At 41.0% G+C, this 243,793-nt stretch overlaps 2 protein-coding genes and 1 long non-coding RNA gene across 18 annotated transcripts; 2 read left to right on the plus strand and 1 right to left on the minus strand.

Moving 5' to 3' along the window:
- Positions 1–18,859: 18,859 nt before the first annotated feature.
- Positions 18,860–217,447, plus strand: rptor (regulatory associated protein of MTOR, complex 1). Of its 6 annotated transcripts, none has more exons than XM_030416136.1 (36): positions 18,860–19,324; positions 21,627–21,801; positions 44,810–44,912; positions 47,540–47,622; positions 86,662–86,820; positions 89,869–90,015; positions 100,843–101,018; positions 117,054–117,113; positions 125,111–125,211; positions 129,224–129,368; positions 135,391–135,466; positions 139,824–139,925; positions 147,853–147,936; positions 150,477–150,587; positions 151,950–152,024; positions 152,193–152,258; positions 158,899–159,090; positions 164,339–164,479; positions 166,628–166,748; positions 168,646–168,786; positions 171,756–171,911; positions 178,554–178,672; positions 183,563–183,666; positions 185,297–185,474; positions 185,648–185,758; positions 190,527–190,632; positions 195,418–195,532; positions 195,689–195,813; positions 196,849–196,974; positions 200,784–200,831; positions 208,527–208,633; positions 210,177–210,304; positions 212,798–212,884; positions 212,976–213,092; positions 213,358–213,487; positions 214,729–217,447. In XM_030416136.1, exons 2-36 carry the CDS (start codon positions 21,634–21,636, stop codon positions 214,795–214,797), a joined length of 4,077 nt encoding a protein of 1,358 aa, XP_030271996.1. In that variant the 5' UTR covers positions 18,860–19,324; positions 21,627–21,633; the 3' UTR covers positions 214,798–217,447. The 6 variants fall into 6 exon arrangements, with proteins under 6 accessions (XP_030271996.1, XP_030272003.1, XP_030272012.1 ...); XM_030416143.1 differs by having other exon boundaries at positions 196,849–196,950; XM_030416152.1 differs by lacking the exon at positions 200,784–200,831.
- LOC115581253 (uncharacterized) lies at positions 29,076–30,622 on the minus strand. Its single transcript, XR_003984015.1, has 2 exons — positions 30,032–30,622; positions 29,076–29,317 (listed from the first exon to the last, which is right to left on the minus strand). It is a non-coding gene; the product is annotated as an uncharacterized LOC115581253 (long non-coding RNA).
- A 3,989-nt stretch (positions 217,448–221,436) lies between the features above and the next one.
- Positions 221,437–243,482, plus strand: pecam1b (platelet and endothelial cell adhesion molecule 1b). Of its 11 annotated transcripts, XM_030433852.1 has the most exons (16): positions 221,437–221,832; positions 221,951–221,986; positions 226,890–227,186; positions 227,506–227,787; positions 227,871–228,140; positions 228,872–229,144; positions 230,335–230,619; positions 231,436–231,714; positions 232,905–233,006; positions 233,127–233,157; positions 234,455–234,534; positions 236,930–236,986; positions 238,888–238,983; positions 239,495–239,551; positions 240,973–240,995; positions 242,639–243,482. In XM_030433852.1, exons 1-16 carry the CDS (start codon positions 221,790–221,792, stop codon positions 242,741–242,743), a joined length of 2,316 nt encoding a protein of 771 aa, XP_030289712.1. In that variant the 5' UTR covers positions 221,437–221,789; the 3' UTR covers positions 242,744–243,482. The 11 variants fall into 11 exon arrangements, 8 of the variants coding, with proteins under 8 accessions (XP_030289712.1, XP_030289731.1, XP_030289746.1 ...); XR_003985991.1 differs by lacking the exon at positions 239,495–239,551 and having other exon boundaries at positions 221,439–221,832; positions 234,459–234,534; positions 242,639–242,899; XM_030433861.1 differs by lacking the exon at positions 239,495–239,551 and having other exon boundaries at positions 221,440–221,832.
- The last annotated feature ends 311 nt before the right edge of the window (positions 243,483–243,793 follow it).

Here is a 243,793-nt window from a genome sequence, read left to right on the forward strand (position 1 = left end):
TTTCATGTATCTTTGATGTTGCATGCAAGGCCACTTGACACTCCCTGTTTCTTTACAAGGCGCTCGCTCTGAAGCCCCTTACAGAGTACAGCTGAGTCTGGCTGCTGTGTTCATTCACTCATTTCTTATTAATCTTTCTTGTTGTCAGGGAGAGATTACACATCTACAAATTAATTTCCCTCAGCTACGTTGGAGTCTGTCTATTTATCTAGCTAGCTTACTAAGCTATAGGCAAGGCAAGGCAAGGCAAGGCAAGTTTATTTGTATAGCACAATTCAGACACAAGGCAACTCAAAGTGCTTTACAGGCACACACAAATTACATTAAAAGACAAACATTTCATTTAAAAGACATTAAAAATTGCATTAAAAAATAATAATAATAACAATAATAATAATAATAATAATAATAAAAATAAATAAAAAATAGCATTTTAAGACCAGTAAAAACATTAAGAGACAAACATCAAAACAAGTAGGCTAAAATAGAGAAGCTTTAAAAGAAACAAGACTGTAGAGTCAGAGTAATAATGCAGTTCAAAGACTTGAATTGCTTCAGTTAAAAGCAGTGGCAAAAAGAAATGTTTTAAGTCTTGATTTAAAAGAGGTGAGTGTTGGAGCAGACCTGCAATTTTCAGGGAGTTTGTTCCAAATATGTGGCGCATAGTAACTGAAAGCTGCTTCTCCATGTTTACTTCTGACTCTGGGGACTGAAAGCAGATCGGTACCTGACGATCTCAGAGGTCTGGATGGATCATAACGCGGCAGCAGATCAGAAATGTATTTTGGCCCGAAACCATTCAATGCTTTATAAACCAACAACAGGACTTTGAAATCTATTCTTTGATAGACAGGAAGCCAGTGTAAAGATCTAAGAACTGGAGTGATGTGATCTACTTTTTTGGTTCTTGTTAGGACTCGAGCAGCAGTGTTCTGAATCAGCTGCAACTGTCTGATGGAGTTTTTAGGGAGTCCTGTAAGGACACCATTACAGTAGTCGAGTCTGCTGAAGATAAATGCGTGAACAAGTTTCTCCAAATCTTGCCGTGACATAAGCCCTCTTATCCTGGATATATTCTTAAGGTGATAGTAGGCTGACTTTGTAACTGTCTTAATATGGCTGCTGAAATTCATGTCTGAGTCCATAGTCACACCAAGGTTTCTGACTTGGTCTGTAGTTTTCAACATTACAGACTGAAGCTGAGCAGAGACTTTAAGTCGTTCTTCCTTGGATCCAAAAACAATTATTTCAGTCTTATCTTTGTTTAACTGAAGAAAATTCTGACACATCCAATCAATCAAAGCTATACAGCAATCGACTGTACAACTGGCTAGCTATCTAAATTTAGAATGAATGTTAAACATTTTATTTGATGTAAATCAATTAATGAATATAAAACACCCAGTCAGTTGTAAAATAGCCTAACCTACTCAGACAACACCCCCCTTTCAGGGCTTGTGTGGTATTGTCTCAAATGTACTGCTTGTTGTATGTAATGGAATTGAGGTTAGTGACGTTAAACTAGTTGAGTTGACACATGTGATGCATGCTGAAGATGGACACTCCTCATTGTGTGCGCACATACAGCAAAGCCTCACTAGCTCATGTGCAGAGCTTCTGAATGGTGGAGCACATAACATTATATACAGCATTTATGTAAGCAATGTTTGTGTTGAAAGAAATGTATTACTGCCCAGACTGTCTTTTCTAACAACATAATTAGAAAATGTTGTTAATCAATGTATCTTGAGAATAAGAACACCTACATCAGAACGCTGTTGGATATTGGACTTCCTCACAAACAGACCCCAGGGTGTTGGGATTGGCAGTCACACCTCCTCTAAGTTAGCGCTCAGCACTGGAGTCCCCCAAGGCTGTGTGATCAGCCCCCTCCTGTTCACACTGTACACCCATGACTGCACCCAAGAGAACTCTGACGTATGCTGACAACACCACCACCTTTTTTTTGTTTTTTTGCTAGAAAAATCTGGCAGTCCAAAATTAACCTTTTGATGGGCCAACACAAAGGCCCCACATCGGGCAGCCTTGGCAATGCCAATGTGTTATGGCCCGAACAGGCTGCATGCTGCTTCTTGCGTACTTGTTTATGCTCCCTGCGCTGCTATTATAATGGCACAGAGATATAGATAGAAATATATCTGCACTGTCACGTTGTGTCCCTTGAGTTGTTAAAAATACCCAACAACACTTCATATTCAGGTTCCACAGCTATTATCAGAAAAACACTACAAATGATGGTCAGAGTATTTCATTAGCGACTATAGTCATACAGATGTAATGTCAACTTGCAGTGTTTCATAACATTCGCTCTGTTCAGATGATGATTCAATTCAGCCTGCCCTTTCACGAGACAAAAAAACCCATCTCAGTCAACTGAAGTGGTCTGTAATGGTTTGCTCTCAGACCTAGGCACTCCACACCACCCACACCTCTCATTGTGTTTGGGAAGGTGAACAGCAGTGAGTGTTCACTGATTCTGGAAATGCTCCTCACACTTTTGGTGTGGGCTTGTTCATGGAGCTCAAGTCTTCTCCAGAGAAGAACAGCCTGAGTGCTAGCCTCATTGCCAGCATGTGTGTGTATAAATACAAATGTGTGTATGTATGTGTGTGTATGTGTGTGTGTGTGACAATTGCTTTATCTGTGCCTGTGACGAAAGTGTCACAAATCCTTCTAGGGTCCGTCTTTTCAAATACAAAGTGACATCACCATTATTGAACACATCACTTGAAAACTCAAGGTCAAGGTCAATCAGCCCTCATCCTCCTCCCCTCCTCCCCTCCTCCCCCACACCCTGTGTCTGTTGGTCTCTCTCTGTTTCATGTGTTTATCAAGTCCTCCATTCAGGAAAAAATGGTGAGCATTTTCATTCAGTGGAAGCTGAGTTATCTTTGTTTGCCAATTGCTGGTAAATAAACGCATAACAAAAATACCAACCTACAGAAAGTAAAGAAGAAAGTCAAAGTGTTAATTTGCCAAAGTAAAATCTCACTTTCCCAACCTGCTGATGCTGGTGCAGGTAGTCTCTCACTAAGCGTCATGTACATTCATTTTGCTGGGAGGAAGACACACACGGTAGACACCCACATTCATTCAATTGACTGGGTGTTGTCTGGTATAATATGAACTCATTGATCAAGGGTAAATGGAGACATGTCTGGAGGATGTTTACTCCATGAGGCCTGTACGGTCATGAATGAATAGGTACCTGTGTAAGTGGCTATCGATTATCTTGTCAGGAAAAGCTGCTGGCAATTACAGAGGAATTGCATGAATACGGAGATAATTTATATCTCTCAAAGATAATTATTGACAAAGCGGTTTGGTAGGTTTTAATAAGAGTGCGGTTGTCAGATACAGTAATGCTTTAAAAGCTGCGTTCAAAGCATATCTGTCGCTTCTGTATGTTGCCGTGTGCTCAAGTATTCAACAATGCAACAACAAATCATCATGTAACAGCAAACATCATGTTATAATTGTAGTTTACCTCATTGAGCTAAGCTTTTATATTGATCATTTGTGATGCATCGTATTACCAAGGCTGGATTACCAGCTGACCATTGGACCCTTGCTCCTCAGGATATTTCAAACCTTCACATTCACTGCTTGGCATTCAATTTGTGATAATTACATATTTTTTTTAAACAGCGTATGCACCCTTAAAGCGCAACATAAACTGTGGTAAGGATCAAAGACCTACAATAACTGATTGTGCCAGCTGAAATAAGATGTAGATGCCACACAAAAATGTGTCACCTTCTGCAGGGACATAGCTAGCCTGTGAGCAAACAGTTGCCTTTTTTACAACCAGCAGATACAGATAAATGCTCATCTATATGCATGTTTCCGTCCAACTGATGAATCTGTGTCAAATATTCACTTTCCCCGAGCTCTGGTTTAGTCTGCACCAACTCCTGAGGAAATTATCTGACTGTTTAGCTGCTAAATGTTCCACTCTGTTCACCAGCTAATTGCTTACTTTGACAGTTTGCTAGTTGATGTTGTACAGGTAGCATATGGCAACGCATTTTACATACAAGTTATCACTATCACATGCGGTCGTGGTCAAAAGTTTGATTGTAAAAACTTGTAAAGGACATGTGCAGTGTATCTATGTACAGCTCAATATTTTTGTAGTCTGTAGCTGGGACATCTGATTAATACATTCTATTCACATATATTTAAGCCTTTTGGTAATAAGCTGTAAATAAACACCATAAGATTTACCCAAACTTATAGTTAAGCACTAGGCCTATTTTCAGTTGTTGGAAATGTATTGTTGTAGACCAAAAACATTCATAAATGTTTAAGACTACGGTATATAAAAATGTATTATGCCAATTTAATGAACATTGTACACTACCAGTTAATAGTTTAAACACACTTCTCATTCAATGTTTTTAAAAAAAATTAAAATTATTTTCTACATTGTAGATCAATACTGAAGACATCCAAACTATGAAGGAATACATATGAAATTCTGTAGTAAACAGTGTTAAACAAATGAGAATAAGTTAATTAACAGGTAGCCTTGTCAAGAGTTAATTTGTGGAATTTTTTGCCTTCTTAATGTGTTTGATACCATCAGTTGTGTTGTGCAGTTCAATACAGTGAATAGCCCTATTCAACTACTCTTCTAATACATATTATGGCGAGAACCACTCAGAAAAAAACCAAAACCATCAAACACATGATGAAACTGGCTCTCATGAATACCACCCCAAGAAAGGAAGACCAAGAGTTATTAGAGTTATCAGACTCAGAAACCACAAATTACCAGCACCTCAGATTAGGGCCCACATAAATTCAAGTAGTAGCCACATCTCAACATCAACTGTTCAGAGGAGACTGCGTGAATCAGGCCTTCATGCTTGAATTGCTGCAAAGAAGCCATTAATGAGGCAGTGGAAACAGTGGAAATCTGAACTTTGGTCTGAGAAATCCTAATTTGAGACTTTTGATTCCACCCACCATCCAATCCAATCCAATCTAACTTTATTTGTTAAGCACTTTAAAACAACCAAGTTGACCAAAGGGCTGTACAGAAAAAATAAATAAAAATAAATCATACATAGAAAGACATAACAGCTCACATATGGCCCAAAGATAAAATACAACGATAAATCAAAAGGCATAAACATGAGTAAAAAACGCAATAAAAGTAATAAAAGTAATCAAAATAAGAAATAAGATCAAGTCGACCTCTTACTAAATGTCAAAAGCTATGGAGAAGAGATGGGTTTTTAGAAGCGATTTAAAAACCGACCCCCGTCCCCTCTGGGCTTCCGCTTAGATTTAGGCACACTCAGGAGCCGCTGATCATCTGACCTGAGAGAGCGGGCGGGTATATAAGGGTGTAGAAGCTCAGAGAGGTAGGGCGGGGCAAGACCATTCAGGGATTTAAAAGCAAATACAAGAATTTTAAAGAATTTATTTTCACCATGTCTTTGTGAGCTGTAGAAAAGGCAAGTGGATGGTTTGTACATGTGTGGTTCCCACTGTGAAGCATGGAGGAGTAGGTGTGATGTGTGGGGCTGCTTTTACTGATGACACTGTTGGTGATTTATTCAAAATTGAAGGCACACTGAACCAGCATGGCTACCACAGCATGCTGCAATGACATGCCATCTCGTCCGCTTTGCGCTTAGTGGGACCATCATTTGTTTTTCAACATGGACAATGACCCTAAACACACCTCCAGGCTGTGTAAGGGCTATTTGACCAAGAAGCAGATTGATGGAGTGCTACGCCAGATGACCTGGCCTCCACAACCACTTAACCATAAACCCAGTTGAGATTGTTTAGGGATGAGTTGGACCACAGAGTGAAGGCAAAGCAGCCAACAAGTGCTCAGCATCTCTGGGAACTCCTTCAAGACTGTTGGAAAACCATTTCAGGTGACAACCTCATGAATCAGACTGAGGGAATGTCAAAAGTGTGCGAAGCATCAAAGCAAAGGGTGGCTACTTTGAAGAATCTAAAATATAAAACATATTCTGTTTGTTTAACACTTTGATTTACATAGTTGAAAATAACATACATTAAGAAAAACCATTGAATGAGAAGGTGTCTCCAAACTTTTGACTGGTTAGTTTAGGTCTATATTCCTCTAAGTAGCTGCCAGGTGAACTTTCTCAGATGTGATGCTGGAGTTGGTCGAACCAGGGCCAGTCTATCAGAGGCCCAGGAGCTAAAATGAGGGTAGGCCCCTAGTAACCCCTCTCTGTACCTTGTAAATGTAATTTGTGTTAATATTTGTGATAACTTGAATAAGCACAAGTGTATCAAGTGTAACATACAATCTAAACTGAAATATCAAAACCAGAAGGCACCTCTATAAGATGAGTTCTTGAGTTCTTACGATCATGTACAGGTTATATTTTCAGGCCATTTCAGTTCATGTGCTTTAGAGGTGCAGACAGTAAAAAACAAGCAGGACTGAGATTGATTAAAGATATGATATGTAATATTTCTGCACCGAAATGTCTAAAAACTAAAGACCATGTTTATTGAGCTATGCACTTACATTATCCCAAATGTTTCCAACAATACTCAATCTATGATTTATTCAAAGTACCGCTGTGTTTCATCTGGCTGTCTGTCGCAAACAACTTTCACGAGAGTCAGAGAGTGAGGAAGGAAGCTGACAAACATGACTTGATGCAGTTTGAATAAAACATTAATACATTAGCTCGTCACTAAACATCTCTGTGACATGTTGATAGATTTTAATTAGCAATGATTATTGTAGGCTGCAGGCTGCAGGGTGTTTTTCCCCGGTAGTTAATCTGTCCTTGAATCAAACTGCCTTGGACTCTGTTAACTTCCCTACAGTTATCAAAGTGCGTATATAGAGCAATAAAAAACACGTCCATGCTGGGAATTATGCCTTCCTTTGCATTTTCAGATAATCATCACAAATATATCCAAAAATGTGGTCTTCCTGCCCTGTGTGTGGTACGGCATGTAGTGATTTTCTGAAATTAAGTTGAAGTATGATTCTTAAGTACTTGCACTTAATTATTTCCAGCATTTTTATGCAGTCCATGGCAAAATACTGCATGTTCAGGAAATATGGAATTCAATTAACTTCTCACTTTAGTGGTTGCTAGTGTGTTAATGTGTGTGTATTGTTGCAGTGTTTTGTGCCTGTTCGCTTGGTGGATAGGACTCCTTGCAGGAAGAGGAGGAGAACCGCCCTGCTTCAGGAACAACTGGCAGGCAGCTTTGACCAGGTAAACACTAGCTTTTATCTAAAATTAAGTGCACTTCATATAGTTTGTTGAGTGGAACAAACGTAATATAAATGACTGAACCTGTAAAATGGACAGAACCTGTGAGATGTCTTTCAATCTAACAAAATTGAGTTGTGGAGTGTATAAAATATGAAAGTATTCTGTTAAAAAAACGTGTAAAGACATCTCTATAACAGCAACCGTGTGCTCTTCACCTTCTTCATGTCCAGAGTTTCATCCCCTGGCCCCAGTCTTCAGCACCTACTCCTCAACCTGTGCAGTTCATTCCAAAGACCCAATCATCGCCCACTGCTCCAGACCTCCTTCAGGTTCTGGAATTGATGCCTACTTCTCAGGCCTCCACCCCTCAGCTGAGTCCACCTGGTGTCCATGACCATGTTATCCTAAAGAGTGAGACACGTCTGATGATCCTCCTTAAACAGGATTAAACAGCACCTGTGGGAGAAATGTGACCATCTAAGATGGACTCCAACATCCAACAAACTGATTGGAGAAGGAATCTTTCCTTCTTTTATATCTACCTTATTCCTGACTTTGTGAGTTTACCCATGGTTCATAGCGGTATTCGGTTATGCTCTTCCGGTTGAACTGGCTGACCTCGGTGTTTACGCTAACGTAGCTGTCATGCTCGCTCTTAAAACCGGCTTTTAACACAAAAAAAGCGACAGAATGGATAAAAATTGGAGGTGGATACACAGTACAGATGTTGTAATAAGTCGTGAGGATAGTTCTCACGGAGTGGGCAGATGACATGAAGCATTAGCCCGGCATTAGCCCGACGTTAGCGATGTAGCTAACGTCGGGCTAATGCTTGTCTTATATGTTCTGAAGGTGTTGACGGCGGAGAATTACACAGTTACAAAAGCACAGAAGCATACAACTACCTGCACAGTAACAAAATAGGGAGAGTACTGTTGAAGAAACACAGCGAGTTTATATTTCTGAAGGCAGCAGTAGCGCCCAGCCACAGCGTCAATCAAGCTAAACATTCAGCGTGGATAATGCTGAAGGAAAGTGGAGTCGTGAAGACAGGCGGCTGCTCGGACATTGCTGGGTTAGGGAAGTCATGCAGTCATGCAGCAGCTATACTGTGGAAGATATTCATAAACCCAAATATTTATTTTAGTGTCAAAGCCGCGAGCCACGCTAGTCTCTGTTCCTCCTTCCTCAGCATGGCGTGTAGGGCGCAGGGCACGGACAAGTTTGTCTAAGTTGTTGATGTACTACACGAGGCATTTCGGAAAAAAACTTCAATTTTCATGAATTGTTGAGGCAACCAACAATGGCACATGTTATACCTGAGCTCATTTTAAAAACAATTTAGCATGTATGACCTAACGCTAGTTGTTCAGGGCTAGCTTAGCGGCAGCGGCCATCATGCAGTTGCAAGGCAACTGGAAGCAGAAAACTGCTGGCGGAAGTAGTTATCTGTCATGGCAGCCCCCATAGGCTTCCGAGGAAACAGGTGGATATGTGAACATCTCAGGTGAACCAGGCCCATGGGAGCCTAGAAGTAAAAGTAACAAAGCTAACTGAATGTAAGTATCTCTACTGGATGAAATGTAAATAGTGGAAGATGAAAAATGTTTATTCATATTCCTCTCAGAGATGCAAACCAAAATTAGTTTAATAATCGCTACAAATAAGCCAGTAGAACATGAATGCAGATTCACACGCCTACAACACCTGCAGCCCAGAGTCCACCGTAGCTTCTTTGAAGCTGTACATCAACCTCCAACTAAAGCCACCAACCTCCATCAGCTTCAGCCTCTGTTTTCAGGCCTTGGCAACCAACCCCACCAAACTCCACAATCTCTGCATGCCCCCTCTCCAACCTCAACCTACTAGTTCCAACAGACAGCATCAAGTTGTATCTGCCACTACCTGCCTCCATCTGATACTGAGCTACACCTGCAGCTCCATCAGTCAGCTGTTATCTAGCTCTGCCTACAGCCTCTGACAGACAGATGTTTCTGCCTCAGCTTAAACTTTCAAGTATTAGCACTCAACTGAAGCACCAATTTTCAACTTCAACACCCTCATCCACCTGCCATGGGCAACCATATTCTACAATTACAGCATTTGTCAACAAGCAGCTGCACAGTGTCGCCACATGTGTGGCACACCCCTTCACCTGTTTCTTCCAGTTTAAGCTCCAGCCTCCACCTAAAGTCTCTGAGAACCAGTCTCCAGCCAGTCATTCCCAGCTACTACCTACAGCATGAAGCAGTCATCCTTTGCTTTCTCTACCTCCTACTTTGCCTGAACACATCAGTAGGCAGTCTTGGTCCTGCCCTCTACCTGTGGCCTCACAAAGCCACCTACAGGTAGTCCAAGGCTGAGTCCAAGGTTCAGCCTACAGCCTCTGTGTTTGAGGTTTAGCTTTAGTTTCTCCAAACCAGTCTCCTTTACTGCCTCTACACAATGCCTTCAAAAGCCTCCCCCTCTGCCAGCAGTTTGTGCTGCGTGCAACCTCCAGCTGCAGACAACCAGCCACATCCCCAGCCTCCAGCTACAGCTGTCAGCACCAACCTCAACTGAAACCTGCAGCATTTGCTAGTTATCTTAAAACCAAGTGTCTGCCTGGTGCTTCTGGTAACCATCTACAGCTACAGCCCCACCTGCAACCTTTGGTAGCCAGAATCCACCACAGCCTCAGCATGTCTCTGCTCTATCAACATCCACCTGGAACTACCACCTGTAAGATGACATTCACTAACAGTTTAATAAAAAAGTGTATATTTACCGCACAGTTGAACAGGGTACAGCCGATATGCTGTTTTACTAATGTGCTGATGTTTGTTGTGTTCAACCCTTTTTTTTCCCGCACTGCATTGCCAGCATCCATCTACAGCTTTTGACTGCGAGCTCCTGTCCCCACTTCTGTCAACAGCTTTGTATTATGCCAAGATAGATCAATCCTACATTTGATGAAAGTACTATGTTTTTGCTTTAAACATATTTAATGTTTTCTGTGTTTTACTACGCCTGTCACAGTACCTCAGTGCCAGTACAGGTCCAGTCGTAGCCTGCAGCCTCTATTGGCACCTGGAGCCACACATCAGCAACCTTTTTTACCACCTGGTTTCCTGCTCCTGCCGCCTCCAGCCTCCGATTACAGCCATTGCCTTCCACATCTGACAGCTATCTGCATTCCCAGCCAATGCCTTCGGCCTTGGCAGATTAAACTACCAAAGAATATATAAAGTAGTTAAAAATGAAAAATCAACACGCACTGCCTGACTATGCCTACAGACTGCTGTAGTTCTCATTGGCCATTGGGAGATATGTTAGACATATGACCCAACAAGGAGCGAGGGGAAAACACAGGTTTAAAAACACGGGGATGATTAACTAATTGAACACAGGTGAGCGGGATAAAAAAGGGCGGGAAAACAGACCAAGTTAGAAAGTGGAGGGTAAAATATGATACATGTGGCTGAACTTTCAACATAAAACAGAAGTCACGAAACTAAAACTATGATCATTTTGCTGATATGATTCATATACTTTTTTAATTTGAGTTTTTGATCAACTTCATAATTAACTTTTAAATGAAACTCTGAGAGCTGTTCATATTGAGGACTGTGGATCATCCAGCATGACAGGGACAGCATAAATGAAATTCCATTCATTACTGCTGTATTTGGGTGGTTGCGGAGCCCATCTCAAACAGCTTTCACCCAGCTACTGACTACAATTTCCAGGAAGTGTAGCAACCCTTGTCTCAAATTCACCTACAGCCCTAGTTAGCCTCAGCTTCAACTTACAACTAGCACAAGTCAGCTGCCCCCCCCCCCCAGCTGCAGCTGCTGGCACCCAGCCACGGCCTGCAGCTTCGACTCAAACCTGCATTGGTTTGTCAGTCAGTGTCAGCCATAGTATCTCCCTACAGCTTCTGACAGCCAAGAAAATAATTTGATGTCTATGTAAACATAAACCTCCAGTGAATACCATTTAAAGCCCACGCTGCAGCAATCATCGTCTTACAAATTTCAGTTGGGGACTTGATTTACAATTCATATTCTCAGACAACCTTGAGTGTGAGTTATGAAGGCTGAGGTTTTCACTGGAGCTGCTCAGAGAGTAAATACTGATCATTATTATGCCACAGAGAACAACGCATTAATCACTGCAGTAGTGTTTTTATCGATGTACTATAGACTTGGCATGAAAACAACTAGGGGTGGAGGATTAGGGCCGACAGAGTCCGGCCTTTCTTTGTTGAACACAGAAAAAGCTCAAAAAAAACTTTTTTCCTCCGTGAAACTTGCTCAGGGTTTGGAGGGGTTTAAGGTTATTACATCAATTCATACATTTAAATGTTAAAATGTGTGTGTTTTTTACTCCTACTTGACCTTGAATTATGACAGTGGAGAGTTACGATAAGTTGCTGAGCAAAAAAGGTCTTGTAAAGATGTTTCTTCATGAGACATAAGAGCACGAGAGACGGAGATTAATGCTTCCCTACAGCTCTTGTGTCTCTAGTTTCCTTCTGGAGAGGAGCCACGGTTCTATCTGCGTCCCGTTGGGGGATCACATGATGGCAAAGCTTCCTCTCATGAAACACTCACTTCCTTGAAACCATCCATCCATCAGTCTCTCTTGCCTTTGTGCAATCAATCCACGTAAACACAATTTTTTGCTTTTTCCTGCCTCCGTCTGACTTCATCCAGCTTCTAGGATCCGAACTGGTTGATCATGTCACCTTGTTCCCAACATGATGGAAGGGCAGATGAGAAGAATAAAGTAGACTCATTTTCTCTTCCTTCACATCCTGCTGTTGGCTATCAGCCACCCAAGGGTCCCAACCTCTATCACACCTGGGAGATTGGATTGGTCCCCCACCCATTGCACACTTGGACTGGGAGCCAAGAGGATCAAATTCAGTCAGATGTACCTATGATTTCTCACCAGACACACCAGATTGCTCCTGCACCGTTGCAGGCCAAGCCAAGAGGCTGCAGCGATGATTACCGCTCTGGCAAACGCACTGAGATGGATATTTTCATGCTCCATCCATCTGGTGTAGCATTTTCATGTTTTCTGATGAGCTGACAGCCCAAAGAAAGCTGTTAGCCATCTCACGTAGCGTTGTCCTTTGTCCCCAAGACAGACTGTGTTGTGCTTGATTTAAGTCATTAAGGCCTAAGAGCAAACCTATTGGTTAACCAAGAACAAACTGGTAAACATGTTGATTGTACTCTCCCAATTAAAGGGCTCTCAGTAATGTCACGACTGACTGAGTAAGTACTCGCAGATTGGTGCTAGATTTTGAGTCAGGGACAGATGGGACAGCTTTTTCACTCTATGACTCTTCTTTCAAAAACAAACCTTTACCTCCTGCTGCTTGAGAAATTGGTGTGAGGCTGACAGCAAAGGATGTTGAGGACAAAGTATAAATACTTGACTCGTGCAGGTGCTGAGAAAAGCAAGGCTGAACATAGCAAACATCACCATATTATTCGACAGGAACAAACAAGTTGTTTAGTTTTTAAGCATTCATACATTCATCCTTGAATATAATCAATATTGATGATTGCAACGTGAAAGCCGTCCGTCATAGTGACGCACAGGGAGTAATCACCTGCCTGCAGCTCCTGTTGGCTTTATACTGAGCTTAAGCTCAGTGGCATGGATGTTCACACACACACCCGCACATCTCTCTCTCTCGCTCTCTCTCTCTCTCTCTCTCTCTCTCTCTCTCTCTCTCTCTATATATATATATATATATATATATGTATATCTATCTATCTATCTATCTATCTATCTATCTATCTATCTGTCTGTCTGTCTGTCTGTCTGTCTGTCTGTCTGTCTATCTATCTATCTATCTATCTATCTATCTATATATGTATATATATATATATATATCTACCTCTCTCTCTCTATATATATATATATATATATATATATATATATAGAGAGAGAGAGATAGATATACACATACATACATACATATATATGTATCTCTCTCTCTCTCTCTCTATATATATATATATATGTATATATATATATATATATATATATATATATAGAGAGAGAGAGAGATGTATACATATATACATATATGTGTATGTACATATCTATATTTCTCTCTCTCTCTCTCTCTCTCTCTCTATATATATATATATATTCTCCTCTTCCTCTCTCTCTCTACTCTCTCTCTCTATATATATATATATATATAGAGAGAGGAGAGAGAGAGAAATATAGATATGTACATACACATATATTTATATATGTATACATCCTCTCTCTCTCTTCTATATAATATATATATATAGAGAGAGAGAGAGAGAGGAGAGGAGAGAGAGGTATACATATATACATATAATGTGTATGTACATATCTATATTCTCTCTCTCTCTGTCTCTCTATACATATAGAGAGAGATACATATATATATATATATATATATATATATATATATATATATATATATATACTGTATATATATATATTTATAGAGAGAGAGAGAGAGAGAGAGAGAGAGAGAGAGAGAGAGAGATGTGTGTGCGGATGCGTGTGTGAACGTCCATGCCAAATTTCACAGCAGTCCATCCCATAGGTGTAAAGCATGTCAAAGCAAAAACTAAAAAAAGTCAACTTAGATATAACCTGATTGTCATCAGACACCATAAGTGTCCCCACACTTTCCCTGCATTTGTGAGTTCAGTGACTGCTGACCCTGTCCATGGTGCTGGATCAATGAGGGTTTGACCTTATTATGCTCGCTTTCTAGACTTACATGAAACAACAATCCACTGTGCTATATAAATTTGGAATAAGATAACAAGTTTTCCATCAATCGGTGTGTGCCACCATCACCTGGCAGACAAAGTTAGCAATGAGCTGGGGAACATTGTGGAGTATTTAGCAGCTAAAGAACCAGAAATTATTTAGAGACCAAAGTTAAAAGAAAAGCGAATAACCTACTTTCACCAGGTCGCCAGAAATGAGACTCCAAATGAATGCTAACATAATGTTACTCCACAACTACAGTCATCTTATCAACTTAGAAGGTAATTTCAGTTGATGTGTTCACAGTTTGTTTCCCCTAAACCCAAGTGAATCTAAAATATATCACAAAGTCCAAAATGAACGCTGAAAATAATGTCAACTTACAGCCCTTCATTTATGGTGCCCACCATTCTGAGGGCACGTCTATGACGCAAATACAGCACAAGGGTTTTTCAAAACACTCACATGAAGAGAGGGATTCTTGAATAGATGCTCCCCCTGCTATTATTTGATGGATGGAGCTATCAGGTAAACTGGCACAGGATTCTACACATCATATGGAGGGGAGACGTCACCCATGTCTGCACTCAGCTATTTAATCAGCCAAACTCCATACTCTTGGTACCAACGACGCTTTCCCATGAATACCTGCAATGATGAAATGGAAAGTGGGAAATATATATATATATATGAGTGGAAAATTTAATTTAATTTTGTATTGTCTCCTTGATATTCCTTGATGTTCTCCAGAACACATTTATGTAAAACCTCAGAACTTTAATTTAATTGGGTACTCCGGAAAGTACTTCTGAATCAAATGGGCAAATGTGTTTGATGTGAGCAGCCTGGAAAATTAAAAATTAAAAAAACTGTATGAGAAACAAATACCTACTTTTTTAGAGTTAAAAAAAAATCAATATTCAATTATTTATCAACAGTTACATTAAAAACAAGAAGGAGCAACCTACTCATTTCGCGTGTAGCTTCATCGAAGTTGCTCTTAGCTTAATTGCCGACAGGTGTTTCTTTAAATAATCGGATGTTGATCAGTGAAGAATCCAACAAGGTCACATTCCCGAATACAGATAAATACAAAAAATACAAAAAAATAGCATTTATGGGCAATAGTCTCAACAGTTCCACTGTAGATAACTATTTATTAACATTTTATATAAGATCATAAGATAATAACATCAAAAGTAAATACAAAGTCAGGCTGATCTGATTCCAGGACTGCAGGAGACTAGATCCAGAACCTTGTGTTTCAATCATAACTATATAACACTACAAAGTACATACATTTACTGATAAAATGCATAGTAGAAAAAAAACATATAGGAGAAGGTGATACACTTCACTACATTACAGATGTCATAATTTATACAATGCCAACAAATAGATTGATAGATAAATAAATAAATAAAAATATCCCCATAATGAACTGTGTTCTAATTCATAGAACAAATTATTCGTAAAAAAAAAAGTGTTTAAAAAATACTGAGAGGAAATGAAAGGTTACTTTAAAAAATTCGAGATATATTGCAAAAAAAAGTTAAAATCATAAACATGCCTAATAAAAGGACGCTCAATTTTTATTAGAACGTTTAATTCTGTTTTAAAGCTCTGTACAACACTGCAACACTTGAAGCAGTAAAATGCTTCATAGAAAAAGTGAGTTTTCTGGAATTGACTTTAGTATTGATGTACAGTGCCTGTAAAAAGTATTCGCCCCCTTAATTTTTTACCCCTTTTGTTGCTTCTATAAATAATTATGAATTATAAATTTTCAAAACAAAGACAAACTCGCTAATGTTAAAGTTGATTCTCATTTCAGAGTATTTAAGTGATTGCATGAGTATTCACCCCCTTCAAGTCAGTATTAAGTAGATGCACCTTTGGCAGCAATCACTAAGTCTGTGTGGATGGGCCTCAATCAGGCCTATGCACATCTGGACACTGCAATTTTATTCAATTTTTCTTTGCAAAACTGCTCAAGCTCTTTCAGGTTGCACAGTGATCAGGTGCGAACACGCCTTTTCATGTCCAGCCACAAATTCTCTATTGGATTGAAGCCTGAGCCACTCATGAATATTCACCTTGTTGACTTCAAACCATTTCTATGTAGTTTTTGTTGTATGCTTTGAGTCATTGTCTTGCTGTAAAATAAATTTTTTCACAAGTTGTAATTCCCTTGCAGACTGAATCAGGTTGTCCTTTAGGATTCCCTATATGTTGCTGCATTCATTTAACCCTTTTCCCTCAGAAGCCTTCCAGGGCCTGCTGCTCAGAAGCATCCCCACAGTGTGAGATGTTGCCACCACCATGCTTCATGGTGAGGATGGTGTGTTTTTGCGGTTAGCCAAACATAGTATCTAGTCTGATGACCCAAAAGCTCTATTTTGGTCTCATGGGACCAAAGAACCGTCTTCCAGTTGACCTTGGAGTCTCCCACGTGCCTTCGGGTGAACTCTAGTGGAGATTTAATGAGCTTTCTTCAACAGTGGCTTTCTCTTATCCACTCTCCCACAAAGCTCTCACTGGTGAGGAACCCGGGGAACAGTCTCTCTCATCTCAGCTACTGAAGCTTTTATCTCCTTCAGAGTATTCATGAGTGTCTTTGTGGACTCAATCACTAGTCTCCTTCTTGCACGGTCACTCAGTTTGTAAGGCTGAATATCCTCTAGGCAGCTTGATTCAACAATATTTTATTTTTTAAATTTGTAGTTAGGCTGCTGGGTAGACAAAACAACAGAAATACCCTGGAACACCAGTGTAATAAAACAACTACCACAACAATTGGCCTCAGAAGTGTTCATTAAGTTAAGGCGAAACTCTCGCCAAAATGCAACCTAGGGTATTTTTGTGAATGTACTCGAGTCAAACTTTTGTTTAAAAGCATAATTACGACAAAAGCGCCACTTTTAAGATTGACCGTGTTTTCGTTTTAATTAGGCTCGGCGCAACATGAAACTGTGCTCGTAGTATCACCAGGGTCTCTACACATGAACACGAGCATTGAGAACATTGTTTGTGTACACAGAGTTTACTAAAAAGAAAGTTTTTGAACAACTCACCTTACCAGTTGTGTTTTCCGAGAAGTGTCGATCTCCAAATGTGACGTAACATGGAGGACAGTTAAGGTGGACCGCAACTGTCTTCCGGCTACTATCTTCCGGCTACTATCCATGTGATATCTCACGTGACTTTTACGGCTTTTGATTTCAGTATTGTTTCTTATATGAGGCTTCTTTTTCAACTTAGAGGTCAATATTGTTTCTCGCTAGCGACAAAACAACGAATTATCCGTGTATTTATATGGAACTAAGCTTCAGGAGTGTTCCACCTTAACTGTCCTCAATGTTACATCACATTTGGAGATTCTCGACTGGCAGGAGGGCAGCGAGCGGAACAAGCTTTGATGCAAAGCGCTTTGGGTACCATCTGGCTATTGTAAAGGGCTATACAAATAAAATTTGATTGATTGATTGAAGCTACTGCTAAGGTGAGTTGTTCATAAAACTTTCTTTTTACTCTGTGTACACAAACAATGTTCTCAATGCTCGTGTTCATGTGTAGAGACCCTGGTGATACTTGAGCACTCTGTTGTGTCGAGCCTTCTTAGTGTTTTAGAAATAGCGATTTTTGATGCTATTGTAAAATTGCCCCTAGTACTCCATTGAAAATGATTTTGACCTGAAAACGAAAATATGGTCAATGTTAAAAGTGGCACTTGTGTCGTAAATATGCTTTTAAACAAACGTTTGACTCGGGTACATTCACGAAAAGACCATGCATTTTGGCGAGAGTTTAAGTCATCACCTCCCTGATAATTGTGTCGATCAAATTTTCTATAAAAAATGAACACAATGAGATTTAATCCTTTGTCATCCATTTAAGTGCAATGCATGTTTGTGTAAGTTAATGTATACTCAACAAAACAAAAACAGGAGAATTATTCTCTTTATGTAACTAAAGAAGTTGCTGAAATTGGAGCTCTTACCATAGGCCTATATTTTACCAATATTGCAACAACATTTAAAATAGCCTAACTTGCCTCATTGATCTATTTAATGCATTTGTTTGAATTCAGAATGTGAACATTCCCAGCCACTGCAAAATAAATGTTCAAATTCACTCAGTAGTGAATATTTTATTATTGATTTATTAATTTATTTTTTAAAGTGCACTATGTACTTTTGGGGAAAATGTTTTAATCAAAAGAGAAATATCTTCATTGACTAATTTTTCTTTAATGCCCAAGTAAATAAATAAACAAACTTTTTTGTTTTTGTTTATATCTGGTGGACCCTGACACCTTTCTAGCTTCAAACGGTCTTCTGGGGGCCTTCTTTTTTTCTAAACAGCTTGTTTATTAATTTATGGAAAGGATAAATATTTCTGAGCTTCTATCATTACCTCATTAATATTGAATTTCTTCTCCATAACTACATGGAGCCCCTTTGAAAGCACTGCCATACGTTACCAGCATTTGGCCAGTGCTAATTTCCAGCTCTGCCACCAGACAAACTATTTCTATGATTCCCTTCTTACAAACAAATATTCTGATTTCAAAATCAGCTTTTACCCAGACATGTTTGCAAAAGTTACAACAGAAACACAATTCTGAAGTTGCTTTTGACTAAAATTAGGCTCTAAGGGTAAATGTTTTCTTTTCAGAATAAAGTACATCTGACATATTAGCGAAGAGTGACATAAAACATCAGCAGACACAATATGCCGGATAAAATACATGTATTTAGTTTTCTGTAGACCCCGTGTGTGTGTGTTTATATTTTGGTGTGTGACAGGAACAGAAGCGGTGACGTTTCATGACAGCCTCGCCGCCCCAACAGTGCATTCTGGGTCCAACCCAAGATGGCTGCGCCCTTGCAGAAGTGCTGAAGAAGTGCCTCTCCGGAGAAGTATTCGGGATTGTGTGTGTTTCCCGCGAAAACCAAAGCACCAAATCAGCTACCAGGGTCGCTGGTTTGTAGAGGAACACCATACGACCCCAGTAATCGATAAGTGTGGCCGGTGCTTCGTGTGGCTGTGGCAGACTGTCCGTGTGAAGATGGGCCTCGTCTCCAGCCCCTTCCCATAGCGAAGAGCCGTGGGGAGAGGAGCCGCAGATTCCCCTGCAAACACGCACCCGTCCAACTTGGATTTGACGGGTTTGACATACTATACAGGCTGTGGACGCTGCCCTACAATTTTTTGACCAGGATTATTTGTGCGACCGTATCTGTCATCGTCCGCAGACGGAGAGGTTCCTCAGCCCGGGTTGATAATCCCACCGCACCAAGGTCTGCACGCATCTGCACGCTTCGCTGGCACCACTAGCGCCATTTCTGCACATCTGCTCTGTCTCACCTGTCTCTCTGCTCATGTTCTTTCGCAAGCAACCTGTAAAAAGCTTTAATGGCACCGGCCTCTCATGCAGTTTGACAGCCGACGGCGGTAGCCAGAGCTGTCAAACTAGCCGCGCTAGTTTTGCTAGCACTTAGCTAGCTGGCCGGTTTATTTGCTAACTGTCCTGCTAGCAAAGAGTGCCGGCTGTGGAGTCCAGTCTAACGCAGCCAGGCCGTGTGAACGTGCCATCAGGCGCATACAACACATAACCCAGCTAGCTCCTGATGCGTGTCTGGAGCAGTGTTCACGTGGGCAGCTGGAGCCCCACGATGACATCATCCAGGTGCTTCCTCTGTGAAAGTGTTCTAGTAACCTGAATATTACACTGAGGAGGCAGGCTGCTTGTGTGTGAGGAGTTCAGTGTTGACGTGAAGGGATCCAGATGTGAGTGTGTTTGGTTTCAGTTGTTGTTGTGGTTTTCATTCATGAGGGAGGTTCACAGGAGGGCAGTAAACATGACTCATACATACCCATCCTTACATGGAGTGAAGAAGAGGACATCATTTGGAAAACTCAGCAGCGGGGCTCGACCCACAAGGCTCTTTCAGGGCCAGTGCTGGTTATGAGAAATCAAGGAGACTGAAACCGATAGTTGCGACCGATATTTGCATGCAGTAAAAATGAAAATCTTCGAGTAAAAATTTTGACCAACAAATGATGAAAAAAACAAAGTGTCAGCTACTTTACTTGTGCACTTTGATTTTATGCTACTTTATACTTCCTCTGCACGACATTTATTTGATGCATTTACTTACTTGTTACTTTGCGGATTCAGATCTTTCAGTGTTTGTAGGCTACAAATTGTGACATGTTACCAATCAGGTAGTGTTGTGGGAGGGACTTTGTGTGATAAGATACTGCAGCAGAGACAAAGTCGCACACTCCGAAATATTTAATCTGCAACTTCTACCAAACTGTTCAACTTGTTCTGATACTTGTCTTTACCCACTTCGTCATTATAGCCACATAGAGTGGGTATAGTCCTAAAACCCAGAAATCACTGAGCATTTTTCAGTTGAATGAAATAAGGCCTGTGTTTACCACAGACCTTAGATATTACACCTTTTGTTTTATGATGTAAGATACATCAGTGAATGTCCCATAATTGAATAAAGTGCTTACATGTCTTAAAAGTGTTGGTTGCTAATGAGTAGCTAAATGAGACTACAGAAGTTGTCAAAGATACTAAACCTCATCACACTGAACACAGACTCATCTACTCACTAGTCCGTCTTTACAGGCTGATTTTAGTTACAAACTATTCTAACTCTAATCCGTGAGGATTATTTTGCTGAACAAAACGTGAAAGTATCATAAACTGGTGTTGAGTTTATTTTCGTCAATAATCCAAAATCCAGTTCAGAAATCCCATATGCTTTTTGTCGAAGGATCAGGGTGATGCCAACTTTGAGCTTAGCCCACAATACATGATTCCTACACCCCTGTGCTGCTGATGAGTATACATTGAAAGTCTCATTTGTATGAGTATTTTGTGAAAGTAGCAATACTTATTCCTACAACATCAATATCGAGGTGTGTAGTTAGACATATTGTGATATTTGAATTGTCACCCATTCTTAGTGTTTATGAAGTGTATTTGAGGAGATTTCAAAATATGGAGCCATATATCATGTTTCCTTATCTATCATGGTGTCGCAACAATATTTGAAAGCCACCCACCTAGCCATATATGGCAACAACAATCACTTTTCCTGGAAAAGAGTTGCTTGCTTGAAGCATCTACACAAAGAGTCCTTTAAATGGAGGCGCGGTCTTGTATTGTTTGAATTACTTACATACTAGTGCCAATATGATATCTTTGTTTTGAATCCCTGTAGTGAGGCATCACAGAATATTTTAGGTCTGCTAATATTATGCTAATGGCGTCCTGTTGCTGGATGTTTTGTTTTCAGCATACGTATGCTTCCAGTTGGCATCTTGGTGGAGAAACTACTCTCTCTAATTCCTCCTCTAAATGATGGTTGTATTCAGTTTAAGACAAGAATCAGTACAACTGAAATATTTCATGTTAAGATATTCAGTAGTTTAGTAGAAAGCTTCACATAAGCTGTTTTTGAATGCTGCAGTAGCCTCAACTGAAATTATCACGTTATTTATTTTGTATTAATCCCCATCACGACAGCACACAGCAACAGCAAATGAAATCTTTGATACTAACAGAGCTCTCCTCTGCAGGGCCCTGATGAAAATGGACTCAGACTTGCTTCATTCGCCGGCCGTGGGCCTCACAGAGGAAGAGGAGGCCGACATGAATGACTGGAAACTTCCGCTGGCCTTCATGAAGAAACGACATTCGGAGAAGATTGAGGGTTCCAAGGCCCTAGCGCAGAGCTGGAGGATGAAGGACAGGGTAATTTTCTACTCATCTATGTCTGGAATTATTTAGCAGGTTAAGGATGCTCCTTGTGCTGAGTTGTGGTCTGAGTTTGTAGAGGCTCTTCCTCTTGCAGCTCTGTCAATCTCATGAGTTGTTGAGTGTATAAACTCATTCAGATTTGTGCAATAGTGGCATTTTCATTTTCAAATATCGCTGATGGGACCATGTTCACTTTCATAGATGAAACTGTTGAAACAGGAAATGGGGACAGTCGATTCTAAAAAAAAAAAAAAAAAAAGGGAAAAATTTCCACTTCAGATGTTGCCTGATTACCTGACATCACATCAGACTTACAGGATATGTAAAGTATTAGCCTGGTGATATTATAGTTTTGTTATTGTCAACTACAACTGTGCACCAGCAATACATTTGTCCTACTCTTAAAGTATCATCTGTGTAGCCATAGTATAGCTTATTTCTGAAAATAACAAAATATGGGTGATGTACCCAATTAGATGGCGATCCTGACTAGACGATTTACTTCTTGTGGCTCTTCCTTGGTAAATAACACAATATGTATTATACAGTAGCTATTAATATTGTGGATAAGAATTATCTTAGATGAAATATTGTGTTTGAATCGTGCAAATGGGGAATTTTGGCGTTTGAAAAAATTGAGGAAAAAGAAGGCCTAGAGGTTAGAGGAACTTGTGTTCGGACGCTCGTCCCGTCAAACCCCCGGAGTGGCAAGAAATCTGGGTAGTGAAAGTTACCGCCACTGAGGGGTCTTGGAGCATGGCCCTTAACTCCGACTGCTCCAGTGGACCTTAATTTTTACCTAAATATGTTTGAGTGGTATCGTCACTCATCTAACTCTCAGCCAGAAAGGTGAATTAGCATATTGCTGTAACATGAACTTCATCTTGTAGTGTGTAATGTTAATGCAGCTGAGGCACCACAGTGAACAGATGACTGAGGTCGTCCAAGTTGGTGTTTAGCTGTGATTGGTGTGTTAAGGAAAGTGGTGGCGCTTAGGATTGGTCAATTGGCCATCCACAAGGCCAGTTGTCAAGATTTCAATCTACTAGAGAGACGAATCAAACGCAACGATGCTACACACCGTTCTTTGAGAGGACATTAGTTTTTAAACAGCCAGGACACAGCAGCAAATCATTGGCCACCCTCGTCTTTATTATAGCGCCAATTCATTTTATTCTGCTGGAGGCTACCCGTGCTACGCTTTGACAGGGGAACCTCAAAGCTTTCCCTCATGAATGGCCACAGTGTATTTCAGCTCTCATAAAGCTGTCGTTTGATCCACTGCAGTGCTACCAACCTTATTCTCTCAGTGCCTCGTGGCTACAGAGCACTGCTGTTATAATGATGGCAAATGCTGCGTAGTCATACATAACCCACAGGAACTCTGCACCTTTTGTAGAAATTCGCCCAAATGAAAATGTGACACGTCGCTGCTGTTAGGACATCAGTGGAATTACGATGCAGTGCCCACTCAAGTGTCAAGCTTCAGGGAACTGTTGAATTAGAAGGCATCATTAAGTGTGACTCTGGTATTGATTTAAAAGAGGTAGTAGGAGCTGGTTGAAATGGGCATTCGTATCAGAAAGTCACGCTAAATCAACGGTGGAACATTTTTCATTGATCAGACTTCAGGCGATAGACCCTCATTTGTACACTTGTAAGAAGAATGTGTCCTTTTTAAATTTTTGGGCTCAGAGAGCTGCGGCTAAAGACAGCATTTTGTGTTTGATGCGGGGAAGAATTTGGTTTTGAATGTAACTCTGACCCTGGGCTTGAATGTCTTTTAAAATGGCAGTAATTACAAAATGATGTATTTGAAAACATTTCTTCCAAAAGTAATCTTTTTTCTGAATAATGTGAAAGTGGTATGAATGGCAACCAATGAATGGATGAAGGTTTTTTTTGTCTTATTTATTTTCTTTTGTGCACTTTTTCTGACAAATATTCATTTGTCAGAAAATTCAGGATGGTTCTTGTTTGGATTCATTTAACCTTCAGTTGTTTTGGCATATTTTTTACTTAATGAAGCCCACAACGTGATCAAGGGGTTCTGATACTGTGGAGTGTCCTCGATTAGAGACATAATCTGATGGCATTCAGCAAGAGCTATTTTAATCATGCTAGTGCAAAGTCAAGGTGGAAGGTCTTAGGTGCACGGACTGTGTGAGCATTTCAAAGGACACTTGGGCCTCAGTCATTGTGGAAGCTGGTGCACATGCACCAGCTTCATATCCACTGCCACATTTATTCATAAATGGATGCAGAAATGCTCTTAGACATCTGCGATATCTAGTACATGTACCTATAAACCATTATTGTGGTAACATCTCCATTATCAATATTAGATGTCAGAAGGATGATCAATGATCATATTGAACAGAATTTACAAGGTGCGAGGTAATTAACGGTCAGATGAAAAGATCGTTAACAGGGAGATATGGTTCCAATGAAAATGAAATAAATTTGTCATTCAGAATTAATTGTAAATCAAGTTTTGAAATGTGGGTTAAGTGAGATTTTACTGAATACAAAAACCCACAATCAGTGAAACTGACAAAAAATGATTTAGTGTAAGGTATACTGCAATATATGATAAAAAACAGACAGACATCACATTTTGCGTTATGAGCTGTGCTTCATGGTAATCATCATATTTATATCAACAAGAACTATTAAAATCATGATGATGTGACATCTGTTGGGGTCTGTAGTAAACACACACGTTTTCTTACATCTGGAGAAAAAGATTGTTGATGAGTTGTGCCATACTGTAAGGTGACATCTCTCACATCCTATTTCATGTCCATATCATCATTTCACCTGCAGCTATCTCAAGAAAAACGTGTGTACGCTTGGTCTGAAGTATACATGAGTTATGCACATACGCATGTGTTGGATGATTTTTTTGTGGCCACATCGTTTTTACATCTGATCCCTGTTGTTTTGGTTCTTGCATGTGCAGCAGCACAAAGAGCAAAAAAAGCTGGCTGATATGATATCTAGATCAGGGCATGTGGTAATTTGTAATTATGCTCTCAGCCAGTCACGTCACTGGCTTCACAGCTCTTGAATAGTTGTGCCAATCACAGAGAAGTATGTAAACAGCAGCTGCAAAAAACAGGAAAACAAACAACAGTATACTGAGTGATCAATACAGACTGATATATACTAATCCTGCTTAACACATCTACTGGCTGGAGAATATTTGATTAAATTCATTTATTTACATCTCTAATCAAGCATTATTATTGCATATTTGCTGCAAGTACATTGCTGCTCTTGATAAAATCACCAAAGTGGCAGTGAAGTGATATCGTGCCAGAAACAGACTGGTTCTTGGACGTCTGTTCTGAGCACAACGTTGATGAGAAAATTTCCACCAAAATACTAAGAATTAATTATGTATTCCCTAATTTGAATGAAGATCAAGGGGAGTAACGATACTGTCAGAGACCTGCTTGCATTGGTTGTTGTGGCATTATAGAAATAGAACCCAGATCGTCCGTTGCAGCTTCGGACATTTTCTTTTCAGTTATTCATGGGTGATCACTGAAAGCACTTGGTCTGTAATTGCTTGGGCTGATTTAAACTGATGGACAGTGTCTTTCACCGTTAGGATATCGAGCGAGTTGGTATGCGAACAGCTAAGCCTAGTGAGAGAAGTGTGCAGCATGAGGCTTACGATTGGGCTGTAAATGATGTTCAGCACTGGGAAATCAGAGGTCTGACCCTTTGAGACACACACACACACACACACACACACACACACATACATACATACATACATACATACATACATACATACATACATACATACATACATACATACATACATACATACATACATACATAGACACATACATAGACACATGCACACACTCACACTCAGAGTTGTCTCTGCATGAGCACAGGAGGATAGGGGAAGGCTATATAATAACAAGGTCCATTGGTCAAAATAGTGCGTATATTACCCTCTTGAGCCAGTGACAACTTTTCACTTGTCTCTGTTTATGTGTCTTTGTGTGTGTTTGCAATTGGGACAGTGCTGTTTGTTTGTCCCACTTTCTGTGCAGCATTACTGCTTGTACGTTTACTGCATCTGTCGACGGAAATCATGATAACAGTTTTCAGATATGCTATACGTATAAAATAGCTGTCAGTGTTGAGTAGAAGAGTCCAAGGTCAGGGCCAACTCCACATGACAAGTGGCTCCATTAAGGAATAATAAGCAACCAAATGTTTAATAGAAAGCTCTTATCTGGGTATGGAGTATATTTTTTGGGATCTCTTGTGTATCAGTTCCTTGAGCAGTCAGACCTGCAGTGTGAAATTTAAGCAGTCACATAAACTAAGAAATGGCACTAATTCAGTTTATAGGTGCCGTATTTTGTTGTATGTTCATTCTCACACTGAACATAGAGCATAGCAGGTGTGTGTTGATTATGAAAAAACATGAACCGTGACCTGATTAGATAAGTGATAGCAGCACAAGCTTTGACCGTTATTGATCCACAGATCCACAGGTGGTACACTTGTTTGTGAGCTATCAGGCTAAAAACCGATAGTGTAGGTAATAACAAAGTCAAAGGCTGTTATGTGAGTCCATGAATCCCTTAGACATATCCCACACCATACCTATGTGTTGTGAATGGTACTGTGGTGTAGACTAGGGATGCAATGATAATAGATATTAATAGAAGGATTGTAGTCTGAGGAAATATCCTGGGTTACACAATAATATTGCATTAATTTATTTCACAACTCAGCATTTTTATTTGGTGGTTATTTTGTATTTTGTCTCCACAACATCCCCTTTTTTGTCTCTTTCTGAACAGTTGCTGCCTCTCAAAACAAAAATAATAGAGTATTAAAATAAGACAGAAAAAATGAACAAAAAGGCTAGTCAAAGTGTTGTTTCAGTACAAAGGAAAGAAATGAATTGAGAACTGCTCTTATGTAGGTGTGAGGCTCTTGAGGGGATTACATGTCGTTTTGGTGAGTGTTGATTTCATAAATGTTTGCAGTAATCTTTTTCCTGCTTTGCTGTCGTTGGTTTTCATTGCTATTACTTAGTCCAACTCTTAACTCACTACCACTAAAACCATACACCAAAAAATGATGTATCATGTTGTCCCTTTTATTTAGAGTGATAACAGAAACACACTGTGTTGCTGAGCCATTTCGGTTATGAAAGCATTGGCATTTTAAGAAAATGGTAATTGTAAACTAAGATGATTGCTGCATCCCCAGGGTAGAGAGACACTAGTGGTGGGCAATATGGCCTTACGATAAATATCATAATATTTTAGGGTATTATTGCACTAATGTTATTGTTTTCAATATAACAAAATACATTTTGGGGGGGGGGTTTAGAAATCGCAGATGAGCTCTTCCTGCAAAAATGTTACTTTCCTTGTACTCAATCAGGTGCTTTATATTGTTGCAGTCTTCCTGCACTGTGCACATTACCATGGTTTTTGTACATCTGTAGCAGCTAGATGGTAGCCACAACAATTTGGATTTGCTATGCTCGTCATTGTGCATAACATCACAAGTATATTATTACAACTTCTTTTTTTTAAGTCAAATTAAGAATCATTACAGCACTATCATGAGTGATAATATATGGCACACCCTTTGTAGCAATTTCCGCAGTGACTTACCATCAGCTTGTGGTGTCGAAAGAGGCAGACAAACATTAGAAGCCATTAAGATGGATAGTGGGATTGTGAACATTATGATATTGAGCTCCTCATAGTTGTACAATGCTGCCTTTTGACTGTTGTTTTCTAGCTATACTGCCTTATTGAGGGTGTAGAGATGCATTGTGTTTTTGTGAAAACACAGAGTAGCCAAATTCAAAATGAGAACCAACAAACACACTGCTTGGACTTTTTCAGTCAGATGCTCTAAAATAAGACCATGTCCTGTCCTTTGTTTCCTTTAATAGCATAGCAAGTGTTTTGTAATTAACCGTACAATATTAACCACCCGCTTTAATTAGAAATTGTTAAAGTAGGTCATTTAACAGTAGACATTTTCACCTGTTCCCAGTAGGAAAAGCACATGTGTCACTGATAACACTGTGGAACAGTTGATCTGTTCTTTTCAGGAGTCCCAGTCAGCCAGCACATTACCATGACCCTGAAAATGAAGCAGCAGCATTCATTTTACAATCATGGAAAAATGTTTCCCATGAAAAAGGCCTGTTTGTTTTTTTCAGGTTTAGCTTTGACCAGATCTTTTAAAAAGTAATAAATACATCTGATGAAAAAAGTAAATATGCTACTGCATATTTCTGTCTGTACTCACAGTTTAAGTCATGAGTCTACTCAGTTTTATGTCTCTGTTTGTTGTAGGGGTCGACCGTTATGGCATTTTCAGGGCAGATGCAGATTATAAGAAATCCAGACTGAAAACTGATACTTGTGAAGGATATTCAATTGCAGTAAAAATGTAAATCTCAGTGTCAACATTTCAAAGACCCAGTGATGGAATTACTGAAGTACTGTTCTTAAGTAAAGTTTTGAGGTACTTTACTTGAGTATTTACATTTTCTGCTTTTTATACTTCCTCTCCACTACATTTATTTGATATTTTGAGTCACTAATTACTTTGCAGATTTAGATTATTCAGTATTTATAGCTATAAGTGGGATGTGGATGTTGTTGTGGATGGGACATTGTGTGAGAGGATGCTGCATCAGAGCAGAAGTAGCACATTCTGAATCGAGTTCATTTTATCTGTACTCGACAGAAAAATCATCGATACCAATAATCAGAAAAATGCTAAATATCCCCCGATAATTGGCCAGGGCCGATAATCGCCTACCCATTTTTTTTAACATGATGTTGAATATCAGATAAACTCCCCCTAAAGCAGTGAGTGGATGTGAGTTGACCTACGCACAGACACATCTCTCCCTTACCCTTTTATGCTTCACAATCCTCTGTGGAGCTGTAAGCTGAATGATGTCAGAGGGGCTCGACGCAAAGTTGGTGCAACTTATTTTCAGGAGGTTGTGTGTATGGGAGCTGTGCAGTATGAAGGTGGATCAGGATTGATTTTACTCACTAGTAAGAAATGGAAAGGAATTTATCCTGGGAACAGTTTTGTTGAGGTTGGGTCTAGGGATGTAACGGTATGAAAATTTCACACCGCGGTAATAGTGACCAAAATTATCACGGTTATCGGTATACCGCGGTATTTTTTAAAATGTCTTCAAAATGTTGAAAAAACACTGATAAATTGAAATAATTTCATCAAGATTCATATTTAAATATATTTATTATATATTAAAATAATCCAAATCCAAAACCTTAACAAAACACTGCAAAATCAACATTAAATAATTATAGAAGAATCTATCAAAACTGTGCACAATAGGTCATTGGCTTTTTGTGATGAGGACACATGAGCAGCCTGTTTTTGAAACGTGTCCTTTAATGTCTGCTACAGTGGTAGAATGAGATGTAGTGGCAGCAGCACTCGATTGGCCAGCAGACCCTCTCTGTGAAAAAAATGAATAGAAAATGATATTATTAATTATTACTGTCACTGTTACTTAATACTAAGGGTGCAACCAACAGATCACAAAACTCACAATTTAGATCACATCACTTTTGTGAGGAACAGGTTGGATAATTTTTTTAGATCAAAACAAAAAGGATTATTGTTGTTAAATGAATTATGAATACTCTATTTTGGCTCTTATTTCTATCTAGACACATGTTATGTTCACCATTTTATATTATTCTTTATATATAGTCTATTCTACAAATAATCCACAAGTGTTATATATTTGTGATATAACTTATATATTGGCTGTCTGTCTCTCTGTCTGCCTGCTCGTCTATTGTCAGTGGACTCGGTCAATCTGATTGGTCCGATGCTGCTGAGCCACAGGTAGACGCTGCTCAGGTGAACGGAGCTGAGATGAAAGTCAGTCATCTCAGTCAGTTTGTGTTCACTCATTCCATCCAGTATGTGTTTGTGTCAAATCCTCCTCACTGCAGCTCTGCATCAATATTTGGGGAATTATTAGGTCGACTTTAAAAAGTGAAATCTACAGTTAATAAGCGGTTCAGATAACGAGCCAAATCACGGATCAACTTCGTTCAGTTATACCACTATCTGGTCAGTTTACATTAGTGACAACAGCAAATTAGACAGAGAAAACTCGACATACACATACATCATGCACACAAGCTTGAGGTTAATTTACCTTGCATTCGCTGAACAGTTGCGGGTGATGGTCGTAAAGTGAAAGTTAGTAAATTGGATGTGTTGCCGCTCCTCGCAGCTCCTGCAGATAGGGCTGCCATCCTCGACCAGGTGTCCCTGAGCATTCTTATAATAACCAGAATACGCCCATACTGCAGATTTGGTTCTCTTTGAAGGCGGAAAAATGCCGTGAGGGCCGCTACTATCACGTCCTCCCTCCGCCATGTCTTCTTCACTACTTAACAAAGGCACGTTGCACGCTGCGCATGCGCCGCGAGTTTTCCACACCGTGGTTACCGACCGCGGCGGTTACCATGGTAATTAAAACTTAAACGGTAACCTTCACCGTCGGGAATATTACCATGGTTTACCGTGACACTGGTAACCGTTACAGCCCTAGTTGGGTCATGCAGGAGGACAGTGCAGGGTGTACATTGTTATAAACTCTCCGAGAATTTGAACATAGGAAACAGGCTGAAGGACGTATGATGAGTTTGTCCAGATGATTTCAAACATTTTTTACACCCTGTTTTTAGCATTTTGAATGAAATATTCAACAAGAAAATAGTGAAGATTTGCTGTGATAAATTGTATATACTTTATTATACTGAAATGAGCTGTGATCTGATTAGAACTTTATCTTGATCACAATAATGAGGCTCCTGTAGCAGACCACATACCAACACACATACTGACCTCTCCGGTGCTGCTGCCTTTAATTAAGAGTCCTCTTAAGAATTAAAAGTTAATTAAAAGTTTCTATAATGATAAGATTGATATTTGATAAACACACAGCAGTCATTGAGAGGGGCAGTGAAAACAATTTCAGATGTTTAAGTCCATTGATTGAGTGTGTTTACATGACATCATGCTGGTTTCACTCGAGCAATGCTGGGTTCATGTGACCACAGCACAGCAGTTTAAAGTAAAAGTTGATTACCTTCATGTGATACAGCAGCACGTCACACCAGAGTGCAAACTATGTTTTGGGAAACACTGGAAGTAGTTTCTGTGGCATTTCACCTCAGGGCTCAACTGTATCTACTATTCCCCTTGACAATATTGAAAAATGAATTTACTGACTAAAGAGCGCTATAAATGTCGTGTTGACGTGTGATATGTGGTAATCAGCATATATTGTTCTTTCTAGATGCCTCACAGTAAAAGCCACCCACAGGTTCACCAGTGGCTTTTAGTGTGAAAGGGTGGCAACAGGAAATGTTCGGTTTGCAATCACTAAAACTGAACTTCCAACTCCAGAGATTTGGTTGTGTGCTACAAACATAGTGAGCACTGAACACCAAGAAACCTAAAAAAAAGAAATAGGACTCAGCTCAGCCGCAGTTCAGTATTGGTGTCCGTGTTGTGTTCAGGTTTGTTGAGTATCCCTCTGGTTTTTAAGAAGCCTGATAAATTGCTTTGGGTGTCCTGATAGAAATCATGGCATGTAAACACCTGATCCAGACTTCTGATGACCTTGCGTCATGTGAGCACATACTTCCTCATCTCTTCTAATGTTTGTAGTTATTCAAAAACTTTACCCCAAAACTTTACATTCCTTCTGATTAGACAATAATCAAATCTATACAGTGTGCTGAGAAATCTGATTCTGGACGCACCTGAAACAATTTTCACTGATTTCCACTGAGTCCAGCCTATGTCCACTGAGACTGTGAGAGACAGTTTTAAATAAGTGCCTGTACAAATTACTGAGAATATACAAATTCAAAGAAACCAACAAATCACATCAGTTCATTTGGGCGAGTTTTCTGTTCCTCTCCCCACCATCAGACCCACTTGCACAACAAAGCTTATATTTAACTATGATTAACCATCTTAGTGTTGGATGCCCATTTCTATTTTCATATTGCCTGGTCGTGCTCACTCAAGATCATTCATAAGTGATCTAGGGAGCAACTCCGGTCCTCCAGTCTCTTCGGTTTTCCCCCTCCTCTGTACGTTGATGAAATAAAGAACATTTCTTCTCCAGCTCCAGTCGGCACACACCATTATAGTACATGAACCACCAAGAAAGAAGGTCACCTGTGGATCGCTGCTGCAGTCTGGTTGATAAACAGGAGTGAATATAAATAAAGACGCAAGTTTTGGCAAAAAAAGTCACAAAACGGCAAACTATCTCACCTTAAATATTTTAATACAAAATCATATCCATAACTTTAACTACTGTTACGGAGTGAAGAGCATGGCTGTGTTGAGCAGGAACAGAGATGTAGGGTGTCAGATCCATGGAAAAGAGATTGCAAACAGGTTTTTAATAAATGATTTTAAAATTCACTCATGTTGATTAACGGGGCATAGTGGGCGGACAAGATGCCCCACAGAAACATGACTAAAGGAACAATAGGGCGTTGATTCTGTAGGTTATTTTTATAAGTGATCAGTAGCCTAGATGTTGCCTTTATCTTCCCTGATGCCCCCAGCTCTGTTGTAATTAACACAGTGACAGCCCATTGTTGTTGAAGTACTTTGTTACAGCACAGTGTTGAAATGTCAAAGCAGTTTATACCTGTGTGAAAGCAGCCCGCAGCTGTTTCTAAAAACAATGTTCTTTACTGAGATTTTTCTAAATTGAACAATATCGGGTCGTTTTTCATTTATGTGACCTCCTTTTTGGACTTACAAATGCCTCAAGGCAGTTTTGCCCTGTTATTTTTGGGAGGTCTGAGATATTGACTGTATTCAAATACTGAATATACAGGGTGTCCGCGGGGTTGTAAAAGGTATTAAAAGGTAGTAAATTAAATTGGCAAAAATTAAGGCCATTAAAAAGTATTAAAAAGTAATAAACGTCATCTGACCAGGTATTACATTTTCGAACCACTATTCAATTATGAGTTGCAGGCCTATCTCCTAAAAATCGCGTGGATTTAGTTATATAAATTATATGTGCGAGTAGGAGCTGAGAGGTATCGATGATGTGACGTCAGACAGTGTGCGACACGCTAAAACTATTAGCGCCTCAGTCTATGCTCCAACTGGATAGCACACAGCTGGCTTGCTGCCAAAAGTTTGCAAAAGTTCGCTACTATTGACGAAGTCATGGGGAAATGTAATTTTTCGGACCTCTGGTTAGAGGACTCTAGATTCAAAGACTGGCTTAGGCCAGTAGTTGGTGGCAGGCGAGAGGTTTATTGCCACATCTGTAAAAAGACAATGAATATCAACTGGATGGGAGTGCGCAAGGCACGGGTCGGGTATTGATAAACATGATGACCAGCCACCGCTGTCGACGTTTTTTGTGCCTGTGTCTTCATGTCACTCCAGTGTCAGCAGCAGGAGGACGGTCAGCTCACGTCCAAGAGCCTCGCTGAATGACTGGAGACTGATTTAGGGACCGTCATTAAATGACTTATTACGCATAAATATATTAATATGAAATAATTGCAGTTTTTTTTTTTATATCTTCCATGTCATGTCCCAGTGACTCCAATCCAGCAGCAAACTGTATTAGTAAACTTGACGAATAAGACACAGCTATTGTATTTTATTTTGTCATGTGGCCCACTGACTTCTGAAACAGATTCTGTTTCCATAAAAAATATATAATAATAAATAAAATAATGGTAAAAAAATTGCCAAAATTGCCTCCCCGGACCGACCTAGAGAAGTGGTGTGTGCTCTTCCTACACATAACAATGAAATAATTTTTTGTCGTGGGTTATGATTAAATAACAAATAATTGTGTATAGGTCAGTATTTTTATCTAGGCAAAAAAGTATCCAGTAATAATAGGTACTTGATTTGAATTGTAAGCATTACTACACTTATTCACTCAGAAGGTTAAGTAACAAAATGACAGTAATCTGTCACCTTATAATTAGTTACCCCCAACACTGAAGTTCGAAAGGTTGTGGCAACAGTTGCAGCTCGAAGTCGTGTTGGTATAAAAAGATATTACGAAGGTATTAAAAAAGGTATTAAAAGGTATTAAATTAAACTTAAGAATTGCTGTATATACCCTGATATAGCTTGTTGTGATTTATTATCAGCTGGATGTTATGCTTGATTTTAGCAGTCCGAGTTAGCCAGTGACACTTATGATGGTTCCCTGATGACCTCTTTGCATCAGTCTGGACAGCTTTTGGTCTCAGGCTCACACACGTGTGCACACACACACAATTCATTTAAATCTGCCTCTTATCCCTCCCTGCTGGTTTGCACATGTGCCTTGCCTGCTGGCTTTTTCGACTTAGAAATAATGAAATCAATACATAATCAATATCCAAGCCCATTATAATAATGTGGAAATGAGACAGGTGGTCTGTTTGGCTTTATCTTATGCATCATTAGTTGATTTCAATCAATGTTCACAGTTCATTAGGCAGCATATAGACTTTCAGCCACAGAGCCATGGAAACAAAATGTATTTGCATGCCACTAGAAATAATTAGATGCCAGTGGTTTCACTGTTGAATTGAGTTCTGGCAGCTGTTGGTCACAGTGAGTCTGCAGGACTGTCCCTAAATCAAAAGCTGCAGATTAAAGGCCTCTTGTCGACAAGCCCCCGACCTGCTGAGGTTTCTTTGAGCAAGATACTAAAGAAAGATGCCGTTCTGACACCTCTGACCTCCCTGTGTGAAAAGAGGAGGCTCAATTTCCTTATATGCTTCTGACATAACTTTCTAAACCTGTGTGATTTCTGAATTTTAAAAATTTCACATATCTGTGAAAAAATGGTGTGGTTTTATAGAGCCCATTAGTTGCAAGGAAATGACTGCCTCAGTTTATATCATCTTTCATTTCCTCTTTGTATCATTATAATGATGGGGAAGATAATGCTGATGCTTTTGAATAGGAATGAAGATTAATGTACAGCAACTCTGTGTCTTCTAGTAGAGAGGGATGTAGAGACATTGGAAAGTGAATAGTGTCACGTAGACAAACACGTTTTTTCTGTCTAGACCGAGTGTGTCATCACAGTGTAAACTAACTGTATTACAACCTTATGCTATGTTATATGTTTCAGTATAGACTGTGAACAATGTCGTAGCTGAGGCCTCCTTTGGCTTTTTTCTTAAATGGTTCTTTTTTTGACCAAGGGGACCAGAACTGGCGCATAAGTTTATCGCTATTAATCCATCACTTTATTTAGATTGAAATAAAGACAGAAAGGAAGAAAAGGAGAGGGGTGTTTCTGTAAAAGTAGCTGTCCCTACAGCAAATGTAAGTATATACTATGTCTGCAGTATATCCTTTGTGCCTTCCATATGCACTTACTGCATATCATCAGTAAGTCACTCACACCCAGTGGTGGCTCTCGTGGGAACCTGACAGCAGTGCACAATTTCTTGTTTTCTTCTTTCTTACAGCTGCTAAAATGGCATAAAATGGCATGCAGTTGAAAATGTAAAAGTATCCTTAAAAAGGTCCTTGTTGGAGCAGCTTTAGAACTCCCTTTGCCATAGTGGAATGATGGGAGGCTTTGCTTGACCATATTAGTAACTTTTGAAAACCGGCAATCCGAAAGTCAGACTCACTTTATGTAGAGTATGTAGTTGGTCCATTTGGCAGAAGTGTGAAGGTAGGCAGGGTTTGATCTGATCTCCGGAGCTCTCTTTTGTTATTCTTCACACAACTACTTCTGTCACTTTTGGTACAACATTATGAATGCCTTCGACAGAAGGGACTTCCCTGATTGTATCCCTAATTGAATGATTCATTGTGCGTATTACAAAGACAGACCAGAGACACAGGAGCTTTGGAGAAAGATTGGAGAGTAAAGTGAAATGCAGCTAGGAGGGGGACTATGATACAGAACAAACAGATGTACCACCACATTTTTTTTTGATATCTGAAGAAAAAAAGAACAGTCAAGAAGAGTCATCCAAATGCACAACTCTGCTAACTCTTATCTGGACTTTGAGCTGAAATGTCCAATATCTGACCTGTTGCTGCCAGTAAGCTATGGCCCGCCTGGAGGAGATCGATGCTCTCCACCATTTTAATAACCTTCATTTATTGCGGGCCTAACAAATGGAATAATCAGCGACCATTGATCGACACAGCTAGCGGGTCTTGGGGCTGTATGGGAGTCTTAAAAGGGCGCAGTGGGAAAAGGCCAGAAAGTCCCCTGGAGTCCTGTGCAGTTATTAATGAGAGGAGGACGGGAACTAATTATACACACAGGCCCAACCAGAAGGAAATACACACACTCAGACACACATGCAAATGCAAATGCACATGCACATGCAGATGCGTACAGTTTATCTCTGTCGGCTTCCCTCACTCCCTCTCCCCTGTCTGTCACACTCTCTCTTTTGTTCCATCCATTTTTATCACAGCGATGGGTCCGACTCTGCGAATGGAAAAATAAATGCATCTTCACTCCTCTGATGCTCTGTCACATATTCTCTTATTGCTTTCCTCCTCCTCTGTCTTCTCCCTCTTCACACAGATTAGTTGATTATTGGAAGTCCATGAGGTACCGCATACCTGATTTAAAATCTAATTTTGTTTCCTCTCAGATTAATGCCAACAGTCAAATTAACAGGCTTTGATAAAGAGCCACTTGTTATGGGTCAAAAGCTGGTTCACAGTGGGAGCCTTCGCTTTACTATCACTGCTCTCCCTCTACTCTGCCTCACTTTTATTCCTTCATCTTGTCTTACGGTAGAGCACACTTCTGCTGTCTTTATGTGCCTGTTCATTGAATCTATCAGCATTTGTTTTTCATCGACTAGAAGTTGTCAAAAAATATGGAAAAAAGTGTCCACCTGAAGTTTCCACAGCTTGATTTTGAAGATGCATTTCCTTATTTGTCAAACCAACAGTCCAAAACTCAAAGTATACAGCTAACAGCTTTGCTACTGTGATTCCACAATCAGTGACTTGGGATGTTGTGAAAGGGTGTGATAATTACTTAATGGAAGGTCGCAAGCCATGACTACCTTTAATCCATAAGGTTTGAAGTAGGGATGCAAGATATGCTTAATGCTCAAAAAATGGTTTTGTTAAGTTTCGTGTATGTACACCTGAGGTTAAAAAAGGATAAGATATGTCCATGGTAAAACTTGTGTTGCCTATGTGAGCTACAGCTACAGTGTGTGTGTTAAATCTCAGACTTTTTTACTCTTCTCAGGACATTTGCGTAACAAGCATTGCAATCATGTTGCTGTCCTCTGAAACACTAAAAACTGTCCATATGGGCGACGACATATTTGAACCGCGAGCCTGCTGTTCTTGTTGACATTGTGTGATCCCCCCTTCTTCTTCTGTGTTAGAGGCATAGGCTGCCTCCACCTGCAGTGTTCAATACCCCGTCGCTGATCCACCCCCATGACTCTGCGTCTAGAGCTGTAGCTCTAGAGATAGTCATTTACACCATCATTAGTGATTTAAAAAAAAAAAAAAATCATAGGATGTTCTTAAAGAACACTCTGTGTGGCTTGTGGAGAGGGTGTTCGACACTGGGAAGCAGTCTCTTCTAGTTCTACCTCTGTTTCTCAATTACAGTAATGGTTAGGATCAGATATGTAAAATACAACATTCATCGACATTCTGCCCCTAGGCTTAATAACTCGATTACCTTCCCCTGCAGGTCTCAGCCTCCCGAATCTATTCCTCCAGTTGTTTGTGCCCTGTTCAACTCCTGATCACTGTCAAACAAATCACTTGTACTCGTACTAATGATTTAATAGCGCCAACAATTTAGATATCCCGTGTCTTACTGAGATTTGGCTATAATCAGACAAGCTGCCTCCTGGTGGAACTTTGCCCACCAAAGTACAGCTTCCGTAATGCTCTGAGGTCCACAAGCCACGGTGAGGACATTGTGTTCATCATCTCCTTGATTTCCTGGTTTACACACTCTGCTGTATTAGACCTGCAACATTTGTAAGCATGTAGTACCACACGCTTTAACTCGAATGGGGAATCAATCGCAGTAAGGAAAGCAGCGTCATGGGGCAAACATCAGAACTAATTGCAGTCACATCTGTTAAATCACCTTGTAGGTGGTCATGAACTTTGCTGTAAATCTCCTCTAAGGTGGTATCCAGAATGTAATGCTAAGATAGTAGGGCATACCAGCGATTCAAACAGTCCAGAAGACGGTGAAAACCGTGATCCTCAACCACGGAGATGGCCCGGTTATCCAGAGCGATGAATTCAGTTACATTCTCTGTAATACTTTTGGCCATGTCACTGTCTCAAGGACATTTCTCTTTCCTTTTAAACATATCCCTGAGTGTTTGTTGCAGTGCCTTAGCCTGTATTGCTTGAAAGAACTTGTTGTACTCCTTTGAGTGTTTGTTTTTTACATGCCGTTTCAAACTTGTAGTATTAAATATATACTTGATTTTATACTTTGTGTGACTGAGTCGTCTGTCATTTTGCTGTGTAGTAGTGTTTTTATTTGTATGACCACTGAGGATTGTTGTGCACTGTACAAAGACAATAAAGGCATTCAACTATTCTACTCTATTCTATTCATCCAATCAATCAATCAATCAATCAATCAATCAATCAATCAATCAATCAATCAATCAATCAATCAATCTTTATTTGTATGGCGCTTTTCATACAGAGGAGTAACTCAAAGTGCCTTACATAGATTAAAAACAACAACAGAAAAGAGAAACTGTAAATAAACTGTAAATATTCTATAACACATCTACTTGGTATGATGATTTTGGTACTTCACCCCCCAGGCTGTCAGTGGTTTTGATTTGGAACCTCTGAACCTTTGATTTCCTGTAAGTCTCAAGAGGTCATACTTGAGTCACATGAAATTGAGACCAGGAGATTGGGTTGAAAGCCCAACGAACAGCTCGTCGTCAAATGTTGAGTTCTGATTTGTGAACTTTTCTCGCAGTTTTCGATCATGTACATACGCCTGCTCATCACAGTCAGAAACAATGTACATAGATCAGTCATAATGGTAATGGGACACTCAGCCATATAAACGTTGTCTGAGGTTTGACAGTTTCCCCCACGGCAGATGTTATTTCCTGCCCAGTTGATACACCAGCATATTCCCTCATAGCCTGCCAGTTATTGCCAAACTGGGCTGATAAATTGACTTCTTGTTTTTGTTTTCACTGTCTTTGTTTTCAGTGTGCATGTGAGGTAAAATGCGGAATAACCAAGCAGATAAATCGGTGAGAATAATGTGGACCACATCTGTGTGCCGTCACGCTCGAATGCCACTTTGCACTGCGATGATGAGCTGGAACAGATAAACACAATCCCTCATTCATCTGTGTTATTCTCATGCAAATAAATATCAATATGCATTATGAATTGCCCCATTGGACACTGGACAGAAAATAAATAATTCCATCAGGGTTGTTTATATTAGGATGTTAATTGTCCTGCCTTCGTATTGAGCCACTTTTTGTAATCATGATCAACATAGGTGATCCCACTGCGATGGCATGGAGTGTAGTCTCCCGTCCACACAGTACCACAGGTGACAAGTTTGACTGCTGCTTAAGTATCAATTTCTGTGGCTTTTGTGTGTTTTGAGCAAAAAATGGTTAGTCCTGGTTGACTATAGGAAATAAAATGGTAGCACACCATCTCCTCAAGAGAGTCAACAGCTTTCTTTGACATTTTACCTGCGATGGCAGTTACATCTTTTCTCTCTCCCTAGACTTTGCATTGATATGTCTCCAAAGTGTTCTGTCATTTCAGCTGTTGTATTTTAAAGGGCAAACCTGCCCCGGTTCCTTCCAGTGTCTCTCTTGTCTATCTCTCTGCTAAATGTCTTTTCCCACAATACTGGTGTTGATATTTTGCAGCTCCTGCAGAGCTTATACAGAACAAGCACATATACATGCATAACATAGCAGTTAAATCAGATAGTTACAACACTATCACACTATTATGTAAGGAGATCACACTTCTGTGTTGAGCTAACACAGTATAAAAAAGCATTCAGTAAGGGTTTTTTTTGTGTCAACTGTAGATCAAACTGCTTCACACCTTTCTTTAAAGAGTGGGATCAAAAAATGCAGAAGTTTTGAAAGATAAAGGGCAGTGCCCCTTTCAGATGTTTGATAAGCAGGAGAGTCACCTCTTTACCCTCCAAAGATCTCGAGTCTTCGTTGAATTTTGTTTCACCGAGGTCCTGACTGGTGTGTCAGGGGACATTGGTTCATTCTTGAATGAAAGGCTGCAGTTCTTTGAAGGTTGAAGGAAGAGAAAGTATTTGCAGTGTGTCCCGTGAAATGTCAGTGAGTTTCAGATCTAGGGCTTTTAGTTGATTTTTGGTGTTCATGAAATGACTCAAGATATGCTATTCAATATTCACTGGGAAATATCCTGCTATTATTTAAAGAGTGGGCTCTCTGCACACACACACACACACACACACACACACTAGGGCTGGGCGACACACACACACACACACACACACACACACACACACACACACACCACACACAAAAATATGACATTTCTGTAAACCATTATAAAGGTTGATGCAGGATCAAATGACGTCATTTTTCTGTACCACAAATCTAAAGTTTTACTGCAGTTTGGTAGGCTTATATGTAGTTGCCTTTGGCCACCTATGATTGGCGAGCATGACTGTCTACTAGGAAGATGGCATAAATTTGTAAAAACAACCACAGACGTGTTTCAACATGGGTCAGAGGTGCATCTAGCAGCTAAATTAATTGCAGCCTCTGTTTGCTTAACGCGTTGTTTCAAATCGCTTAGTCCTAATTCACAGCTTTACAGTTGTATTAGTTGTGTTGTATTGTATTGTATTATTGTACAATACTATTACTATTGTAAGCTTTGTCATGGCACAGTATGAACTGAAAGACTGTGACCTCTTCTTTACAGTAATTTAGAAGTCAGAAATAAAAAATCTGAATGACTGCAATACGTGAAACATTATGAGATTGAATAAGGTTCAGAAAGCAGCTTCAAACTGTACAATGAAGAATGCATACACTTGCACACAAGAGAAATGTTGCATTAAGGAGCTATGCACAGCATCTGTCCTTTTTAACTAAAGAGAATTTAAACCTCCCCAAAGTCAGTGGTGGTGGCTTTGACTGCATACGATCAGTCAGTGCTCTGTTGTTGGCTCAAAGTTAGCAACACCTCTGACTGTCGCACAGTTCGTAAGGTGCTTGTCAGTCAGGCGGGTTCTATGCTGTTTCCATTATTTTCATCTGTGAGAAGGTCATCTCATAGAGATGTAGTGCAGCCAAAATAGGCTCTGACCTTCTGTACACAGAAGAAGGGGAGATGAAATTGGCTGTCCCAAAAAAATTCTGTCCTTTGTCCTGGCTTACATTTCAATTTCACTTTGCAATTTAATTTTTTCCATGTCTACTTCATTTGGTAAGGACAATACATCCTACAACTTGACAGATAAAGCATCAGTGTCAAGGGGAAGAAGAGGCATTTTACAATGTCTTTCTTGTCATGTCCAAATTCAGCTGGCACATTATACAAATCGGCAAAGAATTGTTTCGTATATATAATTTTTATTCTCACGTACCCTGGCTGACGGAGTTGATGACCGTCTGTCCGTGTGTCCCCACCCCCTACCCCGCACTGACGTTGATGAGCGTTAGCGCACCCCCCCCCCCCCCCCCCCCCCAACAGACGGTGCGCCGCAACACTAAAAATTTATGGGGAGAACCCTGCTAACATAAAAAACAAACTAACAATAGAATAGACTAAAATATCATAATATGTATTTGATAGATTAGAATTAAAAAAATGGTAGAAACATTCATGTTCCCCTCAGGAATGCATTGTAATAACCTTTATGATCATTTCACTTTTCTTTTCTTTTTTTTTTTAAGATTTTTTCGGCATAGACACCTTTATTAAGCAGTAGACAGATAGGAAATATGGGAGAGAGAGAGAGGGGGATGTGACATGCAGCAAAGGACCTCCGGCCGGAATCGAACTGGGGTCGGCTGCGTATATGGCATGCACTCTAACCACTCGACCACCTGCGCGCCATCATTTCACTTTTCACCTAGCGCAATCATCAGCACAGGTTTTTGATTTGTAAAACTGCACCGTTCTGCTCTTTGTTGGTACTAACAGGCACATTTTAGCATCCTAACAAACTTAAAACATATAGTGAATGTCAGACCGTTATACCTGCTAAACATCAGCATATTAACCTGCTCAGTGTTCGCATGGTGATGTTGGCATTACACTCACGGCATTCCTGTGCCTAAGTACAGCCCCACATGGATTTAGACTTTGTCTTTCTTGTTCAGGAATATCATAACTTCTGTGGTAGAGCTATTGCCTTAGTTTTACTTTTTTTTTATTTATTACTAACCAGGTTGTTGTGTGCATGTTATTGTGCTCTAAAGCAGAAAACTTGTGCATCAGTGCCCATTCATCAGGACGTACACTATACAGGCAGGAAAAGGGCGAGCGGTGAGGAAGTCAGGTGAAGAAGAATTAAGCGATGTGACACAGTGTGCGGATGAGTGTACATGTCGAGTCTTGTCCTGCAGAGTCCCACTAGCACACTGACCTTTCACTCTGTCGGTGGGAAAGCAGAGGCCACCTTAATTACCTTCACTGCTACAGTTCAGCGAACCCTGGGATGTCACCTAACCCACTGTATCCACAGTACATGTGCTCTATTGGTCTACATTGCACACAGACGCAGTATCCAACTCTTACCTGTAAAAGGTCACCTGGCAATGTTGCATTGACCTACAAGACTATGTATGTTACTACAGGCTGTCCAGTGGGGACAGCTCTGTGTATATGTGTGTGTATACAGTTGTTGTTCAGTAGCCAGTATTGAGATATTCACGGTCTGACTTATGGATAGTGAATGTATCATTTAGAATGGTTAGCGATTTTAGCGGTCATCTCTTTTTTGACAGAAACTCCTTCAAATTATGCCGTATTATTTTCTTGCCATTCAAATTGTTGTCTCTGGCCTCTTTTTTTAAATCGCAAAAAGACTCCAAAAAGAGTTCATTTTCCTCGATTTCATCGGATGTTGCCTGATTTCAGAAAATCTGTAACCAAATAGTTGCAAGAAAGAAATAGACCCTGCTGGGAACCCTGCGTGTAGCTGACCTACGGCTAATTGGAGCCAGGAGGACATACAGGGCCTCTTGAAGTTCAAGTGCCCATCTGTCACAGAGTAAACGCGATCAGGCTTTAATTCTGAAAGCGACACAATAATGAAACGGTCACTGTTGTGTGGGGGTCAAGCAGTGCCATCAACATACTGCTGTCTTGCTTTGTCAGTGGCAGACGTGAGGAAGCTATGGACCAGTGATCCACTGACACTTTACCAAGACACATGCATGCTTCCCATGCTATGTTCACTTATACACATTTTGTGTGGTAATAAGACACATAGCTCTGTTAAAATGACACCTGTTCACAGAATATATTCATGACCAGATGTGAAACGTTTCATAGAGCCTTGGCTGATGGGAAAATATCAATTTGTCAACGAGAAAATCACTCTAGCTGTAAGCACCGTCGACGTAGACATCTACTGTTTGTGTTGATGAACAGTAATGGGTTTATTAAGTTCTTGTTCGTTTTGAATTTTTATTTCAGCCTGATTGCTGCAAGAATGACTGTTATTTAAAGTCTCTCATCATCAAATATTGAATATTACTACTGTTTAGCAGTTAACAGTGTACTCCTGAAAATAATTATATCTTAGGGGTGAAAGACCAATTCTTGATTGAATTTTTCCAAAGTATCACTACATTTAATACATTTAGCTTTAAGTTGTTAAGTTTTGTTTTTTGCCACAAACATGATGTCCCAGCAATGTTCACTTGATTCAACAACCCATGTCAACCCCCTCTTATCAATCATTTTGGGTTGACGGGCATTCAGAGACAAATTAATACATGAAGTACAGCCATGGAAATTCAGATTGAACAACAGATCCGTTCAATGCACAGTGGTGCATAATACTATGGGACAAGATTTTTACAGTTTTGGAAATTGTCATTGAGGCAGTTATTTTATCTTTTACTGCCACAATCACCAGGTAAACAATAGAAATTCGCCATTCGCATTGCAAAGTAATGGACCAGGAATATGCGCTTGCACATAAGTAATTTGCCATTGCAGATTCTTGCCAGGATCGGAGACAGGTTGGGCGACAAGGTGTCAGGTGTTTCTGAAATGCCCACAGTGAAGATGTAGTTATGGCTCACTGCTGCTGCAATGTGTAATTAGGACCGCAGTGTAGAGCACCTGTGTCACCTGGACTCGGCATATAACCCATGCATCAATAGATCTTTTTCAGATGGCCTCTTTCTCTTTCCACTCACTTCTTGCCCCAGTGGTCTTCTGTGTCGTGATTCATTACTTTTTGTGGTGTCAGTCTGTTGTTACGGGTTGTGTCTGTCTGCTCTCCCACTGTCCCATTTATTTATCGAAAGATGTGCCTTTGCTTGATCTGACAGTGACAAACCTCTGGGATTGCAGGATAGATTCCTCGATGGAGTGGCATTAGCCTCAGTGTTAGACATAATGTAATCCCTGGAACAGAAGAATCCGTGGGTGGAAAAGAATAACTCCTGTCTCTGTAACTACTGTTGACTTTCCCCTGGGCGAGACACTCAACCTTCACCACTCCACTGGAGCTTCAGTGGCCAGCAGCAGCAGAATGTGGTTTACTGGAGAACTCCCAGGACGGCCCTGAATACAAGCGTGTGTGCTCAGTTTGAAAGATTTTGTGTGGTTTTGAAAGCATTAAGAATGAATCTACTAGTCTGTTTTGAGTTAAGCTTTGATGAGTGATGTGAGGATAATGCTGCATTCTCTGTTTTCCCTCCAGATGAAGACTGTGAGTGTAGCACTGGTGTTGTGTCTCAACGTGGGAGTGGACCCCCCTGATGTTGTCAAGACGTCCCCCTGCGCCAGACTAGAGTGCTGGATAGGTGAGTGAGTCCACACCAACATGAATGCAAAACAGACGAGCACTAAACATTTGTTGATAAAGGTTTCTGAACGGTGCTGCCTCCTTGCTACAAACCCTCTGCTCACTGTTCAAATATAGAATCCCAGCATGTTTTTCAGGCACATAACTTAATAGGATCTGAATCACGCAGAGAGCCCTGCTTCTTACCTCTTGTCTAACAATCACCATGTTTAGACAGTTACTTCAGTGTAATACAGCGATTATTGACTGTTCTTCCATGGTAAAGAAAACAACTGTCACCATGACTTCCCATGATGCAGGTTTGCCTTAAGTGGTACCAAGTACAGGCTAACAAAGTGAAGCTGGCATATACATGTAGATTTATATAGATTTATATATATGTAGACCGGCTCATTGAGTCCATTGAGAATTATTCCCTAGCACTGTTAAATTTCTCCCACTGTGATGTCACTATACAATGTAAAACTTTAAACTTTTGGATCCATGAGGGTGTTCAAAGAAAGAATCATAGTCGACCTCCTGTGCAGTTTGAGGTGTCCTGTCAACAGTTTTACAAACGTCTTTTCGTACGATGGTGGTCTATGGGGTAAAATGCTTCAGGGACCAGAGGATAATTTTTTTTTGCTGCAATGCCATGAACGAGCGTCACCCTAGTTTCCAGGTCTATAAAGCAATGTTCAGACAGCACACAAATCAGGTATTATGTCTGAAATCAAATCTAAAAGATGTAGGGTCTGCGCTATGATTTACAAGTGATCAGACTTTTGTGTTTGTCACCAACCTATTGCATGGGTTCCTGTGGTAACAAGGTAGGCGTCAGTAACTACGTACGCTGGTGATGCGACTTCCCATCACCAAAGCATGAGAAATGGATGTATCATCTTCCCCTCCAAGCCATAACGCTGTCAAGTTACAGAGCAGAGAATTCGTTGTGTGTTGCAGCGTCAGTGACACAAAAGGCACTTTGAAATCCAATACAACAGGCCAGAGCAACTGGACTGAGATGCGCAACCCTGATTTGAGTTGCACTGCAAACAACTCCTAAATGTGGTTTGTGGAACATGTAGAACATCTTTGGCTCAAATAGAAATAAGAAAGATGTTCAATAGATATGACAAAATCATTGAAAACGTGCTTCTTTCTTTGCTTTCTTTGCTCTAGAAATGGCAATGTCAGTCATGTGGTTGGTTCTCTAGTTTGGTTGGTTAAAAATGAAAATATTGCTGTAGCCTCTAGGTCTTGCCATCTATCCATTTGAAAAAGAAAAAAACTAAACTATTTGTAGTGTATAGAGAATCGGGCAGTACAGTCACATGTCCAGTACCACTTCTATTCAAGTTGGGAGCATTTCCAAGTAGTCCACCATATTCTGAAATAACTATTATATAAGGCACCCCTTAAAAAGACATATAGTGACTATGCCAAAGGCCGGTAAATAACTATAAATGTTAGTAATTGTGAAAAATAGCCAAGAGGCCTACCGTTCAGACAATGATTAAGTAGTGGTAAATCCATAACACTGCTGTCAACTTTAACTTGACAGTAAATGCTTAGCTGTTATTCTGCAGCATTTGGGGACACCATCTTCCAACAGGAGCTGAAGTCAAATGCCTCTATGAACTGAGGATGAAGCAGTCTTCCCCTCTACGAACCACACAAAGTGACACAGAACACAAGAACCATTAAAATGGGAACCTCAAACTATTGTTAAACATCCCCTGAGACTGCTCTACTCCCAGGAGTGAGGAAAGCACATAAAAGCGGGAGCACAGTTGTTGAAGTTTTTGTAACTTCTGAGGACACTGACATTGTGCAGACCTGCCACTTCTTTTGAGGCGGTGTTTGGGAATATAAATGGGTGAATGCAGTCGTGATGTCCTGAAATGCTCCATGGTGTTGAATTTATGACACATGCTACAGCTATATGCTAATAGAAGGGCTGATCACTCAATATGTAGGCATAAACCCCATGTCCATTTGTATTTTGGTAAACTAAATCAAGATAAACCTTCAATAAAAAGTTATTAGGTCGTATTTTAAAATAGCCTAAAATAGCAAGTAAGTGATAGATTCCTTAATATTGAAAGTAAACCGGATGTTAATAAATGCATCTTTTAGTTTTCTTGTTGTTGCATTTGAAGTCGGTCTCATTCACCTGAGTGCAGTGGTTTAATTTTCTGCATAAAGCATATCAGTATCTCCCGTAAACTTGCCAATACATTCCTCTCTGTCTGCTGAGCACAATTTGATCCGTCCTCAATCTATATTCTGCTATTCTTCATGCCATATTGATTTACTCTCATCAATATTTCAACCTGACGGGCTGCTGCTATTTTTCCAAACCCTGCTTTTGATTTTAACAAGAAAAAATGTCTTTGATGCTGAAGTTATCAACTGCAACATGCCATTGTAATCATCTCACGGACGTTTCTTTCACCTGAATATTAAGCAATGTTAGCCATTGTTTGGATCTTCACGATGATCCTTTTACTGAATAAGACTGACGTCAATGTTCATTTTTTCATCATGGTTGTTTTGTCAGGTCCAGACTGAATGTTAATGATTTTGCAGCACTATGAATGTCGTGTGCTATGTGTGTATTTAGACTCTGTGTTTTCTGGGCAGATCCTCTGTCGATGAGTCCACAGAAAGCCTTGGAGACTATCGGGGCTAACCTGCAGAAGCAATATGAAAACTGGCAACCCAGGGTGAGTGGGTTCACATGAACCAGCCTCTGTACTTTTTGTCACTTGTTCCTAAAATGAAACGGTGGCCACATGTGCTGATTCACACCACAGTATTACATACTTGAATCATTGACTGCTTCCTGTAAAACACGAATAGAAAAGATAATAAAATGAATCATAGGAACTCTAAGACTTGACCTTGGTCATATTAAAGTATTACTGATCGATTTTGGCATCCATTTAGCCATACTCATGTGTTTTCAGTGTGATGTTTTAAAAGTTGTTTTAAAGATTTTGGCTGACTATGCCCAGTGTCCAGACTCGCTTTCAAGTGTTGGCCAATTTAGTGAACCTTATCTTATGTTGGTCACGCCTCCCAGATCTCAGAAAGGGCTTCTAATACAACAGTACCTATTGGTTCTGATCATGTTTTTGGGCTACTTTAATGACATCATTTTGCACTGTCAAATGTGATGCTGTGACACAAATCTTGTGTAGATGAATCTATGTATAGCAGTCAATACTCTGAACACCGTTGGCTTGTACATTGTGTGAATTTGCAGACTAAACATTTTACTCTACATGAGATAATCCACAGCCTTGATGCATGTAAGAATGAATAGGCAGTTACTGTAGCTATTACTTTGTGTTTACATATAGTGGTCATTCAAATGTGTAGGATGGTAATGAGGTTACAACAGCGTCAGCACGAACACACTTCGTGTATGCACTAGGCCACCACCCACATGCTCTCGACAATGATTCATAGTTTTCTTGTAAGCATCATGTGGTCTTGTCCACTCAGCTGTTATAAGTTTGTGTGTGCGTGTGTACATGCGTTCGTATCATTGCCAGCAGCAGCAGTGATCTTCTTCCTGTTGTAAGAGTGTTCGGTGTTCTCCCAGAGGTGTCCCAGTCTGTTGTCCTCCTTAAGCAGCCCCACGGCGTCCCAGCGTTCAAGCCTCGGTGCAGGAGCAGATGGCGAGGACAGACCCCAGCCCCTCTTAAACACTTTTTAAAAACACTTCTCCATCAAGACAGGAACCCAATGAGGCTGAATATCATTGGGAGGCTTGTGTAATTCAAAGTCTTCCACAATCTAGGTTCAACTACTCTGCTCCTTCATTCTCAGTGCACAACATAAAACGAGTGTCAGAGTATCTGTCCCACTGCATTTGACAATTTCAAACATTTCCGAGCTGAAAGTGTGCTCTGCGCTTAATGTTATTAATCCCAAACAGCAGAAAGGGCTCACACACCTCACTGAAGGTAGGTATTTTTTAACTGGTGGCAGACAACTTGTCCAACTTATCATTCTGAGGTAAATACTGATTGCACAGTGTAAGGGCTGTAGAACAATGCAGCCATCTGTGTTTAGATTGCTTCCCTATAAGTCTAGCTTTCACTTTGCTATTCGTCTGCCCCTGGGCTGGATTTTTCCCAGAGAAATTAAGGTCTTATTACAGCACAAAGGAAGCACATCTGCCATTGCTCAACCAAACAGGAAGAGGAATTGGTTTCCCCGGTCTCTATCCCCAGGTTACTGTAGAACAACTGGAATAACTGTGGAAACTCTACACCCGCTGATGTAGGAGGCAAAGAAGGTGAAGAGGAGGAGTGATGCATTTCGAGGAAAAACGGAAGTGAACGGCTGGGCATTCACTTGAGGGATTGCGTTCCGGTATTGTGTCAAGCTCTGTTCCCTCGCTGATATGTTTTTCCTTTACTACAGCGACATGAGATGGATCAAAACCGGCATTTTTTCTAGTAGATCAAAACCTGCCTATTTAAGAATACAACCAGGTGTTTTACTTTGCCTTTTGTAGCACTGAGATCAAGGATTCTAGGTCAAATTGGGATTCTCCCATTTGATTTTTGCATTGGACAGTAGGCAGGCTGCTAGCATTTGCCATGTCACTAACACTGTCTCAGAGGCAGTGGTACCAGTAGTAATACCACAGGGAAACGTTACAGGGGAAAGAATTTGAAGAAGTTGTAGAAATCACAGCTGGAGGTTCCACCATGAGCTTTTTAGCCTGGTGAGTTAATGAGCTGGTCCGAGACATTTTGCCCCTCCTCCACATCTTTCTCACTTCTCTTACTGCTATGTCAAATATAAAGTATGTCCTGTAGGGAAAAATGGACAAAAATAAGCAAACACTTTGAAATCTGATCAGGGTTGGTGGGCTGTGCTGCATTCGCTGATATTGGATTTGGATTGCATTTCAAAGCCCCTGCATATATGCTTTACATCCAAGAGGATTGGATTTTATTTATTTTCATTTGAGACTTTCATGAACTTTTATGAAATGTCTGTTTGGTGTTTGATATGTGAAAAACAAACAAAAAAACCAAACTTTTCAGCTGTCTGAACATGGCTTCTGAAGGATGGAGCATCCTTTTAGACCAGTTGAAGAGGCAACAGTGAAAGGCAGAGATGAAATAGAGAAAATTTGGTGATACACAGGGAAACCTTTTAGTGCAACAGTACCTGGCCATCCAAAGACATCATATGGACCTCAGGAGTATAAGTTATATATATGTGTGCCTGTGTGGTAAAGAGAAGACATGAGGTAAGAGGAGTCGGAGGAAGAGACATCCCAGGAGAGAGCAGCTAAAGGAATGTAGGCTCTGGTTTGGCTGACCCAGGAGGTTAGCAGCAAATGGTGGTGGGCGTGCAGGAGGAGGAGTGGGTGGGTGAGAAAGCTGTTCCTTCTCTTCAGCCGGAGGATTCACAGCTCTGCAGCACCAACACCGCAGAGCAGCGTTCGCCAACACACCTTACATAAACTGTTGACAAAGCAATCAAGCGCACAGCAGCAATTTCGACCGCGACGAATATCTCAGAATGAGTTAATTTTCGAATGGGCATAGTCGGTAAACATTAGACCCAAGAGGAAATCTGATATCTTTTCTGTCACGTTTCCTATGTGCTGCAGGTGGTGTTGGTGTGTAAGAGCAGTGTCGGCAACAGTCGAGCTGCTCTGAGAGTTTGACTGTACCACACTCCTGTCAAGAATCCATTTCCCTGTTTGCTTCTGTACTCTATAATTTACCCTCATGTGCAGAAGAAAGGCAAACGCTGTTTGAGCTTCTGCATACTCACTTTCTTGACCAACACTTCTAAAAACACAACTCACTCTCTCTGAGGATCTCGTTTTCCACTCCTTAAAGTGCTATTTCTGTCAGTCATGGTCTCATGTTTCCATTCTTACTTTACCTCTTCATGTAGGTACCAGTATTCTTTGCCTGTGGATTTGTTTATTGCTCGTGTGTGTGAGTATTCAGGAATATGTAAAGAAAAGATGTGATAAAGTCTTTCTGCTTCTGGTTGGCTCTGAGCTGAGAGCTCTTACAGTGGATGCAGATCTAATTTACTGTCCAGCGGCATGTTGCAGATGATATCCTTCTTAACTTGGCTTAGTCAACCATAAACAGCTCATCTACCTAGCACCAGAAGCTCAATGACATCATGATATGGTAATGCTATTGGTCATGTAACCCCAAAACAGCATCCATTCATACAAGTGTTGTTTGCAGTCGGTCTATCAACATGTGATCTGTTTGCAGTGATTTTCATCATTACATGCCCTGTTTGATGCTGTTAATTGTTTGTATGCCAGCTAAAGCCATCCAGTATATTTGCATCCTGTACATGGGGCTACATTGTCACTTATGTTAGTGGTGGAGTCCACCTTTCCCGCATAGCATTTTAAATGCATTGCAATCCCCGCCCTCCTCTCTACATCACCACATTTGCATGACTCCTTTCTTCTATTCGAGGCAGCTCTTTTTTTTACTCTTTCTTCCACCGCTTTTTCATCACTTGACCTGTTAGATAGTATAAATGGTCATCGGGGGTGCTGTAAATTAGTGGCTTTCCCTGTTTGCCATTTACTAAAACAGAAGGATCCTGGTCTCCACCTGTTACCCGTGCAGACAGTACCGCCTTTTTATGGAGTTCTCTGTCCTGATTGGATAAAGTGGACAGGGATACCAGAAAATGTATTTTTCTCTTACTGCCTGATAAGTGGGACGAGAGACATGGGTTACTAACCACATACTCTAATATTGATAACTGTTGGAATACAAGACTATTTAACACCTACAGTTGCACTATGAAAAAATTGTTAGAAGAGAAAGATCTTCAGCAGTGGCATGCGCAGACTTTTTGAAGGGCAGGGGCGAAAAGAAGGGCACTTTAGCGCGCGTTTTGGCTCCCAAGAGGACGCTTTAGTGCGCGTTTTGGCTCCCAAGAGGGCGCTTTAGTGCACGTTTTGGCTCCCGAGAGGACGCTTTAGTGCGCGTTTTGGCTCCCAAGAGGGCGCTTTAGTGCGCGTTTTGGCTCCCAAGAGGGCGCTTTAGTGCGCGTTTTGGCTCCCAAGAGGACACTTTAGCGCGTGTTTTGGCTCCCAAGAGGGCAGTTTATCATGTTTTAACCAGCCAAGGGGGAGTTTAGTGTGTTTTGCCAACCAAGACGGCACTTTGGCATGCTTTTTTGGCTCTCAGGAGGGCACTTTAGCGCGCGTTTTGGCTCTCAGGAGGGCACTTTAGCGCACGTTTTGGCTCTCAGAAGGGGCACTTTAGCGCGCGTTTTTCAACAATTGGGCCACGAGGGGGGGCACATCCGCTTGTGCAAACAAACGTCTTTGTTTTCATGACTGAATAAACTGAATAAACAAACTGACCTCAAAGAACAAGATCATGGCATACTGTTTTACTGTCACCCTTCCACCTTTTTAGCTTCAAACAGTGTTCTGGGGGCTTTATGTTCCTCTGAGAACAGTGATAAAGACGACTAGTAGCACGTGTGTGTTTGTGTGTGTGTGTGTTGGCACACATTCTACAATAATCAGGATCTATGTTTTTAGATATTTGATTTTTAGTTTTTTAGATTTCGCCTTTTCAGATATCCTGATATATTTTTGCTTTTCAATAAATAGTTAATTGTCTTGTTGTGATATTTCTCATGGACGGTTTTAGCTGCAGCCACCTTGCGTTTGTTTTCTCAGCAGTGGTGTCATTTTGCCTCGTAATGGAAGCCAGATGTCTCCAGTGTGTCATTGATGAATTGGTAATGGCATCACATTCCATCTTAAAAGTTGTGATGTTGTGAATGTGGTTGTATTTGCAAGATGTGGCATGGGATGAATAATCATGTGACACATGCTGGTCAGCAGAAATGTGATGGAGACCATGGCAACATGTGGTCTTTGCCAACCTAAAGACCAGGCCAAGCTGGTTCTGACACTCACTTGTAAAAGCTTTGTGTTCTTGAACTTTGATTTAATTAAGACTTTCTGTGTCTAACGTTCATATCAGTTATTTTTACATTGGTTTTAGTGTTGGTTCCTCACTTGCAAGCTGAACTTCTTCTGAGCGTCCTGCTCAGACGCTTTCAGTTCCTCCTGTTGTACACTACCTTCAGGATCCATCTTCAGCTGTCTTTGTTGTTGTTGCTTCAGAGACACTCTTTTGTCCACAGTCTGTGCTTTTATTGTGTGTGGCTGTATTGTGTTATATTGGAGCCCAGACTGGATTCAACTGCCGACTGCATTTGTTTCACACAGACACATCAAGAAAGAGACATTATTGAGATACCTTGCTTAGCTTACACTTTCGGTTTTCTGTCTCGACATGTCTACCCTGCTCTACTATTCTCTTTCAAACTTCAGTTGTTCTCTTTCATTTACTTTCTGTGTGTCACACTTTTTGTTTTCTTTCTCCTTCTGTCCTTTGGTATTTGTTTGCCTATCCAGTCTGAAATTCTCCCCTCTTGACAGCCAGAGGTTTGGTAGTTATTAAGATGAAAAGCGGCGTTCTTGTCTTGTCAGAAGTCTGCCTTCCTTGCTGAACATGTTGCAGCTGCCATACAGGTTTACACCACATCTCTGGCCAGCATAACTGTCATTTCTCCTTTGGTCTGTCTTTTCCTGTGTCTTCGCGGTGTTCTCAAGCTCTCTTTGTGTGGAGCTCTTCTGCCCGGCTGCAGCCTGTGAACCCCTGCTGTCCTCTCCACCAAATATCTCTGCATTATGTATTAGTGCGCTGCAGCTCAAACACTTTGCTACTGATTAGCTTTGAGATTTTTCTCTTATCACCCTGGAAACACCAAACTACACAGCGGAAGACGAGTCCGAGTGAAAGATTTCTGTGTCTGAGTCTGTAATGATGCAATGCACTTTTCCAACTTGGGTAATGTTGCATTTTTGTCATACACTGAGATGAGAGGGAGGCCGTGACTACACTTTTGACTAGTTATGCCTGACCTCATCTGTATATGATTTTTGTAATAGCAGTAAGATGACAGTATTTAAACATTTTGTTATTTGGTCTTTTTGCCTTCAAATTCAAATGTAACCGTCAACTTTCCTTATTTTCACATTTGGTTGATCAGTTAGGGTGTTTAAAGGGTCACTCCACTGATTTTACGCACAGAATTAATTATGGGTACTTTTACTATGTTCAAACAGAAATGTAATGGCTTCTTCTGCTCTGGAAGGAGCTCTCTAAAATTTGAGAGTATGCCCTAATGACATATTTGAGTCTGAGCCATACGGGCTATTAAAAAAAGATAATGTTGATATAAGAATATATTCCTTTCTTATTGTGACTCTCACAAGTCTTCCAAATGTATGGGAAAAGACATGACATTTCTGGAATACTCCTGTTAACTGTTGCTTATGCGTCGAAGCAAGACCACTCTTCAGAGCGTTTGTAGCTGTCCACTAAAATGCAGTCCATAAAATTGCAACAGAATGTAGTTGTGCAATGATAATGCACCATTATCAACATAATGGCTAGATGTAGGCTGAAAGTTGTAGACATCAATGGAACCCAAGACTGCCATGACATTCGTTTTCTTTACAAGTGGATCTAAACTTTTGACCACCACTGTATTTCACATCGCCTCAGTCACCATCGAGAGGCTGACAAACACAGGGCATTGATGTGCACAGCCTCTCAGTGGGACAGTTGCAAAACATGAATGAATAAATGACTTACTGAAACGTGATAAATATTAGTCAATGCCCGAGATTCATGGAAGTTCCCGACAGAGAGGCCAACTATTGTACATTGAATTGAGTTCAAAAGAGTATTTCCTAAGTATTTTGTTAAATATATTATCATTTTTGGGAGATGTAACAGTTTCACAATAACCAACACATTTAGCATGTCTGTACTTGAATAAAGACAGAATGATTATTGGTTGAGATCTCTTCATCAGTTTAGAAAAATCATGTGAGGATAATAAAAAAAGAACAACCCAGATCATGTGAGGCTAACAATGCATGGTCTTATGCAGCTCATGTGTGCAGTAGGGAAACGTGGTTTGGTAACAACGAGTGTGCTGACAAAGCATGCAAACTGCGAGTGGCACGCAGTGTCATCAGATTCAACTTAATTCAAGCACAAAAAGGTTGGCAAATATAGATGTGGATCATTTTCACACATTCTAATTTCCATTTTGAAATTTGGAACAGAAAAAAAAAATACTTTGGCTGATTTACTAAAGATGAGTTGATCCTTTCCTGGCTCCGGCAGTTATGGAGCATCTGTACTTCCTCTCCACACTTTTAACTCATTAACCAGCACCATTCTACTCACTGCATTATTCCCTCGGAGAACCCCTCGCAGCTGCCAAATCAGTTGAATCCCATTTGAGCACAATTGACGACTGGCGTGTGCGGGAAGCTGCAGAATTAATAACGTGCTGTGGAATCTATCTTAATGATCTCCCCTCGCCTCTCCTCGTGCACTTAGTCCAATAAGAGCCACAGAGGAAACCATTAGGCCGCAGGAAGACTTATGGACATCCCAGCAATACATCTATTAACAACGTGTTTATGAGAAAGGCTACAGGTCATATCCTACATGTCCCAGAGAGAGGCAGCTTATTGATCAGTTCTCTTACTGCTACTGATCACCTTGTGAAAGTCCCACTGAGCGACAGCGTGGAGACAACAAACCATCTCGTGTTGATGATTAGATGGAGATTACCCCAGTAATTGTGACGTCAGGTCGATGTGAAATTGTTATTGTTCTTACCAACTGTAGAAAAGGTACAGTCTCCCTTTAACCAGTGGTTGTGGCTTAAACTGGGCTGCAAGTTTGCCGCAATTGGCTCCCAGGACGAGAGGCGAAATTTCTCATTCTTTGTAAGTGGCCTAAGTAACTAATTTTACTGCAATATCAAACACAGTGTTGGTAAGATATGAACACACCCCGGTATCTCAGTTGATGGAGCCTGCACCCAATGTACAGAGGCTGTGTCTTGCCGCAGTGGCCCAGGGTTCAAGTCCGACCTGTGGCCCTTTGCTGCGTTACGTTGCCCCTCTCTCTCATCCCATTTCCTATCAGTCTCAAGCTATTCTGTCAAATAAAGCCAGGAAAGGCCAAAAAAAAAACCGGGGCCTGTCGTAACTACCCTGCCCCACTGCCACCTGTTGCTACACTCTGCATGAATGAATGCTGTTTGCCAAGTCATGAAAAATAAGACGGCACGCAAGGCATGATTTTATATTTGTTGCTGTGTGTCACACAGAAATGTGAAAGAAAGTTTAAATGAAAAATGCTGTTCATCAACATATAGAAAGGGTGCTTTTAGAGAGAGAGGGAGACAGCACTTCAGTGCTGTATGTTGCCTGTTTTAAGTGTTGCTGAGTGTACAGTATGCAGCATGACGGATCGAGATAAAGACTGTTAAACAGTGATACTGAAAAGAGCAAAGGTTGTATAAGTCAACTATTGATTTATAAAGGGATAAATGATAACTCTTTCCCTTACATACTCTCCCTTTAAAGCTGCCATACATATATATATATATATATTATCACCTCATAATGTTGTTGTAGCAAACACGTGAGACCACAGTTCTCTTTTACACATCCAGCAGTCCCAGCAGACACAGTGTAACATTATCATTAATTTGAGTCGTGTTTCAGGTGACCTGATAGATGCAATTCCAATATTCACTCTCTTTTGATTTCCACCAACTCCTGAGGGAAATGCCTGTCTCTAAGGCTGCCAGATGCTAAGCAATATTCATATGTTAGGGACTAACTTAATATGCCATTTGGCACTGGGCATGTAGCATTTTTTCGGTTTGAAGAGCTTTTTTTTGTGTGCTGTAAACAGCTGTGGCTGGATTGAATCGGGGCTGATGAGAGTGGTGAGAGTGAGTCCAAACTGGAGACTGAAAACAACAAAACAATGAGCTGAAAGATACAAAAAAGAGATGAAGAGAACAAGAGAGTTGATGGGTAAAAACAAAGTCCATGGCAATCAGCGACCCTTTGTGATCAACTGTTATCATTGGTAAGCGCAGCTTTAAGCCAATTGCGTTGTAATCCACTGCGTTGAAGGGAAGTCATGTTTTCATTTTCGAAGAGATGGTGAGGAAAAAAAGAGAAGCGGAATCCTGCAGGAATTTAGAAAATGGCCACCATCCCAAGAAACACAGGTGTAACTTCCGTTCTTTTTAGGTGAGCCAGTTCACACTTGATAGAACTGAGACATCTTTAACAGAATCATTTTCACCTGCGCTTTTCCTGCTATGACAAGCTCAAATGTCTGCAGGCCAAAAATTTTAGTCAGTACAAAAAAGACAAGAAAACGAAACATTAAACACAAAATAATGTATGTTATATTAGGGCACATTGTAATTATCAAAAAGAAACTGGTTTATTAGTAGGTGAAACATGTCAGTAAAGAAGGCTGGTATATGTTTGATAGTGTGTCATTCAGCAGTCCGGTCAGTTGCTCTCTGCCATGCTTCTGTGTCCACTGTGACTCACATCAGTGTCTGCTGCGGTCAGAGACTAATGCTGAGTGTTAGACTATTATTATTATTATTATTATTACATCCTGACGCTGTGCGTGTGTGTGTGTTGTCATGTGTTGGCATGAAACTTCCGGAGAGGATATGGAGCAGGAGGGGACAACACAGGAAGCCAGGATGTGACTCAGTGACAAGAGATAAAAAGAAATACACCACCCACCATTGATTTAGCTATTTTTTATTCTAGTGATGTGTAAAAATCTGTGTCTGAGACTGCATGTGCATGCCAATCTAACAAGCTTCCAGTTGAGCACTAAAGTAGGCACGGGTGCATTGATGCGTTAAAGGACGTTGGTACAAATTGGGGGCGGATCCAATCAGATTCTGACTTTCTGAATCTCTCCTGTAGAGGAGCAGAGTTCTCTCGATGCCAAAAATTGGCCATCCCTGAAGACATTTTTGTGTCTTTGCAAGTCATCTGAGTCACTTCACTGCCTGCCACCCTGCCTACAGCTCTGTGCTCTCATCAAGCAGAGTCTATAGTTCACATGTGCCTTTATTATTAACATGGCTCTACCCAGCCAGCCTGAGCTGTTCTATTAAATTTAAAAGGTCTTTTCTCCTGTGCTGTGAGTTCAAGTGCCTCTCAAATTGTCCCATCCCCAGATGAATGGCCAATGAGATTTTTCTTTTTTTTTTTTTTTATTCACACAGATTTGGCACAGCTTTCAATTGAGGGGGATTATAAAAAGCATGCAAGTCATATAATGGTGTATCGAACTTTCGGCAAGAAGTTGAAACTTGTCAGTATGCTGAAATAGAGAAAATACACAAATAAATTGTTATTCTTCTGCTCATCATGACTATTAACCATGTTACAACCGTTCCATTCCAGTGTGTAGTGGATAGAGCTGTCCCAAACAATTATTTTTCAAACGATTAATCTAGCAATTCTTTTTTCGATTAGTCGACTAATCTAACGATGAATTTTTTTCCTTTTAATCTAACGATTCATTTTTCAGTTACCGATTATTTTACATTACTTTTTTTGCTATTTGTTGCTCCTCGGTGCTCGCGCTGCTGTTGCTGCATGCCGCCGCCATTGTTGTTGATTGAATTCTTATTCTTCCATTTTAAACTATGGAATCTACAGCGATTGGCGCCTGGCGTTCTGGTGCATTGCCGCCACCACTGGACTGGAGTGGGACAAGAGTTTAGTAGCCTAGTTGTCTGCATAGACCTAAAATAAATGGACGAATAGACTCCATTGATTTTGTTCTGATAAGTTTGCTCAACATACCTTAAATGTCGGCTTTCTCTTCAGATTGTATGCTAGGGAAACTTACACTGACATAATTGTGCCTGCATCTTTTGGTCGCACAGGAGGGAAATAACCATACTGCATTACATTTTTAATTTTAATTTTAATTTTAATTTTACATTTTTAATTTTTTATTAGTTTAATGCAAAACATTAAACTAATAATTAATTAAAAAATTAATTATTTTCTTGATTGTAGACAATATTGTCTCAGCAGTATGGTTATTTCCCTCCTGTGCGACCAAAAGATGCAGGCACAATTATGTCAGTGTAAGTTTCCCTACAACCGGACATGCTAAAAATTCTTCTTATGGGACTGAACTTTACATACGAGGTAGTTGAGCCTGTTTTGCCTGGTATTGTTTACGTAATAAATACAGAAGCCACATGTTGGCACAGGATACAGTTATGTTAAGTTATTGGATTTCAAAAAAATCCCAAATGAATGGGCGTTCAATGGGGCTATGGGCTAGCGAAGGGTTGATATTCTCAGCCTCCACGGGTGCTTCCACTTCCGGATATCCGCCTACCCCCTTGGTTGTTTTGGACAACGTGTCAACGCAAATTATTCATGTCGACAATTTGATGTTGTCGACTACATCGTGGCTCAGGTGGTAGAGCGGGCCGGCCTCTGTTCGGAGGGTCGGCGATTCGATCCCCGCCCAGCCAATTGCGTCATGGTCGTTGTGTCCTTGGGCTTGCCTCATGTGAATGTGTATGACTGCTGTGTGTTTGAGGTGGTGGTCGGAGGGGCTGTAGGCGCTGAATGGCAGCCACGCTTCCTTCAGTCTACCCCAGGGCAGCTGTGGCTATTTGCGTAGTTTACCACCACCAGTATGACTGTGTGTGAATGAATGGAACCTGGAACCCTGTCAGACGCTTTGGGTGTCTTGAAAAGTGCCAAATCCAATCCAATCCATTTTCTTTATTTTTTTTTAGACCCTCAACAGTTGGAGTGTGCTTCTTGTTTTTTTGAATGGTTATATCTCTGTGGCTCACTTCCTTTTTTAGCCTGTTGGCTCTCCTAACGCATCAGAGTCAGCAGCCTAGTCGGTGGCCCTATGCTTCTAAGTCTGATGATGTAGATACCCCTCTAGTGTCATGTCTTGAAGAGCACCTCTCATGCAGAAGTTTAAAGAGCAAGAAAAGCCTAATCAGGGAGTTGTTGGGGTGGGTGTACTTTCGTTACATGCTGTGCGGTACATTGCTTACCTAACTTTTGTCATACTTGCATTATGTAAGTGAATGTAATTATTTTAACATAGTACTTTTCCCAAACCTAAAAATGTTATGCCTAAACCTAACCATACTGTAACCAGACAGCTCAGACTTTTCATAATTTGAACTGTTTGACAGCAAGCTGTATTTTGAAAGTCTAACCCAGTGTTGTGTATTACCTGTTAATGCTAAACTGCCTCTGGTTCCTTTCATTTGCATAACTGATACTAGAGGGTTATTTATTGCATCATAGTTTGAAACTAAAGGCCACTGACCGGGCTGCTGTATTTACTAGCTAGGAGTGAGAACATGTTGTGCTTTTACCGTCTGCCTGAGCCGTTCAAAACTATATGAATGACTCCGTAGCATGTAACTAAGCCTTTTTCAACACTAAAGAACGATCTTTTTGTTGTAGTTCCAAATGCCAACGAAACATCTAATAATAAGTCCTTGATTCAACATAATTCACAGAGTGAACTTTTTGTAGACAGCAATGCAGAGTCAGTTATTAGTCACAGTTTTCCTGTTTTATTTTATTTTTTGATAACTTGAAAAGCATGACTGATTACTTATAATTGGCTATTTTTCAGAAAGCTTGATTTAGATGTGCTCTTTTAATTGCTGTAAACAACGAGTGCTGTTGATAGTGCAAAAGCACAGAGGGCTCCTTGTTCTTTTAAGAGCAGATAAAATGATCTTTCGCTCAGTCTAATAATTATTACGTCTTTTTTTCCCCCCTAAATTGGCTTCAATTTAAAAAATGTGACTTGCTCGAATTGTGCACTCAGCAGATTGTGATCAGTCTTCATGTCCCTGTGATCATTAGTTTCATGCTGAAAGTCTTTATGTCACAACATTGAGACGTAGACCCTCGGTCAGCGGCTTCCCAGCATCCGTCACGACACACTCCCTCCCACCATCAGTCAGCTACACTGTCCTTCACTTTTGCCCCTATAGCTTGTGATTGCAGGGACCTGCACCTCTCAATCGGCACTAATTAGCAGGACAGCTGTCTGTATAGATCATTAGTGTCCCCCTCTACCCCCTCAGTCTTCAACTAATGGCTCTACTGTCCCCCCTTCTCCCTCTAATGTGCTGTTCGCCTCCCATGGTTTCTCTCTGTCTCAAGGCAGTGTGGGATATCTGTATCAACGAGCTGACCAGCAGTGGCCTTTTAATGGGATCAATTTATAACATGATTTCTGTCCGTCTTTAAACGCAATTACACTTAGCCCTGATATAAAAAACCTTTTTTTTCCTTTCAATGGCAGATGGCCACTGCTTGTTTGCATGATCCGTTGATGATGTGAGGCAGATTTCATTACCTTTTCCATGAGGGTAATCAAACAACCATCCGGGAAATGTTGAATTAAATGACAAGTCTGCTTGCATAGTACTTAGTCTCTTATTTTTCAGTTTCACCAGCACGTCACTGGAATACACTTTTTAAGCTTGTCCTTTTGTATCTTATTGTGATTGATGAGGATTTAAGAGAAATCCACCAAAGATCCTGGTTTTTACCAGAGTTCCTCTCATCTGTGTACTTAAGAAATTAACCCAAGTCTTGTAGAGTTATGTTTTTGTAATTGCATTTAAATAACTTCCAGTTGTTACACATTGTTAACTTTTTTGAGGGAAACTTTTCAGGTCAGGCTTATCTAAATGATCTAGCTCAATGATGTGGATCAAGGTTTTGCAGTCTCGTTGGCATCTTCTTACCTTTATGTTTTCCCTCCCTCTCTGAAGGATTTTAGAAAGGTTGCGCTGTTCTGCACTATTTTACTTGAAAAAGGGACCTTTCAAACTCCTGAGAACACATTGCAACCTTGATGAATAAAACGCAAAATGCTTTAGAAACTCTAAGAAGGGTTTTATTGAGTGCAAAAACATGATTTACAAAAAAAATGTACTTTTATAGGGATTGTTGCCACAACTGGAACTTGACGATCTGTAACCTGGAGGTTCTTATATCGAAACGGTTGAGAACTTTGCAGAGGGAGTAAATCTGCAGGATGGGGCAGAGGGTGACAGAGACGAAAAGCAGAGCAGATCGGTTCCCATTTTGTTGACCAGGTCTCAAAGAAATGGTGAATAATCTGGTAGAGAACAGACTGCAGGATACACCCAAGTGTTTTTAGATTATTTTTTCCTTCGAGACTACATTTACATTTACAGCATTTAGCAGACACTTTTGACCAAAACAACTTACAGTAATTCATACAAACATACATACACTGATGGCAGCGGACAGCACATCAGGAGCAGTTTGGGGTTCAGTATCTTGCCCAAGGAAACTTCGACATGCAGACCAGAGGAATCAAACCAGCGACCTTCCGATAACAAGACACTGGCTCTACCCCTGAGCCAAGCTGCTCAAATGACTAAATAGGGCTGCCCACCTATTAGCTCTTTATGTGATAAATTGTCATTAAACTAGAATCATAAATACTGCTTGCAAGTAAGCATGGATGTTAACAAATCATGATGTAAAATAATAAGAACGGGTTTTTTTGCAAATCATAAGGAAGGAAGTTCACACTAATATTTAGTAGACCTCAGGGATACACACAGAGCCTTATGTTGAGAAACACCGGATGTACAAGAAACTTCACCAAGCACCTTTAGGTTCCGGGTCATGGGGTTTCCAGAGTCAAAAAAATGTCACTGAATTGTCGTAGCCCTTTTGATGAAAATCAACATTAAGTTGATTCAGAAGGTACGGATGTGTTCTCTGGACTTATTCTTTTTCTTTCAAATAAGCAACCACATTTTAATTAAAGACATTGAAAAGGGAAAAACGCTGCGGATGAAGTGTGAAAATGTTAAATTGGCTCTGACTCTGGTCTCTTTTGACTGAATGAAATACAGCAGTGAGAAGCTTAACACTTTGTTCTGCTAGTCGAACTGTCATGCATGGCCTTGATGCTCCAGTTGCCTCGCTGTAGCTGATCTAATCCTCTGTCTCTGCAGTCTCTCTTTGACAGCAGGCTGTCATATTTTTGCTGGACATTATTTAGATTATATACAGAATTCTATATTTTCACAATGTGACAATGAATGTGAAGGACAGTGACGAACGTTCAAACGTGGCCATGTAAATAAAAAAGCAGCCTGCTGAAAAGCCCAAACACATGAAGTCTGTGAACTGTGGCTTGTTCTAACATGAGAGAGTCAGGAAAATCCTCTCAAAACCATAAAGCCCAGCCATGCAGAGTTTGACAGGGTTTCTTTCTTCTTGCCTGTCCCTCGGCATCATTAAAGGGAAGGGGTAGTCTTTTCAGGATTACGGGGGTTTGTAGACTGCTTCAGGCTTTGGACAATTGATCATTATACATCTCCTCTCCACTTCCCACTTTCCCCTCCCAGTATGGTTCTTTTAGACCTAACCACCCTAAAACTCTCAGCTTCCTGCTTCTACCATCATTCTCACTATTCCCCCTTTGCACCTTGTGTACTTATCTCATGTTATCTGAAATCTTTCCTCTGTTTTCTGTTATTGTACTATAGTTTATGCTTTCTGCAGAACACTGCCTTAAAAAAGTATTTGTTAACAATACATAAAAGCCACAGAGGTAAATTATTATTAATTGTTTTACTTGGCTGATTGGGCCAGTATAGGGAGATGGGAAGAAAAAAAAAAAATGAAATGTTTGTCGTGCACACAGGCAACTTTATTGTCCAGATGAGCTGACTAGAGAAGGCAGTGTGTGTTTGCAGAGACTGCACTGTCTCCACTGCACTCTGTGCACCTGACAGCACAGTCGTGTTGAAATGACGTCGTACATGATTGAAAATCTGTACTGCTTATTCATTGCTTTCCCCAAATAAACTGTGTTTGCTTTACCTGTCGCAACTTTTATCATCCCAAACTGGGATGCAAAAAAGTACTAAACATTAAACAATGGATTGGTCTCCTCATAGAGGAATTCCTCTTCACCTTGTCATAAGTGACAGACTGTATAAAAACAGAATTAACTCTTCCTGCCAATCATTACTCCTCCTCTCTTCTAGCTATCTCCATCATTCCCTACAACCCCCACTACCACACTCCCTTCCAACTCTAAAAGTTGTTCTGCAACAAATCCCCTGGTACAGTGTTCTTCTCATCTGCCTCCTTATTCCTCTTCTTCTTTTACTCCTCTGGGTTGGCCTCTTTTACCCAAGCTTGCTTTGTATGTAGCAGCTAATTGACACTGCCCATAACTCCACTGTGAAGTGACGTGTATGGGCAGGTATTTCATCTTCATATGAGCAAACATACACAATGGATTTACTTCATGCCCTTGGTGTCAGTTGGTGAACCTGCATCACTAAACTGAGGCATGAATTTACTACACATTTCCTTTCAAAAGTATACAGATTTTAGAAGCGACTGGTATTTCCAGTATACATGACACTTTAATTCACATCATACTTATACATTATTGCAATAACTATCAGAGGCATTTTCATTAAAATGATTTATAAAACTAATTTTCTGTTTGAATTCTAAATCATGTTATTATGCTAAACTCTTGAAAAGTTATACTGACTAAATTACATGGTACTGGTGGCTTCAAGAGGTCATACTGCTAAAAACACAGACGACCAAAGAACTCTGCTCAGAACTGAGCAGCTTACCAGCTTTGCCATGCTTTGAGACAGATGACCATTTACAGGCTGCGCTAAGTCGTGTCAGATTTGAGATGGGCTCAAGTCAGACTGTCGGAGTACAGATTTGGCAGCCTATTCGTTGCCGCACTTCTGTGAGAAGTCTTCCAAAGCAATGCAGCCGCGTCTTAAAGTATCGTCCATCCAACATGCTTGACATATGCACGACGCCTCATCCACCACGTCACTCTAGCCAGTGAATTTTTGGAAGGTCTGTCAGCAAGCAGTACGTGCTGTTTAGTTTCAGTCTGTCATCACAATGGTGGTCGCCACTGAACCAAAAAAAATACATAATCTTTCATCTCAGGAATGTGTACCCGTCACCAAACTACATCTTGTAATGTCCTACCCGTATAGGAGTTCTGTACAGCCTGCTCTTTTATTTTGAAAATATATTTCATGCCTGCCAGTTCAGTGTCTGCCAGCTTAGCCTAGGTTGTATTTATTTATGAACACCGATGCATGTGTGAAATCTCAAGCACATCAGACAGCAAGGCCCACAAACATTTTGCGGATTTGTAACCTAAACCTTCAGAATATGCCCGAGCATATGAGGCTGATCGAGACTGACTCCATCTGTCAGCGAGGTGATCAAAAGACTCCCGATAATGGTCTTAGAGTTGTCAAAAGATCAGTTTGATGGTCATGGAGGCAGTGGGATCGTGTTCAGATAAATGAAAGAGAGCAGAAAACAGGGAGGAGACTCACAGAGGAAAAGGAGAAAGGAAGGAGTACAGAGGATGCCATTTATCACAGCCAATCCACGACTGCAGCCGGCATAATGAAGACAGATAGTGGCTCTAGTTGTCAACACGAGAAGCTTATCTCTATATTAAGCAGTCCCACCATTAGAAACACACCGGCCACTTGTTAGGAGATTGATCTGGAGCATTTAGCGCGTGGATGAAAGCCTTAATTAGGCTGTAGTGTCACACCAGGTCTCGCTTTAGTCTCTTCTCTCCCAGTGGTGGGCTGACCTTGTCTCTACAGTCTAAGTAGCAGAAATAGACCTTCATCTCCTGTGGAAAACTCAGGTTTCAAGACAGACTTCACATGGACTCCGCGCTCACCTATCTGCTTTCATCCCATCTTATTTCTTTCAGAACATGGTTCATTTACAGGACAACGTTTGGGTCAAATGATTACAGTCAGAGTTCGCCCAATGTATTTGCTGCGAGTCGCTCAGAATAAAAGCAGCAGTTGTATAAAAAAATATTAATCCTCTTGGAGCCTGAGTAAGTGCTCAGATCAGCACAAAGTAAAAGCTCAGCCTTGTTGCGGTGTAGAAAGGGTCAGCGTACATGTCTTGCAGGACGGTCTCTCTAATTTCTGAGTGTCCTTGGTGTCATGTGATGCTGTATTGATAGACACAAGGAAATGCTATTTTGGCTCACCCCCGCTTTAACAGAGAGGTCAGAGGTCAGGGTCAGGTGCACAATAGTGTCTCCTGAGCTGGCAGGAATTCATGGTCTCACTGCCGATAATGGAGCTCAGTGAGACACTGAATTTCTCATTGGCTAAAGGAGATGCAGTGCGGTGACCCTCCGCTCAGACCTCCGCAGGCGGGAAAGTAGGAAACTGTGATTTACCTCCTATTTGGTAAAGAGAATAATCTCCAAATGTACAAATAATTGTGTAATTCTTATGCGATGTCCTTTTTATTTCATTGAGTTTGTTTACACTGGCGCTAGTGTCCAGATACTTAATCTTAAGAACAGAAGAGCTTAAGCAGTTCATTTCAATGGAATATCCAATATCCGGAGATCCAGTTGCTGGATATAAATTAATCAATGCAAACCTTTTGTGTCGAGCTCAACTTTAACTCACAAATGTGCTCCTTTGACCTGGCTTAGTAAACTGTCTGGTCAGAGATGCAGAAGCAGAAGAATCAGGTCTGGACAGTGTTGGGAGTTGCCATCACACATGTAGTGCACATCAAGAGGTTGTTTGTGTCAGATGCATTCTCACCTACCGGAAATACTTTGTTTTGTTTAGGAGAGACAGGCACCTGGTTAGGGCATGAAGGAGGAGAAAGAGGACTCATACATAATGACAACTGTTTTTATATTGATACAGTACTACATGTATTAATGTCCAAAGTGCAAATTTGCCCTAAATGTGTGTTGACGTATTATTCTAATGGCAAGTGCATTAGCTAGTAGGGGTGGTGAAAAAAATCGATTATTGATTAATCGCGATTATAATATTGACGATTATGATTCGATTATTAAATTTCCAAAAATCGATTTAAAAAAAAAAAAGAAAAAGTTTTTGAAATTTTTTTTGAAATAGTAATACAAACTGGAGTCCTCCTCTTACTGGCTTCCGCTACATGGTCCACAGTCTGGAGCCAAGATATGTTATTCCATCCCGGAGCTTTTTCACACTTAAATTGATTCCAAATCTTTACAAGGACACAAAGCTTTCCATGCAAGTGTCCCTCAACTCTGCTCACAGGGTAGCAATAACCTGCGATGCCTGGACATCCAAAACTACAGTCTCAAAAGTGACCATTGCACAGGGGCGGTTCTGGGGGGGGGGGGGGCAACAGGGGCCAGTGCCCCCGTAACTGGAGTCTGGACCCCCCTGTGGCCCCCCTGACAGGGAGTCTGCATCAATAATACAATGACAGATTTCTTGTAAAGATTTTGTTTTGAAGGGAAAGGCAGAAATAAAGTGTCTCAGCAGTTTACTACCCAATCAAAATTGCTGAAATTGTAAACACTGTTTTGTCTGAATGAGGGATTTATCTTTTTTTCCGGGTTGTATGTGCCCCCTAACAAAAAAGGCGGCCCCAACCTGGCTCCCCTATTAAAACTGGTCTAGAACCGCCACTGCCATTACAGCTCATTATGTCAGCAGTTAATGGAAGCTAATGTCCTACGTACTTCAGGCGAAAGCTATGGATGATAGCCACACAAGCGCAAATATGTGCGAGTTTCTCAAAGCAATGGCAGACGAGTGGGGAATAGAGAAACACGCCCTGGTTCTCGTCACCAACAATGCTTCTAACATGAGTCCGGCTGCTGAGCTTGGCAGCTTTCTTTTAACAGTGAAACACTACATTTGAAACAAATTAAAAAATAATAATTTTGATATTACAGTTACACTATACAATATTGAAGGTGCTGTGAGGTGTTACTCCCAAGATAAGTAAAATAATTCAGCAGCTGACTGATGTTAAATGGAAGATCAATAATCGTTAATAATTGAAAATCGAATCGATAATCGTTAATAATCGAAAATCGATTTGTAATTGAATCGAGACTTCAATAATCAGAATCGAATCGAATCGGGAAATTGGGCCGATTAACCACACCTATTAGCTAGGATGCTAAAATGCTTTTAGCTGGCCTGCAGAACTATTAGATGTGCCCCAATTCTATTCTACCTACTGATTCTGGTGAGTATACATGCTATTTGTCATTACACTATGTGTCACCATGGAATGTCATCACAAGTTAAAGTGTGAACTGAAGCCTTTTCCTTGCATTGAATTGTGGGAGAGTAGTATCTGTTTAGTATAAAGCAACCTGTAGTTTGTCTGCATTCTGTCTACTCTGAGTATACCTTCGTCACCTTTCCATTGTGGACACACTGTATACCAAAACCTGTTTAGAATCAGTTTGTATTTCAAATTTGCAGCACATGGAGCGTGTCTAATGATCATTTGCATGTTACAGTCAGCAAGCATGTCAGCGGTCAGTTTGCTGGCTGGTGATGCCAACCAACCAAACCACACACGTAAAGTTTTCGCCACTTTTCGGCGTGACGTGTTGTTTAGTGTAGCCATTGTTCTCTAATCTTTGCACATGATTCCACATTTATCCAGGTTTCAGTCTGTGTGGAGGTGTGTCCTGCTGGTAGCTTTATTCCCGTTAAACATCTTCAATCAACTGAAAAACCCAGTGTTATCGTAATTGTCGTTGTGTCAATATAGCTCAGTATTTCACTGACTTTAAAATGTCCTTAATTAATGAACGAAAGCTATTCAAGATACTTTGAGAGAAGAAATGCAATAACTGGACATTGCCGTCTAATGAGCTTTTTGTTATCTAATATGGTTCTGCCTCTTCTCCATCTCCCTCCTACTCTCCTCTCCCACCGGTTAAATGCATCATCTTGTCCTCACAGACTATCAGCTTTCTCCTTCAGGATGTTGGAAGCACAGGACGATGATTATTCTCTCCCACCAGTACCTCCCTCCACCCCTTCATTTTCCTCTTCACCTTGTAGCACTTTTATCTTTCTCAACTTTCTCTTCCTTCCTCTTCACCCTTTTTTTTCAGTCCCGAGATTATTTTCTGTCTGTATGACCAGAATCCCCCCCCCCACACACTCACAAACATGCACGCACACACACGAAGATGAAAGTCAGCCCCACTTTGTAGATAAATAGCGCTGTTGATCCAAGCAGAGCCCCCATCACTTGTACCCATCCAAGACCACATACAGTGTTGACTTGACACATTTTAATATTTTATCACCGAAGGAGATTATGTTTCTGGCGTCTTTTCTAGGTTTGTTTTGTGTATATGAGTTTTTATGATTTTTTTTTTTTTTGCATTTAAAAGCTAGTTTGTTTTTTTCCCCCTGCAAATTCTAGCTGGAATAAAGCGCGCTGTTTTTACTATTTTACGATACATTTTATGATACATTGTTCTTATATTTAAATGGTGATATGGCACCATTTGTTGTTTCCTGGTTTCAAAGGCTGCATTACAGTAAAGTGAAGCAATTTTCTGAACTTGCCAGACTGTTTCACTTGTTGTTAAACCCAGCTTTGTCATTATATCCACATTACTAATGATTATGTTTCAAAAACCTCCTTGTGTTAATATTTTGTCATAGTATCAGTAGTCATCCCTCCAACATGGTCACAATATCTGTATCATGACATATTATTTTTTTGCCCATTAACATTACTAATTGTACATTAATTAGTAATGTTCATTACTAACATTAATGAAGGACTTTTGAGGATATTTCAACATGTTGAGATAAGTATCACGTATCCCGCTACAGCCTAAAAATATAGTGACATTGCATATTGGCCAGCCCCACACAATGAATAGAACTGAATGGGCTGTAAAAGTGGATCGGCTGATGATGGGTATTCCATTCAAATAAACAGATCTCACCCCTAAGAGTTTTGAATGCTGCTGCGACTAGGCTGAATTATATCAAAAATAAAACCATAGCACAATTTGCATACACTTTCACTTCCACATTGCCTCTGCTTTGCTGCTTCATAAGCCTCAGTTTACCCGGTACTCGGTTACTATGTTTCATTTTTGTTGGAGTAGAGGAGGAGGCTTTCCTGTTTGCTGTTGTTGTGAGTCATGTAATATAAAGTGAACCAGGCATTCAGAAAAACAGTAATGTTATGGGTCTCCTGAGAAATATCAAACAAATGCACATTATGTATGCATCAAGCGATTTTTTTTTTTTTTGCTGGTGCACTGCATTTGTTGTTATTGATGTTCTCTTTCTCATGTTGGTAATTCAGCTTTCCTCCAGCCGGATAATATAAAATACCACAGGAGTTTTCCAGCCAGATTTCTTATAAGTGCAACATAACAACCCTGCAAATATTGGAAAGTGAACAAGTCGTCCTGAGTGATGTCAGAAATTTCCTGTGAATGCTTTTAGGCTACTTTGTCTTCTCCTTTTCCTGACATAACACAGTGCCAATCCAATAAAGCCATCTTGAGCTTCTTACACAATGTCATTATGTTTAATGCAATATGAATGGAGCCTCTTGTGCAACCATTACGCCTTTCAATGGAGAGAGATGCTCTCTTACTCATTGCTAAAACACCATAGCTACGTACATCCAAAAAGGCTATTAGATTTGATGATGTCGGAGCTATTTTTAGAGACAAATGCCTCCATGATTTTTTCCAGGAATGAGGCAGGAGGAAAATATCTACTCCAATGTCCATTTCCCAGTGCTTTTAGGCCTGGGGGAGGAGTTGGTGGTGAAGGTGAAGGTGTGTTTAGTCTTGAGTAACATGTATACACACTACACACACACACACACACACACACACACACACAGGAGAAGGTTGTATCCATGCATGCTCAATGTGCTCGAATGCCCCGAGGGCTGAAGTTGCAGCTACACACACACAGACACACATTGCTAGTTCATTAATCACAGCAACAAGGACTCACCCAACATCCACATGCTTACTACGCTTTTCGTACACACACACACACACACACACACACACACACACGCACACACACACACCACACACACACACACATATTACTCACTAAGCAGGCACAAGGGCACCACAAAATCCCCCCACTGAATAGGTAGTGATTGTTGCCTTGGTGAGGGCTTTACCGCACACGCCAAAAATCACACTTATTGACCACGTGCAGAAATGCAGCTTTTTTTGCTTGAAGGTGTTAAAGGAAATCGAATTTGTTCAAGGTGTTACTTTGCTTGTGAGTTGAAACAAAGGAATATTGCGGGTTTAAAGAAGAGGAGGAGGGGGTTCTACAATGGAATAATTTAACAAAGTTCATGAGCGCGCTAACTATGTGTGCTTAGGTGGTAGGTAGGTGGTGTTGGGCTGGACACACAAAGATCTTGCTGACTTCATTGACACCGTCCCTTAGACAGCTGTGGTCAGAGTGCTCTTGAGCCAGGTAGCCAAAGAATCGAATCCTGGACCTTCTTGTAATGACGTGGATTATTTCAGAATGCTTGTATTCCATATTTTCTGTTATCCATATGCCTTATTTGTATATAAATTCCTTGAATGTTTGGTTCTTCATAGAAAATAACAGTTTCAGTAAACATCACGATCGTCATAAACAGGATTTCTTGCAGGGTAGTTTTATTGGATTACTGAAGGATTTTGCAAGTGTACCTGTTTCTGTATGCAGATAATACATTGCTGTATTAATAGATTAGTGCAGATTCAGCATTAAGACGTTTTAATTGATGTATGTATTTCAATCCATGAGGCGGCTATATAGGACAGAATAACTTCAATATTTGGTTAAGAGGAGACATGTTTTTGTACTCTAACTGCGGCATCTATTTCTTATGAGACTGAACTTGAATCGAGGCAAATATATACCAAAGAAAAACTAATTATTGGCTGGTACCCGGGTCCTTTTCCTGAGGTCATGATGAATGCAGAGCCACTGACACTCTGAGTGGGAGCTCTAATAAGGAGATTGGGGAACAAATGCAGGCTCAGAACGCAGGCGCACCTGCAAAGTAAATGACAAGACGGGAAACAATCAAACAATGAAAAAAAAAACAAATCCACACAAATATACAGAAACAATATATTACATCCGGCTCTGCATATATAGATCCACTGACCCATTGCGCTACTGTTGAGTTGTCATAAAAAAAATAATTTGGTCGATGCAGACTGGGAAATGAGGAGGGAGACACTGAGTAGTATGTTGTTGCTGTCTTCACACTGCAGATTTGTATTTGTACATGTATGAATGAGTGTGTGTGTGTCGGTCAGTCACAGAAACCCTACTCCTGATGACCCCTGGGATTGAGAAAACATCCAGACATCCTGTGTGCTTCAAGTAACATGTACATTTTTATGTGTAACATCCCGTTGGACCCTTGGTGCTGTGTACAGAATTACCAGCTATTTCTGTGGCGAAGTGGATTGATTACATCCCATTCACGGCTCTGTTTGGTTGTCTTTTGAATGCGATTCCCCATTGCCCCATTGCCCCACTGCTCCACATTTCAGATTTAACCCTGAAACCCTGATCCTCTCTTGCTGTCTTCCTCTCCTACTGTCACCGGGGCGTATTTTCTCCGGTCTTGAGGGCTGGAACTTCATCTGTTGATTTATTTTGTTTTAAGTTGATATGTAGGCTAATCTTTGTGGAAACTTCAAAGTGCGTCATTGGTCCGACCAAAAGTCCAAACCTCAAGGATATTCTGTACACAATAAAATAAACAAAAAGAGAAAATTTGACTTTCTTTGACTGTCAGTGCTGTATTAAAAATTCACAGACAATACAAGTAGTATATAGAAAGGACACTGGGTTTATTAGAGTGGAAATGGGCTGTTGTTGACAGAGTGTTGTTTTGTACCTTTGGTTGTCAAAGAGGATTTAAGCAGCATTCCTGGTGTCCCACAACACTAATGACCGTGATATATGTGTGTGTGTGGGTTTGTTTGGCTCCCTGATCAATATTAATGACTCATTCACTCTACCTGGTGCTGTTATTTCTGGTAGGATGTGGCTGTGAGCAAGCATCCAGCGTCACAACACTAATTATTTCCCAACTATCAATGTGACTAACTGGTTTTTGGAAGTGTTTTCACATCAAACCGCATTGTGACCCCTTTACATGTTCACTCCACTTTTTTAGTGATGGGGATTTCAGTACATATCAGATACACGCCAGTGTAGGATGATCCTTTGAAATCAGGACTCTGGATGATTATTTTTAAGGTGGTTTTAATAAAATTTCAATTTGAATTTCACTAGATTCCCTCAAGTACATTGACACACACAGCCATGACATCAGACAGAGTCAGAGACAGCAGCAGTCCCCAGGCTCTGTCTCCGGGCTAATGGTTTATGGCACTCTTGCCTGCTCCAATCCCTCCTCAATCACCAACTGGTGTAACTCTCCCTGCAGGTGTCTGGAAATGAGGGCAGCAGTTGATTGAACCGGAGGAGAGTACTGTAATAGGCAGCTGGCTGCTTGGGACAAGAATAGCTACTCCAATGCATCTGTTGGACCATAGGTTATTGTGGCTTATCAGTACCTTCAATGTTTCCACCAGCACTTCAAGACAAATTAAATCATCTAATGTTTGACCTTCTGAAGTGTAAGAATTCACTAATGTATTACAGGTGTGTGTATTTTACATCTTAAGATGACCCAGTCATGCTCAAGGACACTTGAGCACACAGAAAAGGCTGTGATCATGTGGTTAGACAATGAATTAAAATGCTATATGGGGCTGCAACTAATGATTCATTTCACTATAAAGTAGTTGGCAGGTTATTTTCTTAATTTGCTTATTTAAATGAATTTAAATACATTTATAAATTTAAATAAATATTTGCTTGATTTGAATAAATAATAACATTCCCAATAATGATCTCTCAGAGCTCAAGGTATCATTTTAAAATATGCATGTTTTGTCTAGACTAATAGTACAAAAAACCGAAATATAAGCAATTTACAGTGACACAGGACAAAACAGCTGCACTTATATTGTTGACAACACAAATGTGAATGTTTGGTATTTATGCTTGAAAAATTAATTAAATGATTAGCAAAATACATGCTGATTAAATTTTCTGGAGATCAACTAATCAATTCAGTGACTAATTGTTGACTGCCTACTAACTAGAGACATCAGCACAAACTTGGTTTCTTCTTGAAGACTGTACTGCAGCCATCATTATTACCTGTTTGTCTTGGGGGGCTTTTTGCCTTTGCCATTCTGTTCTTTGTGCAGAGACACTTTTAAAAACTGACGTCAGGTGACTGTTTGAGCAGGTAGTTGTATAAGGATCATTGAATGCCTATAAAAGGAGGCCCAAGTCCTACACAATGAACAAAAAAAATATGTGAAGACCATACAAAAAAAAACCAACATGAAAACCAAAAGCTTTTAACCTCCTGCTCAATAGACACGTTTCCATCCAACTTAAGTTATGCACATTTAACGTCGGGGCACGTAAACATTTTGTAAAAACATAAAAAAAGAATTGTCAAATTAGGCGGAAAAGTTTCTAAATTTAGAATAAAGGTGAAAGGCAATGAAAATGGGCCTCATATACATTACGTTCATGGGTCACATGACTTGAACGTCCATTCAAGCTTCTACTTGAGACAAAAATAACAGCAGATGAAAAGTTTTCATTTGTTTGTTGTTTGACTGATGCTCTCTTAACTACGTCATATTACTGCCCTCTCTTCTTCTGCCATGGTTTAAGACACTTGACTAGAGAATAAAAAACACCAGCTGTTTCTTTCAATGTGCTCAACTCCTAATGTTCACATAACTGAAGTGGATTATCTGTCATTTTGTTACATTAGTGCTACATTTGGATGGAAACCTTCCTCTTGCTGTATTTTCAATGTAACATACCAAAACAAAAGCTAACATTTCACAGATCGATCCCATCACCTTCTACCCCCACTGAAAACTGAATAGATGAAACACAAACATCCAAAAACAACACAGATTCCCGAGAGCTGCTCGGAACTCAGTTTTTAATTAGACTGGTGCTGCGGAGGCCTCTCTATCCCTCCTCTGTCACACACATTTACACCACATACACACGGACAAACACACATTACACAGAAGTTTTGATTTGATACAGCCTATTAAAGCTTCCCGAATCTGATCCTGCATCAGTCAGATGTGTTTAATGTGAACATATTGAATGTTGAATGCTACCCTTGGTTTCTTCCTAGCACACCTGCAGGGGAATCGGGGCTAGGGCTGACCAAAACTCAGCTGGGATAAGGAAAGGAGTGAAAGGATAAGTGGTGTGGGCCATTGACCTGACTTGAAGTCTGTTTCAATCTCCAGTGGATAGTAATTTATATTGGCGTGAATGTTGCAAGCACCTTGTTTCCACAGGACCCCGATACAAAATATGTCCAAGGCATCCATGAGTTAAAGTGTATGTGGGGAAAAACAAAAAAAGGTTTGACTGGATGTGTAAACAAAGTCTGTGAATGAATGCTAAGTAATACGAGGTTTCAGGAAGTGAGGTTTGATATTGTCAGAAGGGAGGAAGCCTCATTGATTTCCCAGCTCATGTTCCATACTGACTAAGAGGTCTGGACACTTAAGAAGATGTGTAAGGGGGATGTGTTTCAAAATTAGTTCTCAAAAAGTCAAACAAACTATCATGTTTGAAGCAGTTTGTATTTTAAAAACTTTTCTGTACTCTCTCACTTTGTTTAAATGTACAGTACACACTTAGTGCGTTCTGTCCTTCTGCCAGTTACGTAACCCATGTCACTTAGTCATCTGTGGCAGAAATGTTCTGACTCCTGCTGCTCTCTTCCAGCATCAGACTCGAACACACAAACAGATTTATACGAAATTTTCACCAAGTAATAAGTAAGAGGAGATTCCTTTGTTCTGACATGCTGGACCTTTGGTGATTCTTTTATTATATGTCTATGTGGTGTTTTTGACTATTACTTCCTCAAAAGTGCAATCATCCACACTACTGAATCTGTAGTTTTAGGACTGAGAAATGGCTGTATGGGTAACATTTACTGGACAGGATTAATGTGCTGGCAGAAGGAAGGAAACGTGTCATCTCGCCCTCTGCTCCATCCGACCTGCTGTGAAGTGACTCAGACTGGACACCCAGGCCCCAGCAGGACTGCTGTCATTGGGGAAATGACTACTGCACTGCACCGGATCGCTCACTGCTATTTTACAAACAGCTAAATTTGAACAAGTGTACTTTATTGATCCCTGTTGGGAAATCGTGTTTTGGCTTGACCCCCTTTCCAGGCCAGACCTAATGGCTGGCTGCAGATTAGTATTGTTGGAATCATTAGGGTTTCGAGTTTCCCCTTTCATGCCTTGCTATCAGAAATCACCAACCCTTTTATTTTTTCAAATGACATTGAACAATTGTAGACATGATCTTTGTCTCCTCACTGTTTTTTAGATATACTTTCTTAATCACACTATTGACTAATGATATAAGGACATGACAATAGTGTAAGGACATGACAATAGTGTAAGTGCAATCAGGATATTTAAAGCAAAAGGAGATAATCAGCATCATCTTTCTTAATTTGGTCACAAGCAAAACTTTAAACAAACATTCTCGTTCTGGGTCGTGGTGACAAAAGGCTATAGCAAGGCCCATACATCCCTCTCCCTAGCTACGTCCTCCAGTTCTTCTTGGGGTATCCTGAGACATTCCAAGGCTGGAAGGAATATATAATCCTTCCAGTCTGTTCATCGTTTGCCCGGTGGTCTCAACCACGTTTGAAATACCCGGAACACCTCTGCAAGGATGCAGCAAGGAGGCATCCTAATCAGCTTCCCAAACCATGTCAGCCAACTCCGTTCAACATGAAAGAAACTCTTTCTGACTTTCTGATCTGTGCTGCTCATTTTGTCTTTAGGTGTGAACCCAGACACCTTGCAAGGACAGTTATTTTGAATGCCTATATCTTTGATCTCCTACTTTTGGTCTTTACATGATGCTCATGACCAAAATTGAGAGTTGAGTGTAGATCAACCAGTCAATCAGTCTGGTGCAGCATCGTTACTGCTGAGGCCGCACCAGGCTATTCGTAAATCACTTGCTCCATCTTACCCTCCTTTGTTAACAAAACCCCAAGATACTTGAAGTCTGTCATTTGGGGCAGCAAATCACTCCCAACCTGAGGGATGCAATTAGTCGTTTTCTGACAGTGCCATGGTCTAAGATGGGTTGGGAAGGGCTGACCGTCCTCCCCTCTGCTCCAAACCCTCCCACTGTGCACTGTAGGATAAGGTCTGAAAATGCCAGCAAAACCAAATCATCAGCAGAATTCACACATTCACATTCACATTCCCTTCAGGAATCTCCCATTGAAAAGCACCAACCATATCCATGAATCAGGCACAGCCCTGACTGCGCCCAACACCTTCTAAGAACATGCTTTACTTCTTGCTGAAAATGCGTACACAGCTCTTATTCTGGTGCTAAAAGGATGCTTAGTCTCCAGTGTCCCATACAACCCTCAATGGAATATTCAGGTGGACACAGTCGTACGACTTAGTACACAAAGCACATATAGATCTGATGGGAAAACTCTCCTGACTCAACACACTGTTCAGACGTGTAATCTGCACTGAGTTGAATTGTCACTGTAGTTCTGGTATGGCCCAAACAAATGCAAACCAAGACTGCCTCAAAGGCTGCATCTCGGTCCTCTTCTAGGGGAACTCTGGTGTTTTTTGTGAAATGAAACCACAAAACAGACGAGCTACAGCATTATGTGACATTGATGTATCGTGTATCACATAATCAAACTAAACAAATGGATCCCATTTGGCTGCCAATCATGGCAACCATTTTCCCCATCATGTTGCAGAGTAGGATGCATTTTTTTCTTTCTCTTTGATACTTAGACCTCCGTCGTCATTTATGACGGATGAAGTTCAGTTAAGAACTTGTATAATGCTCATTTCTGTCAGAGCCCCTAATGACCAACACAGAAGATATATCAATCCTTGAACCGCAGTGAAGCTCAGCACAATTTACTGTCAGCTACCAGAATAAATTGATTATAGTTGTTTTGTATGTTGTGCAATATGTTCATTTCCCCCCACAAACTATCTTTGGCCATCATCAGCTTTCAGAGAACACATTAACCATCTAGCCTTTACAAAAACGTTAATTGTTTTTCTTTGAAATAGTGGTCCAGTCAAGAGCAGAAACAAGATACAATGCTTTGAAACACTTCATCTCTTCTTTGTTCTCGTGTCTGTTTCCTCTTTCTTTCTTTATATTGTTCATCTTTCTGTCAGTTCCTTTGGTTTATTTCACATCTCAACAGGAGTTACACTGTTGATTGGTGACTGAGAGGACAGAGGTTGCCTTTTCTCATTTCCTCTCTCTGTCAACAAGTGGCTGCTGCTATCCCTGTCATCCAAGATAGTACGTCCTTTGAGGTTTTTTGTTTCTTTACTTCAACTTGAAATGATTGCAGGCGTAATGAAAGGCATGCACTCCATTAAGATGCATCCGTTAATGTAGGCATTGTATACCTGTCTCTCTATTAGTGTATTAGCTTTCCCCTTATGCCATGTTAGAATAAAGAGAGTAACTGCCTTTTCAGAGGCTGATTTTACCTTTAAAAACTAGGTGCTCTGTCATGGCAGTAACTTGAAATGTTGCTTGACCTCCTAACTTGCATCTAGTTGGTTGCCATCACCACAGACATAGCCTTTTCTGTTGTCTAAAACGTAGCCTGATGTTTGTGACAGCCAGAGTGGCTCCCATTGCACCTGACAGCTTTACAATCTGTTTTTTAATTACATCCTGAATGCTTACGATACTGTGAAAAGGTCGCCTGTTCTCAGGAAGTGACATGATGATGAATGGCGAGGGGGCCGGCAAAAAACACACCTTTACAAAGAGTTTGTTTTCTGTGGCCTTGATGGATATAATGGATATGTTTTATGGAGGTGCTGTGAGGTAAAGAGGCAACGGGCAGACAGCTGCAGTTTGTAACAACCTCTGGAGAGAGTTGGCCCCCACAGGAGGCTGGAGCTCCTCCTTCAGGTCAAGGTGGTTAATGTTAAGCGATCAGACTCTCTCACACATACAAATACACATTCACATACACATACACATACACATTCACATACACACATACACATTCACACACACACATACACACACACACACACACACACACACACACACACACACACAATTAAATGGACTCTCCTAGGTGTCTTCCTCATACATATGAATCTGTCTTAATCTCTGTATGCCACTTGAATTTGATATGCCCGACTGTCATGAATGTAAATGAACAGCTTTGCCAAAGCCTATGAATACAATTGGGATTCATCCAAAATTACAACTACAAGCAGGTAAGTGTAAACACTTGTCCCCACCTGCCTGTTCCTGCTCTCTTTCTCTCTTTCCTCGTTTCATTTTGCACTCTGCTTCCAGGATTACACCTCCCCTCCTTCTGTACCAGCTCCTATTTCACACGCTATACCACGATCACTGCAGGTCTCTCACTAACACCATTATGCCATTCAGATACCACTTGATATCATCAGGATGAGCGCTATGTCTCTCGGCATTCAGACGCTCTTATCTGATTATACCCAAATTGAATCAGCCTACCAGCTCTGCTCTCCGATACAGGAAGCCAAAATGTGGCGTCTTTGATCAAGGTGTGTTCAGCTTGGCCTCTGCAGGGTGTGTGATGTGACGAACAATGAGCAAGTGATAAGTGTATTCCTCAAGTCGGGACAACAAATGGCCATTGATAATTAGGATTACAGCATCTTGCCTCATTTAAATGATAACCTGACAGTTAAATTAAAAACACCAAGGATCCCAAATGTACTGTACTGTATAACACCAAGAATCACAGCCTGCATGATGGATAGAGATAAAAAAAAATAAAAAAAAAACCAAACAGCTAGTGCTATATATATTCTGCAGATCGGACACAAAGAGTCTTACATTTGCTTTTGGTATTTGTACTGTACATTTTCAAATTAAAGCCTGTATTAAAATAATGGATAAGGGTCGAGTAACAAAGACCAGACAAAGACTGGTAGTTAATAAAGGCAAGGTAAAACCATTGAAGTGCATGTACCAGTACTACAGTGACTCACATGCTTATTTTATCTGTATAAAGACAGTCGCGGCCCAATCTACTGGCCAAAGAGGTGATATGTGGCGCAGTGCACGGCATGCGTATGAATACAGAAGTTCCACAGTTGAGGAAAATATAGTTTCTGCAGAAAGGGCTTTCTGACATCGATGTGAAGTTTTTTTTTTATAGATGGCTCTGCTTTTAGGTGGCTAAAAAATGGTTGTTCAGTGTGTGAAAATGATTCTGAGAGCTGCTGAAAGGATGCAAAAAAGGATAATTATGATAGAGATCTTCAAAGGTCTTGATTCCCAAATTAGACCAAACCAAAAAGGCATTATCTACAAGGGATTGGGAAGAAACATGGTTAGCAACTAGTGGAGCATAGACAGATGAGGACTGGAGGGCGAAAGTGATGCTTAAACCGAACGCCAATCTTGTGTTAGATCCGAGCCAACACATTCTTAGGACACATTTCAGTTAAAAGCGTTCTTCTTTCTGTGATCTGAATAAGAAGGGATATTTTTGTCATTTTAAATTGATGACCATCTCAAATTGTTTTCCTGCATTTTTTTCCCTTTGATTGAATTCTAATAATTTTAATGGGTAGGCAGTTTGTTCAAGCAAAACGCTGTTGAGATTCGAGGCAGCGTCCTTGTCTTGTTTTTTTTGCGGCAGTTTGACTATTTGGAAGGTTTGCGAGAAGTTAAGGTCAAAAACTGGCTTCTTCTGTGATTCAAAGCCATTTGACAGGAGGCAGCCTGTTTGGTGAAAGGCTCGTTAGTTATGTAACAGAAAGGCCTTGGCAAGTGTGATAATGATTCAGAATGGTCTAACCAGGCACTTCTCTGTTGCATAACTAGTTGACACCTCTGTGTCCCTTCCATCCACACACACACACACACACACACCCACACACACACACACACACGCTTTATTAAATGAACTGAAGGAGCACGAACAATGCAAATGTTGTCCATCTCCTGTTACTCCTTTTAAAGTTTCTTGAGTAGACAAACACATGGGTACAGGCACGAGCATCACGTTGACTTCACGCTTATGAAATCACTGAGACGGATGAACCGTGATCTAAAGGAAGAAACAGGTGGCAGAGAAAACAAGTTGACAGCAGTAAAGCAACAGAAGCACCACCTCAGATTCAGCGCTCCATGTTTTTTAGTTTGTTTATGTGAGGAATATCTGCTTTTAGTGGTTCGCTGTGAATCAGCACTCAAGAAGCACCTCTGTGCTTGATTCGTACAACAGCATCATACCACAGGTTTGCAAAACCAGGATGGTATTGGGTCTTATTTTGTACCCTTCCAACTATCAACAGCTTGCATAAAGTTAACACTTGAATGTGTAAAACCTTTTAAAGGCTTCCTTGTTTAGCTACAAATTACACGTTTGAAGCATGTGTGTTTCCATAAATCCCATAAATGCTATCAGCTAAAATAATTTTGTTTTGAAATGTTTAAAAAATCTGTTGGAAGGTTTGCCATCTTTCATAGCAAAACGTCTTTGTTTGAGTCCATGTTATTCTGGATCATAGCTATCATAATGTCTCTATCAGATGTGCCAGCTCCTTAGTCACTTCTACACTGATTCAGACTCTTATTTTTGGGCTGATCAAAGCAAACTGGGCAAAAGCTACATTCCCACGCGAAATGTCTAATTTTCCCATGCAATTTTTTCTCTTTAGTGTATTAAATCATTGTTCATGGTTTGTCCATCCACAAAAACAAACGAACTTGCTGCCTACACAATTTGTTAAATGGTTCCTAAATTGTTTTGGATTTTATAGTGGTAAAAAGTAATGAACACACATAAACGAGTGATCAATTCAAGGAAAATTTTTTTTCATTTAGCTAGTTGCATAAAAAAACAAAAAACAAAACAAAAAACAAGCTTGCATTTAATGAAATTGATCAACTGGTTACAATGTATGAGCTCAAATTAAATGTAAATAAATAGAAAAGTTCTCTCGGTTTTGTCCATTGAGTATTTGAACAGAATGGCCTTGTGTTGAAGAAAGGTTGATAAAGGTTTTCGTATAATTTTCTTTGAATGCAGGACAATAAGAAATGAATATTTTTGGTAGATAATTTTTACATCAAAGTTACATTGTATTTGTATTACAAGGTTCTTAGCCAAGACAACAGTTAAACCAGAATATGTAAAAGTAACCTCCTCCGGTAATAATCTGTTGTGTTTTTACGCAACATTAATAGGGAATTTGGGTTCAATTTGGCTATCAATAACAATTAATGATTATCAGGGATAATTATTACTTATGATGAATAATAAGATCTAACCAACAAAAAAAGCGCCTCAGCAGCATCACCCTTGAAGAAGGGAAATGTTAGCCGATTCAATAATTTAGTCCCATAAAAGGTACTAAGTTGTCAGTTTGTAACTCTGATTAAGAGAGAAACCACAACCAAAATGACCATAACAGCTAGTAATGGTTGAAGTATTTCGGAGTCATTGACAGAGTAGAGGTTGGCAACATTCTCTCATACGTTATTAAATAGACAGTGTGTAGGTTCAAAATCCTTTATTTAACACAAAATGGAATTACACAATCTAACTAACATGTACTATATACATATGTGAGTGTGTGTCCAGAAGAACCAAACAAATGGTGGATCACCGCATGTTTCTTTGATAGGAGAGAACATAGAACTAATGGTGGTGCTCGCAGTGTGTGCTCACTGGTATCACATGTAGGTGTGATATGATCAAGGCTGAAGAATGAGAGTGTGTGTGAGGCTAAGAGAGATGGTTAGTAGCATGCTCAGACCCTGAATCCGTGTGAAACGTAACTTAACAAATATCAGCTTAGCCATATGGCAGAACCAACTACCGATAACCTGACTACAGAGAGATAACATTAACACTTAAACAGTGGCTTACATCAACCAATGTTTAACAGTCCTGTGCTTAGCCGTGCTATGCTACCATGCTATCGAGGCCCAGTTCAGCATTAACAGTCTCTTTGGGAAAAGGTGCTGCTGGTTCCTTAGCTGATGAGCCAAGCAGGAAGAACGTTTTTATTCCAGTGTTGGACAGCGCTATCCTTAAAACATTTGGAGGTAACTGGTTGCTCCTGTTGTTCCTTACTAAGTTAGCAGTTCTGGTCACAGCTGCTGGTGCTTACTGAAACGGATGTACTAGCAGGACCTTGTGTCGCTGTTGAGGGGAGTTTCTGTGGGCCTGCTGGAACTGCACGGCAGCTCTCTGCAGCTGTTGAGTCCAACAGGGTCCAAGAGGAGAGCTAGGGGCAAGGCCCTCAAGTGGGAGAAGAGAGCTCAGAGGGAGGGTATCCCAATGAGAGAAAAGAGCTGTTTTGTCTAACAGCTGGATTGTTTTTTTGTGGGGTGGGGAATTAATCAGTTGTTATTTACCCCATGTACCCCCTTTCAACCTAAACTGGCAGAAATGTGGCCCAATTCTAAAATCAGTTGAGCAATTAGGGCCTAAAATTAGGCTTAATCGGTATCATTTCTGCCTCATTTCCCAAATTCCCAAAAGCTGGGTTGAGATGTGGTTACCATAGCATATGATTCATACTCCTGTAACTGTTCAGTGACATTTCATGCCTTATGAATTGGGGCAGCACCATCCTGGAAGAGAAAAAGGAAGAAGGATAAAGTGTCTTAAATCTTGTTTGTTCCTATCCGAATCAAATTTCAAGGTCAACTGGGCCTGCTCTGTATTTTGGCACATAGCATGGAGCAAGACGGGATGTTAAGTGCATGTATAGATGCATCTACATCAGTCACTTCACTCACCTCCCCATCAAGTTTTCCTTGGTCACTTTGTCTTAATTAGGGCTGGGCGATATATCGATATAAAACTTATATCGATCTATTTTTTAAATGTGATATGGAATTAGACCATGTCGCATACATCGATATAGTTCAAATTTGCGCTGTGATCCTTGCTCCGGGCAAGCCGCTGACCCGGAGCTCTCTGCACGGCTCCCCGCGCCCCTCCTCTTTCATGCACAGAGAGGGGAGGGGCTGGAACAGACAGTCCGGCACTCTTCAACAAACACTTTGGTGGCCGCCGTTGCCCCGCACTTTTGCCTTGATGCCCTGTGAAAAAATATCATCGCACGGCCACAGTGGCCTCTGTGCCCCTGGCCCGGTCAGCGTAGCGAGCTTGCCTTTAATTACAGCCACCTGAGTGCACAGTAGTCACTCACAGTAACTTCAGTGAGTTTGTGGTTGGTGGTGTGGCAGGTGGAGTCTCATCATCACGATGATCTCACGTGAAAGCCTCTCAAACAGCAGCAACGTCTCAAAACTGAAGAACGAAACTTAAAGCACAGCGAGCGAGCGAGAAAACTACAAAAAAAAAAATTCAATAACTTCACTATTATTCAGAGTGTAGTGCCACCAAAATCACTCCACACATCAGTGGTCTCCTGCTGGTTATTCTACAATTTTTTTGTTTGGAAAAAGTGTGCTTTGCCATAATTTGGGGGAATGTCTATTGGGAGAAATATTCAATAACACTAATATTTAGTGTGGTGTCACAAAAATCACCTCACCCTAACCCTACTTAACAAAAAGTGTTTTGTAATGTAACATTAACTTGATATTGGTATTTCAAAAATGTTTTAATACATAATCCATGTCTTATTATAAATTAGGATGTTATGGTATCAGTCTGAAAGGTAAATCAACACATTTTACTCAGTAGCCTTTGTGCCCTGTCATGTGGCCTTGGTGCCCCTGACAAAAAAAAAAAGTGAAGGCCAAATGGACTTGCCCCTAAAATGACGAAATTCCCACCCACATGTCATATTTGGCTTTGATTTTGACTGAACATTTGCTCTCACTTTGCATAAAAATATCGGGATATATATCGTATATCGATATTCAGCCTAAGTATATCGGGATATGACTATTAGTCCATATCGCCCAGCCCTAGTCTTAATGTAGCTCTCTCAGCCCACTTTGAGTGCTTTGTGATGAGGCCTTGTTTTACCGTCTTTGCTGATTATGGTTTAGAAGACTGAGTACACAGTAATGATTCAAACAGGCATTGCAAAATGGTCGGATTTAATATGAAATTGGAACTACAGTGTTTGAAGTAACTGGATGAGAGTTATTTGATTTTCGTGAGAGAAAAGCTGTTCTGTGTCCTCGTCTGTTATGCAGTTTTCTCAGGATCTAAATGTCACAACAGTTCTACTCTATGAGGCTTTTCTGTTTGCAGAGGTTGCTTCCTCCTTTATTGTTTGATGTTTCGTTGAATGTTCAGATCTCACAAACAAGAAAAACATTTTCTACGCCTCTATCTGCCCGGTCAGCTTGACATGTCAGGCTGTTTTTTTCCTTAAGCACCACTTTACCAACATTCAATGTCATACTGCACCTTTCAATTTGAAAAAGTGTATAAGGAGGTGCTGAAAAACACACCCAGCCTGTTTTGTTTATACTGTAGAGACCTAGATAAAGTTTAAATCATCACCATGTCATAAGGAGCAGTGCATTTTGCTGTCTCTAGTTAACATAAACAGCAGTGAGACTTGTTTATGTAATTCACTGTTGGATCACTTTGATTTTGTGTCCTCAGTTTCTCTCTCACATGAAGCTTCATGACTCACACAACATGAAATATGTTATGAAAACCAGCAGGATGGTGCCCCTCACAGACCTCTATGTATCTATGCATACATGTACTGTACTGTATGACTTGTAATGTATTCTTGAAGGCAGCTCTGTTTCCCCATAGTGTTGTTGTCTTTATGTTACATCCGGTAAACCCCTGTGTTGTTCTCATAGCTTCTCTTAGTATTTGAATGCATGAGGTAAGTGGGTGAGTGTGTAAATGTGTTGGGTGATTATATATGCGTTTGTTTTTATTAAACCCTGTCGTGCAATCTATATTCAATACTGCAATCAAATATTAATATGGCAATGAATCAGGGTGTCATCGTTTTGATTCCGAAATGATAATTGATCGGAATTAGCCCTCCGATTTCTTGAAAAAGAAAGGTAAAAGTAGGATCTACGATTCTCCCAGTGTGTTTTCTTTCTCTCCATCCTCACCTACTTACCGTGTCAAGGAGCAGCCTGCAGCCGCCATTCCAAACACTTAATGTGTGTGCACAAACAAGGGACTTGTACCAGATGTAACTCTGACAGCATCGCAGATGTTGGGTTCATTTCCTTTTCAGAGATGATTTGATTTGTTTGGGAAGAGGGTTTACTCGGGACAAATTTGAGGAACCAAAATCTGTATTTCAGTTTTTTGTTGTTTATTATTGAATGCTCAATGGGTATGTTTTTTTTTTTTCTCGGTTAAACTCTGGAATCTTTACTTTTGGTGAATATTATTAGGACTATTTGACTCCAGTCCTAACCAGCAAGCTTCCACAAGGATTAAGCTGTTGTTGCCCCTGTCTTTTTGAAGAAGAATTTGATAAAGGAAATGTAAGCTGTGGGCATAAAACCCAAGATCTGTTTATCTTTACAAATCCAGATGTGACAATCCAAAAGTGGCTTAGCCCTCAGTGCTGAAAATAGCTTTGAAATCAAAAGTCAAATCGAATCGTGGATTTGGAGAGTCACAACACCACTATTATGGATAACAGTATGTCGCATAATGTCCAGTTTGGGAGATATAACCCAGTTCCTTCCTCAGTCTGAATATCAGTAAAATGGCAGAAACATTCATTTTAGCTATAAAATAACCATGCTGACACCTTCCCCTCTGCTCTCCTGTTTTTCAGGCGCGATACAAGCAAAGTCTGGACCCCACAGTGGACGAGGTGAAGAAGCTGTGCACGTCGCTGAGACGTAACGCCAAAGAGGAGCGAGTCCTCTTCCACTACAACGGTCACGGGGTGCCTCGGCCCACCGTCAACGGAGAGATCTGGGTCTTTAATAAGGTACCACACACAAACAAGAAATCTGTTCTCACATTCACAAACACTAGCCATAGAATTCTTTACCTTTGCTGCAACAATTTTCAAGGGAAGACTTTATTATGGTTTGCAAGATGTCACAGCTTCTGTTTACATATGCATCAAAATGCAATTATAATGTGATCAAGGACATAATCAGAGGGAAGCAAAGCCCATGTAAACATCATTCTCTCATTAGATTGGCGCAGTAAAGCTCCTTGACACAACGAGCCTGAACACTGCAGCAGAAAATCTCCTTGCATTGAAAAAGACTTTTTGACATACTGTCAGCAATGTGTATTGAGCTGAGGTCACATGGAGGTTTAGTGTGTACAGGGCTCGTCAAAGACGTCACGTAACAGAAATAATCATCCTCTTCATTTGAATAGGAGTTGGTGATGTATGTAATAGCTTCAATTAATCAAACCTTATATGGACAGCTGTCAAACTATGGAGCCATATAATAAGTTGAATAATGATACACACAGTATATTACATGTAAAACAATGCATTATTTGCCTTACCTTATTTTTAAAGAAGGGGTGATTATATCCTTTCCACAATTTCAGTGTTCTTTTCATCAGCTTTAATAACACTTTTCTCTTGGATGGGTTTTGTGGCTTTCTTAATGCAGTTATTCTCACTGGATACGACTTTCATTACATACTCTTTACAACCAGTCATCCAGACAGTGCTGAAAGACTTGCTTTTAAATGTCCAATCAAATGTGCATCACGTATACCGTACTTTTCCTGCATCACTTGGAGTGTTGTTTGTGCATCTTCAGAAATTAATTCAAGATTCAAAGTGTTTGTTACATGCACAGTAAGGTGCACACGTTTCCCTGTACAATAAAATTCTTCCTATGCTGTCCACAGAATGCCAACAATGTGAAAAGAAATATACACAACAAGAATATACATAAGAACAGTAAAAATCTGAGCCGTGGAATTGTGCAAAATGTAAACAGTCGGGGCAGTTATATGAGGTAGAATGTGATTGGTTAGGAGTCTGATGGGAGTGGGAAAGGAAGAGTTCTTTAGTCTGGTAGTCTTGGATGTATCACTTCTGTACCGTCGGCCTGAGGGTAGAAGTGTGAACAGTCCGTGCTGGGGGTGGGTGGGGTCCTTGAGGATGGAGGCGGCTTTCCTGTGAATTCTGCGGTGGTACATGCTCTGCAGAGAGGGTAGTGGATTCCTGGTGATCTTCTCAGCAGTCTTTACCACTCTGTAGGTGTTTGCGGTCCATAGCAGTAGTGCTGTCATACCACATGGTGATACAGCCGGTCAAGATGCTGATAATCCCAATGTGTTCACAACAGGTCTTTATGGACACGAACAGTACTCTTAAATAATTAGACCCAGGGCCCATTTAATGCCTGGTTTGTGTACCCAAGCCTTTGGTGCCCAATTCCTGTTTATTGTCCACAACACAGCAATGAATGGTTACGTTTTCTAGCTCAACAGCTCAACTTTGGAACCTGAACTAAAATTGGACTGGGGTTCTTGCAGGTGACACAGTTGAAAAATGATTCATGGAAGGAAGTATTTCAGAAGGGCCTGTACATTCTTGAAAAGTAGTTGGAGTGTACAAAAGTGACTCACCCCTGGTTTCCATCGGGCTAGTGTCTGTGATGTTATGTTTTTGTTGCTATTTTAAGCTGTCTTCCATGTGACTAAATATCCCGACAGAAAGTGCTAAAGAAGCAAAGTTTGCTGCCAGCTGATACAGTAGACGTCCTGGGAGTTTGCTTATTTCGTCACGCTCTCCTTGATTTTTGTGCTTCTACCACTGGTGAATAGGCTACGTACTTAAATCATTCTATGGCGTAATGTCGATGTGGTGAAGTGAAACTTGATCCCGAAATGGTACAGAGTGTTTTATTTTGAAAATTGACCGGATGAACTATGCCGTTCCTGTGTGTGACTTACTGCCGAGCGCAATCTGTTCTGTTCACCTTGACTTGATTGCCGTCCCGCCTCCGTCAAAAATAGACTCGCCGCTTCTGGGACGCTGCTGAGACATGCCATCGTGCAGCTGGTGGAATCATGAGCATTGACTAGAATGGCTGCAATCAGCTCCGGCAACTGCACCTGTTTATACTCCAAATTCAAATCTGTACTCCAAACGAATGGCGGGCAGCATAACACTAAAGTAGCCACTAACTGCTACTAACTGTAGCTGCCTTAGCTAGTTAACTCAGTTAGCCATTCAGCTAGTGGTCCGGACTGGGAGCTCATAGCAGCAAGGGGAGCTTTGGACCATGACTGGCTGGGGCTTCAGTAGAAATCTCTGCAACAGTATATAGACATCGAAACATTAAATATTATTTCTTCACATTCTGTTTTACCCCCTAAAATTCTTACATGTTGCACCTTTGGCTATCAAAGAGGAAAGCATTTGTCATTGCTTACCTCCAAGCCGCAGAGTCACTGAGTTGCGAGTGGGACATAAAGTCTGCAGTTGTTTCATCAGCTTGTCCTATAAGTAAGCACCCACTCACAATGATGCACCGCTTCTGTCTGGGCCGAGCTGCTGCCTCCCCGTCCACAGCACACCCTCGGGCCTTATGTCCTCTTCTCCCGCTCTCTTCCCCCTCCTTTCCCTCCACATATTACTCCTTAGACTTATTCCTTTTCCCATAAAATGAAGCTGTTGCTGAAACATCACATCAGTGGGGATTTGATGTTGAAGCAATGTCGGGGGAAGTTGTGTAGAACCAAATTTTCCATTAAGTATAGATTTTAAACACCTTTTATAGCACCGTGGTTATTAGATTTATTACTCACCGCCTCTTTCTGAGTTCCCATCATCCTCATTTTCCTGTCTCGCCCTCATTATGAAGTTCTCTTCTCAACTGTTTCTCTCCCCCTCTCCTCTGCTCACACTCTTCATCAAACAGATGACGAGTTAATAATTAAACGCAAATCCATAAAAGTGAGTTATCAGCAATAACATGATGCACCGTGTCTCTCATTCCCCTGCTCTGACGTCTCCTGTCTCATCTCTTTCCCACTTTTTTTTCTCTTTCAGAACTACACCCAGTACATCCCGCTGTCCATCTACGACCTGCAGACGTGGATGGGGAGCCCTTCCATTTTTGTCTATGACTGCTCCAATGCGGGCATCATTGTCAAGTCATTTAAACAGTTCGCCCTGCAGAGAGAGCAGGAGCTGGAGGTAGGCAGCTGCACCGACAAACACGTACATGGTTTTACGGCATCTAACAACACAGCAGTTGAGTAGTCGGGTTAGTGGTTGGGTTGTCATCCAAGACAAAAAGGGCTGGTGTGCATGCAAACAAGGGGAAATGAACCGCTGGTATTTATGAGCTGTTACACAAAACAAAAATACTCACACAAACACGCAGACACACTCATATATACTGTATATATAAGGAGGAGCTGAGAGGTGTCAGCGATTGTTGAGTCATGATTCTTCACTTGAATCATGAAAAAAATCCAGGATGTCCTCACCCTGCTGTGATCCAGCCAATCAAATGGGCAGCTGGCTGTAAATCATTGAGTCTTTCTTTAGTCTTGAGAGTACATATGCCCACACACACACACACACACACACACACACACACACACACACACACACACACACACACACACACACACACAAACACATACACACACAACCACACACACACACACACACACACAACCACACACACTCTCACAGATACACACCACTACCAGCCCCAGTCCTTTCACCGCTTCATCTTTTTATTACGTTTTCTCTCTCCCGGCTACGGCATGTTATGTGAATCCTTAATAAGATGGCGCTGTCATTCATCTCAATTATTCATGGAGAAGTTTCAGCCAGACTGTAGATTAGCTGGGAAACGAGAGAGGGAGGGGAGAGTGTGAAAGGTACAGGATGAACAGTACTGAGCAAAGAGACGGGAGGCAGAGCTGGAGTAAAGGAGAGCTACTGCGAACGCTGTACTACCTGTTAAAGTAATGGTAAAGGCAGCAGCTAAACTGCTGAGTTGCAGCAGTGTTTGACAGAAGTCGTCACAAGTGTCTCTCCACCCTCAGCCTCTCCTGCTGTTTTCTGTTCGAGTTTGCAGAGGTCATGGCAGTGCTGCGCTGTCAGGGCTAAAGTCAGCACTTCTGTTTTGCTTAATATCAGAAGTATGATTTTTTGTTGTTGTATTGGTACTGGTGCATAGACAGTGCCAACAGTCCCAGTTTTGTATTAGTCTCATAGATACCAGCCACCTTAAGTTAATGGGGTCTATTACTTGGCGAGACCTGTCCTCTATCCAAGTTTGTTGGAAATCTGTTTACTAGTTTTTTGTGTGATCCCAACCAACCAATTGCCAAGTCAATTCAAGTACATTTTATTTGTATATTGCCAATTCACAACAGAACGTATTCATGACACGTTCTAAGTGGAGCAGGTCTAAACCATAGTCTTTAAGTTGTTTATTGAGACCCATCCTTTCCTCCATGAACAAGTACTTGCCAACAGTGGGTGGAAATAACTATCTGTCTCCAAGAGAACAGACTGCGGTTTCCCTTTCTGTTTCATCTGTCAGATGTGAAGCACCTTATGGATCTGGCTCATAATTTACTCATGAACAAATGATTTCACACTTAGTAGTAAATTGAGTCTATGGCCAGTTTGCTACACCCTATAGGAGGTAAAACACTTCAGTGTGCTTGCAAATGTATATGAAGTAACTGTTTGGGTTAAATATTTTAGTAATTTAGCAATATAGTCATCTGTCTAGTATGTAAATGATATGTTAGTGAAGTGATGGCTTTAGTGTTGATATTCAGCACCAGAGACAGAGCTCAGTTAACCTGCATTATACATTTTCCGGTGGCTAATTTTCTCTTAGCAGAATCTGAAAAACCAACCGGTAAAGAGTAGCTATAAAAGAAGGCACACAACACTTATTGTTTTGTAGATTGTCCAGGCGTCAAAAGGGCAGCAGCAAACGCGCTCTTTGCCTGAAGGTGGCACCCAACAGCATACCTACATCTAAACTGCTGCTGCTGTCACCTCTCTTGAATAGAGATGGCTCAAGTTAGACTACAGGTGCACACATTAAGGTGTAAAACTGCTGGTACATCAACTCTGTGTTTGAAAAGTATTGTCTGGTCCTATTTTAAAGTTCTCAACAACGAAGACACTTTAGCCCTAACAACTCTTCCGCCCTCTACCGATGCTGATTATTAAAGCTTTAATTGGCGATGTTAACTTTTTGTACAACAAAGAGCCAATGGTATAGAGGTGATAAAACACAGTGAGGGTCAAATGACTTGGACTGATCATGAAAAAGTATTCCTAGAACTATTTTCAGCTCGCCACGTGTTTTAAAAATAACAGTATTGAATGTCAACAATTTACCAACTGAGCTTTTATGCAATTCTGGTTAAGTGAAGTAACCAACCTTTCATGACAAGCCGCAGATCAAAGTAGGCTGTCACAAAGGGTTTTAAACAGCAGGGTTTTAAACAGGCAGACAGTTGGTCCGGAGAACAAACTCCCCATTCTTGTGGCTGTTCAATGCAAGGTTCACTGAGCAATGGGCCACTTTGGGTTCTCCGGGTTATAGCTAAGAAAAAAATCTTAACTGCCTCTATCTGTTGTCAGTTGTGGGGAGTTTTAGTGTAATCTTTGCTTTAAAGCCTGAGAGTACAGCTTGGGTGTGGCTATGGTTGGTGTAAGCTTAGATATCAAACACTTGATCAGTCATTTTTGAAGACTTTGTGTCTCCCCTTTCATAGCAAGGCATATTGTGTACTCCAAAGGAATTAATTGCATCATTGCACAAAAATTATTTATTTAAAGGTTGGAGCTGCAGTTCACTTGAGTCATTTTATCACCCCAGATGGGAAACTTGACTTGACTCAGTGAGGTTCACAAGATAGACGCAAGTACTAAAACGACAGATCAAAATCAAAAGGTACAAGAATGTTTCCTGAGCATCAAAAATGATGAACACCAAAATACAACAGAACAGTCCGTCAGACACAAAATTTAGATATGATTAACCAGGGTTAATGCTCAGAGAACAAAAGAGTTTTTCCTGCTATTAAGCCTGAACAGGGGTACTCTGAATCTACGGCCTGAGGGAAGAGTTTTGAACTGGGGTCGGGCCAATGATTGATGCCATCGTCCACCACAAAAGGCTCCTTCCACAGACTATTCAATTGTGCAGAAGATGATCCAAGCAGGGAGTCCCCCACGTTGCCCACACGCTCCTGCACCTGTATCCCTCTGTCGCAACAGTGTGTGCATGCACATGAGTGACCCTAAAAGGGAAACAATGCAATGATGACACACACATAATTTGCCAGCCATTTTGAAATACACACTGTTGCCTCGTGCAGATTGCACCTGTTTGCCATAGCACGACAGGCCTGATCCCACCAGGGACTGGATTATTTCGAGGTGCAGTGATTCACATGAAGACAAGAGCATGAAGGAAAGGTGGAGGAGGAGGTGGTGTTATCACTCCTCCACAGCACCATATCAGCCTCCTCCATTCAGCCAGTCAGTCAGTCAGTGTGGGTGTCTGCTCTTGAGTGCTCTATTATAGGGCCACCTGCTTCCTTTTAAATATCTCATCACTTCCTGCGTGCACTCAGCAAACATGCTCACTGCATTAGCTGCAGGGTAGAAAGAGATGTGTGTGTGTGTGTGTGTGTGTGTGTGTGTGTGTGTGTGTGTGTGTGTGTTAGTATACCCTGCAGCACTCATAGCCAGGACACGCTGGAGTGTAAGAGCTTGATGTGTAGTGTGTGTGTGTGTGTGTGTGTGTTGCGGGTAAGGTATTTGTGTTTCCAGGATGCTCATTTTAAGCCTCGGACGGCTCCCTCTCTCTTTTTAATGAATAATTAATGCAAGGCAATAAAAAGTATAGCTCGACCAGAGTTGCATTTTAGTAGCCCTGCATTCATGTGCATGACTACGCCCCTCTGCTGTTAATATGTGTTGTTACATCTGAATCCTCCCTTGGAGTAATAGTCTCATAAATTAATGTCACTTTTTAAAAAAAGAAATTCTCAGAAATACAATTGTACCCTGATATCCCCAGAGGAAGAGAGAGAAAAGAAAGCTGTCATGGTGATTTTCATGGTAATTTGCGAGATTACAATATGCTAATGTGATAATTACAGTGGATGCTTGGCATTAATCAGCTTCTGCTGGCAATGTTGTCGTATTTACCGATAGGATTACTGCGGCACGCCGTCACGCGCTTTCTCCAAATTTCTTCCGGGAGACAATGTTCTTCTTTGGTTGACACAACGAGGCTTTCGAAACGCACTCCGCTTTGTTTGTGGTGTCGCTCTCAGCGAGCGAGTCGACATTTTCCTCATTAGAGAGAGAGAGATGTTATGTTACAAGAAGACTGGCACAAATCCATTCGAACAGCAACAGGCATGCTCCCACTCATGCCTGCAAGCATTTCAAAGAGAAATGAGATATGCATGTTGATAGAAAAAGAGACACATGCACAGTTATATACGTTATCATACATCCACTCATTAATTCTTCCACCATTCTTCTGGTTTTTTATTATCATGATTTATTCATGTATGTGTGCAGATCTTCTTGTTGAGAACGGTTCTGTAAATAGTAAGATTTGAGCTTCAGCGGCTGGTGCCTTTCTTCCACCACTTATTATAGAGTCAGCTAATGAGTTGTTGAACTAGCACTGAGCAGGAAGGCTGTGCAGTATATGTACAGGAACAGGGAGCATTACATAAATCTACAGTGTCTCATCACAAGCCTTCTTTTGCTGCTTGATTAGCTTAACTCAAACAAAGATTGAGCATTTGAATCAGGTCATAGCAGTTTTATGAATAGAATACAAAAGCTAACTATATCTCTATCTATACTTATATGACAGGGCTTTTAGTGTGTTCTAACACTCTGTGACAGACACTATCTCCTTCTCCGACGTCCTACTTGTAGCTCCAAAAGTGTTTGCAAACACAGGCGGAGTTTGGCACTCGAAGCAACATTTTAGACTTCAGTAAACAGCTGTTCCAGGCGTCTACAAGCTCTTCAAGGTAACAGTAACAGTTTATGATTTATAACCAAGCCACATTTTTAGTGCAGGACTTCATTAATTCAAATGAAGTGGAATCAAAGTCAAAATCAACACAGTCCAAATAATCATCAAACTGTCGGTCACATGTTGAGTCCAGTTTTTCTAACGCAGCAGTCGCCAACAGAGAGGACTGAAGATAAATGCTTTGGTAGTATGGCGGTGGCAAAGCAGGGGGAAGAAGATGAAAAAGATGGCATACATTACTCATCCCACTAGGGGTAATTATTTTTCCTCATTCTGTTATTTTACACACATGCATAAACAGCAACTAAACACATGCATTAATGTATGGAGACATCCAAAGAAGCTGCCGTGTAGTGAGGTTCCCCTGAGTGGTTGCCAATCTGGTGCAGTCCTCCGCTTACCAAGTCCCCACAGACTGAGCACAAGCTAGACCCAGTAGTGAAAGAAAGTGTTAGTTGAGTGACTCAGACTGCTCTACAAGTCATGGGTGGGAAAACATGTCTAGCTTGGATTCATCCAACGGTGTCTGACCAGTAACTCTTTTAAGTACAGTCAAGCTAACGTATGATGTCATAAACCTGTACTTCACTGCCCCTTGATGATTTCAAATCCACGATGTGCCTCGTCTTGGATTAATCTATTAAGCCTAAATAAATAACTGACACATTGTAATCCAGCCCCTCTGCTCTAACCCTTTTGGACTACCCTCTTACTAGCAAGTTCTGTCATCAATTCAATGGTTGATTGTAAAAATCAGAGCAAAAAAAATAATGTAAGTAATAATTTCTAGTAATTCAGGTGAGGTTACCTTTTTATGATAAAAATGTATCGAGCCCTGACGGTAGGGATGTCTCAATCAAGTTTTCTGGCCCTGATCCTGAGCAGAGTCCTCATATATTGTGAATCAGCTGAATAGGGTCCAGTCAGATACTTATAATTACCTAAATGATGATTAAATATATACATTACATATTGGCATAACTGTTGTAGCCACTTGAATCTGACACACCTTATTTTTCATGAGCTATTGTATCCAATTGCTGAAGGTCCTGATTCAGAACCACTTAGTTTGAATAATATTAATACGCTATTACTATTACTGTGAAAAATTAGTATTGAAATCACTTCTAATGTTCAGTATTAATATTTTTTGATATTTTGATACATTTGACAACACTCATATTAATAAAGAATACCACCTCTGAAATTGTAATCCACTCGAGAAAACAGTGCATCACTCGTGAAGATGTCTTCTCTGACAAACAGTCTTTGGCCGAGTACAGACACACAAACGAACAGCAACGTTTCATTATGTTTCTCAAGAAGTTACTCACAGAATTGATGTGGGTTAGCTACAGCTGAGATGACCTGCTGCCAAAGCTTACCAAGCGACAATCACGGCAAGCTAAAAAATGAGAAGCAACTACCTGAGTGTTTTGTTTACCCCTCTTAGAAATAAATAATTCAATAACATGTTTGTAGGAGCTAAAACTATGGAAGCTTAAGAATTCTTCTAATCTCCATGTCGGAATGAGGAGCCAGTGGCACTGTCACACCCAAGTATTACTACATATTCAGACACTCTAATTTTTCACATGGATATGCCGTGGAATACTCCACTGTAAAGTCTGGCTGTCATTAAGGAGAAACAGCACCACAACATTCACAGGCTAAGGTAGACAAAACGCAGGCGAGTAAAGGAAGGTTTGGCATTTGACCAGCTTCATTTGATCCAATCCTGACCCATTAATTATTAGTTATCGGGCCTGATACTTACCATTTGGATCAACGCGACAGTGAAATTGTCCAACATTCATTGTGCATATGAACTTCTTTTTAAGACAAATACATGGCCACATGTGACAACATTCTTTTAGCAGCTTAATGTCACGTGTCCTGGGTCACATGGAAATACCACCTATTTAACGGACGTCGTCTGTGAAACACGAAGAAGAAGAAGGAGAAGAAGCCACAACAATTGGCAGAATAGATATCCCACTATCTGATTTCCATGTAATACTAAGTACTTTCTTTGGCTTTCTTAACCTACAGATGTTAGCATCAGATGTGTGTGAACACATGGTCCCACAATCCCACAATCCCTCACAAATTGTGTGGTTTTGAGAGGTGTTTGTGCCTTCTTGCAAATTCAGCATCAAAAACAACACATTAAGTTGTTTCCTTGTTTCCTTGCTTTAAAAAAGTGTTGGTTTGTTGTGGCGTCACTGAACCAGCCTTGTGTTTCCATGTCTAAGGTGTGTCTTAGCTGCAAGCTGCAGCTGTTTGAACAGCTATTTGTTTCAACTGATTTCACCGATTACACTAAATTTATGAATGAACACAACATTTTATTGATGGTAAGCATGTCAAATCTTTAATGTGCCGTAAACGGTAATCAATTAGACATCTACTTTGTTGCCCATGGAGAAAGACCTCAGTCTTTCTTGAAAATTGCTTAATTTGTGAGTTGTTGAGTTTGGAAAAACTTTATAAACTTTGGGAAATGCTGTCTGCAACAAATTCTTGATGAATTTGGCTTTCTTTTGGTTTTGGCTATACAAGTTCTTTCTTTCTTTGTGTAAAAAATCATTGTGTTGTTCAAGTGATGGACGTTTTTATTTGCATATCAAGCAAGGAAATGAGCTTTGATCACATATGGTCACTCAAGATACATGCTTTAACCCATGTTAATGCCAGATATGTACTGACAGACTTAGAATCTCCACTTGTGATCATATCACTCAGGACAGATGGCAATACCAGGTCTGAAGTGCCTCTAAAATAGATTTTTATACTCATAAACTGGCCTTGACAGAAATAATGTGGGAGCCAGCACAATTGGAGACCACCCAAACACTGACCAATTAAATGTCAAATGTTTACTCCAAAAATCTTTTGATTCTCAACCCACATGGAGCTCACTAATTTCTTAATTCCTGCATGGTTGGTTTAAAATGTTCTTCTCTTCCAGATTTAGGCCTGTCAAACTGTGATTTTATGTTGTGTGGTCACAGGAAGATGAGCAAGAGTCTTGACTATAATCTGACATGTCATCAGAAAAATCTCTCCACAGCTACTGACACCAACAATAATGGATTTTCTTTCTCATTGACATTATCAGGTGTAGAGCCGTTGGCACAGTAATGAAATCAAAATCAAAAGCCGCTGTCAGTGAGGAAAAAATGTGTCCTAACAGTTGGTTAAAAATGAATTGGAAACAGGATGCCGTGTTTATTGGAAGAATAGAGAGGTGTTTTTTGCTGAAAAGAGGAAATGATAATGACATTATTATTGTTATTATCATTATTATTAACACAAATAAATTGTAATGATAATGATGATAATAGCAACAATAATAATAACAGTAATAATCCCCCTAATTTGTTTCCATGATAAGGTAGAGCGCAAAATGAAAGCAGCAACCGATAGCAGTCAGGGATGATAAAGGAACGTCTTGGATTACTGCCTACATTAAGACTCACACCTCATTAAAGTCTACTCAGCAAAAGACAGAAACCATATTGAGCTCTCAGCAAACGAATCAACAGTACAACAGCACAATGAACACATAAATAGTCAAGCGCTCCAAATATAATTAAAGTTTTACATCATATACAAGCCCCCTCCATCTTTCACGTTTGCAAGTATCGACTGAGCCGTCCCACGGTGAGGTAATAATGCGCTAATCCTGTTTTTAGAATAGACGGGAGGATATTTTACCACTGAAGACTGCCTGCTAAGGGGGCCAGCAGGAGGAATATTTCCTCCCTGGGATCAATAACCTATCACATTACCATTACGTTCTGAAAATGTCTCTTGCATTATGTCAATTGTAATGTTTTGCCTGGAGGCACACAGTGGCAAACCTATAAAAAACTGTTATTTGTGTCTTCTGCAGTCAAATTTCCTGTTTTCATGCAACAAAGGGAGAACAAAACAAAAATAAGTCTTTGATTGCTCATCCCACGCTGACCATAACGGAAGCAAACAGTTGGACGCATTGTTTGCTTCAGTTTTTAGTGAATTTTCCTCCCCAAGTTCTTTAATTTTCAGTGCGGTACACAGCAACTTAATGGAGAGGTTCGGTTAATAAATGAAAACAACACTGTAACTGAGAATTAGCTCACTCATGAAGACATGCATTTCAGGCCTCTGTAAAGTCTGTTGCGGAAAAAGCTGACAAATGATTAGATGGGTAGTCGTTTGTCTCTCTGGAAAAGTTTTCTCAGAGTGATGAGATGAAGCCAAAATCTGACAAACACAAACAGCTTGCAACAATAATGACAACGGTTAGAGCAGACTTACGTAGGTGGTAACAGGGTGCTAAAGCCTTCACCTGTTGCTTTTGCTGGACATTTGGACAATCTCACACTTGGACTTCAGATTAGTTTTCAAACTAGTTTTCACTTCGAGTATGAAGATGCCGAAGTTGTTTTTATTCTCCATGCCTCCCTTCATCATTATTTATCCTCCTATATCAGTCTGCAGCTGCCATTCGTCAGTCTGTCTCTGACCTATCATTTCATGTCTTATCTAGTCTTTGGAGTTTGTCCTTCTGTCTGCCTCTGTTTTCCTCTCACCTTACTATGCATTGCTTTGTCTGTACTCCGATCTTTTTAGTATCACAGCAATACCAGGATTTGTCCATTTTCTAGCGACTGAAACACCACAGCAAAGCGTAAAAAAACATCAAGAAGTCGGCAACATCAAAGTGAAACAACTTCCACGTTTTCGGAATGGCAGCGGCTTTGCTCAAAGCTATTTTTTAATAATTGTGTGTCAACAAATTCGGCTGTGTCTCGGTGTCTGTGAGTGCTGTGTGAGTCCTCTGACAGACACAGACACTGGCCACAAACAAGTTTCACCTCGTTAAAGTCAGGTTGTCTGGCACCCAGCTCCTCTACTAGGTCTGTCACACTGTCATTCAGTTCCCCGGACGATAGGTCAGGTTGAGGAGCAGCTCAATAATTCATTGTTTGGGCCTGAAACCCAGATTCACACTGACATGGTTTTCTGTGCTTGTTGCGGCTTTAAAAGAATCTCCTGGCTTTTTAAATATCTCTGGATATTTTAAACCTAATTGTTCATTTACGCAGACTCGTTTTTAGCTGCCTTTGCATATTTCTGGGTGCAGCTCAAGTGTCCATTTTTTGAAAAAACTGTTTTCAAGTTCAGTTTATTTTATATCCCAGAATCACAAACCACAATTTGCTTCAGAGCACCTGATCATCTGTACAGCCTACAATACCCTCTGTCCTTAGACCCTCAAGTGAGATTGACCATGGGATAATTTTGTTTTTTTTGCAAGTGTTAAGCCAGCGAGCAACAGTTGGCACCAAGGGTGTGTGTCTGTGTGTTAAAATGTATATCATCCTCAGCAATCACTAGAGATTCTGGTTCTCTCTCTTCATGAAGTGAGAGAATCTGTTCATTAGGTAAAGTACATGTCCCCTCCAGCTCCAGTCGGCAGCCAACATAATGAACGCCCGACAGTGGTGGTCACCTCCACAGATTGACAGATTTCTGGGGCAGTCAGTGTTGAGTCCAAAAAAGTAATCTCTAAGCTCCCCTCATGTCGTTAAATGACTCTGGATCAAAGCAGAATCTGATGTGACTCCAGGTGTTTGTTCCTCCAGGAGGTCTGGCTCTTCACCCGACGCTCTCCTCCTGAGCTGGCCGGCTCTGAGCAACTGCAGTGGCTATTCTCCTGCGCCACCTTGCCCTCCCTATGCAACACTTGGCAATATGTCTTTTGTTTTTGTTTTGACAGACAGAAGCATCAGAAATTATATATTGTGCATTTAAAGGGAAAAAAAAATAGAAACCTCAGGTAGACCAAAAATAGATATTGTGTGTTCAGAATAGAACAGCAAAACAAATCAAAGTATGTATGAGGTAAGCTGACCAAATTACTGTTACCCGTGCATATGTGAAGAGTACACTGCCATGTCTTGTCTATTCAGGTGGCAGCCATCAATCCCAGCCACCCGCTCGCCCAGATGCCTCTGCCGCCCTCAATGAAGAACTGCATCCAGCTGGCTGCCTGCGAGGCCAGCGAGCTGCTGCCCATGAACCCCGACCTCCCTGCTGACCTCTTCACTTCCTGCCTCACCACGCCCATCAAGATCGCCCTCCGATGGTAATCTTTCTCTCAAATGTTCTTTCCTGTCTCTCTGCTATAGTCCACGTTAAAAGTCTGACACGTAGAAGAATTCCAGATGGTGCATTCAGCGTCTGTCATTCATGTGGAGATAATGGTATAGCTGTGATTACTGTTAGTGCATTTTAGCATTTAAACAGTGTTTCCTATTAATGAGCCCAAACAGGCTTTAAATAGCCAGGGGAGAAACTTAAAATGTATACACAGGGGCTGGAGGGTTATAGACTTTCTGTGTAGGTCAGAAAATGTCAAAGAAATGTTCTACTTTGAAAGAATTTGAAAAACATTTCTGCTCTCGATAGTTCAGTTTTACTGGGGCTGACCTATCCTATATGAATCTCTTTTGACCAAAACAGAGGAGTGTTTTCAGGTAATTATAATTAATTTGAGGTTGAAGTTATATATAGTATATTAGGGCTGTCAAACGATTAATTTTTTTAATCACGATTAATCGCATTTTGTCCATAGTTAACTCGCGATTAATCGCAATTTTTTTGGCACATTTCTTTCTGTTCTAAATGTACCTTAATGTATTTTTTTCATGTTCTTAATACTTTTAACAACATAAGAAAGGTCAAATATGCTTGCTTTATGAAAATGTTTATTCAACACTTCAAATCATGCAGGAAAATGAAAGGCTCAAAAAAAAAACCCCTCACCGTAAATGGGATCAAAACATGGTGATGTCAGCTTTTGGCCAGGGGGGGGGGGCTCTCTGCAACTGCCATGTGTTTGACTTGCAAATGATATTTGAGACTCGACGTACTTCAATGGTAACTCATTTCATGTCGACAGTGCATGCAGATAACTTTTGTCCTATCGACCGAATGATCTGGCAGTGTTTTGAAAGTGAATTTGCCGTTCGTAAGTCCTTTCTCCATTTCCTTTCACTTTCGCTTTTCAGTCCACCGTGTTTTTCCCGAACGCCAACCCTGCTTCTTCTTCTTCTGATTCCCTTTCTTATTTTTCTGCCACCCTCTGGATCAAGACTACAGGTGCCATCGACGGCCATCAAACAATGCGCGTTTCTTTTTTTTTTAATACCAAGTGTTAATCGCGTGTTAAAAACATTAACGCCGTTAAGAGGATATTGCGTTATTAACGCGTTATTAAGTTAACTTTGACAGCCCTAAATATTATTCATCAAAATCTAAACGTTATGGATTCATTTTCAGATGGATTGTGCTTTATTTCCTGAAACAATCATACCGTGGAGCACTGTAATCGTAAAAAAAACCTGCCACTTGTTGGCAGCACTTTGAGGATGGAGTGATGTGTCCTGTCCATAGAGCAAACTGAGCTTCAACCATGCTCTGTATTCAAGTTAGAAATATTCAGCTCTAATGAAAAATGTAAACAGACTTCATCATCTGCAGTGAGAGTCGGCTCTAGTAAAACAGGTGAAAGATATTTAGGCATGTGTTTCATTTGGGAGACTTGGCTGATACAGTGGCCTGATGTAAATGCAGCCTGATGCATCATTCAGAGGACTGTACTGGTGAAGTGTCAAGTGAAACCACAGCAGCACACGGGTTACATCAGCCAGTCAGCTGTGTGTGTGGCACACTGAGCGTGGGGGGCTTGCATACCCCGGCAAAGGCTATTGCATCACCTCTGATTTCCTGTCAACAACGCACGCACGCACGCACGCACGCACACACGCACGCATGCACACATACACACACACACACAGATATGTCATTCATGTTCTATACACACATGTACTGTAACTCCTGTATGTACAGGCTGTTATCTCTGACAGAGCTGAGAGCTGATGAGAGCAAATTTGTCCATTCTTGGTGTCGGCACAGGGTATCAGACAATTCGAAAAGGTGTCGGGAGTATGAAAAATAGACTTTGGTCAGATTTTTAGTCTTCTTTGATCGTATTTTTATTCTAAGTTTTTATCTGCTCTAGCTGCTGAGAAATGAAGGTTTCAGTCGACGCTGATGATACTATCAAGAAAACCGATGCCTTAGTTTAGGTTTTAGAATGCTTTTTTAATTGTCGCCCTAGGTCTTAATAGGTTAACACAAGCCTGTACAGTGAAGCTTAAGAATTTGAAAAAAAAGACTTTTACTCTGCAAACTTGTTGTCTATTTCTTCTAATTCTACTGCTTTTTGTTTTAGTACTACTACTTCTTTGTCTTCTAAACATGGGCCCCCCCCTCCCAGCTGAAATTTTGGCCTGGTCACACCACAAATTGATAAATCATGACTCTTAAAAACCTCTGAAGTAGCCTGCATTCAGCTGACAGGTAGCCAGTGATAACTGACAGAGACGCATTTACATTTACATTTAGGGCATTTAGCAGACGCTTTTGTCCAAAGCGACTTACAATAAGTACATTTGTCAAAAGAAAGAAGCCACAACATATCAACCTTGATAAAGAAAAAATGAATAAAAATAGAAACAATTTTCAAGCCCTGGTCTGAGCGTTGTAAATGCTCAAGGATGCAGATGGCCTTGAGTTTTCGCGACATACCACAACTAGCATATTCCAGGCTTAGGGGGCCTTCCAGGGTTAGCTCATTAACTTTGAGTAATAATTCATCACAAATTCTTGTATGGTTGAATCACATTTCTACTTGCTTAGATTTGAAGATGAGGCAATAATTGGATTCGAACAGGGAGTGCAACATAAACTAAAACAAACAAAATATCTCCCACTGCATTTTTAAAAATGTATTTACAGTAGACATATTGAAATTTAACAGAAGGGAAAAAGCCCAGGTTTAAATGATAAAGTGCATAATGGATACATTTTATGTAGCTACATGGAATTCAAGTAACGTTAATGGTGTTCATGTTAATAATACATTGGGTTGCAGTGGAAAAGGCATATTTGTGTTGGTGTGTCTTTATAGAGGGGTTTTAAAGGAGAGACTGAAGACTCATCTCTGTTTTTCACATTTCTCATATTATTATTTTTGCTTTACCCTATGCATGCAACATGATAACAAATATCTATACATTACCATGACCTGCGTGACTGAGAACCTTTATCAACAACATGATAACGTGCTGGCCAATACCTGGAGAGATGACGAGATAGATGGAGTGTGTTAAAACAAAATCCAAGAAAAAAAAACAACAAAATATGAGGGACACTACCAGCACATCATCACCTACTGGGTTTAAAGACATTTGTTTTTACGTGATTTTTAGAGAAGCTGAAAACGTCATCTTCCATGTTGTAGCATACAGTACAGGCACTATCTGCAAGTCCCTTTGGTGCTATAAATCGTTACTTCCCCGCACAGTTTTTTGCATTTTAATGACTGAATTCACTTTGTCCACACTTAAAGTCACAGAGGTGATTTAACACACTTTCCACTAAAGATCTGAAAGAAGCTGCTAACTTTTTTTAAAGTGTGTAAGTGAGAATGACAGGCTGCCTTCAGGAAGTGCCCTCCAGCTCGCTGAATGTTTTTTTTCTGCCAGAAATGTTGAAGAGTTTCGTTTATCTTTCTCTGCTCTAAATCCACATCCCACCGTGACCTTCAGCATAATGAGGTCTCAGTATTATGCCATTAATATTGATATCCCTTACCAACATACCATTCTGAGAACAAGTTGCTAAAAGCCGGCTGGATGATATTGACTGAACTATTCCTTAATACCCTCTCCCTCCAAAAATGGATGTTGTGGCTTGCAGAGAAAATTTGGGACTGATCGTTCATATTAATGGCCCTGGTAAGCTCAGGCTTCAGTCGTTTGTGTGAGTGAATATAATGTGCTGATCTGTAATGACCCGGGGGAAAATTCAGTCATATATTACTGTATATATGCATTATATATGAAATCTCCTCACTGCTCAGTTTAGTTTGATAAACTAATTCAGCATTAATGTTACATAAACACAAAGCTTCAGTATAGAAATAAGATTTCATAGACTAAGCTGACAGAACAAAAATATGTATCTGCTCTACATAAGTGTTGTATTTCTGTTAAAGAATTGCATGGTTTATCTTTAAAATCCATATTGAAAAATTCAGTCATTTATTTTTGGTATATAGTTTTCCCTTCTGAAATCTCTAATGAAGGGATTTCTCCACAATTTCAAGAAAAATGACCTTCTGCGACTTTGGAAAAATGAAATAAGACATTCTTCCACATTAATGCTGAATTCATGACTAATTAAACACGCCCTGTCTTCAGTGGTTTTACTGATATGATGTTTGATATATATATAATATAATAATGCATCTCGTAATAGGGTGACTGGTCACAGCCACACCACCCTCCTCCTCACTTGGTTCTGTGTAATGTGTATTCAGTCAGAGGGTATAATCACAGTTTACACACGTTTACATTAAGATACATGTTATGTTGTAATAGGTTTTTTTTTTGAAGTACGCACCTGCATTACGTCTGGCAAATTTGCATTTCATTGCAATTGTGTTGCATTCAGGAATGGTGGGGTGCACCAAGTGCAAAAAATGCCAATTTCTGCATAATGTTGCTTAAAATGATACTGTGCAACTGACTTTATAGATTCAGTTCATTCAGTCAAAGTTTTTCTCTACTTGCACCACTGTTACACTATGTCATAGAAATTACCGTCATCCCATAATTGTCACCTGTGGCCACAGTGGCGCTGCTCAACAAAAGTTACATAAATCGGCTTTAATGTCAAGGCCTTCAAGGCAATCACCGTGTGCCACTGGGAGTGACATTACTAATTCCAGACATATAAAGCTGCTGTTCAGCGCCCTCCCGCCAGTTTTGGTAGAGAATAGCAATTTGATTAAGAATAGTCCCAGTGCTCGAGAAAAACCTCCACACCAGATTAAGCGTACCAGCTGTGGCCTGCATGTGTACCAACCTGCCCTCCAGCTTTTAATGAGATCTAAAATCTTCTCCAGTGTCTAAAGATGCTGGAGCTCCCTCTCAACACTTCTCCCCCCCTCCTAATATTCACATAGGTTGATGCTGCCTCTCGTGCTCACTTATTATTTTCTAAATAAAGACATGTCGAGCTGTCTTCTCCTTAAATTTCAGCCCCAGATTGAGAAACAGCGAAAAAACAACGAAGGCATAAGGTGGAGTTTGACAGGGTTAGAGTGGGCGGATGGAGGGATTCAGTGATGTGCCCGCTTACCTTGGCTTTAAATCTTTAATGAGATGCATTGAGGGATTGATGATGGGGTTTACAGAGAGAGAGAGAGAGAGAGAGAGAGAGAGTGAGCAAGAGAGTGAGAGAGGATCAGTTGGGGAAAGCAAGGCGGAGAGAGTGCATGTGTACCTTTCATTGCTCTGCTGAGCAGAAAATCATTACTGATGGAGCGCCATCTTCAAGGGATTTCCCCACTGCTGCGATGGATGGGGAGGGATGGAGGAGGTGCGCATCTGAAAATAGAGAGGGAGGAAACGGGATGAACCCAGGGGCTTGCAGGGTAAGGAAGAAAAAGGAACACCGGATGAGGGGATGAAAGCTCAGGGTGCGTCAGCAGTCTAATGGTACATTTAGACTGTCAGTTGGTCAACCACTTGGTTGAAGTACCAAGACACAGTGCTGCAGGTCCTCAGAGGATGAATCCTGAAGACTTTTGTGATCCACTGACTTTTCATCTAGCACCACTAGCAGGTGAAATCTTAATTATCCAGTAAAATATATCTACACAAAGACCTAGATTAGGTACTATGGTTGTGCCGTCACAAAAAATGCATTCAAACTAAAAAGAACTAATACCAAAGTTGTTCCAACTATTTCAAACACAATCCATGTAGTCAATAATTTTAGTCAAGAATTTAACACAACTTCTTGGAGGATTTTGTTATGATAATCTGTTTAGCAAAGCACAGGCTCCCTTTTGTCGTAATGAAGAAACTAACAATTACATTGTTCACTGTTACAACAGAGGTGGCATTTACCATATCAGAGTGATGAAGTGTTTTACCTGCACTGCCTGCTGTAGCAAGAGGCAAGGCCTGTAAACAGCCCTTATGCAGCTAGTCAAGGCAGATTAAATTGTATATTTTTCCACATTCCGGCAGAAAAATACTGTTTCCAGACAATGTCCTGTATAATGACCTTGATAAACACCTCCAAAAACATTTTCTTGTTCCGTTAATTTACTCAATAACTTTTGGATGGATTACTATGAAAGTTCGTTTGTTCATCTATGCTCTCTTCAGAATGACCATTAATAACTTTGGTAATCATCTGACATTTTATTAGCACTATCGTCACATCAAAATGGCACTAATGCTGTAGTTTAAATATTGCAAAACTGACATTCCTGTCAAGCATGACATTCCTGTCAAGCATGTTAACATAATCATTTTAACATGGATGAGAATACATACAATAAGAGGTCAGTGCTGCCCCAGAAGCAAATACGGCTTTTACTTTTTAAAGAATCTCATTTGGCAACTCCTGAAAAATATAAAGATTGTCTAGAATGAAACTTGTACCATCATTGCCGGGAAGATGTGAGGGTGCAGCACCTCTGTTATTCAACCCTTTAGGGGAGAATCAGGCAGCAGCAATGGATCCATGTAGAATGCAAAGCAGGCTGAGCCAACTCCTCAGCATGTGTGCCTGCTTCTCTCTCTTCAGTATTACACCAATACCATCAGCTCGACATATGCAATCCCCCCTACAACTGTGCTGCTGTGGCTTCCTGCATGTATGTGAATAATCATGCATACGCTTAGACCCAGGCAATGTATACATAATGCCTAATGCTGATGGTGATGTGTACATGTAAGCCTTTCAACCTCACTGCTGAGCTTTGAGGGGGATGATGCTAACCTCAAGGATCATCCCATTATCAGGTGTGCTGTAAACAGTAGGTGAATCTTTAAGAGCAGGGACACAAATGAGATTTTAATTGGCTCTCATGACCACATCTTGTATGCTTTTCATTCTGCAGGGCTCTTCCCTGACACACACACACACACACACACACACACACACACACACACACCTACACTACACACACACACACACACACACACACACACACACACACACACACACACACACTGGGGCCTCATTATGTTCATTGAGAACAAACGTGGCTACATATCTTTCCTCCCTTTCCCAGCTCCTGTTGGTGGAACAATGCAATTAAACACTTACAAGAATTGGTATTTGCCTTAACTCACACACAAACTTGCGCACTACACCGTTCTTGTTCTGGAGTCTTGACTTTAATAAGTGAAATGTAAATTACTTGTAAAAAGGTTGACACGTTCATCTCCCCTCTCTCGCCTCTTGATGTAGGAAGTTACATAACATTGCATATGCCTGAGCTGAATATTTTCTGGAGTCCTCTATGAAGAGAGCAGAGCGTTACCTCAGAAAACCCTATCAAACATACATACTGATAGCAAGATCTGATAGCTCGGCTTCGTCTTGTTTCAAAGGCTGAACTCTCTGCTGATGTCACACCATATCTTTTTACTGAGTATAAATATTTTCTGTGGCTGGATCTGCAGTTTGCCTCATGCTGCTGGGTGCCAGCTGCCAAAGCAGCTATTACACTTAAAGAGAGAGTGCAAACGCTGGATACAGCTGTTAAAACTATAAAGCTGTTTAATAAGAAAATGTTTACATGCTTTAATGTGAAAAAACCCACAATATTTTTCTCATGTTGTCCTTTGCTGCAGCACCTCTATTCACCCTTAGTCTGTCCCTTAAGGCCCACCCTCCAAAAAAGCCCAGTCTGCTCTGGTCACCTCTCACAGGCCTGAGCAAGCGCCCACCACTGGTGTTCTTGCAACTGTGACCATGCTGGGGGGCAAGGCTGAAGGCACATACACCTGCATTAAAATCAAGAAGACATGGATTTTACTTACTAAGCTTTCTTAATCAATACGGTCCTTTAAACTTTATTGCAATTTGATATGATATGAAAGGATTGCAAAAAGTAGTGGGAGTGAGCTACAAAATATACTGATACAGCTTTAATCTTTTTTTTAATACAGAAGTTTTATAAACTCCATGAAAAAGATCCAGCTGATGTCAAATAAATTATGAAATCCCCCCTGATGTACCAAAGAATGAACAAAAAGGCTTGTGGTGCATTTCTTTTATTTTTTTATTAAAAACACACAGATGGCTGACGTACAAATATTCCACCAACGATAGTTTGTGGCACAACAAGTGCCTCAGAACAGCTTCCCTGCTGGTCTTGATTCTCTGAACTCTAATCGAGGAATGAAAACCATACCAAAGAAAAACTGACTCATTTACTGCTCTGATGATGAACATTTCACTAGTTGGAGTACAAAGGCCATAAAATATGATTAACATCAATTATTTAGGTATTTCCTTTAATGTGTCATCAGTCTGTATGCAGTATGTAGATTAAATACAGTCACTCAATGTATGGCTCATCAAATCACATGAACATATTCAAGTTATTTTGATCAGTTTAATCGTCTACCTAAATATACTGAATGGTGTCATCAGGTATCTTTACTATATTACTAATTACCGGTACTATAGATCCAAATGAGTTTTCTTTCAAAGTAAGGCTTACAGCTGTGAGTCCGAAAATGTGTTCGTTTCTCGGTAAAATCACCATCACTGCTGTCACAGACTCTCAACAGTTGGTCCATTATTCACTGTCAGATTTGTCTCTAGGTGACATCATCAGTACGGTCTGTCTCTATGCTGTTCAGCTGGAAGTGAGACTTGTTAAAACTCACAAATTCAAATAGAAACCCTGCGATGTTAAAGGAAAGAACATATGTATATTCTTTTGGGTGGATTTTTCGTTTAGACTTAATTGCGCTGTAAGCAAGGTCAAGAACCCCTGCAGCTGAGGAAATTTCTGTTAATTAGCATAATGTGTCCAATATACCACTAGCACTACACTTTGATGTTGATTTGAAGTGATAGCAGTAATGAAGCGTGTTTCTATGCTGATAAGGCAGGGCCCTCTCCATCTTCACATTTGTCTTGTTAATGATCAAAAAGCACATTAATCATAATGTGTTATCATTTGAAAGGTTGTTTTGAAACAAGAGCAGTTGCACCGGAGCTCAGGAGCCGCCTGCTGTTGCTTAATAAGCAGAGTGCTATTAGCTCAGGTAACAAAGAGAAATTTGGAAAGAAGTGCTCGAAATGCCCCATCCTTTAGTTCTCATTGTCTTTACACATATTTCATTCTAGCTAATGGATTTTACACATACAGATCCTGTACTATTTTGAAGTTACCACACTGTTTTGTGCTCATTAGCTGCAAGAATTTTGCAATGCTACATTTCAGGAACGCTGCTGAAAGTCTTTTCAGTGTCACGTGATGACTGTGTGCCTGAAATGTGGGATTTGCAGCCTTGCCTTTCCCAGTGCTGTAGTTCCAAGAAATCTGAAATTCTGTCCACATATTGTTTCCTCGCATTGGACAGTTGACCAATTAGAGCCTTGTTTGCCAACATCACAGTCCTATATACAGTAGCTAATCTGTCAAGGTATAGCTACATCTATGCAAAGTAGTGATTGAAATTGCAACAGGTGTGGCTACCCAGCTGTAGAAGGTTGAATTCTACTTGCAGCATGCAGTCTGCAAAGTAAGTATTAACTAAAATTATCAAATAAATGCAGTGGACTAAAAAGTACTGCCTCTAGAATAAGGTGGAGTGGAAATCTAAAGTAGAAGAAAATGGAAAAACTACTTAAGTAGAAGTACCACAAAATTGTCCTGAAGTATAGTACTTAGTTACCTTCCAAACACTGCTGATCTGCCTCAAAAAACGTTACTTCGATCGAAACTACAGTCTTTAAAACTTTTTCAATCAATGAATCAATTACAAGTAAACATGAAATATGAAAAATGATGTGGATCATATAAGATGTTGAGCCACTTTCAGGTGTCACTTAGGACTCGAGGCTCAGGATACTATTCACAGAGGGGGAGAGGAGATGAGAAGCTAGGAAAGAATGTGAAGTTGATCGTAGACAACACGTGATGTTCCAACGGTTATTGCCGAAGATAGAATTGCTGGCTGTGTGAAGCATCGACAGTAGGGGAATGACACAAATTCTGGTTAAAATGAGAGGAGAGAATCCCCAGCATTTAAATACCTGCTGTCAACTACAAACTACTTTGATTGCTTGGAAGATTTCCCGTGTTCCTTTAAAACAACAATGTTTGAGGGTTCTCCTTTAGAGTTGCCTATATTTAAACTTTCCTTCAACATGTATTTTAAGACATCAGTTTGAAGTTCGTACCACAGGATCACAGGGTTGTGTCACAATCATCATCATGTATACAAGTTAGTTGTTTTCATAGAATTTACTGAGATTGATATACTATATCTCATGTACATTGTAGGTCAGGACCACAGCAGATTAGATTTGATTTCACCTAGCTGTACCTCCAGCGCATGACTGATGGAGTCAGGGACTTGGGACAAGAAGGCTGATTGAAGGAGTAATGAGCTGTAACCGACAGCCGGTTCTGCAGGGACCAGAGGAGAAACTCTGCTCCTTCCACTCCTCCCTCAGCAGCCATCCTGAGAGCAGTATAGTCGTTTCCTTGTACAAGATCCACTTAATATCCCCTCTAAAAGTTTTAATATGTACATGCCCACTCCTACCCTCTTGCCCCAGCCTCCACACACTCACTCTCTTTTTCACGCATCCAATTAAACTTTGGCCACCTCACTCTCTGTTAGCGGTAATCCCTCAGTTTCCTCTTCATCTCTGCCCTCCAGCCCTCCCATACCTCCGTCAGCTGGTCCGTTCATATTGTGTTGTTCCAGCACTGATAAGTGTTAAGTGCTCCTCAATGCGCCAGCGCCACAGGAAGTCATTCTTACCTGTGGCCATTAAACTGTACAACTCCTGCCTCTGATGATCGGACTCATTTGGCCATTTATAAAACAAAACAAATATAACTACTCATTCTCATTTCATTTATAAAGCTACAACCATTTCATTGTATATTGTATATATTTCCAGATTGTCTATTTTACTATTTTATTACTTATTCTATTTTCCCATGACTTGTAGTTGTCACAACAAAAATGCTTACATTCAGAATGATCAAAGTTGAGTCCTTTACCATCCATATTTGTGGGTCTCTTATATCATCTTATATAGGTTTCAAATCCAACTTCCTCTTGCTTTTTGTTCAGTTTTTTGCCACATAGACATAACTTATTTCCCAAGATTTAAGCCAAAATGGTATTTTATCACAGAGTCATATTCATAGAAGATGACTGGATCTTCTTGCTTATATTTCATTTAATTGTTAGTGATAATAGCAGACAGCAGTCAGTTGATCCGTTCACCACTTTGGTCCAGAATGAAATATGGGTAAGTATTGGAATGATGGAACAATCGTGCTCCCCTCATGATGAATAGAAGTAACTTGTTTGTGATCCCTTTAATCAAATGCCTTCATCAATTCAACCTTTTAATTGGTCCAATCCTTTGGTTTTGGCCAAATGGCTCCAAAACTGATGATGTTCCTATCAGCTTCAGCTGTACTTTGGGTTATATTAGCATGTGCTAATGCTAAACAAGTCTGTGTACCATTCTAAACGTCTAATACTATCCACCTTATGCCTGGCCCCCACGATACCTTTTGCAAATTATAGATGCAACTTTCAGGGCACCCTGTTACCTAGTAAGAAACAGCCTTTTCCATGCTACTAGGCCATTAACCCACTTTCTTAGAGCAACATGGCACACTAACATTGTTATACTGTTTGTTAGTTTTTGGGTCAACACACTTAACGTTTCTGAGCCAAGCCTCACAGAGCCACTAGCATGGCTCTTTGTCTCTGCCCTCGCTCTTTATTTATGTTTGTGATTACGTGTTAATGTTTTGGAATTTCGGCTCACTTGACCGTTCAGGAAAAATGACATCACGTCTGTCTTCAGAGTGTTGCCATGACAATCCTCTCCAGCCTTCTCAAGTGTCCAAATTATATCTTACAGCTTCAGGAGGCAGTGCTTCCATACACGGTTATTTGTTTAATAACATAGCAAGGGGGGTGATGCAGAATCTCTCCCCTGTAGCCAGAAGAGTAAGGGGTAAAATCGGTCAGAGACACTTAGTCTGCTAACATAGATATGTTGAAGTCCTCCTATGATGTTTACACAAACAGTTAGCTTAGCCTTGGCTTGGTAGTCAGACATCTGTTCTGTAGACATATCTACAGTAGCTTTGAGTATCTAGGTATGTGTATGTGACCTCCTATTGTTTGGAGAAATACCGTCCTGGAAAGATCATATTTCTTCCCCAACACTAAGTATCTGTGAAAGTGTGACAGTGTTAACAGAGAGGCATAATTTACAATGAACCAAATGTAAACTAAACTGGAGTGATGGTAGCTTCACGTTGGCTACATTGGTCCTGTTTGTCACTATATCTTTCAAATCATCTGGTTCATGTAATGAATGAGTTGTTCACATGAAAAGCCTAAAAGAAATGTAGGCCCTTTTAAATTGTGGCTTGTTGAGTCTTAGGAAATATTTTTTCTGAAAAAAGAAGCAAACGGTGTCCCTCACTTCCAGGCGACTCATTTTCCAAGCTTGAGTCATGGCTGAGATAATTATCGTCCTACTTTGACTGTGTTCATCTTAGAGGCTGTAGTGCTTACATTAACCCTGATTTGATGTTTCTCCTTTCTTTGGCGAAGGTGTAAATGCACCTCTAATTAGCAACTACCGTTGATGTGTCATCCGGCTACAATGCATTCAGCAGACATTTCACAAACGCCAATGAGTTTTAGGTGAGACCAGATTTGACAAGATATCAACCAAGCCTTGATGGAAAGCACTCTAATATGACCCCATGCCATATTCAAACATTTCAGCCTCATAGGAATGTATTGAGCTTGTATAATACAGTCTTTCAGTGAGGTCTATGGAGTGTAATATGCAAGCATCCTATTCCATGTATGATTCCCTTCTTGAGTTTGTCACAGGGATGAAATTTAGCTTGATTGATACTCATTTTATACATCATTTGCATGTTCTTATAGGAGTATAACACATTTTCCAATTTAATGATTTAACGTTGGTCGCTCTGTCTTATTCTTGTTGTGGGGAATTCATATTTTTGGGATTAGAAAAAAAGAAACGAGCCAGAAGGAAAGCATCTAGAGTTCGAGTTCATGTACGGTATTATATGCATTTGAAGAATCATTTATTCTCATGGCAGTGCTTAAATCAGTCTCGCAATCAGACCAGAATGTTATTGTTTGTGTTTGATCATCCGAGAACACTAACATGGCTTTTCTGAGGCACATTGTGGACCAAGATTACAATAGACGCTGCAATGACCAAATTTTCCTCTCCTGTCCTTCTATTTTCTTCTTTATCACTCCCTTCTCCTACCTTCCACGCCTGAGGGATTTTTACATCTCCCTGCACAGGGGTTGTGTGGAATCACGCTCTCCCTGATGCAACCTCCTGCTTGGTCTGAGCTCTGTTTACTTTGGCCCGTCTGCCTGTTTCTGCCAGACTCCATTTTTAGTTTTTCGTCTCTGTTTATGTCTGGGGATTCACCATATCCCTTTTGGATCAGACACGGGCGAAATCATAAACAAAGTCTTTAATCTGCGCTTCAAAGGAAATTCAAAAGTAATTGCAGAACACGGATTGGATTGTGTTGTATTGGGGAAACAATGATATATCTGTGTTTCTGACAAACCGCAAAGGGCTGGCACCTGTTCTGTATCTATGACTGGCACATGCTCTGCCAATGCAGATTGTGCATATTATGAGCTGCACTCAAAAAGTTGCTGATCATTAAGACTTAAGAACAAGTTGTCCTGGTTACATCCTCCCTCCTCTTTGATCCTTGAGTGCCAGGGACACTCAGGGCCTGTGCTGTTCTTTAAAGAGACATTAAGTCACACTGGTGTCATGAGGGATCTTATTAGTCTTCGGCGTGTGAGTGCCATGGCTTGCATCACAGTCGGGGTGGATCAATTGTTGGATACAGATTCCCAATCCATGTATGACTTCTATTCTTTTGGAAACTGAATTTGCTCCCAGGCAAAGCTGAATCGCTGATACTGATCGTGACAGGAAGCTTCGGAATAAGAGTTGCTTTTACCTTGTGAATCAATTCTTTCAGTGTAAATTTTCAATTTCATTTCATTTGTCATGTGTCATGTTGTGTATTTCCTACAATTAGACCCACTTCAGAACTTCTATTCATGATTTTAAGCCTCATACCTTTCAAGATGATGACTTTGGCTAAATATCAAGTATTTCACTAAACAAATCAAATTCAGTTGTTGTCAGTAATACATTATCTGCTTACTATCTTAAGCTTCCCACCATGTACTGCATGTGGGTGAGAAATTCCATAATCTTTTTTTTTTTTTTTTATAAAAAAAGATCTACAGCTTGTAGAAAGGTGCATATTTTAGCATAACAGAATCATTATAATTGTGAATTGGTAATCTCACCCTTTTTGTCGGGTGTAAAATGATTTCGTTTACCTATGTTTAAGAATTCTGGTTCCAGCTTCTACCAAGCTCTGTCAGCCAATGGTATGACGCTGTTAGAATCACGTGGTATCAAGCATTAAGAGTCTTAGGAGTTGCAAGTTTCTGGAAAACAATGACACTGCCCTAAGGTTAGCTTGCTATCTTTGAGTAAGCTAGCATTAGCTACAACAAGCAGCTGTGTTTTCATGTGAAAGCAATGGAAGGGGGAGATGGTATGCCATATTTAGTTGCTGAATGTTATTAGTAACACCTTTTTAGGTTTGGAAACGAATTATGTCTTAAAGCTGGACCGATTGTTATATTTACATGTAGTGGGGTCAAATTTCCATAAGTAATGTCACTCATAGTGATAAATCCTTTTCAGCCAAAAAAAACATTGTACCATATTTGACTTGAACAAAACCACACAGTTAGCCAATGAACTACGTGACTCATCTAGCACTTTAAGTAGACAAAATAATTCAACTTTAAACAGCACTGATGATATATAAATATAAAACAATAATGGCTCCATAGTGGGAAAATTATATTGTTGGCTTATCAGTATATCAGTATCTGTGAAATTCTAGCCAATTGTATAGCTGATAACTTGAAGGTAAATTGCTTTAATTGAGTTGAAGTGTACACTAAAGAGTAAAAAATGAAATGGTTGACAGTTTTGAAGGAAGACAACATGATTGCAATTTGCAATACATGTTCCGCAAGGGTTCTGAGGGGAGGGAAAATGTTTGAGTTTTAACACAACAAATTATGTTCGATCTATGAAATGTTAAATCATCCATCTTTGCCCACTACACCTTTCTACCCTAAGGTGTGAATAAACTAAAGGTAAAGAATCATTTTTCGAGAAGAGAAAAAAGTGAAATCATCGGCAATATTATCGGTATCAGCCATGAGAAGGAGGATGTTATCGTTTATCAATATTGGCTGAAAAAAATCCATAATGTGGGTCCATACAAAGAGCTCCAATTTTGTCCTGTCTTGTTGGTAGTTGTTAGTCTTCAAACTAAGGAACAACTACCAACCACACTGTTCAGTTAAACTTGATGTTTTTTACAGTGTAATCTCATCGCTTTTTTCATTCAAAATTCCCTGCAGTTTGTTTTGCACACGCACACGCACACACACACACACACACACACACACACACACACACACCTGCTCTCCTCCAGGTGTGTGATTACTCGCAGTGTACTCCGGCGCCGAGCTGCGTCGAGGCTCACCGCCAACCTGCTGTGACTTACAGCTGGCCTGACCTGTCGAAGCTAACCGCGCTCGGTAAACAATAGCCCCATGCCAGACGCTCCAGAAAATACGACTGTGCGTTTCCCGCTGCCTGCCCCTCCACTTTTGACTGTAACTCAGCCAAAAGACACTTATCAAAGTGCTCAGTGGTTGTAATCTTTGTAGCTCTCATTTATCATGCGAGTGTTTTACCCGTTGATTGTCTTCTCTTGCAGGTCGTAAAACGTGCACTGTAGAGGCCAAGCCTTTTTATTGCTTTGTCTGTTCTTTGAGCACCTCTTGTTTTCTTTCCAATTCTTATCAGCAGCTTTTCCCTGTCTGTTTTTTTTCCCCAGGTTTTGTATGCAGAAGAGTGCCAAGTTGGTGCCTGGGGTGACGTTAGACCTCATCGAGAAGTAAGTGGCACTTCACCGCCATCCTAAAAAAAACAAACAAAAAAATCTCTCTGTCGCAGCTCTTTCCCCTCGTACTGTCTCGATCTGTCAGGAGGGTGCCGTCTACAGAGATCATTATCCTGTTTGCCTCCTGTCTCTCTCACTCTCTGTCTGTCTTCCTGTCTGTCTCATTTGCTCTCCCCTCCTTATTGTCAGCTGTCTCTCTGTTGTTTTCTATCCTGCAGGTATAATTCTCTGCCTTTGTTTCCGCCTCGCAGCCAAAGCGGCAGTAGTTTGGCAGATTTAAAGCTCCACAATTCTTCAATAAACCTCTGGGTGCCGAGCGGCTCGCAAGGAACGTCTCTTGCTCTTAGGCACACACTCTCAGATATTAGCGATCAATATGGATGTCATATCCAAAGTTTTAGTACTTTCACAGAACCATCAGGGGTGGCTTTTCTTCCTTTTTCCCCTGTACGTGCAGGGGAGTGTAAAAATGACAACCATAATCTAAGTTGGTTGAGGTGAAGCGGGTACCTTGAAAGCCGACTGTCATGTCTCGACGTAAAAAAATGACATCTACTTAAGTGTCTCAGCAGTCTGTTAATGGTGTTTGCTGAAGGGGAATTTTCTTCCCATGCTCAAACTGTGGTTTCAGCGCATTCACACGCATGCACACACAGCACCTGCACAGCACACCTGTACCTTCCACGTGACTTTAATTGGGTTTTGGTTTTTGATTGAGGGTTTGTGCAGAGACACTTTGCGCTCATCTGCTCCATGTGTCCCAAGAGCTGTTTTCAGTGTGTGTGTGAGTGAGTGAGTGAGTGAGAGAGAGAGAGAGTGAGTCTTCACATTCCAGACATCAGGAATGTCCCAGGATGATGCACTTTTACTTTCCTGTCCAAACTCTAGCCAGACAAACAAAAATGATTTGGTAGTTCTGTAATCTCTTGAATAGTAACCTTTGTTAACCTTTAGTGAAACAGGCTTTTTCATTCTTTTACCTACATTATATGTTAACCTATTTTAGTGAGAAGTGTCCCCATTTTTGATCTGCTTCCATTTTAATTAGCTGTTGTTCCTGATTGCTTAAAATGCAAACTCAACACATCTTATCCTTTACCTTGCGTAACACAAACAGCTCACTCTTCTCTGCCCATGTGTGTTGAATTATCTCGGTTAAAGGACTGCCTTTAAGTAGTCATTGGGCTGTTTTAAGCATTTTTATAAATACACTTATTACACTGTTTGGTTCAGTGCCAGGGTTGGATCATTTGTGGATAGTTTTGGTGTTCTTTCAACTTGCTTTCCATGCTTCTATGAGATTAATAATGGCTCTCCATAGTTAAAACATGTTCCGCACCTCTTACATGCCCTTTTGTCACTGTTCTTCATGTTTTACCACTTTATTATCTTAAAAAATTAATCTCTTTTTTACTTGCTTGCATGTTCGTTGATCTTATCAACTATATTTGAGATACATTTCTGCCAAATTTAGCCTTTTATGCTGGAAATTCCCCAGCACTGTACACACACACATATACATCTACTGCCCAGTGATTCCCAGCGCAGGAAGAGAAACCACTAGAGCGATGACGATAACCTTTGAAGAAATATTCCCTTTTTGCATTTGTCTTTCACTTTCATTCCACATTCTGCCTTCACAGCCGCACCAACATCAGTGGGTGGGTTTGACAACATTGAAGCTCTCCATTCATGCTCAGGCTCCCGTGTCCTCTTCATCTTTTATCACTTGTCTCACCAGAATAAAGAATGGGCTTCCGTGGAGAGGGGAGAAAGTAATTTATGACCCACGTCCTATGAGCCACGTACGTCAGAGACGGCGTTGTGGAGAGTGTTTCAAACGTGATCTCATTCTTCCGTCGGGCATGAGTAAAACACTGATCAGAAACAATCAGAGACAGGGCAGTTTAACTGTGGTGCCTCCTCAGAGTCGAATTAGAGACCAACAAACTGTCATCTGAATTCAAAGCTACAGTCACTAATCAATCATATGCCAGGCTTGAATGAAGTCAGCTCTTAACCAAGGCATGCTAAGGTAATACTCAATGCAATTCCACTGAGTTGTCGGTTTGATCTTTGTATCAGCCTCTGGGTATGTGTGGCAATGACATGACAAACAGAAAACGCATCACTTTTCTTTTAGAGAGCGAATCTCCTCAGGCTGCAGGGTGAAACGGTCAAACACAAGTATGCTGCTATGTTTTTTAAGATCCTGTGCTCTGCTCCCCATGTTAGCTGTCTGCTTCAGACATACTGAATGCAAAGCAGGATATTATACGGAAAGCAAGCCCAGTAAGGTTAAGAGAAAGAGTTCTGCAGCAGCAAACTGCTGACCTTTTCTGTATCGGCCTGTATGCTCGATCGTTGTCAATTCCAAACAATGTTGAAAAACCATTAATAAAATATCAGATTCATGAGATACATGACCTTGAGTTGACCCACAAGGAAAGAAAATATTAAAAGTGGGATTTCATTCTGAGGAAAAAAAATATCTAGAGAAGAGTCGATGGTAAATAGTAAAGCAGAAAGTCTCCTTCATTAATATACTGCAATTAAATAAAGAGAGAAAAGTACTTCTTCTCATTCTTCATGTTTCAGCAGCTCTGAACATGTCTGGAGGAGGGCTTTTGTTTTTAGTCAGTGGGGGCTGGTGGGATCCCTGATGCTTAAGTTGCAGTTTTGGTTCATTGCATGTCCAACATGCTGTCCAGAGGGCTGAATGTTGACTCAGCTGATGTCCCTTGCAGTTAAATAATGGATGGTCTCAAAGCTCATGAAAGAAAAATGCAGCTATACCTGTATGCCATCTCACCTCCCTGCTCCAAAGTCAAACATTTTTCAAGGGATGCTTCATCACAGGAACAGGAAACATCACAGAATCAGCTGTTTTTTTGTGACCAGATGAGTGCAGGTCTTACAATACTGATGAATTTCTGACTATATAAAGATTCACTAATCAAGATTGACTGTGTAGACTTAAAATGTTGCTCATTGTGATGCACTCGCCCAGCACTGCAGTTCTCCCCAGCTCTGTGTAGCATCTAACCCACAAACACTTCTCTCATTAACCTTGTTCCAGTCACAGCAAGTAGCTGTTTTTATTAAAAACTCTGGTGAACCCACTGCATAGGCAGATAAAATTGGGGGCGGCAATAGCTCAGTCCGTAGGGACTTGGCTTGGGGACTTGAAAGTCGCTGGTTCAAGTCCCACTCGGACCAAAAAAGAATGATGTGGACCGGCAGTTGGAGAGTGCTGGTTCACATCCTGGGCGTTGCCGAGGTGCCCCTGAGCAAGGCACCGGCCCCTAACACTGCTCATTGGGCGCCGTAGCATGTGTGGCTGCCCCTTCGCTCATCTCCTCTACACTGCATGTGTGTGTTTGTGTGTGCGCACCTGTGTGTAATGTGAGTGGAAAAAAGAATTTCCCAATTTGGGATTATAATAGTACATCAAAAAAAAAAAAAAAAAAAAAAAATGAGCAACTAGCTGGTGGACATAGCAGAACATCAGGCATTTGAAGAGCACAGTGAGGACTTGATGACGGTCGAAGAAAGCTTAAAACGTATTTTATATTTGTCTTACCATTTGTCAGATGTACAGAAACGTGCAGAAGCCCTGACAGGTATTGGAGAAAACAATTCTGAGGATCAGAACCATGTTGTTTTCTCTCCCATGTTTATGACTTCAGCCCCACTGTGGTTGAATCAGAAAGACAGAATAAACACAAAAGTAATTTTTTCGCACCTGTCAAAACTTTTTTCTCCATCTGTTTTTTTTTCACCAAGCACAAAACCGTTTTGCCACCTTACCTGTTTCACAGATTAAAACAAAGTTAAGGAACTTTGACAGATTATCTCTGCAAAACCCCCTTTTTTTCCACCTGAAAAACAAAATAATTCATATCAAACCCATGAAAGCAAAAATTTCATTGTGTCTACTTGATGTTTAAAAAAGACAACACAGGTTTGCTAACACCTTCACCATGTGAGCTGTGTAGTGTCGATGACGTCGAATTGTTATCGTAGCTTGTTGTGCTTCTCCTAAGTAGCGAAAATGAAAAATGAACATAACATGTTCAGAGTTGATTCAAATAATCCAGAATAATTCCAGTATTTTCGTTAAAAAGACGCTTGCATTTAGTAAACTACCCTCGGAAGTGGTTCACCGTCAAACACAGCCATTAGTCATGATGCTTCCACACTTGGGACCTTGTTACTGTCCAGGGCATAGGCGCACATCTTGCCACAACATGTTTAGATACATATATAATATAGCTACATAGGAATTAACTGCAGAAAGTGTCTCACAAACTGAAGTGGATGGGGACGAGTTAAACAGAGTAATATGTGCAACACCGGGTGCATCACAAAAAGAAAGAACTGGAACACACAAATTGATGGTATTCATGACTCTATGTCTTCACTCTTGTTCACTTGTTTCTTTTACATCCCTTTCTTTTACTGGCAAAGCATAACTAAAGTACATGAAATTTATGGCAACCATGTTTTGACAGTGAGCCATGATAAGCTACCGGTAGCTGCTGTAACACATCTGGAGCTGTACTGACAGTCACTTTCCAGCTGACCTTGTGGTATCCTAGCAACAATAGCACAAAATTCAAGCCAGGTTCTTTTCTTTGGAGGCTTCAACAGAGATATGCATGGCAGTTCATTGTTGTTCAGCCTTTTCAACGCGTCGAGGATGATTGGTCTCAAATAGTACTCAAAGCAGCTTTGTTCCTTTTTCATCATTTTTGCTTTGTCCAAATTTTACTCGTGGGCAGAAGCAAGCAGCTAATGGGCATTACACTCGCTGTCCACTCACTGGGCACATAGTCACACCTTTAAAGGTCATACACAATTGGAAAGCACGTGTCAAACACTCATTTCTCCTGAAATGTTACAGGCCTTTGTGGCAGACCGTATTCAACATAATGTCAGCATCTAGTAGCTGTGGATTTGTTTATTAATTTCATCATTCTTCTGTCTCTCCTCCATCTGTGCACCCTTCTGTCTCCACTTCCCACATACATCCAACACACATTCTGGCCGTATCCAATCACAAAAGCCTTTTAGATAAGCAAGTCACGACAGCAAGCGCACGTGGATTTTACCTGCATCCAATATACTACAGTCTTGAAAAGAAAGAAACGGTGCGATCTCACGAGACACAAGTGTTGTAGGTTGCTCTCTGTTCTCAGCCACCCTCCAAGTCTTACACAGTCCACCCCCGTCGGGCGATCTACTCACCAGGGGTTCTCTTGAGTTAAACTCCATTAAGGATTCACCTCGCTGCGATGGCACCTGTGGGTATTTCTTGCCAAGGAGATACTTTGTTGATCCTGTAAGAGAATGCTTCGTGCCCTCGCTCCACAGAGACGTCACTTCTACCCTCAAAGTGGTAGAGATGTGGCTCCTTGTTGTAGCAAAAGTGTATTCATATGGTAGAGGCATTTGTGGCCTTGTGAACATCTAAAATCTTAAATCTTTGTCTATTTATCCAGCTGAGGTTACATTTAGGAGTTAGCCATGAGAAAGTACCCTCATATTTCTGTACCTGACAATCTATAGTATTCTATACATAATGGAAAAGTATGTAATTTGATTTTAGTCATATCCAGATCTGGATTGATATTGGAGTAAGACAGTTGTGTATGGAAAAGTGTTTCTAGACAATTGCTCCTATTCTATTTTCAAGAATGTAAAATGTATAACTAATAAACAGAAAAAAGATCATACAAGCAGAGGGATTTTGGAGCACGCAGCCAAAAAAGCCTGCAGATTTTGGATGTGACTGAAGTCACGGTCCTGTGCAGAGCTGTCGCTACGCCTTACCGCCGCAGCCTGCAGGACTGCTCTGTGTCTAATTCCTTATAACCGTAAACCAAATTAGTTCAAAAGGAGAGACTGTCCAATTAAAGGTTATGCACGCAATAAACTGGAGTAAGAGACTTTTCTATTTGTTCAATCAATAATCAGTTTTGAATCATGAATCGTTTTCTTTCAGAAAACAATAGAATATCGGATCAGACACTGGAAAAATCTAAATCAAATTAAACTGTGAGATTGCCAAAGATTTACACCCATAATGAACAGTACGAACGACTCATATGGATTCATAGACACTAACACTCAAGAGAGTATACAGTAGGCGCTTTACATAATGAAAAGATATTTTAGTATCAAGTATTGCCGGAAATTTTAATGAAACAGAACAATGTAGCACAACGGAAAGCTCTGAGGGCATTTTTCCAGCCTTTCCAACAATTCATCCATCTATCTGTCCACCCCTTCACCAATACACCGTCCTTTTCACTCCTCAAATATATTACACTGGATACTGAGCAAGGATATGAACTGCTGAGTGTTCATCCTTCGTGCTGACTTGCTGAACACCTTTGGCAAGCAGTCAAAGTGCTCAGGAGCTGGCCAGCCTTCACAGTTATACAGCAGGACTGTACCTGCCAGGAGCTTCAGAGCTGCTATTATTTGTCACTTAGGTTTTGGCCAGCGAAAGGTCCGACACTCTATGTGTAGTAAGAGGTCATTTGCTTATTGACTTCACAAGTTTGCTAAAGTGGTTTCTAAGTGTTTAGCAAATTATGTATTGCCATGTAAAAAAGTTTATTTTATTGGCAGATGACGTAAATAACTATATTTCATTCTTCAGTCACAAGACAAAGACGTGCTCCCTGCATTGCTCCAGTTCACCAACTAATGATGATAAAACCACCGTGGAAACTAAATTCTGCAAGTGACAGTGGGTGATGACATTTGTGAGATGGAGAGAAAATTGGAAGAAAACACTTGAGTCTGTAACTATTGTGCAATAAATGTCAGAATTGTTGACCCAGTCATGCCAAGCTGCACTAGTTTATGACTACAGTTGACATGTCAGTTTCTGAATCCTCGGGCTGTCATGTTACAAACAAATATGCACGCCAAAACTTGTCATACCCTCGTCATTCTTTTATACCACTTTTGTGTTTTGAAAACGCAGCCAAAAACTTTTGATTTTGACCATGGTGTTGGCACACTTCTTTTAACCTTAATCCAAATATGGTGTGTAGCCAAATCTCTGTTGATGTTTTGGTAGGCGTGTTTCAGAGCGCTGTTTCTGGATTCATGACCAAAGATTTCCCTCACAAAGTCGCACACTGACAGGTTCCTCTGGTCTTCAACTATGACCCGTCTCAGAGGTAAAGGTAGTGAGCGAGCACACGGTGTTCTCCGCTTAGAGACAAGGGAAACCCTCCTCTCTACCGGACAATGCAATCAATGACCTCCCTATCCTCTAATCTTTTCTTCCTCTGTTGTCTCTTACACATACAAACTCACCCTTGTCTGTATGTAGCTTTGTGAGTAGTAAAAGTGCTTAGCAGTGCTTTCTCTCATTTTTCCTTTCCCCACATACATTCTCTCACTGTTTTACACAGTGTTAACTAAAAGGCAGATGCCTAGATGTGGTAAAGGTCATTTTCCCGGTTTTGCTTCAGGGATTATTGTCACATCAGGGAAATAACAATAGAACTCTAAACCCTGCAGTGCCAGACTATGGATGGAGGCGTCTCTGTAAAAACAGATGTACGTTGCGCAGGTTTACACATCCCATTATCCTTTATTACGCATTACAGATATACAGCTATGTGGATACTGTGCTGTAATGGTTGAATACTTATGATACACTTAATGTCAGATTTCAGTATGTCAACGAAATGCTTCATTCCATCTATCTATTCTATTCTATCTATCTGTGTGTCTCAGTATCTCCTGTGCGGTTATGAATGTCGATGCACACATGAATATTCAAACTTGAACTCATTGTTAGTCCCTCTGAGTAAGTGCCTAAGTGCCTGTAAATGTAAATCTCTTCAGATGTGTTGTGGTAATACTACCAAGCAGTTTGCCACTTCGTGCCCTGAGTCAGCCATGTGACTTACAGTGAGCACGACTGACACTGTGCCATCTGTGTTATGTTGTGTGTGGTGCAGGATCCCTGGCAGGCTCAATGACAGACGCACTCCCCTAGGAGAGCTCAACTGGATCTTCACAGCCATCACCGACACCATCGCCTGGAATGTGCTGCCTAGAGGTGAGGCTTTACATACACAGACACATGACAGGGATGCACGGTTTAATTTGTTTAATCAGATAACAACATTTTATTGTCCCCCCCCCCCGTCCCCACTTTGACAGAATCAACTCAGTTTATTACAACTTGGGTCTCATCTTTCCATTACATTGTTATGAAATCATTGCACTCATCAAAGTCACTGGTGATACATCTTAAAAGAGGTTTAAAAGAGCGATAAATAGGATTGGTAAGCCAACTGACCATTCACTAAACCCCTCCCTCTAACATTAATTTTCCAATCATAACTGGTGTGGACAGGGCTGGATTAACAGAGTTACTTATATAGTAGGGGTATGAGGAGTAGCATTCCCACAGCTCCCCCTGTGTCGAGTAATATCACAGTGTTCAGCAGCTCCGGTAATGCCAGGCTACAATACCGTTATACTTGAGTACAATACAGCGTAAAGTTAGCATTAATAAATGGCAGAACAAACGTTTCCTTTCTTTTTTATAATACTGGCACTATCTAACTCTACAATACAATATAAGAGCAATGCTACATCTCACACTTGTATCATCAAGTGATGAAGTTGCCTTTTTGTTTACGACATGTAGCTTTAGCCTCAGTCTTTTAGAATGATATCGTGTATTTAGCCATCAAATGCTTATTCAAGAACCCCTTAACAAATGTTTCATTTACAGAGAGTCAGCTTGAAGTCAGCCACACTGCATGAAAAGTGGGATTTTCGGCCCCGTAAACGCCCAGAAATCTCCCTAATTTTCGGCAGTTAACGTCAATTTACAGGCTGTGAACGTGGCTCCTTCTTCCTCGTCACTCAGCTCCGGTCTACCCGGAAGTGTAAAAACTCTTACAGGTCATGAACTCTCACCACAGTAGAACGTCTCTGCTCTCACACGCAATAAGAACTACTTTTTAATTGCTTTTAAAACATTCAGAACCCATGAAATTATAGAAATACTTTTTTTTTTTTTTTTTTTTTTTTTTTTACATTTTAATATCTTGGTTATCTCAAAATATTTCATGCAAATTTTAACTTCTTAACAACTGGCATTTTATCTTTAACTTGTTCCCAGGAGAGAGAGAGAGAGAAAAGAATAAATAATCTTTTTTACATAACATTGGTCATTGCTAATGACATACACAGTAATTAATCTAGCATACTTTCATTAAATAAATCCATTCAAGCTCAAATATAAGGGTCTATAATTAGGCTATACTGAGCCTGATCTATTTATACCAGAGATTTTCTTAAAATGAAGTTAACACCTTTTAGAAAAAGGTCCCCCTGCAACCCTGATTTGCATTTGTATGGCTCACAGTATTTTCATTTACATGTTAAAGCCTCCCCTAGAATCAGGGGGAGGGGGGTCATTGGGGGACAACTGCCAAGCAAGGCCCACGTCAATTTCCGACAATTTACGTCAGTTTTCAGTGTTGCCTGCAAATTGCCGCGTGCAGCCGCAAACCAGAAATTCCACGTCAATCTACAGTGCCGCATACTGACGAAAATCCCACTTTTCATGCAGTGCCAGTGACGGCATTTTCAACCAGTTTGTGGAGCTAACGTTTACTTGATTAGCTAACTGGCTACAGCTCAATAAATCTGTCAGCAACAGTTTTCATTTCAGCCATCAAAATTAACAATTGTCAGAAGGGAAAGGCAAGTTTGTCTTTGTCTACATCTGTTTGAAATCAATAACCCATTGTTTCATAGATAGTGGCACTGCGTCACTGTTAGCTGCATATCTCTCGTGTGAGAACAGAAAACCTGGAGTTAGCTAAGGAGGCAGGGTTTAGCAAACGGTCAGTTACACTGGTTTCTCAACCTCTGGGACCCTCTGGGTTTTAGCAAAAGAGTTTTGCAGGGATAAAGTATTTTTGTAGGCCAACCCAGAGGTGAACATGGTTCCCTCGGCAAAAAGCCTTTGGGAACTTTGAATTGGATTTTGGATTATCACATAAAATAAACTCTGTGGCACAGTAACACCATGACACAAGGTTATGATACTTACATGCTTTGTTCAGCAAGATAATCACAGATGAACACCACTTTAATGATTTTTTAAAACCTAAAAAGAAGTAAAAAGCTAATCTTGGCCTATAAAACAGACTATACTGTGGTCTTAAACATCACCACCACTAAGCACCTTACTATACAGTGACTATACACGTATCATTATGCATGGTGTGGTGTTAGAGTTAGATGTGTTAGTAACTAAAGTCAGCCTTTAAAAGCCGACTAGTGAGTTGGTGAGTCTCCGTGTTCGGCATGATGACCTATAATGTTCCTCACAACTTCTGTTGTCTGATTTAGACATGTAAGCGCTTTATGTTTAATTTGTAGGACGTTTAATGATGTATTTTATTTCGTAGAACAAAACTTGTAAATATCTGCCTGTGCCAACCACTGACCATTCAAAGATCTCATTGACATTGAGTCAAGGGAACTGGAAGAGCAAAAATGCTAACTGGAAATGAGTTACCACTAAGGGTTTTAGGACTCATTAGTACGGCACCCCGTGTCTTAGTGTTCTCAGAACTGGGGATTACTTTGGTGCTAGAAGCACTGGCCAAAATTATTAGACCCAAAATGAATATAAAACTGTAATGAACTGGAATCGTGCTTTAAAGCAGAAAAGCAAACAAGCAAGAACGCTGTTCGTACTGGTGTTGAAGGTGGTGGAAACACAGACGTCTGAAGACAGCTAATGGCACACTAAAGTTGTGAAACTGAAAAAAATCTATCTCTATTTGAACATGTCTAGCCAGTGATGAAAAATGAAATGACCTGTGTGTTTCAGCTCAGGGAGTCCAAATTAGAGCGCCTTGTAAGACCATTGCAGCAGTGAGGCATCAGCAATATGAAAACCTAAGAACATCCCCAGTGGTTGAGAATAGTCAAGATGTTGATATGAAATGCCAGAAGTGCAGTCAGAGCAGGTCGGCTCCTCAAATGGAGATTAATTGTGTTTGGAGTATCCAGCTCAGTAATTGGGGGTATCATTTTAACCATGATTTGGCAACCATAAAACAACCATGCACACACATACACTCTGTATGGTCACAACACACAAACACACACACACACACACACACAAACACACACACACACACACACACACACACACACACACACACACACAGACAGCCTGGAACTAATCATTACCCACAGGCTCAGCCAGGCTACATGAAAATACCCTCCCATCTTCCTTTTTTGACACCTACTTAACTTTTAGCATACAGCTCATATACTCACTCTCATTGCTCACCTATCTCTCGTATGCAACACATACACTCACACTGACACACTCACTCACAATGAGACTCCCCCGAGACAAACTGTATCCCAGCTAGAATAGCAATGTGACAACGCTGATGGCTGCCGAAGCCTTTTAAAACCTCGGGGCTCTGCTGTTAATGAAGCAGCCCACATCAGAAAGGATCCCTGTAATGAAGGCGCTGCGCACCTAATCCAAAACACACTCACACATATGCACAGACACACACACACACACACACACAGGGTAGCACAAACACTTAAACATTTAAACAGTGGAATGCATACAGCAGGGACACGAGTTGTCAAACACTGTCTCTCACATAATATCCTACACACACACACGCGCGCACACACTTTCGCTCCCTCACACAAACAGGGGAATCGCAGTCATAAAATAGAGATTGGCGTAGGATTAGCCTGGTCCTATTAGAGTGAATTAGTGAATACATTAATGAGCTGATGAAAATGTGACCTTGACTCATCACTTTAATCTACATATCTCTGTCCTCCTGTATTCTGTAAGTTTATACACCAGCTACCCTGTTTTACTCTAAAGTGTCAGTTTTTCTCATTTAGCTTCTCTCTTTTACCCAGTTTGATTTACGTTTAGTCGTTCATCGCCCCATTTTCCTCACTTGTAATCACGTCTTTGTTTAATTGTATTCATCCGCCGCCCTCTTCTGTCCCTGACATGATGGATCATTTCTGTTCGATCTCTGTGTCTTTAGATCTGTTCCAGAAGTTGTTTCGTCAGGACCTGCTGGTGGCCAGCTTGTTCCGCAATTTCCTGTTAGCAGAGAGGATAATGAGGTCGTACAACTGCACGCCGGTCAGCAGTCCTCGTCTGCCCCCTACATACATGCACGCCATGTGGTAAGAAACACACCAGCAGAGCTTCATGTACACACATGCACAGATGTCCTTTGCTTTGTGGAGCAGAAGGCAAGAGGAAGAGTCATCCGCTAAGCTTTGCTTTTAGTTTGCACACACTGAAGTTAAGGGATGAACAGATTTTCTAACAGATACATTCTTTGATGAATCAGGAGGCAGTGTTGTGATGGAATGGCACTATGTATATTTAATGTGCAAGTGTTTACTTTTAAAAGCCATCGAGAGTATACAAAATGCCATCAACATGGTCACTTATACACAAATGTTAAAATTGCCTCTGGGCCTGTTAAGCTGTTGACAGCAGCTAGAATAAGTGTGTTTTGTTTTTTTTGTTTTTGTATGTAACTTTGAGAACAGGCTATGGTTTGCCACTGTGAAATATTTGTAACAGTGCCAACTACTCCGCTATAGAGTCCACAGGCTTAAGGGAATACTGTAACATTCTTAGAAATGTGTTTGTCAGCTTTCAGACCCTCAGAGAAGAAGATTGATATCCATTTTAGCTGTGTGCATTTAGCACAGGCTTTGGTCTCAAACAAGTTTAGTCTAGCTTAGCATGACTAAGACTGGGGCTAACTGTTAGCTTGTTTTTCCTTAAATGTGAATTCCACCAACTGCAATGTTGTTATACTATCCTCTACTGCAGTGATTCTCAAACCTCTCCACGTGAAGGACCACCAAATTGACACGGAATAGATCATGGACCTGGAATTTCATAAGAATCTCGTCTTAGAATATTTTATTACAGAATGTAACCCCTGGGGGGCTCTGGATTCCAATTTGAGAACCACTGTGTTACTGTTTTCACTATATCTTGTGATTTAAGCATGGGTGTATCAAAGACACGATGCTCTGGTTTGACAGGAGATGACTTACCCTCTGGAGCCAATTACTGACCAATAACAGCTGGGGTCGGTGGCTCTATGCAGCATCTCAGTATCACTATCCTCACAGTTATGTGGCTGCTTCAAACGCTTCCCTGACTCTCAACAAAACCTTAGATGTTTGAGTGGCCAGCTTGCTTGCTAACAATAACAACAATACGAAAAATACAATTTTTAACAGTTAGCATTTGAGATTTTTCCCCTTTCCTTGGAGGCTGTGACCAGTAGTTTGGGCTAAGCTAGGCTTGAACCATCCTGGATCAATGAAAATGTGTAGGCCTGACAAAGATATTTATCTTGTCATCAGACTGTCAGTACTAAGGTTAACAAACATATTTATCAAAAATATCGAGAAACGTAGGAAACCTGTTTTGTTTTTAGGGCAGGTTGCTAATATTGTACTTTTTACCCCTGCTACAGTGCTAACAGGAAGGTATCATGCTTGTAGGATTATACACAATATTATTGCTGGGAGCATCATAGTCTGACCTCAGATGTAGAGCGTGACTTCTCATTAACAGCCACTAATGAATTCATTTAAAAAGAGGCTTAAAGGGATAAATGATAATGGACTTACATTTATACAGTGATTTTCTGGTCTACTGACTACTCGAAGCGCTTTGCAGCACTTGTCACATTCACCTGGTTACGCACACATTTGTACACTGTTGGCAAGAAGCTGCCATGCAAGGTGCCAGCTTGCTCATCGGGAAACGATACAGCACTTCCTGACCAAAACACTCCACGATACTTCTGTGCTCAATCATTCCATTTAGTGTTGTGCCTAAGGCTACCTCGACAAGCAGCCGGGGGATCTGCGGCTCGAACCCCCAGATTAGTGGATGAACTGCTCTGCCTCCTGCGCCGCAGCCATTTTAATACTAAACCAGCTGCAGCAAATGCACCTTTTTTCCCACAGTTGAACCAACATTCATTCTTCAAAACGGACAAGAAACAAAACGCTTTAATTACTTTCACAACATTTAAAAATAAACACTGTCGAGGAAGTGTGAGCCAAGACATGTAGGTGTTTTTACTTGCTTTGGCCCTCTAGCATATGCATACACCTCCTTCATGCTAAGTATAAATTTCCATGTTTGTGTTTCTCAGTTATTTCTACATGTTGACTGTTGCTGGTGTTGCTGTACGTGTTGCTCTCTGCTTAATAACGGAGGCAGCTATAACAGTGTCCTCACTTGTAGCAGCCCCGGGCCAACCTGAATGCTGCACAGACAGACACAAGGCAAGCTTTATGGGGAGTCAGAGCCCTGCTGCTTCAACCCAGCCATCCCCACCTCTGACTGAAAGCGGAAGATAATACCTGTCCTCTAGGGGCTATTAGAGGACTTTGTGTGACATGTTGGACATATCTAGCTGTGGTAGACGTGGCAGATTTAGGTTAAAAGCAGTGGTACTAAAATACATAGCCATAGTAGTCCACAAAAAAGTTTTTTCTGTGAATTATTCAACAACACACATTTAAGAGTGTTGTGCTCTTTACTCACACAGTGCCGGACAGAGGTTCTCGCAGTGTTTTACATTTTCTACCATTGTGCTGATTTGACCATGTTTTCTCATTACTAGCATTGTAAACACACACACACACAGATGTGGTAAAAGTCCTCCCTGTTCGCCACTGACTTTACATGCTCCTCCACAGTGTGTAAGAAACATTATCCCATCATCTATCTCCCTTTCAGTTACACAAACACTTCTCCCACTTTCTCATTTCTCTTCTTGTTCTGCTATAAATGCCTCCCTCCATCTCTCCCACTCATTATCTGGCTCATGTTGGAAATAAACAAAAAAAAAAAAAAACACTATCTGACTCTCATCGCCTTGAGGAGAGACTTGTTGTGTAACACCCTTGCATCAGTTATTGTAAAGAACACTGCTCCCTGCTCCTTGAGCGAGCAGTACCCTTTCTTTCTCGCTCGTAGCGGCCTATTATTTTAGATTGGGGGTATATTGCGCTGTTTACTGCCAAAGAAATTGGGGGTTGCACTTTGTTTCACAGCAGCGCATGCAGTATTAAGGAGGACAGAATAACGACAGAAAGGTGCTTTAAGAGTGTAGGAAACGAGACTGAGAGAACAATAAAAAATGCAAGTGCCAGAGATAAAAGGCGAGTGGAAAAATAAAAGTTGGGATCAGCATAGATTGGGGTGGGGGGACGATGGAGAGGGGGAATTAAGCAGTTTGGGGGCTTGTTGATTGATGTTGGTGCCCCAACACAAACAGCAATTGTTATTCAAATGGGGCAGAATAGGGGAGAGCAGATAAACCCAAGGCTGATGACTCCCCTGTGGGTAGTTTCAGTGTGGGAGTGTGTGCGGGTGTGCGTCTACTGTATATATATATGTGTTTGTGAGTGTGCGTCGCTGCGCCACTCTGCAGGCAACAGGAAAAAAGAGCTTAGTCAGCCGCCAACTGGTCCCATACACTCCTCTGTTGCTGTCGGCTGTCCCCTTGTCACACACACACACACACACACACACACACACACACCCTCTCTTTCTCACACAGACACACACACACACACACAGGTTTTGGTGATGAGTTACTCATTCATATTGGCAGGCATCGTGTGAGTTAACGCTGTCATCTCACACGGCGCAGCAGCCTCCTCCCTGCAAGCGTGTCTTCGCGAATTAGAATGCTCTATCTGCTTGTTTCCTCGGTGTTGGATTACATAAACAACAGCGGGGAGAGATATTTTGTTGGCCAAGTTTACACTCAGACTCTCAGCGCTTCAAGTTATGAAACCTAGAAAAATACCCCTAGAAATGTCTATATATTAGGAGCAAAATTTTTATTTAACGCTCAAATATTTATTTTGATTACAAGAAATGTAAGAGAGAACATTTTTTTTTACAGTTGTCGCTAACTCGAGATCACCTGAAAGTACAAAATGAGCAAGAAAAAGATGAGATCATTCTTCAGCATCTCTTAGAAATAATTTTTTTGTGCAGTGAAGTTGTGATGGGGTATTAAAGGGAGATATGAGCCATGACTAAACAAAAGAAACGGACAGATAATATTTGAAAACCAAAGGCACAATGTAATGGTGGGCCTCATAAACAAAGACGGGAGCTTACATAATCAAATTAATTAAAAATCAGATGAGACAGCTTTGTACTGATCTTACAAAGGGGTTTAACAAAAGGTGAGACATGGAATGAGTATTAAGACATTCAGTGGCACCATCTCGTCATCACGTAGGAAGCTCTAAGTAGATTAGATGCTGAAGAAAATAATATCCAATGTGATGGAGAGCTGACATGTGTGTCAGACTTTGAAAACCTTTGACCTATATCATTCCGATCAAATGCCTACCCAGTAAGATTTAGGATTTATTGTGAGAGCTATTACCTTTGGTTTGGAGCTTTTGTGTTCCCAACCTAATAATGCCCCAATCTGTAAATGACTTTCCCTCTCAATTAACAAATACTACTCGGACCTTAGTACATTTGTATGTTAGTGAGTCAGGTTGGATCTTTCACATCCATCCTGACCAGCCCCACCATCGAAGGCCGGGTTAGGGAGAGGGTCGGGATGAAAGCCATTCTAATCTAGCTTGGATTCAAGGCTGCTCCGGTCTGGTCTGGTCTGGTCGCAGGAAAAGGAAATTGACAAATTGACCCTGGCTGGCCAAGCAACAGGAAACCAGAGCCCCAAGATGATGACATCAGAGATGTCCACATCTTTACAGAGATCTGTCTCTACCACAGCAGCTCATGAAACCGTTGCTCTTGGCGGTTGGAGCGTGTTCCAGGCTGACAGAGCACAGGACAAGGAGATGTGTCGACTTCATTGATGCTTGGTGCCCAGGCACAGTCCACGTTGATTTATAGTGTTTACCTGATGTTGAACTTTTAATGTTATTGCTGCTGTTTACATTCATCGGGATGCAAATTCAACAAATATGCTAAGCTTTTACCTACTAAAAACTGGATATATGTTCTATGTTTGTGTCGTGTAAAGGGATTTGTAAATGATAATTTCTTTATGAAGCCCTCTTTTGTATAATGACAAATAAATCACCTTGAACAAATACAAGTAGATATCTTTGCTTCAAATCTGTTGGCTTATTGTAGTTTCAACCTGTGTGCTCACCATCAATCTGAATTTTCACATGGTTTGATTTCTCTGAAATCAGGCTTTAAATGGCTGAAAAAAGCTGCATAATGTGTTACACCTGTTCTTAATTATTCAGTAAGGTCTGTTCTGCACTGTTGACATTTTTGCTGAAAGGCTAAATGTTCTGCCGGCCACAGAAGCAGCTGAGTGTATAAATTCTTCCATTTAGCCTGAACTTTCACCAACTGACATGAATGCTAGAATAAATTGCCTTTTGTTGACTTTTAGCTGTTGATGTTGCGAGCATACCCACCTGCCTAGTTTTCCAATTAGACAGCTTCTTTAACCACACATTGTACTGCATGTTTGCACGCTACACATACATAATGGCACTGGACCCGGTGCTCCTTTAAAACTGTGCGGTCGAGCCAGAGTGCAACTCTATTACACGGCTCCCAGCTAATGGGAAAAGCAGTTTTAAGCAGCGGAAAGCGTCTCAGACATGGTGAACTCTGTGTCACTCGCTCAGCATCATTACATCGCAGTGCATCTACTGGGAACATGAATCGAGCCCTAACTCATGCTAACTGAGAGGAAAAAGCCCCATCGAGGCCCTGAGCTCAATTTGCTGCAAGAAAAAGGAGCCAGAGAGTGGAAGACAAGACAGACAGACCAAAAGAGGCTGTGATATGGTTTGATGTGAGTTACATAACCCCATGAATTAGATATGATGACCATGAGAGAACGCGGGTGTTTAGAAGGGGATTAAAGGTGCCTTGCTGCCCTCTCCAGGATCTGTGGGCAGGGAATATGAGGAGGTGTATGTGCACAGGGAAGAGCAGGAGGGAGAAAGGTTGAGCTGAGGAGAATGAGTCGTGGGACGGGGAGAGAAGCATAACCAAGGACTTTTGTGTTGCTTCAGGTCATAATGAGATGGCTTTAAAACTCCAACAAGTGTATGGGGTTTTAGAGTTATGTACCGTATTATGTGTGTGGAAATTCTAATGTGCTTTGTGTGCATGTGTGTGTTCCCTCTACAGGCAAGCATGGGACCTTGCCGTGGACATCTGCCTCTCTCAGCTGCCTACCATCATTGAGGAGGGCACCGCCTTCAGAGTAAGTGTGTGTGTTTGTGTGTGTCTGTCTGTTGTCTTTTTACTGGTTTTAAAGACATTTTCTTAGTTTTCCAAATTTACCAGACTGCCATACTTGTTTTATTCTTGCCTTTACCACCGAAGTTGATTCATCCACATTGCTGATGATTATTTATCAAAAATCTCAATCTGTTAATATTTTGTCAAAGAGCCAATAGTCATCCCGACAGTATTGTCATAATATTGATACAGTGAAATTTGGTCAAAATACAAATACTGTCACCCAGTCCTAACACCTTTGAGGTGCTTGTTTGGAAATTTCAAAATATTGAGATACGTATCTGGTATCATGATTAGAGCCGCCGATTTATCAAAATTGTGCAAAAATTGTATTGGCCGATATTGGCAATTGGCATCACATATATCGGTATCAGCATATATGTTGTCTGTATGCACGGATATGGTTTGGAGATTATAACGCACGAAAAGATGCTTGGGATCATTTATAAACATTGGATCCTAAGTGAAGTTCACTATTTTGGCGCACTAATTTCATTTTAGACAGCAACTTTCATTGATAAACATGCTCCTCCATTACATGCTTTTGTCACAATCGTTTGATAACTACATTTGAGAGGTCATTGCAAAAAATGCATTCATGTATTGAATCAATTTAATCACAAGACAGATATATAGAAAATATTGGTCCAGTATGTAAGGTTTTGTGGCACCTAGCTGTCGGGTCAAACAAAATCCCCCTAGAAGTCCGTCTCTGATGTTTGGTTTGTCCGTTGTGGGCTACTGTAGAACATGTCAGAATTTCTCCCTTTGTAGATTGTAACGTTTGGCTAAAAGGCTCAGGTAACACATAATAACTGCATTAAGCAATAACCATAATTGATAAATGATACATTTATGCTTCACTGTTTACACACAGTGAAACGCTTTATAAACCATGTATTAAAAAATTGCAAATACACACCAATTCTTAGTTTTAGATGATCACACTAATGAGGCCAAATTGCCCTGCCCTAATCGGGACTTGTTCAGCTTAACTTCAGAGGTGTAGAGGCCTCTCCATTTGACTGTGTTTTTGTGTGTGTATAGGTTGGTGGTTACTGTTTATCTAGCATTGATGGATGGCTCTTGTTCCACTGACGCCCGTAAACATCAACAGTTCCTGTTTGCACTGCAAGTTCTCCACCAGCAGCATCTACAACATCTCTATTAATCTTTCAACCACACACGCTCACAGACTCATTCCCCGCGGATAACATTGTAAAACGTCAGGTCTTATAATTCAACTGTGAGTGTCAAATAAAATATAGTTTCTGAAACCACCGGCCCTGCACTTTCAGCCACACTTCAGTGTTATATTTACTGACATGGCGAGAGACTGTGATGGAGATGCTGAGTGTAATAGGAACACGCCGCGAGAGGCTGATTGAACTGATGATGACTTACAGTACAGTAAGATAACTTGGTCAACACGGTCCATTTGTCCATCACCATAGATCACCAAAACCTGTCTGTGTGAGAGAGAGACTGTGTGTGTCTGTGTGTCCATGTCTCTGTCTGTCTGTGTGTCTGTGTGTGAGAGTAGATGCCACCAGATGCTGGACAGGTCGCAGAGCAGCAACATGTTCTTAGTAATGCAAACTAATCAGAAAAGTCTGAAAACAGACAAAATGGCCACAGAGCAGCTTTTCCCCGATGTTAGCTCTTTTATCTTGGACTCGTCCATTTCCTCCACCTGGCCCTCTGAGGTGGGCATGTTCTGCATCGCTCCCCCGGGGGCAGTTTTCCATCCTCAATGCTTCTCTCGTTTCTGCTGCACTCGGGCCTAAAACACTTACCGGCAGTGTAATTGAGCCTCGGAGGACTACTAAAGGAAATTTTCCCTCTCTGTCTCGCCCCGTCTTTCAGGAGCCTTTAATTCCTCTCTGATGGGCTTCAACTGTTTACTTCATCTTCTTGGTCTCTGTCACAACTGCCTTTAAAGCTGCAGAAATTGTTTTTCCTTCAAACTCAGATTTATTTTCTACTCGTGATGATTAGCCAGTATTGGCAGTAGTTTAACCCTCTACTACACCCCTACACCCCAAGTATATGCTTGTGTTTCGCCGAGCCATATGCACATAAAAACCCCAACAGTTCAAAATGAAAAATTAGCATCATCATCACCATCAGCATTAGAAAATCACGCAAATGGTCCTGTGTTTGTTGTGTTATAACTAAAGACCTGGCGGACCACACTTTGACAACGCAGAGTCTGCCAGTTCACACCTGGCATGAACATGCATCTCCACTTGTGTCTCAGCTGACCACTTGTGATCCAATCTCACTTGCCCGCTCTATATGCAAATACAAATGGACCCAGTGTTTCTTACACAAGGAAAGATGGAACTTGTATAGCACTGGCTGAATTTGCCAAAATGCCCAAAAATTGAGAATTTGTCATATGGTATTTCACAATATTTTATGAAAAATGATTACACCCCCAGACTTTCTCAATGGGCAACAATAAACTAGTATACATTGGGTTCTGTTAACTGCATTTATAACATCTGGCATGTTTACCATCAATAAAAGGTTGTCTTCTTTCATATATTCAGTTTAAGTGATGAAATCGGTTGAAACAGTGTGTTCAAACAGCTGCTACATTTGGCAGGTAAAACACACTTTAGACATGGAAGCACCTGGACTGGTACAGCAATGCACTATTTACAAGGAGAGAAATGATTTGATGTGTTGCATTTAATGCCAAATTTAGGAAAGGCATGAATGATTAAGAATTTGTCGTAGACTGTATTTGACAAAGTTTCTCCTTCCTGAAAAACTTTCAAAATGTCATGATTTGTTGAGGAAGTCTAGGGATACTGTGGTTGCAAATTCAGTAGCTTGATTTGTTGAACAGACAGTGTATTCACAAACATCTGCTACTTACAAAGACATGTACAAACATGTCATTGGCATTACAGGTAACCACATGGAAGTCAGACAGCATGTTATCAGCCTACAAGGACCATGACGATCCTTCAGAGTGCGTGTCGATAACAGATCTGAACAGGGCCTTAGTGTTTGTGTCATATATGTATTTCATCGTGAAACAGACATGTATTTGGTTCTTTATATGGCGTTCCTCTTCTATTCCTTGTTTCCACTCTCTTTTTCAAATGCTGTCTGAACTGTTGAAAGTGAGTCTTGTCCTGGTTTGAGAAGTATCGAATTCTACGTGAAGCAAGAACCGTAGTTTCTGCGTGTTGTCTCTGGAGCGATGAAACCTACGTAGACCAGCATGCCTCTCAAACCTGACTGTGAGATCCATTCTCCCTTACTGTAAATGTCCTTACCGTCAGCAGAAAAACAAGAGAACAGAGGAGTTGATAAAGCTGTCCATACTTGAGTTGCGGTGAGTGTTCTGCGTGTGTTTTTGCCCGGGGTTTTGCCTCTCAGGCTACATACAAGTCTGCCTGACGTCATCGGTGAAGCTTCTCAGGTCAATGAGTGTGTCACAAGTGTGTTTCCTCAAAGAAAGCCCTTGAAGCTATTTAAAAAGTCATATCCATATTGAATTTACAAAAGTCATGAATATTTACTCTTGCCTGCCTTCAGCTGTAATCTCAACTGCTTATTTGGTTCCGATTTGTGTTAATTTGATTAATTTAATCATTAATGAATTATTAGGAAATACTGTTCGGAAGCGGTGAGAATACTAGCGTTAAGTAGCTCCATGCTTTTATACTATGTATTTTCATAAAATGGGTGTTGAATTGCATCCTATTTGGTCTGGAAAAGGTGTCAAATAATCATTAAATTTGGTTAACCCTATTTACAACAGGGTCTTTGTATTAAAAGATGCTGCACATTTTCATTTTTACATTTCCTCCCAAAATGCAACATTATAACCAAATACAGGAGCTCAGTCTCGTAGCTAGGCCTGCACCCTCTTTACACCATTTGCTTTCATGTATCAGTGAGTATGTGAGTGTGTGTATAGAGTTATTAAGCTTTGATTATACACAAATTAATTTAGCCATCCAGCCGCGAAGCATTGATATTTCCCCCCTCTACATCCATCAACACTCTACACAGGGCTGTCGTAATTCCTGCTGCAATATTAACACTCGGCATGATCAAAAACTCTGCGGCCAGCAACCAATCAATCAGGCAAACTGCCGTGGCAGCACAGAGAGAGGGGTGGGGGGGGAGGTGATCATGATAGATCAAGATTTATGTTGCTGCTGCAGTGCAGTGTCACTTCTAAGCTCATTGTGTCAGGACTTTTATGATATGATAAGGTAGTCACCGCAGACTGGCTCATTACTGTGTATGCGTAAAATCCTGATAGACACTGTGTGTGTGTTTTGTGTCCACAGCACAGTCCTTTCTTTGCGGAGCAGCTCACGGCATTTCAGGTGTGGCTGACGATGGGCGTGGAGAACAGGAACCCTCCTGAGCAGCTGCCGATTGTACTACAGGTAAATGACACACACACGCATGCACACGCAAAATACAAAAAAATATTGTGCATGAAGCAAAACAGAATTTGTGACTGCATTAGAAATTCATTATGAACATGGACAAAACCCATTAGATTCATCGTATGTACGCTGTCATCAGTTTTCTATTCTTAAGGTGCACTGCCCATACATTACAAATATTATAAAAGGCATTAAAGGCAGTCGGAAGACCTGAGCTTTTGTGTTTCTTTCCATTTAAAAAAGATGGTAAGCATAAAAAACCTTGCTTGAGCAGGTCCTAAGAATCCCACTTGTAACTTAGACACCTGTGATCAATACATTTCAAATCAACTGAAATTGACGGCACTAGCCCTGTGAGTTCACCTTATATAGTGCCAGAACGGAGGAGGGTTTAGTCAGGAATATCCTCAGACCAATAGAGAAAATCCAACTTTTTGGAAGAGGAGACCACAGTGATGTAGAGGAGACTGAAGCCAGGTACATGTATCATTCTGTGGACAAAATAGCAGGTTGACAAAGAAAGCCAGTTGTTCCTAAATGCTTGGCTTGTGTTCCAACCTGCAATAACCTTACATACAGTCATGATAAAAAGTTTACATACACTTCTAAAGAACATGTATATCATGGCAGTCTTCTGTTCCAATGATTTCTACAGCTCTAATTTTGGTAGTCCTCTGGACAGAACCAGTGAAGTTCAGTTACGTTTGTTGACTTCATGACACAGCCCACATGTTCTTGGTTGGGTTCAAGTCAGGACTTTGGCCATTCCAAAACCTCAGCTCAAGGTTTTCTCTCAGCAGCAGGTCATCGTTTGAGTTTTTTTCCTGGTACTGGCAGTGACACAGCTGAGCCATACACTTTATACTTACAGTTGTTTGTACAGTTGATTTGAGACCTGTAACTGCTTTCAAATGGCTCCAAATGACTTTCCTGACTTGTTCAAATCAATATGGGCAATGCTGAGCTCCTTAGACTTTAATAATAATAATAATAATAATACATTTTATTTGTTTGGTGGCGCCTTTCAAGTCACCCAAGGTCACCTTACATAGGATAAAAGCATAAAATCACAGAGTAATATCACCACATAGTATCACAGAATATTAAAAACAAACATTGATATAAAAAAAGAAAAGAAAAGTGTAGTGCACAGTGACCAGTCAGAGTGAGTATGCCAGTTTGAACAGGTGGGTTTTGAGTTTGGATTTGAATGTTGTGATGGAGTCTGACTGTCTTATGTGTGGGGGGAGAGAGTTCCATAGTCTGGGTGCCGAGCAGCTGAAGGCTCGGGCACCCATGGTACTGAGGCGTGGTGTGGGGATGGTTAGCAGTCCAGCAGAGGTTGAGCGGAGGGTGCGAGAGGGGCTGTATTCATGGAGGAGGTTGCAGAGGTAGGTGGGGGCTAGATGGTGGAGAGCTTTGTATGTGAGGAGGAGGTTTTTGTAGTGGATGCGGTATTGTACAGGGAGCCAGTGAAGTTGGATGAGAATAGGGGTGATGTGGTCAGATGATTTGGTGCGGGTGATAATCCGGGCAGCTGAGTTCTGGATGATTTGCAGTCTGTTGATGAGTTTGGTGGGGAGTCCGGTGAGGATGGCATTGCAGTAATCGATGCGGGAGGTGACAAGTGAATGAACCAGGATTTCGGTGCTGGACTGGGACAGTGATGGGCGGAGTCTGGAGATATTTCGGAGGTGGAAGGAAAACTTTCCTATAGTAGTGTTTGTGGCTGAGTCTAATATGTGTTTCTAACAAGCCCCATTAAAATGGGCCTACTAAAGTCATCAGCTGTTATCAATCAGAATCACTCAGAAGAAGTTAAGAGGCCATGCTATGAAGTAAATTTGATTGACACAACTTTTACATCACTAAAATAGGTAATTCAGTTTGCTGTATGTATATTTATGACCCAGCTGGTTTATTCACATTTTCAGAAGACCTATAATAAATCCATTATTGAACCAGATCATTGGAACTGATGACTGCCATGATATACATTTCCTTTACAAGTTAATCTAAACTTTAGACCATGAGTGCACCCAGCAGCAAAATCACTGACATCCATTCTCGACTTTAGAGATAAGATGGTTTCAATGTCAAACTGAGATCTTATTTAACTACTACTGTACATGATTTTCTTCTGAAGCCACACTTAAGTTCAGAATGAATCATATGTCTGTTTTATAAATGAGGCCGATCTTGTTGTGTTGTGGCAGCTGAGCTGCTGGCTGAGCTGCTGGCCACGCAGCATCTCTGTGTGCCCTAAACAGAAAGGGAAGCTTTTTAAACTCAGACCTTATAGCCTGCCTCATCTTTTTCTAAAGCTTTTCAAAATGTTCTCTCTCTTTTGCACTGTTCAGTCCTATGATCTTTGATGATAATTCAGCATTATAATTATATTTCATTATGTGCTATGAAAACATGTTTAGAAGTAGTCAATACTGATGGATTTAGGACCTGTGATTAGAGATCGCAGTAAAACCGAAAGACACAAACTAAAGTAAACTGAAAAGCGTGGTGTTGAATATGAAATACAGAAAATGTGATTAAAGAGAAAGTAACATTGGAATGTGAGAAAACATATCATGCAAACAGCTTTTCTGCTTAATTCACTCATTGTCTCATGTTTTGCATCACCGAGTCTCTTTAATATTCACACTCACACGCAGACATCATCAACAGATTTTAAATGAAGACCTCTGTCTGTAAATGTGTTGAAATGTACCTCTGTTGTCAGAGATTTTCTCAGTAAAGGCGGGGCTGTCATACCTCACTCCATACACAGTTATACGTATTATATAGTTTATACGTGGACAGAAAAAGAAGTCACACATGTAAACCAGCGCTCTGATATATTGTTAGCCATTACACCAATTTCAAACATGCAATTCATGAATTTAGGATTGCTGCCAATTAAGTTTTTGTAAATTTTTAAATAAAATTTGCAACAGCAATTTTACAACATTTGAAACATAAACATTTAAAGCATTTCAGTAACACTTGTAAAATAACTCAACTGACTGCAGTACAAACAATAGTCGGAACAGAAGAACAAAAATTGGTGTCCCGATGACCTCTGGGTTTAAAGCACAGACTATGTAACCTTGTTTGAGTATCCTCCATTGTCATCCCTCCTCTCCCTCTTCTCATTTCCCTTCACCTTTCTGCTGTCTGCTATCAAATTAATGCGCCCCAAAATGTTGAGATGATAAAAATACCCATGAAAACACACATTAATCATCAGTGTCACTCAGCTTTTATTCATGTCAACTGCTTACAGTTTGAATATCTGACCGGACCCTTTAAAAACAGTTTGTCTCACCTACACATCTTGTCAATATGTAGTTAGTGTCTGACAGCATAAAACAGGCAGCAGAATTGTTTAAGTGATTAATCAATGATAGCTATGGTGAGGGTTGAGGGGGTGAGAACTGGTGGTGACTGTCACTTGCACTCATGACAGTCGATACTTAATGAGGTGCCAGATATCATGTAAAGCACTGCAGCTGTTTGAACTGGGCAGCTGCTTTAACCCTTTATCAGGCACTTATTGAAATACTTGGAATTTCAAAAATTCAAGGAAATCACAAATATTGAATTACTAAATCAATTTAGCAGTATATATAAATAGCAGTCATAAGGCTTACAGTAAAAATAAACACCAATAATTGCCATTGAAGTATTATAAAAAAATGTTACAAGGTCATAACACTGACCAAAATCACACATATTTCACTATTTATAGCAAAACTTTCTATAAATAGATTAAATTTGTCATTGCATCACTGTATAATGTTATACTGACCTGTGGCAACATCCAATACACTATTGAGTACTATTGTCCAACCTTATAATGCGTGATTAGTAAAAAAAAAAACCTGAAGAGGGCGTATGATCAAATATGGTCTCTCCATTTTTCACACCAAAAATGTCACTAATTTCTCTAATCCTAAACAAACGACACCTATATGAACATTAAGCACAGCTATTTAAAAATATAAAGTGTGAGTTTCAGCAACTTAGCATGGTTAGAAACGCTCATGGCCGCTGCTGATTGGTCCAATGGCGTGATGTCACTATCTGTGGCGTAGTCTAATACTTGCTGATTGGCTGAGAAAAGTCACGTGGTTCTCCGACCTCAATGGACAGCATAGCAACGCCATTTTGGGCATCAGCGGGAGTAACCATATACAGTTCCTTGCCAGATAAAGGGCTTGTGGAAGATTTCTATAATTGAGATCTGTGTTTGAATACTTGAGAAGCAACATACAGATGGGACCAGCAATGTTGCAGAATCCATGTTAGAAAAGGGCTTCACTCCATTATGCACTGGCAAACTCAGTGCTGCAAGAGCATCTTAAGCACACACATCACCTGTCAAGAGTCTTGGAACCCTATTTAAATGGTCTGTGGCGCTTGGTGTAAAGCTCAAGGCGCTGTTGCATTTAGGGCGTGTTCAAGTCTGTTTTGCCAGTTAAACGGTGGATAATCTGGCAGCAAATTAAGGAACACAGGAACTTAAATGAAACCAATCCGAGTGTCATCTCCCATTCCCTTCATGAGCCGTGTGTCATTTCACAATCATCAGTGCCGTCAACAATCGTTTGACTGCATATGATGAAAAGACACTGTCATTTAACTGAGGAGGAGGAATAGTGCTGCAGTACGTCCCTCTGTGCGTGAAAGTGATACAGGGATCGCAGCCCATGGATCAGGTTAGACAGTTTTAAAATGTGTCATTCTGATTAATAGCAGGATGAGAGGGGTGAAATACATCTTTGACATGGAAAATATTAATTACATGACCTGCGTTGATCCTCCAGCAGCAGAAACCATACGTGTAACCCTGCTACACAGAACTTCACTAAAACTTCAAATAATCAGCAAAGTTTATCAGCTGTTCCTCATGTGCAAAAGCTGATAAACTTCACTGATTATTCAAAATTTCTGACCTGTCAACAGGATCACATAGTATTTTATGTTCATTAATGTTCTGTCTTCTTCTACACATCAAAAGGTCACACACACACAGTCCAGATTCATACTATAAAGATAGTTTGGAGTAAAGCAGCCTTCCGCCTGTTAAATCCTGAAATCTGGTCTAAAAATATTTATTTCAGAAGCTAAAATATTAATTTTGTTTCCTGTTTATTTTATTACTACAGCTTGTAGTTTCGCTGCTTAAATGTCGCACGATGACAGTGACATGACTGCGTGCATGGAAATGTAAAAAATATCTGAAAGAAGCCTCTTTAATCATAAAATCAGAGTGCATACGCGTTGTGAACCCGCCTGTGTGGGTGCTTAATACTATATGAATAATGTACTCTTTAGATAGCAGGGAAAATACTGTGCCTTTGACTTCAGACCAGCTTTTTGTTGGTTTTATTGCGCTGTCGCTTTCTGCGGCCTCAAGATAGCAATCCGCCATCAGCGGATCAGCCTAAATTTAAGACCACAGGGGCGCACAGGTGGGCGCAAGTATTTTCTCCTTATACAATGTGGGTGCTGGGCATGAAAATGACAACTGCATCGGTGGCCTTCCTCCTCCTCCTCCTCCTCCTTTTCCTTCTTGTCCTCCTCCTCATCATTACGTCTCCTCTTCCTCCTCCTCCTCCTCATTACTACTACTTCTTCTTCAATCTGTCAGCAGACACTAAAGACATGCACTGCAAGATACTTGCTGTAATTTGAGCTGAGCATTTGCAGGCTGATTGGCCTCATTACACCCAAGCAACAAAGCTATGACAGGACCAGTGTCTGCTGTGTTCCCTGTAGTGGAATTTAATTTATTTGGTATGCCTTCATTTGGCTGAAAATCCTGCTAAAATCTTTTTTAGTGTTTTTTCTGCTGTTGGCTTACAGCAGTGGGGTGTTCCCCCCCCCCTCCTTTACCAGCACCATCCCGTGGGGCCATACAGTTGTGGTGTTGTATTATATCACAGCGTAGTAGTGCCGCTGTCCGTGTCGAATGGTAATTTCCTGCTGACTCAGCGCATTGGAAGCCGCAGCCCGTCCATACAGCAGTACTGTCGGGACCCGTTAAAAGCCGAGGAAAAGGCAAACTGATTGGGGTGTGCTGGATGGTGTGTGAAGCAGTGCGTGTGTGTACTTACGTGCGTGTGTGCGAGTGTGCGTGTGCGTGTGTGTGTGTGTGTGTGTGTGTGTGTGTGTGTGTGTGTGTGTGTGCGCGCGCGCGCTGTTGATATGGAAGGAGAGGATGTAAAGCACCAGTAGCCCTTAAGATTATGCAACGTTATGCAGCTTTCCATGGTGAGAGCAAAGTAATCTCAAGGCTACTTCATGCCCTCTGATGTAACGGATGGACACATAAACAGGTTTTATACCCTTTTAAGCACACAGTTGCATAAGAATGAAGCTAAAAGACTGGCGCGCACTCTTGGAGGATTTACAGTTTGACGCTAAAAATTATAATCTGCCTCGATTTGAAAGATGCAAGAGCGACAAGAAAAGGGCATCAGGGAGCGTTCCATCAATAATGCTCTTTAATGAAATGAGCAGAGGGAAGGACAACGGAGCACGGGAAGGAGAAACACGGTATGGCATTGTCTTGACGACAGCCAGGGGGGATTAACAGATTTTGCATAGGGATTACAGCATCTCTAAATTGCGATGTTACGGTAACAATAGCCGTTTCACACTCACACACATTGGCCTTCAGGTGTCGGTGACGTGCGTCGTGTAATGACATGACGCCGCATGTCTCACTGCTCGCACACGCAGCGGGATGATGGGTAGTGCTTACTCATCGCACTAAAAGAGGATTGGAGTCAAGGTGTTACGCAAATAAGGAACGAGAGACAAGCGTGCACACACACACACACTCATGCAGAGAAAGAAAAGCGTTGCTCAGAGATTGTATTTTCATCCCTGCTTTGATGAATCGGCACATCAATGTTAATGTGGTATTTGAATCACATGCATGAAATATGCTTATGTGTGTGTGACGGTGTGTGACATCTATGTCGAATTGGGTTGAAAAGAATGAATCGTGACATAGAAAAGCCTGGATCAGGAGAGGCTTTGATTTAATTCTTGCTCTAGGGCTTTTCTTATTCTACAGAATACACACCTACGTCATACACACACACATACACACACGCACACATAAATGTCCATGTTCCCACGCTCTTCCTGGGAGCTGGAGGCAACCCTGTCCTGGTCTTCCCCCAGCCTCCTTCTGGTAGCATGGTCATGCTCATCAGGTTAAAGTCACGGAGAACGCTAATAATACATGATGTGTTGGTGGAAGCGCCCGTGCGTGCATTCGTGTTTGTATGTGTGTGTGTGCGTGTGTGCATGTGTGTGTGTGTGTGTGTTTGAGTGTATGCGGACCCAGGCTCCTCCATATGCTTGTTCCCATCACACACTGTGGGACAGTCGCACATGGGGTTTGACCGGTGTCCAGAGACTCTGTGCTGCTTTTGTGCTAGATGCCGGATACACACAAACACACGCGCACATATACATTTATAGCACATACCATATGCGTCCTTAAAATAGTTCCCCTCATCCAAAAACTGCTACATCGTGATCCCATTTGGCGTCACTGTTATGCACACACAAACACACACTTGGGTCCTGTCCTCAACCGGAAACCCCTTAAGACGCTAAGTGAAATGGCAGCCAAGAAGACACACCCAGGCACATCACACGCGTACGCTTTTGCACGCCTACAGACACACACACACACACACACACACAGGCAGAGTAAACAAGTGTGACCTGGTGCCAGTGCATTAGCAGCAGTGGTGGGAGAGCCACCTGTTTCACTCCACCTCCTCATCCTCTCTCTGCCATTTCTCCTGCTGTCCTTCCTCCTCCTCCTCTTCCTTTAATCTCCGGCTTCCTCCTTATTTGTAGGCAGCACAGCTGACCTATGACCTTTCTGTTTCTCTTTCAGGTCCTCCTCAGTCAGGTGCATCGGCTGCGGGCTCTAGATCTGCTGGGGCGCTTCCTGGATCTGGGTCCGTGGGCCGTCAGCCTGGTGCGTTGTGATCGTGTGCCTGTTTGAAATATTGGTGGAAAGAAATAGGTTACATTTTAAAAGTCCTCCCAACACTCTGGATAACAAGACAGACAGAAATTAGCAAAATAGTCATTTAATCTGAAGAGAACTATGAGAACTTGGCTGGCCTGATACAGCTGGATCAAATTAATACCGCGCAGCAACAACCTTGGCTGGAAACTGAAGCTTTTATCTTGTGTGCCAATGCGTTTTGTGTGCCAATGCGTTTTATATGCTGAGGCTCAGAGATCTCCATCTCTGAGATCTCTGCCTACAAGACAAACACAGTAAAAGTGGAACATGTGTTGAGTTTTTCACATTTAATTTGTCATTGTGCTCACAACAATCATGTTTTCACCTCCACTGTTTTGGTGTAGGAGATGGAGTTTCAGAAGTGCGTACCTCAAAATCATGTCACATAAAAGCAAAAAACTGCCTGCAATGCTTGAGACTACTGAAGTAAGAACATATGTCTTTTTGGAATTTGTGTGTACTGACTCTTTAAGGTGCTGTAATCAATGCAAGAGGCGGTCTCAGCGAAAAAAAAAAAAAAGAGAGTCAAAGGAAAGCCCCAAAGTTGAGGATTATATTTAAATGAACTTTCAGTTTGAAAAGCTAATTCTATTGATATTAGTTTTTAAATCTTGAGACAAATGAGAAAAATACTCACTTGCTTTCTTTTCTGAGTTAGATGAAAAGATCACTGCCCCTGTCCCATCTGTGCATTAAAGAGTATGTTCACAATTTTCAAGTATGTCTTAAAACAACAAACAGCTGCCCATGTGCGGTATTTTCTTACTGTAATAACTTCTCCCATTCATCCTGGACATGCAGAGATCCCTTCTCAACATTTTCACATATTCAATGTGCACTAAGTGAACGAGGATCGACCATCCTGGTTTGTTGTAAACTGTGTGAAGATCGTGCTTTCCGGCCACCAAAAAGAGACAGAGAATCTTCAAAAAAAAAATTTTCTTACTACAATTTCTTTTCTTTTTTTTGTATGGACCTTCCCCTGCAGCCTAACAAGGACAAGCTTCCCAGGGAAGAACAAAGAAGGAATTTTAGACCAAAAAGACTGCCATTTTGGGAGATCCACTTGAATCCACCTACATTGGACAACCATTAGAAAGGGATCTCTTAATAGACAGTATCAATAGGAGAATTGATTACAGCAACCAAAGGCCGAGTGGATGGAGCTGATCTTAGTCTGATCATGGGTAACTTAAATTAGCATAACGATCTGGAGCACGGGGAAACAGGCAAGAATTAAAGTGAAACTCTCATCAAAATGCAACCTAGGGTCTTTCTGTGAATGTACCCGAGTCAAATGTTCATTTAAAAGCATAATAATGACGAAAGAGCCACTTTTTCTTTGTTTTCGGGTCAAAATCATTTTCAGTGGAGTGCTAGGGGCAAATACTATGTTAGCATCAAAATTGCTCATTTTAAAACACTAAGAAGGCTCGACACAAGATGAAACTTTGCTCGTAGTATCACCAGGGTCTCTACACATGAACAAGAGCATTGAGAACATTGTTTGTGTACACAGAGTTTACTAAAAAGAACGTTTCTGAACAACTCACGTTACCAGTTGTTTTTCCGCTGGCCGCCATCCTGCCAGTTGAGAATCTCCGAATGTGACGTAACCTGGAGGACAGTTAAGGTGGAACGCTCCTAAAGCTTAGTTCCATAAAAGTACACGGATAATTCATTGTTTTGTTGTTAGCGAAAAACAATATTGACCTTGGAAGTTGAAAAAGGAGCCTCATATAAGAAACAATACTAAAATCAAAACCTGTAAAAGTCACGTGAGATCTCGCGTGGATAGTTGTTGCCGAAAGACAGTAACGTTCCACCTTAACTGTCCTCCGTGTTACGTCGCATTCGGCGATCGACACATCTCGGAAAACACAACTGGTAACGTGAGTTGTTCAAAAACTTTCCTTTTAGTAAACTCTGTGTACACAAACAATGTTCTCAAAGCTGGTGTTCATGTGTAGAGACCCTGGTGATACTACGAGCAAAGTTTCATGTTGTGTCGAGCCTTCTTAGTGTTTTAAAAATAGCGATTTTGATGCTAAGGTAGGAGTGCCCGTAGCACTCCATTGAAGATGATTTTGACCCGAAAATGAAAATATGGTCAATCTTAAAAGTCGTAATTATGCTTTTAAATGAACGTTTGACTCGGCTACATTCACGAAAAGGTTGCATTCTGGCGAGAGTTTCACTTTAACTCATGCCTGTTTCCCTGTGCTCCAGATCGTTATGCTAAATAAATAATGAAGCCATTTTATCTGCAAAGCTGAAACAAAGCACAGAGATCAAGTCAAAGTCAAATGACATTAATCATCGCAGCTCCTGCTCCGCTGAATACTATTCCTGTGTATATGTTCACATTCAGATGTGTCTTGGTGGTCAGACTTGAACAAACACATTGAGCAGCAAGGCCTGATCATAACTGTAATATCAATTCCACTCTATTAACATAAGTGTTGTGTGTGTGTGTGTGTTTTCAGGCGCTGTCTGTGGGGATCTTCCCCTACGTGTTAAAGCTGCTACAGAGTTCAGCCAGAGAGCTGCGGCCACTGTTGGTGTTCATCTGGGCTAAAATCCTTGCTGTGGACAGTGTAAGTTATGTAAAACGCCACTCAAACCCTCAACGCTTGACTTAACGTTTTTGTTTGATCTGCTTCTTTTCGTGACTGGTTGACTGTCGTCACATGAACTCTGTCTTTGAATGAAAAGAGTGTGATTTTGGTTGGTTTGATTGAAAATCAGATCTGACATCGGTAAAGCTGCTAAAGTTTGATCAGTGCAAGTGATGATGAGATACTACTTAATTTTTGCGTCAAAGTTTTACATTGAATAAAGAAAAAAGGGTTCATCCACACTTTTTTTCTTGTGTGTCAGTGACTTTCATCTAGACCTGAAACCTTAACTGCAAGTTAAGTTGCAAATTGCAGGAGATTAAAGATTAATGATAAAGTACACCGTAGTAAATCATGTCATTTTTTTGGAATAAGTTAGAAGCTTCAGGACCGTGGACAATGCATGTTTTGATTCTTTAATGCCTAAAGTCAATAAAACATTTTCAGTAATAACACTCAACAGTATACCATCAATGTTCAGTCATGGTTCAGACACTCTGCCGTGGACGAAACAATCACTTGTGTGGATTTTAACATTTGCACTGAATTGAAACCTACTCTTTCTCCTCCTCTCTGTTCCTCTTTCTTAATTCAAATAAGCTTTATTGGCATTAATGTTTAAGTTACATTATTTCCAGACTTATTTTACCCATTATTGAATGATAAAACTTTGAAAAATAGAAATAGAGCTTTCTTTATGACAACAGTCAAAAGATTGTGCAGCTAAAACTGCACACTGATTTTTCTCCATACATAGATGAGACAGCTTCTGAGGATCATGGAGATGAATGAACCCAGGATATATATGATTTATTTCTTCGAGGAAATTCTCTTCTTAAACCTTTGTATTTCTCACGGTATAGTAAGAAGTGAGATTCTGTCTCAACCTCTCTTTTATTACAAAGTGAGCACAGTCAGGCCTCCCTGGGCAGCCTGTGATGACCTGTATCTATGGCAATGGCTTTGTCTACTCAGTTTGTACATTGTCTGCATACTTTATCCTCAGTTTTACATCAGTCACAGTGGTCAGATACCCTGCTACCATGTCCTCTCTTTGTAGGGCAATTACAATGTTGATTTACTTTGTGATTTTGTGGTTTCATTCCAATTATTGATGTAATTTTCTTTTTTTTTTGAGACGATTTGGTTTGGTCTGTTAAGTGTCTGTCCTGAAGGACCGAGGGATTTTTGGATCTTTGCTTTTTATCTTTGTTCAACCCCTGGCACTGAAGGGGACTGTATTGTTAAGAATTGGAGTCGCTAGATAAGATGTTTATAAAATGTCATTTCTCTCTGTCCGTCTCCCTCCCTCTATCTCTTTCTTCCTATCTGTCTCCGCAGTCATGTCAAGCTGACCTGGTGAAAGACAACGGTCATAAGTACTTCCTTTCTGTGCTGGCTGACAGTTACATGCCAGTGAGTAAACATCGATCCCCTTTGTGCATTTGTGGAAAAAGTAATCAATGTCAGATTATCTTTTTTTTTACTGGTCTAAAATGAGTTCAACAGAAACACTTTAGACGGCAGTATATAATAGATATATTTTCATGAAGTGAGATCTCACAGGTCCTTTCTTTGTTACAGGCTGAGCATCGAACCATGGCTGTGTTTATATTGGCTGTCATCGTCAACAGCTACAACACAGGACAGGTATGAGAGTGTGTGTGTATGTGTGAGCATGTTTGGATATTTTGTGGTCAGATGAGTTAGATTAGAGTCTGACAGCACAGTATAAAGTATAAGCCTTTACACACTTGTGATATTTGGCATTGATCATTTCAACTTAACTATACAAGCACAGCACAGTACATTTTCTTTTTTATAAAAGAAAACGACGTATAGTAATTGATACATACATTCACACTCTGATGATGGTGGCTGCCATGCAAGGTGAAGACCAGCACGTCAGGATCAGTTTGAGGTTCAGTATCTTGCCCAAGGACACTTCGACATGCAAACCAGGGGAATTGAACCAGCGACTTTCTGATAACAAGAGGCTGGCTCTACCCCTGAGCTACAGCCACCTGTGTAAACCACATATTTTATGTCACCGATCACCTACACGACAAAAGTTCTCTTATTTGCCCCTCCAGTGTCTGGAGCCTCCAGAAAAGGGCACATGGGCAAAACAACCACAACATAACAATCCTGAAAAATTACATAAAAATGTATCTATACATACTGTTTACAGACACAAATACATCAACAAAATATAAAGAATATCTGACGTTTATGATAAGGCGTCCACCTCAAAGATATAATATTTCAAATGTATACATTTCAAGTGTTTAAAAGCAGTTAGTCAAGCTTCATTACATATTTTGTTGAGTTGTGTACTTACATTATCACAAATATTTCAAACAATGTGTATATGTGCAACAGTGCGTTTCATCTGGTCACGTCTCGCTACTTCAGGATAGGAAAAGCAGCAAGGAGACTAAACTTCACACGAAGTTTGGTCATCGCGTCTGAGTCGCATCAGATAGATTTCCATCTACAGTTATGGTGGTTTAATGGTGTGTTCACCACCAGCAAAGTTATCATTTGTATTTATTCGGATTACTCATGCAGTGTTTAGTTACCCCAAACAGCGGGAATACTTTACTGTAAACTAACGTTGGTGTATAGCACTCAGCAGAGACTCTGGTTCTGCCTCTTCTTTTCCCTTTAGCTTCTGTAATTTTCAGGGAGTAAAGTCCTTTTCCCCTCCAGCCCCAGTCAGCAGTCAACATTGTAGTACATAATGGTTGATAAATAGTCCACTTTTTAATCCCAAAAGTTCAAAAGTAATCTCTTAAAAAGAGGCTCAACAGCTCAGGACCAGAGCAGGATCCAGTGTGACTGCTGCTGTTTATTCCTCCAAGCACGTCTGGCCCTCTCCTCCAGAGCTGGTCGGTTCTGAGCGGCTGAACCGTTGAGCCGGCTCTTGCCCCCCACAACACAACCCTCCACACGAAACTCAAGCAAATTGTCTTTTGTCTTGTCCTGGCAAAGAGCCCCCTTCCGGCAGAAGTTACATAAATTATGTTTAATACGCACAAAATTTTGGCAGCTGTCAGACCTGAAAGTAGAAGTCATCTCTTAAGGTTTGGCAACATTAATTACTGAATTATCATGTAAATGTAAAACATATGATAAACTAGTAATACCAGTTCAAGTAACATCAGAAAGCATGTTTGAAACTGTGTGTATTTCTGCACTGCTGTCTGTCTGATTGCCACAAGTCCAAAGGGAGAACATAGCGCATTATTCATTTAGTTCCCTCACCAGAATCTCGGCAGGTTGTTAAGGGCCAGCCGTCACTTTGAGAGATTACTCTCTCACCCATTGTGTATTTCTGGGACATATTGGTTATTTGACAATTTTGTCACCAACTGTCACCTGTAGAATCTCCAACTCCGTTACAGCCACCTCCATGGTGATACTTTATCACCGCAAAGTGTCACTATGGCCTGCTCCTGGCCCTCTGCGTTCGATCCCAGAAGCCTTTTGTGTCTGACGCTGATCAAACATCCAAGAGTGCGATGTTGGGATGATGTAGCTCGTCATTTCATGAAGTACGCAGACGCACTCGCTGACGCACTCTACCGCAAAGACATTTTCCACCATCACTCCCTGTTGCCTCCTCTTTCCTGCTCTCTGCAGTTATTTTTCTAGTTGTTAATGTTATTTGCCTCATTCATTTTTTTCTTCACTACCTCTCAGTACGTCTCTCCCAACATTATATAAATGTGACAGATCATAAAAGCTATATGTGCTCTCAAGCTCAGAAACACCCATTCTTCTTCCATACCACAGTTCCTTAATGCTCCCACCTCTCACAGGCCCGTGAATAATAGATGATCCCCAACATTACAGAGACTCTGCTTGCTCCGCATCTCCATTATTTATCCCGCTTACTTTCAACAACAGTGCTCGTTACTGCGGGATCGCTGTTGCCAACATGTCACCAAGCACTGGTGTCTTAATATTCTAGCTCTCAGGGTTCAGCTGGGAGGCTCGATCAGGGGAAAACGCACCAGCAATCTGAAGCACTTCATGAAAGTAAAGGAGGGGGGTTGAGGAGTAGATGGGGAGCACCGTGTCGCTGCTGATAAAAGATTTGTTGTTCTAACGTCTCAATCTGTAGGAGACAAAGGAGGATTCTCAGCACACTAAAAGAGTCCAATTGTTATTGTTCATGTGGATGGGAGGTGTGCTGTTAAAAGCTTTTATGTCTGTAAAGGACATCTGAAACTGGGGGATCATCAAGGTGCTGAGCAGTGATGCACATAACTGATGTGTTGTTGTCCCCCACCTCACCCTTTTTTGCCTCCTCAATCAGCAGGTTCTTTTTCTTTTGCAGTGTAGAGTTTCCACAGCTATTCCAGTTGTTCCACTGTAACCAGGAGATAGTGACCGGTTAAAGCAGTGCCTCTTCCTGTTTTGGTTGCACAGTGGTAGACTTGCTTCTTTTGTGGCGTAATTTGACCTTTGACCTTTTTCCGAACACCACCGTGAAAGTGAGGCTTGTAGGGAACAAACGTACACATGGATGGTTTCATTTTTTCCAAAGCCTTTACACAGGGTTTCCGCGGGGTCTTAAAAAGTCTAAAATTTGACAATCTCAATTTTAGGCCTTAAAAAGTCTTAAATACGTCCATATTTTGCACATAGGTATTAAATTACATTTAGTAAGGTCTTAAATATGTACATTCATTTACCGCTTCCGTCGTCGCCTTTTTTGTTATTTTTGTTTTTGTTTCGGGGAAATGTGTTGGTGGTAAAGAAATAAACAGGGTTATTATAGTTAATAGATTAAATTCCCAGATAAAAACCAAACTAAAGCTACTTAATCACTTGTTAAACTAATTCAAACTAAAATAAAATAAAAAGCAAACTGAAAAAACAAATTAGAATAAAAACTAATGACATTTTAAAACTATAATAACTGACACACTCACTCCATTCTTGATTGCTTGAGTTGCTCTGTGAATGGCAATAGATTTAGTTATTTTTGAAAGTAATTCGGGGATTTTATTTTTCCTTGCTTTTTCGTACTTTGTGTAGGTCTTAAATTTCGTTGAAAGTGGTCTTAAAAAGGTCTTAAAAAATTTGACTCGTTCAAGCCTGCAGAAACCCTGTTACACTTTGTGTTCGGTGTCTTCTTCAGAGTCATAAGTTAAACCAAAAAGCTTGTCTATTTCCAGTTTAACTACATCATTTCACATTTCACATACTATTACACTATATTGATGTAGCTCAGTTACCAAATGGACCAGCATATCAGGCTCTCGGTTAGTCACAGAGGAAAGGAGTATGAGGCAGTAAGCATTGAGTTGCAAAAGTAAAGATGACACATAAACCAACAGGTAAGTTTGAAAGAGGTACAATGTTTCCTCTAGGAAGAAGTTGTAGCAGCGGAGGTGTCATACAGGTGCAAGATTATTCGGTACGTTTGCAAGTTCGCCATCTTGGATTTTTCAGTGTTTCTGCTGGTAGCAGAGGTGCAATGAACCAGTCTTTTTAACTCATCTGAAAATGAAAACATCTGCACAGGCGAAAATCTACTGTCACCTTTGAAGGAGGGGCGACGACATGACAATTTCTCAGTAGCAAAAGGGCACAAAATGCCAGATAAGAAAACGACATTAATGCTGCAAAACACTGGGATTTACAACTATGTGCTTTACCAAACAATCTATTATTTTGTGTGACCCCTATTAACCACTGGGTGACAATTTACATCCACTGGGTGTTAGCTAGCTACTAGCTAACTGACATTAATACATTGTCCCAATTATTCTTTCTTTTCTATCCTTTTTTTTTCTCAAATTAATTTGCATTATCAAACACTGCTAATTAGCCTACATTTGATGATATGTCAGTGATGAAATAACAATTCATGGTGATCTTTTATGAATCTTGTCTAAATAATCATGGGAATGGGCCTCTCTGAGTAGACCGTGACATGTTATGCATCGAGGTTCCCCTCGCATTGAGCCAAGATGAAGAAAACGGTCACATTATGTGGAATACTTACTGTCTTTTATCATCGTGGACCATTCAAATATTGTTTATTGAACAGATTAGTATTTATTTGGGTATTCCGAACAAATGACTGTTTGCTGTAATGTCACTGTACAATGCTCACGTGAGGCAGCATTGTTCTGCTAGAATCATGATCCTAACTGCATGTTCAGCACTGCTTGCTTAAGTGTAAACATATACCCCATCCTTGTTGTTATAATCACTGAGCTGACATAATCAGGTAAACATTTAATTCCTCATTTACATGCTGAACGCTTTACTCATGTGTGTGAAATGGTCTGGATATGAAGTGTCAGCAGCGAGGAAAAAAACAACTTTAGTCTCTACAGTTACAAGATGGACTCCTCTCCTCTCAGTTTCCTATGCTTTACTCGCTATTACTCACAGGTGTGGTAATTGACCTAGATATTAGGTGTCCAAAGCACAAAATATTATTAAGTCAGTGATAAAATGCTTCCCTCTATACCCTCTCCTCTCCTCTCCAACGCCACTGCTATTTGTATTTAGGGGAAACACTGAGGTATTACCGTATCGATGTTTGCAGAAAGAAAAAAATGAATAAGCAGGTATTACAATTAACAATGGAATTCTGTTCATTACTGAATACAATCACTCCCACTGTATTACCAAAAACCACTTAGACAACAATAATTAGTGGCCACTTAATTATGAATTATAAAAATATGTATGTTTATCCTGTTTGAGTGGTTATCCTAGGTTTTGGCTACACTATAATATTATCCAACCACTAGGTGTTTAAATACAAGTTCAACACAATACATTTACAGTAGTTTCTCCCTTATTTTCCATTATCAGTCCAATGAGAGGACTTAAAATATGCAGCAATGAAATGAATCCTTCAGTGTCAGTGCAAAAATCAGTCCTGCCAGGATAGATGATGAAAACAACAGTTCAGACCTCACAGGATCGTCTCAACAACTGGCTTGACTCGCAACAACTGCTCAACTCTTGTTGTTGTAGCACGGAGAAGCAGCAGAAGTGCTCACCTTGGAAAAAAATAAGTCAAATCCAACCTTGAGAAAAGAAAAGACCTGGCATGCACAGGCCGAAAGGAAAATGACATGTACACTCTTTAAACATTTACACATGCTCAGGGTCAGAAACAGTCAGTTATTTCTCTGTTTCTCATTGCGCTTCATTTAACATGTAATCCTCGGAGTAATCCAACGTGTTCTGGTCTCGTTTGCACAGAAGAGATGAATCAGTTGAGAGTGCTGAGTGTGTTAATTGATGCAGCAAGCAGCATTCTGATTGGCTGGTCAGGTATGTCAGCCCAGTATCACATGCATAACACATACTCATCGATTTCAGTGTTACGCTTTTCCCATGTCACCTGAATCTTTACAAGTGTTGCAAACCAAGCACATTAAGCACATTCACCTCTCTTGAAATGACATTAAACATTTTTTAAGTAATGATCTAAGATCCTTTTTAAATGTATGTATTTATTATTGCACATGCGTGTCTTCTTTTATTCAACACCTTTAACTTATCTCCTGTATGTAAAATATGAATTTGACGATATTAATGTATTTGCTGACTCTTCCTTCACTACAGTCTCATGGCTAAGGCCTAATACCAGTCAATACCAGTTTGCAGTCAAACGACAGGCTGTACCTTTGTTGCCTCGTAAAAAAAAAAAAAGAAACACGAGAGAAATGAAGAGAGAACTTGTTAACGCCTTGCACAAAATCAAAGGACCTTGAAGATGCCAGCTTTTCTGTCATACTTATGACTTGATTTGACCAGTTACCTTTCGTTCCCATTAAAAAAAAAAGGATTTGCAGAGGGCTTCAAGGTTCACAGAAATAAGTCCTATTACTGCACAGCTCATAATGTTTTTGTCTGTCACACAAGGCAAGGTTACAAGTTAGCAGTGATAATGAGGTACAAGGCTGCGCCCTGCCTGGTGTCTCTGTGCTGCTCAGGAAGCTTAAGACTCACGCACACTTATTTACAGTCCATTATTGTCAGTTTGTTAAAAATAATACACTACCACAGTGTCACGTCCAGTGTCTACTGTCCATAGATAAAAGCACAAATGGCCACACATGTCCTTCCCACTGTTACTATCACTTGAACCTCACAACACTTAAAAGCTTCTTACACTTGTTGATGTACTCTTCTATAGGTATCCCTCCTTAATAACCTAAAGGTCCAAAAATCACCTCTGACCAACGGAACTCCTTTCACACTCATCAGTTTGTGTGACTCCTCTCACTTTCCTCTCCCCCACCAGGAGGCCTGTCTGCAGGGCAACCTAATAGCCAACTGCCTGGAGCAGCTGTCAGACCCCCACCCTTTGCTCCGCCAGTGGGTGGCCATTTGCCTGGGCCGCATCTGGCAGAACTTCGACCCAGCGCGCTGGTGTGGAGTTCGGGACAGCGCCCACGAGAAGCTCTACACTCTGTTGTCTGATCCAATTCCCGAGGTGAGAGGTTAGCACCAGAGTCTAGGTATATTTAAATCATTTTCCCAAACTGCAAAAAAAAAGCCCTGATGTCTTCTTTTGCAAATGATTAAATCCTTCACAGTTTTCTAAGATTGGAAATCTTTTAAGCACCATTGTAATTAGATGATTATACTTGTTTTAAGATAAAGTGTTCAGATTTGTCTTACAAAGACATAAAAAAAAGAATTCTCATCTAGGACTGTCAAGATGAAATTAGATTTTCTTATATTAAAAACCAGACCAATCTCAAGTATGGGCCGACGAAAACAACACTTTGAATACGATTAATTATACTTAATTATACGATTAATTTTCTTAAATTGGTTCAAAGCAAAGCCTTCACTTCATATATCAACTTTTTTGAGTCATTGGCGTGTTTTGGCAACATTAATTAACCCAATCCGAGTGTCGTTTCCCATTCCCTTCAGAATGGTCCTCTGCTGCTGGACCCTCTCACTGCCCCGCTGTTTCACAGTCATCTGTCCCATCAACAACTCTGTTGACTGCAAATGAAAAAATACCCTGATATGTAACTGAGGAGTGCTGATGCAACACTCTGTGTATGTGGAGATCTGAGTCCGTGGATGAGATGGGACAGATCATAAATATTATCATCCTGATCAATAACGGTGGGATCAGAGGGGTGAAATACATCCTTAGTGAGGAAAATATTAATGACATTACCTGCATCGATCCTCCAGCAGCAGATACAATATGTGTACCTCTACATTAACATGCGTAAGTGTATTTGCATTTGCACACGCGGATAATCTTCATTATCATTATGATTATTTAAAACTCCTGACTCGCCGACAGGATCGGGTTGATATTCCATGTTAAGTTGCGTTCTGTGTTCTTCTACGCAACAAAAGGTCACACACACAAACAGTTCAGATTTGTACAGTAGAATAGTTTGGCATGAAGCAGCTGTCCTGGTAAATCCTCAGATCCTGTCCAGCTTCATGTTTAATTCCTCCAGAGGGTTTTTGTCTCAACCTTTTTGTTTATGTTGATTAAATGTGCCACAATATTTGCTGCAGTGACATTACTGCATTTATGGAAATTTTCAGAATAACTGAAAGCAGCCTCCCAAATCATAAAGTCAGAGCGTATGCACAGTGTGAACCCGCCTGTGTAGGCGCATATCACTATGTGAATAATGCACTCTTTAAATGGCAGGAAACAGACAGCACGTTTGACTTTAGAGCAGCTGTGTGTTTGTCTATGGCGCTGTCACTTTCCGCTGCTTGAAGACGGCAAGCTGCCATCAGTGCACCTGACAACACCTCACTTTAAGACCAGCGCACCCAGAGGCGCACAAGTAGTACATTTTCTATTTACACAACGTGGGCGCTGCCTCAGTTTATCACTTGCAGGGACAGTTGCGCAGACTGTGCACCGTTTGTGTCAGGTGTAAGATTTTTTTTTTTTTTTTTTGGATACTGCCAAATTTGTCAAGATTAACAATATTTTGCTTGTCTGTATAAGGTAGAAAAGTAAAGATAAATCTATGACTAAAACTATAATCTTGATTTACAGAGGTATCACAATATTTTGAAAAATAACATTAGCATATATCTTTTGTCTTATTTACCTGCATTACTATTTCCACACGGAACATTCCAGATAACCCATCAGCACCACAAACAGAGAAATGAGACAGGTCTTTCTGGAATTACAGAGAAAAATACACGATACAGTTTAGGAAGAAAACACAAAAGCCAAAAAATCCTGGCATGGAAATAAGTGTGCTTCCATCTCATTCTTTCACTTCAGCATTTCCAAATGAAACACATGTCACACATGAAAAAATGTGTTGTGTCCTTTTACACAGCCTGTATGACATTCTCTCAACTGCAGCAACTCTGTCAATCCTGAAAAAGGATTGAAAGCATTTATTTTCTCATCAGTAGAAAAGCAGATAGAATCATACAGTAACCTAAAGTCTAATGTTTCAGAAAGAAAAGAACTATTTGTGATGTTAACAACAAAACTGAAAATATGTGTAGTGTTTTTTAACAGTTAACTAGTATGTACGTGATATTAATCAGAACATCAAAAATGCTGTGATAAAGATGTTTATTTGATCAGATTTCTTTTTCAGTCTTGATTATGGTCCATCTCATAGATTGTTAAATATTATAAAAGGTGATGCAGCGTCATTTGCACTGTAATGCGTTTCAAAAATAGAATATGAAATACTGGACAATCTGCTAAGAAAGTTGAAATGGAGGCGATGATGCACAGGATTGATGAGTTATAGTGGACATGTACGACGTGTGTCGAGGTGTATGAGGTTATTGTGTGGCAGCCCGGTGCCATCTGCATTGGATCTGATGGCGGTGAACATGGTGGACAGTGGTATGTAACGGCACTGTGCTTGAGTGCTGCAGATTTATCAACATATGTGTCCTGCTGAGTGAAGGAAAGCTTATCTTGCAGATACTCTAAGAATGAGTCACAATCATTTAAAGATCAATACAGACTGATTTATAGACATTCCTGCTTTTAACCACACTGAATGATACTCTCAAATGCTGGTTTAACTGCAACTACTCGCTGGAGATTCTTTAATCCATTAGTTTTATATTTCAAGCATTATTCAGTTATTACTGCACATCTGCTACAAGGATTTAGTTTCCTCTTGTTGATTAAATCATCAGGTTGGCAGCAGATTGACATAATGTCTGAAACAGTTGTGCTTCTGAGACATCTGTTCTCAGCACAAAATCTAAGACACACACACACACACACATATATATATATAGAGAGAGAGAGAGATAGATATAGATTTAGATAGATATAGATATATAGATAGTCTTTGTTGACAACTGTAGGTTCTGACCAGCAACAGCAGGACACACAACCAGACCAAAAACACACTCTTGAAAATAGGATTATTGTCTAAGAATCCTCTGGTATACACACGTGTTCTGCAGCACTAACTAGTTTATACAGACTAATAAAAGCCAGATTTTTGAAAGAAAGGAAACGCGCACACAGACACACATTCTTCAGAGCAGACCCACACAGACTTTAAACAGTTTGGACCCACTGTGTTAAATCGAGACGGAAACCATCTGACGAGGTCGTGTGCGGACCACAGGGACAGCGAGGCAGAAGTTGCCCTGAAGTTCACCCAGACACTTGGTGCCCTCACTGACACACACACACACCACATGTATTTGCATGTATTTGCACACACTTGCACACACAGGGAACATCTGTTTTTCAGCAGCAACTTCCACCTTCCCACGGACAGACAGCTGCTTTGGCCCCAGAGTTGAATTTGAGGCCTGCAGGCACAGCTATGTTTGTGCCCACACACACACACACACAAATATACTTTTCAGCATTACTTCCAGGTCATTCATTTATTTTACACTAGGAATTTTCAGATTGCGTGTGTTAGAACCACCGGAGACTCAGACTGACTGATGATAACTGACTGCATTAGATTGTTGCACTTCCCCACAGTGTTACATTGAGACACCTCAAATGCTGTGTGTGTGTGTGTGTGTGTGTGTGTGTGTGTGTGTGTGTGTGTGTGTGTGTGTGTGTGTGTGTGTGTGTGTGTGTGTGTGTGTGTGTGTGTGTGTGTGTGTGTGTGTGTGTGTGTGTGTGAGAGATCAGTGACTAAGCAGGGTTAGTTTTAGACTTTGATTAGGTTTAATGAAAAATTTTTGGGGACACAGCTGAGACGACAGTGTTGTTTAGTAGCACGTCATGATAGTACACGTACGTACACACACACGCACACACTCACACACTCGAATTGCTTTACATTCCTCCTGAAATAATGTTCAATAAGACTATGTTCTCAGTATAGTAATACTGGCTAGCACAGCAGTGGGATGTGTAGGAGTTGGCCACATTACTATAAACACCCCTTACAGATATCATGAATGGTAAGTGGACTGCATTTTCTAGTCTTGGCGACCACTCAAAGGGCTTTACATCTCAAGTCAGCATTCGCCCATTCATATATGGTGCCACCTGTTCATCTGGAGCACAACCCGTTCATTTGTACTCGCACACTGATGAAAGAGCCACCGGGAGCAGTATCTCTCTTTGGATGTACGTAGGTATGTAGGGTGTTTGGTACCTCGCCCGAGGAAACTCTGACATGTATGCTGCAGGGGCGGCAGATTGAACCATGGACCCCCCCGACTGGTGGATGACTGCTCTGCCTCCTGAACCACAGCCGCCCCTCAGACACAAACAAATACAGCATGCAACAAATAGAGTGCTGCTGGGATGATGTGTTTTTCTCAGACTAACCCCTGAAGTTAGGGGGTTAGCAGGTTTCAGCCACAAGCAGCTGCTGAGATCTTTCGGTGGGATTTTTGATTATTGCAGACAGTGGTGCTCTGTGGCATGTTTTGTTCAGCACCATAATCTTCACTTTTATGTCATAGAACAAAATGGGAACATTTTACGTGTAAAGTACAGGCGTGTATACTCAAATTACCCACAGGTTTGTATTGAGTTGTGCAATGATATAATGCAATGCAATACAAAACACCCTTGCTAACTTTGACTTTAAAAAAATCCAGTGGATTTAAGTCAACACACCTTGGTGTAAATGACAGCATTGACTTGAAGGGCTGTAACAGATTGTTCAGGTGTTTGTGGTATTCTGAGTCTCATGTTCTAGTGAATTAAGGAATGTAAGCAAAGGTGGCAGATGAAGATTTTCCGTTATTACAGCCTTATGTTTTAACTTTAAGACTTTCTTTTTTTCTCTCCAAGTTTTAGGTGGAAAATTACAATATGTTCATCCAAAATGTTTCAGCTGATCATTTTAATTGGAGCAGAGCAAACCAAATCAAAGAAACATCTGTGTGCCGGAGCATCACTAAAACCGCATCACAAGATTAAAAAATAGCTGCAGTGATTCATCCTGAAAAAAATTGGTGTCTGTCTCCACAACAAACACTCTACCCAAATATCCATTCAAGCGCTGTAATTTGGTTCAGTGTAAGATCAATCCCTCACGGAGAATGCCTTCTGTGCGTTGGTGAGAGTTTGGATTAAACATCCAATGAAGCAGGCAGAGACGGTAATGAGTTATAGTGACCGAAAGCAGCTCATAGGAGCACACAGCCCTGATGAGTTCCAGTGCATTTCGTAGTGATACATTAAGAGAAAATTAAACTATGATTACCTCTGCAGTTTTAACCAAGAGGAAAGTGAGTTGATGGTGTTGCTGTTTGTGTTTCTGCAGGTGAGGTGTGCGGCTGTTTTTGCTCTCGGGACATTTGTGGGGAACTCTGCTGAGAGGACGGACCACTCCACCACCATCGACCACAACGTGGCCATGATGCTGGCCCAGCTCATCAATGATGGCAGCCCTGTGGTCCGCAAGGTCAGTCTAAAGCAATTATACTTCTACCACCACATACATGAAATACATTAAGGTTATCAGATATTATCAATATACACTGCTCCAAAAAATTAAGGGAGCACTTAATTGTCACTCTATAAAGCCAAGTCAGTCAAACCTCAATGATAGTGCTTGTGAATCAATTTCACCTGCTTTACTGGAATCAAAGTGACAACAGGTGTTATGGAGCGGCAAAAGCAAGACAACCTCTAAAAAGGGAATGGTTTTGCATGTGGTGGCCACACACAGTTGCTCTCTCCTTATCCTTCCTGACTGATTCCTCTTTAGTTCTGTGTTCTGCTGGTGCCCTTGTCACTACTGGTAGCATGAGGCTGTACCTGCAGCCCAGTCAGGTTTAACAGGCAGTCCAGCTCATCCAGGATGGCACATCTATACGTGCGGTCGCAAGAAGGTTTGCCCTTTCGCCCCAAGAAGAGATACCAGGAGACTGGTCATTACACGAGTAGAGCTAGACAGGGCCGTAGGAGACCATCAACCCAGCAGCAGGACCTGTATGTGCTCCTTTGTGCTTGGAGGAACAGGAGGAGCACTGCTAGAGCATTACACAATGACCTCCAGCAGGCTACTGGTGTGCATGATTCTGACCAAACTGTCAGAAACAGACTCTATGAGGGTGACATGAGGGCTCAACTTCCTCTAGTGGGACCTGTGCTCAAAGCCCCTCACCATGCAACCTGATGGCACTGGCATTCCTCAGAATTGGCAGGTCCACCACTGGCGCCCCGTTCTCATCACAGATGAGAGCAAGTTCACACTGAGCCATGTGACAGGCATGAAAGAGTCTTGAGACATCATGGTAAACATTATTCTGCTTGAAACATCATACAGCACGAGTGGTTTGGCGGAGGGTCAGTGCTGGTCTGGGGAGGCATATCCATTTTCAACTTGAATAATTTGTTCATCAAGATCTGATGTTTGATTTATTCCTCCCTTAAATTTTTCTATTTGTAGGTGATTGTAAGACCAACAATGCAATTCTGTATGTACAGAAAGTTCAATCTTTGGGTAGAAATATTTCTATATATATATATATATATATATATATATATTATATATATATATATATATATATATGAAAACAAAGTAAAGGAGTGCTGATTTCACACTAGGGCTGTAACCAATGGTTGTTTTATTATCATTATTCTGCCGATTATTAATTCATTAATCATTTGGAATGTCAAAAGTGTGAAAAATTCTCATCAAAATTTCCCAGAGCCCAAAGGTGACATCTTCAAATTTCTTCCTTTGTCTTAAGTTTAACGATACTTCATTTATAATTGACAAATTCTCACATTTAAGAATCTGGAACCAGGAAATGTTTGACATGTCGTTTGAAAAACGATTTATTGATGATCAGAATCGCTGGCAATTAATTTTCTGTAGGTTAATCACCTAATGAAATTAATCGCTGCAGCTCTGCTCCACACTGTAGTCCAGCTCAGACTACTGCTGGTGTGATTTAGATTTTACGATGCAGTGGAAAAACTTTCAGTTGTATTCACCAGTACAGTCTATAAAAGTTAATGAAAAGATTATTATGCACTTCATCCTATTGTAGCTATTCCAAGTTTTGATCACCTTTCCAATACATGTGACTCCGAAATGAAATATCTCTTCAGGTGCCCGCAGGTCACAGATTACTTTAATAAAGAAATTCCACAAGTGGAAGGTACCTAGTTTAGTTAAACATTCATGTGCTTGCACACCTGATATCACTGTTATACAGTAGAACACAGAACTCATCATTTGACGATCTGTGTCAGAAGGATATGGGAGAGAGAATCGGGCCTGGAGGTACAGTAACTGAGACGAATGAGAATAATACAGTTATATGGTGTGAGTCAGACTACTGCCACCAATTCAAAGTTTTAGTGGGGATCTATTGAAGGAACATAACTTGATATTTTTTCGCTCCTAAAGTGAATGTGATATATCAAGTGGTTCTCTGGGACAAAACAATGTTGAGGGCTGTGTGGCGCAAAGATTAAGAGATCACTAAAGGGGTAATTAGCAAGGTTTGGATTATAGATTTATCACTCAGTTGTCACCATTATACCTGGAAAAATCCTGCTTGAATCAATGGAACTGAATGTTCATCATGTTTTACAGGAGCTGGTCGTAGCACTGAGTCACCTGGTGGTCCAGTATGAGAGCAACTTTTGTACAGTTGCCCTCCAGTTTATAGAAGAGGAGAAGAACTACACAGTGCCGTCACCAGCCAACACCGCAGGTACTGTAGTCCAGTGGGCGTCTGACCTCATATGCACAGGGCACACGAAGGGCCAGCCAAAATCTCAAGGCACACCTGGAACCATATTTGTGCCAAGACATCTCTATCACTTACCACGCTGCGTATGTTTATTTTGATCTGCTAATGCCAAACAAAATCTGGTAAACAACTATATTACTGATGAAAGTTTTACCAACACAGTGATTCAAGAAATCATGTGAAACTTTGCAAAGTTACATAAAAGCACTCAAGACACAGATTTAAACATTTAAAGCAGATAGGTTACATCATTTAAAATGAGGTTAACTGTTCGGCACAAGAAAGCGATCCCTTTTCCCCCTTGTTATCTTCATCACACTGGCTGTCAGTCAGGGCCTTTGATGTGTCACAGTCCTCCCACCACCAGACAATTTCATGAACAGAAATACTGGGGTTCCCTTGAAGGTTTTTAAGGATCTTATTAAGGCATAGCGGGTTGCCAGTGTATTGGGAAATTAGCATCCACAAAGTACTGAGACAGTTCGTCATTGTGTATTTCCAAAATAAGTATGGTAAGGATAGATAGTGGAATTCATCTTTTTTTTCCAATTGTCTTTACCTTAGTGTTTTTGTGATTTAGTGCTTCATATACAGAAACTAACAATCAGGCCAACATTTATCACATTTATCTGTGTTTATCTTGAGAGTCAAAGAAATCTGTCAGAAAGATAACTGAAATGTATCATTTCTTTTTCTGTTTTAAGTAAGTTCAAAATGTGCAGGTATATAATACAGGGTTCCCACGGGGTCTTAAAAAGTCTAAAATTCTGACCCTTAAATTTAAGGCCTTAAAACGTCTTAAAAACGGCCACATTTTCATTCGAGGTCTTAAATTTCATTTAGTCAGGTCTAAAAACTGTTTTACCCTCGTTCATCCACAGAGACGCTGGCCGCAGAACTTTGGTTCGGTGTGTAGTTTCTGGGGGATATTCGTGTTGGAATCTACGAGCAGTGTTGCCAACTTGGCGACTTTCTCGCTAGATTTAGAGACTTTTCAGACCCTCTTAGCGACTTTATTTCTAAAAAGCGACTAGCGAAACATTTAGCAACTTATTCAGATCATCAGGGGAAAGGCGAGAAATATATTATATTGTAATTCACATGCTGCTCAGAGTGATCGCAGTCCACGGCTCCTCTGCAGCAGCGCCGGGGGCTCTCCCGTCCCCTCTCACGCGGCTGCGCGGGCGGCAGGCCTGAGTGTGTGTGTGAGAGAGAGAGAGAGCGCGGGTGAGTGTGTGTGTGAGAGAGAGAGAGAGCGGGTGAGTGTGTGTGTGAGAGAGAGAGAGAGCGGGTGAGTGTGTGTGTGAGAGAGAGAGAGCGGGTGAGTGTGTGTGTGAGAGAGAGAGAGCGCGGGTGAGTGTGTGTGTGTGAGAGAGAGCGCGGGTGAGTGTGTGTGTGTGTGTGTGAGAGAGAGAGAGCGCAGGTGAGTGTGTGTGTGAGAGATAGAGAGCGCGGATGAGTGTGTGTGTGTGAGAGAGAGAGAGCGCAGGTGAGTGTGTGTGTGTGAGAGAGAGTGTGAGTGTGTGCTTCTTTTTCTTGCATTTGTAAGTTGCAGTGCGCTTTTTAATTAATATGAAATTAAATATATTCTATTTGAAGGCAAGTTTGTTTTAGCCTGTTTATCTGTTAATGACTGAACTCATTGTAATAAAATGACTTTTTCAGAATTTATTTGATTTTAAAAACATTTTGGTAATTCGTCTTAAATTAAATTAAAGGTCTTAAATTTTCATTTTTATGGTCTTAAAATGTCTTAAAAAGGTCTGAAATTTGACTTACTGAAACCTGCAAGAACCCTGATAATAAAATGCCATTGGTCCAGAATTGTGATGCATGTCCTCCTGTGTTTATGGTCCAGAGCCCGGTAACCTGACTCCAGTGAGGGACAGCCCTGCCATCCCACGCCTGCGATCAGTCAACTCCTACACCAACATCCGAGCTGCCACCACTGCCCGCAACCTGAACAAGAGCCTGCAGAACCTCAACCTCAATGAAGAGGGTAGGAGGGAGAAAGAGTGCTAAGAAATGAGGCATAAAAGGAAATGAGGCAGATGAAAGAGAGATAAATAAGCTGAAGCAGAAATTTAGAGGAAACTGTAGGAGGATTGAATGAAGACAAAGAAGAAGACTGAGTCAGCTGAATGAAAGGCATAAATCCGAGGGGAGCCGTTAGCACATTTAATTTGCCTTTTTCTTTTTCCTTCTTATCAGCTGATGTCCTTAGATTAGAGCTGCATTTCCACCACAGGGAACAGGGTCTAAATTAATGTCTGGGGATATTATTTTATCCCCCAAAAAGTCTGTCCTCGAGGGGTTAGTTCTTGCCAAAAGTATATGAAGTTTCCATTGGTGTGGAAATGCAGCTTTACCCCTCCTTTCTATCATGCCACTTCTTACTCAATAATTATTATTAAGAGACATCACAACCAGCAATGAGTTAATGTGCTGATATGTACATTATCAATCCTCATCATCCTTTTCATCCCCGTCTTAAAATTGTTTGTTGTTGATGAATGCAAGAACACACGTGGGCTAGTTTTTACGAATTGCACGGTTTAGTTCCGTAATAAGTATTGTCAAGGTTTTGGTTTTCTCAAAATGAAGGTCTTTGTCAGTGGCGCATTGCCAAAAACGTCACCTCAATATGTGTTGTTCATCTGCAAGTTAAACTGGCAATGTTGGAGGGCACGACTCATTAAAGGGGGTCAGGCAGCAGTGCCCATAAAAAAGGGGATTTTAAGTAGTTAAACTTGTCAGCTTTGCTTAAATTAAGGTTTCGGTCAATTGCCTCAAACTCCAAAAGCCTTTTTAATAGGCTAATGTCTCCTGAGAATTTTTCAATTACTAATTTGAGCAGTTTCATTATAGGGTTCAAATTATCCTGGCTCTGATTTGAGCATGGGTGAATTACAGTTCTCTGTTCAGATTTTTTATCACGGCCTTTATAAAGCAATACTTCCCAACATTCCTCTAATAACCCAACGTTGGCTTCTACTTTATCCAGCGCCTGTTGTTGACATTGGTCACAGGTTTCAGGCTCAGTGACAGACTCAGTGGGGACGGAAGCTGTCCTTGGTGCTGAACTGCTGACACGTGTTCAGAAAGTTATAGCAGGGGCAGGGTTTAGACTGTGGGATGCACTCCTGACTCTCAAACATGAGCAGGAAACGTCCCGTCCACATGGATACAGTTAGATCACATACTGAGCTGTTATGCTATATTATATGGTTTTCCCTGTAGATCCATCATACCTCCAAACCAATGAGCATTTTCTGCAAATCTTTTGAAGTTGTGGAGATAAGAGAACTCTAAGATAACAGGAAAACACAAAATTATTAATTGACAAGGTTTATTTTTCTATTTTGTTTTCTCTCCCTTTAATCTTTGGATTTAACTACATCCACTGAAAATCAGTGAAGGAAAAATGTAGCACATTGTAATCTATGACAAAGTACCCTGACATTTTCTCAGATTTTTGGACTCCCCCACTGCTGGTTTGGTACGGTCCTTAATACTGCAATCACACAAACAAAGGCAGAGTAGATGGAAATGGCATGAAGAGGCCAGAATGGGATGTACCCTATCTGTCCAGGCACAGGCATTTGTCTTTAAGGGCGCAGTGTGGAAGAACTGGCCACATGTTGAATTCATACTCAAACAAAGGGGTGGCTATGTGCAGCAACCGCCATAAGAATATGAATGTAGGAATTACTGTAAGTCGCTTTGGACAAAAACGTCTGCTTAATGCCCTAAAATGTAAATGTAAATGTAAAACAAATAGCGGGCAGCATGCCAAAGTAACCGCTGCTAACTGTAACTGCTGTTAGCTATTTAGCACAGTTAGCTGTGCTGCTAGGCAAGAAAGTTAGCGCAGAGTGCTGAGGATGGGTTGTTGTTTACACCACTAGCAGCTTTGGATTGAGACAGGACGAGGTTAACTACTTAGTATGATAACTTCAGAAGATACTTCTGCAACAAAAAAACCTCATAACGTCACATGTGTTCTTTCTTCACATTCTGTTGATCATTTTAGTTTTAGTTTTTGTATGTCAACTAGACTTATTGCAGCTTTAAGCGTGCTGTAATTATCTCTGCTCTCCACGGTTGTAGCCATGAGGAGAAGCCCAGACAACCTACATCTGTAACTGTACTTTCATTGAAAACATATATCACTATATGATGATGTGATGGGCAAAGTGTCTATTATTGAGATATTGAATTAAAGATCTGCAGTAACATGAGTTTTTTCCAAAAAATAGATGCATAATTATGATAGCTAATCCTAACATGGCAAAAATAAGCCTGTATTTATTTAAGCTTTAGTGTCTCGTCTGAGCTCCTGACCTCCTGTTTGTGTCACTGCTGTGTGGCTCAGACAGCTAAAGCTAACTCTGTCCACCGCTGCCAGACTGAGTAATGCATAAGCCCTAAGCAGAGCTAAATCACTGGCACTTGGTGTCGGCAGTAGGTTACACGCTTCACCATTTCTAATTCACATTCTCGGTGCTTATTCCAATATGCAGCGGTGTTTATCATCAATAAGCACGGAGCCGAGCGTATTTCCATTCTCAACAAATCTCCATTTCCACATTTCAGCTTGAGGACGCATGGCGTTAGGGTTTGAATGAGTCAGAGTAATGTTTGGTGATAAGGAGAGCTACTGCAGGAGATGACTGAGCCTGACAGCTGGAATGAAGTTATGAGCAAGTTGGCATAGACTCTTTGAGTATGAGGGCTGCTTACACTGTTTACACAAATCACACTTTATTACACCTTCATTTGGCTTTTGGCTTTGTTTTTTGTCTTTTTCAACAATAATAACCATGATAAACTTCATTTTTATCGCAGCCTAAGTGTTTCTTAACAAAATAAGAGCCACCTTTTCATCTTCAACATCTATGATGCTCATGAATTTTTTGCCAGGTGGATTTAAAGCTCTTGTTTGTGTGTGTATGTTCCTTCATCCAGGTGGACCAGCCGCTTTCTCTCCTGGTAACCTGAGCACCAGCAGCAGCGCCAGCAGCACCCTGGGGAGCCCAGACAACGACGAGTACATCCTCTCTTTCGAGACCATTGACAAAATGCGACGGGTGTCCTCCTATTCTTCCCTCAACTCACTCATAGGTAACAGTTTGTCAGTGGCGCCGTAGGTCCCCGTCCATGTGTTTCATTCCCGTATACACTTTTTCATTGCCTGTGCATTGTTTTCTAAATGAGCAACTGATGAGAACTACAAAACGATGAAAACAGCTATATGATGTCAGCTATATTCTGGAGGGGCTTTGTGAATAGGGCTGGGTATCACCAGGTACCTTACGATACGATACTATCACGATATTTTGCCCACGATAACGATAATATCACGATACAGCAATTCTGCGATAATCGATATATTGCAAGGAATTTCATCCACGATACATCACGATATCTGTGTCACTGAAGAAATTCAGAATTTATTGACTGCACTGAATCCATTTCACAGGAATTACAAAACATTGTCAATCAATTTCCCATGAATGACAGCCAAGTAAACAAAGAGTATATTGCACAGTGTCTCTTCTTAACACACACACTGACTAAAACTATCATTAAATATCTATATGTGTGGGTTTCAGAGCTATTTAAACCATTTTCTTTAATTTTATTTGGTTGTATACCTATGTTTGAATAAAGATAAAGCCGTCCTCCGAAGAGGGGTGGTGGTGGTGGTGGGCCAAAAAAAAAAAATATATATATTATTATTATTTTTTTTTTTTACATTTTTAAATATCGATATTTGGCACCAGTGTATCGATAGCGTACCTCAAGACGAAATAATGCGATATATCGTAGTATCAATATTTTGGTACACCCCTATTTGTGAAGGCTTGTGTTGTGTTATCTCAGCCTGGGCTTGGAGATTGCACATTTTTAGCAGACAGTCTGAGTTAAAAACTTGGGGCATTAGATACATAAGTACTTGGTCATTTACCAGGAAGGGAGCGTCTAATGAAAGACACTGTTTGGGAAGCATTACATTGCATTGTAGGATCCAGTGTTTTGGTTGGTATTTGACCCATGCTATTGCCATGCAACTGTAAAACAAAATACATAGTTCAAGGACGTTGTGAAGTACCGTGGAATCTTAGAGGGTTGTTTTATGCATTGTTAAACAACCACCATTGCTGATAAAAATCTGTCTGACATAACTCCAGACCAGCTAATGTTCAAACATTTTATGTTGCATTTAGTCATGTTTTTTGGACATCGTCACTCTCTGACATATCATTTGATGTTTCCCTGGAAGTTATAGCGATAGACGTACTGTTACCTTAAAATAAAATAATTAGTCAGTTGGTGTGTTTAAAGGGGAAAGTCAGCTAGCAATCTGCTCTCCACCACCAGGAACACAGACACACCAGCTCACATGAATAAATGCTCACTAGTGTAGGTTAGGTTATGGTGTCGGCTCTGCATAGAGCCTACGTGCAACCATAAATCAGCCTTTATTATAACACCAGAAGCCAAGATGCAAGCTTGATGGAGGACATTAAAGTACAAAATTCTACCTTAGTCCATTCCATTTTAGCTGAATGCACCTTTAAGTGAAATATCAACTTTAATTCACTAGTAAGCCCACAGCCATATCTAGGGATGTGTTGTTTTTGGAATTGTAAGGATCTTGCTTTTAGTTTAATTGAAATTAAATAGTTTTTTATTTATGGTTTATTAACATCATCATTATATTAATTCTGTACACTATTTCCTGTCCTTGAACAGTATGCTCAGTGCACACAGAGACTGGTGCCCTGTTGGATCATTACAGAAGGCTGCAGACAGTAGACGGGATAGTGTTGCATGGTTCAGCGCACTGATCAAAATCTCCCAGGTCTGAGCTTTTGAGAAAAAGAGTGGCAAATAAATGACCAGGAAAGCAAGACCTCAGGCCACCTCCAGAGAGGGAAAAACCCCTCAGACGAGGGACATGACAGAGAGGAGAGCTCCCAGTCTAAAAATAGAATAAGTGTTAAAAAAAAAGGGTTGCAGATGTGTAAAGGACAGCAGAGTGGGATCTGTGAGTCGCCTGAGGCCAGTAAAGTGCTTTTAATGGTACACGCACAACTGGAACCAGCTCGCTTACCCCTGCTCTCAGTTGATTGGCTGGCTGCACCATGCGTCCTGACAGCAAGTTTGTGCACGAGCAGGAAAACGATTAACCCCCCCACACCACCCCTGAGGAGAGGTAAAGTGAAACTAGGGATTCCCCTCTTTCCCTCTCCCTCTCTCTCTCTCTCTCTCTCTCTCTCTCATTGTTTCATTGTTTCATTTCACATGACAAACCTTGCTGCAGTCTCAGAGCCACCCCTTTCACGTCCCAGTATGTGATTTCTGCACAGCACGAACGGAAAATTAGTAAAAATGGAAAAATCGAAAAGGAAAAAGTAAATTGTGCTCTGGAGAACAGTGAATTTGACTTGGCAGGAAAGGAGGTTCAGGTACTTTAATGAAATTTCCTTTTTCAGCGTGTTTTGTTTGATTTGTTCCTTAAATGAATGCCAGCTTATTTTTAAGTGCACCGGACTCAGTCGAGCTCGGCTCGGCTTCATATTGGTCCTCTGAGGAAACAGCTCAATTTCTTCTGCTCTTAGATTCAATTTAAACACAATGGGCTGTGTAAATCTGGATACAGTCATGTATACACCTCACATGAATATTTTTTCAGTCTTACAAAGTAGACAAAGAATTTTTTAACACATAAGGTGATTGACTGTTATATCTGCTCTTTTTCCTCCGTGGAAAGATACATCAGTCCATCTTCTCATCTGGGATTTATCAACTAATCCAGACTCAATCAAACCCAAACGTGCTGCTGTAGTCAGATTTCCGTTTCAGGGCTCAGGTACCACTGGACACTAAAGCCTGGAAATGAACGGTGCTCTCATTACCCTTTTATCTGACAAATTTAGCATTTAATGTAGGGTTAAGCCTTTTTCAAGCTGCTTGTGGACCCTTAATTCTGGTGTGAGGCAAACAGGTTAAAAGACATATTGGCCCCTCGCCCACTAAGCTGTGCCCCAGCCTCCCAGCATGCCTGTTTATAACTCCCACCTCGCTGCCTGCTGCATGTTTAAACAGGCTGGGCAGATGAATGGATGTCGGGAGGTAATATTCAGCAGCGTAAGGGAAAAGCTGAAACACACAATTGAGTGCAGATGAATTTGATGTTCTGTTGATATTTATGTTTCTGTTGTCACTTACATTCAGTTATCTGACTCAGCTGAGACTTCACTTTTTTTTTGTATTTTACTAATTTGCATCCATCTTTTGTTTTGTTTGAAGCTGTTTTCATAAGACCCGTGAGGTTTTGTTTTTCATCTCGCCTGAAAAATGCATTAACTCAACTTTCTCCTTCTGGTACAAAGCAGCTTTATCACATCTATGTTTCAACACTGCAGACACACAAAAGAGAGGTAAAGCGGTCTGTATTTAACAGTGTAGCACTTTAGAACAAAGTGAAACCATGAAATGCTGAATGCAGCAGCTGCTGGACACTGGCCTGCAGGAAACAAGCCAGATAGCAGCGCTGTGTGGGAGTCGGGGCAGAGTTCCAGTAGTGATTTATTGATTTACATTTTTTAAATCCATTCTTTTCTCTTTTTGTCTTTGCCCTCTTAATATAATATGCAGAAATTCTACTATCTGATTGTTAAAGCCACCCCAGCATCTCTCTGAGGCTGAAATGGTAAATAAAATAAGATTGTAAGATGAATAAATCTTTCCTTTCTGATCTCTAGAAACTGTGATGAAACACATGTAAAATTGTAAATCGAAGCAATTGGTGTGGTGGTTACTGTCATGCTAACATGCTAACACTTTGGGTGGTTGAATCCACGGGGCTGTGATCTGCCCATGTTCACCAGTCTGGATGCATGTGGAGCCCCTACAAGGGTGCAACATGCACATGTGTCTCTCCTCTGGAACCACTGTGTACTCTGCTCTTTCTTCTGACACTTGTTGCACACATTATTTAAATGTGTGCCTCTTTTAGCCAATTAAAAAACAAACAAAGGAGCTCCTTTTCCTGCTGTGATAAGGTGACCATCTTCCATGTTGTGGGCATTTGTATAAAAAGTATTGGAGTAAATTGTGGACAGCTTAAAACTTTGAGCTGATGATGGTGCTACATAAACGGTTAAAGGTTGACCAAAATATTTTGTATTCACCCTGTGAGGTGGTGGGACCAAATTCTTTGCCAAATCATCTTCTTGATGTTGAGATATTTCACGATATACGCTTTGACCAACAAATGGTGAGAGATGAAAGCCGCGAGGATGACCAAAGCCAGAGTACTTGATCGGGTCTTCATGCCCTTTGGAACGCGAGGACACATGCTCCGTCGATCCTCCCCTGTTCCTAGTAGAATCTCTGCGTTGTACCAAGTTGAGTCAACCAAAGTCTCCCAAAATATCAACCTCATTGCAGAGTTGCATCGAAGGCCAGGGGTTTCATCCTCAGGCAGTCATGAATGTCTGCCATCAGTGTGATCAGGATGAAAGCACTACGTAAATGCAGTCATTGAATGACTGAATTGCTGAGCCTAACATTTTCTGTTTCTGCGTTGACATTTATATTTTGTCATATCAAGGGCTTTAGCTTCACTTCCACCTGTGTCAGTGTGTTTCGGGCGTTCTCCTATTTAAAGAGCTTCAAACATATGATTTGGTGCTGCTTTGCGCTGCTCCCATCTCCCTGTGAAATATATTCTAAATGCGCCCGGAGTTTCTTCTCTGCTTCCAAATGTTCTGTTGCATTTTTTATGCCTCAGTCATTTACAGCTCCAAAAAATCACTATGCAGTGTTAAAGTATTTTATGTCATCTGCTAGAATTGAGCAGACCATTAAGTAGTGACGCAGTGGTTCATTTAGCCAATAATTAACATCTTTACTACTGTAGATCCATTGCAGTCCACACGAGTCTCCAAATGACAAGTGTCAAGTCAGGACAAGTCGCTGGTGCAGCGCTCAGGCGCTGAGTAATGTCAGCCGTCACCTTCTCTCATGAGGACTATGTCGAGGCGGTGCAGTGGTAATTTGTGTGCACCCATAATGTAGTGCAGCGGTTAAATGGGAGAGGGACCATATTTCACATTTATCAACTGGCTGTTTACTGCAGCAGGTACTGTAGCACGCTGGCTATTCGTCGCTAATCATATCCTGGCCCTCAGGCTACACCGTAATCACCTCTTCAGCTCCCTCACCCACTTTCTCTTCCTGAGTCACACTTGCCCTCTCTATCTTTTCATCTCTCCCTCCTGTTCATTCGTCTCTCGGTTTCCTGTTTCCCCCCCCCCCTACTCTGTCTCCTTTTCCATCCTACTGGCCCATCTCTGCCATATCTCACAGCACACTGAAATAGCTTATCCTTCCCTCCTCCCTTTTTCTTTGCCCTTTTACTCCTTCTCGTACGCTCCTTACTTTTTCCAGTTTCCTCCTCGTTACGTATTGTACCCTTCAGTCTCCCCCAGCTGCAGCCCTTCATCCTCTTCCTCTCCTTTCATGTACCATCCCTTCTTTGGTCTCCTAACTTTAAACTGTGTGACCATTGAACCGTCTTGGAATTCTCTGGAGATGGAACTAAGCTATGACAGCGTCCAGACTTCACACAGTCCCACTTTTCCACAGCTCTTTTCCTCAGGAGCATGGCCTGTGGGCCTCATGGAAGAGTGAGGAAAGGGACAGGGGAGCAGGAAAGAAATATGAGCGCCATCCTAACAGGTCAACCACCTGCATGGCTGTAAAGATCTGAGGAGGTGAAGGAAAGATGGGAAGAACTGGAAAAGTGGGGGGAAAATAAGGAAATGGCAACAGTTGGAGGCTATTAGTGCTCAGCATCCCTGTTGCTAAAATCGAACGAGAAGAGAGAGACAACAGATAGAACCTAAAAGACAAAGAGACAAAGCAGAAAATGCATAGCAGAAGGGATGGAGGCTCAGTGCACTGAGACAGTGTGCTGGAGCACGTAAAAGCGAAGAGTATAAAGAAAAAGGGAGAGTGTATGTAGAATAATGAGGATGCATGAATGGCAGGTTGACGCCTGAAACAAACTGATGTCAGGAGGCAATTCTCAGGAAAATGACAGCAGGGGAATGGAGTAGATGGCAAACAAGCAGGCGGGGTGGAGGAGAATGTCTCATATCATGCTCCATTCCAGCTTTCTACTTTTGTCTTGGGTGTCTGCTCGCACCTTTGTTCACCCTCTGTCTGAATGCTCCAATTTAGTGCCTGTGTCTTTAGGCACCTCTTTGAAAAAAAAAAAAGCACCATCTGCCCTGATTGGTCAGCTCTCACAGGCCTGAGTGGACAAGACTCACTGTTTTTTTACATTAACTCTCCCACTGGTGTGCTGGGGACATAGTTGAGGGTGGGTACTGTATAGTTGTGACATCACACAGCGCGCGTGTGTGTGTGTTTGTGTGTTGATTAATGATGTACATTACCTGACACAGGAGGTCATTCTCCCTCTGCCACCTCAACACATCCACCAACTGCTGCAGAGGAAAATGACCGGTTGTGGGTAGCGTGACGCTAATGAGATGAATTGTGTTACCACTTAGCTGTTTAGCCCTGCTGTGTTAATGAACTCGGATGAGGAGTGATGAGAGTTGCACCAGAGTGAGATGTATGTGCCCGGCGATGTGTTGCGTGTGTATTCATCAGCCGTCTATGAGCATGGTGCAAGTTTTTTGTCTGAAACTGAATTGCATTTGCTTTGTGCGTCTTCTGCAGGTGTGTCCTTCAACAGTGTTTACACTCAGATCTGGAGGGTGCTGCTACATCTTGCTGCTGACCCTTTCCCTGAAGTGTCGGACCTGGCCATGAAGGTCCTCAACAGCATTGCGTATAAGGTATGTATTGGACCTTGGACCTTTCAGGAGATGCCATGTTCAAAGGTTCAAGGAGGAGCTCAGGAATTAGTAATAATTGTTTATCAGGGTGTGCTCTATTGTGATTTATTCCGAAGTAATTAGAGACAAGTATTTTTGTGTCAAATAATTTTGTTTTTGCCTTTGTCTCTGTATATCAGTTCTATTTCACCACATGGTTATGCGGTAAAAAAAAAAAAAAAAGAACTAGTTGGAGCACACACCCCACCCTCCCACTGGCATTTTCTTCCTCCAAAAGGCCATTACTTTTGTGCAAATGCAATTAAGGGCCAATGACTCCCCCCAGGCTTGGCAGAGCAGAGCGGAGCAAAGAGGCTGCCGTAACTTAAGGAGCTATAATAACCACTGTAGTCCACCTCTCATCCCCACCCGAGGCAAAATGTCCCGTGTTTGTCCTACCACCAACACCCAATTGTCCCCTCAGTTACCTTCAGAAAAGCTGCATCTCTGCCATGAGACTCCCTACAGGGCTGCAATAAAAAACAACAGGACTTGATTTACAATATAATGCGATAGACTTATCTTCTAGCAGCTAATGCGCTGCGCTGCCTGTGTGGTGTGGTCTTAGTTATTGTGTACCTGCTGACCTGAGGTGAACTGAGCAAACTGTGTTGTCACATTTAGAAATATTACCAGTCTGACAGCCGAACTAAGGGATCAAACTGATTTTCAGAAATGCTACAATCCTGGGACAGAGAACTGAAAAAGACAAGGGCACAATTCAATCCCAACATCTGTCCCAGACCTTCTCCATCATCTTTAGGGGTCTGTTAACAGTCAGAGCTGTCGATTTCTGGCTTGAGACACGACTTGTGTCAGACTTGGTTGATAAGGTTGCGGACTTGAGCTTTCACTGCCCCAATACATGACTTGAAACTTCAAGCAAAACCATTATTTCTCAAGTTGTGACCTGGTGAAACCCATCAACAGTACTAGAGATGAGGTCACAACGGGTTAACACCAGCTGTGAAGCTCGTCAACTTGTTCACATTCCGAACCATGACTACTAAGTATTCATTACTGCATTATGACATGAATACTCAGTACTCATGAGTTAGGCCACACCTATCTTCAAACTTGGCCTTCATTTTGGTCTGAACTAAACACCTGTGAAGTTTCATGACAGCATCTAGTTCAGTTTTCCATCAATTACACATGATGGCCCCACTCCACAAGCGCACCACGCTGTTTTGCCAAAAAGAGGTGTTTTTGAAGTGGTCGTATCTGTAGAGGAGTTTGCATGTGATCGGGGCCTAAGATAGTTAACCCTTCCATGGCCACACAGCTTGAGTGTTCATTTAGTAAGCCTTCCCATTCAAATAAGCATGGCCTTAGCAGACTAAAAACTTATTGTAATTTAATAGATTATTATATTATTAAAATGCTATATCAATAATGGTCAGCATTCATAGAACCGAAACACTTAAGAATGACATGAAATAGAGATTTGTGACGTGGCTTTGACTTTCTTTCATGAAACTGTGAAGCTTGACTTAAGCTTAAGTTTGAATTTAGAAATCTGATCTGATTTTAAACCTGACTCACACCTCTTTCAGTTGACTTGAGACTTGGACTTGTCTCGGTTGACTTGAATTAGTTTAAATAAAATTCAGACCTGAATTGTGCTGATTTTGACTCAGTTGACTTCTATTTACATTGACTAACTTTGGACTTGACTTGAAATGATCTCTATGAACGGGATAACTTTTTTTTTTTAACGGGATTTTGAACATGTTTCAATTTGACAAGACAGTAATTAAGGATTTAAGCTCTAACTATGCTGCCTGTACAACCACAAAGGAATCACGAAGAACAGTTTGACATTTATAGAAAGAAACAACAATCTAAACACCTTTTAAAATACCTTATTTTCTAAAGGTAATGAGCTATCTTAGAGGGAGCCCGCATTCATTTTGTCCTCCGCAGAGCCCATCGGAGACAGCTTGATCAGACAACTTTCAACCCAATTGTTAACATTAGCCTAACTGTGAATCCCGCTCTTTTAATTAGGATTTTAAATGTCAAATGTTATTGATTTGTAACAAAGTGAACAAGGGCAGCAGCTAATTAAAATGTATCTGCTTCTCAGATGATGAAAGCATTAAATGTTTTTCATAGCTCCCTCATGCTTCATGATGCTGTGGTGGACGCATCGCCTGTATAAATCGTTGATGGAGCTCTCTGGTCTGAAAAATACAGACACTGTCGAAGTGCCTTAAATCTGCTTCTTTGTATTGAGCAGATGTGGGCGACTCTGCTGATTTAAAAGATTTAGTCAGATTGTATGTAAGCTTTGAGAATCTGACCTTACATTTCACTTGATATATTACCTCAGTTTCCTAATGAGTTTTTGCATGTAATCACCAGTTTCAGGTCTTCTTCAAAACAGCATGATGTTTTGTAAATGATGGTCCCATTTGGGGTAAAATACGCAATAAAGCAGCGTATGCTTCAGAGTGTGGCTACATTGCGATGATAAGTTGCTACCACAACATGTTGATGGATTATATGTCTTCCCCAGCTCCACCCTCTCCTCCATGTATTGTCACTTCTGGCTCCAACAAACCTAAATGGCTATGATCCTCAAAAACTCAATGAGTGACGTAACCGTGGCTTTACACTATGGTGGAAGTCATTGGGGTTTTTTTTTTAATCCTGTGATTCTATTCACAGTTTGATTACAATTTATAATTGAAGGAACAATGCTCTTTAATGTTTCAATGGACTTTGGGGAGGCTCTACGTCCCACTCAGTTGAATTTAAATCAAATTAGTGGTCACCGCCAAGAGACGACATCATGACTTGAGAAACCTCACTTACCCCACGACACTTGTCTCCAACACCACCACCATCTTCCCTCCATCACTTCACCATCTCTGCCTTGACTGATCTCCTCTCACCTTTACCACCTCCATGTCGTCATCCTACGTTGTACATCAATTCAGCATTTGGCCTGTTCTCCATCAGCAGAACATCTCAGAAGCACCTTCAATAATTAAACAGGAACATTCAGAGGTTTCTGTAAGTGATCACAAGCTTTTCACACCCTGTATCCTACCAGAGCCATGCATAATAGTGTGGCCTGTGTACAACTTGTTTGCTCACTTGACTCATTTTTCAGCCAATTAATGACGGAGGAAGCGAAGGGAATAGAAGGGAAGCGGTTTGAAACGGGGAGAGCAAGCTGTTTCCCAGCGTGGAGCGTAGCAGCTGGTAGAACCGTTCGCCCATTTCCTGCTAATGGTTGAGTTTTGTACATCTCATTTTCTGGAGTTTGTCAGCAGATAAGGCGCATGGCCTCCCGCGTTTGGCGTGATGTTTGTTTACCACATGTTGGTGATCAGCAAATGCTGATGAATAATCCATGAATACGTTGTGTAATCAAGTCACAGATGAGCTTGCACATTTCACATTCATACGTGCATCTGGTAAAATGTACCTAGTATGTTATCTTCCTTTAAAGGGTAATTCTCAGGGAGTACTACTGCAAATGTGAAAAATTACTTTAAAGCCTTTTGAGGCTCCAGAGAAGTTGCATGTAATCTGATATATTTCCCTCCAGTGATTTTACTCAGTGGCTAAATTGCATTATGGCTAATGGAGGCACAGGTTTGCATGCAATACACCATTTTCACATATGCAGTACTACTGCATATATGAAAATAGGAGCATAAAGCCTTTTGTGGCCACAAAAGGCTTTATGCTCCTATTTTCACATTATGCAGTAGTACTCCCCAAGACCTGTGTAAAGGGTAAAAAATACATGGCTGTTTGTGACTCGCAACACTGAATACAATACAAGGTTGTTAATGCATGCACTCTGACTAATGAGTGCAGGACAGGCCTGATATCTACTCATCCACCCTGTTGCTTTTTATTTATAATTTGAAAGATCCTTTTGTTTGAGCTTTTACTTGTGTACGGCCACACTTTGCCGCAACCTCTTCCGAACACTCAGATGAGCCCCAGAAAGGATTAATGCAGCAGTGCTGAGCTCAGTTCTGCCATTATATATGTCTCGCTCCTCTGCCGTGCACTGCTGCCTTCACGTACACAAGCTGGCACCCATCAATCTTAATAAACAGTCGAAAATGTCAAAAATCTGCATTTCTTCAAGCCTTTTAGCTGATTTTAGTTTTCTGTGTCCTCCTCATCATATATATATCCTGTTGTGCTTGAGCGGAAAAGGTGCATGGATTAGTGACCGGGCCATTTCCATAATAACCCCTTTAAAGCTGGTTTTACTGCTCCTGTGTTTCATTTCCAATTGCCTCTTAATGAAGCGCTAACAGCTAACCCTGGTAACTGATGTCTTTCCCCCGTCACAACTGCAGTAGATCGTACGTGTGTAAACTCTGCATTAAAAACTTTTTCTCCCAGCCTTTTAGACACACACACTGAAAAATACTTGCCGCAATTTTGTAATTAGCATAGAAATCAGATCAAAGGCAATGCTGGGTAGTAAAATGTGTTTGCCTGCGTTAACTAGATTTATGCTGCAGAGATTTTTCTCTCCACCTGGCTTGAGTAAACAACAACTCTGCTATTCATCAGTGATGTTTTGCCTCTATTGTCTTTATTAAGTTTGCTCCTCCCTCGTGAGCAGCCATTACACGACTCAGAATGAAGAGGTTATATTACCTGCTCCGCTTAATGAGAGAAAGTTCTGCAAATTTAGGCAAACTTTTGTGAAGCGCTTCCAGGTTTTAGGTTGTGTCTTCTTATCTTGATCTCTTTCTCAGGTGTGTGTCTGGAACATCTCAATCCGTGGCTCTCTCCTCTCTCCTTTTACCAGCGTGACTGCTTGATTAAGCAAACTGAAATTTAACCTCCAGTTTCTTCTGTCGCCAGGCAACAATGAACGCTCGGCCTCAGAGGATCCTGGACTCTGGATCTCTCACCCAGTCAGCCCCAGCCAGCCCCACCAGCAAGGGCACGCACATCCACCAGGCTGGGTGAGGGAAGCTCTCAAACAAACATGAACATGAAGATGCATAGAAGACCCCTTACAGCAGAGCCCAAAACATATGTTGCATGCGTACAGCGCACTTGGCCTTCTTTGGACCAAGATAGAGACACATTGTCATTTAATGTGCCAGCCAGTAGCAGGGACGGTCAGTTTAAGGTCATTCACTTCTTAGAAAAGCCTGAATTGTTCCCAGAATAAACCTCTTTATGCTAGATAATCAAATTTTCAAGAGCGCTTTGACAAATGTTGCTATGAAGCACAAGGCTGGCAGCAAAATGAGAGGCTGGCACAGTGAGAATACATTACATTTTTCATGAACTTTTCTATAATGTGGGTTTTTGCATGAACAAGAACAAATGATAAACAAGAAATAAGAGACCAATTCAAAATTAGAGTAACAAAAATAATCACGCAATTATCTCACTACCTACCGCGACTCTGAAATATCAGTTGCTGTGCTGTGTATGCATGGGAATGCAAGAAATATCCTGGCCAAATGACTGCAGTTCACAATATTATCCAGACAATCATCATCAAACTATCGTCCAAAAACATACAGAAATATCTTTACTTGATCACATGTTTTTAATTCATCACAGATACGGCATACATCTTTTATGAGTGAACATCTTTCATTGTGAAAAACACTGTTCAGCGTACAGAGACCGATGGTGGTCCTGCAGGTGGGCACCTCATCTCCATCGTCACACATCCTATTTAACTTTATATCTGTGGGGATACAGTGGGTAAGCTTAATCTCCGGTCACTGAGACAATTTTAGGGGTTTTGGAATGACTGGAAGAATACAGGCTCGTCCTTATGACAATTCAAAATAAATCAGGAATTCAGCAGAGGACTATGTGATTTAACAAGACAGCTTTTTCAAGTCACTCGTGAGGATATTCATGATTAGCCCGATAATGGAAATTCACCACAATCAACACAATAAAATTGTGTTCTGTCCAACCCCCAGTGCTGTGGATTGGTAAAATCAATTGCACTGTCCATGGTGCTGAAGTAGCAGAGGGAATTTCAACTGCAATTGTTCTCTCAGTTCCCTTCATCCGTCAGTGTTGTCTATGAATCTATAATATCCTGTCCACTATATATTATAAATACTCAACTTCATGCTATATTGTAGCCTATGAACTCTATAGAGTCGTGGGACCTTTATCATCGAAGTGACAAGTAAGAGTGTGTAGTTACAGAAGTGGCAGGGGATCACAGAAACACACTGCTGCCTGTAGTGTTACTGTAATATGTCTGTAATGATTTTATGATCGTTGAATACTGTGTTAGCTGCAAAAAATACACCCTGAGGCCAAACCACCTCTGTTGCAAAATACTTTAGAGGAGACATGATCTCAAGGAATAGTCTTGTTTTTTTTTTTACAAGACTATACCTAAGTTAATAATTATCAGGCTTCAGCAGAACTTGATGACCAGCTGATAATTTGATTCAGGTGTGTTGGGGCAGGGGAACATATAAGGAACCAGGAACAGGTGAATTGAAGAATACAGCTGTAGAGACTAAGTTAATGAAAAGACAAAGCTGATAACGTCTAAGTTGTGCACCTTTGCCTCCTGCCCTCATCATTATTTCTCTGTTCCTTCAGTGGCTCTCCTCCCATGCCGAGCACCAGCAGCTCCAGTCTGACCAACGAGGTGCCCAAGCCCCCCACCAGAGAGCAGACGTCCACACGGCCTCCTTACACCCCTACATTAGGAGGACAGGCACCCCACTCCCACCAGTTCCCCCGCACTCGCAAGATGTTTGACAAGGGACCTGAGCAGGTAGAGGAAACACCCTGCTGCATGAGTCTTTGGTTTTAAGTCACTGTGTGGGTAAAACAAATAGTAATCACTAGATGCAACATTTTTAACTTGAAGATTTGCCCAAACTAAAGTTGCATATTTTCCCAGGTTTTTTTGTCTTATCTCACCTTTTTGAATTTTTGTGTATCCAGGCAGGTGAGGATGGTGATGAGCCAGGTGGTCACAGGAACTACATCTGTCCCGCCCTTCAAACAGGCCTTTGTGATTGGAGTGCAAAGTATTTTGCTCAGCCTGTCATGAAGGTAATGTCACTGTCTCGCTGCTGTTTTCCATCCATTCTCCCTTTTTACTGTCTTGAGGCATTTTCACACCATAGGCGTGTCATATAAACACCACGCAAAGGTTCAATAGTTGTGAAAACTTTTGCGGCTGGCAGCACATGTATGTTCCAGTGTGCAAATTAGCTACACCGGTTTATTATCACATTAGATTTATACCAAGCCTTCAGGGACTGGTAGAAAAAACAGCCCCAGCTTGCTGAACTCCAAGAGGGCCATCAGAGTCGCTCTGCCCCACTGTCCTCGCTGACAGGTAGAGAAACGTGAAATTTATTCAGTTCATCTCAACTGAATGTCCTTGAAAAATAACTGTTCGAAAAAAGCATGGATGTGCAAATTAAACGCACGAAAAAATGCCCCCAGTGTGTAAATGCCTTCAGGCTTCAACTCTGCCCTGCCAGTGAGTGAGATGACAGTCCCTTATATGTTTATTATGGTGTTTTGGGGGAGGGTTGTATTCAGTTATAGCCAAGAAGGTTGTGTTTATGCTTAAAGCAGCATGTCCGAATTATTTCATTGAAGAAATGCAGGTAAACCATAAGTGAATTAAAGAAGAGAAAGTGTAAGTCCATCATTTTACCATCAATCATTTAAAAACAATTTGAAATTATAATTGTATTATTCCTCCGCCAAGCAAAATAGTACTTGGAAAAGCAGCTTAAAGTGGTTGCTAAGCAACAAGGAAGTAGTGAAATGACAGGTACTTTCCGATTTCACATGAATATTTATGTGAAGTGGTGTCATAGGTGCACTTCTGTCATACATTTTACAATTCATGGCTTCAGGAGCGAGGGAGCCATCTGAGGACATGAACTCTGTGTTATAGATTCTGTTTTATAAAACTCCTATGGAAAACAGCCGGGTTAGGGACCGATCGCAATTTGAGAGCAAGTACCTGCTGCTTGTTCACGATTGCTTCGCTGAATAATTGAGCCCTCTGAGCTCCGTAACTTCACATCCTCCTGCGTGAAATTTAAGATTAAAAGAAGTGATTTTTACCGTGCACAGTGGCTGCTGCTGAATTTTGTAATATTAAATCAAGCTTCTGTCTCTTCAAATACTCTAAACAGTCCATCCTCCAGAAAGGAAGAGGTAAAACAAATTATGTAAGCACAATTTGTCAAACTTTTGGTTAAACAAAAGGGATGGAATTGTTTTTTAAAAAGGGTCAGGCTAATGGTCAAATGGGGAAGAAAGAGAGTGCTAATAAGTTGGGAAAAAAATAAGTATCAGAAATGTATGTGTGCATGAGTGAAAAAGTGTCTGATACAGAGAAAAGTAGATTTAAGTCAAATCAAATATTTATAACACAAAGACATTTGGGGAAAAGAAAGAGGAGTGATAAGATGGAGAGAGCATGCAGAAATGAAACCGAAGAAATGATGAAAATAAAATATTCGGAGAGGAGAGAAGACACTGAGGGGCAGAAGAGATGTGGAAGGAGAGTATGGGAGAAAGAGAGAGACAAGGGAAGGGAAAGCAAAGCAAAACTGAAAGAAGACTGTGGCAGCAGGATGATCAAGATGAAAAGAAGACGGAGCCAGAAGTCACAACGAAGGTGATGAAAAGCACAGAGATGATCGGAGGGGATGACTGAAGAGTGAGTGAAAGAGCAGCCCGGAGAGGAGTGGAGGGCGCTTTGCTGTAGCACAAAACAGAACGCTGTGTTGGCAAGAATTTGAGTGCTGCCATAAACTCAACTCCATTACAAAGCGGTGTGTGTGTGTGTGTGTGTGCGCGCGCATGTTTCAGAGAGGCGTCTCCACACTTTACTGTTTTAGGGGTGTGTGAGGAACAAGGGCATTGAAGACTCTCCCCACATGGGAGCAAGAGAAGGCTTTGAAAAGATGAGACGTCCTCAGCTCAGTTAATATTTGGTGTGGAAGAAGTAGAATGGCCCGCACAGAGCCCTGAAGCCACTGCACTGGTGGTCTTAAGTTAAGTTAAGTCTTAATCTTTGCCTCATTCTTGTTGTATGATCCAGTACTTACCTTTCATATTAAACAGCATGAATACTACTAACAGCAGCTGTGTTCATGCTGTATATGTTGTGGAAAACGTTCTTGGAGGGATGGATGCTGTTGAAGCTGCACATTAACACCTGGTATAGTTTAGGAAGGAGATTAACCGTGATATGATGGCGTAATGTTGGGATGGCAGTCAAGTGTACTGGGGATTTTCACGTACATCCTCTTTCTCACTCTCTCTCTCTCTCTCTCACTCTCTCACTCTCTCACTTTCACTCACACACACACACACACACATTTTTACCTCAGGGTCTTATTATACATTACATTCGCAGCTGACACAGGACCTCAACCCTGGGAACCACAGTATCAGCTGGTTCTTACCTTGGCACACTCACACACACACACATGCATGCAAGCACACCCGCAAAAACACACACACACACACTCTGACTCCGTCCCAGCTGTGTGAATAGGTCAGCCTCAGTCTGACTGCTAAATCTGCCTCCTCTCAGGCTCAGTCAGGCTCCATAAAGCCCCAGAGACACTGTATGTGACATACAGATAAAACTCAGCCGCACACTCACAGAAACATATTGTATGCATCATATTTGTTCACAGGCTCCACTCAGAGGTGTTGTGATGAGCGCTGTGTTTCCCTTAAAGCAACATGCACAGAGTGGAGTCATTACAGGAATACTGATTACACACAGTAGTAGTGTAGTCACATGGTGCTGTGTGTGCACGTGTGTGTCAGGCTGCTGCATTAAGGAGGCCTCGCTGTCAAAATGTGCTTAATAAGCACACACACTGGCACCCAATATTTAAAAACTCACACTATTACAGTTTCTCTCTGTTGTTGTGTCTGTTTTATTTATTTATCTATCAAATATACATAATCATGGTAATACTTAAGACAGAAAGAGTTGTGTTAATAAAGGGAGTCTGATTCTCTTGAAGCTGACACAAATCTGCAGGGGCCTTATTCTTACATGAGACTTCATGAAGCTAAACTTTTCACACCATCTCTCTGCTCAATAGATGTGATCAGATTTGACTGCATAAAGTGGCACCTTGAGGAACCGCTTGAACTTCACTGAACATTATAGCTGGTTAAGTAATCCCGGCATGTAATGTGATGAGAGAAGTGGAAACTTTAATAATACCAGTGAGCACAGCGGTTCAGTCGGAGAACATATTGTGACCTCACAACCACGGCCTAATCCTTAAAGGAGTAGTTCAACATTTGAGAGTTGGGAATGTACTTTGTTTTACATCTAATGAAATGAGAAGGTCATTACCAATCTTGTGTCAGTGTGTCTTAAGGAGACATATTTTGCTCATTTTCAAGTTCATCATTTTAATTTGGGTTACTACCAGAATGAGTTAACATGGCATGGAGCCACAGGCGTTCGCTCCTCATCGGAATCAATTGAAAACAGGCGTTGGGGCTTAGAAGTAAAAGCTATGTGGACACAGGCTCTTAGTATAGAGACCAGGAGCAGAGGGAAAGAGCTATTGTATCATGGCTTCCTCCAATGTGTGAAAAATAACGCCTAGCAACACATAATTATTTGTTGTATGCAAACTCAAATACAAAAATAATGAATGGATACTTTCAGCAGGAGTTAATTGCTGGAACTATACTTTAGTAAACAGCAGCCGAGCAATATTACTTTGTGACTGACCATATATGTCAACCACAGCTATAGACAATGTGTAGACGTTTTAGTAGAAAGATCTCTTGTTCATGTGAAGTACTTACAGGATGGAAAAAATAACACTTCTTTGCAGATACGCTGGGGGAGTTTCTGACCCCATGTGGTTCTAAGGAGCAAGTCTCATTATGATGCCCATGTTGACACAATACACATCACTGCTGGTTTAAAGCCTCTCCACGTACCAACAGTTGGTGGCTATAAAACGCCGAGAAACATTGCAATACACCTAAATAAAACAGGGGAGCAGCCGGCTGCTAGCTAGATCTAGACATAGATCTAGGTTAAAAATGTTCACAAAACTGGCTTTACAAATATTTCATGAGATTGAAAATGCTCCCACTACATCTCTTGGGTCTCAAGGATACGCAGAAGGTGTTTTGGTGAGAAACGCTAAATGTAAACATCATGTGGTCTCAAGAAAACTCCTTTAATGTTCATTGGCCTCTATTTCAGAGAGAAACACGACAGGCTAAATTCAAAACAAACCCAGAGTTCTTAAATCTGCACATCACTAAATGTTTGTCAAGCAGGTACTTTGGATCTGCAGTCATGTTTGATGTTGATTTTTTTTTTATATATTTTCTTAAATTGTTCTTAAATTTTTCTAACATCCCGCATAGATTAAACGATTCTTGATCACATCCTGTTCTTTTGCCTCACTCCAAGAATCCACAAAGACATTCACTTGGTCTTGAGAGGACCCGTTAGAGACCCCCAATGATTAACATTCATTATTTAACGTTCACTTCAGTAATGAACAGAGAGAGATGGAGCGTGAGGGTTTAGAGTTCTGTTAGGGCGGAAGAGGGTCTAAATGGCATGAGGAGAAGAGCACAATCAAGAGGGTCCGGCCATCTGACACATTTGCTATGCAGTACATTTGAACTGCCTGTGTAGCTTCATCTCATGTGTGTTTTGACTTCCTTTAATCTGTCTCTGGGCGAGTAGAGGCCATGAAACCATACGCTGTTCCACTGAAATGTTCTAAATGGTCTCATCAGGTTGATCTCTCTCTGTCTCTCTGTCTCTTTCTAACTCTTTCAGATCCCAGAGGAGCATGACCTGGAGAGTCAGGTGAGGATGGAGCGGCAGTGGAGGTTCCTGAGAAACACGCGCGTGAGAAGGCAGAGCCGAGGCATCACTCAAAGAGGTTAGTCTGTATTCCCATAGTATGTGCATTACAGCTCATGTGATGATATTTTTGGAATGCCATATGGTTACAGGAACATGGTTAAGCTGCCAATTGACAATATTTAGGCAGAAAGTCATCATCATCATCCAAACTGTAATTCTTATTAACACAGAGCTATTTATATTTACCAGCTCGTTCTGGCAGCAACATTTGTCATATTTATTTACAGGTAGAAGGAACCCCAGACCTCATTTGATGATCAAAATGTAATTCCAGGTATTAATCACTTTGTTCATATGACTAGTCTCATATCTTACAAAAGGCGATGAAAGGTTATCTATGCAGCACATTAACAGAGAGTGTAACACAGAGAGCTTACATCTCAGAGATCATGAAATCAGCAAAGTATCAGAAAATATAGTGAATACTGAAAAAAACACATAAAAAATAGAGCAACTGTCATCTCAGTGCAGGTCTCACAAAACTTGAAATATTGGTGTTAAATTATTTAAAAACAAACATGCCCTCAATCAGTCAACGTTTCTTAATGGTGGAATAAATTACTGTGTGAGTGTAAATGCGGTCTCTCAAAGTGGGCACCAACTCTGTAGTTTTATGTAGTATCAAGCCTGTTGTAAGGCATTCTCTTATGACGGACATGTTTGGCAACAAGCTGGGAAAGAAAGAGGCAAGCCAACGAGTAGCCAGCAAGCTAAAGATATTTTTCTGCCAAAAACCACAAGGTGAGTATTCAGCCCTCAGTAGTCTCATTGTAAGACGCACAACTTCTCAACAAGGTGAATGAAATGTTTCTTTCGTGGTCAGGTGTGTAGATTGGCATCTAACACATTAGCCATAACAGGTTTATAAAGTGATAATATGTCAGAGTGTTTTTAGTTTATTGTGGAGTTCTTCTGGCCCCACAAACCCAGGGATAGCAAACATTGCAGCTTTAAGAAAAAGGCAGTGGTTGCTTTACGATAAGATTACATTTTATTGATTCCACCACTGAGGAAATGTGCTTGTTACAGCAACTCAAAGTAAGGAGCAGAAGGGAAAAAGTGATGACATGATAGATAGATATGAAGCAAGATAAATAAAACAAAACCAACAGGGTTCGTACGGGTGCTTGAAATCCTTGAAAGTGCTTGAATTTCAATGTTGTGTTTTCAAGGTCTGAAAAGCGCTTGGATTTTAGTTTAAGTACTTGAAAGTGCTTGACATTATAACTCTGTGTCTTTCACAAAATTGGGATCAGACTGGATAATTAATTTCTGAAGTTTTTGCTTTTATAAAATATGATTTTAGCTGTTTACAGCATAATACAATGTACATAATTGTGATAAAAAGTGAAAGAAAAAAATCATAAGTATATATATTCCTTTAGATACGTATTTTACCCCAGCAATAAGGTGCTGGAAAATCTTAAAAATGACCCTTAAAAGTGCTTGAAAAGTGCTTGAATTTGACCTTGAAAAATGTGTACGAACCCTGAACCAAAATACATGTATAAACTATATAATTGAAATATAGATAGGAAAATTGATTATGTTCACAATATTCAGCTTTTGCAAGTATAAAAATATATTTTCAGAGACAGAAAGGATTTTAGTGTTGGATTTTTGTCATCAGTTTCACTTCAGCATCAGCTATTGGCTTCATAGAATTGTAGCACAACCATCTTTATTTGTGTAGTGTGATATGTAGCAACTAGCAACCCGAAATATTAGAATAAAAACTGCTTAAATGTATAGGTGATTTTGTTTGCTTTTGTTTTTTGTCTTTCTACCAATGGTGTGAAGTCCAAGAATTGAACCTCTGCATACCAGGTTGACGTGCCTGATTACACAAATGGTGACTGACATGGTCACTGTCTTACATGATAGGATTCTAACCATTTTAGAGGAGTTGTGCTTTGTCAGCCATATTAAATACATTGCTAAGTTCACGTAGCATAAGCAAAGAGATTCTGCCAGAATCATGTTTTATTAAAACGTTTTTGGAGCCTTGATGAGAGCAGAATCCGGCTGGAAATCAGTCTGTCCAAAGACGTACAGGCTGAGTCGCACAGCTGCCATGGATGGTTTAACTTCCAGACATGTGAGTGAGAGAGCGAATGATGCGGTGATGAGAGAGTATTGATTTAAATCAATCCATAGTCGGAAACAACCCCCTTTATGAGTCATAGGACTCCCCTCACACACACACACACTCACATCCACACATTAAAGAACATCAGTTGCCAGCATTCACACAGACACCCCAAGTGAAGTGAGAGCTTTCTCAAACAGAATAGCTAACACCCCAACGTCATCGACAGCACTTCGTACACAAAAAAACACACACACACACACAGAGTCACGAGGCAATTGGCGTCAGAGCCTCAGCTCACACATGTCTCCCCTTCTCTTTCTGTCTGCTCAGTAAATCATTGAGTTCCCCTCTACACTCACTTTTTTGAAAGAAAGAGAAAGAAGTAGTAGGGTTGCCCTCATTCAGTCTGTTCCCTCCAGAGAGAAACGAGACGAGATGGGGTGGGAGGGAGGGATGGCGGGAGAGGAAGACTGTGGACGTAAGAGGTGAAAAGGAGACAGGAAAGAAAGAAATATGAAATATGTGAAAAATAAAGAAAAAAAGAAAATATGTATCTTATAAACCTGTTTTGATATTCTTTTCTTGTTGATGCAAGATTCGCACCCATCACCACGCAGTTCTAAAGTCTGCAGGGTAGTTTCAGGTTTTCCAGCAGCTCCATATCGAATGTGCCGCCGAACAGCACAAACAACAGCAAATCGATGATGATGATCCCGCTCAGCCTTTAAACAAAGTCCTCAGCTTTTCTCATCTTTTTTTCTCCCCCTTCCAACTACATCTCTCCCGGCACAGCTGCATCTGGGGTGAATTCATGATGGATTTTCCACATTTTTCTTCATCTCATTACGGTGCTCTCAGGAGTGCGTTCAGGTAGCCAAGGACAGGCTGGTGAACCAATATGTGTTGTTGCCATGACAACATATGGTGAGGCAGTGAAGTTATCAGTCTTATCAGCATGTTGGCACTGCGTTATACTCCACTGAAATCTGCCAAAGGGGTACACAGCTCGACTTTTTTTTTCTTCGCCTTGAATCCACCATACACTACCATATGTTGCTTGTTTTCCTTGCTTTGACTCGAGTCCTGCTGTTATTTAGTACCATAGAAATTCTTCCTTAGTCCCATAATCAATAATTCCAGAATGTTCTGGTTTTAAAATTCTGTTACAAAGGCCTGGCTGCCATTGATTTGTTTCTCCTCTGTTTTCCCTCTGTTCTGTCCTATTTTCAACCACAAATTCTCCACTTCCCCAAAGGCATGATCAAAGTTTCTCCCGAATTTAGAGGGAACGTTTTGTAACGACAAATATTCAGAGCATCCCTAAATTAACAACCTCAGTCACAGCACTTTAAGGGTACACTTAATGAATTTTTGTCGTCTGTCTGTAGTAAGCATACATTTTACACACTGTGGCTGCATTAGAAATCTCTCCCTGATTCACCCATTTACTACTCCCTATGTAATGGACTCAACGTTTTACTAAACAAAGAGAAGTAAATTGAGATTTACAAAACGCACATTTTTGCATCTATAAAATTCAGCACATTGTATTCTGGGATTGTCAGCAGTTTTTTAAGGGCACTGTTAATAAATGTAAATAAATGATAGTCAGTGGGGCATTCACAATCGCAGCATTTTTATTAGCCATCAGCTACTGCCAAAAAGTAGTCAACTAGTGGAACAATACAATTTTTCATATTTTTTCACCCAATAAAAATGATCACTTCAGTGTAAAAACATCTCAAATAGAGCTAGTATAGGGGCAACAATGTAGGCGGGACCAAGGTCATTGATTGGCTCTGAGAGGATTTTAACATATTTTCCACAATCTGATGGTAGTAAACCACCAGCATGCTTGTCTGAGCTGGACGTCTTGTTTGACTGCGGTAACAGTGCAGCAGTTTTCTTGCAGGAAAGTGTTTTTAAGTGAAAGTCCTTTTCGAAATAACCTTAATCAAGTTATAAAGGAGACATGTAAGGGTCATTTTCAGGTTCATGATTTTATTTTGGGGTATTGGTAGAATAGGTTTGCTTTAGTGCTCAATAAACTCATCAGTTTTCTCATACTGTCCAGTATTGAAGCAGTGTATTCACCCTCTGTCTGAAGAGCTGAAATTATGCAAGTGTTTGAAATGCTGACCTAGTGTGATGTCACGGAATTAAAGGCGTGACTCTTGACAAAACGTTTCAGGAGCGGTGATTTCTGTTGGAGCGGCGAGTTTTTTTGGTGCGGGATGTGATCTTGCACAAAAACCTATATGAAACTCTGAAGGAAATTAAAATAATTAAAACATGACATTGTGCAAAAGCTGGTTGTTTTTGCTGTCCACCTTTTTACATCTCAAAAACAGGAAAAGATGGAGTACGATGCACTACAATGTCACTTATTACTGCGTCATACTAAAATCTCAGATGAGCTGTTAGTCTTCAACGATGCACACTGTCGTCATCTGATGCTGAGCATTCTCTGTTGAAGACCCGGTGGGATTAGGGCACTCGGTAATGTACATAAGTCTAGCAATTATACTTAAAAAAAGGCTGAACATATATTTGTTCATGCGCCAGTTGCTCTCAAAGTTGGAACATTCACAGGTTCAGGATGGCAGAATAGGGCGCTCCAGCAGGAGTCAAACCTGTGTTGTCTCAGTTTCAAGAAATTCACCTCCTTTTCACACTTGTTCCCATTCTGGCTCGTTTCCCCCGTCACAGGTGTCTCCCGTCTGGATGATCAAATATTCATCAACCGAAACCCTGGAGTACCGTCTGTTGTGAAGTTCCACCCCTTCAACACCTGCATCGCTGTGGCCGACAAAGACAGCATCTGGTCAGGGCCGCAGAACACACACTGAGCCTGGAAAACATCAGCAGCTTTAAGACCATTATGCAAATGATACAGTTCTGTACACATGGGTTTTGAATGTGAAACAGGTGATGTCATTCTTTAGACTTTGAGAATTAATGTGTGTATGTGTTGCGGCAGTTTCTGGGACTGGGAGAAAGGCGAGAGACTGGACTACTTCTATAACGGAAACCCTCGTTACACGCGCATCACAGCCATGGAGTACCTGAACGGACACGACTGTTCATTACTGCTCACCGCAACAGGTTTGAAACACACACACACACATGAATGCACCCACACAGGTGCTTTACAGTGCTGCACAGAGTGAAGACCCTAGTTAGAAATTAGTTGGATGTTCCTTGGGTGAGCAGCTCAAGTGCTCACACCCACCAGCAACCTGCAAATCGCAATGAGACTCATTTGTAGCAGTAACAAGCCTTAAACACTTGACTCTTACCCCAACAAATACAAGCACAAAGGACTCTTGTGTATTCATCAGCATTCATCAATAGAACAAAGCAATTACCCTCCGTGGCTTTATCTTCATAACCCAGAGGAACCGCAGCCAACCGCTCTGCATTAAAAGACACACAGAAACACACATTTGTTTTGTTTAGTCTTAAGAGCGCAACATTAAAGTGTGAAGGAATGCTGTATTTCATTGCACGCCCCCTGAGACCGGGATAAAAGCATTGGGATTAATACATTTAAATTCCATCTCATCAAAACGTAATGTGCACTTATTCGTTTTTTTCTCAATCAGTCATGCTGTGACACATATCAGGGAGGACATTAGTTATAAAAAAAAAAAAAAATGTACAGCGTTAAAAAAGGTAATGCGTAGAATGTAAATCAAGTGGAGACTTTTATGGGTAGTTACAGCTCACTCACAAGAGTGCGCGGACGTGTTTTATGTTGAGCTCGGTGTCTGAGCCGCGTGTCAGCTCCACTGCTCAGACAGAGGTTTGTAGAGTTAGACACTCGTGCCGAGCCTTGTTTTCTCACCGACAACGCTTTCAAGCAAGGAGCCTTTTAAGATGCCGCTCTTCTTTCTCTGTCGATTAAAGTGTGAGTGTGTCCATGGTCAGGTCACGCTGTGTCTTGCATGTTTTCAAAGTCTCTGACTTCAAGGTTTTTATCTTTTTACAGTCGCACACACGCACACAAAATCTGTTAAGAATTTAATCTAGTGCCAGGAAATGTGTGCGTCTTATTATCCATGCTCCTCTCCTGGTTCTCACTTCTTGCCTCTCGCTCTGTATCTCTCTGTCTCTGCACCACCCCTCCCCCGTCTCCAGACGACGGGGCGTTGCGTATCTGGAAGAACTTTGCCGACCAGAAGAACCCAGAGATGGTGACGGCATGGCAGGGCCTTTCCGACATGCTGCCCACTACCAGAGGTCAGCCCTCCTCCAGCGCTCACAGTAAAGATCAACGCTCTATTTTACTATCTGCCCCCCCCCCCCCCATCCACCCACCCATACAGTACTTCCTGTAGTAACTCACCGACTCACCTACTGTTCACCCCATCCCAGTCACACTTCCACACTGCCTCACCTACAGAGCAACCAGGTAGGATAGGAGCTTGCTATGTTTTCTTATCGTTCATTATTTTTATTGAAACATCCAGTTTGAAGTCTTTAACTTTTAACTGCAGAAGCTTTTATGAGAAGAAAGTGATCAAGGTATTGAATGGGTTTCAGGTAAAAAGCAAGAACTTTGGTACTTAAAGTCCAAGAGCTTATGTTTCATATTTAGTTCTATGGGCGAATAACTTTTTTTAATAATATATGCGAAAAGGTAGCCTAACATTATCATAGAGTGATAAAGTCAAGGAGCTAATATGTGTTACATTTTAGGTATCATTAGCCAACCAGCTACCAGTCATAACAGACCAGGCAGGGCTGTGGCCGCAAAGTCCTCAAGTGTGTTGAATTAAGCAAAGGTGAGTTTTATTACTTCTGAATTTAGCTTATCATTTGTAAAAGGAAGAATGGTATTTCTTCCTAAAGGGTTACGTAGTCGCTATTTAAATTGAGCTGCCGAACAGAAGGTTAGCAGTCAAAGAGACGCATGTGCCCTGATGGCTCAGCTGGTAGAGCGGCAGCCAGTAGGTTCACATCCAGCCCGTGACACTTGGCTGCATGTTGTCCCCCATCCTCTCTCCTTTTCCTGTCACTCTCTAAGCTGTCGTATCAAATGAAGGCTGAAAATCCTTTGAGACCCCGTAGGCAAATCTAAAGATGGCAGCGGACACAGTCTTTATTATTGTGTTGACTGTGAAAAGTAAATCATGTAATAAAGGTAATGAATATTATTGGTTACACAAAAAAACTAATTTGTATTCAATTGAAAAAGTTCAATGAAGTTATGCAGGCTGGATTACAAAAACACTGAAGTATTTTACTACACAAGATGATTTAAGAGCACCACAATCTACAGCCATACAAATGACCATAAAGCCAAATCAACCTCTTTCTAACACATTGTAACCACAAGGTAGGGCTTATTGCACAGTGCATTAGTTCAAGCTTTAAGAATTAAGTCTCTGAGTAAAAGGTGACACCAACAAGAGTTTTTGGTTGACAGAAACATCAGCTTGTCAGTAGAGATCACATAGAAAACACAGCCGAAGTCTTAAGCTCACTAACAAATAACCCAAAGGTATGTCTTAACTACCGAAGTTCTGTGCTTAAATAACAAACTTTGATGCTGAAATTACCCAGAGTAGGAAAAGAGCAGTGCACAGTGGGTGGTCATAAAAAATCAGATCATTGCTGTCGGCATGTGTGAGCACTCACAGACCAGACCACTAAATCAAGTCCAGGAGTGGAAGTCACATGTGGGCTTTACAGTAACTGATCATAGGTGAAGCAGTACAGCAGAGCCCTCTTCCTAGATTGTCTGTGCCACGTTGGTGTCAGGTCATGGACCGTGAGTCATGTGAGTCTGAATTTAGTTCCATCAGTCACAACTAATGTAACAGACTTGGATGAGTTGTCAGCCTCACCTGTCTCACCCTGTCGTACATGCCATGTCCATCATCTATCTGTCATATCTCAGGAAGTTGGAGGCAAGTTTAAGCTGTGGGCTGACAGTCAAAGTCATTTTAGTAAAATACACAAACATCATCATAAAATGCAACAGGTACATTATCAGCCCCTCTCTGCTATGAGAGTAGACCGCGCTGTAAATAAATCGTTCAAACTCCGAGTGTGGACGTCGGTGGAATCGCTGCCATGTTTACCTTCTGTGTTGACACACTTCCATAATTCTTGAGGCAGAGTTATTCGCAAATATTTGAACCAGGCCTGACACCCACAGCGCACACTTGTCAGAGACATCCACCTACTTCTGTGACGTGCCAGGTTTCCCACTCTCTCTCTTAACTCTCTCCAGCGCTCCACATTTTTCTGCCTGAAGCATTTCTCAGTCATCGATTCTGGGTAGGTGAGGTTTTTAGGGAAACTGACTGCATTAGGGAAGATTGTTTGCCCCAAATACTTGATAATATTTTTTTTGTATTAATTAGCCACCACACTTTTGTCTGTATTGAGAAAGTTTCTAATTGATTGGTGACACTGTGTATTAGCATTAGCGACAGCAGTTTTGAGTTGAGTTTTCATCTCTAGATCACATCTCACATCTTACAGAATACAGTGGCTAATTGGTATTAATGAGAGTAGTGCTGCCAGCACAAGTGTCAGACTGACTTACTGTCTGACTTGATATCTGTGTAGAGGTGCAGACCACACAACGGCTGCACATACGTGTCTCCATCATTACAAAGCCACAGAGTCACCAGAGCTCTGTGGGAACCAGCAGAGAGGCGACACACTTAACTAGCGTCGCTGTCTGCCTGACTCTCGCGGCACAAATCGCCCTGAGAGACTCTTCCCCTGCGGAGGACTCTCCCGCAGTGAGCCACAGCCTTGTTTTGACTAAGACTTTAACATTTAATGGTGTGCTTGTTATCCTGGATGTATCGTTAGTGACAGTCGCTGTGTGGGTTCTGCGTTGAGACTACAGCGCAGGCATCAATTTTAATACGGACAGCCAGCGACTGAGAATCTTTCCTCGAAAAAACTTTTACTGGAGAGTCCAGCTTCAGCTTGTGGTGTTCAAGTAATTTTTTTAAGTTAAAAATCATCTGCAGTCCCTCTCTCTCCCATATACAAACACACAGTTTTAACAACTGCATTTCCATACACCACCTCTCCTGGTGGAGAGAACAGTAATTATATGCTTTTGTTTTGAAAGTTTGGGATTTTTAGAATTGCCTCAGTGGCATTAATAATGTAGAACCGGATGAAATATTACTCCGGTCTTTCTTTGTGCTGCCCAAAACCCTTCTGTACCTCTGTAGGCAGTTGCTACAAGACTATGAACGTTTCTCAAGGAGACGCTGGCAGAGTCGCACACACCTCCCCATACACACCAGTCCTGCTCAACCTGTCCTCACTCATCCCATCCCCGTTGTCCAATAACATGCTTTTGTGCTGTTTTTCAGCAGTGAACCCTCTGTAGACCGTCTGCCTGGCTCGTTGTTACTTTGCTGATTCTTTTGATATTGTTTTGTGTTTTTTCCCCCTGTCTCATGAGGCTGAACAAGGCGGCAAGCAGGTTTTACCGATATGTTTACCTCCAGAAGAACAAATCTTGCTATCACATTTCATCACGTGTTATTGAATTAATGGATGTATTTAGTCACAAACAATTCAACCCAGTTTAAGCATTTCTATACGTCCATTTCAGTAGTGACCTCACTCAAGACTCTCATTCCCATGCACACGACACCCTGAGACCTCTCCAGTCAAGCTTTTCGCCCCCTGGTGAAGGGATTGGGATTCTGTGTCCTGCTGGCTTGGTGGTTGGGGACCTGTGCAGCCTCCACAGTCCCTGTTTGTAATGCAGAGGCAGCAGCTCAGCTCATTCCTGTCTCCCAGTCACTGTCTTTTTCTCTCTTTGATCCTGGCATATCAGTGTTAGTCATTTGGGAGATGCCACGCTGGGAAACAGCCACCTTGTTCACCCCTCTGCCGTTTGAATGCATGTGGACTATATTCATGAAGTCATACTTTTAAGTATGTGTGCGATTGTGTGGGTCTGCATGCACCGGGGGGGTCCTTGGCTAATTTGTTGCTTGCTTTGTTGCATACCCGCTCTTCTCCCTCCCTCCCTCCCTCCCTCCCCTCCCCACCCCCTTCCATCTGCTCCCTCCCCTTGCTCGCAGGTCTGGCCAGAAGGGTCTCCATCTATCTTGACAGGAGTAAGCAAGGAGGTGAGTGCCGCCATTCTCTTCTATACTCCCTCACTCCCAGAGCAAAGGTGCTGCACTAAACAGCCTGCAGCGTGCCTCTTTATTGTTTTCTGTTATTCCTGCGACCACCAGCCCATCCCTCATCCCTCCATCTGTCCAGTGATGCTCCATCACTTCATCCCTGACAGTCAAAAGTTGTAAGACTCACTATGAAAGAAGGGACAAAGTGTTTCTACAAGTACTCCTTGTGTCATTTACAAAAGCGTGACCTATTTTTGTTCCACTACATAAAATACGATAGTGAACAACCCTACCTGTGAATTAAAAAGTGCTTATATGTCTTTAAAAAGGCGGTTGCCAACAAGTGGCTTAATGAGACTATGGAGGTCGGCTGAGACATTAAACAGCATCGCGCTGAACATCTACTGATCAGTCTGTCTTTACAAGCAGACCTAATTTGCAAACTATTCTAACTCTAACTTTATACCTTCATTGATTTATCATCAAGTGTTTATAGAGTAGTGTTTTAGGAAGTGTGTTTTAGTGTTCGTGAAGTTGAAGTCATGCAACCACAATGTAGTTAATTTATGTTGTGTTTTACTTTTTCTTAGACAAAAATCATAAATGTGGTGTCCATCTGTGAAAATTATCTTGCTTAACAAAATGTGTGAGTATCACAAACGTATGTGTGCCACATATCTTATTTTTCTACAACAATGGGAAAAATCCCACAGGCTTTTTGACAGGGGAACCAGGGCGATGCTAACTTCTTGGTTAGCTTACATAAATATGATGTCCCTGCAGCGCTCTGTTTTCTTAGTGTTTTGCTGTGATCAGGAAGTCTCTAGGTGTGAATCCTTGAGCATTTTTGTTTAGACACCAGCTAATAACAGCATGTCAGAACTCTAAACATTTTTGTGCCCAAGTTAAAATGCTGTCTCGTCTCTTTTATTTCCTCTCCGTAATATACAGCTGCAGGTCTGAGTTTGACCGAGGGCAGGGCTGTGCGCACGCACACGCGCACAAAGCAGAGAAGCTAACAGCAGACAGGATAGCAACAAACTATCAGATTTTTTTTCTCCTATTCAATGTTTTATTCATGTTTACGACACTCTCTCTCTCATCATTGATTCTCTTGCTCGCTCAAACACTGCTTCTCTCTCTCTCATTTGCTCAATGAATTTAGTTAAAGATGTGCTCTGGACTTGGAAGTAATACTTCCTCTAGTTGGCAAGGTAGTTGGAAATGCTAATGTTTACAGCTTACATTATAGCCAGTAAAAACACTTTTTACTCTTTTTGCTCATTCTGTGTGTGTTTGCTCTTGTGTTTTTGACACAACATATGGAGAAATCCAAAGCTTGACAGACCAGCCGTGCCTAGTTATACTATCTTAGCTTACAGTTGGTATTTCTCTTACAGAGCAAATTTGCAAACTTTGGTATGTGGTTGAAATGCACACACAAAACTCTATGAAAATAGACGGTTATTTAGAGAATGAGAAAGGGCTTTAGCCTTTGGTGCAGCTGAGCTCTCTCATCAAATAGACACTGTCCCTATTTCAGATTTTTTTTTGGTCCCAAACGTGTTGGTGTTTAATTGGGAGCATGTTGGTGCTGTGTGATTTTAATACCATAAAGCTACCCAGACCATCTCGCCGGAGGGATTAGCCTGATAACCTCCAGAGGGTCCAGTGAAATTAGGGGACCTTTGCTGGCACAGGCTGTAAAACTATTCCTATGGCTGCTGCACAGTACACACACTTCACATCTCTGAGGATTAGATTGAGAGCCGATCTTATTAAGCTCTGATCTACATGCGGCTAATGTTTCAACTTTTCTGCCTCTTCATTTACCTGTCTCCTCCCTCTGCTCATCCCCACCCCTGCAGTTTCAGGGATCTTTTCTTCATATGTTATCCTTTTCTTTATCACTTTTCTTTTGGCTGCATACATGAAAGTAGGGCAGCCCTCTCCTCTTAGGCTTTGGGGAGGCACATGCTGCGTCCTGCTCTACATTTAGCTCGACTGCTCGGTGCCTTGTTAACACTGGGGCTCTGGGAGCTTGCTAAATCCAGAAACGAGGCTCTGTGTTGAGTTGGAAAAAGGCACATGACTCGGAAGTTTGAGGAAAATGACACAAAAAGCCCCCAGGCAGACTCGCTTCTTTTGTCCACAGCCTTCACTTGGATGCAAAGCAAGGCCTATACTGCAGGTCAAGAAAAATGTCAAGATGGCAAGTGACAAACAATTTTTTTCCACATGATGTGAAAGTACAACTACAGCCGGAGGGCAGTTGACTTAAATCAATAGGTCGCTGTCCGAAACCAGCAGCTGCAGACTGTTATCCATTACATAAAAGCTTGGGTCAAAGAATATGTTTGGAATTGTTGAAAACACAATGTGTATGTGTACACCACTTTTTAACATTAAAAAGTGAAGTTTAATAACATTGTTAGTTGAGCTTCTCCACATTTGACTCCTCCATCACAAAGCTGCTGTGTGATTCGATGACTTTTATAAGGTGTGCCTGAACATTTTGGGGATCTTGCTGAATTATGTAAAATGATTTAAGGAATTAGTGTTAGTCTGCTGTCCAAAATAATCAGGTCAGCAAGTGCTGATGTCATCTAGGTTATGGCTCATTTTCTAAGGTCTTTGCGAGGTCAAAGCCTTTTAGCTCATGAGCCATCCCTCAGCCTGCAAAGTTTAAACAAATGCCAGTCAAAGCGTTCCCATGGATAACGTCACCTACTATTACAGGCACGCGCATGCTGGGCAAGTCCCGGGTAATCCTGGGGAAGCATTATAAGTGCAGTCCTGGAGGACCTTTTCAAAGCAAACACGATGAAGGGAAGAGGGAGGGGAAGCGCTGAGCGAGAGACGAACCAGGAAGGCACTGGTTTAATGAGCTGCAGTGTGTGGGAGAGCTAGTCCATCACTGGAGATAATGGTGCAGAATAAGAATGCAGACGAGGGCGCCTTCTCTAGAGAGAGAGAGAGAGTGGAAAAGGGAGTGAAACAAAGATATTTATGCAAAGGAATAGATTAATATATCACAAATTGGAGGATTTTGTTGGCGCACTGGCACAGGAACAAGATGATCTACAGCAACTGTTGGCAGTCTAGCCGTTAGTGGTGTTTAAAGTGGCATTCTTTCCCACCTTGCTGAAGCTTCAACAAGGGAGGAGCCATTCTGCTAAAAATATCGCAAGTTTTGATATCATTATTATTTTGATTTTAAGCAGTAAGAAGAGAAAGAAGCTAGGCTTTAAGAGAACATAGATTGAAGCTATCTATACCTCCACCTCTGTAAGGTGATAGGATTTACAGCTGAGGAAACATTGCCCACACTCCTTTGCACCTGCTCTTCCTTCTCAAATCTCTGCTCTCCATGTCTGTATCGATTTCTGTGTGGGTAACTAAGACCTGCTGAGGCCCACATTGGTTCCCTGTAAGGCAGACTTTTAACCTGTTTTGAGCAGCTGAGTTCTGACCATAAGAGACCAAGCTCAAGAGTCGGATTTAAGCTTGCTGAGCTGTGACCTCTGACCCCATGAACTCCTGGCAAAGTTTTTTTTTTACTTGACTCAGAGAGGATTTAGATGTCTGAAGTGGAGAAGTGGAGAGGACAAAAAAAAAAGAAATAATATTGGATGAAGAGAGTTTGGGTTGAGCGGAAGGGTCCAGCTAGTCGGAGAGCCAGAGGGATTGATGGAAGGGATGGGAATACAAATGGAAAGGCTGAACTGGGCTGAGGAGGGGCAGCTACCCTGGTACCAGAATTCCAGGGACCAGAAGACCCTGGTTCACTGTCAACTGGTATGTGCTAATTTAAAGGCCATACTGTCAGATTGTCAGCCAGAACAACCTCTTATCGCTCAGCCGCACTTGTTAACAACAAGACTGTGACATAGAAATTTGAAAGTAACTCACGTTGAAGGGATTCGATGTGTTTGTTCGCTGATGGTGTCATATTTAAAAATTTCTGAGTGAGGTTGGTTTAAGGGTAAAAATGTACCTTTAAACTTTAGTTTTCTCTTCTTCTGTCTTGTCAGTCTTTCTTTAAACAGTGTCGCATAGTTCCAACAGTTACTTGAGTAAATCACTACTAACCTGAGAGCCAAGAAGTCACATATCAGCATTATCCTTCAAGTTGACGCCTCGTCTCAGAACTTCATTATTACCTCCACCAAGAAGGTTCTGTTTTCATCCATGTCGGATGGATGGATGGATGGATGGATGGATGGATGGATGTTTACATGTCACCTCATCCTAAATTAGTTATTTTAATCAAAGCACCACACAGCAAACGTGGGGAGAGGTGGTCTTCCAGCACAGAAATACTGGACACATTTACCGAGTGGAAGGAACAGAGGGATCTATAGGGCCCCAGCATCTTATCTTTGCTCCAGGGGGCCCTGGCAAGTCAATCCTGCAGTGCTTAAAACAGAAACCAAACCACAAAGAGAGTTAGACCATAGCAGTGCTTAGTCTGTTGGGGATCTTCTCTCATACACATTATGTTGAATCCACAAAGGATTTCTTCTCATCGGAGAAGGCAGGGAAGGTTGACGATGCACGAACAGGGACTGAATCTGAATCCTAGGAAGGTTTGCTGGCATGTGTGTGCTCCACATTTTAGAGGAAGTACATGCACACGCCTTTGTGTGTTTGAGAATCTTCCGCAAGTGCAACCCCCCTCGTTGTAACCCAGATTTCCTCATCGCTGAGCTGCCAGCTTCAAAGGGAATGCCTCCTCTGTTCTCAGAGCCTCTGAAATGAGCCAGCATGTCCCCGCATGCGACTGTGAACGTGTCGCTGACTGAGCCAGGTTTTCCCTGCGTGCCATCCCCCCACGTGTTCCCACGATACATCCGTCGTGACGCCTTCGCGGGCTCGATGACGTCACAGCGTAGGATCTAAAGACTCGCATGGGGCTGGGGGGGGTTTTTCTGACAACATAAGCCAAGTGGAACAGTAGAAAGCCCTGTCACAGATGGTTCAGTTGAAGAAAGTTAATCTAGGTCACGACTCATAATGAAGCCGCACAGAGAAGACGAGAAGTGTGAAAGGATCGCAAATGATGCACATGTTCACTATTGTCCTGCAGCGCCAGAGGAGTGCAAAGTAATACAGCCCTCATCCTTGGTTATTGATTGTGGAAAAAAATAGGAGCAGGAAGTGACTAAGAGAGGGAAGAGGGAGTGAAGCATGGTGCGATGAGTTTCAAAGGAGAGAAGAGATGCTGTTTCTGTATTGTCTGTGGTAAAAAGCATCCTTGTGAGAGAAAGATGGAGCTTGTTTTCATGTGCAGAGTCCCCACCTGCCTCCCTTATCGCTTCTACTCCATCATACAGACTTCCATTATCAAAACAGCATCTGCACTCTGCTGGGAAATGCGGTTCTCCAAATGCTGCTGATGGTTTGGTTAAGTCATACTTTACCATTTGTGTAGCTATCAGAATCCAAACAACATGCAGTTTCTTATTGGCAGAATAATATTTTTGAAGCTTTCAACAGTTGCTAACATGATTCTGACTGTCAGCTGCAACAACCCTGGCTTGTGTCAGTCTAAGGAACTTTCTCACATACCATTCCCAATCACTCTCCCCTCAATTCCTATTGACTGTCAATGAAGGTATACAACGGGGGGGAATAAATAGTTTATAAGGGAAGATATCTTAGAAGAAAGGTAGATGCATGAAAGCTCTGGAACAAACGTGACGTGCAGCAGGACTTATGATGACTTTGCCACACGCCTTTTTCCCAAGCCTCTCCACTGTCTTTAAAGATGATGATTTAACGCTGAAAGCTTCGGAAAATAACTAATAAGTGGATTTATTTATAGTACTATAAAGTCTCAAAGGACCTGATATTAAATGCACTTTAGTACCAGAAGTCATTTTCTGGCAATAAATGTGCATAAATGGGAAATTTGATTTTTATTTGACCGATATCCAAGCGACTTCGTATCACCACAGTGTTGGCAGTATATGCAAATGAACAATGTTAAACTTCTTTCCATTTGTCAGCCCCCACTCTTTCGTTGTTAGGGCAATCAACTACAGATTGTTGTTTTGCATTCTGTACACGTTCATCCTCTGATACAACGAGTGTAATCTTGAGAGAGAGCGCCATCGCCATCGAGTGAGGGGCACTTTTTGTTACCACCACGCCCACCATACTGTTTCCTGTTTCAAAACGAACTCCAAGCCCAAACCAAGCTCTGCCCAGCTTGCAGTACGTCACCCGTCAGTGTTTATTGGTCCGGTACAGCGCAGTGCATTCTGGTTGTGAACACCACAGCCCTTTTTCTTTGTTTTCTCTGGTCATGCAGCACCAATTCCAAAAATGTCTCTGTCTTTTCACTGCATGGACAGCCCAGTTTTATTCTAAGGTCCATCTTTAGTACAAGTTAAAGTGTATTAGACATAAATATACCTGTGTGTATATACTGAATACTATGGGTCAATCGACGATTATCAACCTGCCTGATTGTCAAACAATTTCTTTGCCTGCAGCTGGTCTTCCCCAAACAATCTCTCCTTAACGGCGTTCACAGTGTTGCACTCTGTAGAACTATACAGACCAAACTTATTGGATAAAAGGCGAAGTTCAAATGAAAAGCTCAAACGCTGCTTGTATTCCCACCTGGTCAGCTGCTGCATGAGACGGGTGTTACCGTGTGAAAAAGTTACAGAAATGTGGACATCAGGAAGGTGTGACGCTGCTCTCAGATCCAACAGGCACTTTGTTTGAAGCATACTGACGCCTCGAGGCGGCAACCACAGGCCTCTGCCAGGCATCACTGAGCCAGCAGGGCAAGTGTGGCTGACACGGCACTGCTCACTTGATTCCTGCTGTGACTGCCAGCATACGAAGCGTCTTGCTGTCTTCGTCTTCATCCCTCTCCGCTTTCTCACTCGGGTGGCATTTGACTCATCTGAGCCAGAATCTGCTGACGGGCTCGGTTCCAGGGTCAGTGTTTGCACCTCCCAGTGGTCGTCTTGTTGGGAGGGATGCAAAAACGCTAAACCGCGCTTCCATCTGCATGAGGTGCATATTTATTCACCCAGAAATCTGGAGCTTTTATCCAAAACACTCTTGTGACTGTCTGATATGCAACTTTATAACTTCATCCAAAATTGGATTAAATGACACGAAGAGTCGTTGCCTGTGCCCCTGCAGAAATGATCTGGTTTCGCCGGAATCGTTTGGGGTATTTGTTAGTTACACAGGGGTTCAGGTCGCTGCTCTAATCTTTCCATTGACTTGCTACATGTGGCAGCAAGAGCCTTCTCAAATCTCCAACAGATTGTGTGTGTTGTGTTTTAGGGGGATTAACACATGCTCGGTGTGTTTAACAGCTGTGTTTGTGCGAGGGTTCACTAATAAATTAAATTAACTCTGTTCAAATAATAAATTAAAACTGCAGTTCACATATTGTGTACAAAGTCTTTCAGTAATTTAATATTTTGTAGTCGTATGTCAGACATTAGACGCCCTTTGAAACTTTTTCTCAGCGCTAATTGTGATTAAAAGTCGCCTTCTGTTTGTTTCAAGTGAGCGATGTGGCGTCAGCCCGGATGTGTGAGTCTGTCAACAATAGGCCGTGCTGGTGTATGTTTTGAGGATGTGTATGTGTAGATATGTTAGTGCATGTTTTCTTTGTATGCCTGCTATGTATCGTAACTGCTGTATCATCTCGCGTCGTAGGTGCAGGTATGGTGGTCGACTGGGAGCAGGAGACGGGCCTCCTCATGACGTCTGGAGATGTACGAGTCATCAGGATCTGGGACACTGACAGAGAGATGAAGGTCCAGGTACTCATCATGCACCGTGCACATCTCTCTCTTTTTTTTTCTTAAAAAGATTCTTGGCTCAAGTAATGCATTTTGTAGCCATTTACTAGCTGGTGTGAAACTTACCATTCAGGTTTTTACGGTCTGTTACTAAAGATCGTCTTGTTCTGTTGGATTAATCATATTAAATGAATGCTTGGACAAATTGTTATGAAGCTGCAGTCTGGGAAGTTGGAGAACTGGTTGGAATGTGTTAGCGATCGGTTGCTATCAACCTTTCTTCTAGTTAGATATTTCTACTTATTGTTCTCCTTTGATTTGATGTCTTTTGTTATCTGTAAAGATCATTTTTAAGGTATTATTTTGAAGGAGACGTCATCATATAACCGCCTACAATGCTCCTTAAAGTGTTGGATTACTTCCAGGTTCTGCTGCCAAAACTTTAGGAAATGTTGCCTATAATGCTGTAGTCAAAACCAGTTAAAATCAGTGAAATTTGTGGCAAATAGTGAATGTATGACCCAGTCAACAGTATGCCGGGCAAGCCATATTAGCCTGAGAATCTGTTATACTAGGAGAACGTTACGTCGCTGTGTTCCAGGTTGCAAGCTGTATAAATGTAAGGAATCTGACAAAGTGTTGTCATTGTACTGCTTCCAGATTGATCCGCAACTGTAAAGAAAATGGATGTGAAAATGTTGAGTGCCACTTCTGAGGATAAATCAACATATTTGAAAACCCATTAGCCAACGTTAGAATCCTGACCACTTCCTAGCCAGCATTAAACTTTTATGACATCCAGTTTCTCTCCGTTCCACGTTTAGAGAAATGTGTTGATGCATCTTTGTTTGAAATTAATTAACGCCTTTCCAATTATATTGTGGAACATTGTCAAGTAGTAATGTTAGCTAGGAAGTGGTGAATGCTAACACAACTAGTGTCTACCAGTAGCTAATGCACTATCAAATACGTTATATGGCCTAGATTAAAAACTAGTAGTGTTTGTCCATTAGTCAGTCACCACCTAGAATACTTTGAAGATCCATGGACTAAATAAAGGAGCCCGGCATATTACATTTTCTCGGAGTCAACACTTTTTGACCTAACAGCTCTGAGGCTGTGTGTGAAGCGGCACCTTGAATCTTTGGGCTCACAAATGTTTAGGTGAAGCTGTTCACATTATGACCAAATGTTGACAGTCTACAGTATGCTCATGCTGTCGTGTGTATCAGTAAACTAATGGAAACGTGTGGCAGAGACAGAACCATTACTGTGGTTTCCACTTCTTTTTTTTTCCTCTTGGTTTTACACATCTAATGGTCCTCAGCGTGCTAATCATTGTCAAGATTGATGGACTTAATACAAGTACAAATGGCCCAGCCTCGCCTGTGGCTGCGTATTGATGCTCGGTCCAACTTCAAACGAGCCAACAGTAGACAGAGCCCATGATTAATGATTTTAAAGACGGTTTAGAGTGAAATGAGCGTTGTAATGACAGTGGTAACATGGCAGGCTTCTTTACAAACCTGCAGTGTTGATTTGTGTGTTTGCTCTTGTCCACCAGGACATCCCGACAGGAGCGGACAGCTGTGTGACCAGCCTGTCCTGCGACTCCCAGCGCTCGCTCATCGTTGCCGGCCTGGGTGACGGATCTGTGCGTGTATTCGACAGGAGGATGGGTCCAAATGAATGGTAAAACGCACACACTCTTCATATATCACCCATGCGACCTCTGACCACATCTCTTTCTTATCAAGGAGAACGTTAGAGTTAATAATAATTACCCAGCTCCTTTTACCGTCTCACCATTCTTCAAATACATTCAAGAACACACACAAGTGTTTCTGTGAGCATTAACTCCTACAGACTCCTACATTATTCACTTCTCTAATCTATATTTATTGCATATAATGTGCTGCAAATCTCCCTTTGGGGGTTCCACCTCTTTTAATGGACCCTGGTGGCACCACATAGCCCCAGTTGGTTAAACATTATTTTAATTTCAGTATCAAAGAGGGAAAACAAAGCAGTTAAACCATGAAGTGGCCCATAAATCTTTAAGTAAAGCTAATTTAATACTTCTCCTCAGGCATGGAGTTACGTCTTTCAGCAGCTATGTTGCTTCCCCTGAGATTAGTGCAGGACCAGTAGACAGCACATACAGGTCATGTTTGGAATATTCTTGATGACATGCTTTTTATGTTTCATGTGTGCAGCAGTTTACAAATTGTGTTTTTATCCTTTGAATCTAAAAATGGCTGTAAGTCTCCCCCATCTGGCAGTGAAAATAATCACACAATCACTGTTGAAGTGCTTATGACACCACAGGCTCTGCCGTATTCCTGGCTGCTGTAGCCTACTCCGTCACCACAGTCGCTCCTCCCCTCAGCTCAGCTTAACCAGTCTTTTCCAGTTGATGTAGAATCACATCACTCAGGAAAGTGGCCACATACAGATTTAAAGGCATAATAATATGCAGCTGTTGCCATTGTCAGTTGCTGTTTAAAAACAAACCATTCAAAGACGGCCCCTTCTCCCCGGCTCACGCAGACGTAGAAAAAAGGGGTAGTCGAGCCAGCTGGAGAGCGAATGTAGCGAGGGAGTGAACAAAGCAGTGAGTCAGAGAAACAAAACATTATTTTCTTGTTGTTTCTCTGTGGTTTTGTTCAAAGTATCACAAGCATGCACACACCTGCACACAACCCTGCAGGAGCAGCCGCATGGCTGGATTCTCTGCGAATTCAGCCCGAAAGCGCAGTTTTCATTCTGTCTGCCGTTCGCCCCTCTGCTGGTGTGTATGTGTGTCGCCCCACCCTTGGTCAAACAGAGCACAGACCTGCAGCTCATGACGCAGACGGAGCCGAGGAGAGAGATGAGAAGGCGATGTAACCTGGTTGCTACGTTGCTACGCGTGGGGCTACACAGCACTGTTCACAGCAAAATACTTAGAAAATAAGAAAATCCAGTCAGAGAGCAGCATCTCTGCACAAACACACACCTTCACACACTTTGACTGGGTCATGAGTGATGATTGAGAGGGATTATTTTTAGTATGAGTCTATTCATTGTTTTTTGTAGGTAATTTCTTCATATTATGCCTTTTAAGACTCTGGAATAGGGCTAGAGAGAAATTAACTGCCAGTGATCGGCTTAATTAGCATTGTGTGAACTCTTTTGACATGTGCTTGTATGTAACACACCTTCGTTCATGTGTACAAGTCCTGCACTGCATGATAAATTCATATTATCTCTAATTGTTTTATTCAGGACTGGTGGAATAACGTCAATTTTGATGTTTTCAGCAAGTGTTTTTTTCTTGAAATTTAGGCAGATCGAACACACTTACTGTCACACCTGTTGTCACAATGTATTAGACCAAGTTTAATAGAGTGCATTATGGGAAGAGGTTAATTCAGATACAGCCTTGATCTGAAAAGATAGTTGGGGTGTTTTTGTTTTCAGCTCGAATGTCATCTCAGTCTCTCCAGGAGGGTGGTTGTTTTTTAAGTCGTAGTCCCATGGTGCCACCCAGTGGTTTTCCACCTACATTACATGTTACGGCACAAAGAGTTCTGCCTGTGTGTTTTATACTGCTGTCATCTGTTTGCTGGAGGTTTCTTGTACTAAAGTAAAAAGCGATCCCCTGCTACACATGACATATGAGAGGACGGGCTTTAGCACGTACACACAGGTTCTAACAATGCACTACACGCAACTTTGAGCCATAGATTGTTTGTGTGTCCTCAGATTCTACCCTTTTGCTCTAGCAGTTTTGACATTATTAAGTACTAACTGTGTATTTTGATCCTTTTTTATCTGCGCATCACAGCAAAGAAATGATAATAATAATTCTACTCATCTTTGAATGTAACAAATGTATGTTTGTCTCGACAACACAAGATTGACTAGGCTCTATTTTTCCTTTTCGCCCCCCCTTTTTTTCCTTCCTCAGTTTGTTTTCCTGTCATTAACGTTCCTCAGTTTTTTCACTTACTTATTGAATGTCAAAAGATTCTTTAAATATTCGTCCTCTGGCTTTATAACTGTTGTGTGTCACTTGTGTTTTAAGCTTTGAGCTGATGATTTCACAGTCTCACAGCTCTGGTGTTTTTCCTGTCAGGCTGATGTGAGGAAGCACACTGTTAAATGCCACCGTTACTGACATTTGTTCTGTCTGTTGTGCAGCCGGGTGATGACCTACAGGGAGCATGGTGCCTGGGTAGTCAAAGCTCATCTACAGAAGGAGACAGACGGACACATCATCAGCGTCAGGTACGCTCTCGCTTTGTCTCTTATGATTTACACGACTTGTTTTCGTCCAGGTTGTCTGTACTGACTTACTGACCGACTTATTCCCCACCAGTGTTAACGGAGATGTTCGTTTCTTTGAACCACGGACTCCGGACTCCATCAACGTGCTGCAGACGGTGAAGGGGTTGACAGCCCTGGACATCCACCCGCAGGCCAACCTGTTTGCCTGGTGAGACCATACTTCCTTTTCAGTCCTCTTTACTTTGTCCTCTATGTCTAAATAAGGATTGTTAAAAAAAAATGTCTCTGTATTTTACTTGAGTTGACACACAAATAATGTTTAACTGCACAAAACATCGGACATCTATCCTGAAAGAGAAAAGAAATCCCGTGCAGCACACACAGCAGCTTACGATTGATGTGCTGTTTAAAGCTGAGACGTTCTGCCACTGCTTGCTTCTCTCACTCTGTCTGTTTTATCTCCTGCCCACCAGTGGATCAATGAACCAGTTCATAGCCGTCTACAATGCTAACGGCGATGTGATCAGCAACATAAAGTACTATGACGGCTTCATGGGACAAAGGATTGGGGCCATCAGCTGTTTAGCCTTCCATCCGTACTGGGTAAAGTAGCACTTACTTGTCTCTGACCACAACAGTGTTCATACAGTCATACATCTGGGCCAGTTGTTTTGGGGGTTTTTTTTGGCCAGCTACTCCACTCTCATCAGACTTGTTTTCAGCAACAGATTTCAGCACCAAACAGCTGACGGGCAAAGTTAGCATCTAGCTGGTAAAGATAGTGAGTGGAGCATTTATAAGATGACGATCCAGATGTGTTTCTCAGGAGCTGGTGAAGACCAAAACAGAGCCAAAAAGAGAGAGAACACTGGAAGGTGCAGGTAGTCAGAAACACAACTCCCAATGCGGATTAATGTTGCTCGTCTTGGATGTGTACATATGCATTTGATTCTGTCAGTTTTAACATGATCTTCATATGGTTATAATACTGTATGTCAGTGTTGTGTTTAGTTATTTCCACTACCCCCAAGTGAAAAAAAACTATACAAATTAAATATACTGGGTGGTTTACACACCCATATCATCATGTTACGAAGGTTAATTTCCTCAAACGTTAGAAGCAACTTATTTATATACTCCTATTAAAATGGACCAGTCACCCTGTGCAGCTTCATTAGCAAGATGCTAGCAAACACAAATTAAGTACACAAGTATGAGAAGAATATCGTGAAAATCTTGCCCTATAGCTTCACTGACAACAGCAGCCGCATAAAGTATAACATGTTTAGCAAATCAAATATGTTATTATCATGTGGGGATTATTGTTCATCTGTAAATCTTGCCCTCTAAATACATCGTTATTGCCAACTTCAGTTAGCTGTTAGCACACCTTGGCCCCACTTCTATATATGTCTGACCCGAGACACCAGAACTCTCATGTCCTCTGAATCATCATTTTTCTTAATCATGAAAGTCAATTTGAGAATATTGTTCGGCCTATTCCGAGCTGTTTTGATACTCTGAATGGTTTGATACCATAGGGCCTGGTTGTATGCTCAGTACAATTACAGCATGCGTATTTAGAGTTTGATATCGACTCCTTTTTTTCCCCTGGGACTTTACGTCGCAAACGCATCCGTTTCTGCGCTCAAGAAACTCATGTCTTTTACCTTAGCTCTGTGCCTTAAGTGCCGTGACTGCGTTTGTGAAGGTAATACTGACATGGACTATGTTCTAAAGGAATTTGTTCGAGACATTGTGTTTTCTTCAGTTTCACACTCAGTTTCTGTGAAGACACACATGTCGTCTGACTGACTGACTGTCGTCTCTTTGTCTCCCTCCAGCCCCACTTGGCGGTAGGCAGCAACGACTACTACATGTCAATCTATTCAGCGGAGAAGAGGCTCAGATAACACACCAGCATTCATCACCCCCCCTCCCCCCAACCAAACCACCACATATGACTTCTGACCCTGAGCCTCGAGCTCTGGGATGTAAATGATGTTTTTGTTGTACATATGCAATTACCACCCTGAATGTTCTAGTGATGGCTGCTGACAAAAACTCATGCTACGAACGACGATATATATATATATTATTATTATTATTATTATTATTCTCATTGTTTATTCATATTCTTATTATGAAGCTAATGATTGTAGACTTGGCTGTGCTGAGGAGTGTGTATATTTAAATAGCGTATACAGAAGAATAGAGGTTCTATTTTAAAGAAGTGGTACCCACCCATCACTGGGGCTCCTCCTCGTGACTCAGCGAGCATCACTACCTGAATGGACTGTGACTCCAGTGAACCTAGAAGTGGCAAGACGAGGGGGGGGGTCGCCCGGAGGACAACAGACACCGTTGAAACACAGACAACACGGGCTCACCCTCCGATGGACCCCGTTGTGTTTATGAATTAATTTTAATGGCCGTCTTGCAGCCGAAGGACAGAGTTTCGCTACTTGGCTGCGACGCTAGCAAGACGTGTGGAGGGATGGACCCAGATGGACTGGCGTGCGTGCGTTAAAATGGATTATAGCACAGATGTGCCCCACACTGGGCCTTCATAGTCTTGGACGTGATACCCAAAAACGATGCCTGCTACCATGCTAGAACTCTCCTTCTTCCTTCATCCTTCCCCCAGCGTCCTAAACATAATCATATATTTTTCATGCAGGCCCCTTTGTTGTGGCTCAGAGGGCTGTTTCTGTTTTTTAACTTATCTCCTGTAAAAAGGGAAAACCTCTATTGCCCCTTGGATGATACACACTCTTGTATCTAGCACAGTGAGAGGAGGGCTGGATTGGTCCTGCAGTACCCGCCTACCTGCCCTGCAAAGCAATAAAAGCCTCCCATGATTCAGCCGCAAGCTCCTCCCCAGCGTTTGAAGGCGATAGCAGCATGGCATCAAAAGCTTCAGACAGTTGGACCTGCAGCACCCAAAGGTGCCACAGTATAGCAATACGAACACCCTTTTTCAATTCATAGCAGTGTAATTCCTTCTTTCTCTATAGAAGGATGCATTTTTACCCCTTCCATTCAAGCCAGGACAGGAAAGATATCAATTAAATTGGTGGGTCCCTGTGATTGTCTAAACTTTCTGCTAATGAATACGTCCAAATCTTCCCTATGTGAAGTCAACGAACGACAGAAGCCCTGCAAAGACTTTTTTGACCTTCAAAATGCAGTTTCTTTTTTTTCTTCTTCTGTTTTTTTTTTTCCTCTTGTGTGCCAATCCGTGGTTTTCTGCTTTCTGGAAAACATAAATAGAAGTTGACCCCAGTTGCTTATCACACTTCAGCGAGGGGCAGTCAAGATACCCTTTGAGCACACAGCTCCGTAGGTTTAGAGAACTTTTAGGCGATGTGACTCATCACACACAAGGGATCATCATCCGAACGCACTATTTGGACCATTTTTCACTTTCACTGACGAACCTTCTGCAAGGTCTCTTTAATTTCCTCCGTCTTTGAGCTTTATTTAGATTTTATAGCCAGATGTGTTTGGTTTGATTTTGTTCAGCGAAGATAAAGCGAGTCAAAAGGAACGTACCTCTTCATGCTCACTGTGTCAAGTTTTAGTCAGCGTCCTAAATCTCGCTCAGGTACCTCACGAGCCTCCTCAAACCAAGGTCAAGCAACTGCCAGCCTCCCCAGTGTCTGCAGCATGATGGACAGGTGTGGTCAGTCACATGACCTGGTGCAGTGTTACTTTAGAGATTATGGACATCATTGACGTAAATGTCATTGTGGTGCTGTTTTGGTAAAGGCGCCTCTCATAAGAAGAGGGCCTCTCTTGGCTTTTTCTCTTTGTTTTTTTTTGTTTTTGTTTTCTTGTGCAGTATCACCATGGATGTGCCTCTTCTCCAGGGGCCACAGCTTTGCTTATTTAGCTTTTTAAACCATTTTTTCTGCTCCTGCTTTTTAATTTGATGTTTTTAATTCTGTTGGCATTTTGTTTGCCTTAGCCCTCGGTGAGGTGGGGAGAAAAAGGGGGTGGGGGGGGACAGCGACAGCCTTACCCTCACGCGCACACACACACACACATATTCACTACACCATACCCTCTTCATTACCAACGTACCCCAGCAGCAGCCCCCCTTTTTCTTTTCTGCCACACCCACCTCACCCCCTCTGCATCAGTTGTCCTTAGCGTTGCATTTCCCTGCAGAAAGGATAAACCTGTGGACTGGAAGTCAACCAGGAACACACACCACAATTCTGTATAAGCGGCTGCCGATGCGGTCGCCACATTAGTCCCCATCATCACCCGTCACTGAGCTCTCTGTGGTTCAGCAGGCCTCCCCTGCTTCACTGGCTCAGCCCTCACAGTGCATTTTTGCGTGGGGCTACTTCCTACAGAATCACATTCATCTCTAAGTATCCTGTTTTGAGTTTTAAGATTTTAGATCAGAAGAAAAAGAAGAGACTTTAACAAAGTAGTAAGAAAGGTAAAAATGAAAACAATCAGGTTTGTCTCTGTGACTTAAGACTGCTTTGCTGACTGTGGTTTATAAGACAGGAGATGAAATCAATGAAATAAACCAAATACAACACCGGATTTCGTCTGTTTTTGGGCATTTGCATTTGAAGCAATATTATGCTGTGATCCTCTTAACATTTCTACATCTGCGTTGTAAAAACCATAAAACTTCTCACTTAGAAACTTTAGATATTCTTCTTTAATTAAAAGTAGATTTTCATTTGTGGACTAGTTGACATTTATTAATTATTGGGAGTTACGACCGAGACATTACATAACCCAGTATGTTTCTAGCTGTATCAAAGGTAAAGTCCTCTTATATGGAAATGTTGCAGGTTTTGAGGCCTCTGTCACACTTAATGTAATATCAGATGTAACTAAGTAATGACATTGAATTTAAATGGTTTTGCCTTTAAATATATTACAAGTGAATATAAGTTTTATACTTCCATCATGATAAATAAACTAAACAATAATTACATGAAAGACTTCCGACTTGTGTGATCGAGCTCCAAAGTGTTACATTTTAACAACTACATCAGAAATAAGTAATGGAGGTAAATCCATAAACAAACCCAATTACTAGCCAATTTAATTAATTATTACAATTCAGTTTCTTATTATGAAAAAATAAACTCATAAGGAGATTTTATTTCATTATACACATACTTTTTTTTTTATTAATTTCAAACAGTTTTTTTCTTTAGACTCCAGCCATCAGGAGGTGCCTTTGCCATGAGGGGATGAACTTTGTCTACAACGGTGTTTGGATGGATGTTGTGTGTCAAGTAACCACCTACATGAATGCCAGGATCCAAGGTTTCCCAGCAAAGCACTGCATCGGTTCAAGATGACCAATTTTATTCACATCACCTGCCAGTGGTGTTAATGTTGTGGCTGATCGGCGTACAATTTACTTTATTCAGGCCAACCGAAGAAATGGCTGAGCCCCTGCAAAGTCCAGTCCAGTGAGTGGGCCATCCCCAGATCTGCTTGAATCATTTAAAATGCATACATGTGCACTCCCTCTGCCCGGAATAACCACATGAAGAATGTCCTCGCTACTATCAACATCCTCCTCTTTCTCACACATGATGGAAGCTCCATCACTGACAGTGCCACCCCCTGGCTAGTAATGTTACCACCCGGCTATAATCTGCCATCGAACATGTCATATCCAACATAACGTAATGAAATATGTTGAACATACACATAAATCATGTACAACTCGAATGCCATTTTTCAATACCGTCGTCCATCTCGTTTATTTCACCAATTGAAACTCAACCAAGTTTATTACAGTCCTTTAGATTCTCACCACCCAAATGTTTTACTCTATCTGGCATTATTGAATTCTTGCCCTACACAGGAAAAAGAAAAATAATGAGGTAAAACAAACCATGAACAAAAGTCCAAACCAAAAAAGTATAAAGGCCATTTAAGCTGGTAGCTGCAGAAAACACAAGAAATGTCTGCAGGTTTCCTTAAAACACACACACACACACACACTCGCTCTTTAACACCACACAGACTGACAGAAATATGTCCAGGTGTCCTTACAAATATCCAGTGGTGTGACTCAAACTGCAGTGCCACACAGCACAGGACTTGACAGGTTAGAGCTGCTTTGGCTGCAGGAGGTGGAACCTGCACAATAATAAGTAGATGGCAGCCTTATTGGTGTAACAAGGTCAATTATACAGCAGGTAATATTAACAGTGACATATTTATATGTAATTTATTATTAATCCACAGAATCTGTAAACAGTTCTGACATGTTATAGGCCTCATGTGTCCATGTGTGGAACGCTGGAGCCTCAGCTAGTTAACCTCCAGGCTCACTGCTGTGGGCCCCCTGTACACTGTGTGTCCCAGGCTGACCTCTGCTCTGTTATTGTGCCTCGGGGTTGAGCTGAGTTGACTGATGTGTGACACTTTCGTGTTTTTAGCCATGTTTGAGTCTGCGGACATTTTTCTGCACCGTTTAATTTGTGCAGGCGCTGAAGTTTAAGGGCATAGTTAAATTTGTGTTATTCACCGGTTGTCAGGTAAGTTTTATTTTCTTTATAATGTGTAAAATATTGAGCCACTCTTTGCTGTTTTTGCTACGGAAGAGCAGTGCTGACACACATGACACTAAACACATCACGTTATAACGGGAAAACCTGATGTACGAACGTGACCAGTTTCATTTTATACCGTGATGATTTGTTATTATATATCATTTACATGATTTGATGAGTTCTACTTCATGCTGGGGTCAAACGAGGCGAGTTTGCATTTGGTATGATTAATAATCTTTAAACATTATGACAACTCTGACTTTATATGAGCAAAATTTTCTATTTAACTGGAGGTGGAGGAGGAGGTGGAGGGGCGCTGCGCTGAGGGGCGCTGCGCTGCGCTGCGTCTCTGTGTGCTGTAATGTGGCGCGCGGATCTCAGTCCTCTTATCGCACAGGACAGGTCGTAAGAAGTGTCATATCAATAACAGAACTTGTAGCGATCCTCCAGCATCTTTTTGCCGGCTGAAGTGGCGCACAGCGCAGCGCAAGTGTCGTTGCTAGTTTGAGACAGACGGTCTTAAAGAAGAGGAGACATCAGGTGTTTTGCGGGCGCATCTCAGCAGCAGAAAGCGTTTGCACTAATATTCTAGATCTAACCTAGATTTAAAGTCCATGTCGCAGTGTTTTACCTGTAGGGCTCAGTATGTAGAAAGATGCTTTGCGTCATCTAAGGGTTTCTTTTCCATGCAGTAGTAATGCCACTTTAGCAAACATCATGGCATCATCTTTAAAGCAGAAAAAGCAAATCTGTAGTGATAAACAGGAGAGTACAGAGGATCCTCCTCAGAGGGAACAGCAGTGATGGAGCTCAGGAGTTGGAGATTTCAGTAATCAATGCAGTTAAACTCTCTCGTAAGGGGGAGACGCACTTCATGTTTCTGCTGCTGCGTCCATTCCAGTTTCTGTTATTCATCTGTCCCACATCGAAGATGAATTATTTAACCCAGCAGCACCCCATCCTGTTAATCACAATGACAGTTCTATGACCTGTCCGGTCCGATCAGAGACCACACAGAGACGCAACGCAGCACACCTCCACCTTCTCCTCCTCCTCCTCCTCCTACTCCACCTCCTCCTCCTCCTCACTGCACCTTCTCCTCCTCCTCCTCCTCCTCCTCCTACTCCACCTCCTCCTCCTCCTTACTGCACCTCCTCCTCCTCCTCCTCCTCCTCCTACTCCACCTCCTCCTCCTCCTCCACCTCCAGTTAAATAGAGCATTTGGCTCATATACAGTCAAACGGAGTTGTCATCATCTTTATTGATATTTGATCACTATCAAAGGCAAACTCCATGTATAAAGACAGGCCTGTCAGTAGCTGTGCTGGGTTGCTTGTATCCACGGTGCCTCCAGCTGATTATCACCTTATAACACTAATCACATTCCTAAAATAAGATAAATAAATAAATAAAAACATTTCATTATTATTGTTGTTATTATTATTATTATTATTATTATTATTCCAATGTATTATTGTTGTTGTTATTAAGTTGTCTCTGGATAAAAATATTGAGTATTTTCTTAGAAAAAGGCACATTAGTGTGTGAAGAGCAACACACGTTACTCTGTTATTAAAAGGTAACTGGACTATAGAGAGTTGTTTGACCTGCCTGGGCACAGACTCCTGTCATAATTGTTCTTTAAATTATTTTTTTTTAATTTCTTACAGCATAATTTTATTTAGAAATGTCAGGAACACTAAACTAAAAAACTGCTTTATTGTGTTTCACTGACTAACCACTGATGTACAAAGGGGCTGTTCTCAGTCGTTGAGCTACGCCCGTGTAAGTCATGATGGAAAGTATGAGTAGCAGTGAGAAATGGTTCCGCCTCCATTTGTCCTGTTGGAGCCAGCCTGAGATTTATGTCACTGAAAACAGTTTTAAGTATCTGAGCTCAACCATTATCTTCAGTTCAGGAAATGAATTTTGCAATACAAAGAATGTCCTCCCATCTTGTTCTTCTCTCTACCTGCACCAGGCCTGCCAGCCAAGGTCAGAGGTGAAAGGCCTGACTACTGGGCTCCAAGGAGTACAACATTATTGTGACTACCATTTCACACACGCACGCACGCACACACACATGAAGGCGACCACAGGAGAACATTCCACAACAGCAAAGAGCTGGGCTGCATGAACATCCTGAGGAAACAACACTCACTTCCTGGCAAATTAAGCCAAGCCAACGGCTGCACTAGTTGATAACCGCCGCCGCTGGCTGACCACTGAGTGGCTGAGGTAAAGCACCACCTTAGTGTCCGCTCCGGCCCGCCCACCAGTATCAGATCTGCCCCCCCACACGCAGCCCTTCAGACACCATATTCACAAGTCCGTTAACCTCCAGCACAGCCAGCAGGATGGGCCTCCTGATACTGCTAACCTCCACGCTCCTGTACAGCTGTAAGACTGCTGACCTTTTATCTTCCTCTGTATAGGCGCTCTTTGGATGTGTTTCTGTGGAGGTGGTTAATAGATTTGTCTCTAACCTGGTGCTTTACTTTCTTTTTCTTGCCCCAAGACTTCCATCCAGGGAGAGTGGTGGACGCTCAGCGATGTGAGTATAAACTTCAGTAATTTAAAGCCACAACAGAAACAACTTCCTGAGTGTCTTCTAAAGAGTTTCCATTGATTGGGAATTTAAAAAGGGCCCATGGAGCATCACTGTTTTTGCTTTCCACGTGAACAGAGTTAATACGCTTTCAGTTGGAAGACTTTTAAATCTGTTCAGGCACTAAAATGCGCCCTGGAAAAACCAAGAGAGACACGTGGTTAGTCAGTGGAAAACAGTCCTGTTTATTATCAGAGCTCACTGATCGTTGGTGTGTGTTACGGTGGAAAAGCCGTGGTTGGAAGCGTTGGGAACATGCTGGCGAGCAGTGTCACACGCCTCCCTGTCCTCTGGAGTTGGATGGTGATATGCGTGAATCAGTCTGGATTAGTTGTCGCAGAGATTGAGGTGTTGTCAGCACAAGGGTCAAGATCTAGAGTTGAACAAAGACCCGTATTTTGATTGTTTTGTGTTGTTGTCCCGCTTGTGTTTTCTTATATTAGTGGCTGCTTCTTACACCACTGATTCATCAAATTTACCACTGTCAAATTGTTCTATTTGAATCTCTTAGAAGAGGTGAACCGTCCACTATTTCACTGGAAGAGAGCAAGAAAATCAGCTTTCATTGTAATAATATTGTAATAATTTTATCACTGCATTATCTGGCTATGACATAATTTACTAAGTATTGTGAAGAAATATGTTTTTTTCTATATGGCACCTTTTTTAATCAGTCATCACAAACTGCTTATTCTAATAAAGACAAAAGAAATACATAAAACATAGGCACAATAAAGGAGTAGCACGTTATTGACCTTAAAGTTCCTCTCAAGGCAGAAATTTTTTGTAGCTGTTTTTTTTTCCTTTAATTTGATCTTGATGACCTTCCGACCCTCTAGTCGGGCCCTGCTCAAGAAGGGCAAAATGCTGAAAATCCAAGGGACCTCAAGCCAAATTTTTTGGGAACATCTGGTTTAATCCAGTTGTTTAAGGATAAAGAATGACTGTTTTAAACTCTAATCCCGTTCTGTGTTTTATCTTATAATCTTATTCATTTTTATTCAATATATCATCTAAATAGTAACTATAGCTGTCAGATAAGTAAAAAGAGTGATATTGATAGTGTAAAAAGTATAATATTGATATTTAATGTGGCGGAGTAGACAGAAGAATAACATGTAAATACTAAAGTAAAGCACCTCAACATTGTGCCAAAGTACTTTACTTTAGTTAACGTATTAATCTACTTTCACACACTGGCTCAGCCTGCACCTGACATGGCTCACACACCTTTCTGAGAGCCCATAGCAGCTCTCTGCCCTGCACGCCTGAGTTTTCTCATCACCAGGCCTGCCAGCTCTCACTGAATGATGCTGGGTGTGGGCCAGATTCAGCAGGTTCTGAAATGGTGAAAGGTCCCCTGAGTGGCCTGTTTGTCTGACAAAGTGCTTTTCCTGTCCTTTTTTTTTTTTTTTGTTCTTTGGGTTTGTTTACTGCCCCACAACAGCAGCCTGTTGTCTTTAATTCTTCGCCATATGGGTGACATGGTGGGGAGGCTCGATGTACGTGTGCAGATGCTCTCCGTCTCTGGTTACGCTGCAGAAAGTTCAATTGTTGGCACATTTAAAGGCTACTTACAGGTTATTAGACAAAATGTTGCTCCTGCAGTGTTGGACAGTTGCTTCTACAATCATGACCCGGATAACAAATTATCTCCTACGAGTCATTAATTGGTTTCCACCTGTTCCTGCCTCTGAACCACAGGAATATTTAAATAGATCCGTGGCTTGAGGATCAGTTCAGGTAATTATGAAAGCGTCCACACGGGACCACGGGAATGACGCATTTCAGCTACTGCAATCAATCTAGAGACAATGAGGTGGGAAATTACAAAGTGCCCTGAAAGTAAACCATGATTAATAACTGATTACACTGGAAATATTTTGTCACTGGATCCAAAAATAAAAGAACAAACTTTCAATTGTGTAGGCAAAAAAATGTCATGAGCTGTTGCGTATTTGGCAGGGTTGGCAGATTTGTCTTTGACAGCGAAACAGGTCATTTCATACATGTAAGATCAGGGATCACATTAGCCCACTGATATTAGGGCCTTAATGAAGCCGTTTTAGAAACAAGTTGCTCCAAAAAACCCAAACTAGATCCAGCTGCGTATAGGCAGGTGTGCTCTTCCTCATTTCCTTCTATAATCAGCATTGTTGTTTTGTTTTTTTTTATCATCAGATCACTGCCAAAAATGTTACAGTCATGTATCCATGCATTGTTTCACGCGAGTCACATACCCAGATAGGATGCTGTCACCAGTATGATGAAATTCCATGGTAACACATCAGCTTCCTGAGTGCCAAGCGGACACTCAACTATGTGACAGCTGTCGTCATTTCAATTATTAGGGCATAATGACTTCTAAAGAGGGTTGACATCAACAAGAATGAGAAGAGGTTAAAAGGAAATTCTAGTCAGTCCACTCGTACGCAAGCTATGAGTCATAAACTCCAATGACTAAAGTGCATTCTTACCTTCTTCAGAAGAAAAAAAACCAGTAGTACTCAGGCAGCTGTGTATCAGTATAGGTGCCTAAAGTTAATGAGTCCACAGGGGGACCAAGATACTGTGCAGCACGACTGTGAACATATTACTGTTGTACTGTCGTACAGTCCTTTCTTGAACTCCCCAGTGTATTTCTCTAAAAGCCAGCATATACAAGTCTGAGAAAAACATTACAAATTAAAGAGCAGAAAGTCTAAATTGTTTTGAATATTTGAATAAATCAATAATAACATATAATATAAAATATGCAGGACAATAGCTCCAAGTTACTTATTAAACAAATTACAAAACAAAACAAAACAAAAAAATAATTGGAAAAAGTGTGATAAATATATACAGTATATAGTAACATGTATGAATATATGAAGAGTAAACAGAACCACAGACAAAAGATTTGTTAAATGTCAGCCTTATGTGTATAATAATAGTAGTAGTGGTAGTTAAATTGCAATCTTACATAGGACATTACATCCTAGCCATCAGATTATGGGCATTTTGCCCAAAGTTATAGGCCTCATAGCTCACAATGTTTTGGTAAATACACAATCATTACTTAGCTTAGCATAAAGACTGGAAGCAGTGCGAGACAGCTAGGCTATCTTGGCACTGCCCCCTATAAAGCTTCCTGATTAAATGCATATTTTGTATCTCCTTTGCTAAATATATGAACATCACCAAAATATAACAATGCCAATTTTGGTTAGGTGCTGAATATTCAGACTCAGTCGATGTAGGCTGTTTGTATAAGACTGTCGTATATACATCCTGAAAATGGGAAGTTACAACCCATACTAACCTGGTCACTAACGGTAGCTCTTTTTTTTTTTATTGTTGCATGGATTAAGCCGTTTTAATGCAATGGCTCACCTCCTCATATGCAAAACAAGTCCCCACTCAAAAGAAATACAGACAAACCGGAGCAAAAAAATGTTTCCCTATCCCAGAATGAGAATTGGTGTGGACATTTATCCAGATCTGACATAACATTGTGGATAAATAAATAGGTGTGGCTATGCGAGACTAGGTGCTGAACTCTCTTTTTGCCATCATCTAGCACAGTGGTTCCCAACCTGGGGTCCGGGCCCCCCCTAGGGGGGCGCCAGAGATCGCAGGGGGGGCGCACAACTTTGTCTGCTCTGAGGTTGTGAGGTTACCAAAATTATATTTGTGCACATTAAATGTATAAAATCCCAATAACACACCCAACTGGATAATCAAAAGTCTGTATAATCCAAATTGAATGTATTTTTGGTCCACATTTGAATTCATTAAGCTATTTATCACCAACACCCCTATGAGGGAGGCAGGTAGGTAGGTAAACTGTGTGTGTGGGTTTGTGTGTGATACACCTGATGACACAAAAAAGGAAGAAATGTATCTATATACATTGTAAAACAAGGAGAATAAGAGCAAAAACCTACAACTGTTGTTTATTTTTGCAAACAAAAGTTTGTAATTAATCACTATGCGGGTTGGGGTTGGGGGGGCCTGGCTTGTCTTCGACACAGGCAAGGGGGGCTTCAAGGAAAAAAGGTTGGGAACCACTGATCTAGCACATTAACACACAGACATAAGAGGGGTATTTACCTCCTAATCTAACTTGAAACATATAAAAAAGCTGTCAAACTGCTCCTTCAATATAATAAAAAAATGGAAATTGTCTTCACATATTACATAACAAGAAAGTATTTTCTCTTAAGGGAAACCATAAAACCTGCCCATTTCTATTATAGCTATAGAGTAGCTAAGCATGCCATAGCTGTGCACACATCTCTAAAGAAATTCTGCCTCACACAAGGTTCTACAATATCAGACAATAATCAGACAGACTGATCAGACAATCAGGCGTCTAGTTTTGTACTAAACATGAAAAGACCATCGTTCCTAATACATGAGAAACAATTTGTACCATGTGCCATATACTGTATGACACTGTACCAATTGCAATCAAATCACATGCAAAATGTTCAAACCAAATTGTGAAAAGAACAAAGTAAAAATCCTAACCAGACCTGAGCACAAAGCCTTGCTTAGATCTGGATAGGATTAGGTACAAAAACACCTTAGTTTGGGTTAGAAAGAGATTACTGTATGTTTTGGCTTACCTGGTTTTGTCGCCAGAAACAAGGCTGGAATTTGTCCCCAAGTCTCGTCAAAAATATCAATTTCTTTCATGTTTACAAATGTTGAAACACCGTCTCAAACAGCGGTCTCAAGATTGGCAGCTGTCTTGACGAGCTAGCTTAACCACCATCCCCTCTTTCTCTAGGATTGAAAGTCAGCTCATAGACAGTAGCTTGCACATGAACTCTAATTCCTTTTTTTTCAACTCCATCCCCAGTGTTCATATTAAAAGATATCACCCTGACCATCGAGCCCAGTAAGGACGTTAAGCGGGGCACTAATGTGAGTCTGAGATGCAAGGCCACCGTCTCTCAATCAGAGACTTGGGAGCTGCGTCGTGAGTACACTGTATACAAGGACAACAACCTAATCTACAACAAGACCAGCATCTCAGAGGAGATTCTCTACCCACTGGGCGAGGCCAGAGTCGCCAACAGCGGCAAATATAGGTGCGAAATCAACATTGACGACAAACCCCAGAGGCCCAGCGAAACCCAGAAACTCACAGTGACAGGTTGGTTTGTTATTGTGGATACAGTATTATCTGTTGTGGTTTTAGTAATTCAGATGAATTGACCTTGTCCACATAAGTTAATAGGCAATCATGAGTAATTACATTTTAAAAGACAAACAATTTATAAAATATATAAGTTAAAGATCTGTCAGCGGGTACCCCAAGAAATATGTAAAAATGTCAATGATATCTGATGAAGGAACTGAGATCTCTGAGATTTTAAATTTCTCTAACGTGCTTGATTCGGTAATGTTTACTTTGTTTTTCAAAGCTCTGTGGGATTAAAGCTGAGCACATTTTGCACATTTTGGTTTTCCAGGCCTGTCAAAACCACAGCTCCGCCTTAACAAGGGTGTGGTCAAAGAAGGGGAGGAGATAACGGCCACATGTATTGCTCCCGGTGAGATGGGATCATTTTTCTTCTACATCTACGAGGACTCTAATGAGATCAAGGAGAAGCAGGTCAGCTCCAACCAAGCAGAGTTCAAGCTTCGCTTCAGCAGTGTTAACAGACGCAGAATTCACTGTACCTATACTGTCCTCATAACGCCATACTCCGTCAAGTCGGAGGAAAGCAACAACGTCACAGTTTCAGTCAAAGGTAAGAGCATCTCCAAACTTCTGTACTTTTCAAATCATTGGACCAATCTCAGCACTTTTTTTTCACTGGTTTTATTTCTTTAGAGCTGCCCATTACAATAGATTTGGATATTGACCCTGTGACCAGGGTCTATGAGGGAGACCAACTAAACATCTTGTGCAAAGTCAACGGCTTACAGCACAGTGATGAAAGTGTCAGACTCCTCCTGATCCAGGGGATCCAGATTCTCAGCAGTGGACTCACCAACGTCAGCCACAGCATGGTCGCGCAGGCAAACTACGCTGAGGAGTTTGAGTGCAAATTTGAAATGGGAAATGTGGTGAAAACTGCCACAAAGACGATTTCAGTGATAGGTGAGTGGACAGAGGTAACTACAAACCTGTGTTCTTACCGCTGCCATGTTTTCGGTCTTAGAAGTATCGACCATTGTAGGCATTAACTATATATAGTCTTGTGGAAGCTACATCTGTGGAGCCCCAAATCTTACGTTATGTTGGAAAGTTGTCAGACAAGTCAAATAAATACAATAACTGACAATATCAAAACACAATATTGTTAGTTCAGTGATCAAAATTAGGTTATACTTTAATGTATCCTTTATTTTCTATTTGGTTAGTTAAATAGAAAGTGAATAACTTTACTCTTCTATTTAATTTAACAAAGCTAGCAAACTCTGCTAGTCTTGGCTTTCCAGCTAAAATGCTTAAGCTGCTGATAAAAGAAAGCACACATCGATGCTATGGCTGTATGCGGTATGAATTAAGAATACGACAACAGACACTGACTAGTTTACTCTGCAGAGCGGGATAATAGAAAAAAAGCATGAGCTAGTGATAATGTACTGTATGATTTGTATTATCAACTGATGAAATGTAAAGTACTAAGCTTTTTATTTATTTAACCCACATTTATTTAATTGAAAGCATTGTCCTTTTAATTGATTCTTTTGAAATGTATTGATTTGATACATATATCTGATAATCTTAAAAACATTTTGTCAGTTTCGTGGCTCCACATCCATCAGTTAGCCTTATTCAGTGACATCAATGCAGATAATGTCTTCTTTTGTCATTTAAATCCACAGAGCTGTTTTCAGCGCCCACTCTCACCGTGTCTCCAGATGAAGTCTTTCAGAGGGACGACGTGACACTAACCTGCAAAAGTGAGAGCTATGCCTCCGAAAGACTCAGCGAGGACGAGTTGACTTACACTCTTGATCCACCCCAAACCCCACAGACCCCCAGCAGAAAAGGAGTATTTTCTGTAAAGTCCCTGCGGATTGAAACCAACTATACCTGTGTAGCTGAAGCCATGAGGATCAAGAAAAGAAGTAAAACCCTGACTGTACGCCCTAAAAGTAAGCTTTTTCGATGCCTCTTCAAATGCAAAACAAAAATTAAAACATGCAGTGAGTGGATATAGGCCTCATGCAGAAATGCACCTCATTACATAATTGCTTTAGCAATTTTACATGTTGACCTCAGGCCTCGAGCCAAAATATCCCGGTCCAAACCATGTCACTAGTGAAAGATTGCAGAGTCTGAGCAGTAGGGATCGGGTAGTGGAGGTGGAGTATCGATTTCCTACATAATAATTACATTTTACTCCCTTTTTATAACATTAAATAATTAATTAAAATCAGACTTGTTAAAAAAAATTAACAGCTGAGCATACTGCAGGGTGATAAGGACACTAACATGGAGGGGGGGGGAGTGTTTATGACCCACACTGTGCAAATTACAGATATAGGCAAGAGCCAGATCATTCAAGACTTCAAAAACAAGCAGTACAACAAAAAACTCATAGGCCCACTAATTCCAGAATGAAGTGCATTGCAATAGTTGAGTCTGGAGGAGATAAAAGCATGGATGACCTTTTCTGTATCTGCAGGGGAATGGATGGTGGATCTTACTCAGTAGTGCAAAGCAGGAATGCATCACTTTAGTCACTTGGGTATCAAAGGTCAATTCTGAGTCAAAGACGACACCCAGGTGACAAGCCTCCTTTTGAACACTATTTGATAGGGCACCAGGACTAGAGGAGAGGTTATTAATGCTACCAGTGCTAGGGCCACAAGAGGTCATTATAATTAAATCTGTTTTTGACTCATTTAGTTGCAGGAGATTGCTGGACATGCAATTTTCAATTTTAGTGCAGCAGGATATAACTGAGTGCCAGGCTTTAATGCATTATATAACTGGGTGTTTTTAAAATTGCAATGAAAGTCAATGTAACTGGATCCAAAATGTCTAAGCAATATTCACCCCAGGGGTTCCATATGAATAGTAAATAACAGGGTACACAAAATAAGCCTTGGGGAACCCCACAAAATAAAGGTGTGAGGAGGAGGAGGCATCTCCAACAATTACAGAGACGGACATTGGAAAAAAGCCATAAAGAGCATAAACATACAAATCATGTAGGCCTGACTGACAAATATCATAAGGCCAGCTTGGTTACATATGTCTGAACAGGCTTTCTGATTTTGCTTCATAGGGTTCGTCAACAGGGAGTCAGTGTGACTTATATTTCTCCTCTCCTCTTTAGTTTTTGTCTCCACACCAAAGATATCTGTGGTCGGCAGGGCAATCCTTGGACAACCCGTCAAGATCCTCTGTCAGTCGGACATTGGCAGCCTGCCAATAAACTACACCCTGTTTAAAGACTTCGTCGAAGTGAGCACAATCAGCATCAATCGGAGTTCTCAACAGGCTCACTTCGAAGTCAACATCACCAGTCCTGAGGACATAAAGCAGTACATTTGTGAAGCAAGCAATAATCACAGACACAATAAGCAACCGCTTAGTGAGAAACTCAACGCTATTGTCATAGGTAAATTTTCATTTTCAAGTATGTTGATCCATATTATATGATTAGTATATTTTGTATGTTGCCTAATCAACACTGTTCAATCGTACATGATCAATCAATGGATTACTACATGTAAACAGTTTTGGTTAGCCCACTGTGGCTTTAGAAAGGAGCATTTGTATGAAAAGAAACAACTTCTGCGAAATGAGTTTCACCTCAAAGTTCATGTTGTTGCTTTATTAGCATTTCAGTCATGTCACACTACCTGCTCGGCAGATGAAGTTTGTCTAGTCAGATTTTTATTTCTCTGAGCAAACAACTTGTCATCAATTTCAAAGTCAAGACTAAGTATTTGAAATCGAAGCTCAATTATTGACAACATTGTTTTATTGAATGAATACATTAAACAAAAAAGCTTTGCCATTATTTTGGTTCAGGCACATCAGAAAAAATATAATATAAATTACATTTTTGGAAACACTCGTAGTTACCTCCTTATCGAGAGTAATATGCAAAGATAAATACCACTCTTTTCATTTAGCTCAAGATTAAGCTTGCACAAGCAACCAGTTAGTGTAGCTTAGAATAAACACTGGAAAAACAGGGAATCGGCTCGTCTAATGTGATGTGATTAAGAAGCTAATCTGTTGCTCATGGTAGCTTAATATTTACTGTACAAAGATATAAATGGTATTGGTAATCCAACTCTCCAACAAATGAGCATATTTCCAAAAATGTATACCTTATGTGTGTGTGTCTGTAAACGCAATAATACCTTTATATTTGAGCCTGTGTTGACTAATCTCACCTCTTTTCCTTCACCCTTTTCTCTCCCAGTGCCTCCATCGTACGCAGAACTGATGGCTGTCCCAGACGAAAGCGGAATTTATGAGGGAGATGATCTCTACCTCCTTTGTCGTGCCGACGGCACACCGCCAGTCACTTTTAAGTGGTACCATGTAGGCAATAACCTGCCGCTGTATACTAACACCTCCAATGACTACAGCAGCAGCTACCAGGTACCCTCAGTGTCCAAAGAGCACAACGGCAGATACTACTGCGAGGCTTTCAACCACGTCAACAAAGTCGTCCGCAGTGAGGAGGTCACGATAGAAGGTGAGAATGATGGATATTTATGTATGGTAGGGACCCACCTGCTGCAGACCTTCTGTTCTGTGACTGATGCTGACCTCTGACTTTTTTACCTCTGAGACATGCACAAAAAATAACTGTTTCTAAGGAAAGTTGAGCAACAGATTCTCAGTAGGTTACCTGGGTAGAGAAATGTAATTTTACAGCTGTCTTCCAACAAAGCAGCAAGATGATTTTTACCGTACCCACAATTTTGATTGTGCATCTAACTGGTCATGGTTTTTAACCATCCTGTGTAGCAGTGATGTAGATGCAGATAAAGTTTAACAGGCTAGCACATCCACATTCCAGATGTACTGAATAGGTCGATTGCCAGTCACTTACAAAACAACATAACTGTTACAGCGTACCACTGACAGCCGTACCAGTTAGGGTTTAAGAAAGAAAACTACTTGGTTAGGTTTAGGAAAACATAGTTTTCGTTAAAACTACTATGTTACGTATGTTACTTCATTTACAAACATTTACAAAACTGCAGTTATTTAACCTCAATACATTAATGAGTTAAACTAAATCACAAATTATTTTTGTGCTCATGCTAGTCACGAACAGCAGTGTCCTGGGTGAAAGTCCTGTGCTTCTTTGACCAAATTATCTGTCGCTCACCTCCTCCCATGCAGACCGGTTGAGTGCAGACTGTGTGTGCATTCGTATCTCAGCTCTATTCCAAAAGATTCCAAAATCTAGCAGGAAGTCTGGTAACTTCAGCCTTTGCCCTTTAATTCTACGTATTTTACAATACTTTGAAATAGACTACTACACTGATTTAATATTGAAACTACTTTCATAAAGTTGCAGGACTTACATGACCTAAATTACAACACAGTTATGATAGCAGCATTACACTTAAGCACAGCAGTAAATGAGCTAAATGCTCGTTTTAGCATGCCAACAAGCTCACTGTGACGATGCTAACTTGCTAATATTTAGCATGTTCACAGGTGTTAGCATGCTAACATTTGCTAATTACCACTTAACAAAAAGGACTGCTGAAGCCGATAGGATTGTCCTTAGCTTCTCAAGTATTTGGCCAGAAATTAAAGTATTGGGAAATACCGCATGTATCCATTTCCCAAATTTCCATTATTTTTGTTTGTCACTGAACTTTTGTTCTTCCTGTTGCTCTCTCTCTCTCTCTCTCTCTCTCCTCGTAGTGCAAATGGTGTTGTGGAAAAAAGCTCTGATCGGGGGGTTCTGTCTGCTGGCGGTTTCGGTGTTGGTGGTGGTGTGTGTGCTCTGCTTCAGATCCAAGAGAGGTAGAGAGACCTACAGTCCTCCAGCGAGTCAGGCCTCTTTTGTCTAACTATGTATGAAAACCAACTTTCCTCCACCTACTTGCAGCTGCTCTTCTTCTCACCTCTCCTCTCTTATTGTAGGTAAAAGAGATGGAGCTGCTGAATTGTCAGTGTGAGTTGGCTCGACTACTTGGCTCCTCTGAATGTGACAGATACTGTAGAAGTTAGTGACGGTGCATCTAGTTTTATTAGCTGGCTTAGTTGGCTGAGGGTGTGAGAGTGTTATGTTTCTGTTATTTATAGTCAATAAAGAACCACACTAGTTGTTTTGCATGTTTATACAGTTTAAAGCACATAGACGTCCTGTTACATTTTTAGTTTGATATCCTACCTTCAAGGTAGAAATAGGTCAAATAATAGTTTGATAGAAAGATCAACTTTCTAGACTTGCGACTTGCTTGAGACAAGACACGCAGAGTATTGAGACAGTTTCCTTTGTTGTCACATAATCTCTCTGCCAACCTCAAGGTGACGACAAGACAGTGGAAAAAGTTACTGATCCCAACCAAAATATATTCATATAACCCTCTGTAAAAGCACAAATATACGTTTTTTACTCTAGATTTTGTATAGATTAAATAAATATAATATGATGATGAGGCAAATTTTGCTACCTTTAGCCGTTTCCCTTTGTCTTCTGACTCTAGCTTCACATTTAATGTACACACGAGAGAGATGTTGATTTTTTCATCAAACTCAGAAAGAGGGCAAACAAACATATGTTCCAAAATGTTATCCCGTGTTTGAGTAATTTATTAATCCCTGGTGGAAGTTGCAGTGTCACAGTAGCCAAGTCACATAAATAACTAATGAGTTAATGAAGTAGGTAAAAAAAAAAAAGTACAATAAAAGAAAAATATATATACAAAGACAAAAAAATATTGCATAAAGTAATGTAGGACAATGATATGTGTAATATGTATTAAATATATACTGTATGATGGCGCTGGTGCCCCAGTACTGGACAAGGGCAAGTCATGATTACGTCAGAGGTGCAAGATTCTCCTTGTACATTAATATAGAACTAACTGAGCGTGAAAGGTTTTCGTATTTAAAAACGTGAAAAACAAAGCTTTGCCACATTTATTCTTCTTTTCTCTTAAGGACAGCAGCTTTTGTTAAGTCTCCATGATGGACACAATCTGTTCTAGTGAAACATTTTGTATGCTCTGAAGAAAACTCCACAGGGAGCCTTTAACACAAGCTGCTGCAACAGGCTGCTGATAGAGCTGCGGCATCATAATGGGCAAACAACATGCAAAACCACCAGTCTGGTTACTGAAGTGTATTTCAGCATGTATCAGAATTATATCACAGATGTTATTCAAGCTCAGATCATTTTTGCATTAAGTAGATTCTTGCTTGACCTCACCGCTGCCCAAGATGACTTTATTTTCACTATTTCTCAGAAAGCCTTCAAGCCCTAAATCAGATGACACTTTAACAGTGACTCTAACCCACGACACAGAGGTTTATAACGCAGACAAAGGTAGCTTGGTTTAACTATTCTCCTGTGTACCACTGACTGTCTCCATCAGTCATCATGTTAACAGCCATGGGTCATCTCTCCTGCCTCACCAGTCATGGCATGCTTCCTGTTGTAACCACAGCAACCCATTTTCATCCCATGATCCATGTTCTAATATGCATGCAGGGCTCATGTTGTGGTGACCCGTCTACTTTTGTTTATGTAACTGTCTGTGTTGCTTTCCAAGTCGCAGATATCCTGTTGTAGTTTACGTGCACGCACAACATATGTACCTTGGAGCATACTGTCTTTGTCTGTCTCTGACATGTTTGCATGCTGATTGTGTTTGTGTCTATGTATTGAAGAGGCAGGAAAAAGTTGGCTATGCGATACAGTTGTCCTAGGAAGTAAATTGAGGTACAAGCCGTGCTTACGCAGGAAGAAGCTGCTTAAGCAGCTCAACCATAGCACACGGCATTGATTGTCAATTGTTGCTTAGAGCGCTCATTATCATCTTCTTCCAGACGCAGCGCTACTCTATGATGGCACAGAGGGGAGAGTGACCAATGGGGTGCGAGATAGCACGGCGTCGCTTCCCGCTGACATCAGCAACAGGAGCAGCTACAGTATCCCAGCCACAGTGTAGAGATGCCCCACAATGGGCGGGACTGAGTTCAATTTTCTAAAATATTTTCAAAGAAGGGAGCAGTAATCCTGATGCCAGTGTGATGGGATTTGGACACTGTCTTCACTGATGAGTTCTCTCAGTGAAAAGGAGGGGTGTGTTATGAGAACTATATAAGCCAGGACCCTATGCTCCCTCTCCCCTCCTCCTGCAATCTAGACGGCCTCCGAATTTATACTTAACATTCATTTCTTTGTCCTTTGTGTCTTCATTTGTTTCATGTCCTCTATTGTTGCAACTGCTCTATTTGTGTGATGTGCATGTTTAAAGGGGCTTGGTGACAGATTCATTTGTATATACATTTTATCACCATCACAGGAACTGTTTGTATATATTTTTGGTTGATCCCTTGACTGAATGGAAGAGACACATATAGAATAAAGACGTTGGTTTTATTTAGAAGTGTGTCAGTACAATTCATTTTGCTCCAGCCGAGGCTCAATATGCTGAAAACCTTTATAGAGCATAAAATTCCAAGTCCAAAAACATGTTTATTATCATCACGCCTGCCTTAACCTTCCATTTCAGTATATATGCCGGATAGTGCAACCGTTCTAAGCAAAGACCCATGGTGATAAAACATAAAGTGGATTCATTTCCTAAAAAGGAACTCACGACAGAGACTTCCTTGAAAAGTTGAAACAATGGAGCTTGTAAGAAACTTCCTATGTTGGCACAGAGTGGGTTGGGGGCAGGGGGGCTCAGTGTTGATGAAACTGGTGGCGAGGGTGGGGCTTATTTTGTTTCAGGCCAGGCGAGTTTGAATACATGCAGCAGGTGGAGGAAATTAATCCCATAAGCCTAGTTGGGCTGTGTGCAAGATTACATTACCAACTGGGAAGTTGCAATGGGAAGATGTTTTTTCCAGAACTTGTTGTGCAGCTGCTGCTGAATTAACAGCCTATTGTGCACAAGGCAGCGGAAGATTTCTGTATGCACCAGATGAAATCCGCTCCTTTGTTACTGGCTGTATTTTAGGAATAAAAAAAAGCCTCCACTGAAGGCCAAATTGTAGAGATATGGCACAAAGAATGCCTCACATCTCTCCTTTGTGACTGTCAGGCAGAATGTAATGCCCATGTCTGACTTTTAGAAATGGAAAAATAGTTCAGATTTGTGCACATATTTCTATTCACTTTTACGAGTTGGGTGAGAAGAGCAATACCCCTCCCATGTCCGACTGTTAGTGTAGCTCAGCGATACAGAATGAAAGAAGGGAACTGTCAGCCAGGCTTCGTTCAAAATGTTTTAAAGTATTAAAATTGTAAAAATTAGATATTACATCCTTGTTAAACTACAATTTAGTTGTATTTTCACTTAAGTTATTGTATGGCTTAAACAAACAAGAGAGAACATGGTAATAAGCCAGTTTGTACAGAGCTAGGTTAGCTATATGTCATCATTTCTGGTCTTTATACCAAGCTAAGCTTAACAGTTGCTGGCTGTAGCTTTGTATTTATCTGACAAACTAACGAGTGGTATCATTCATCTCACGCAACCCAAAGCAAGAAGGTGATTATGTCATTTTACCCCAATGTGTGACCTTATCAAACATTGCCTAGATGTCAGGTGATATTCATACATGTTGCTCTGTAATGTGTGATTTAACTGCTAATTGCTTATTAAGGTATGTGTATTAATTCTAATTAGTGCAGAATCTTTACAAGTTAATCAAAGTCTGTGTTTGGCAGCCACCCTAATACATGATGTTTGTGTCTCTGTGTGTCACAGTGGTCATGGACAGCGGAGCTGCAGTCAGCGTCTGGACCAAACGACCACCTGAGGAAGGTGAGCCGGGCTTTGTATTATGAACCATTATGTTCATGCTTTAACTGAAAATGTCTTACAGTTTTAAAAGGAGCATGTATATTTAACATGACCGGATTTATTGAGAACCAAGCACTTAATCTCAGAGTGCCTCAATGTTTCTTCCCTAAAGCAGTGTGTAACTTTGGCTGAACTGCAGTCACAGCAGAAACCCCGGACATTTATGGACTACTGACAAATTCTACTTCTACTTCACCACACCTCAGAGGCAAAACTTTACTTAAACACCACTGCATTTGTCCGAAAGCTTTAGTTACTATTCAGATTACAGTTTTCCCTCCCCTTCCTGTCCAGTGAAAACCATGTTTCGCCTTTATGTGTTGAGAAAATGTTCCTCTTTCGTCAGCGTAATAAACTCTTGGATTAGCTTGAATATGCATCGTCGCAAAGCTGAAAACAGGCTCATTTTCTCACTTAAAGGAGCCATGTGGTTCTCACAGGACAGTGGCGCAACAAACATAATGATCTAATACAATATGATGCATTCCTGTACATTAAACTAGACAACAGTTTATTTTTTATGTTTAAGTGAGCTCTAAAGTGAGCTCTAAACAAACACAGCAATAAAATGCCATATACACATTAATGCAAATTCATAAATATCAGATATAATAGGAAAACATTTTACTAACACGTCAATACTTTTGATACTTTCAGTTAAACAGGTGCCATCAGTTATAGAAGTTAACATGGTCAAAATACTTGAGACATGAATTTTCCCCATTTTTCATTTAAAAGTTAATAACTTTATATCTGAATATTTTAATGACATATTGACAGACAAAAACTTAAAGTGTCCCCGGTTTTTGTTTCGGAAATCAGATCTCCATATATCTACCTGAAGCTTACTGATTAGTGTATTCAAACGAACAAGGTTGATGTTATTCTTTTGGGGGTTTTTTTACCTCCGCCGAGGAGAGGATGTTTTCGCCCGTTTCCACTTGTTTGGTTAGTTGTTTTGTCAGCAGTATTACATAAAAACCAGTGTACAGATTTCTACAAAACGTGGATGGAGGATGGGTCTCAGCCAAGAATAGACCTAATTAACTATTGTGCAGATATGAAACCTAATTAAATGGAAATTAAATGTTCCATTTGTATGAAGCAGACGAGACAAGAAAACCGACTGTCCTGACACACTAACAGATTAATCCGTGCTGAAGGTCAATTTACTAGCTTTATCCAGAGCTCTTAGTCATCCGTGTGTTTTATTGGCTGCACATAAATCACCCAATCTGACTGTCCACTCCCTTTCCCATTATTAAACAGTAGCACTGGTCTTCAGTGAGGGACAGGGATGTGGTCCTCGGCTGCTGGACCCTATGCCATGCCAGTTCGCAATCATCCGTCCCATCAACAGATCTGAAAAAATACACTGATATTTAACTGAGGAGGAGGAGTTTGGCATGAAGCAGCCATCCTGATAAATCCTGAGACTATTTCTAGACTATAAATATGTATTTCAGAAGCTAAAAGTCTAATTCTGTTTCCTTTGAAGCATGATCGCAAGCTCAAGATAGCAATCTGCAATCAGTGCGCCTGACCACACCTCACTTTAGGACCAGCACACCCGAGGGTGCACAGGTAGCCGCAGGTACATTGGCCGTTGGGTGCTGGGCGTGAAAATGACAACTGTGTCGGACTGAAACTAGCAATGACACTTGCGCTGTGCGCCGCTTTGCTCTGAGCGTCAGTCCCAGGAGTTTATTTCTTTCTTTTATTTGTTTATTGTTTCACCAAACCTTTATTTCCAAGGTCAAGAAGAAACCAATTGTAAAGAAAATAATACCCTAAATTAAAATAATATGAAGTCCAGCAGAATTCTTAGCATGTTTTACAGATAATTGTGTTAACCTGTTTAGATGTAGCCATTGATGAGGAGAGCAGCATGGTAACCAAAGAGCCTGATGTGGAGTACACTGAGGTGGTACATCCCCGGCCTGTGGATCCTGCCAGAGGTAAACGCTCTACAATCACACAATCAATTATATATATGTATTGTTTCTCAGACACCAAACTCTAGCATTTTCATATTTTTTCCCCCTCTGTTTTTTTTTCTGTACAATCTCCCTTTCCATTCAAAACACCTTCACCAGTTGCTTTTTTCTAAACTTTACCCACATTCTTTCATAGCTGATATCAGGAACCAACACATCCTGGGAGGGGCCTAATTACCCGTAATTAACACATCTCCACATTGCCGTAACTGCAGGGATAACTGCTGGGATTTCCAGACACATTGCAGACCGTATAAACAGGAAGGGCTGAGCTAATTGCCATGCTGGTTTCTGATACTGGCCCCTTCTTCATCATGGTCCCGTGCTCAAGGTCCCGACGGGCTGGACAGAGAATGTGACACAACCCACCTAATTTTAGATTTCTGTTTATGAAAGATCAAACAGACAGTATCTGCTCAACTGTGTCTTTTGATGTACAAGTAGGTTAATGTGTTGCTTTTTACATTAACAGTCCCGCTCAGAAAAGGCACAGACACAGTGTACAGCGAGCTCCAAAACTCTCCACATGGTGAGTTTGACATCTTTAAAGATGCACCGATAAATATATTTACACTAACGCTGGATTAAATGTTAATGTGATTGAGGTTTCTCATAGTAACAAACCCATGGAGAATCGCGCAAGCCCACAGTTCCCTTCAGCTCTGCAGAGCATTTTAGCGTCTTTCAGCCCATTGTTTTGGTTTTAGTTCAACTTGACTGTTTAGGGCTAACTGCTCTCATTTTGAGCCACTACAGGCAGCTTTTCTCAAACCCACTGTACACAATTAGCAGCTAGAGAGTCAAATATTTTTTTTGTGACAGTTGATGGAAACCTAAACAGAGCTAATATGAAAGTGAAAATTTGGACTTGACTGGTGGTCAGATGCTTAACCTCCTCTCTATAGGCAACCACTTGGAGAGGAGCTGCCAGAAACTATTTGGAAAATAAATACTTAAAAAATACTTTGCACATGATTAGACCAAACATCCGTCTATCACCTTCTATTACGAGCTAATTTCAACAAACCATATCAGAACAAGGAGCGTTCTACCAGCAAAGCCCGTTGGTAAATTAAACTTTTATTAAAGCCAGTTAAAAGAAGAGCGAAAATGTCCTACGTCCGTGGTGCAGTTACTTGCTCTTCTTTCAATGAAAGACACTCTCAAGTTCTGATATAGCTGATGCTACATAGCAACCATGCTAACTTGGGGAGCTGCCGTTGTTGTTTTCGAAGGAACAGATGCTTTCTTACTCTCCCTCACAACTAAACCATACCCATAGCTGTCAGTAATTCCTTGAATGAAGCTGATTGGTTCAGCTAAAATACTCCCAAACAGGGGCAGAGGCAATTTTTTTGTTACTAGTCATGTAGCTATCCCAACCACTCACTGACGCCATCCTTCTCAGCTCAGTTGAGACTGACCTCTGGTGGCGTGTGCTCTGCACTACAATATATCGCCTCATTACAGCATCTCTATATTAGTTAAATAGAAAGAGGAGCATCTGTACTGAATATCTTGCCTTTTCGGATCTCTAAATACCCTGGTATACCTCAATACCACCCCAACATAATGGAAGGATAGTTTACCCTGGCCCGCTACAGAACCGTGACCATATCCTGTTACTACTGGCAGGAACTTCCTGTTATTAGAACAGCAGCCAGACACTAGATGTGTCTATCGTACAGTCCATCGGAGTCCTAATGTTTCCTGTTCAACACTGACTAAAACTGACTTGTTTAGAAAGCATCTGTAAGAATGACTGGAAATATTCTAAATATTGATTTAGACAACTGATGAAACACAGGGCCACAGCAGAGGAGGACCAAGTGAGTCAACAAGGTCAGCCATGCCGTCATGACTGTCAGATGACTAATGAATAACTCTGAGGTCAGCCAGTGAGTGAGCAGGGTACACCCTTCTAACCTGCGATGTTTTTTTTTCCTTTAGGTCCTGCTGACTACCATGACTATGTGAGTAATTAGCAGCACAATCACACTCGTGTTCCTCCTGCTACCACCATTACACCTGTGTGCCTTTTTCTGCTCACCTGTGACAGTTTCCACTGCAGATATATATACAGTACATACATACATATATCATCCATATACTGTAAAGATTCCTTATATCTATGCATAATTTTTTGCATAGATATGTGTTTTGCTTTTTCAGAAGAAATCCCTAAATTGATCAAATTCACTCTAATTTTTTTGTCGACTGAAGTTTTCTTGTTGATGACTTATTAAATGAATGTGTTTTATAGCAATTACATAGATTCGTTATATTGATATCTATGCCATTGTATACTGTTGAAATTCCACATGATGACATGTACAGTATATGTTATTATGAGTAATATGACAAAAGTCTACGGAAGCCCATCCAGTCCCATTTCACGTATAACTCAGCCCTCCAGCCAAAGTCATGATGTCACACATGGCTAGCCTCTGTTAGCATCTGTAATTACATGCAATCTGTCATTCAGCCTTTCTTTCACCGGTCCTTCTAAATCTGGAGTCTATTACCAGAGTTTACTTTCCAGGTTCCAAGACAAATCAGACAAATCAGCTCCACAGCTTGTTGCTGTTAGAAATCGACAATTAACGATTAACAAGGTCAAACAACTGCAGCTCCCATTAAGAAGGCATTAACTGTGAATTTGCTTATTGCGATTGCATTTTCTCTGTATTAGTCATGTATATATCGACTCAGCTATTTCAGAAAGGTCAATAAGATTTTATGGAATTATAAACTAATGAAAAAAATCTGTAGGAATCTTGTGAGAATGTGGCATTCACACATTTCCTACAGGAAGTGCTTCACATTGTTAAATCTGAATGAGTCACATAGTCTTAAATGTACTATTTATTTTTTCCTGTACTGTTTTTAAAATAAATGGTACGCAATCGTAGAAGCCTTTTAAGTAAAATCGAACAATTAGTTAAATAAAAACTTTTATACTTTTAACAACTTGATGAATCATCCTGGTATTCCTCCCTCCTGGTCAGAGTGACTGTTTGCAGGCTGATAATCCAGAGTGAGTGGGAAACTGCTGTCAAAGTTTCCAGACAAGAACAAAGGCATTTGGGCTGGGGCTTCCTTCCTTATCGCCCGCTCACATCAGCGCTGTGGCCCAGTCAAATTACCTCCAAGCCCATCTCAGCCAGCATACTGTCCCCCAGCATGCCTTAATCACTGCTGCTCTTGGCTGAGCTGTTTGTCTCCCTACATGGTGCTGGAGGCAGATGAAGAGAGGAATTTGAAGGGGAAAAAAAAGCAAAGGATGTGACATCATGTCATCTAAAAAAAGGTTGATTCTTTCATCAGTGTATTATCTTGACGATTACATGCTTTGGTCTGACAGTAGTCTTATTCCCAGCGTCCTCTGGGAGTGTGTTATTAGGTTTTGCTTTAATGAAAATAAGGATTAGCACTTTGGTAATTAGGCAAATGGATAAAAACACAGTTTAAAGTCAGATTTTATGTTTTGCGCACATATTACAAGACATCATAAAAGCATACTTTTATTGGATTTTGATCCACTTTAGCCACAGTTTAATGATCAGATTAAATGAATGGAGTATCTGTGGTTTGATGGCTCTGCTTTGTGTGTCAGCATGGTTCAGTAGAGTACGCCGAGCTCAACGGTGAACAACCCGAGGTCAATCACTACCATCCAGAAGTCAACAACTTCCAGGACCTGCCGATGCCCGTGGATTAGTGATCACAGCCTTGTTTCCTTCACACAAAGCTCTGAATATCTCTGCTTCTGTCAACGCTACTCAGTACATTCTCTGTTTCCAATCAGTGATATAATTGACTGCTTAGTTAGCTGTAAATATTGTTGTATCTCAATAAAGCATGTCACCTGTCTGTATTGTGTTTGGTGGGGTGGTTTTCATGTGAGATGTAGGGCCATGGTATTACAGCTCATGAGCAGAAAATGACTCGGCCATCACCATCATCAGGAAATCATTTCTTCATTGTCAGTTCAGTCGTGTTAAGAAGGGAATAGACGGGCAGAAGAGGGGGATGGGATAAAATAAAATGGAATTTAAATGTTAATATAGAAATAGATTAACCATTATGTTCTGTATATGCGGTGCCTTTGGTGTGTGCACCAGCACAGGTTTCACCAGCAGGTTTACTGGACCATACCTGGACTGTCTGGGTTCTTCTGTTTGATTCTGTGAGGTTATGGAAAAATATTTTATTTTACTGTTTATTTCCGTTTAAGGAAGATATTGGTCTATCACAGGTATACCGGCATCAGCGTTTATGTGACCTGATATTACATGTTCTTAAGAGATTATATTGCAGAAAAACAAAGGCTTGGGGTAATTTAAGATTAATAGTAATGAAAAGTTCAGCAATTTGTTTGTTCCATTTCCACTGAAGTTTACTGTGTCAGTGTCATTTTGCACCATGAAGTTTAACTGTATAAAGTCCTTCCTCTGTCACACTGCCTTTGTCACAATTGTTTGCAACCACATTTGAGGGATTATTGCAAAAGATATGTGTGAATCAGCCGATATATTAACATCAGAACTTTTCAATCCTTAAAGTGAGACTCTCGCCAAAATGCAACCTAGGGTCTTTTTGTGAATGTACCCGAGTCAAACGTTCATTTAAAAGCACAATCATGATGAAAGTGCCACTTTGAAGATTGACCATATTTTCGTTTTCAGGTCAAAATCATTTTCAATGGCAGTGCTAGGGGCAAATACTATGTTAGCATCAAGATCGCTGTTTTTAAAACACTAAGAAGACT

Source organism: Sparus aurata, chromosome 1, assembly GCF_900880675.1.
Source record: "Sparus aurata chromosome 1, fSpaAur1.1, whole genome shotgun sequence".
In the NCBI taxonomy this organism is placed as follows: Eukaryota; Metazoa; Chordata; class Actinopteri; order Spariformes; family Sparidae; genus Sparus; species Sparus aurata.

Coding starts and splice junctions, on each gene's coding strand:
- rptor (XM_030416136.1), top strand. CDS start 21,634: ATGAAAATGGACTCAGACTTGCTTCATTCGCCGGCCGTGGGCCTCACA. Junction 183,667..185,296: donor ACGCACATCCACCAGGCTGG/GTGAGGGAAGCT, acceptor CTGTTCCTTCAG/TGGCTCTCCTCCCATGCCGA. Junction 208,634..210,176: donor ACAGAGAGATGAAGGTCCAG/GTACTCATCATG, acceptor CTTGTCCACCAG/GACATCCCGACAGGAGCGGA.
- pecam1b (XM_030433852.1), top strand. CDS start 221,790: ATGGGCCTCCTGATACTGCTAACCTCCACGCTCCTGTACAGCT. Junction 228,141..228,871: donor AAAGACGATTTCAGTGATAG/GTGAGTGGACAG, acceptor TTAAATCCACAG/AGCTGTTTTCAGCGCCCACT. Junction 236,987..238,887: donor CAAACGACCACCTGAGGAAG/GTGAGCCGGGCT, acceptor TAACCTGTTTAG/ATGTAGCCATTGATGAGGAG.